Below are 288,358 nucleotides of genomic sequence, written 5' to 3' on the forward strand. Positions count from 1 at the left end.
AGAAAATTCTTTTCTTACTTATGTGTGTGTATGTGTGTGTTGTTTTTTCTTTTCTTTCTTCCTTTTTTTTTTTTTCTCGGTATCCTTCCCTGCAGTTTGTAAAGGCTTCCTCACTCCCTTTTTAAAAAATTACCTTTCTTTTTAGTTCCTAAAGGCCAAGAGTTTGTTTTTCAATTAACTTTACAGAGGTCTATACGCGTTGCAAGGATTTGGTAAATGTATTTGACAGAAGATAATTTAAGAAGATTTTGTTTATTGAAGCTGACAAAAAAAAAAATAAGACTTGCAAACCAATTGATTCCAACATCTGTCATGTTTGGACAGAGTGTTTAAACCGCAGTTTGAATACAAATTGAGTTTTGGCTGGAGAACAGGTTCATATTTCAGAAATGGTTTACCTCAAGAACATTTTGAGGATAAATGTTTTTTACCTTTTCCAAACATTTATGCTAATTCAAGCACAGGCAAGTTTAAAAGCTGAGAGGAGAAAGCTCTTGGAAAGGATGGGGGTGGGGAATGAAGATACTGGTGAGAAAATTGCACCTCTATTATCCCAGCATGAAGCCTCACATATCTGATTTCTTTTTTCCCTCCAACACTTTTTATCAAATCAGCCATCTAGTCTTAGAAATATTTTCTCCACCGTGCCCCCTACATTGTTCCTGGTTTTTTTCCATTTGCATTGCTAGCATCCTCATTTAGCCCCTTGGCCCCCTTACTCCTAAACTATTCTAATGATTTAATATTTCATTTCCTTGTTTCTGATCTCTCTTACATTCAGCCTGTCTCAAATAAGCCACCAGATAGACTTTTGTAAAGGACTACCTTCTCCATATCAGTCTCTTGCACAGATTTTTTTTTTAATTCCAATATAGTTAACATATGGTGTTATGTTAGTTTCTGGTGTACAATACAATGATTCAACAATTCCATACATTACATTGTGCTCATCAAGGAAAATTTACTCTTAATTCCCTTCACTAATTTCACCCATCCCCCCACCTACCTCTCCTCTGGTAACCAACCATCAGTTTGTTCTCTATAGTTAAGAGTCTGGTTTTTTGTTAGTCTCTTTTTCTCTTTTTTTCATTTGTTTTGTTTCTTAAATTCCACATGTGAGTGAAATCATAAGTATTTGTCTTTCTCTGACTTATTTTACTTAGTATTGTACTTTCTAGATCCACCCATGTTGTTGCAAATGGCAAGATTTAATTCTTTTTTATGGCCGAGTGATACTCCATTGCGTATATATATTTTATTTTTTATTCATCTACCAATGAACACTTGGGCTGCTTCTATAATTTGGCTATTGTAAAATAATGCTGCAATGAAACTAGATGGGCATTTATCTTTTTGAATTAGTGTTTTTATATTCTTTGGGTAAATGTCCAGCTGTGGGATTATGGATTATATGGTAATTCTATTTTTGGTTTTTCAAGGAACCTGCATACTGTTTTCCACAATGGCTCCATCAGTTTGCATTCCCAGCAATAGAGCATGAGGGTCCCTTTTTCTCCACATCCTCACCAACACTTATTGTTTCTTGTGTTTTTGATTTTAGCTGTTCTGACAGGTGTGTGAGGTGATATCTCTTGTCTTTGATTTGCATTTCCCTCATAATTGTTGAGCATCTTTTCACGAGTCTGTTAGGCATCTGGATGTCTTCTGTGGAGGAATGTCTGCTCATGTCTTCTGTCATTTTTTAATTGGACTACTTTTGTTGAGTTGAATAAGTTGTTCATATATTTTGGATTCTAACCCTTTATCGAATATGTCATTTGCAAATATCTCCTCCCATTCAGTAGGTTGTCTTTTTGTGTTGTCGATTATTTGCTGTGCAGAAGCTTTTTATTTTGAATTAGTCCCGTTGAACCTCACTTTCAATTGGGGAAAAAATTTAGAGATTTTGCTTGAGTCATCAGTAAATACAGGTAGAATAATTAGGATCATATTTGACATTAGCACATGATAGGGATTAATTTTATCATCAAGAGAATAATGTGACGAAAATAACAAGGCTGGACACATTATTTCTGGTTCTGACTTCTGAGAGATTTTAAGTGATTTCTGCTACCTTTCTGGCCTTCAGTTTCCCCAACTCTAAAATGAAGGAATTGGAATAGATCAGCTACTTACACATTTTTATAGCAACCAAACCCTTTGTGTAAATAAAAACTTAAAAAAATGATCTTAGACATAAGGTCAATGTTTGCAGGTGATAAATGTGGAGCTTGTGGGGTTGAACTAAGGGAGAAGAACAGGAGCCAACCCCTCAAGCTCCCTCTTACCATCTTCCAGGGTTACTTGGCACCTCCTGGGATGTCCCAGATTCAGCAGAACATAAGAATAGATGACTACTAAGATGCCTTGGAATAAGACTTTCCATTCTACTGATGTTTGTACAATGAATCAGCCAGATGATTTTTATGAAACCAATTGTTTATTGGGTCTTTCTCAGGATGGGTCCAAATTTAATCTTTATAATAAAAGCAATAGACTAACACCATTGTCTTAATGATTAAAGAAATGTGTTGACCCAGACCATTGCTCAGAACTGACCATACTAAAGATTGAATCAATATACCATTACATCTCCATATATGTATATATATTATCATATATACCCCTTCTAGTCAGTTCTTAAAGAGCCATGGTTGTCATAACTAGTAATGTTAGTAATAAGCATTTTTTTTTAACCTGTCATTTAATTTCCATCCAAAAGCTGTTATCAGCTTCCATACAGGTCAATGCAGAGTCCCCAAAGTGAATAAGGTTAATGAAAGCTAAACATTTGTGGAATATTCTCAATTCTAGATAAGATTTAGTTAACTGTATACTAGGCTCTACTCTCATTTTTTCTTCAAATAGCCCATTGGAGAAGGTATCATTATTGTCATTTTATATCTGCAGAACATGTAACTCATCTTTAAGGAACTTGTGTGATGTCACATTGGCCATTAAATGGCAAGGCCAATATGTGGGCCCAGTTTCTTGATTCCATATTCAGTCCTCTTTTTACTAAGCCATAGAGTCAGTGAAAATTTGGACAGAATAATGCACAAGCTTTTTTTTTTGTTGAAAATATGTTCTTACTGTTCTGCTTGAGAATTCTCAGTAGTTCAGAGAAGCTCTCTGAATCATCTGATAACACACAGTTCATAAGTATTCAGGACATCGTGGATTTTTCAAAGGCATGATGGGTAAATATTCTTCATGTTTCAAATTATAGTGTGAATATTGTTTTCTGATTTTAATATTTATTGATTTTTTTGAGGTTCACTGCATAATTTTCATGATAATTCCTAAATCTTCAGGAAAAGCTTGCATTCTTAAGTAACAAATCTTGTTTTTATCCACATCTGTTCTCATTTTCTATAGGCTTAAAAATTCTCTATTTATTATGGGAGCCAAAAGAAACAGCTACTCACTGGAGTCTCTATTGAATTCTGGCTCATTTTCTCACTTAATTCTTTACTTGAGAATGAAATGCTTATCCAAAATAAATAAGGGACCTACTAAACTGCAGTGATTAACAGGCAATGAGGTTCAGATTCCATTTACTTATGGAAATCGAGTAAAATCCAACACTTTAGTAATACTGTTGTGATGTCAGCTGCCCGATTAGGCTGTTGTAACTGCAGGAGTTACTACTTTAATATTGCATTAGCACATCATTAACTTGAACCATGCCAAAGCAGTATGAAAATGAGCAATTCTCATTTTTTAGAATAGACAATATGAACTTTTCCTGCTGCTTAAATTTGTTTTATGTGGTATGCTGCAGTGGGGGTGGTAATAGAGGATATGTAGAGTGGAGTTATATTTTAAATTAATAACAAGTTGCTTTTGCAAAAGGCTGTGTATAATTAGAAATCAAAGCTAATGTATATTTTTTAAAATAAAAAAATAAGATAAATCCTTTTATATTGTTTTTGTTTGTTTGCTTATTTATTTTTTTGTATACTCTTGTTAGCTGCCTGAAAATCTTTTTTGGAACAAGATGGGTTAGAAATAAGCAAACAGGGGCACCTGGATGGCTCAGCTGGTTAAGTGTCTGCCTTCAGCTCGGGTCATGATCTCAGGGTCCTGGGATCAAGCCCTGACTTGGGCTCCCTGCTCAGCGGGGAGCCTGCTTCTCCCTTTCCTTTTGCCCTTCCCTCCCACTTGTGCTTGAACTCTCTCTCTTTGTCTCAAATAAAAATAATAGAATAAAAATAAATAAGCAAGCAAACAAATGAATAAATAAGTGAAAGACTGCTACTTTATACAAATCTCCAAGTTATAATTACTTACTGAAGCCATATTAAAATATATTTTGAATAGATGAATGGCTATCGTCTATTAGCTATGTGGCTAAATTCCTTTCTAAAAATCTGGCACACATATTGTTTTATTTTTATTATCATTTCAAATTGCAGAATGCAGGGGCACCTGGGTGGTTCAGTCAATTAAGCCTCTGTCTTCATCTCAGGTCATGATTTCAGGCCCACATCAGGCTCCCTGCTCAGTGTAGAGCCTGCTTCTCCCTCTCTCCTCTGCCTGCCCCTCTGCCTGCTTGTGCTCTCTCTCTCTCTTTCTGTCAAATAAATAAAATTTAAAAAAAAATTCAGGATGCTTGCCAATTTCTAAAGCACTTTAATACGTATCGGCCTTATTTCATCCTCACATAATCTTATAATGTGGTCAGAGCAAACATCTGTATCTTCATTGCATAGATGAAAAAATTGACTTTTAAACACTTTTTGACTCTATAACACTAAATGACTTTCCCTAGGTCACACAAACTCTTTTTTCATTGTTTGCTATCTATATCATGTTGGAAAAATTACTATATTATGCCTTAGTTTCAACATCTGTAAAATGAGTATAACAAGGAGATATACCTTGCAAGATTGTTGTAAGAAATAAATGAGATAATCCATTAAAAATCAGTACAGTACCTGGAACATGGCAAGCATCTATAAATATTAATTGTTGCTATTTGTATTGCTTTTGAAAAAAAAAACCTAGTAATTGCATTATAGAAATGTATTGGAAGTGCTATAAACTAAATAACACGAACACATGCATGATATTAAATGTCAACATATTTGCTTTAGAATGAATTATTGACTTATAATTGCTTCTTGTTCCATTTGCTCATGGAATTCATTTTCTTTCTTGATAACGTGTATTCTTCAGTTGCTCTTTCATGATGGCCTGTGAATAGTCAAGCTGTTGATCTTTTGTGCATCTGAGAAACTCTATTTTTGCCTGTATTCCTAAATGATTGTTTAGATGGGGGGAGACTTTGGTTGTTGCCAGTGAGAAAACTGATGTCCACCTGATTGTTGGCCATCTGTCTTCTCTCTAGGGTGGCTTTCAGGGACACAGAAAGGATTCTCTCTTTATCTATGCTGCTCTATATTTTTACTATCATGCATTCTTACAGGGGCTTACATATATTTATTGTTTGATGTTAGGCAACCACTTTGAATTGGATACACATATATAGTGAAGTTAATAGTGCTCAAAATATTGTCTCCCACCATTTGCTCCATTACCTTCTTCTGGAACTATCCAGTTTGTGTTTAAAAAAACTCTTTTTCTATACTTCCTGTCTCTTGAATTTTCAATAATATTTCTTCATCAGTTCATTTTTCAGTGAAATATTTCACCTGCATTCTGGATAGTTTTCTCAAATCTATTTTTATGTATTCTCTTTTTAGGTGTGCATACTCTGATTTTTATTTCTAGAATTTCTGTATAGTTCTTTTAAAAAACTATCATTTTTAAGACTTTTTAAAAATCTTATTATTTATTTATTTATTTATTTATTTATTTATTTATTTATTTATATAAAGAGTTATTTCTTTATTTGAGAGAGAAAGAGAGAGCATGCCTCAGAGCTGGGTGTGGGGCAGTGGGAGAGGGAGAGGGAAAATCTCAAGTAGACTCCCCACTGAGCATGGAGCTTGATGCAGGGCTTGATCTCACAGCCCTGGGATCATGACCTGAGCCAAAATCAAGAGTCAGACACTTAACTGACACACCCAGGCACCTCTATCTCCTTGAATTTTTAAGCACTCACTTTAAAAGCTGCATTGTTTGCTCTATTCAAAAGTTCCTTGGGTACAATTTCTCTATATATGAGTATAATTGCTGCTTCTTCTGGTTTTGTTCCATTTCATTTCCTTTTGGCACAGTCAGTTTTGTCTGTGAGCACATTTTGTCAAGGGTAATGCTATATGGGCATCCTATGGGTGCCCTAAGTTGTACAGTTTCTGTAGTGGCAATGTCACAGTTGCCTTCCTGGAGATTTCTATACCTTTTAGGTCATGTAGGAATTCAGGTCTCAGGAATGATACAGGCTCAAGGCTGCAGAGTCTGGTGGTATATTATGTTTTTTCCCATGGTCTTAAATGGGCCTTGGCCCTGCTTGCTATGGGGAAGCTTGCTGAATATGGCATCTTGAATCAACGTTAGTATAGTACTTTACACAAAATAGGTGCCAAATAAATGCTTGTTGAATGAAAGTTTGCAGAATTAGGCTTCATAAACACAACTTTACAGGCCAGAATCCTTGAACTTACTAGCTTTAGTTGTATCTTATGATTATTTATATTCTATGCATCCTTTAAAATACTGTTTTTGTTTATAGGAAAGCTTCTTGGTAATGTGATTATATCCTTTGTGAAGTTATTTTCAAATAAAAAAAAATTGAAGCTGAAACATAACACTCTAGAAATTAAAGTCCAAAGACCCCTCTGGCAGTTCTTTTTCTCCCCCATCCCCACCTCTTCGAAAACAATTTACAAATTTTCAGAACCATGATGTTTGCTGTTTTTAAAATACATGGCTATACAATTCAAATATGTAGCATTGTTTTATACCAAATCACTGAAAATCAGGACTGATCCTATATTAGAAAATAAAATAAATTAGTCTCAAAAAATAGCCTGAATATCTTGACCAATTTTTAATAATCATTTGCTGAAAATTATGGACAGAATAAAGAAGTTGGTTTTGCAGAGAAAAAATATACACAGAACCTTATTTTCACTGAGGGCCACCTTTGTGTTTCAACATAATTATGACTGCTGTACAAGGGATAAGTAAAAAGTGGAAAAGAAAAAAGCCAGTATAACTACAGAAAATTTAATTAGTGTAATAAGTGCAGCTGTCTCAATGCTCTCTTTAAGCTTGCAGCATTTGCATTCTGATATAAAAGCACAGTAACCAAATAAGCAAATAGTTTTGAATTCTACTCTTGGAAGTATAAAAATATAACAGCCCTTGTTCTAAAAGAGTGTAATGAAATTTTGATTAGCTGTGTCATTATTAAATAAATGGAATTAGCAATGTGCCATTAACTATTTATTTTCATCGGGTTCTGGTAGGTACAGATCGTCAAACCTATACCAAACAGCCAAGGGGTGAGGGGGATATATGGAACTCGGCTATATCAGAATCAAATTCCTGTCTCAGTTTTAAAGGTTAGAAGCTGTAAGCGTCCTTTACTTCTTCTCCTGAAAAATGGAGATAATAGGGCCTCCCCCACAGAGTGAAGGTAAGATTCAATGAGACAAAACCTGGGAAGATGCTTCGCCAACTCTAAAGCAGCGGATCACAAAATGAAGCCCCTGGATCGGCAGCAGGAGCATCACCTGGGGACTTGTTAGAAATGCAAATTGTTGACCTACTCCAGTTCCTGTTTCCACTTCCTTCTTGAAGCCCTACTTCTTAGGACATACTTGCATCCGCGTAATAAATTCCCTCTCTCCCACTCAAGCTGGGTTCAATGGTTTTCAGTGGGTTGCAACCAATCATTTCTTTGGTTGATAGAAAACATCTGCAGGCAACTCAGCAAGTCTCACAGAAGACTGTTGTACTCAACAGTCTTTCTCTGGCTCAGGAGGATCCTTTTGTATCCTGTCAACTGCATGTCCTCATCCTTTCCTCTGCAAGTAAACTTGTTTGGATGCTCGATTAGGTATTTGCTTAGTCACCCCTCTCTCTCCTTCTCTATACACCTCCACTCTTCCCCACTCCATCCATGCACACTGTGCAGGTCTTATTAAGAGGTTGTCTTCGTTTGTTTTTTTGTTTTTGTTTTTTTTTGTTGTTGTTGTTTGTTTGTTTTTTACATTTGGCAAAGTTCTGGATCCTGACAAACTTCCAGCCTTCCCTCCTTTATCACCTTTGCTACGAGCTGGCATTCATTGCTCTGAAGCAGTATATTACCTTTTTAGTGGGTCAAGCATTTAAACCAAATGTAAAATTCAATGCCAAGTCCATATAGTATAAACATTAAACATTCCAGTTTTATCTGCTTTCCTGTTCCGAAGCATTCAACATCCTATTGGACACTAAGAATGATATGCTCTAAACCTCATTTCATAACCTCTCACCAATGGGTAAATGATGCTTAAAAACTGTTATAGAAACTTAATGTTGGAAGATATCCACAGTTTTCCAAATGCAGGGCTCCTGCTACAAACTTCCTGCTTTTGGTCATCTAACTCTTCACATTTTCAGTGATGAATTGGGTGGCTTTATTAATTAATGAGTATTTCCTTCTCTTAAAATCAAATCTACCTCTTTGTTATATCCAGCTTCTGCTCCATGGAGCACTTTGGAGCAAATATACTTCCTGTGCTCTATGATAGTTTCATCTCTAAATTTTCCTTTCTTAGGGTAAATGTCAACCTCCTTTACCTGATTTTTGTTAAGTAGGTTTATAGAGCTACAGCCATTTAATTTCCTTCTAAACATGATCTTATTTCATAATGTTTTTCTTTAATATGATCCTCCAAAATTCAACATAATTGGAATATGACCTCAATGTTTGTTTCTATGGACGTATACTGGCACCCTGGTTATTTTGGTAGCACTACTGTCATCTCGTTGGCTCCTAGGATCTTTTTCACATGTCATATTGTCAAGTCAGGACTCCTGAATCCTGTATTAATATGGTTTAGATAACAAAGACTTCCCAAAGAAATGTAGGACTTAAGAACTACCACCACAACAGTAATATATCATTGAGAAAATTGGCCAACTTTGACTTTCCACGGAGCCCTAGACATTGGCTTGATCACAACTTGCCTTCATCTCCCCTTCAATCCCCATCTTTTACAGGATAGGAAAACCCTCTTTTCATCAAAACTAACCTTTCCACCCATGTAATTCATTCTTTTCTTTTCCCTGGGACTTTGTCCTCTCTCTCTCTTTTCTTCCCCTCCTTTTCTCTTTCATTGGCTTTACATTTGCTTTGAAACTGTTTCGAATCTCTTCCATTGCAAATGAAATAGAATCTCTCTTGTAACTACCTTACCTGTATCCTTTCTTTTATTACCAGGCTTCTTAAAGAAAGTACATGCTACACTTACTCATCTTTCATTTATTATTCTTTTTTAAATATACTTTAATATGTCTTCCATGTCAACTTTTCTACTGAAATTGTTCCCATTAAGTCTAACAATTGGTTTGACTGTGAAATTTGAAGGTCATTTTACAGTCCTTCTTTTATGGGTGGCATTTAATACTGTCAGTCATTTTTTTTTTTTCCTTTTTACAACTCTCTATTCCTATGGCTTCCATGACCCAGGACTCTAGAAGTTTTCTTTGTATCTCTTGGATCATCTTTTCCTGTTCTTCTATGAATTTCAGATTGTCTTTCTGGACCTTAGAGCCTACAGCACCCACAGTAACAGAACTGTAAAGTCTTTAACTCCTCTGACCTGGATCTGTGCCTTTAGTCTTCTCTCTTTCCTCTGTCCCTCTTTCCTTCCCACCACAGTCATCCTCCATAATACTTCCTGCATAATCCACACGAAATACAGTCTGAACATGTGAATCCTGGGTTATATCTGCTTTAGCTCTTTGTTCCAATGCGACAGAGTCCTGCTTCTTTGCATGACTTAGTGTTTTCATGGCTTTCTCTGCTTCTCTGGTAACACCTCTCACAGTTTCCTGCTCTCCATTTTAGTGCTTAAAATTTTCTGCATGCGCTATACTAGCTTTCATCTGTGTCTTCTTTACATTGGGTCTCTGGCTGGAATAAAACCCTTCTCAGCTCAAGAGCTTATTTCACTGGCCTTTATCCCTTCTCTCTTCACTGGATGAGTTTGATGTTCCTTTTTTGTACTTGCATGAATATACCCATCACTGCACTTTTCTTTTTATGGTTCTGTCTCCTCAATTAGACTGAATACATATTGTGAGGATCGTATCTGTATCCCCTATCAAAGGACCTGGATGAATGATTAACTATTGTGTGGCACTTTTGCTATTTACATCATTCTAGACTTTTATAAATATCATTCAACATTTATCTTTTATTATAGCAAGTTTAGTCCAGCATTCCAGCCTGTCCTGCTCTTTTTAATTCTCCAGTTAATCATCAGTGCTATTCATTACCTTGCCATTCTTTGTGGTCCTGGCAGATTAGACATGCATGCCACCTTCGTCTCTACCCAAATCATCAACGGGAGATGGTAAATAGATCCTATGCTAGAATTTAGAGCTGCTGAGGGGTATCCTAGCACCTAATGCCGCCGCCGCCGCCTCCTCCTCCTCCTCCTCCTCTTCTTCTTCTTCTTCTTCTTCTTCTTCTTCTTCTTCTTCTTCCCTCATGAATTGCCAAAATAAAGTTATCTTTGCCAAATATCTCAGTTGCAGATGGCACTTAGACATTGGATTCCAGGTACTGTCTTATAGCTCCTCCCTCACAAATGCTTTTCATGATGTATTTATGAAAGATAATGTGAAGTAAATCTCTAAGGTTACAGCACCACTTTCATTCTTTCCTTATTGAACATTCAGTCAAAAACTATCAAGAGAAGGGGTTAAACCATTAAATACAGTTTATATTTTAATGAAGAAGTGAAGAACATCGCTACTTTCTATTGGTTACACACCAGAGCCTCTGTATTAATAATTATGAAGCAAAATTTCTGATTATCATTACTATAAGGAAACTATTTCATGGTGTGTAGTGAGGAAAAATCACATTATTTGTAATGAAGGGTAGTCAGAAGAAAGGCAGGCTGGGACAAGCATCCCCAACCCCATCCCGAGTCCTAAGAGGAAAGCACCCTTAAAAAGATTTTACACCACTCTGGAGCCCTCTACCCTTTCCCATGTGAACAACTACCTGACAGGTAAAGGAGTGTGTAGACAAAAACCTGATTGGGTGACAGGTGCATGGAGGGATAATCAGATTGAAACAGCCCACCCAGAACTTCTTAAACTCAGCACCAAAGAAACAATCCAATCATGAAATGGGCAAAAGACATGAAGAGAAATCTCACAGAGGAAGACATAGACACGGCCAACAAGCACATGAGAAAATGCTCCACATCACTGGCCATCAGGGAAATACAAATCAAAACCACAATGAGATCCCACCTCACACCAGTGAGAATGGGGAAAATTAACAAGGCAGGAAACAACAAATGTTGAAGAAGATGTGGAGAAAGGGGAACCCTCTGGCAGTGTTGGTGGGAATGTGAACTGGTACAGCCACTCTGGAAAACTGTGTGGAGGTTCCTCAAAGAGTTAAAAATAGATCTGCCCTACGATCCAGCAATTGAACTGCTGGGGATTTACCCCAAAGATATGGATGCAGTGAAACGCTGGGACACCTGCACCCCAATGTTTATAGCAGCGATGTCCACGATAGCCAAACTGTGGAAGGAGCCTTGGTGTCCATCAAAAGATGAATGGATAAAGAAGCTGTGGTCTATATATACAATGGAATATTACTCAGCCATTAGAAACGACAAATACCCACCATTTGCTTCGACGTGGATGGACATGGAGAGAATTATGCTGAGTGAAATAAGTCAATCGGAAAAGGACAAACATTATATGGTCTCATTCATTTGGGGAATATAAAAGTTAGTGAAAGGGAATAAAGAGAAAGGAGAGAAAATGAGTGAAAATATCAGTGAGGGTGACAAAACATGAGAGACACCTAAGTCTGGGAAATGAACAAGGGGTAGTGGAAGGGGAGGTGGGCGGGGGGTTGGGGTGACTGGGTGATGGGCACTGAGAGGGGCACTTGGTGGGATGAGCACTGGCTGTTATGCTATATGTTGGCAAATTGAACTCCAATTAAAAAAATTAAAAAAAGAAAAAGAAACAGCCCACCAGCATTATCATAAAAACCCTTAGACTCAGAAACTCCAGTGGCAAACCTCTCAGGACCCCTCCCTCTTAAGGAGCTTTGTACTATTGCTTAAACCGTGCCTTGCTGCCCACCATTCTTTGTCTGGTCTACCTCTTCCTTCTTTGAAGTGGTTTGACCAAGAACTGCAGGCACTAAAGGAAAAGGAATCCTGAAACATTTGGAATCTCACAAAACATGATTTTAATGTTGATTATAGAAAACTAAAAATTGGTAATATTATTAATTTAGTTCTTACAGATGTCAGATACTTTTCTATTAGATGATTTATATATACTAATTTATTCCTCAGAACAACTCTATCCAGGAGGTATTATTTATTTATATATTCTACAGAAAAGATGCAGAATCAGAGAGGTAGGTAAAGTGTAGGGTTATACAGTTAGTAAATTATAAGACTAATTTAGCTTGGTTCTAGAAAATTCTGAAGTATATACTTGTTGCCACAAATTCTAATCATCACTGTCCTAACATTTAGTCATATCATGCTTAGAAAGGATCATCATCTCTTTCAACACAATACACCCAGTTGTCTTTGTGTGTACTATCTGTGAGTGGGTGGGTAGAGTCCCTGGGCTTAGAATAAACATGATAGAGAGTAAACCAGGGTGGAGGAGCAAGAACTAGTGCTCTCTGCCCATCTTCCTGGAATCTAATTTATTTCTGATAGGTCTAGAAGGGAATTGGGGTTGGAAAAAGGCTTATTATTATCTTCTTTATTGTAGTCATCATCATCTTTATTGTAGTAGGAAATGTTCTATTCTTTTCCCAGTATTTCTCCCTTGGACCCAAATGGGAATTTGGCCTTCTTGGGTATTAGGAAGATAACATGGGTGTTTCCCTCCACTACCACCCACCCCTTGCCAGAGAGGAATGAATCATGCCTGGAGGATGGGTGGACCCAATGGAGAATTCTATGAGACCTGCTGTTCTTTAGTTTGAGATCTTGTCTATTCTCCTAATCTTGTTGCCATGTAATAGGTGAATTAATTAGCCAGGGAGTCTCCATCCTGCTCCTGAACAGGTAAAGTTGTTTTAGGATGAGAAGAATATAGATTTCTTTTTGTTCAGAATTCTAAGCTGAATTTAGAAATTCGAAGTCAAAAGTGGCACTATGACCCATTTCCTTCTTGTTTCAGCAATGACTACTGCGTACCTGCTATGAGTCATACACTAGTCTAGGTGCTAGGGATTCCCCAGTGAATAAAACTGCCTCCAAGGAGCTTGCATTCTAGTCAGAGAGGATGAACAAAAAAGTATAGCATGACAGGTAGTGATAAAGGATTGAAAGAAAAATAGTATAAATAAAGGGGAATAGAGAGTGCACAGCATAGGTAGGATGGTGATAATTCATATGGAGTGGTCAAAAAAAAAAAGCCTCTCTAATCCTGTGACATTTGAGCAGAGAGTGAGAAAGTGAGACAAGTGGTTGCGTGGGGTAAGAGTTTCTATGCAGAGGGAAAAACAAATTCAAAGACCTTGAGGTAGGAAGGTAGGATGAAGCTTTTCTTTTCCTTTTTCTTTATTTTCTTCCCCTCCCCTCTCCTCCTCTCTCTCTTTTTTTTTTTTTTTTTTTTCTTTGAGATACCTGGAAGCCAGTGTGGCTGGAGCAGAGAGAGAAAGGGTAGAATGGAGGAGCTAAGTTCAGGAAGGCAGCTAGAAACAAGGTCATTTCCATCCTCAAAAGCCAACGTAAAGAATTTGAAGTTTACTTTGTAAGAGATGGGAAATCAGAGGGTTTTGAGCAGTGAAATACCATGACCTAACTGCGTATTTTAAAAAGATAGTTCTGGGAATCCTGGGTAGCTTAGTCATTTAAGCATCTGACTCTTGGTTCAGCTCAGGTCACAATCTCATGGATCATGGGATGGTGCCCCACATTTCACAAATTTTCTTATAAAATCTATTTTTATTTTGAAAATTTAAATATACACCTAATTTGAAAGCATAGTAAATTGAGCTCCTACATAACCCTTACCCAGATTCCACATTTATCAATCAATTTTGATCAATTGTATCAATCAATTGATCAATTGTATCAATTTTGACACATTTGCTTCAATTATCCCCTTTTTAATCATTTTCATATTTGATGAATTATTTCAAAGCAATCTATGATATCTATATCATATCATGTCACCCATGTATAGTTTGGTATATATCTCTAAATATTATGAACATGTTCTTACATAATGCTAGCATCATACTTTAATAAAATTAATAGGAAAAATTTCTTGGTATCAACTAAACAAAGACGATATTTAAATTTTCCTGAATTTTCTTTTCCTTAATGAAATAAAGTTTACTTGGAGTGAAACACATCAATCATAAGGGCACTATACAATGACTTTTAAAAAATAATATAAACCTGTAAAATCAATAACCTAATTAAAATATAAAATACTTTCACAACTCTAAAAATTGCATACCCTTCTAGTCAAATCCTGTTTCTACAAGCAACCACTGTTCTGATTTCTATCAATATAGATTAACTTTTACTGCTTATGAATTTCATAGAAATGAAATTATATGATATATATTCCTTCATGTTTGGCTTCTTTCTTCAATGTAATATTTTTGAGATTAATTAACATAGTTTACATGTATCACTAATTAATCTTATTTTTATTTCTGGTATTAACCCATTTTATGAATATAAAATAGAAACTATTTTTGGCAAATTGAATTTAAATTTTAAAAAACGCAAAAAAAAAAGAGAAACTATTAAAAATCTTTCCATACTCAACATTATTTTCCATGTTTCTCCAATAAGACATGTACCATACTTTTGAGAATCATTGCTCAGTATTGCCTCTCATTGGACCACCTTAATGCTGGACAATATCCAGAAATGTCACATATGGAAATAGCCATAGAAATTATTTGTTGAGTGTCGCCATATTGGGTATGAAAAATACAGAGACAAGTGGAATATGATTTCACACTTATGTACTGTGAAGAAACAAATATGTCAGTAATCACTTGTGTGTAATGACAAAAAGCAGAAGTAAATCTAGTATTTTGTGCAGGCACAGAAGTGATGAATTCTGGCTGTGGGTGGAGTATAGGGCAGGAAAACAGGTAGTGGGATGTGATCTAAGCTTTGAAAGAGGGCTGGACTGGGGTGCCTGAGTGGTTCAGTCAGTTGAGAGTGGAAATCTTGATTTTGGCTAAGGTCATGATCTCAGAGTTGTGAGTGATCCCCACGATGGGCTCATCATTGGGCATGGAGACTACTTAAGATTTTCTCTGTCTCTTTCCCTCTGCCCCTCCCCCTCTACATGAGAGCACACTCATGCACATACTCTCTCTTGAATAAATAAATAAATAAATAAGTACAATCTTAAGAAAAAAGAGGACTATGCTATCTACAGGAGGTACATGAGGAATGGATAGTTCAGGCTGAAAGAAGCACTTTACAAACTCACAAAGGTATGATGGTGTCTGACCTTTGTCCATCCAATCAATGGGGTGAGAACCCTTGGGGATTATCTTTTAATAACTCCTCACCTCCCCCTCGCTCCTATGATATCTGTCACCGAATCCTATTGATAAGACTTTTATAGTCTCTTAAACAAATACCCTCTTCTGTTCTCATTGCTACTTCCTCAGTTCAAGCCCATGTTACCTCTTTTACCAAACAATTACCACTGACTTCTCATTGGTTTGTCTGCTCTCAGTCTTCATTCTAACTGCTCCTAAACACTGCCACTAGAACTATCTTTGCCAGACCCCAAACTGATTGTGCCATTTCCCTGCTTAAGAGTACTGATTACAGACTGGAGTTTATGCTCCTCCTCCAATCCTCAAGGCTCTTCAACCTCTTCTCTTAAATACCCTCATGCTCTGAGTCTCCATGAGTTTTACCCACAATACACGATTTTGCTCCCTAACTATGACTTACTTTTTTCCTGACTCTGTATCACTGTTGAAATTACCAATACCAGTCTTCAGGGTTTTTTCCCTTCTCTCTGCTTAATTGATCCTTTGAGGCCAAATTCAATGTTACTTCCTTCTGGGAAGCTTTCCTCAACCCCTACTCCTGTCAAAATTAATCACTCTTTAGACATTGCTTTTGCCACGTAGACACAGGCTTTGTATCGTAATGATTTATATTCATCCCCATTCCTCCACTGGACTGTAACTTCCTTGGAAAAAAAAAGGCCATGTTTTTGGTTACTGTTGGCCTAGCAGAGTGCCCTTTCCATTTCTGGCTCTCATTAATATTGCATAAAGTCATTCTCTTTTACTTATAAGGTACACTGTTTTCTAAAGCAAACTTTAATAAATTTTAAACTATCCTTGTCATGACGTATAGTCTGACATGGTGCTGAAAGGCACTGAACATGGCTAATTATATGATGAGTTATAAAAATGAGATCCTAACATGCCCCAGCAGGTAAACCAGTTTATCATTTAGGAGATTCATAGCCTTGACTTACTTGTAGACATGTGGAATTTTTTTTTCCTCCTTTTTACTACACCTATTTTTGAAAATGTTTTCCTTTGTAACTTGAGGGAAGCATGCCATACCTAAGAATAAATTATCTGACTCAGGCAAAAATATGAGATTAGGCTAAAGATATTTTCAGTATGCAGAAATAGGACACACTGAGGTCTTGGGAACCGTAACATCACATTGGGATGGGGATATATGAAATAGACTAAATGTAATGTCTTATGATTGAGTGCATATTAGTATCTGGTCCTATGAAGTGTTCAGCCTAGACTAAGATTCTCATTATAGCTTAACTGAAATAATGAACTGAATGTTGAATTAGAAATAGGTGAGTAAATCATCATGTCCCCAGTTTCAGCGTGATTCAGTCAGCTCCTAGGAGATTTTTTTCCTCTTTACTCTTAAGAGAAAACAATAATCGAGCATTATATATATGAGCAATGAGACTAATAATAAAATCATTAGCTTGATTTCAGTCATATGACTTCATGCTGTGAATGACTTTTTAAAACACACTCTGTTGTAACTCATGATGTGAAATGTGTAAAATATTTAAATGAGCATTGAAACTGACATCAGATGCTGGTTTGTACCTTAACAGATAAAAATTCTAAATCTTTTTCCACATTTATGTTATCAAGAAATTCTTATACAGTTTTCATGTATACCTTCATCCCTTGTCCCAATTCCATCCCTGAGACTTCACCAGTCACATGCTTCACAGAAGACATTAAAAAATATAGAAGATATATTTAATGCCTGGAAGGAATATGCATACATATTCAGAGTACACAGCTTCAATTGTTAAAAGTTAACTTTGAACAAATAAATACTTAAAGGCACAAAAGTATATTTGTATAGATGCTTTATTCAAAATTCAAATTTACTTTTTTTCAGAAAAAACCTGAAACAGTAGCACAAAGCATAGTTTACTTTTTATAATAAAAGTATAAATTGTGAGAGAAACACAAATACAGTATGATCTCACTTATATGGGGGAATCTAACCGTTGAAAACAAAAACAAATCCGTAAGAACCCGAAACTCATAGATACAGAGAACAAATTGGTGGTTGCCAAAGGCAGGGGGGTGAGTGGGGCAAACTGAGTGAAAGAGGTTAAAAGGTACAAACTTCTATTTATAAAATAAATAAGTCCTGAGGACGTTATGTACACAGCACAGCATGGTGACTACAGTTAACAATATTGTATTGGCTTTTTGAAAATTGCTAAGACACTAGATTTTAAAAGTTCTCATCACAAGAAAAAAATAATTTGTAACTGTATGGTGATAGACATTAACTAGATTTATTGTGGCTTTCATTTCACATTGTATACAAATATCAAATCATGTCATATATCTGAAACTAACAGAATGTTACAGGCCCATATATATCAATAAAAAAAAAGTATAAAAAGTATTTCAGATATCACAATCAGGATGTATTTATATGCAAAAAAGGAATTAAGTGGTAATCCATTACACAGGCATTCTTAATTCATAAAGTGATGCTCTTAGGGGTGTTTTCTATCCCAATTTTTCTGAATTTTCGCTTATGTAAATGCAATTAAATTTTTCCATCTCTGGTTTCTGAAACAATAGTCATGTAAATTCTTTTATGGAAATCTTTTTGGAAAAAATATACATTAATGTATAACATGGAAAGTAAAAGGCAAGGAAATTTTTTTGCTTTAATGGTTAAGTTACACTGTGTGCAAATGGAAATTTCTAGAAACCCTGTCAGATAAAGACCACATAAAGGAACTGGGAATTTTGTCCCGAGAAAATGAAGTTTAAAGAGAGAAAGAAAAGCTTCAAATATTTAAAGGCTTCTCAGGGAAAGGACAAAGGGGGCTATTTGGGATTACTCAGACTGGCTCCCCATTATCCCTGCTGACTTGGGGATGTACTGTAAATCCAGGAGAAACCAAGCCTGGGGGAGGATGAGGGAGTGATCAGGAAGGTGGCTGAGGACTGTGAAATCACATCAGGAGTATGAATGATGGCTTTGCCCTCTACTCCAGTGTTTCTACGGAATCTTATTAACAGCCGTGATGGTAATAATAACAGGATGTAATCACTTCATTCTTCTAAGTTCTTTATAGTCCATGTGTATTTTAAAATAAATGTACTGAGGCAATAAGCCTGCAGCCATTCTTAGATTACTTTTCTTAGCCATTCAAAAATATTTTACCTACAAACACAAATATATTTTTATATATATATTAAAAAAGTGGTGACATAACCGGAATGATTCACAGTCTTTGAAACAGAGGTATGATTCCAGAGAATATACTGAGACAGGTATTAATTGAGTCTCACAAATAAGTTGAGATTTTAATGGGCTTCTTTATTGTTCAACTGAAATTAAAAATCTGAGCAGTTCTTTAAATCCTTTATCATTTCTCCCTGTTTTGTCATGCTCTTCAGAGCTGCTCTTTTGCTGTGCCGTACTCCCTTCTGAGGCTGATACATGAAGCTGAATACATTCTTGATTGAATTTTGATTGAGAAAATGCAAGAAGAGTTATTAAAGAAATATACATATATAAAATAATAACTATGCATTTAACAAATACTAATAATAAATATATATTTAATGTAACATAAGTTACATAAATACATACATAATTTTTAGAGCAAAATATTAAACAATGGCAATGAGAGTGAAATTATTTACAATACTGAGCTCATAGATTTTTCTATAAATAGAAGTATATTGGATATCTTTTAGGGGAAGATTATATTGTTGCAACTGATTCTCCAGAGAGTTACTTATGAATGTTCTTAGTTTGTACCAAAAGAAAAACTTGTAAAGCTTACATAATAAGCTTACATAATAATTTTTTGAGAAGGGCTTTGTAGTTGCTAATGCAAAGATCCTGTCCAATTTTGCAGATACATCCTTACTGGAGAGTTATTACTAATTGTATAAATGTATATTGATACATTTATTAAAATTTATTTGCATTTGATCTATCTCTACCTCTCTATTCTACTACCCTTCTCCCTATCCTACAAGCAAGCAGCAGATCCTTTTTCTTCTTCCTTTCCTTCTTTTTTTCTTCAATACCTTGGTATGGAATTACATTTTTGAGATCAATTATTTATTGACGTTTTACTATGGATGAATACTCTGCTGCATGGCTTAGGAGATTCAGTGAAGAAAAAGGCGTGGTCAAGGAACAAGCACATCATGGGAGGTTGGTTACAAAGGATGGTTATAGATGGCTGGTTATGAAGCCTGGTTATGATGTGTATGTATGTACATACATGTACATACTTGATCATAATACAATGTTTAACATGATATAAGGAAAGTGCTCTAAGAGTTAGATACGGTAGCATTTTTTTCTATAGGGGTGGTAAGGAAAGGCTTCATGAAGAAGGTTATATTTGAGCTCAGCCTTGAAGTATGGGTAATCTGTCAAAAGGAAATGATAGGGAGGAGAAAACTTTAGGTGAAAATAATGAGATTTTTTTTTCTAGCTCTATAGTTTCAGTTTTCATCTAGAGTTGTATGGTCCATTGCAAATAAATTTTTGCATGTGGTGTGATGTGTATTTTTTCCATTTATTTATCAAGTCATTTAGAACAAGTTGCTCAATAGACTTTCTCCTATCCTTTAAATTGTCTTGGCTCCCTTATCAAAAATCAACTGACCAGATACATGTGGGTATACTTCACAACCTCATGCTCTTCCACTGATCTATTAGTCATTCCATACATAAATTCATGATACCGTGTTGATTACTATTGTTTGGTAGGAAAATCCTGAAATTAGGTAGTTTTTGTCCTACAGTTTTACTTTTCATTTTTTAGATAATTTTTTGATATTCTAAATCCTTTCTATTTTCATGTAACTTTTAGAATCGGCTTATTAATTTCTATAAAAAACATCAGAATTTATATAAGTAGGTAAAGATTTCTTATATTCCACAAAGCACTACCATTAAATGAAAAAATATGATAAACTGGACTTTGTCTCATGAAAAATTTCTGCTAATCATAAGATGTGCTTAGAAAATGAAAAGGTAAAATTCAGACTGAGAGAAAATACTTGTAATACATACATCCTATAAAATATTTGTATCTAGAATACATAAAGAGCCACTACAAATCAATAATAAAAAGACATAAACTCAATAAAAACTAGAAAAAAAATTTGAAGAACATTCACAAATTAAGATCTACAAATTGGTAATAAGCATATGTCATAAACATCATTAGTCATCAGGGAAATGAATATTAAATCACTCCGAGTTACCACCTCACACAATTAGAATGCCTAAAATTCAAAAGACTTACAAAAACAAATATGAGAGAATGTGGAGAAAATAGAACTCTCATACATTAATGGTAGGAGTGTAAAGTGACAAAACCATTTGGGAACACTATGTAACAATCTCTTATAAAGTTAAGCATATAAATATGGTAGAACCTCAAAATTCCATTTCTGAGTTTTTGTACAAAAGAAACGAAAACATGTTTCCACAGAGAGACTTGTATGTGAATATTCATAGCAACTTTATTCATAATAGTTTCAAACTGGAAACCATCCAAATGTTTATCAATAGGAAACTGAATAAACAAATTGTGGTATATTCACATCATGGTATTCTACTCGGCAATAAAAAAGGAACAGACCACTGGCACATGAAAAAACAGGGATGAATTCTATAGATATTATGTTTAGCTAAAGAAACCAGACCAGAAAAATTATATTATATATGATTCTATTTATAGAGAATTCAAGAAAAGGCAAAACTAATCTATGTTGATAGACATCAGAACAGCATTTGCCTGTGGCTGGGATTAGAGTTGATTGGAAAGGAGCACAAGGGAAATTTTGGGTCCTGAAAATATTCTATATCTTAATTGTGTAGTATTGGTTTCATGAGTGTATACATTTGTCAAAACTGATCAAACTGTATGCATAAGCTTTTTTCCAACTTAATGTAAATAAATTATATCTTAATAAAAAAAGATATATTCAGTAAAGTGATAAGACACAAAAAGCTGGAGGAAAGCCAAATATGCAAGTGCTTTCATAGAGAGTTGGATGGAGAGCAGTGACTAACGAGAGGTATGGTTTGAGGGTCATCAATGTTGGATGAAGAGTTGGGATTTTTCTTTACTTCCCATTGTGCTACCAAAGATGGTTTTTAAGGGAGGAAATGAGATGATCAGAGCTGTGTTTTTGGGTGATTCATCTTGCACAGGTGAGAAGAATAAGAAATGTTGTGATGCTATGGATGAGATGTAAATTATCTGCTGGGGGGAGTAGGCATTATGAGGGCAGCATAATGAACAAAAACAAGAAAGGAGGTAATAACTTTGAGAGGATATCACAAAGAGACAATTCACAAGATTTAATAACAGAATAATTACAGGGAAAGAATTCAGGGAGCAAAAACTTTAGGGCCCAGGACAGTGCCTGGCAAATAGCAGATGCTCTATAAATATTTGTTGAAAAAAATGAAGAAATGAATGAGGAAAGCAATAGAAACTGAATTTCTGAGAAATTCAGTTGAGTTTGGTACTACAAATAAAAATAGGAAATAAAGAAAAGTTGGCTGGAGGAAATTAGTGGCTGTGATTTAATGTTAGGCATGTTTTAATGAAGGTGTCTGCTGGACATAGAGATGAAAATGCAGAGTAGGCAGTGGGAACCATTGGCTTGAACATCTGGAAAGAGGTCATGGTTAGCTATAGAGATTTTAATAATTAATGTAGAGGAAATTGCTGAATTATATACATAGAAGAGATCATCCAGGAACACCACAGAAAGAAGAGAAGAGGGCTGAGAACAGAAGCTTGGAAAAGTGGGCGTGAGGCTGGGGCAGAATATTGGAGAAACAGAGGCAACAGAATTGTCAGGGAAGTAAGAGGAGGGCAATGTTAGGGAGACAAAGGGCATCCAAAGGATTGGTAGTCAGAGCTCACAAACCAATAAGAAAAGAAAGAACAGGGATCCCTGGGTGGCGCAGCGGCTTAGCGCCTGCCTTTGGCTCAGGGCGCGATCCTGGAGACCCGGGATCGAATCCCACATCAGGCTCCCGGTGCATGGAGCCTGCTTCTCCCTCTGCCTGTGTCTCTGCCTCTCTCTCTCTCTGTGACTATCATAAATAAATAAAAATTAAAAAAAAAAAACGCTTTAAAAAAATATTTAAAAAAAAATAAAAAAAAAGAAAAGAAAGAACAGATGATTAATAAATATGAGACACAAATGACGAATAATTACAAGAACAAATGTTTTACCTCATTATTAATTTAGAAAATACATTTTCATTTTCATTTCTCATACTACAAAGTTTTAGAAAAAAATGCATCACATTGACTCTATTGGGCTGTCCAACCTTGTAGGAATGAAGAGGCAAATGCACACTAGATTTTTCATTGGGTGGACACTGGCTTTGCCTAGGGCAACAAAATGTCCATGTGCTACAGCCTTTCTCTTGATGTAGAAGTCAACCTTGACTCCCCTCTTTCTGTTCCCTTTCCATACATTCTATTCTACCAGCATGTTTTATAGATGCTACCCCCAAAGACGTTCTGAATCCACTCACCAGTCTAGACCTCCACTGTTACTCCCTTGGTCCAAGCCATTAACATCTGATCTTCCGTCCTAGCAACTATTCTTGCCTCTGCTCTCAGATTCCTGCAATCCACCCATCCTCCACACAACAACCAGAGTGACCTTTTATTAATATAAATTATATGATGTTGATTATTCTGCTTAAAACTCTGCAATATTTTTTTAATTGGGCTTAGAAGAAATCCCAGACTTCAAAGTTTACATTATCTGGCTCCTGGCTACCTCTCCAATACTTATATGTTTGGTTTTGTTTTTTCCTGCTGACTGCTGGCCTGGTTCTAACTTAAAAACTAGTGCTCTTAACCATCATTTTGGGGGTAGAGGAAGCTACAGTTTCCTTTGCTACCCACAGGTCGGTTTTTGTAGGTTTATGTTATGGCAAACTGTCCTGGCCAGTTGTCACCAGATGGACCAGCATCTTTTGTCTGGAATTCCAGAAGTTTTGGATTCTTTAATCAATTCCCTGGCACTTGTACAGATGGCTACTTGAGAGATTTCCTTACCCAAATGACTCTGCTTTCAGAGAAGCCACTATTTTGTCAATTTTGAAATTCGGAACAAGCCCTAATTCTAGGTCTCTGCCTTGTGTTCGTGGAACACCTCAAGCTAAATTTATATTTTCATGACTTCTCTTCCTTTTCTGGACTCTGTCTCGTCTCCAAATTGTTAGTGGTTTTCTCTGTTCTCATTTGAGTGGCCACATGATTATGGGAACCTACAAACTGGGAAAAGAACTAGTTATTAAGATGGGGCATGTAGAGTTCTGAACAACTTATTAACTGCTGGGTGTGGCCCACACGAACCTGGCAAGCTCAGACTCCTAGTGCTTCTCCCTGAATTTACCCTGGGGAAGAGGCTTAGCTAGCAGTTCTTTAGAAAGCCCAGGATTTGGTGCCAGGTGTTTTCCTTGTAAAACAGCTGACCGACTTCACTTAGTGCAGTCAGAGTCTTGGGTTGCCTCCCACAAGGAAAAACTGGTGACCCATTTCAGTCAGTACTTCAGAAAGCTTTCCTTGAGACCTAAAATGGTTTGGGGAGAACAAGAAAAGTACCTATTGCCTATTGATTGAGTTTTGGAGATTGTTTTTGTTTTTGTTTTTTTAAATGTGGTGAAGTATACATAACAAATTTTACCATTTAAATCATTTTAAAGTGGACAATTCAAGGGTATTAAATGCATCCATGATGCTGTGTGACCATCACCACTATCTAATTCCAGAATATTCTCATTTCCCTAGAAGAAATCCCATACCCATCAGGAGTCAACCCTAATTTTTCCCCCTCCTGTAGCCCCTGGAAACCACAATTCTGTTTCTGTCTCTATGGATTTGTCTACTGTAGATATTTCAAATAAAGGAAATCATATAATATGTGACCTTTTGTGCCTGTTTTTTTTTTCACTTAGCGTGTTTTCACAATGTTGTGGTGTGTATTTTAGCACTTCACTCATTTTTTATGGCTGAATAATATCCCATTGTATAGTTATACCTCATTTTATGTACCCATTCTTCTGTTGATGGACATGTGGGTTGTTCCCAGCATTAGGCTATTGTGAGTGGTGCTACTATGACATTTGCATACAAAGTATTTGTTTGAATACATGTTTTTAATTCTTCTGGGTATACCTAAGAGTGGAAATGCTGCATTATATCGCAATCCTATGTTTACCTTACTGAGAACTGTGAAACTATCTTCCACAGTGGCTCAACAGTTTTGCATTCCCACTGGAAACATATGAGAATGAGTTCTGATGAATTTTAGGAGTGTTTTGTAAAGGTGCCTGCCTATAAGTGAATCATTAAATGGCATTTGGGTGGTGGCAAAAACCAAAAAAACAGATTCATATTTTTAAAATGAGATGCATTTCTTTCTTCTTATTTAAAATCTCCCTCCCCTAGGGATGAGAATGGATCATGATGGCTAATCCAGAGTTGGTTCCCAGGAAGTTCTGAAAGCTGCTTGTCAGGGCACCTACATGTAAGATTACACATATAGTGCTTTGAAATCATCACAACTTAGCCATGCAGAAGTGCAACCTCACCTATTCTGTTACTGAGCTCAACTTAGCTCTGCTGTCCCCATTTCTGCTGATGTTAAAAGCCTTCTAATCTTGCCACTGAAAAGCATTATGGTCTCTTCTGGTTTAAATATAAGTGACAAGTAATTAAAACTTACTAATTCCACTCAGGATTTAAACTCATTAATTCAAAGGTCAAACTGCCTGCTAGGACTGTTCTGGGCCTGGCTCTCCCCACTGTGTCTCTCCATCTCAGGAAATTACAAACACCATGACTCTGGGGGGGCTGTGGTTGGTCCACACATCCTTTTGAGTTTCCTACTACCTCTGCTTGGTCTTTTGGCACGAACTTTGTCCTTATAACATGTCTGAACTACACTGGCAAGGCCTTGGGGATGTACCAGAATTTTCTACTGATATCCACAGCCTTACCTGTACCCTGTGATACATAATATGGACCCAGTGAACATTCTTTTCTCAGACCCTAGGCCTCCTCCAACCCCCTGAATTACTTACTCAGCATTTATATCACCCTCTTAGGCTGGTAGCCTATGGGTGATATGTTATAAATCCAGTGGGTCCCATATTTGTCCATCATACCATAGTGTTTTTCATCGGGTGGGTTCCTTGTTCTGATGTGATATCATGTGAGAAATACATTTGGGTGGCCAAAACTCTGTAAGACCTCAAATAATGGTGCTGATTGAGGCCCAGTTCATAAGTCAGACTCACACCTAAAATGCATTGTGAAGTCAAAATAAATCTTGGTTCCTTCCAGGATAGAAGGGGTGCAATGGAGGCAACTTACACACTAATGAATTGTTGGTGTCCTTGAAGTATTTTCCTTTTTTTTTTTTTTTATAAGCATTAGTCAATGTGGCAGGTTGGATATTTAGCAGCAACCCTGATGAGTAGAAACACATGACTGTGGGCCCATAGATAACCTCTTTCCCTTTCACCATGCTCTACACATATAAACCCATTGTGCCAGCACTGATGACAGAGGCTGACCAATGTCAGCAGGCCAAATCATTCTCTCTGGTTGGTTGCTTAGTGTCTCTTCCTTAGAAAATACTAAATGGTAGTGGTAATGTATGATACAGGTACAAAGATCTCTCATCAAGCCTGAAAGTCTATCCACATAGTTCAATTCTAGACCTTTGTCCCTGATCTTCTAATATTTTTCTTCTATGCCTCTGACTAAACAGCTAAACTATTTGTTGAGTCCATACACATTTAGTCCACATAAAGAGGATCAGGTATGTTTCTCAAAGATAGTCCCACTGGAGGAATTTCACCTAACAGACCTCACCTTCAGAACTATCACTGAATAGGAATGCATTGTGGCCAAAGTCCATTTTTGTCTCTGCTCGTGTACTGACTCATATTCAAAGTCATGAGATGGCCCTGTGAACCAAAATTAACTTCCTTTCTCTTCCATCAGCTTGTCACTAAGATCATGATGGGTGACAAGTGTCCACCTCTTTGTGCCTCACATTTGCACTTCTGGATGTGCTTTGGCTTTGATCCCAGTATTTCACTTCTAGTTGCGATTGATCACTTCTTGGCCTGCCCAGTTTGGTGTATTGGGCAGAACCTGGCTTCTGCTGGGAACTTTTGGGTTTGTGGTCACTTTGTTGTCATGCACTTAGTCTTTGCCAGGGCCCAGTAGCACATTTAAGCAGGTTTGGAAAGGTGTATAATTTTCTGCCTTGTTTCAGAACTCTTATGGTGATTCTTCTATTTTGGTTTACCTTAAACTTCACAATGTACTTTTTTTTTTTTTTTAACCTTTGATGCATCTACTAACTTGAGGTCTGCTGAGTCAAATGGCCCAAATGGCAGGACCACTTGTCCCACAGCCACTTCCTGATGTGGCCCTCATTCAACTCTGGCAGTCTTTCATGTCACCTTGTTTAGAGGCTGGGGGAGTATTCAGATATAGACAGCTTCTAAAAGTGGGACATGAACTTAATTGAGGTGGGTCTGCTCAATGAGAGCAATTTCCAGTAAGGTTGAGAGCCACAAGCTGTCAGCTGGTAGCATCTGAGACTAAAATCCCTTATAGCCCCAAAAGGGATTTTGGCAGCAAAGAACAGAGTCCACTATGGTTCAGATCAGTGAGGCTAACAGCTGATTTATCAATAGCCACAATGGAAGTCAGAAGCAGTGGGATAATAGCACAAAAGTGCTGAAAACATAATTGCAAATGATTCTGTATCCATCCATTTGTTTCATGAATGAATGTGAAATGAAAACATTTTCAGGCAAAAGCAGAAAAAGAAAGAAAAAAGAGAATTTCCCCCAGCAATTGAGATAATTAATTCTAAAGAATGTATTCTGGCAAAAGGAAATGGTCTGAGATGCATGTAAGAAGAAATGAAGAACAAAGAATATGATTAATATGTGGGTAAATCCAAGTGAACACTGGCTATATAAAATATAAATAATAATGTCTTATGGGTTTTATTTAAAAACCTCTAGAATTATTGCTAATATATGAAGTATATATAACACTTAGAAATATAATTTGACTTCTTCGATACCAAGAGTAACATGGGCATAAATTTAGGCAAAAACCATGCTTTAGACACATATAGTGCTTCCTCTTTAAGAAAACAAAAATAAAAACAAAACCAAGGATACACAAACAAAACCTGCCAAATGACATGAAAATAAACATCTTTAAATATGGACGACTGCATAGAATATCACATCCCAACATGTGGTTTTGTGGTAGTTATTTAATAACAGATGCTAAAAAAATAAATAAGACACCATGGTTAAATTGCATTTTTTTTGTTATTTTTTTTCTTCCCTAAAGAGATAATTCTCAACCACTCTGTCTAGTATATATTGATTGAAAACCATTTGAAAATTACTCCATCTGTCAATGAAATGCAAACACCTCTGGAGTGAAATCAAACAGCTGTTTAAATGCTCAGAGCTTCACTAACAAAGAAATCTTCCTTAACGCTGGTTCTGTTTACACTATTCCAAGGCAATGACTCATTCAGGGTAAAATCCAGTATTTCTAGGTTGTGTAAACACAACCATTATTTATAAGGAGATTTATAAAAAGACTAACTGCTTCCCAGCTGAAGAACTGCTGAGTACTAGAGTTAGTAGTTAGACTCGTTTGTGTGTGTGTGTGCCTTTTTGGAGAACTCAGAATTATTAGTACTTATGACCCACACTTGAAATTCACAATAGCTCTGGATCCCTTTATAGCACAAAACCAACTAACAGGTTTGGAATAAATAGAAGTCTTATAAGCTATAATTTATAATTAATTATAATTATAATTAATATACAATTTATAATTCAAAGAGCCCATTTGTGCCACACAGAAATTAGCAAATAGTTTTCATTTAAATAAAGACACACCTTTGTCATTTCTTCTTCATTACCTTCTCATCAACTAAGGAGGAAATTGAGTAGCATGTAGATTCTGGACTGTGACAGCTTGGGTTTGAATCCCAGCTCCCTCAGTGGCTGCCTGCATGGAACCGGGCACAGCATTTCTCCTTAAGCCTCAGTCTCCACACCTGTCAAAACAGCAAAAATAATAGATCTCACACGATAACTGTGAGGACTCAATTTAAATTTTGTAAAAGTGGATTTGTAGAATTAAAAAATGTAAATCTTCTGATGCAATGCTTGTTACACAGCACTTCATACAAGTCACTTATTCTTTTAAACCACAAGCATTTTACTGGGCTTAATAATGGCCCTCAATTCGTTAATATTCAGGTCTTGTAGCTTTTGGCAACGAATGATTATTCAAATAGATCTTCTAGAAAGGAAAACTGTGGCTGGTCACTAAATTTCATTCTGATAACAACTAGGTAATTCAATTAGTCAATTATTTTTAATTGCTCAGGACTATATGGTTAATGTACAGCTGCAGGAAGTCTGGAAGCCTAAGCTGTTTAAAACCAGACACTCTCGGCAGCCCCAGGTGGCCCAGCAGTTGAGTGCTTGCCTTTGGCTCAAGGCGTGATCCTGGAGACCCAGATTGAGTCCCAAGTCGGGCTCCCGCATGGAGCCTGCTTCTCCCTCTGCCTGTGTCTCTCATGCATAAATGAATAAAATCTTTAAAAAAAGGGAAAAATGACAATCAAGTGCATGGAGTTGATAAATGTGGGAGAGCAGCTACCTCTTGTGGGTGGAGGGGAGGGCACGGCCCCGGATCCTGGGGTGGGTAGCTGCAAGGGAGGCCCTCTGGAATTAGGCATAGCTGATGCCAGGATCTGGATCAGCACCCTGGCCTCACTCTTTGGCCCCTTCCTGGGGCCTCCACTCGGCCAGACCTCCTATGAGAAGGCCGAGGTCAGGGGAGCCTGCCGCTCAAGTACATGCAGGTCAGTCTTGTGGAGCACAGAATGTTGTGCCCAAGATTGCGAATCCGAGAAACCTCCAAGGAACTGACACTGATGCAAACACACGAGGGTTTATTTACAAGCTTGAGCTTGGGTCCAAGTGTACCCGACACAGCGGAGCAGGGACTTGGACCTCAAAGTGGGTTACAGCTGGGTATTTTATAGGCTGGTCTAGGGGATTTTCAGAAGGGGTGGAGGAATTTCTCAAGTTATGTTTACATTCTGATGTGGGGGGATCCCTGGGTGGCGCAGCGGTTTAGCGCCTGCCTTTGGCCCAGGGCGCGATCCTGGAGACCCGGGATCGAATCCCACGTCGGGCTCCCAGGTGCATGGAGCCTGCTTCTCTCTCTCTCTGTGCGTGACTATCATAAATAAAAAAAATAATAAAAAAACATATTTACGGGCTTTCAAGGGCATTGAGCTGTGTTCTCATTCTAATATGGGACTTTCTACCACGGCGGTGGGCTCTGTTGTCTTTCTGATATGGGATTCCCTGCCGAGGACATTGTGCAGTTTTTCCCATAAAGCTCAGCTCTTATTCCCAGGGGCCTAAGATGGCTGTACTGGTGCTAATGCTAACCTTGAGGAGGGATGGCCTTCATTTTTCTTGGCCTCCACAGGAACACTCGGGCGGATTTGGAAAAGCCAACAGACAGCGGCCAGCACGCCGGGTCCTGAGTCCGCCCACAGCCCAGGAGGCCCCGTGGGAACGCCGCAAGCCCAGCCTGCCTCTCTGCTCGACTCGACGGCATCCCGGGCATTTCCGGCGGCGGGCCTGCGCGCACAGCGGCTCCTCTGGCCTCCGCGCACAGCGGCTCCTCTAGGGCACTCCCGGCTCTGCCGCGGGGCGTGTCCGCGCAGAGCCACCGCGGGCTTCCGCCCGGCGCAAACACCACGAGGCTCCGCGAGCCTCACACCGCCAAGGGCCTCGTAGAAGGGCGAGGCGCTCCCACGCCAGGCATTTCCTGTTTAGGCCGGAAATAAGCAGCCGATCACCTTGGGGGTCCGCACAGCTCGCCTGCGCGAACGACCTGCGGTGGTGGCACCGGAACGGCTTATTTTCGGATTTCCCTCGGTCGGTGAACGCACGCACCAGGGCGACCCTTCACGGACGCGCAGAGGCGGGAGACACGCTCTCGGGGAGCTTCCGGAGGACGCGCTGCGCTTTACGACAGTGCCGCTTCCGGAAGGTTTCCTAGCAACGCTCTGCTTTGGGAGAGCGCGACACGCCTGCGCCGCTTTGCGCCCGGCGGAGCTCCAGGGCCCCGGCTGTCGTGGCGTGGTGGTGGTGCTCGCGTCGGGGCTGCCGAGCGATGGTGCCCCGCGGCCTGTGCCTCCGGAGCTCGGTGCGGTGATAATGTTTGTGGTCACGCAGTAATGAACAGGCCCTGTGACAAAAGACACTTATGTGGAAGGCCAGGGCCAGGCATGGACGAGCGACCGAGGGGAGATTTAAAACAGAGTGAGCATGCACATAAGGGAAGGAGGCAGAGGTGGCCGGACAGTGAAGCCTTAGCTGACGCGGACGGCCGGAGTCAGGCCTGCCTGAGTGTACGTCCAGGTGAAATGCAGGTCCCCAGAGCGAGAGAGCAGGGGGTGGGGTGCGGGGGATGGGAGGATGGGGGGAGGGATGGGAGGATGGGGGGGAAATGTCACATGTCACTTCCCGGACATTGCCTCTCTTTGTTATTTATCCTTTGCGGAAAGTCGGAGGTCCTGGGATGTCGACTGCCAGCTTTGTTTTCTAGTGGAAGTCCGTCAGGGTCAAAGGGAGAAGCACCTGCTCGGAACCGCATAGACAGGGGGCGCCCAGGTGGCTCAGGGGATGAGCATCTGCCTTTGGCGCAGTGCGTGATTCCGGGACCACGGGATCGAGTCCCACATCGGGCCTCGCCCTCTGCCTTTGCCTCTGCCTCTCTCCGTAGCTCTCATGAATGGATAAAAAAAAATAATATATATAAAATTTTTTTAAAAATCGCGCAGATAGATGATAGAGCTTGCACTAGGACCCAAGCCGGTTCTGATTCCGAGGTTCTCTTTCTGTGGCTCTGTGTGCTGGAATAAAGAAAAGGACTATTGAATAAGGCTCATTTTGGGAGATGAAATAAGATTACAAAAAGAAAGAAAAGAAAAAAAAAAACTCAGGGGATAATGCTTCAGTCTTCTGGAAGAGGGGAGAGGGGGTTAGAAACTGCCTGTAGTGCGATGAAAACAAAATGCGGCCAAAGCATACGGCTGCCTGAAGGAGAAAGCTGGCCTTGGTAGAGAACAGAAGATATTTGGGGTATAATAGAGCTTAGAGCGAAGCAAGCCCCATCTGTGGTCCTCTCTTCAAGGCCAGATCTAAATATGCAGAATATGGGTGGCTCTACCCTTTTGCAGAGTGTTGCTTCCCACCCACCCCTAAGGGATACACCAGGGGAAAAGCACAACACCTGTAATGAATGACATGTAAACAGATGAACCCAGTGGAGGCCACACGCCCTGGACTAGAGCAGAGAGAGAGGGGAGCAAGTGTCTTGGAAAGTCCTCTAAGGATAAAGGAGCATTTTGCCAAGAATGTGCTTCTATTTGAGTGTTTGGTAACATTGTCCCCCTGACATAAAAGCCACACTGAGTACAGCTTTGGGGGGAGGAAGTATTCTCGTTTTGCAGAGGGCATCAAATGAGGATGTGGTGGGAAGTAGATTTGGGGACCTTACTTTTCCAAGTAAATGTTTAAGCTATGTGATAGCATGGGTGAAGTGGTTAAGCTGGAGCCGCGGAGCTAACTCTGCTAGAAGAGCGGTGGAGTCTTACGTAGGGAGGGTCGCGACTCCACATGTGGCCCAGAGGCTAATCTGTTTCAGGCTCCAGTAGAAGTGGAATAGCCCTATTACCCCTCCCCTCCCCAGGCATGTCAGCTTCTCTTACTTGAGAGGAACAGAAAGCATAGAGAGAAAAACCAGAGCACGCTTCTTCGAGAGATGCAGTGCACACTCTAGCAAAGCCTAGCTGTTCTTGCTGTAATGTGTAAGCCCAAGCACTCAGCAACTTTGCTTAGCGCGTTGTTTGGCCTCAGTGATCCTACCTTAACCCGAGAAAGCAGAGTCTGAGACTCGTCTTTTATGAAGGGAGTTTACTAAAGATGTCATTTCAGGGGCCATGACTGAATGGGAAAAGAGAAATGGGGAAGGATTGCCAAAGTAAGGATGTGTCTTTGAGCTGGTTATAGCTGTGGGAAACTGAGGCTTGGTCCCAGTGGGGCACTCTGAGGGCATGTAGGATACATGGCTGACTTGTCAGTGGGGCTGAAAAGCGGACATTTAGCCAGTGCCTCCCAACTCTGCGTTGACCTAAAGAGCATCCCACAGGATGCCAGTCTACCAAATTTACGCATGCATTGATACCAATCAGGTTTCCATAGACATCCGATGTCAAGTGTTAGGGAAGTCTCACGGAAGGAAATAAGAGAAGTGGGTAGAGCTGAGGCAGGGGCAAGTTGTGGCAGCCATGGGTAGAGTAAAATATTTGAGGTGCAGTTCAAAAGGCACTTGATACAAATAGCATCTTACAAATTTGCTTAAACAAACATGGAAAAATTGAAAAACAATACCGAAGCTTTAGGTCAAGAAAACACCATCCTGCTTGTATAGGACAGAGATGCAGGGCATACAAAATAACAAGCAGAATATGAAAAGTGACATTTTAATAATAGAAGAATTATTTATTTAATATTTTTTTTCATTTATTTGACAGAGCAGGCACTGGGGGAGAGAGAAGCAGACCCCCTGCTGAAGTTGAAGGCTCCCTCCTGAGCTGAAGGCAGACACTTACGAGCCAACTGAGCCACCCACGGGCCCCTAATGACAGCATTTTTTAAAATCATTATTGTCATAGTTTTACTAGTTCTTCCTTAGGGATGAAAGTGAAATTCTAAAAAGCAAATCTTTCATTGTGCACCTTCCATTTACCAGTTACCTTAAATACATATTACTCAAATCTCCCACAAGCACACGAAGGAGGTATTATTATCTCCATTTTTAAAGAAGAGAAAATTGAGACCAAATGAGTGGAGTTGCTGAAGTTCTCATAATCAGATACAGGCAGAGCCAGGGTTTCAATCCAGAAGTTCGGTTCTTTCACTTACACTTAGGACCTTATCAGAGGCATTCTTCTGATCTTCCTGGAAATCCTACCAAATCCACTGCACCTCACCTTCTTATGTAATAACCTGCAGAGTAGAGAGAGCCATCTGTTTCTAGAGCAACATATTTGAGTCCATAAGCAAATAGGTTGGCAGAGAACAGAAGGATTATGACATTGCCATTTGGCATTCCTGACTTACTCTGCATTTATAAAATAAAAATGCATGGTCCAACATGTTGATTTCACAAGCTTATCATTATCATTCTTTCTGAAATAAGCATAGTCAGGGACATCATGTACAAAATAAGGGATCCTTGTTTTGGAGGATGAAGTCAGGTAGGAGGAGTTTTTGTTTAACTCCTATCTTGTAAAGCACGAGCTTACAAGTGACTTTGTGAAATATGCTTCAACATTGAGGTCAATGAGAAAATGAACTAAGGGAGAAAAACTTGGGATTTATTTTAAGAGCACAATATACAAGATTACTTAAAAAAGCACGGGTTCCAAAACAAGGTTGATTATCCAAATTCGCCTGAAGAACTTTATATGGATACCTGAATGCACCTTCAGGGAGAGTATCTAGGAATAAGACTCTGGAATGTGTGTGTTAAAAATATCCTGTGGTCATTCTGATGATAAGCCTCAGTTTATAACCACTACTTAAAAGTGTTCATAAGCTAATTTGTGAAGAGCCTACTTATATATTTTAATTTGTACGTGTAATCTTGGAGAATCAACTTATAATTTCTGTGAATCCTAAGTGCTCAAAACAGTTCTGATATTCAGTAGACTTTCAATTCTGATCAATAACCATTTAGAAATCCCTTCACTGTTAATAAGTCAATGAGTAGAGACAAAGCGAAACAAATGTCAGTTTTTTTTAATACCTTGCACGTTGTACAATGGGAACATTTTGGAAAATGGAGACAGTATAAGCTAAAAGAAAGTATAGGACAAAGATAATATAAAGGGAAGAGCAGAAACATGTTAAATAGGACAGAACATTTGATGGAGAGGACTAACAAAACAATTTTGATTCTTTGAGAAAACTAAAAATTTTAGCTAAAGTTTGAGTAAAAAAAGAGGAAGGAGAAACTGCTATAAATGAAAACCATGTGACTAAAGATGTAGCAAAATAACTAATAAAAATATGAACAACTCTATGTCAATAAGTTTAGAGACTTTTAACAGGTATATAATGGAAAAATATAATTATTTAAGCTGACACATAACAATATAGAAACAAGAGTTCTCCTAAGAGATCAATGAAATTGAAATAGTAGTTACAAATATTCTCAGACACAAAAAGACTTCAAAGCAAGCTCTCGGTTCGGACCCTTAAAGAAAAGAGAATAATCTTTGTTTGCTTGTTTTGTTTTTTGTGTTTTATCTTTAAACATTCCATACATACCTGTTTTATATTCTTTACCTAATAATTCTAGTATTAACAACCCTTAAAGGGGCAGGTGTCCTTGACTCTCGTATATTGGGTACTTGGTGTCCTTTGGTTTTGAACTGTTTGATTTCAGTAGGTGTGATGCCCACGCACTTAAATTAAGGCATCTTTCTCCATAGAGGATTTGCTTTTATTTCTAGTTCTGTTTTTACAAGTATCTAGGAAACACCACTGACTTGGGACCATTTCTGACTTATGGTTTTAGGCTCAGCATTAGAGACTCATACTTGGCTTCCCCACCAGTGCTGGCCTCAGGCTCAGTGTCCCACTTGTGGTGTTATAGGATCCATGCCTAGGGCAAGCTGCCTCACTTGCCTCCCAGATGTGCCAGTCTGAGCTTCCATCTAATTCTGTCCTAGCTAACCTTTTTTGAAGCAAGTCACAAAGATCTCCCTTCATATTGAAAATCAATAATACCTGAAATAATATGTCCTGGATAAAGTTTAGTTGTGAACACTGGGGGCAGAGAAAACGGGCTTAGGGATGGAGAAGAGACTCAAACCTGTGGTTAAGTTTTATTTTTTAAGCTGAGTGGTGGGTACAGGAGGCTTGCTTTATTTATTCAATTTATTAGTATTATTTAAGAATATGTATTTTTGTATGTATCATCTATTTTATGAGAAGCTAAAAACAACAACAACAACAACCCAAACCAATAGCAATTTTCAGTAAAACATCTCTGTGACATTGTGAGAGAACTAATACCAACAGCAAAATTGTGCACAAGTCTATACCAACTGAAAACAGTGCCTTTCAGCACAGACACGAGTGCTGAGAGAACAGCGTTGGCCCAACAGAAGACATGCCCAGATTGAGCTGGGTAGACAGGAGGGAAATGATAAATTGACATATGGTAGTCTTGTGGGTTTGTTCATAGAGTACTTCTCTATGACTCCTGTGGACTCCCAGATGAATTTGAGAAGAATTTGGGGTGAAGTTCTCACAGATATAGAGGGAAGAGGTCAGAGAAAGACTGTATATTGTGAGTCTACAGTCTCCTGTGTCCCTGGGTTCATGGGTTATGCAAATTGCATGTAAATAAGAGCCCCAATTCCCCTCTAGTCTTGAGAGCAACTTTAAAATCTTTGCTTTCATGTAATGTCGACTCCAGTTGTCTTTTTCCTTGTGTTTCAATTTTACATACTTCTTTTTGGTTGCCCAGTAACATACCATGGAGAAGCAATTTGAAAAATGGAGCTATGGTACTTAGAAACCTTAATTCCACTCTTATGAGGAACAATTTATTCCCAGGGTGTGTTTTTTTTTTCTTTTTTTTTTTTTTCATCATAGGATCAGACCCATTGAGATAGCAACATAGCAAAGATATCTGTTAAATTCTTACCTATGGGTCAGGATATTAAAATGCCATGTAATTGGAGCTCCTGTTTAGAAATATTAATAAGTATTGCACTGAAAACCAACCTAGTAGTAAATGAGAAAACAGCAAGCCAGGAGGGTTTGTATAATTTCACTCAATTCTGTGTTCTACCCAATTTACCAGGCAAAAAAGTAAATTATGTTTGAAAATCAGTCATGCAAGGTTTCTGGCCACTTTTCATAAAAATGGATTATCTGTCACAGTTCTGTGAAGCTTTAACCCCGTGTGACATAGTAACGTTTTAGGACAGTGCTGTGAGGCATTAGCCAGTCGGGCATGATGTGAGGGGCCCCTAGGGCTGCCCACCTCAAAATACTAAACTCTACCTACTGTCTTCCTGTTTTGTCTGAAAGTTGGATTCATGACCCAAATATCTTAGGGAATTGAAGCTTTTTTTTTTTTTTTTTGTCGTTTGCTTTTCAATAATCTATTCTTTCTTGTTATCAGTGAGGAATGTGGAGTTTAAAAGCAGAAGGATGTTTTCTGGTTAAGTATCACTTGTTAACATGTAGCAAACAGTGTAATTCTGAGTGACTTTGCTAAGTGAAAGAGTAATCATAGTGGCAGGGGTGGTTGCTATTGTTGCTTGAATTGAGATACAACCTGTGTAAAGTGAAACAGTGTTCAGTGTTTGAATGAATAATTTTTACATGAGTCTATACCCAAGTAACCACCACCCAGGGGCTCCTTCCTGTCCCTTCTGAGTCAATACCAGCTCTGTCTTCCCTCCCACACACACCAAAAAGGCAAACACTATTCTGACTTTTATCGCCACATCTTGTTTTTTCCTATTTTAGTACCTTGTATAAATAGAATCATTCAGTATGTACCCTTTGGTGTCTGGCTTTTTCAGCTTCACATTATATTGATGAAAATCATTCTGCTATTGTGTTTATCAGGGGCTTGTTCTTTTTCATTGCTTATACTCTTCTATAGATATACCACAGTTTATCTGTTCTACTGTTCGTAGACAATTGGGTTGCTTCTAGTTTTTGATTATGATAAACAAAGCTGCTGTGACCACCCCTGTACATGTAGCTTGGTGGACATACACACTCATTTCTCTTAGATATATACTAAGGAGTGGAATTGCTGTGCCATAGGGTATGCATATTTTAGCTTTGGTAGAAAATGCCCAAACTGTTTACTGGGAGGGTGGTTTTGATGGGAGGTGCACTGGCAATTCTCTGCCTCTCTAGATCTATTTTCTGTTGTTCTCTGTCCTACTGTGTGCCCTGAATCATCCTAGTTCCCGGTTTCCTTATACTGTGGTTCCTGGTTAGATTCAGTCAATGGACAGCCCAGCAGTTGATTGGAGATAGGGGAGTTGGAGAGAGAATTGGACAGCCCCTCTTCTAAGGCTCTAACTCTCCCTGGTTCCATGAACACCATCCTTCTTCCTCTCCTTAGGCTCAGCAAGTGATCACAGATACCTGTTGGTACTAGTTCCTGGGCACTTCCCCATCTAACATAGTGCTTTTAGGCCTACTCACATCCCTGAAAACATAATTATTCTATAGAAATCTAAAACCTTTGAGTATGCTATTTTTGTCATAGAGATTTTGAATTATACAGGAAGAAATAAAGGGCATTTTGAGAGAAACCAGAGTGTGTTGGAACACATAGGGGTTTCTGCTCAGCATGAGAGAATTGGCACAGGAAAGAGATTGGACTGAAAGTAGTTGTTTAGGGCAATTCATGTCAACAAATATACTGGATGTGTACTGGAACTTGGAGCAATATAAATATGAGTTTCCTATCCTCAAGTGCTTTTTTTGTTGTTGTTTTTGATAAATTTTTCCTTTCACTATTTAATTTATTTTATTTTTAAAATTTAAATTCAGTTTGCCAACATATAGTACATCATTAGTTTCAGATGTGGTTTTCAATCCTCAAGTAGTTTTGTTGACAAGTAGACCTTGACTTTGATCCTGGCTGCACATGACTCTACGAAGCTTCTCTCTCTCTCTCTCTCTCTTTTCATCTATAATATGGAAATAATGATCATACCTATTTTAGGTTGACTAGTAGTTCGATCACTATCACACCTCTGAAGTAGTCAGTTAGTGAAGGAAAATCAAGCTAACCACACACTGAAGATGAGATAGAGGTTTTGTGATTTCATTAAAGGAATTCACCTAGCAGTGGTAGGGTTTCCTAGGAGGACTTCTTGAACTACTCAGAATCTTGGAGGCATAGTCTCCTATATTCTATAATTTCAAGGGGGCTACAAAAATCTAAGGATAGTGAGGCTTGCTTTAAGGGTGGCAGTATAGAAGAATGGTTAAGACAAGGCAAAGGTTTGGGAGTAGGTTCCAAGTATGAATCTAGACTTTGTCTCTTATTGACTGTGCCCTTGATCTAGAGATTAAAATGTCTTAGTTCTGTCCTCTGTAAAATGGGGATAATCATTCTTATGCCTTTTATGGTAACTTATTTTTTTATGGTAACTGTTATTAATGCATCCTTTCCTCCCACAAAAAGATATGTACACATAGTTATGAACACAGTCACTCATACCCCAGCTAAATGCTGGTATAATCTGTCAGGAAACACAAGGTTGCAAGAACAGGTTGATGCTACTGGTAACACTGTTGTGAGGGTAAGATTGAGAGTGGGTATATTGGAGGGAGGGAGTGAGATGCTTGGGAAGGTATTAAACACATGAAGTCTGGGAATGCTGGTGTGAGGATGCCATGTGCGTATTTTGAATTAGATTCTGATTTTGGGTTAGAAAATTAGCATCTGCTAGGCAAATTAGAAGATCTGAGAGGGAGAATATTAAAGTGTGTAAGTACATTGAATCAATCTGCAGGGATTTTTTTGGTTTTGAGCAATGGTTACTTGAATAAGTTCTCCTTTTGCAAGTCCAGCACTCTAGTACTTATGTCTTCATGTACCTCTTAGAGATATGAAGTCAAAGTCAACCAGTCTCTCCCTGGTTCTGTCTTTCTCTGTATTTGTCTTTCTTACACACACACACCCACAGGATGACATATTCTCAGTAACTATATATTTCAAAGCAAGTCCTGACATTAATTAGCAAGAATATAAGCAAGGACTCCTAAAGGGATTTTTTTGAGAAAACAAATTCTAGTTTGTGGGCAGGCATGCCAAAGCACAAAAGTTTTCGAAGGTAGCGAAGGCTTTGGGCAAATTTTCATAATGCTGAAGGATGAGGAAATAGTCAAGGAAGCAAACAATGTGCTTCTGGCACCCTGCTGGTGATTCAGAAAATTCTGATTCAAAAACAGGAATTATTTTCAAAGGTCTTTTGACAGAGCCGACAGCTCCTCAGCTGTCAGCCACTCTCCAGAGACCCTAATGAGCTCTTCCTTGTCAGGTCTTTCTGTCTAAACAAGAAATTGCTAGTCTCTGTATCCGCCACCCCACAGTGAATGCACCTACCTTTGCGTATGCATGGTATAAATTATTATTTAATGCAAACACTTGTTCAGGTTGATCAGTAAGTTGTTTCTGTCAACCTACATCAGTGTGGTCTTTAATGTGTCAATGACTCAACAGCAGAGTATGTGTGTAAACAGGTGGTCAGAAATGTTTTGTGTGTGTGTGTGTGTGTGTGTGTGTGTGTGTGTGTGTGTTTTTATTGGTAAACTAATAGATACTCCTAAAGAAGTTACTGCAGTTACCTATGGGGCTCATTGCTGAGGCTTTTGTAGATGGTCAGAGTACTTTACCTTATTTTTCACAATAATAGCAGATCATAATAAGGGGCAACAGAGATGACATTCAAGAGAAAAAATTCTTCTTTAAATATATTTAATACATCTCATTATTCCTTCTCTATGATACTCAAGAACCTTGCCTAATTCTATATAAAGAGACTGTCATTTCAAGTTTAGAATTCAGAAACCCCCTTCTAAGTTGGTATCTGTTAGTAGATGACACAGCACTATTTTCTAAAATAATCTTTTTTGCTGATTGCTTCATGTTCTTGAAAAAATTCTGCACTGGCTCCCTCTCTCCCCTCCATGCTAAATGGTGTTTTCTCATCTTTTAATATTCTTCCTCAGTATAGCATGGGGGAGTCAAGGGCATCAGCCTTAGAGTAGTTCACACCTGGGAACTGGCCAAATTCTTCTTGGTCCTTTTTTCCTATGTTGATCACCTCTCTGTTATCTGGTGTGTCATCAATGTATTTAGAACTACCTCCTGCTTCACTGAAGTGAAATTTTCCTCTCTTTCATTAAAATCTCTCCAGACACTCAATTCTCTTAGTAATTTGCCTCCAATGTCTGAGAAGAGAAGCTATCCACTTTATAAAAAATAAATGAAAACAACTAAAATACAATAAAAACAATGAAAGCTAAAGTAACAATAAAAATTAAAAAAAATATGTTCTTCAAAGCTTCTTTCTTTCTTTTTTTTTTTTCTTAAGATTTTATGAGAGTGAGAGAGAGAGAGCCAGCAAGAGGGGCAGAGGGAGAAGGAGAAGCAGACTCCCCACTGAGCAGGAAGCCTGACTCAGGGCTCCATCCCAGGACCCCAGGATCATGACCTGAGGTGAAGACATTTAACTGACTGAGGCAGCCAGGCACACCCAAAGCTTATTTCTATAATCAAAGCAATAAAAAGAAGAAAAGGAAGAAAGAAATAACAAAATCAATCAGTGTCTACATTTCATAAACTCGAGATTGATTTCTAGTATGGCTAAGTAACGTCTTATAGATAATTATAACTCCAGGTAAACCAAACAAAACAAAACCCCCCAAAAACAGCACTGGTGAGTGAAGAAAATTCTGTCCATTCTGGGCCAAAGTTGACACTTGACTGGATAAAATGGCATCTGTGAATATCTTATTTTTTAGGTGGCATTGCTCTTTCTGGCCAGAAAAATGAGAAGACAGAGATGAGAGAGATCATAATTGCTGGGAAAATGAAGAAGGAATCCAGAAGAGGAGAGAGTCAGAGATGAGAGGCTCCAAATTCTGTATATAAGTTCTGCCCAAGTCTTAGCCCAACTCCTGGACTGTATATTTGTGGATCAGAGTTAAAGCAATCCAACTGAGGATAAAATAATACAACTTATATTTTAGTCGTCACTCAAAAGACAGGGTTTTTTTTTCTTGAGAGCAACAAAATTAATTGCTTGCTAAAATAAGAGCAACAGATTATTCTTAAGTCATCCACTATGTTCAGTACACAATTAAAAATTACTTGATGTACAAGGATTTGGGAAATTGTGAGAAAAGGTAATCAACTAAGACCAACCCAAGGAATAATTAGCAGACTAAGGAGTTTAAAACAACAAATACAATGAAACACAATAAAATAAAGGAAAATATGTTCACAAGAAATGAAAATAGAAAATTCAGCAGAGAAATTGAAACAATATCAAAGAAACATGTAAATTGTATAACTATAACCTTCAAATGTGAATTTTCTTTTTCAAATGTGAAATTTAACACACTGGATAGGCTTATAGTAGAGTAGAGACGATAGAGAAATAAATTAGTAAACTTTAATATTTGTGATCTGATGAATAATTTTAAAAAATAGCATCCTGGGGACTTGTGGAACAATATCAAAAGGTGTAGCATACGTGTAATTGAAAATATAGAAAGTGAAGGGAGAAAGAATTAGGCAGTAAGCATATCCTAAGAACTAAAGACCAAAATTTCACCAATTTGGCAAAAAACAGAAAAATTCAGATGTAAGAAGCTCAGTGATTCCAAAAAGGGCAAATATAAAGAAAACCATACTTGTGCACATCAAAGGTAATCTGTTGAATATCCTAGTTGAGAAAAAAGTGGCTAAAGAACACATTATAGGGCACCTCGGTGGCTCAGTCAGTTAAGCTTCTGCCTTCCGCTAAGGTCATGATCCTAAGGTCCTAAGATAGAGCTCCCTGCTCTCTGTCAAATAAATAAATTCTCAGAAAACAAACAAACACAGAAAACCCCACATTATATATAGTGGAACAGTGATCAAATTCTACTAAGTTCTCAACAAAAACTGTAAAATCCAGAAGACAGTAAAACAATTTGCTTACAGTGCTATAAGAAGGAAATTTCAACCCAGAATTCTATACTCCCCTCCCTCCCAATCCAAATATCCTTTAAGAAATAGAGTGAAATAAAGACATTTGCAGATGAAAGAAAATGAAGAGAACTAATTACCAGCAGGCCTGTACTACCAAAAAAAAAAAAAAAAATATACTGAAAGAAAATTTTCAGAATTAGGGGAAATGATAGCAGAAACTCAGGTCCTTAAGTAGGAATTAAGAGCATTAGAAATGATGTACATAAGCAGACTTTTTTTAATTCTTAATTTCTTGAAAAAACATATGACTGTTGAAAGGAACATATATAATATTGTACCATATGAAGATGTAAGGAACATAACAATTGTAATAGAAGGGACAGGGGAAAACAGTAAATGGGCCTATTTGGTTGACAATGCTTGCATTTTATGTGGAATAGCATGATACTTATTAACTCTCCAGAGATTGAAAAGTTTAAGTTGCCTATTGTAATTCAGAAGCAATCACCAAAATATATTGTGAAGAAGCACAGCTAGAAAGCCAATAAATATACTCGCTCAGGTTTTTTTTTTTTTTTTTTTTTTTTCAAATTTGGGTTCTCAAATACTTGAAAATATTTGATGCAGTACAATTTAATTATGCTTTCTAGTTCTGAAGCTATACATCAGCCTAAAAAGAGATACACATTTGAGCAAGGATGAGGATGAGTGCTGTTTACTTTAAGACTAGATACTCCTGATAAAGACTTCTATGATAGAGTTAAAAGCATTTGTGGTCCAAGATTTTGGTTTTAACTACTAAAACCCGAACCATCTGCTCTTTCCCATGAAAATCTCTTTGACCCTTTTTCCCTTTCCCCATATTTTATGTGCCCCTGGGAGAAGGTTTCTGTCTCCCATTCATTCCTATTCACACAGTAGGAACAAATCTGGAAGCTTCTGTGAAGGAAGTGTATCACTGGGAAAGTAAACAAATGGCCTGAAATTCCTAGAATAGCCATTTATTAATTTTTTTTGTTGAAATAGATGAAAAATAAATTATAATCATTATTTTAAACAAAGTATGATAATTTCACTGAGATCTTACCTGTAAGATATCTGCCTGTCTCATTTAGATGAAAGTATGAAAAATATCTAAATTCCTTTTTGTTTAGGATATTTTTTTATATATCTTTTTGTTTATATATCCGTATTTATTACACAGACTAAGGAGAAATATGCCGATTTCTATTCAAAATAAAGCAAAAGGAAGTTGTAATATGATTTCACCATGGATGGAAGTCATAACTGGATTTTACCGTAAGTGGCTAGAGGTTGTAAGCACATTTCCATCTGGGCTTATAATCTATCTAGAACACTCTTCCCCTGTTATGGAATAAGAGAGGAAGAGAGGTCAAGAAATGTCTTCCCTTCTTATGGAATAGTTCCTTGGTGTTTCCTGCAGAGAATTAATTATAGTCTTGGCATAACTCTTTATCAGGTTCTCCCTGCTGCTTTTCTCCCTATCCGTGAATGAGAAATTCCAGCATTAGAGCTTAGAACAATTGACACAGCTGAAATGCAAGTAATATCTAAAGGCTGTTTGTGCATAATATTAACCAGGAAATAGACACACATAAAACCTTTTCACTGTTTTGTTTTGGGGATTTTGTGAACTGGCTTTAATTCTATCTGTATCCTGCATCATTTTTCCTATGTCCGTTTCCACATCTCATGTTTAAAAGAATCTAGGAATGAGTTAGTTCAAGGAGAGGAATTTTAGGGCCATTGCTCTTATGATCTGTTGGGTCTGCCTCGAACTTAATTCTCACTATGAAGGACACAGTAAAGTATAAGTTAAAATCTATAGAAGAATGATTAGAGTCATGGTACATGGGATGAAATTTCAGTTCCACCCTACTCCTAGCTCCTGTGACCTTGAGTAGTTCTTCAAGCCTTGACTTTCTAACCTTTAAAATGGTTGATGATAGTATTCATGCCATTGGTCAATATAAGTATTAAATCAAATAAATCATTTAAAGCACTCAACATAATGCATAGCACATCATAAGCAATCTATAAGTGTTAGTTATTATCATCATATTTCTGTCTGTTTGACTTTTTCCATCTCAAGAAATTTCCTGTTGGTCTTTTTGCAAAGAAACCAGAGTGACCGTTAGCTCATCCCATCAAGCATCCATTAATAATGCAGATAGACAGGTTCATGTTTCATAGCCAGAGGCCCAAATTACCCACAGCCATCTTGTCCAAAAGAGAGGATAAAAGTCAGCAGGTTGAATTTTTTCCAGACTTCAGGTTGTAGCCTAGAGCATCTTGGATCCTCAGCTGCTTCAGCAGAAACTCAAGTTTTGCTAATTAAAAAAAAAAAAAAAAAAAAGATGTTCTTCATTCAATGATGAAAGAAGAAAGTAAAAAATGTATTATGAAGTGAGTTTTTATGCTGCTCTTGATTTATAAATGTATAAGAAGTAACAAATGTGAAAATATTCATAGGTTGAATTCACATATTTCCTAATTCTCATGTAACTATATACTATATGCATAAATATTTTGAAAACAAATTACTTATAAAATTTAATGAGATCAATATAATATGATTTCCAAAATATAATTAATTTGAAATGTGTATTTGACAGAACTTAATCAGAGTTCATTTGGGACCATGAGCAGAAAGATGATCCACTGAATTATGAATTATTCTTTTGTGATATTGGCTTCAAATCTTTCTTCCATTTGATTGAAAGTCATCATTTCTCATCTTTCCTTTGCATCTTATCCTGATGTCCTTTCAGTTATTCATCTTTCAGTAAAGTTTCACTCCCTACTCATCCCTTGCTCTCTGACCCAGTTGTCAGAAGATACCTTTTGGTTACCTACCCAATTCACAATTCATTTTTCTGTGGGAACTAGCCCTCCATTTCTAGGAAATTTACTCAGGAACCATGCTTTTCCAGTGTCAACCTGTCCTGGCCAAGGCCAATTGAATCTTAGGTGGACACTTGATTTAAGCTGAATCAGATCATCCCAGAGATTTGGAACTGGGAACAGGACATTATAAATTATAACATACTGATATGTTAAGAAGATTTAAACTCAGGAACACTAGGACACCCAAGAGAATAGAGCAGCAGAGAAAGCCAGTTAATGGAGGAGAAAAATAAAGTGAAAATAAAGGCAGAGCAAAGGTATAGCTTGAGTTCTTGGCAACTTTCTAATACATGATTCCAGTCTCCTTGATAACCAGCTACATTTCTGCTCTACTTATTTACTTATTTGGTAAGTCATTCATATACATTTTTTGAATGTCTAGCCAACCTTATGCTAAACATTTTTCATATTCTCTCACTGAATTTTTTAATTATAGTCTAAACCACAACCATCCAACCAAATAGCAAAAACAATGGTGAGCATTTAATGTACTCTGACAATGTCTCAGAAAACTTGGAGACTTGATTTTGGTTATCATTGTAAATTTTCAAGTGAAATCCCAATTGTATAATGACTACTCTCAGCTAAGTGAGCTGAAATAAAAGTTCCTTTTTATAAAATGTAGTATTACCTTCCAAGACTGCCATGGCTAGCAGATGATACTCTCTGGCCACTATTATGACATATAATCACATAATAATCAACAGAGAATTTTGATATGGAGAAAAGAGCACAAATATGATTTTTAGCTTTCACTTATAAAATATCATTGAATAGGATATAAGACTAGGGATACCTGATGCCTGATGGCAAAACTAAACAAAAACCAACCCTGACCTACTGTTTCCTAACTTTCTATGTCTATATATTAAAATAGTGCATGTCCATAAATATCAGTCTTCAGGGAAAACATATTTTCAGATAATCCTAAATATAAGATGTGGAGAAATTATCATTTGTTCTATGAGTAGTCAACTTTACTAGAGAAAAGAATTGTGCATATTTAGGTAATGGATGTAAGTCATTTGTCAGCCTACTGCTATTCCCCTTCCCCTGAGGAAGCAAAATTGTTGTATTAGTTCAAGACATTAAACTTGTATTTAGTTTCTCATATTAAACATCAGCTAGCATTACGTGGGTTGTTGTTAGAGCGAAAACATTAATGGTTTCATCACCTATACTCTGAGTCCAAGTTCTTACTACTCATTTAGTTTTTAATCCACTGCATGTCTGGCTTACATTGTTACATCTCTATCAAAACCGTTGAAGTCTTTTTTTATTGTTGGATTCCATAACCACCTCCTACCAACTCATTTAGAGTAAAATTCTAATTCTGTCCCATAACTTGAAGACTATATATGATCTTGGCCTAACCTTTCTCTCTAGTCTTACTTTTTGCCACTCTTCCCCATTAGCCTCTAATAGCTGCTCAAACTTGAATTAGGGAAAATTGGTTGTATTGTTTATTAGAGCTACCATAACAAAATATCATAGACTGAGAAGGTTAAACAATAAGGATTTATTTTTCACAGTTCTGAAAGCTAGAAGTCTGAGATCAAGGTATTGGCAGGATTTCTTCTCAGGCCTATCTCCTTGGCTTGTAGATGGCTGTCTTATCTCTGCCTTCAAATGGGCTTCCCTCTGTCCACGTCTGTCCTAATCTCATCTTCTCATAAGGACACCAGCCATGTTGAATTAGGGCCCATCCCATGACCTCATTTATCTTAATTTTAAAGATGTTATCTCCAAGTGCAGTCATGTTTTGAGATACTGGGGATTAGGGTTTCAATTTTAAGGAAATTTTTAGGGAATACAATTCATCCCATAATAATAATGACATATTGATGAATATGCTCTGGGAAGTTTGGACAGGTCATGTTAGAGTCACAAGGTACTTGAGGAAAAGTAACAGAAGTACAAACCCAGTGACTCTAGAAGCTTTGGGTATGACATAATCTTGTCCACTTGTGCTCTTGGATGCAGAGACTTGAATGTGAGGCCTCATGACCACTTTTTTCCCCCAGAAGTCTTCAGGGAGTCAGTGTGAGAGCACCTGAACAGAGGAAGACAGAGACCAGTATATAAGATCAGTGGTCTGCGGAGGCAGCTCCACATCTCTTCAGAAAGTTGGGACCAACTGAAGGAGTCTCAGGAGGAAACCATCACTGATGTTGTTTCTCTGGTGAGAAAGCGAGTCTTGTGAAAAATGGCAGTGTAAGAAAACCATTTCACTTCCATTTATCATAAACAATCCAATGAAATGACTATGCAAATAGCAAGCAACATGATGGATTAGGATAATATTATTAAGGAGTTTAAAAACTTTTTAAAGTGATTCTTGCAAAATGTTTTTGAATAAATAAATGTCATATTGCCTAGCTCAGGCAAAGACCCACAGGATTTATCATATTATTGAAAGAAAAGATAAAAGATGGAGAATTTAAAGTCCGGGAAACTTAATGAGGTCACCCCAAATATACCAATAGAAGCTCATTTTAAAATGAACTATTTCCTCATGTGAGAAAACAGTAAACAAAGACAAGGATTAACAAAAACAGTGAATTTTGAAAATAACATAACAACCAGATTATGGATTCTCCCGGGTGGCGATTAAAGTCTCTCCATTCAGGGATCCCTGGGTGCCGCAGCGGTTTAGCGCCTGCCTTTGGCCCAGGGCGCGATCCTGGAGACCCGGGATTGAATTCCACGTCAGGCTCCCAGTGCATGGAGCCTGCTTCTCCCTCTGCCTATGTCTCTGCCTCTCTCTCTCTCTCTCTCTCTCTCTCTGTGACTATCATAAATAAATAAAAATTTTTAAAAAAGTCTCTCCATTCAAAGAGGGGGAAACTATAAGTACCTACTGCTTAAAGATGGAATCTAGCTTTATTTACATTGTTCATGGAGGATTTTGGAAATTTCCTTAGGACCAGTCTTTTCTCTGAAAAAACAAGAGGCACCAGCAGATGAAGGTATTTCCTGTACTTTTAGAATGGCTGATTCATACTCGTTAAGGCACTTACTAGAGACTGACTTTCAGATCTCTATGTACATCTAATGGTGCTTTGCTTGTGTCATGAAGTTTTCATTCTTTCGTGTGTTATGGCCCTTAGTCCTAGCTCAAGCTATGTTTGGATTAAGGACATTTGTTTTAAAGAATTTATTAATTTATTTGGCACGTGAGTGGTGGAAGGGTGGGGGGCACTGGAAGAGGGAGAGAGAATCTCAGGTAGACTCTGCTCTGAGCATGGAGCCCAACCCAGGGCTTGATCCCAGGACTGGGACTGAGGGCATGACCTGAGCCAAAACCAAGAACTGAGCCACCTAGGCATCCCAAGGACGTATTTGATGGAAGATATAGCCCAAGGAACTAGGGTTAGAGTCTTTCCTCTTAATTCTATACTTTTCCCATTAGTTAGCTAGGAGTGTGCCAATGGCACAGGCTTCATGGAGCAGATATCTGGGATTTTGAAGCTGGGACTACTACAGGGGAAGTTGTAGAATTTTGCCTGAAAATAGTCAATAGCAGCTTCTGGCTCTCAGACTCCCTTAAAGGGAAAGCTGAACAATTGTGATTTTTTTTTTAGCTGTGCAACAATGATATATATATGGGTGATGGGGAGGGATGTCTTTACCTTAGCAGTGTGAATTCAAATTCTTCATTGATTAAAAGGTTGAGATACAGATATCATTTCTGAATGGAAAATAGGTTCTTAAAAATATTCATAATACTTAGGAATGACCTGGAATTTGTTTGCAGAACAATTCAAAATTTAAAGTCTTGTGTATAAATCCCTGTGGGAATTTAATACATTTTTTGGTGGTTTCCTGGATTTAAACACAAGGGGATGATTTTAAAAATTCCTTCCTGACCTAATTTATTCTGCACCATAACCAGAGATAGGTTTTTATAATGTCCTTTTATTAAGACATTTAAATCTGCTGTTGAGCCTTCCTATCAATGCATTTGATGGGGCTGATGAGTTATGATGCAAGCAATTAGGGCAATTAAATTCTTCAAGACACAGTGTTCTGAGAAATTATGTACTTACTATGAAGGCAGCATGAGATCTATTTTTTTTAAATGTTGGACTGACATGAGCAAGTGTCATCAATAATGCTATTTTTTAAGCAATGTATGTCTTAGAATCAAAGAATAACTTTGCTTTTTAAAATTTTAATAACAAGTTTGTGCTTAATTTCACTCTCTAGGTTATTTATTACCATGCATCCTACATAAGCAATTAAAATCTTGTCAATAACAGATCATCTAACCTGCATGCAGATGACCTTTGGCAAGTCATTCATCCTCTCTGCTACTCAGTGTCCTTATCTTTCTGATAAGGGTCAGATAAGGGCCTCAGTTGTTGCTATGTATCCAAAATAGACTTGGTTTCTGTGGGTCTGAGGACAGCCCAAGCATGTTTATGCTTTCTAACCTCCTTGGGCTATTCTGTTGTGTAGAAGAGGTTGAGAACCACCTAACTGGATTTTAACCTTCTGGTTCTACTATTTTAAGATTCCAACAGTGTTTTTCATGGAATGGTAGATCTTCACCCTTTATTGGAGATGACGTTTGTAGGGTTTTGCCATTGGTGAGAATTTGGAAGTGAGGACAGGAATTTCACCCTGGTTTCTGTATAAGTCCCTGAAGCTTATATGTGATGCTGGTAAAGGGACCTGTAGTGAAGGAAAGAAGCAGGGATAGGGGGGCTGAATTGAGAGGATGTTTTGGATTCTAGGGATTCTTGGGAACCCGGAGTAAAAAAAAGCAATCACTAAGAGAAAGTGGCAAGATCAGAGCTGAATGATAAACCTTATGCTTTTTGGATATGATATTCCCTTGGGGGAATCTGTAAATCCCAGGATTTTCCTGAAAAAAGAAAGCTAAATAAAATATCTGAAAAAATACATTGACATTTTTTGAGTTATGCAATACAACCCTGTAAAAAAGGAGAAAATGATATAGTGAGGTAAGAAGAGAAACAAAACCTGCCCCTTTCTAGAAGTAGCCACTGCTTACATTTTATTATGAATTCTTCCAGATACTGGCTTTGGATAACAATCCTATAAAATATTCATGAAACTTATCCATTGTGTGTTTTTAAAAATAAGTTAAGTATCATTATATTATTATGCTGTTCTTCCCTCCCCCATCTAATATAGTCAAAGGTTGTAAGATACCATGATATATGTATGTAAATGCTATGTAAATGTAGCTTGTTCCTTTAATGACTATTTAGGATTTTGTTGAAAGGATGTGCCATAACCTTACAAATCAGTTCTCTCACAATAGACATTTTAATCATTTCCAGTTCTTTACACCTAAGAAATATTCAGTAGTGAACATCTTTGTCTGACCGGTTGGGCAACTATCCCTGTGGAGTAGATCCAATGATGGAAAATTTTTGGGACAAAAAGATTTAGAGTGTAGGTAAATTACTAATTTTTTTTTTAAGATTTATTTATTTATTTATGAGAGACATAGAGAGAGAGGCAGAGGGAGAAGCAGGCTCCCTGCAGGAGCCCGATGCGGGACTTGATACTGGAGCTCCAGGATCACACCCTGAGCCAAAGACAGACGCTCAACTGCTGAGCCACCCAGGTGTCCCTCTAAATTTTTTCTTTCCAAACTTTTATGTCAATTAATAAGGCCCTCAAGATTGTATGGTGCTTTTGTTTTTCACAGCTATACCAACCCAGGTAATGATCCGTGTTTTGAATCTTTACCATTTTTATAGGTGAATTGTTATTCTATAGCTTTACTTTGCATTTCTTTAATTATCAGTACAATTTTCTAAAATAAGGTAATTTCCAAAGAGACTCCCACTCACCTACTGACAAAAAAATGACATTAGTTTCCTAGCTAGGTGGTAATGAAAGAAAACAACTAAAAGGATATATTGGAGGAATTTAGACAGAATGCAGGCATTAATTTGCATTTTCTAATCAGAAATGCATTTATTTTTCTCTTTGTCCTCTGTGGCTCTCCAATTTGAATATTCAGCAGGAGAAGAAGGCTGACTGAATACTTAGATTTAACAACAATAGTTAAACATATTCCTTTCTTATGATTCTGCTCCATCTTTCTAAGGTGAAACATTTCAAACAAAGTAAATCTTAATTTTGAATTCAGATGGCTCACTGCTGAAATCATTATGAACACAGTAGAAATGGGAAACTTTTCAGAATATTTTACCTCTGTAGACAAATTGGCACTTTCAGAGAACATTAGCATGATGTAGGCCCTGTGCATCATTTCCATCTCTTCCCTTCCCCCTCCCCTAGCCTTGTCAAAGCCAAGGTTAATGGATGCCCTAGATTGAGGATGGCCCTCAACATGAACTTCCTGGGCTGGCTGGCAGGCACTGTGTTTTCCAAAATGATCTGTCCTGGAACATTTGCTCTCTCACCAGGCTCTCCTTTTCCCTTCTTCCTGTCCTCCCCTCTCTCAACCTTCTATGCCTCTCCTCAGCCCTTCTGCACACCCTCCCTTGCTCCCTTGCAACCTTGCTCAGCCAGCACTCACACTTCTGTCTCTTGGGACACTCATCCTGGGGAGCCTTCCACTTACCAAAGCCTCACTCCCTTCTCCGTCCCAGCCACAGGGACTATGCTAAGCAGGCTCTTCCCCTTTGTCCTACATTAGTTTATCAAAAATCGGGTCCCTTTAGTCAACCGTGAATGTCCAAGAGTATGCACTTGGATTAGGCCACTGTTCTTGGCGCCAAGCAGAGTGGTATGCATGATGAATTATGAAACCCTTTTCCGGACAAGTTTAGAATCTCTGGTTCTGCCAGGGCATTGGACCAATGAATGGGAACATGTGTGACAAATCAGAAAATCCTTCTTGGGAAATGCTTGGGAGGAGAAATCTGCAGTCAGCTACTGTGACAAACTGAAGACTCGATGAAGGCCCTTCAGGGGTGACCTGAAAACAAGCCACTTCTCACTTATGTTTTAAATTTGGGGATTGCATAAGATTTAGCTAATATGGTCCAGGTTTGATTTTTAAAACGCCCACAACAAACTCTTTCTTTGTATTTAGTTTTATACATTATCTCTGTATATGTATTAAATATCTGCTACTACCGTGAAGTTTGATGAAAAGATTAATGCTGTCATCTATTCACACAGCAAATACCATGCTTCCTCTTACGTGTCTCTTCTCTAAGGACTGGCTGTACAGGACTCCCTGTTATGCTGTTAGGTTTCCATTCTACCCATGTGAACACTCTGGATCTAGATTTTATAGATACGTGACAAGTTCAACAACCACCTCCAGATTTTCTCCCTCCCATTCCCTTTTCTTATTATCACAAGACTAAGAGCCCCAATTTGTTAGGCCAGGCATTTTTAGTGGAGATATATACATGTACACATGAGCGCTCCTTACATTTCTCAAGACTCATGAATTATTCAACTTGGTTTTTTTCTCCTGTGCACTAGGTACAGATTCTTTCTTTCTCCCTTCTACCAGAAAGGAGGAAAGAATCTTCTTGTTCTTCCTTTCAAAAAATATGACTCCTTTTTATCATTATTTTTTAAAAGTGGAATATTAACATTTTTTTTTGAGAGAGGCAGCGAGAGGGGGGTAAGGGAAGGAGAGAGTACAATCAATGAGGGTGGGGGTGGGGGTGAAGCAGGGGCACAGAGGGTGTGAGAGAGAATCTTAAGCAGACTCCACACTAGCCCAGAGCCCGATCTCAGTGTCACAACCCTGAGATCATGGCCTGAGCTGAAATCAAGAGTTGGATACTTAAACTGAGCCACTCAGGTGCCCCCATCATTTTAAAATAGCATGATATATACATCTCAGATTAGAGATGGTTTTGTCCTAATATTTAAAGTCCATCTCCTGTATCCATCATTACCTTATGTTGCCTTGTTAGTAAGATTAAAAAAAAAAAAACACTCTAAATCCATTGGACATGTCTCTTTGGCCGTCTCTTGATGCACCATGTAGGGAGAGAATAATTTTACAGAATTTGGCTTTATTCATAGTTCCTACTTCAACTTATTACATGTTTGCTGAGTTTAACTGGAAGTCCTGTATTTTGTTTGGTAACCCTAACTGATACCCTATTCTATGCCTGTTACTACTTATAATCCTTATCTGTGCTCTCTAACAAATAGAGGGGAAAAAAAAGGTTGACAGGGACCATTACAATAAAACCTGAGAAAATTGTAAGCTTTTGAAACAAAAGACTAGTGACTCTGTTCCCTGTTGTAATCTCAGAGCCCCGCACCCTGGAACCATGAGTGTTTGTCAAATGAACTAAAACATGATGAATATTGAGGCCACTGTTTCCCATGTATGTCTCTACTTTACCTTGGTTCAAGTCAACTGTTTATCTTTCTACAAGTCCAGATAGTGAATATTTTAGACTTTGTGGACCACATGATCTCTGTTGCAGTTGTTCAACTTTCCCAGCAAGGTAGCAGCCACAGATGATATGCAACCAAATGAGTATGACTGTGTTGCAATAAAGCTTCATTTACAAAAACAGGTGATTGGCTCGATTTGGCCTAAGGGTCAACATTCACTAATATTTGTTGCCTTAGATCCAAGTCCTCTCCCCACATGTGAATATGAGGCTGATCTATCTCTGCTGCTTCTGGGTGAATGGTGGTGGGGAGAGTAGAGCTGTGATAATGATCACAGACCTTGTCCCTTCACAGCTCACTACCCACCAACAATCCCAGGAGAATATGCATATCTTCCTTTTAATCACATACTTGTGAACAGTTTCAAGGAACCTTAAGTGTTGTTTAAGTATCAAAAATAACCAATAGCAAATAGTGTCAGAAAGGAGTATTTTTTAGTTTTTATTTTGGTTGTTGTTAAAAAACTTTAAATGGAGATGACAAGATGGGGACCTCATCTGGTGCCTTGCTTCCAGAAAAGACAGTCCCTCGGGGGAATGGATCAATGACCCTCACATGCTTGTCTCTCTTGGGGCCATACAGTGAGTTGTTCTTTTCTGAACATCACCCAGGGACCCTGGGATTCCAAGTAAGAGATATCTAGATGCCAGAAACTGGAACCTTATGAGACATCTGGAATTAGAAGGAGGTGAGTAATGGGTCTGTAGGTTCTGATTCGTATTTAAATCTAAGGGAAATCAAAAGAAGTTTCTCTCTGTAATTTGAAAAGGTCATGTGAGAGAAGTCCTTGTCTAGCCTCAGTCTTAGGAGTAATGGGAGAGGAATTCCCAGGGCTGGTGAAAGGAAAAGCTTGGATATGCAGGAGTGCTGGTAGCTAGTGAGATCTGAAAGAGCCAGCCTAGTATGTCTGCTATCAGAGATTCACTGGTGCAACCTGTCTGGCCAGAAAGGGAAGTTTCTATCATTACAGTTGCTAACCTGTCTTATACAGATGCAATAAAACACAAAGGTAGAGGCAGAAGAAAAGGAAAGAAAAGGTTCTTGGTGGAAAGGATTTATTTGGTATCTCCAGCCACTCATTTTTTTTTTTCTTTTTTAATCAGTAATTTTTCATTACTCCCTTTAACTCAGCCTGTCAGGCATAGAGTGTTTTCTTGTTTTATCAGTGTCTCTTTCCCTTCACCCTGGGACAGTTTCTGATTTTCAAAATATTAATATAAATGCTATAAATATCAATACATATATATTTTTTCCTCTGTTCTTTGATTTATGCTGCCTTTTCTCCATGAACCCCAGCTATACCTTCCCCAACTACTCTTTGTCCTTAATGGTGTAGCTCAGATACCACTTCTTCTACTACAGAGTCTTTCAAGACTTTGGAAACCTCTCCAGGCCTATTCTTACTCTTTGCATACGTCTGTCACTGCATTCATGGAATTATATAAATATATGATAATTATCTACTCATGTGAGTTCTTTTGGTTGATTTATCTTTGTCACTCTCCCCAAGCATCATGCCTTCTACATGGTTAGCCCTCTGTAGAACAATATGATTGGAAAGTAAGGCCCATTGAGGTTAAATGTGACCAATGCTAGAGAGGTAGAAAGTGGCAGATGGAGGATTCTGGCCTGAATGCTTTCCAGTTCCCCAAACCACTGCCTCTTCAGATTAACCTACTTTAAAAGTTCAGGAATGCCTGGCCATCTGTGGCAGACAATTCAATAAGAACAAAATTCAGCCCTTTCTACTGAGGTTTTCATCTTTTTCCTTATTTTCACTCTCTCAGCCAAGGCAACGATCTGGTTCCTTAAAGAAAATTGCCAGGTGGAGCTGAGGGGACATATTCCCTGGGTGTTTTCTAGACCCTCCTGGCTTTTTTGCATGGCTTCTCTCCTGGGGAAGGCTCATCTCCTCATTGCTGCCTCAACTACTCCATCTCCAAAGGCTAATTCCTCTTATTTGTTCTCCCTATCCACAAACCCAACCAAACTAAAAATGTTCTGTTCAGCCCCCCTTTTTATCTATTACAGAGCTCCGTTCATATTAATCATTCATTGCTAAAATCGTCTTGAGGGTTGACTGATATTAACATGGAGATTTGGGTCTCTTCCCACATCAAATGAAGCCACACAAATAGTCTGTGTTTATGACTTGTTGGTTTTCCTATCATTTGGGGGGAGAATAGAATCATGGTTTGTTTTACACACACACACACACACACACACACACACACACACACACACATGGTGCCACTCACCCTTGAGGACAACTTTGTAGAGCTAGAGTTGCTTTAGAAAGAAGCAGGCGGACATGGATAACAACCGCTACACTTTAGACCAGCACCATCCAATAGTACTTTCTGCAATGATAGAAATGTTCTTTATCCGTGGTGCCCAATACAATAGTCACTAGCCCTTGTGGCTATAGAGCCCTTGAAATGTGGTTTAGTATGACTGATGAACTGCCATTTTTATGTTATTTAACTTATTAAAATTAATTTAAATTTTAATAGCCATGCATGGTTAGTGGCTCCTACATTGCACAAAACAGATTTAGAACATCTGCTCTCATTATTTTAATATGGGGGCTTGTACTACTCTGGCTATTTGATTTTTGACTGATAACAGACAGAAGATGTAAACTTAATTTTGTTTTATTAGAACACATCTCCATAAGTGTTCCATTTGAGAATAACCTTGTCAGTAATTCTTGGGTTCAGTGAAATCTTGGTAAGCTTTATGAGAGGGTACAATGACTTAATTGCTGAAAAAAGGAAAGGAATTCCCAAGAATAATCCATATATTCCAAATACTTTTCAGAAACCTTCAAAGGTTGTGTTCTATGTATAAGGAGAGAGGGTTTATATGGAACTCTTATGTAGAAGCTCATTAGAGGTTTAGAAGAAGATAGATCCTGAGTACCTGTGCCAGCAGAGCCTGTGACCCTGGGAAAGTCACTTAACCTCTCCAAATTTTTGGTTCATCTGTACGTTTGGAATGCTATTGAAACTATCCCGAAGGGTTTCTGGGACTAACTGAGATAAGATAGAAGCAAACAATTTGTAAGACACCATACAGATGATAGTTGCTATTGAGATTTTAATTAATATAATCTGTAATTCTTCCAAAGTAATTGAGTGTGAGCATCAGCAACAAGTGGCAGGAACCACTCTGTCTACACTTTTTATTGTAAAGTAATTCTGAAAAAAGAAATTAAACTTCTAAGCATGGTAGAGTTTGCTTTCATATTAATTTGCAGAAATTTTGTGTGTGTTGCTAGACTCTGCAGTTATACAAAGTAATCCTGTTTTGAAAACTAAATCTTAATATATATGCCTTTCTTTATTGACTAAGGCTTTTCAGATTGAAGATTTCCCTCCTCTGTTTTCATAATGAAAGGATATCTCAGAAAAACCCTGATAAGCTTTTTCCTTTGTTTCTTATGACTCACTCAGTATCCTGTTTTATAATCTCTTGTCCTTTGGCCAAAAGTTCCAGGGAAAGTGACATCTCCAATCTAGGGAAGTTAAAGATTTGGGGAAAAGGAGAAAATCACCACATTTAGTCAAGATGTCTTACCCACAGTAAGCATTATTGTTCTCATTTATGGGTGAAGTAATAATTTCAAATGCTTAACTGTTCCTTTTTTTTTTTTTTTTCTCTGCCACTGGGTAAATGTGTCTATCAAGTCATCCGCAAATGACAGCAAATTATTCCAAAGGGTAGGGGGATATACCCCAGGCCCTTTTATTGTTTGTATTTTGAGGATATCTAAGGGAATTTTGTTTCTTTCATTCAACCTAAAGCATGTTTTTTAAAAAGAAAGAATTGTTTTTTTATTATGGTCACCTATTAAAGTTTTTTTTTTTTTTTTAAAGACTTTATTTAGGGATCCCTGGGTGGCGCAGCGGTTTGGCGCCTGCCTTTGGCCCAGGGCGCGATCCTGGAGACCCGGGATCGAATCCCACGTCGGGCTCCCGGTGCATGGAGCCTGCTTCTCCCTCTGCCTGTGCCTCTGCCTCTCTCTCTATCTCTCTGTGACTATCATAAATAAATAAAAATTAAAAAAAAAAAAAAAAAAAGACTTTATTTATTTATTCATGAGACACACACAGAGAGAGAGAGAGAGAGAAAGAGAGAGAGAGGCAGAGACACAAGCAGGCTCCATGCAAGCAGCCCGACGTGGGACTCAATCCCGGGTCTCCAGGATCACACCCTGGGCTGCAGGCGGCGCTAAACCACTGCGTCACTGGGGCTGCCCACCTACTAAAGTTTTAAATTTAAATTTCCCACTCTTAGAAATTACATTTGATTTGTATTTACCAATTTCTAGGCTGAATTCTAAATACTCCTTTGATTGAAAAATAAATGTAGGAATTTTCAAAACAGTTCATTTTGGTTTATATACTTAAATGCATGTGAAACAATTGACATAAGGCCTGTTATGTTTGTAAGCATTTAATTATGAAAGTGCCCTTTTGTCCTAAGGAATGAATCAGAGAATGGCTTTGAGATTATGTATTTCATACCTTAACATTTTAGCCAAGCCTAGAGTCTAGATATTTTATGAATTTATTTATAAATATATATATATTTTAGATATTATGTCATTCTATAAAATATACCACAAATACTTGTAACAGAAAACCTTTCTCCAAAGTTCTCTGAAATATAATACCACAGATGAATGAATATTCTAATATGGGCTAATATCAGATGAAGCCATCTTTGTGTTACATGAATCATGAAGGCAAGTTTTAAGTTTTAATCTTTAAGATGTGTCATCAGTTGATCTGAGTTCAAACATGCATGAGATTGTGAGAGCACAAGCTGAACATTATGCTTCCTTTATAACTTGAGAGGACATCTAGGACTTAAAAAAAAAGAAGGCTAAAAAAAAATAAAATAAAATTACCATGAGAGTACAGCTAAGCTGAATTCAAAGAAAAAAAAATAGCTGCTTTGATTATGTTTAGGCATTCCCACAATTATTCTTTGGAAGCAAATATAATGTTTCAGACAGCCAGCAGCTGCTACTTCTGGATTTGATACTGTTACAGCTTATTGGGGGCCTGGTAGGTACCTAGCGCTATCTGTCTTAAGCTACCATCTTCAGACACCCTCTCATGAGGTGGGTTACAATCCCTAGTTAATACATGGGGAGGCTGGAACTTACAGGTTTGATCGAATCAGAAGACAAATCATCTTTAGTTTTAACAATCGGACCCAAGATTAGATTTTTTTCCCTGAGTGACACATGGAGCATGAGAAATAAAGCAATGGTGTTAGGCTACCATTTAAAGGGTGCTTGTGGGCACACTCTCTCACTTTCCTGCCTAGGCATGTCTTCCCTCCCTTCCATCTTTCCTTGTTAACATGCTACTAGTTCTCCAATCTCAGTCCAAAATGTTACCTCCATCCTGATCTTCCAGGACATGACATGCATCTCACTTTTCTTATGTTCTTTAGTGTGTTGCTTATACTTCTGTCAGAACACTGGCAATAATGGATTCATTAAAAGAACGTTTATTGATAGTGCCCTTTTGTACCCAGTACAATGGTTAATTGTGGTAAGTCTAGCTTTCCTTGACTTACTCAGCTATATGTGTCTCATAGCACCTACCAGAGAGACTTCCTCATAGGAACTTAATAGAGATTTGAATATTATTCCACTCTGGCCACTCATTGAGCCGCATCCAACCTCACCAATGACTTTCTTTTTAATAAAATAGATTACAAATAGACGACACACTTAGGATACTGTCCTGTATATTGAAGAGTTGATAATGGGGATCTCCACAATTAGAGACTTAGTTATGCTTCAGTGGCTTTCACAAACTGCTTTGGCATCCTGCCCATGTTCATTGTGGAGGTTTTTCTTTCTTTAAGAGTTTCCTTTCGGTTCATCTAAGAGGGAAAACCTTTGTTAAATACTGCTGTCTTTCACACCTGTAGTTTTTGTGAGAGAAAGCTTTTCAGAGTTCTTGTGGCTGTAATGGCTGAAGATAAGAATGGAGTTGGAACACTAAGAACAGAAATAATTAGGATTGGGATGAATCAAAATTATATAAGGTTTTCTGGATCCTGCAAGCTTGGCTATAACCTAGCATTTTATATATCTTATATATTATAGTATGAAGTGATTCACTTATCAGGAATAGCAAGAGGGTCTTGTGTGTGTGTGTGTGTGTGTGTGTATATATATATAACATACATTCAGAGTTTACATATTACATTTATTCAGACCAAAAAGCATAGTAAGGATCTTATGAAAGTCATCCTTGAAGATCAACACCAATCGTGGTCCATAGCAGGAGATGTACCAATGATTAGAAATAGGTACAAATGGGCGCCTGTGTTGCTCAGTTGGTTAAGTGTCTTTGGCTTAGGTCATGATCCCAGCGTCCTGGGACTGAGCCCTACGTTGGGCTCCCTGCTCAGTGGGGAGTCTGATTGTCCCTTACCCTCTACCCACCATCCCTCATGTTCTCTATCTCAAATAAATAAAATCTTAAAAAAAGAATTGCGAAGTGTAGAATTATGGTTTCTGAAATGTAGACTGATATGGAATTGCTCATGGCTGTTCTAATCAAGGTAGAACATTTCATTTAAAAGCAAAAGATGAATAATATTGGCAATAGATATTGAAACTATATTCCCAGCCTTAACATTATTAATACTTCTCAGCTAAGAACATTCTTCTCTGTTGCTATTAATTTTTAGTTATTAAGCAGAGGCTGTAAATAATAATAATCTCTTACATTTGAATAGAGCTTATAAATTCTTCAAACTATTTTCATCTAGATTTTCTCAGCAGTATAAATATATTAACATACGTTTAGAGTGCCAATGGTATTGGGGGCATTATATGTTATATCATTTATTCACAAAACAACTCTTTGAGATAGCCCCTGTTATCTCCATGGTAAAAATGAGAAAGCAAACAGATACACTTTGAACTTGTTTAAGTTTGCCCAGCTAATCTAAGGCAGAGATGAGATTCAAATTTAGGCTTTTCTGCTTTCAAAGCCTTTATAATTTTTCCTTGAAAACTGAAGAAAAGGAAGTTCACTAACTTGCCCAGGGTCATATTTCATGGCAGGCTAGAACTCAGAATTCCCATCTTTTACTTATTACCATATTCTCTATTGCCTTATGCTTTATGCATATACATTAGAAAGCCAAGATTAATTTTTATTATTTAAAGATTTCCCTTTTCTTGTGAAGGTTAAATTTGGTTCTGATAGGAAATATGCTGCCAGGGACAGCTTATCGAACTAGAAATTCCATAGAAAGCCTGAGGCTAGTATCTGAGTAATAAGCCTGGGTGATGTAAATACTCTTTTTCTTATAGTCATGCTGTATACAGTTAAAGTTATCTTACGCATAGTTTTACCAGTTGGGAAGTATTCCTCTGAAAATCTTTCCCACTTGAAGTCCCCTGAGATTGCATAAAGTGCAACCTTTGGACTCCAGTGACACCCTGATAATAGCTGTCACATGGGATTAAGTTGTTTCCAATTAAATTGTCACCTCCTTAAGAAACAGGGAGGGTGTCTTTTTTGCATTGATTATCTGCAACTCAGATATTATGCAAACACGACAATATGCATTATGCATATCTGTAGAAATTTGTTGGGAGAAAACTCTAGAGCCCAGCAGTCAAACCATAGCCCATTCTCTGGACTGATAAATGGCAAAACTTTGAGGATACCAATCCTGTTCAAGCAAGTTTTAAAGGTAGCTATATTATGATCAGAGAAGAGTTAAAAGTAGCAAATTACCTTTGGCATACCTAGTTCCTTTTGTACATACACTCAGCTCCAGGAACATAGCCCCATACATTTGTTCTTTGGAATTAAGTAAAATCAGGGTGTTATCTGCTGCGTCCCCTGGGGTAATGGGAATTAAAGTTAGGTAGAAATCTTTGGAAAATTTGAATTTCAACTCTCAAAGAAGACTGAATACAGACTTTTTGATTGTAAAGACCACGTGTTTCCCCTTCCCAGGGTCAATGAAATCAAAGACGGAAATAGGGGATGTTTACTTCAAAAGCACAGACCTAGGTGGCATTTAGTGGATTGAAATGGTACTTTAGTGTTTAGTCAATGTGCCCCTGAAAATTTCTCGCACCCAGGGACTGGATGGGCCAGGCCAAGTAAACATTAGCAATATCAGATGATTTTAAAAAATAACCCAGTTCTCCACAATCTCATCAATAGTCCAGGCTAAGAATTCTCGGAGGGATTGGCTCACTGGTCTGCCTGGTTCTTGAGGAAGTGCTTGTGTATCAGTCCTACATACTGAGAGAATGATCTGTCTTACGTTCTTAAGGGCACCCAATAGATAGGTATTCCTTTTATGCCATGGATGCCTTCCGGGGGACATCTAGAGTTTAAGCTATATAATTACTCATTTATGTCTTGCTTGTTTGAAGCTGGGGTGCGTTATTTAAAGGTCTTAGTTTTATAATGGATTTCTTCTGATATTATTTCCCCATTTACCTATTATTTCAGATGATAGCTCAAAAAAAAAAAGTTAAGCTTTAACTGCCGTCTTGATGTTTCAACATTCCAAATGTTAGGAATGTAATTTGAAAAAAGAAAAAAAAAAGAGGAGGGGTATGCAATTAAGTTCAAAGAAACTTGACTTTCTATCAAGATGAGATTGCCATGAGATAAGTGCAGAAATGCAAATATTGTTCTGATGAGTGAAAGGTTTTAATACAGGCATGACCAGTTTGACCAAAGCCCTCATTCTAGAAACCTTTCATAAAGGAAGTCTGTCTGTCATTATGTGAATTCCAAAACATCTGCTCCGTGGAACAATGGAGTGGTGCCTGAGGTCTGTGCTGTACCAGGGTAAATTTTGTTTTGATTAAAATGAAAATAGCATGGGAATCTTAGAATTTAGGCTCTAGAAACAAAGCCTCATTCCTGCAAATATCTTGCTAACCTACATGAAACGATTTGTTAGGAATGGGTATAATGTGGTGGGCACTTCTAGGACTTAGTATGTTTCTAAGAAATTTCTCAGCTCTTGGCCAAGATTTAAACATTATATTCTCTTTTCAGAAATTGAGGTATTAAAACATACATTCAGATATGGTCCTAATCAGAACATTCTTAATTAAGTTTTAAATATATTCTAGAAGCAGGATTTTTTTTTTCAAGGAACAGGATTTAAATGTTTCTATAGTTTCTCCTTTTGAACAGATTTGTGTAAGTTATGCTTTTCTAAAAGTATAATTGCTCATTATTAGGATTTAGAAAAGAATGGACTTTTAAAAATCTATAAAAGCATTAGATAAAAATTACAAAACAGTCTCATCAGCTAATCTAACACTTAGAAGTAAACAGCAAGGCTTTGATTAAATTCTTTTTGATTTGCTTTGTGTATGTGTGTGTGCATGTGTGAACATTAATGGTTTTATTTTTTAAAAAATATCTTTTCCCTTCATAATGATTTTTTTTAATGGTAAGACAAACAAACAAACAAACAAACAAACAAGTACCCAATGACTTTAGTAAGACTAACAGTGTATAGTGAGATGTTTGACACAGAGGAGATACATGCTTACAAAAAAAGAGAAAGGAATGGGTCCAGGGACGTGGTGGATGGTGCTACACTTGTCATTAGGAAAGAAGCACACATGCCATGTCATATATTTCATGGCAAGCTGGTCAAAGACATTATTTTAAAATGATGTGTGGTTCACTGGGAATCATTTTACTTCTATTCTTATTCTCAAATTAGGTTAATTTTTCTTTTAGTCTTCTCAAAGGGGGAAAATACCCCATCTCTTTACAGACCTCCAGGGAAAGGCATGGAGGTTTGAGGCAAGAGAAATCTAAACAGCCAAATTATGTCATAGGCACAGATCCCATTATTCAGTGGCAGCTCTTCATCAAGCTTTCTATGGAAAGTCAGTCCTTACCACCATACTGTCTGCTCAGTTGTTCAGGACTGATTGAAAAACATGTTCAGTCAGGAGATTTCCTTTTAGACACAGTGAGAGCCATGATCGTTTCTGAATGCAGAGCTTCCTATTTGAGGGCAATCATTTATTTATATCATGGATGGACTTTTTTCTTTAAAGCACAATTTTGAGGTTTACTATTCTCAGGAAACCTATCAAAGTATGTGTTTGAAAGGCTAAATGTCAGGATTCCTGCTTGCTTTGCCACAACTGTTTTTCAGCCTCTCCAAAATCACAGATGGGTGTTAATGTTTCAGTGAATGAGATGTTCCATTGTCTGAAATAATGAGCTTCTAGCTTTCATGTTACAACACAATTCCAGGGTCAAACAATTTCTTCTTAATAATAATGATATAGGCGTGATTACTGTAATAGTTATGGGATAGATGCCACCATTAAACAAGTTATGTATGTTCTTGAGGCCCTTTTTCCCACCTGTATGATGAGGATCATAATGCCCTCCTACATATTGTTATGAGGACTAAATGAGAAAATGCATGTAATTATAGGTCCACCTACCATAGTAGGTGCTCAGTAAAGAGTAGTTATTCTCTTCAGTAATGGCTTTACATTACATAGGATATCTGTTACTTCAAGATAGGTGCATATATGATTAAATAGGACTCTCCCCCCTGGGAGGCAAGCCTCCAAAGAAATAAACAATACTGCTCATGGAATGAGTCTCCATTAGGATGGTAATAAATACAGCTCTGCTGTTCTTGGTGAAATAGCCCCAATGATTACTATGCTCTTATTTTTCTCTGTCAGAAGAAGTAAGATTATAGCCCTGGGTCAGTTTGACTTAAACCCAGTTTCTGGTCATCTGACCCCAACACTAGCTACCTTTTAAAAATAAGAATTCTGTAAAAGATGGAACTTTTAATAAGCTATTTTCATCTACTATTTTAAGTCATAAAATTGTGAAAGTATTGGCTATTATGTAATTTAATTAGTATTTTTCCCCTCCCCTGTTTTTAAAATTTATGCCAGGGGATAGTATTGAGAAAGGCATTATTTTAAAAATTGAAGAAATAAATAACCTGACACAAATGATTCATCTTTTCCTGGATTGTGATATTTAGAACAAAATTGAAAAGGTAGACTTTTAATATTGTGATTAGACTATTTCTCCTATTTTTGCTATATGCTTCATATACTGTGCTAGTCAAATCCCTATCCTCTGAAGTTTTAAAGTGAAACCAATCTTTATCTCAGTAAATTTTTGAGGGCTGTGTTTTATTGTAATACAGAAATTTCCAGAATGAATTGACCAAAATATAAGTTAGATTATTTGAGATGAAGGCTAATAATACTCCTTTGGATGTCATCAACTATTGGGTTATTATAGCTGTTGTTCACAATATACAAGGTTCAACAAGTCACACTAGCCAGGGTTCAGTAGTTCATCACAGATATGCATCTGCAGTTAGAGGTGCTTTTGAAACTTGTCAGGGAAATCTTAAAAGCATTGTCTCATTAATTTTCATATTATTTCTCATTATATCTGTGATGGCAGATAAGTATGAAAAGGCCTCAAAACAGCATATCCATTAAAAAAGACTCATTTATTAATCTCAGCATGGAGTAGAAATTCTTCAAGTTGATTACGTCTTGCTTCATGGTCCACATAAAGCAAGGATTTGAGCTCAGTACTGACTCCAAATTTCACACTGAACTTCTCAGCTTTGGCTATGCCTTCTAGAATGATACAGGGAAAGAAAACAAACCAAGAAATAAAGTCTTTACCTCTGCAAGATTCTGTGTCTTTTCTTACCTGTATTCTCTATCAATATCCTTCATGTTCTTTTCTCCATCAGCCCCACAATTTGTCTCTGTAACATTCCCATCTCAAGGCTTTTAATCTTCCTATTTGTGTCTGACATCCCACTCAGGTTAACAATTTCCTAAGTATTATTCTAACTTCCATCTCTCTTCAGAGAAAAAACATTGACATCAGTGGTAGGAGAGATGTCTTGTATCTAGTATTTTGTGGTGTGAGCTTCGGATTTACTTTGCCTCAGTGTCATCTTCTGCAGAATGAGCCAGTGTCAGTTATCTAATGTTAACAATCCTTCGAGTCCTAACCATGAAGATGGGAGAAATTAGTGCCTAGACTCCTATAGCCCAAATGCCTGGATTTGAAGCCTGTTTCTAGCACCTGCTGTTGCTGTGATCTTGTTCAGTTGCTGTATGTTTATCAATCTCAGTTTCCTTATCTGTGGTATGGGCCTAATAGTGATTTCTGAGTATTGTTATGAGAATTAAATGAAACACACACACACACACACACACACACACACACACACACACACACACATGAGTCCTTAAAAAGAATCTGGAATATACCAAGTACTCAATAAATATTAGCTCCTATTACTAACCACTTCCACTAGCCTATAAGTTAGGTTTATAAAAAGCTTTCAGTTACAGTATTTCAATTAACTTTAGCAAGGATCCCAATACTAGGATGAACACTGAGGCCCAAAAGGGTCAAATGACTTATTCAAGATCAGCAGTTGGCAGCAGGTCCAGAACTGGAGCCTGCATGTCAGTCTCCTAGCTCAGGGCTCTTTAAGCTACACAAACATAATAATACATTTGCAACATGGTAAGTCTCTAATGGCTCACACCCAGATGTTGTGATCTTTATAAAATTTTCTAGGAGTCTCTGTTATTAATATAGTCACTGTTGTTATTTTATACTACATGGCTACTAAAAATAATCATGATTTGTTATCTCAATTACCTAATCTAGGAGTAATATTCATTATAGTAAACTTGAGTAAGGTCTAGAGTTAAAACAGTTTTTTACTCTGATTCATAGTTTTCTTGAGGCTGTAGGTTGGGATAGGGAATGAATTGTTGCAGAATTAACTTGAGGACTGGCATTGCAAACAAAAGCCACTACTTACGCTCTGCAGAAATGTGCCACCCCTCGGATGTTCTGTAACAGTAGTATGGACTGTGGGTTGTATAAGTGTGTATTTGTGGGTCTAATTGTATGGAAATGGAGAGAGTAGTCCACTTTTGAAAGCATTGATACATTTCTGTTCAAATATATTAATCAGTATTCCTATCTCAACTATTCATTGGGGGAGAACAAGTTTAAATGCAGAACTAGTCGACTTACTTGGCTTCTTTACTGAGAAAGTGTGATCCATTTTGTGCCTACAAGGATAAAGTGCAGGAAGCTTTTCCTTTCCTTTATTATCCTTGTAATATCTATTGATCTATACCTGGGAATTGTAGGTAACAAAAATGTACAGAAGAGAATAGCAGTGACCAGACAGACAAGAGAGAAAAAGTACAGGAAGACAAACTGGGTGGGAAGTGCATTTTACAAAGTAGTAAGTGGATTAATTTATTTTAACAAAAACAAGGCATCACTTAGAAGAAATATGATGTGAGATGGGTCAGGCGCTAACCAAGGCAGAGTCATCAGCAAATCTTGTGGGCTTGTTTTCTTCTAACCAAAACAAGACTTCTTGTTTTGTTTTTACCAGGAAAAGCAGCTAGCTGGTTATTGAATTCATAGTGGATGACACGTACAATTCTAAACACGTCAGCTGTATCATTTCATTTTCTCCTTACAATAATCCTAACAAACCTCTGCTGTGGGTATCTTGATTCCTGTTTTACACATAAGGTTTGGGAAATTTACAGAGTTTTCATAGAGCTGATAAATTGAAGAGTGAGATAAATTGAAATACATTTCTGCCAGGCTCTGAAACTTGTAATCTTCACCACTGCACTTGTCAACATCTGTTGAGGATGATATTCATGGAAAGTGTGATGGTTAATTTTATGTCTCAACATGACTAGGACCCGGTACCCAGATATTTGGTCAAACATTTTTTTTTCTAGATATTGTCATGAAGGTATTTTTTCGATGAGATTAACACATAAATCAGTGGATATTGAGTAAAGCAGATTACTCTCCATAATGTAAGTGGGGTCCATCCAATTGGTTGACAGCCTTAACAGAACAAAAACTGGAATCCTGGAAGAAGCAATTCTTCCAGCATACGGCCTTCTGACTTGAACGATGGCATCAACTCTTCCCTGTCTCCAGCTTGCTGGCCTGCTCTGCAGGTTTGAGATTTGCCAGCCTCCATAATCATGAGAGCCAATTTTTAAAAATGCATCTCTCTTTTTTCTATAAATGCATCCTATTGATTCTGTTTCTCTGGAGAACCCTGACTAATACAGAATGCTTCCTCTTCTTCATTCAAATGAGTTAGCTGAGTGATGAGCGCAGAGCATGTTTGCCTGGTGCATCTCTGTAGATCACACCCAGATGGGCATGAAGGACCTCCATGAGCTTTCTCAAGGGTGCTGGCATGGCAATAAGAGCAGATGAAGCTTCTTTTCTCCAATGCATTGACTATACTCTTTATTTCCTAGCTTACCAGCATAAGTTGGGCCACATTATTTAGTTTATAGTAGATACATTCCAGTTTTTCTTAGGCATATATTCAGAAATTAGCCACAGTTAGTACATATGTGATATACAGCTTTTTATATAAAATTAACATCTCGTGAAAGCTGATTACATACCAGGTACCTTTCCATATCCAAAAAGATATGTTATCTTTCATTCCGTGTAAACAACTCTAAACATAAACAACACAAACACCAAACTTTTTCAGGAAACTAAGATGAGGAAACTAAGATTCAAGAAGAATTAGTAACTTCCATTAGGTAAGTAGAGGAGTGGAGATATTAACCCAGATCTGTCTGGCTTTGAACACCATCTTCCAAACAACTACAGTTAATAATGGTTTTTTGGTACATTACGTACTTCTGAAAATGAGCACAACAATCTAAAGTATGAACACTGAATACAAACTAGTTTATTTTCAGAGAATAAACTAAATATTATGATATTCTTAAGTAAATATCTGCCACTAGAATAATCTTTGGTGATCTACTTCCAGTACATTATGCTATTCTTTAATTCTGTACTTTAACAGTTGAATGAATAGTTGGCCTGATTTAATACAATAATTACTCAATGTTATTTTATCATTATATTTTATCTGTTTCAATCATATTGGATTTACAGCATTTATAATTCATAACATTCTTTTCATTTATTTACTTTCACTCATTTAATAAAATTATAAGAACAGAATGTGATACATTCAGCTATACAGGTAAAAATAAGCATTTCTAAACCTGAACTGTTGACAAGTGGATAACTACCACCATTGGAGAATTCAAAATACCTATTTATCAGTTGGTGTATATATTTGCAAAAGGTTTGTTAAGATATAATGAATGCAAGTGTTTTGGCATTTTTTTCAGAGAGAGATTAACTTGTGAAACTTGTTATGTTTTTCATAATATGTCTATTGTTTGTCCTGTGTCCCATCACAAATTAACTTCAGACTCCTGGAATTTAATTTGGCTAGTCCATGAGTCAATACAAAAGCCTACTAAGAAAAGCTAAAACCAGTTAATCAACAGAAATAAAATGTAGATCATTTAGTAAGCACTCCCTTGATACCCTCTGAGTTATGAGCATATTTTTAAACTCATGTTCCACGTGACCTTTTGTGAGAAAGCAAATGGCAACCTCATAAGCATTTACCAACTTAAGTGGAGACGACCAGGTTTGGAAATGAATGGTTTAACACAGTATTATCTCTAATATTTAGCTTCAACTCCAGAAGGCAATATTATCTCTTTATCCTAGCAAATTAATATGGTTGACCAAACTAAATCTGGACAAAATTAGATGAGGTTTAAAGAAGTCAGACTGTGGTGGGCAGATAACTTTAGTACAAGTCTTAAATAGAATCAAGAACATTGGAGCTCTTCTACTTCTGAACATGGAGATATTTTGCCAAGACATGTGTCATCATCACTACAATGAGTGCATTAGAGACTGGGAAAAGTGTTGGAAAGTCCCACAGTGAGGTGGCTGCCAAGGGAGGTGCTTCTCTGTGACCCTTACTGAGGTAACCAGGGTACTATCAAATTTAGCCCATAAATGATTCAAAGAAGTATTAACAGAGGGAATATTCCAACTAAAAAAAAAAAAAAAAACAAAGTTTCTCCACTCAGTTTATTACCAATAAATCTTGAACTCTTTTTCTCTCCTATCCTCCTCTCCAAAGCTAAAAATGTTCAGTTCAAAATAAAGAGCTCAATAGGAGTACTTGGGTTGATCCAATGATCTGATGATTATTTCAGCCTAGTTAATTAACTGGATAAGGCTCAAGGGCATGGAACCGAGTTAAACATAATCATAACTTTTTATCTACAACATTTTGTAAGCTCAGAGAAGCGAGTGGATCAAAATGTTTAACTGGTTTATCATTTAAGTGGATTTTAATATTATAGACACTCCATGTAATTCTCTGTGAGTTTATTTGATAGAAACTCAGTAGAGGAGCATTTTTGAAGGAAGGGAAGAGAGTCTTTAATTGATACCAAAAGATTAAGTGTGCTGAGTTACCATTTGGTGTGTGACACAAGCTATAAAGCATTAGAGAGGAAATAAACCTGGCTCACATTTGGTGGACTTTAAGCAGGATTCAAACACATGTCTCTTCTCTGCTGAAAAATGAAGGCTTCTATGGAGGGGAGGAGGCATATCCTTTTTGATATATCATGTAAAGCACAACTAGGGTGATTGCAAGGCAACAGGATGTGGGTGTCTGATGCTATGCATGTTGACATCAGCAGCTGTGGGGACATTTTCCTTGGGTTTCACACCACTAGCAATTGAACCAGCTGCTGTGAGTAGCACCACATACAACATCAAGCAAGACTTTGTGGCTCAGCGTCTCTCATGGCCCTGCTGTCCGCAGGGTCTTAGAGGGAAGTTGACTTTGCTCAACAGTTCTTACCCCTCTGTGACCTGACTTTGCCTCTGGCTGTTTTCACAGCTGTGTGCATGCTCCAGTCTGCTCACAGAGGACTGTGGATTGCTGGGAAAGGCATGCTCACCAGCCAGCCACCTGAAAGATAAGAACAGTCATTTTTCTTTCGTTCTTGTCCCTGCCTCCTTGGTAATGATGACAAAATGGGGTTCCCTGAAATACATAGATGCAGCTGGAGACGTATGTATGCTCCTTTCCATTCCTTGGACCTTTCTTCTCCCTCTGTGAGAACTCCCACAGACCAGTGTCACTTATGTGACACACATCATGTTCTTCCTCTCATAATTATTGTTGGTGTGCAAAGCTTACGCCTCCTGTTTGGAACAGGAAACATGACCTTCTAATCTTTTTATTTTTCACAGCATCTGAAAGAGGACTTGAAAAGCAGTATTTGTTAGATTGATTAAATGTCAGAAGCATTTGAATGAAAAAACAATAGGTGTATTAATTCTTTAGCTATTTACTGAGTGGCTACTAGGTTCTAAGCACTATCCTAGTTCTAAGTGGATGATATAAGTTCTTGCTGTTGGTTAAGTTTTGTAAGAGAGAGAGAGAGAGAGAGAGAGAGAGAGAGAGAGAGAGAGAATAAGATGTGATAGGAGTACAGAGCAAGGAGGAATGGATTCTGTTTGGGGAAGTCAAGGCTTCCAGGAGAGGATGAGTTGATCTGGATCCTGAAGGATGGGTAGCATTCAGTAGGCAGAAAAGAGAAAAAGGGCATTTTAGACAAAGTGAACATTTCTTGCAAAACCACAGTCATTGCAAGTGACATTTTAATTAGGAAACTAAGAAAAGTTCAGAGTGACTGGAGCATTGAGAGGAATACGTGGAGAAGGGAGAAAAGAGGATTTATTCATTTTCTATTCCTGCATAACAAATGACCAGAAACTTGGTTGCTTCAAATAATACATTTATTATTTCAAAGTTTCTGTGTGTTAACCGAGTCCTTTGCTCAGGGTCTCACCAAGCTGATGTTATGGAGTTGGCTGGGGCTGTATCATACCTGAGGCTTGAGGGTCTCTTCCTTTTTTTTTTTTTTTTTTTTTGAGGGTCTCTTCCAAGCTCACATAGTTGTTGGCAGAATTCAGTTCTTTGGGGTTTATGTGGTTAAAAATCTTTCTCTTGCTTGTTGTTGATTTGACACCATTATAAGTGACTAAAGATCACCTTCAGGCCTTTGCTACGTGGCCCCTCAGTAGGCCCCGTGACAGACAACATTGCCAGTTTACTTCGTCTTTGAGGCTGACAGGAGAACATCTGACACTTCCCCTTCTCTGAAGACACTCATTTGACTAGATCAGGCACACTCAGGACATTCTCCCTTTTGATTAACTCAAAGTCATGTGATTATGCCATCATATTCACTGGTCCTGCCCATACTCAGGAGAAAGGTATTATAACAGGGCAAAATGCAGGGGATTAGAAATCTTGCTAGCTATCTTATAATTCTTCCTACCACAGAGGAACTTGAATAAATGGTATAGAAAAAACTGAAGGAAGAGTCTAAAGTCCTAATTTTCTCTAGGCCCTGCTGCTTATTATTCATCCTTTTTGAGTTCCTTCATTAATATAAATTATTTTACCTATAAAACCCTCATAGAGATAGTCTAAGTAATAAATAAAGTAAAATATTACAGGAAACTGCACATTGCTCTAGGTTTCTATGTTTGGTATAAAGGATCTTATAAGCCATGTTGGGGAACTCACACTCTCTTCTTTAGGGCAGAGGGTGGAAAACTCATCAAAGTCTCTCAGAAGGGAAAAAAACATGATCAGACTTGCTTTATGTACTGGGCCCTGATGTTCAGTAACCTGGCTTCAAACCAACCACTCATTTGTATTTTCTTTCTCCTAACACATACTAAGAATTTGGTAATCATTTTTGGAAGTTTTTTTTTATTATGGAAAATTTCAGACATATACAAAGTAAATAGAATAGCATAACGTTTCCCTGTGTATTTATCATTAAGCTTCAATAGTATCAACACTCTGCCATGCTTGTTTCATTTATATCTCACCCCTCTTCCCATCTCTTTCGGCTTTTGTATTATTTCTTTATATAGTTATTTTTAGGGTTAGACTTACATATGTTAAAATGCACTGGTCTTACCTATGTGATTTTGACTGATATAAGATATGATCTTATCTTCACACCCCATCAAGATATAAAATGTTGTTGTCACCTCAGAAAGTTCTCCCATGCTTCTTGTGAGCCAGCCCCTCTCATCTACCTCAGAGACAGCCGTTGCTTGATTTTTTACCCATAAGTTAGTTTTGGCAGTTTTAGGACTCAGTGCAGATGGAATCACACAGCCTGTATGCTTTTGTGTCTGGTTGGTTTTTGTTTTTATTTCTTATTTTCTTCTTTTTTTTAAATTATTTATTAGAGAGAGAGAGAGAGAGAGAGAGATAGGGAGGGAGGGGCAGAGGCAGAGGCAGTGAAAGATAATCTCAAGAAGACTCCCTGCTGAGCACGGTGATGACTTAAGCCAAAATCTAGAGTTGGACACTGAGCCACCCAGGTGTCCCTGTTTTTGTTTTGTTTTTTTTCTGAAGCATAATGTCTATGAGAAGCATCCATGTTAGCACTTAGTTCCTTTGTAGTATCTATTAAAAAAAACACCATTTTTTTTTTCATTTTTCATATACCTGGGCTGTTCCCAGTTTAGGACTACTACAAATAAAGTGGCTATGTACATTTTTATAGTGTCCATCGGTATATGGACATGTATTTTCATTTTTCTTTGATAAATATATAGGAGTAGGATGGCTAAGTCAAAGGCAGGCATAAATTTAAATCTATTATAAACTGGCAAACTTTCTTCCAAAGTGCTGATGGCATTTTTATTCTCCAATGAGCAGTGTTTGTGGATTATGATTGCTCTATATCCTCTCCAGTGTTTGGTGTGGCCTACCTTAATTTCAATCCTTTTGATGGGTGTATGCTAGTGTCTTATTGTGGTTTTAATTTGTATTTCCCTATGACTAATGATATTGGGTCATCACGTTCAGATGAATAGCATTGCGTAAGAGCATGGGTTTTAATGTCAGACTGACCCTGGTTCAATTCCTTGCTCTGCTTCTTGCCAAGCAAGATGCTTGACTTCTTTGCAAAAGGAATATACTTCTAGTATCTTCGTCATGGAGTTGTTGTCAAGATAAGTGAGACAATACATATCAAGTTCTTAGCAGATTTCATGGTGCAATAAAGAAGGGTTTTACTACTCATGAAGAATACTTAATGACATACACTTATTGATACACAAGTTGTCAAATGGGTGATTTATTGTTATTTGTTTCAATAAAACATTTTTTAAACATTTTGAGACTATTTTAAACTTACAGAAAAATTGCAAGAAGAATATGAAGAATTGCCATATATCCTTCATCGAAGAGACTCTATTCAACATTTGCCAGTTGCCCAGTAATATTTTTCTATAGGAAAATGCCTGATTCATATATGCTTTTAGTGGTCATGTCTCTCTTGTCTGCTTGAATCTGAAAAGTAAAGTCTTCCCTGACTTTCATGATAGCTGTATTTTAAAGATCAGAAACCAGTCATTTTGTAAAATATTATTCAATTTGGGTTTTTCTAATGTTTCCTTATGACCAGACCCGGGTTGTGTATTTTTCTCTGGAACATTACAGAAGCAATGAGTCTGTGTTGTCATATTGTATCTATAGCTATTTTTAAATGGAGGGAACTTAAGTGGCGGGGGGTTGGGGGGATCATGTGTACACACAAAGGCCACAATCCCAAACTCTCCTTTCTTACCTCTACATATGGCATAAGCAAGCCTCTCTCTGCCCTTGATGACTTCCTCCCTGAGCATCCTGGACTGCTTGGATTTGGCTGCACATCACAGGCCTTTCCCCCCATAATGAACACACACCGGTTCCAAGGCTGCAGCTTCCTTTATATCATTTCCCCTTGTTGCTCTATAGAAGCACACAATACCCGAACCAGTGACTTCTCTCTTTCTCTTCCCCACCTCTAGTTCTTTTTTTTTTTTTTTTTTTTTTTTTACTAATTTCAATATATGCCGTTTAAAAGATTTTAAGGATTTGTGGAAAGGCAGGCAAAAGTGAATTTTTTTTTTTTTTTTGGAGGTGAGAGTGCTGGAGGTATAACCTTAAAAAAGAAAGAAGAATGAATTCTTCCTTCTCAAATATATATTTTGATAAATTCACTAAGGTAGGGGGTAACATAATTCTTCCTGGATCTACTCCCCAACAAGGTGTGTATCAGAACAACCATGAGCTTGGAAGAGGGCATGAGTGGTTTTAAAAATCTTCCAGGTGATTCTAGTGTTTTCCTGTCTATACCTCCTGTATTTCAGTGAGACTCCCTTGTTAGAATCAGGAGAGAAGAGGGTGAAGGAGGGAGCCTAGAGCTGTTCAGAATGCAGGGGGTGGCTGACACCTAAGAGGGCTGAGGGCATGTGGCTACCAAAATAGGAGCAAAGCCAGGAATAGGAAGCTCCTATGCTTTGAAAAGGAAGGGGTGTGTCAACATCATGAAAAGCTTCAGAAAAGTGAAGTAGGATAAAGAATAAAAGACAATCACTGGAACTCGAAGTGAAGAGGTCATTGGCGAGGTTTCTGTTTGTGTGTATTGTTGGAGGTGGGAGGACAGAATGGAAGCCACATTTTACTGGGTCAAAGAGTAAATGGGAGGTAAGTAAATTTGGGTCTCTCCTTCAAGAAACGGTTTAAGAAGTGGAACAGAGAAGGAAACAAAAAGAGAAGCGGGGAATGGGCAAGTTATTTCTCTGGGCCTCAGTTTCTTCCTCCATAAGATGGGGTAATGATAGTACGTATCCCATGAGATTTTGTGAGACTTCAACAGATTAACAGATCTCATCCTCACATGGTTTTGGGAACGTGGAAAGTAGTCAAAAAAGTCATCTGTGTATTATTTATCAAAGGAGAAACTAACTCCTTTTTTCTTATCCCAAAGTTTCAAGGATCATTACATTTGCCCATTTCCATTGTAAGTACCTACTCTTCCATGTAGGTCATGGCCTCCTCCAGATGCCAGACACATGATACATCTAATTCAACTTCCAGTTGCTCCTCAGCTCTGCAGTACCATGGCAAAACTCTCTAGTCTTTGAAAAGACCCATCCCTGCTGCCTCCCCACCCCCCTCCAACATCAAGTACCTAAAAGACTAGGATAACAACAGCAACAACAACAACAACAACGAAAACACAACCAGTGGAAACTTACAAGAAATCTGAAGAAAAATGGTTGACCTTCCTTTCAGAATGAATTAGTACCAGCCTTCAGTGCTTCAAGCATCATTCTTTCTCTCCCTTTCATCCCTTCTCTCTCCACTATCATTTCCGTCCTGTGTCACAAGGTTCCCAGCTAACTAGACATTTTTTTCCCTTAAATTTGGGAGCCTTTCTTCAGTACTCTTTGCTCCGCTTACCCTTTTAAAATACTGCCTCCATCATCTGCTTGCCCTTGCATTTGATGTGGGGTACTCAGGGGAATGAGAGAAGAATAAATAAATACAAGTATTCTAATAGAAGAAAACAGGGTGGCAACATGAATGAAACATTGGCTTTCATATCAGGAGGATTTAAACCTCGGGTACAACACTCACTGGACAGTGATATCACTTCGGTTCTCTGTGCTTTAGTTTGTTCATTATTAAATATTATTAAAAGGTACCAAGGATCTAAAAATGTGACCACATCATGGAGTTTGGGGAAGCATAAATGAAATCATGTGAAAGAGCCCCTGGCAGTAAAAGATCTACCCAGACACATCAACCACTTTCCCCACCTGGGCTTTCAAAAAGGCTAAATATGTGTAATTTATAAAGTGGGGAATAACTTGGCTGCATCCACCCCAAGTGGCTCTTGCTTCATGAAGGAAAAAGAACATATTCGCGTTTTTTTTTTTTTTTTTCCCTGACAGAAGTCATTGAAGGGGAATAAATCTATTTCGGATAACCGTGAATGGAACCTTTGAGACTGCTATAACATCCTGTTGCAAAGCGTGCATTTATATAAATGGAAATAGAGTTTGCGGGTACTAAAACCTAAATGAGACGTAAAGGAAGCACATGCTCACCTAAGAATGTAAGGCCAGGGCAGGGGTGCTGGATCCTAACTGGTAGTTCCCTTGAGTTCACACATTTTGTGAGTTCTGTGTAATGTATGTTTGGAGTGGGATTTTTTTTTCATATTTCTTAGAAGGCCATAACATGGACCAGTTAACTGGTTTTATTTTGAGTCACCCTGAGTGTACAGAAGCTGTAATGTGGATAATAAACCAGGAGTTTTGCTGCACCAATGTTGTATCAACACTCTTGCTCTGATGACTGCTCTCTGCTTGCCTCAGACGCAGGGCTTTCAGGCCTGTTGGAAAACAGAGTGGGGGAGAAGTTTCCTGAGAAGATTTACTTCATACAGCTGCCCCAGTTGGTCTTCCTACCATGACTCAAGTCTACCTGAAGACTTGTGTACTGTGCCTTTCTAACAATGGAATTTTCAAAATGGGGAATAGTAGGGTTGGATGTGCCATTTGACCTTAGTTCCCTCAGTCCTTTGCAGCCACTAATTCTAAAAAGTCGTGGTCACATCAGTTGTGGACAAATACCTATGCCCGACTTTATCAGGAAAGCTTTTTTTTCCCCCTTGTAATACATTTGCTTATTCATTCAAGCCTTTATTAGTGTATATAACGTGCATCACACAATACACAGCGCCAGTAATTCAGCCTGGTGCTTTTAGATAGGTCAGGTTCCCTGCAGCCAGAAGGAGGGAGTGTAGAGGATTGGGAGGGGAGAACTCCTGTCTCATAGATGCAGCAGGTTCCAGTTCATCAACCTGGTCCAGAGAGGGAGATGAAGAGTGTGTTCATGGGCGCATCAGCCCATCCTTCTGGGGTGCAGCAAATCCCCTTGCTATGGGGTTTTTATCCCCCTTTGTTATTGCAGCCCATGTCAATCCACTTGAGTCTCTATATCCTTCTGTTCCTAAAGCTTGTGACAGGCAACTAGTGTCAGTCTCTGCTGGGCCTATGGCACATATCTTTCCTTGAGTGTCTCTATCTCCTGTGCCTGTATCTGAGATGAGACCTCCCACTCTCTGCATCTGTATCCCATGTTCAAGTGTGTCTATCTCTGGTGCTTCAGGCCATACCAGCTCATATTTGTCCACAGTCTGTGCACCTCCAGTCCATCCAGAGTTCATTTATTGTTCTTCTACCCTGTGTCTGAACTCATGTATTTCCTTACCCTGTGCCTGTGGTGCATGTATGCCTCAGATGTCTCCACCTGGTATGCCTCATTTGGTTGTTGACCTATTAAAGGATAGCTTGGTTCCTTCCAGGTTTTGCCCTTTGTTAATAATCCACTTTATATATGTTCTTAGTGATTTTTATGTAGATCTATGTTTTCACTCCAGTTAGGTAAATATACTGGGCCCAGTTGCTGCACCATATGGTGACAGTAGGCTTAGCTTCCCAAGAGTCTGACAAGATGCCTTCTAAAGAGGTGGTACCAGTTATATTCCCATCAGCAGTGAATGAGACTTTCTATTGTCCCACATCCTCACTAGAAATTTTTTTTTTTTCAGTTTTTAGTATTCAGCCACTGTAATAGATGGGTAGGGTATCTCATTGGTATTTTAATTTGCTTTTCCTTAGTGTACAATGTGTATTGTTTTCCAGTAATTCCCCAGTGTTGAGCATTATTCATGCTTCTGCCCATCTATATATATTATTTGATAAGGTATCTATTCATATTGCCCTATTTAATTCAGGGATTTTGTTTGTTTCTTTGTTTTTAAAAGATTTTATTTATTCATTCATAAGAAAGACAATGAGAGAGGCAGAGACATAGGCAGAGGGAGAAGCAGGCTCCCTGTGGGGAGCCCGATGTGGGACTCAATCCTGGGACTCCAGGATCACGACCTGAGCCAAAGGCAGATTCTCAGCCACTGAGCCAACCAGGTGCTCCAGGGATTTTGTTTCTTACTGTGGAGTTTTTTTTACTAGTCCTTTGAATATTTTGCTTCCAAATCTTTATATATAACTATAAATGTATAACGTAACATATAATATATATATTTATATTTTTTCCTACTTAGGGGTTGTCTTTCCATTCTTTCAACATTGTTTTTCAGAGAGTGGATGTTTTAAATTTAATGAAGTCCGCGTTGTCAATTTTTTCCTTTCATGGATCATACTTGCTATTGTATATGAAAACAAGTCATCAAGGAACTTGGAAATCTTCTCATGTTTCACATTATATTTCTTAGTTTTGGATTTCATATTTAAAGAAGTTAGTGATTTTAAGTGAATTTATGCTAAGATGCAAAGTTTGTATGTCTTCATTTATTTCCTTATAATGATCCATTTATACTTTTATTATTTGTTGATGATTACTGATGACCAAAAGACTATCCTTTTTTTAAATTAATATGTCTTTACTCCTTTGACCAATGTCAAATTGTCCATATTTGCATTGGCCTGTTCATGGACTCTCCATTTTGTTCCATTTATCTATGTGTCTGTTTCAAAATATCATGCTCTCTTGATTAATGTAGCTTTGTAATAAACCTTGAAATTTGGAAGTGTGAGTTCACTGACTTGCTCTTCATCAACATTGTCTAGACTATTCAGTGTTTAAAACAAATTTGCCAGTATCTGCAAAATAGCTTGCTGAGATTTTTATTGAAATTGCAGTGGATCTTTAAATCAATTTAAGGAAAATTGACACCTTAATAATATTGTGCCTTTGATCTAAAACAATGACTATATCTCAATTGATTTACTTTTATTATTTCCAAAAGCATTTCTTATATTTTTCTTTTTTAAAAATATTATTCAATTTATTAAAAAAAAGAAAAAAATATTTCACCCATTTTTCCTAACCCCTACTCCTGCCTCCTGCAATTACCAATCCTTCCCTGTATTTATGTATTTTGTTTTGTTTTTTGAATTTCACATATAACAGGGACAATATGGTATTTGTCTTTTTCTGACTTATTTCACTTAGCATAATGCCCTCAAGGTCTATCCATGTTAATGCAAATGGTAAGATTTTATTCATTTTTATGGCTGAGTAATAACCCATTATGTGTGTGTAGGTGTGTGTGTGTGTGTGTGTGTGTGTGTGTGTGTGTACACACTTGTTTCCATATCTTGGCTATTGCAAATGATGCTGCAATGAGCATGGGTGATACATACATTTTTTTGAATTAGTGTTTTTTTTTTTTCCCTTTGGATAAGTACCCAGAAGTGGAATTGCTGGATCCTATGGTAGTTCTATTTTTAATTTTTTGAGGAACTTCCATACTGTTTTCCTTAGTAGCTGCAACAATTTACATTCCCACCAACAGTGTGCAAGATTACCTTTATCTCCATATCCTCTGCAACACTTATTATATCTTGTCTTTTGGTAATCACCATTCTAACAGATGTGAGTTAATATCTCATGGTGATTTTGACTTGCATTTCCCTGATGATTAGTAATATTAAACATTTTTTCATGTGGTTGTCGGCCATTTATATGTCTTCTTTGGAAAAATGTCTATTCAGATCTTCTGCCCATTGTTTAATGAGAATGTTTCTTTACTATTGGGGCGTACAAGTTCATCGTCTCCTTTGGATATTTTTCTTGCATCAGTAGATTGCATTTTCATTTTGTTAATCGTTTCCTTTGCGGCTCAGAAGCTTTTTAGTTTGATGTAGTTTTGCTTTTGTTGCTTTTGCTTTTGGTGTCACATTCAAAAAATCATCACCAAGACCTATATCAAGGATATTACTGATGATGTTCCTTTCTAGGAGTTTTATTGTTTCAGATCTTATGTTCAAGTCTTTAATCCATTTTGAGTTAATTTTTGTGCATGGTGTAAGATGATGATCCATATTCCTTCTTTTGCATGTGGCTCTCCAATTTTCCAATTGAAGAGACTGTCCTTTCCATTGTATATTCTTGGTTCCTTTGTCATAAATTAATTAATCATATATGTAATGGCTTATTTCTGGGCTGTCTATTCTGTTCCATTTACCTATGTGTCTGTTTTTATGCCAACATCATATTCTTTTATTTACTACAACTTTGAAATGTAATTTGAAATCAGGGTGCATGATGCTTCTAGCTTTGTTCTTCTTTCCCAAGATTGCTTCAACTATTCAGGATCTATTGTGGTTCTATGCAAAGTGTAGGATTGTTTATTATATTTCTGTGAAAAATACCATTAGAGTTTTGATAGAGATTGCATTGAATCCATAAGTTGCTTTTGGTAATATGGACATTTTTCACATTTCACAGTATTAACTCTTCTAATCCATAAGCATGGAATGTCTTTCCATTTATTTGTGTCTTCTTCAATTTCTTTCATTAATGTCTTATAGTTTTCAATATACAGGTCTTTCACCTTCTGGGTTAAATTTATTCCTAGATATTTTACTCTTTGTGATGCTATTATAGACAGGATTGTTTTCTTAATTTATCTTTCTGATAGTTTGTTATTAGTATATAGAAACATAACATATTTTTGTATTGATTTTGTATCCTGCAACTTTACTGAATTCATATATTAGTTTTAACAGGTTTTTTTTGGTGAGTCTTTTGGATTTTTGATATATATTATCATGTCATCTGCTAATAGTATCGATTTTGCTTCTTTCTTTCCAATTTGGATTCTTTTCTTTTCTTTTCTTTTCTTTTCTCTTTTTTTCTTTTCTTTTCTTTTCTTTTCTTTTCTTTTCCTTTTCTTTTCTTTCTTTTCCTTTTCTTTTCTTTTCTTTTCTTTTCTTTTCTTTTCTTTTCTTTTCTTTTCTTTTCTTTTCTCTTTTCTCTTTTCTTTTTTGCTTAATTGCTCTGGCTAGGACTTCTGATACTATTTTGACCAGGTGACATCCTTGTCTTATTTCTGATCCTAAAGGAAAGGCTTTCAGCTTTTCAGCATGGAGTATGGTATTAGCTGTGACATTGCTATATATGACCTTTAATGTGTTAAAGTATGTTTCTATACTCACTTTGTTGAGAGTTTTGTCATAAATGGATATTTAATTTTGTTAAATGCTTTTTTCTGCATCTATTGAGATGATCACATGATTTTTTATTCTTCATTTTGTTAATGTAGTGTATCGCTGACTGATTTGCAGATGTTGAACCATCCTCACATCCCTAGAATGAATCCTATTTGATCATGGTATAGGGTACTTTTAATGTTTTGTGAAGTCAGTTTGCTAACATTTTGTTGAGAATTTTTACATTTATGTTCATCAGAGATATTGGCCTGTAATTTTTTTGTGGCACCCTTGTTTTGTTTTGGCGTTTTGGCATTTTGTTTTGGCATTAAGATAATGTTGGTCTGGGCAGCCCAGGTAGCTCAGTGGTTTGGCGCCTCCTTCAGCCCAGGTCGTGATCCTGGAGACCTGAGATCGAGTCCCACGTCTGGCTCCCTGCATGGAGCCTGCTTCTCCCTCTGCCTGTGTCTCTGCCTCTCTCTGTTTCTCTCATGAATAAATAAATACAATCTTAAAACAAAGAGTTAATATTGGCCTGGAAAAATGTGTTTTCAAGATTTCCCCTCTCTTCTACTTTTGGAAGAGTTTGAGAAGGATTGGTTATTAATTTTTCTTTGGATATTTGGTAGGATTCACAAGTAGAGCTGTCTGGCCCTAGACTTTGGTTTGTTGGAAGGTTTTTGATTACTGGTTCAATGTCATTGCTAACAATTGCCTATTCAGACTTTGTTTCATCATAATCCTGTCTTGGTATGTATGTTTTAAAAACATATGTATGTTTTTAGGAATGTATTCCCATTCTAGTTTGTCCAATTTGTAGGCATATAATTATTATTAGTAGTCTTTTATGAGCCTTTGTATTAACCTGTTGTATTACAGAGATCCTTTGTTTCTATAATAAGAGAAAAAGAAGAGTGTTACATAATGATAAAGGGGTCAAACAAAACAATATAACATTTGTCAATATTTATGCACTCAACCTAGAAGCATCTATTTTTTTTAAGATATTTTATTTATTTGTTTGTTTATTTGAGAGAGAGCACCCAAGAGAGAGCACAAATGGGAGAGGGAGAAGGTGACTCCAGGCTGAGCAGGGAGTCCAATGTGGGGCTAGATCCCAAGACCCTGGGATCATGACCTAAGGAGAAGACAGACACTTAATCAACTGATCCACCAAAGCACCCAAACTTAAAAGCATCTAAATATGTGAGGAAAATAGTAGCAGACCTAATGGTGGAAATAGTAGAGCAATGAACAATGAACATTGTTCAGTGTATTTCAGTGTGGAAGTTTCAATCTTCTTAATGGTTTTAAAATTCTCTTAAATTTAATAGCCAATCTTTTCTTGCCCAACAATATAAGACTATAATATTCATCTGTACCTGGGATGATTGCTGAGAATAATAAGTTGGAAATTTCCCAGTATGAATGGTCTAAAGTGGTTTCACATCTTCTCCAGTGAAAATTCTCTTTAGAATTTCTCTAAGACTATATATATATATATATCTATATATATATATATAAAGTTTATATATATAAATGTGTGTGTGTGTAAGGTTCCAAAAGTCTTATATAGAATAGATTTTTAGGACTCAGAATATATTAGTAGTTAGGTTTTTAGTCAGCTCTTAGTTAAGACAAACCCCTAATTCCTGTGGTAAGGTAATCATACTGTGAACTAATCATTGAAACTAACCACACATTTCAGTGTGTTTCTTTCCCTTTCTTTGTGCTTACCTCTCCCCATCTAGGCCTTAGTGGATGCCTTCCAGAGGCCTCTGGGTTCCCAGTCCAAAATCAGCATTTAAAAAGAGATTCTGTGCTGGAGTGGTATTTGGGATGTTGCAAATCCAGTTATAGAGCTGAATCAGGCCCACCGATCTTCCTTCTTCAGGCTAATAGCTTTCCTTATAGGGATAGCTCAAGGGAGCCATGGTGGCTGTTTCCCCAGGGGCTGTAAGTCTATTTCTAGACCCCATGGAGCACTATTGGTCCTGGAAACTCAGAGGCACTGACATTCATATGATACATAAATAGTTTTTCACTGTACTTTTATGACTTTTATTTTAAAAATTGGTCTTTCCTTGTTCTGTATATGGAACAGAAAAGATGCATCAAGATGTTCTTCAGTTTTTTTTAATATTTTATTTATTTATTCATGAGAGACAGAGAGAGAGAGGCAGAGACACAGGCAGAGGGAGAAGCAGGCTCCAGGCAGGGAGCCTGACACGGAACTCCATCCCAGGACCCCAGGATCAGGCCCCGGGCTGAAGGCGGGCGGCGCTAAACCACTGAGCCACCAGGGCTGCCCTGTTCTTCAGTTTCTATGGAAAGGTGAATTCATCCCCTCTTTCATCTTAAGTACCAGGACACATCTGTCTTCAAGAGCACATACCAGTACTGAGGAGGCCATGACTGAGTTTAAATCTTGGATCTGGCACTTAATCTAGAATTATTTTACCCTCACTACTTCTTTTCCCCAATCAGTAACACCTGTACACTCAGGTTATTTTGAATTGCTAATGAAATGAAATATTAGGAAGTGCCCTAAATGGTATTTGGTTTATAATTAGTCCCCTTTATCTCCCCATCCTAGTTTCCATTACTTCCTGGCCCTCCTAACCCTGAGATGTTGGACAATGGGAAGTAGTTATTCCTCACATGCAAGCTTTTTGGGACATGGTTCTGAGGCTGGCCACAATAGTGAAACATTGTGAGACGTATGATTAGTTTCTGCGTTCTAATACCTTTCACTAAGACATTATGGTTGGTACTAGGCATCTCAGTAGGGAATTATGGGTATTTAATTCCAGCAGATATTAGTGTGGGGAATACAAAGCAATGAAGCCAATGGGAAGCTAGGTCTGTCCTACCAACCCTCCTTCCCAAGACAACAGCTTCCTATCAACTGTAGCTACAGAGAGGAGAGGGCAGTAGTTTCCCCATGGCTTGGTGAGCTGGTAAAGGTGTAACCAGGTAGTGGATTGTAAATTCCTCAGTTCTTGTCTTCCCCAAAGGAAGAATTCAGTCAAGAGACTCGATAGTAAAACAGCAGAGGTTTTATTTAGCAAAGAGGAAATAAACCAGAGACACAGGTGTGGGCTAACATAAGGGTGGGTAGCAGCCCACTGAATTCTGCATTGTTCTTTTTCTTTTATTATTTTTTAAATGGAGGTCTATTTCATCTCCTCCATCCCATCTTGTCATTCTCATATAACCATATAACCCAGGTTCTGCCCTGGTTTCCTCCCCTCTAAACTTTTGCACATGTTCATGTCCTCCATCTTCCCATGAGTGCCTAAATGAAAACCACGGAGCTGGAGCCAAACTGCAATGCAAATGGTATTAAGATAATAGAACAGCCATGGGGCTACCAGTGGACAAGGTTTTCCTTAAATGCATATACTCCAAAGTTGGGAGAGTCCTTGCTGCAGTATGTTTTCACATCAGACTGTAATAAAGCACAAAAGAGACTGGTCAAAGGGAGATAAGGTGCCTTCTGGGTGGAGCCTGGTGTGGGCCTTGGCAATTTTCGCGTCTGTCGTCCTCCTGCTCGTGTCCATCTAACTGCCTACTCTAGCCCGGTTCCAGCCAGGATTCATGTAGTGTGCAGTTAGACTGACGTTAAGACCAAAGGAGATTCAAGAATGTATGGGACAGAACAGTCTCCATCTGCAGCTAAAGCCTTTTTACTATTTCTGTTTTCTAATGAAACTTTCACTCAGTGAATCATGAGCTTCCTGTTTTCTGCTTTCCAGCTTTGGTCTCCTTTACAGTTAAGATGAACTGTGTGACCTAATTCTAACCAGTTCTACCTAAGAGCAGGGGAAGATTATTTCCTGTGGTCATTCAAGTGGCTCCTCTTATATATGGGGGTTGAGCAAAGCTAAATCAATATTTTATAAGTATAATGTATAGAGCGAGGAACCTGAAAATTTAGGTTTCAAAATCAGACTTCATTGCTTTCTTGTAGAATCTTGGGCAAGTGTCTTCACCTCTCCAATCACATAACACCCTATACTTCCTCCACTGGAGCACTTAGCCCACTGCATTCTAGCTGTATGGCTACTTCATTTGATGTCCTTGTGAGACTGAAAATGCCTTGAGAGAAGATGCTGTGTCTACAGCAAGTAGCACAGCACTGGAACATGATCAGGCATGGCAGAAATAATTCGAATAAACAAATTAGAGGAGATCAATGCCTGTGCCTTTTATATTATTATTACTTTAAGATTTTGTTTATTTACTCATGAGAGACACAGAGAGAGAGGCAGAGACATAGGCAGAAGGAGAAGCAGGCTCCCTGTGGGCAGACTGACGTGGGACTCGATCCCAGGACTCCGGGATCACCCCCTGAGCCGAAGGTAGATGCTCAACTGCTAAGCCACCCAGGCATCCCAGCCTTTTATATTATTTTTATTTCTGGTAAAGTAACTGACAATTGTGGTATGCTATTGGATGGCAATCTGGACTGCTCTTCATTAATGAGGATAGCATGAAGTTAACATAGAGGAATCTGACACATACTAAGACTTCATTGAGAAGGGGGGAAAAGATGATAGCAACATGCTTCACATTATATAATCAGAAGTGGGAGGATCTAGGGAATTTATTGTGGGTTTACAGAGATTCATCACCCTCTAGAGAACCTCTATGAACACTTCAGAAACCTTTCCTTTGCAAAGGATGAATTCTCATAATTTAATCCAGGGCAAAATTCTCTTTGTTTTAAAATTGAAACTACACTTTAAATACTGAAACCAGGGATCCCTGGGTGGCGCAGCGGTTTGGCGCCCGCCTTTGGCCCAGGGTGCGATCCTGGAGACCCGGGATCGAATCCCACATCGGGCTTCCGGTGCATGGAGCCTGCTTCTCCCTCTGCCTGTGTCTCTGCCTCTCTCTCTCTCTCCCTGTGTGACTATCATAAATAAATAAAAATTAAAAAAAAATAAATAAATACTGAAACCATTTCATTTATAGAGAGGTATGACTTCATCCTAGCCAAGTACAGCTACAATCCATGATATTTCTGGAAACTTGACATATCCAGTAAGGTGCTTCCTCCTCACTGGTTATTATATGCAATCTCAGTCTCATAGCACATGAAGCTAAAATCTTTTCATATTTTATAGTAGATTCCAGCTTAGAGTCTGATACAATATATTGTACAAACCACCAAGAGGGATAGGTGTAATTTAACTTTGCAAACTAAAATTCGGATACAACTGGGTGTCCTTATACAAATGTGTAGGAGGGAATATCAAATCATATTTTCAGGTTCCTCATCATGGTCTTAAGAACACATTTCTTAGAATGGATCAAGAGCTAATGCCATGAGAGATAAAGGGGAAAGTTGACATTTCTAATAGAGTTGGAATTATTTTCCTGTGAACCAATAGGGAAATGGGGGAGATGACCAAGAGGAATTGAGAGAAGGACCGAGGAGGCCCTGTCTGCAAAGCTGACAGCTCCTTTGCCTGCATGCTACAATTTGAATTATTTCATTTCCTTATTAGTATTATTATTATTTTTTATTTTTAGCAGGCTTTGTTCAGTGCCCTAAAACCTTATAATGACTCTCTATTCTTTTTCAACAAAAGGCACATTTCCTCACCTGGTTCTATTCTTTCCTCCCTCCTGGAGAAATTAATGGAGCAAACAACACTTTTATCAAACAATATGCCAATTTTCAAAAGCACATACCATCCACCAAACCTTATGAATAACAAAGACTTCTGTTGAATAGTTTGCACTGTCATTCTCTTGCCTCCATGCTGCACAGAACACTCTGATGGAGGCCCTGACAACTGGATGCTGATGATCACTAGAGAATGTTATTCAGTGTATGCAAATTCGCTTTCCAGTATTCTTAGTAAAGCCCGTTGGGAAGGCGGTGCTGTGACAAAGCATATTTGAAAGAGGAGGGTCAACCATGGATATTATGGTGCACATATGGCCACACAAGTCTTGAATACATAATGCTTATCCTGAAAAATAAGTTGGCAGCTATATAAAACCTGTCATTAATATTTGACGCAGGGAGGTGCTGTTATCTGATCTGGAATGAGTGGGAAGTGATTCTGGGCATATTTTTGTTTTTTTTTTTTCTTTTTGCTGGCTATTGTCCTGTTGGTAACCACTGCAGCACTGACATTCAGGAGATGGAGCGGTGGAGAGTCAGCAGTAGCAGCCAGGAGAAGCTTGGTCCATTCTTCACTGACTGCACAGCAAACATTATTAAAGGCAGGGGAAGCCATTTGTTCATGAATATACATTTGATACATATAAATGCTTTGTGCCATGAATATTTATCTCTTTCATGGATTGCAGCTGTTGTGTATTGAAAACTATTAACAGGTTGGAAACCATCCTTTAGAAACCTATGCCTGTCATTTGTGTGCAAAACTATCCCTGGAAAGTTCTTCCCCCCCCCCCCCTCTTTTGTGGAAAAGATAGAATGCTCCAGGGGGGTTTTATAATGAGGTTAGTCTCTTAGTAGATAGAGAAGAGAATTTGGTAAAATAGAAGATGAATTTCTTGTGGCATAACTATATATTTTTATTTACCTAAAGTATTTTTTTTTACTTAAATTATTTAAGTGATTTTATAGCTAAGGCAGTGTTCTGTCTACCAATTGGTATTCATTCAGGTTTTGAGGAAAATTCCATTGTTAACAAAGGTGAAAATATCAGATACTAAATACTATACAAAATTGTGGGGATGAGGAGTGTTATCTGATTTCTATCACTAAAGAAGGCATTCTCAGGCCTGTAGATATTCTAGTTCTATAGAATTGAATGGATAGTTTTACAGACTTCAATCTTATGCTCTCTCCTGTTTTCTCCAATCTGACCACTCTTGACTCTTCTTTGTTGCTCAAACAAGCCATTCTCTCCAGCCTCATGGCATTTGTTAATTCCATTTCCTCCGTCTGAAATAATTTTCTCTCCAATAATTCTTACTTCTCCTCCATGTTCTCTTCTTAACCTCTTGCTCTTTCAGAATCAGCTCAAACCTCTGTGTCTTGTGAGGTCTTCTATGACGTACCCTATAATTAGACACCACTCCCCTCCTTTGAACAGTTCTTAAATAGACCTTTAAACAAAACGGTATGCCACTTAAATGAGTAGACAAATATATCACATATTAGGTATAAAGCTTTTTAAGTATCCAGTACACTACCCAGGTAACATTGTGTTGCATCCCAGGAATGAGGTCTGTGTCAATATTTAATTTTGTTTAAAATGTGTAGAGTGTTAACATAACTGCTTGGGAATATTCTTTTGTTAAGTGGTGGTTCAGATCTCTACCTGTTCTGGACTCACTTTCCACTCTGTAGGCTAAAGATAAAGCCCTTTTGGAAAACTCATTTGTACTAGGTTAACTAATTCCCTTACTACTTGGGGGCTGAACGATTAAATCAGGTCTAGGCTTATATCTTTCCTTAGCTGTTTCTGTTTAGCCTTGAAATGTCTTTACTCAGTTCCTCAGTCAAGGTTACTGCTCTTGTTTGGGTTTTATCCAAGATTGCTGTACTCTTTCTAACAACAGAGTTCACATTCAAATTGGGAATTTTAAATGATGTTTGAGGGAAATTCTTAATGCCAGCCCATCAGTTTTAATCAGTAAAATCAAAGGTATTATCCACTTATATTAAATATATTAAGAGCTGCTAACAAGATTTGTTAGACATTTGTATCTTTTTTTGTATCTATCTCTATAGACAGATATCTAAAGAAATATGAACATAGTTGTATCATATATATCTTTGTCTAGACTACAGATATTTATGTACATTTGCATGTTGTTTACATCTATCTGTTATCAACATCATCATCTGTCTTCATCCATTTACTATACTATACCAAAAATACCATACTGGGTGGCTTATATACAACATTTATTTCTCATGGTTTCAGAGACTGGAAATCTAAGATAATGATGCCAGCCAAGTCAGTGTCTGATGAGGATTTGATTTTTGGTTCATAGACAGCCACTTCTTGCTGTGTTCTCACAGGGATCTCTGTGGGGTCTTTTTTTTTTAAATTTTTTTAAGATTTTATTTGTTTATTCATGAGAGACACAGAGAGAGAGGCAGAGACAGGCAGAGAGAGAAGCAGGCTCCCTGTGGGGGATCCCAGGACCCCGGGATCATGACCTGAGCCGAAGGCAGACGTTCAACCACTGAGCCCCTCCAGGTGCCCCTCTCTGTTTTTTTTTTTTTTTTTAAAGGGCCCCAATCCCATTCGTGTGGGTGGAACCTTCATGACCTAATCACTTCCCAAAGGCTCTACCACCTAATATTGTCATCTTGGGGATAGGGTTGAATTTACCACGTATGAATCTGGTGTGTGGCGAGGGAACAAACATTGAATCTATAACATCATCTTTTTCTCTCTATTCAGTTTGTGTATAAATGAATCTATTTACTTATGGCTATTGATATTAAGAAGAAATGAGGAAAGTCTAGGCAGCTCTTTACTTAGAGACCAATTATTCATTCCTTTTATTTTTCTAGTCTTTTCGTTTTCATGTCTATATTTTAGCTATTTCACTATTCGTTAAAATGTCTTTTGGGGGAAAGAAGATGAACAGTTAGCATCTAGTGCAATGTGTAGTGCTCTAGGGATACTCATTAAGTGTCTGTTGACAATGCTGCTGCTGATGGTAAAATTCAAATCAGTTAATTGGCTCTGCACCTGTTAGTAATATCAATGGAACTTTGCATTGGGTATAGATTAAAACAACTGGAGAACTTTCTGTGAAGAGAGCCACTCCTCTTATGGATAGAAATACGCAAGTACAGGGTTTCTATCTCTCAAGTTCTCTCAGCTTGAGATGGAATAATTGAGCAAGGCTAGACTGAGGTGCAGGCAGGGTAACAAATGTATTTGTGGTGACTGTTGGGTTATAAGTAGGCATTATCTGCTCAGACTTTTCCTGTACCCACAAAGGCTAAACCTATAGTTTATCCTTTGGCTTAAGACATGCCTTCTATTCTTCCCTGTTTGAGTATGCATAGGAAACTGAAGAAACATGGAGAAGAATCTCTAATGTAGAGAAAGGAACATTCCAGCTATTTTTTTAATTTTATGATTGTTTCATGTTTTTTTTTTAATTCAAGTAGAACTAGCATACAGTATTATATTTGTTTCAGATGCACAATATAGTGCTTCAACATTTCTATCCATTACTCAGTGCTCATCATGATAAGTGTACTCTTAATCCCCATCATCTTGTTTCACCTATCCCCTACCTACCTCCCATCTGATTACCATCAGTTTGTTCTCCATATTTGAGTCAGATTTTTTGTCTCTTTTTGTTGTTGTTGTTGTTCATTTGTTTTGTTTCTTAAATTCAGCAAATGAGTAAAATAATATGGTATTTGTCTTTCTCTGACTGGTTTATTTCACGTAGCATTATACCCTCTGGATCCATTTATGTTGTTGCAAATGGGAATATTTTATTCTTTTTTATAGCTGAGTAATATTCTATTGTATGTTTCAGCTAATTATTTAAGTGTGTGTAGAAGTAAGCTAAACGGACTCAGGTACTTGGGGAAAACTGAGTAGGGATGTTTTCTTCCTCTTGTCTTAGCCAAGATAGGCCAAGTTCAAAATCTTGAAAAAGTGGCATGAAACTATAAAGTGCCTAAAAAGAATCAAAGAAAGAAAAAACTGAGAGACAAACTTTATCTACTTTACAGTTTCCTCTGGGGCCACTCCATGTATTCAGGGAAGCACTCTTTATTTTCATATTTCAGAGGTTTTCTCAATTTTTTCTCAAAGATTTCTAAATTTTTTTCCTGCAATTAGTTTCAGTAACACTGTTTTGATATTTATTTGATGTTGATGGCAAATACAAGCATAAGTAGAAATGTAATCCTCAGGGTACATGCATTTCCCTTTTATATATTTTCCATTACATTATTGAATAAATCCAATATGGTCTGGGAATACAGGAAAACCTACCAGTCTGTTTGCAAAATACTACTACTAATAATAATGCCCGTTTTGTTTAAAAGTTAAGTCTCATGAGGTTCAAACCAATTTTTCAAATCTGAGATCATTTTCATTAAAAAATATATGGGTGTGTTCTGAGATATTAAGAGGAAATGCACTTAAGAAAATGTTGTTTATTTTACATCACCCAGAGACTACATGTTAAAATATGTCTTATTTGTTTCAAATGTCTTTACTGCATGAAATAAGCCTGTTCCTGGTGAACATATGTCTCTCTGCCCTATCTACTTCCACTTTTCTCTTAGAATTTTGTATTCTAAAAACTTAAAGAAACCTATGGTTTTTAATATCTGCCAAATTTTTAGAATACTAACTGCATCCTAAATTCTTACATTTCCTTTGCCTGAATATAAAGAGAACACACAGACACACACAAACACAAACACACACCATAAACAAAAATTCCACAAGTTTCCATGGAAGGAAATAGAGGGAAAAGAGAGCTAGAGGGTTTATGTTGGAATTTTAGCAGTTAATACATAACATTCCTCTCTTCCTTGCCTGAGTTTGGAACCATCTAAGAAATGGGAGTCAGGATGGTCATCAAAATATCAGCTTTATTTTGGACAAAGGCCCATGAGAAAATATCGCTTACATAGGTGTCAAATGGATTTACTAATTCTATAGCCCAGAGTGGGACAGATTCATCATTGTGTTCACCAGGCAGAGGTAGACAAACCAATGTTACTGATATGGAAATAGTGACAGATAGGTATGTGCTTCTGTAAATTTTATAGCAATAAGAACCTCAGCCTCTTCCTTGAGGAAAAATTGGCTTCCAAAGAGAATCAGAGGAGGGAGCTGAGAAGATCATGCCCACTTCCTTCTTCCAATTTACCAATCATATAAAGAGGAGTAAGGAGGGCATGGATAAGATAGGACTTTGTCTAGAAGTGCTTCATCCATAGGGGAATGTTAAGCCATTCTTAACTGTCTGAATTTAATTAGGTCACTTTGAGTTTCTTTAGGCCTTTGACAAATTTCATGACTACTCTGAACTATACTTGGTTTCCTTTTGCCTTTCACCACAATCCTTAGGATTGTCCTGAGGGCCTGGCTTTTGGGAAAGAGTACATTTTGTTCCAAATTTGTTTTTGCTAAGCCAGAATGGAGCCAGATCTGGGTGCTTTCAAATAGAGCCTCTATATTAGTCACAAAAATTAGAGGCAACAAAACTTATCAGATCATCTGTTCCTTCCCCATACCAAGCCCAGGGAATATGGGCTGCTTATTCTCTTGAATTAACACTGTTTATCAGAAGGGCAACTAAAATCAGGCTTCCTCTGAAATAGATACAGAATGGGTTATTATGTGCCAGCATACACACTCTCAGGAATACCTCCAGGGCAAATGGAGAGGAATGTACTCAGACAAAAAGTAATCAGTACTGAGATTTTTTCCCTTTGAGATAATTTAACTTGATGAATTTCTTACCTAGCACTCAAATCTCCCCCAATTTCTTTATTTTTAAATATTTTATTTATTTATTCATGAGAGACACACACACAGAGAGGCAGAAACACACACACACACACAGAGAAAGAGGGAGGCAGAGACACAGGCAGAGGGAGAAGCAGGCTCCATGCAGGGAGCCCAATGTGGGACTCCATCTCGGAACTCCAGGACCATGCCCTGGGCAGGCGCCAAACCGCTGAGCTATCAAGGGATCCCCTCTCCCCCAATTTCTTAATGTTTATATTTATCTTGCTGAAATTGTTCTCATCAGAATTATTATTTTCCATGTAAAATTTTCAATGAAAATGAAATCTTTCTCATCAAGTTTTTTATTTGTATTAACAATTATAGCTACTAGATTGGAAGTTTTGTTTTATGGACAATATATCTACCAAGTCCATTTATTCTATATCAAAGTTTGCATATAGCAATTTTATTGAAAAGTTTTGCTTCTGTCAGTTTTTAGTCCATAACAAACTTGACTATGGGCAATTTTTGTCTTATTTTGTATAGTTATTCTTACCATTAATATTCATTATCAATTGAATAGAAGAAAACAGGTCATATCTATTTCTTAGCCAGTTAATGAGAACACAGTAAGCAACTCACTTCTGCTGTTCCAGGAGAGGTGTAATATGGGGGATTGGACTACTATATTGCTAACCTAGTTCTTTTGAACATTTTTTCATCACTTGAGTATTGAATTTTTAAATACCCTTTTTGCTGGTGGAGCAGAGCATACATCTTGTTTTGCTCCATATTTATCAGTATTTGGGAGAAAGAAATAGGCATGGTAAAAGAAAAAAAAGCACAGAACTCTGTTCTTTTTTTCTCCTTCTGTTTTTCCTACTTTCCTCTCTTTTCTCTAAGCTTTCCAGCCTTATCAAAGTTTCTATGACATATCCTTTTATTTTTCTGTCACTATTCTATCTTCATTGACTCCTGTCCCAGTACTCTTTCTGCCTGCTGCTGGCTTTCTCCTCTTTTCCCTGCTTCTTCTAAATCTCACTCACTGTCTTGAACGCTCTCCTCTGAAGCATGTAGGTGTTCTCTTTTTCTTCTATTGTCATACCACCATCTCTGACAGGAGGTGCTTATTGGAGTGCTCAATGTCATGATCCTAAATGCTCAGAGAAGAAACTCTTACCCCTACTACTCAGCATCCTACCCAGATCAAATAACCATAACTGAAAGAGGTGTAAACTGTGGAGATTTTGTTGTTTTTATTGTTTGGCTAATGAAGCAGCACTGAAAATGCCCCACTTATTTGGGTCTGATTTTATGGGGCAGAAGGATGAATTTTGTGATCTCAGGAGGATCTTGCCAGATCAAGGAATTTGGAGTCATCAATTTACATTTACTGGACACTCCTGGGTGTCTGGAACTGTATTAGATGATTTCACTTCATACATTTTACATTTTCACAAGCAATATATGAAGGTTGCATTTTATTCCCATCTTCATTAACACTTGTTATTGTCATTTTTAGCCATTCTAATAGGTGTAAAGTGATATCTCATAGTTTTCATTTATATTTTTCTAGTGACTAATGATATAGAACATCTTTTCATGAGATTGTTGGCCACTATATATCTTATTTGGAGGAATGTCTATTAAAATCCACTGTCCATTTTTAAATTGGGTTATGTCTCATTCAGCTAAGGCTGCTATAACAAAAATACCATAGATTGGGTGGCTTATACACAACAGAAATTTATTTCTTACAGCTTTGGAGACTAGGAAGTCAAAGACCAAGGTGCTGGTAGGTTCTGTGTCTAGTGAGGGCCTTCTCCTGGTTCACAGAAAGCTGTCTTTTTGCTATACATCCCATGGTGGAATGAGTGAGGAGCTTTCTGGAGTCTTTTTATAAGGGCACTAATCCCATTCATTAAGGCTCTATCCTCATGATCCAATCACCTCCAAGATCCCCATCTCCAAATACCATCATCACATTGGACAGTAGGATTTAACATATGAATTGGAGGAGGATAGATAAACATTCAATCTATAGCATTCTGCCTTTAGTCTCCCCCAAATTCATGGTCTTATCATGTGAAGAATACATCCATTACATCCCAACAACCACAAAAATCTTAACTCATTCAGCATCAACTTTAAGTTCAAGGTCCCATATAAATATCATCTAAGTCAGGTTTGGATGAGCCTCAAGGATAATTCATCCTGGGGCAAATATTTGTCCAGCTGTGAACCTATGATAGGAGGTGCAGCCTTGGTGATATCTGAATTGGCTTTAGGGTCATTCTTCTATTGTGCAATTACATGTTCTTTTCCATCAGAAACTCATCAAAATGACCTTTACTGTCCAGTTTTGGGAAGGTTTCCCATTTGAAAATGGGAAGTTCTAATCCTCCAACTTTATCCCTCCAGATTGTTTGGCTATTTCTGACTCCTTAAAATTCTATATGAATTTTAGAATCACTTCGTCAATTACTGCAAGAAAATCAGCTGAAATCTGATAAAGATTGCATTGAATTTGTAGACCAGCTTGCAGAGTATTACATCTTAATAGTGTTGTCTTATCCATAAATGTTGGATGTTGTTTTATTTATTTAAATGTTTCATTTCTTTCAGTAATGGTTTATAGTTTTCAGTGTACAAGTATAGCACTTTAATATTTTATTCCTAGGCATTTTATATATTTTGCTATTATTATAAGTGGATTGTTTTCTTAATTTTCATATTATTCATGTGTTGTATTTAGAAATACAATTCATTTTTGTATTTAAGTGTGTATTCAGGCATAATATTGAACTTAGTTGTTAGTTCTAATAGTTTGTTAATGGATTACTTTGGATTTTCTATTACAGGACTATGTCACCTGCAGGTGGGAATAGTTTTATTTCTTCCTTTCCAATCTGTAGGCTTTTGAGTTACTTTTCTTATCTAATTACTCTGGTCATAAATTCTAGTACAACATTGAGTGAAAATGGCAAGAATGGACATTCTTGTCTTGTTTCTTAGTGGTTTCTCAATAAGTATATTAGCTGTGAGTTTTTCATAGATGCCTTTTATGTGGTTAAATAAGTTGTTTTTAGTCTTAAGTTTTTATTATTTTTGGCAAAAATAGGTGTTAGATTTTGTCAAATTTTTTTTCTTCCTTATTGAGACAATTGTGATTTTTGTCCTTTACGGCGGTGGAGGTTATGCCACACGCAACCTTCCTTTTTTTATTTTTAAAATTTTATTTATTCACAAGAGACACACACACACACACACACACACACACACACACACACACACAGGCAGAGACACAGGCAGAGGGAGAAGCAGGCTCCATGCAAGGAGCCCGACGTGGGACTCGATCCGCGGTCTCCAGGATCACACCCTGGGCTGCAAGCGGCCGCTAAACCGCTGTACCACCGGGGCTGCCCAGATTTTTGTCCTTTATTCTGTTAGCTTGGTGTATTACATTGCCTGATTTTCAGATGTTAAACCAGTCTTACATTCCTGTAATGAATTCCTTTTAGTTATGGAATATAATCCTTTGTATATATTGCTTGGTTTGGTTTGCTAATATTTTATTGAGGTTTAAAAAAATATTTACTTATTTGGGAGGGGGTATGAATGGGGGTAGGGAAATGGGAGAGGGAAAAAAAAGCAGACTCACTACTGAGCCCATATGGGGCTTAATCTTACAACCCTGAGATCATGCCCTGAGCTGAAATCAAGAGTTGGATGCTTAACCCACTGAGCCACCCAGACATCCTTATAGAGGGTTTTGGCATTCATAGAGATTCTGGGCTATGGTTTTCTGTAATGCCTTTATCAGGTCTAGATATAAGTGTAATACTGATAGAATGAGTTGAGGGCACCAGTGTGGCTCAGTCTGTTAAGCAGCTGACTCTTTATTTCAGCTCAGGACATGTTCTCAGAGTCTTAGAATCCGGCCCTGTGTGGGACTCTTTGCTCAGCTTGGAATCTGCTTGGGATTCTGTCTCCCTCTGCTCCCCCCTCTCTCTCACATGCATGCTCTCTCATTTTCTAAGATAAGTAAATAAATCTTGAGAAAAAAAATTTTAAAAAGAAAGAGTTGTGATATTTTCTGTCTTTTTTTTCTTTTTTTCTGGAAGAGTTTCTGGTGTTAATTCTTAAATATTTGATTTAATTTACCCATGAAGCCATCTAGACCTGAGCTTTTATTTGTGAGAAATTATTTGATTACTAACTTAATTTCTTTATTTGTTATGTGTCTATTTATATTCTCCATGTCTTCTTAAGTTGGTTTTACTAGCTTGGATATTTTTGAGGTTTTGTACATTTTTTTTAGAAAATCTAATTTACCTTATAATCCTACTTATTTCTGTAAGATTGGTAGTAATGTCCCTCTTTTATTCCTCATGTAGTAGTAATGACAGAAATCAATGGTTAGTAGTTCGTTATATTAATAAGTAAAAAGGAAAGGAAAAGCGTATTATGAGAGATTATACTTAGACCTTATATAGTGAAGAGAGTCAAGAAAAAACTTTTCAGAGGTAGTGACATTTCAATTGTGCTTTAGAGGAGGAGTAGAGTTAATAATGCAAAATATGAACAGAGGGTTAGAGGGCACAGTAGAGAAGTAGGAGAGGTAAGAAGAGCTTCCCAGATAGAATGAATGGCCCCTATGTAAACATCTTAAGGTGGTTAAAGAGCTTGTCATGCTTTAGGAATGGAGAAAAGACCTATATGACTATTGTATAACAAATAAGGGAGAAAATAAAACACAATGAGACTAGAGAGGAAGGTCTAGATGGTCCAGAATAATAAATAGGCCATATGAAAGATGTTGGATTTTTGTCTCTAGTGCAGTGGGAAGTTGTCATTGAGTTTTAAGCAGGGAAATGACAGAACCTGATTGTGGTTTATAAAAATCATCCTGACTGCATTCTAAAATAGTGAATTTGGATAGTCAAAATTGGAAGTGAAGGGGACTTTATTATTCAGTATTCTAAACAGGGCAAGATGGTGGCTTAGAGGCCATGGTGACTGTAGTATCATAGAGAAGTGGATATATTTAAGATACATTTGTGTATAGAATAAACATAAACTGGCAGATAAAATGTTTTTAAGAGTGACATACTGGCTTTTGGATCATGAAACAAAGAGAATGGAGAAGCATATTAGATAGAATAGAAGGAATAAAGTTATGTTTGACATTGCAGTTGGATACATAGGTCTAGACATAGAACAGAAGTCTAGAAAAGGCATGAATTTGGGATCTGTTGATATTGAGACATTATTTAAAAATTATGAGAGTAGAAGTAGTCAAGAAGATAGCAAATGAAGAATGAGAAGAAAGAATCTCCAGGGTGGAGCCATGGAGAGTTCTAATAACTGGTGGTTAAATAGGGAACAATGAGCCAAAAAAAGGATCTTGAGAAAGAGGAGCTAAAAAATGGGAGAAAAACTAGAAGAAGGTAGACTCCTAAATGCCAGGAGGAAAGATTCAAAGAACAAGGATGATCAATTGTGTCGAATACTGTGGAGAGCTCTAAATGACCTGAGAATTCTCTATTATGTTAGCCACAGATTTGTCATTGTGATCTTGGCAAGAGAAGTTTTAGTAGTGTTCTGAGAGAAGTCATAATGGGAGAGAGGAAGAAGACAACTTTTACAGTCATGTGGGTATGAAAGGTAGTAAGAGAAATGATGGTAATTGGAGGAGTTATCAGATCATAGGATTTCTCCTTCTTTTCCTCCCCTTCTTCTTCTTTCTCCACCTCTCCTACTTTTTCTTTAAGGTTACTAGAGTTGTAGCACCTATGACTGCTAATAAAAAATATCTAGTAGGAAAAAAGAGAAATGGTCTGAAGAATCAAGCATAAGAGGTTATTACCAAAGAAAAGAAGTCCTTGAAAGAGTGAGGGGGGAATGGTATCTACAACACAGGTAGAGAAATGAGTCTTATAAAGAGAAAGGGTACTGGATCCATAGTTACAGGAGGGGGAACAAAAGGGAAAGGATGAAAACAAACATGATAGTTTGTGAATTTGGTGGGGGAAGGTAAGAATCTCTATCTGAAGGCTACAACTTGTAGAGGGTGTGGATACAAGCTAATTGGGGAGATATGGATAGATTGCTACGTGGTGCTGAAAGTGCTGTTGAAACTGGAAATCATGAATTTTTAATTATGTCAATGATCTTACTTATATAAATTTTCTGCTAAGATCAAACACCTTAACATAATGGTTCCTAACTGGAGGTTTTCTTCTGAATTACATGGAAGCTCTTTCCTGACCCTTAACTCAGACCTAATGATTTAAAATTTCTACAAGGTCTGCCATGTGTTGTTTCGCAACTTCCACACGTTTTTCTTTGTTTATGATTCACAGAATCCCTCTTTTGGCATAGCCTACAATGATCCTCATGACTAGGTGTCTTTCTACCTGTTCATCTTCACCTCCCATATGCCAATCATAAAAAAACTTCCTGTTGTGAGGGCCCCTGATTACATCATACTTTCCCATCATTTACTACTGACCTTGAATGGACAACCAACAAGTACCACATCATATCATAGAGAAGAATTAATTCTGCAACAGTAGTTACAAAGCACAGACCCATTTCTACATTCTTTTCTATATCTCTCCTTGGCCAGGCGTCTGGCCTGTATTATTCAGATGTCTTTGTGGGAGGCAGGAGTTCAGAACATAACACTTGTGATAGAAGAAACTTCAATATATTGGCAGCTCTGGTACAAGTACAGATGTACTTGTACTATGTATTCTGGAACCAGGGCACCAGTCAAACCAAGGCAAGAGAAGAAAATCAAGCCAAATAAAAGCCAAAAAGACTTGACATCTGTGAAGGTACAAAGTACCAAGAGGCATAGCATTTCAGAGATATATAGAGAAAGAAATTTTAGAATAGGGAGAGACTTATCAAATAGATCAAATTATTTAAGACAGTTATGTCAGATAAGAACTGGGAATTTTTTAAAAAAAGAACTGGGAATTATCCATTGTCTTTAGAAATACAAAAGTCCTCGGTGACCCCTGTAGGAACAGTTCCAGTGGAGTTAGGGAACAAAAGTCAGATCACAGCAGGGTGAGGAATAAATTGCTTATTAGGAAGTAGAGAAAGTAAATAGCAGGACATTCTTCAAGGAGTTTGACATTAAAAAAGTAGAGGTAGAGGGGGTTATGGGTTCATAGAGAGACATTTTTTTTTATTCAGAGTTAGACTTAACTCTATTATATACAAAAATGTATATTAATTTTAAGGAAAGACCTAAGAGAGAGACCTAAGAGGAAAAGAAAGGGGGTGAAAGAGAGGATGATAAGGGGAAGAGAGAGAGAGAGGAAGATGACATGGGGTGGCGAGGTAGAGCAAGAAGGAGAAAGGGAACTTGTGAAACAAGGTCCCTGAGGACCTTGGCATTGGAAGTCACAGGATAGAGTGCTTTAAAGAGGAAAAGGAAATCCTTTTTCACTGAGAAAGGAGGAAATTCTGAGAGGTTACAGGCAGACAAAATACACTGTAGGCATGAGGGGACAAAGCTGGAAAGACCTGCTATTTTATGGTCTCACCTTCTTGATCAAGTAGAAGAGTGTCCATAAGTAAGGATGAGGGAGGAGGCATGAAGTCTGGGTTTTGAGGAGAAACGAACTTGTGTAACATAGCCTCTGAGGGGAAAAGTGAGAGGGAGCTGGTGGTAAACAAGGAAGTTTTGCCTGGTTATAGGTGGAGACCTGGTTGGAGATCACAGGTGGAGACCTGGTTGGAGACCACAAATCTGAAATATCTCTGATTATGTGATTTTACTCCAGCAGCTCTCAGCATCAAAGATTCCACCTGTGTGTTATGGATATTTGCATGACATTGTTCTCTTAATTTCAGTAATATATGGCAATATTATATCATTGGATAGAGCCTTTTTCTGAATCGTAATAAATGCCAATTTTGATTCCACGAAGGGCACTGCTAGCAGGATTTATTATGAACCCCACATATAAAATGAGCGCGAAATATGTCATCTAAGAAATCTTGCAAATTGCTCTGCCAAGCAGATGGCACAGCTCTGCAATATAAGCAGCAATGCCCTCACCAGCTGTTGATTTTGTTTGTAAAATTTAAATCACTGCTGGTGCTGATGAGAAGTGTGTCTAAAATAATCCCACAAGTTCCATGAAGGATGAAATGTCCTAGCTTTAGGAGAGGTTGGGGTAAATAGGTGCAAATATGTATTTGAGCAGCAGAGACTTTCAAAAAATAGAAACTCTTAACACTTGTGTTCAGGTTTGCTTTAAAGTAGGGGAAAGAAAGCTCCTCTTAAACACATAGATTCAGTCCGACCTTATAAATGTCTCCATTTTGCCTTAAAGCCTGTCTTCACTTTGGCATCAATGATACTTTATTGTCTCTGAATACTCTAGCTCTGTTTTCTTCTTGGATTTTTCTTTCTTCTACTATCCCTGAAATTTAGAGGCTCTCCAAAGATATAACTTTGATATTTTGTTTCTGTGCCAACTCTTCTCTTGCCTTCCCCCTCAACTATTGCCTGTATGCTGTCATCCAGAGTGAGAAGCCACAGAAAGTTGAGAATATAGATCTGAAATTTAGGAGAAAGGTGGAAGGTATAATGACACACCGAATTAAGGACATTAATGTTCAGATAGAAGCTATGCTCTTTTGTCTGTTCTCCACCTGACACTCCTGCATAACCATGTTGATCCAACTCTAATAATACCAGTAAAATGGTAATTAATAATTAAAGAGTTTTTCTATATGTCAAGTACTGCTTGAGTATTATATTTTTATTTTTGATTTCATTTTATAATGCATTATTGTATTTTCTATTTTTTACTTTTATATAGTTTTATTGAGATATAATTGACATATAACACTAATATAAGCTTAAGGTATACAGCGTAATGATTTGTCTTATATATATTACAGAAAGATTACCACAGTAAGTTTAATTAATGCTCATATCATATAGACACACAAAAGAAAGAAAACATTTTAAAAAGTTTGTTTTCCTTATGATGATAATTCTTAGGTTCTACTCTCTTAACAACTTTCCATTATACCATACAGTAGAATTAACTAGAGTCATTATGTTATACACGACATCCTTAGTACTTATTTATCTTATAACTGGAAGTCTGTGTCTTTTGACCACTTTCATTCAATTTCTCCTCTCTCCATTCTCACTTCTGTGTTCTGATTGTATATTTAAAACACTCAGAACTCATTTTATCCAACCCCAAACTCAGTACTTTCCTTACCATTACTTGTATAAATATATTTAACTTCCCTAATAGACTCTAAATTCTTTTTCTTAATTTTTAAAAAAATTAAGAAAAATTTAAAGATTTTTATTTATGAGAGAGAGAGAGAGAGAGAGAGAGAGAGAGAGAGAGAGAGAGATAACAGGCAGAGGGAGAAGCAGGCTCCATGCAAGGAGCCCTATGTAGGACTCAATCCAGGCTTTCTGGGATCACTGAGCCAAAGGCAGACGCCCAACCACTGAGCCACCCAGGTATCCCTAAAGGGAAGGGAGTGGGAGAGGGAGAAGCAGACTCCCCGCTGGGCAGGGAGCCCAATGCAGGGTTTGATCCCAGGACCCCGAGATCATGAGTTGAAGGTAGATGCTTAATAACTGAGCCACCCAGTCACCCCTAGACTCTGAACTCTTTTAAGAAGAGAGGAATTGTATCATTTATGTTTTTATTCTCTACAGCTTCTTGGTACTTTCTGTATTAAGTATGTAATAAATATATTTGTTGAATGACTAAATGAAAAAGAAAAGGATGCACAAAGCAGAGAAAAATCTATTAATTATATACTTACAAGTCTTTTTAAAAATGTAAGTTGTGTCTTTTGAGGATCGGATTTGTTTGTTTGTTTCCCTCAAAGGGAAACTCATGGTAGATACTCAATAAATATTCATTACTCAATTGATGAAAACCTGCCAGAGCACTGTTTTATCCTGGAGACTGCAAAGTTAAGGGATATCCTCTAACTCAGAGTCAGAATTCACTGCGTACATTCTTCATACTTCCCCACATACTATGTGTCAAGACTTTGATTCTTCCGATGTGATTTTATTATGGGTGATTTGAAGAATGATTGTGGGGTACCAAGCCATTGAAAAGTTCCATTTGTAGCTGTAACTAACTCCTTAGCTCCAATCTGTTTCTTTTCTGTTCTAGTCATTTATCACTCAGGCACCATTTGGGGTATTCTTTGCATCTATTAAAGACAACTTGTTATATGTATATTTATTGCACATTAGTAGTGGATACTTTAAAAACATATTCTATAATCAATTTGTGGAAATTATTTAATTTACCGAAGGGCTAGTTTCTCTTTATGACTGGCAATGAACTTATATGAGAAGTAATCACAAAAATCTACATTGGTTAAAAATGGAGAAATTAAGATATTCAACTACATGGTTTAAATTGACTTATTTTTGTTTGGCTGTTGTAAAACCATACAGTGAAAGATATAAGAAATATAAGAATTACTTATCGTGTGAACTGATTTGAACTAAATTTGTGCAGTGATATCATTTATAACTGAAATACTATTTTTTCCAGAAAAGCAACCAAGCCATCCTGTGCTGATTAGTACATAGCAAATACATTTGAAATGAGTTCCAAAAACAAATTAATATTTAATTTTTGTCAAAAATAATAGCAAGTTCTAATTATGAAAAGGAAAGGATCTTTATTTTGAGAGACTAAGTAACTGAGTTTTGATCACACAATTTCTACATTTCTTCCCAGTGAGGGTATATCATCACCCAGGTTATGAATATATAATCATTTTACCTGGATAGGTGCCACAAACTCTCAAGTGAGATAGCATCCCTAGACTTTGGACTGAAGACAATTTGTCTCCCATGATTCTGTGATTCTGGCTTTTATTTTTTTTGGGGATTTTTTTTTTTTTTTATGATAGTCACACACACACACACAGAGAGAGAGAGAGAGAGGCAGAGATATAGGCAGAGGGAGAAGCAGGCTCCATGCACCGGGAGCCCGACGTGGGATTCGATCCCGGGTCTCCAGGATCGCGCCCTGGGCCAAAGGCAGGCGCCAAACCACTGCGCCACCCAGGGATCCCTGTGATTCTGGCTTTTAAACTCTCAACTTCTTGCTCTCCCTTTTCTGATTGCGAGGATGAAAAACTTTGTTGATGTTAGATATCTAGGGAAGAAAAATACTATAACATATCAGACTATTCCTTGCAACCCTTTGGACAGGGTGAGAAATAATTGGTATTTCCATAATAGAGTACATGAAATGGATTGCAAATGTTTCCTGATACTTCTAAGTATGACAATATCAGCAGAACAGGGATATATAGCTTCCTAAGGAGAAACACCTTACATTATTTTATAAATTGTATCTTCTAGGAATTAAATAAAGTCCTATGTAATAGGAAAGAACATGAAAATTATTTTTTATGATCTTTAATGTTGATCTGAATATTTTAGTCCTCAAAGAAATCTAGAGATATTTGAAGACATAGAAAAAAAGTCTACACCCACCAAAGAACAGATCCTATATCTAACATGATTCAACTCCATAATTCACATAAACCTCCAAAGGTTGAAACTAATTTCCACAGAATAACATAAAAATGAGCAACATTTAGAAAACATCCTTTGCCTTTTAAATTCACCAGCTTTCATTCTGGAGGTTTTTTTTGTTTTTTGTTTTTTTGACTTACTAGGTGGTAAAACTATAAGTACACAGCAGAGGCAAATAGATTAGCTACACAGTTTGAACAATATGGATAAAATGCCCGAAAAGTAATTGATTATGAAAAAGCTAATATTCTAGAAACCAAGTTAGAGAATATTGAGCTAGAAACACTTTTCTGTCCAGAATCAATTACTCCCTATTAGACTGCTTAGTACAGTTGTCTAACAAACCAATTGGAAAGTGATTAGACAACAAGCATGTGAAGATTTAGCTAACTTAATTAGTAATCAGATTACTATGAATCATCACTGCAAGGAAATGTCACTTTATATTTACTCGATTGAAACAAAAGTTTGATAATACTAATTTTTGAAGAGATATGAGTCAGTGAAGTCTGATATAGATCAAAGCGGTTGTACCATTTTGTTCTCCTATATTGTTGGTAACTAGTTTGGAAAATAGTTTGTGTTGTCTTGTGAGAGACATACATAAGAATGTTTATATAGAAGCACTGTCATAAGAACAAAAATAAAGTAAAAAAAAATCTCTGTAAAATGCAAATAACCATCAAGTGGAGAATATATAAGAAGAATCATTAAAATCATGACATTACACAGTAGTGAAAATGATTGAACCACAACACTATACAATATGAATGAATTACCTAGTTTTGGGTAACAAGAAAACCTTAGAAGTTATATATAACATAGTAGCCTTTTCCTAAAAAAGTGAAAAAACAGCTCAGCAAAGAACACATTGCTTAAGCATATGTTATATGTAATACTACTATTATTGAAAAATAGGGGAATGAAATGGAAAAGGTGGCGTGATGGGTAACTTGGGTTTACACTGTGAGCAGAAGACAGGATGGGATGAGTGCAGAGATACGTGTAAGCACTTGTTGGTGTTCTAGTTCTTGACCTGGATGTTGGGTTCATATATGCTTATCAGTTATTGAGTTGAATGAATAAATAAGTAAATAAAATAAAAGAGGGTCATGCATGGGTCTGTGTTGATCATGTATCATGACCTATGAATTAATTTAAATCCCTTTTCTACAAGTTCATTTAAAAATCAAGCAAGACAACAAAGAAAAAGAAAAAAAAAAGCTATTGTTGATTTTTACTATTTATTTTAAAAAATTTTTCCAGCTGAAGAAACAAAAAGTACAATATTTATGATATAAAAAATGACATTTGAATGGTTGTGTTTAGAGGATTTATAACCTAATGTCATTAACCAGTCACAGAGTATGTGGCACACAGCTAGGCACCTGACTTTTCTAAAGCCAGATTTTACTAGGATTTTGTTTGGGATGAGAAGATAAGAATGTCCCCTCTACAAGTTGACATTTCATGAACAAAACATCTATAGATCATTCTGTCAATAGAGATTCGTTCTGCCATTGGTACTGTTAGGTTTGTATCTCTTAATGATGATTTTGTTTCTTATACCTTCAGGTCAGCTCCACTGCAGTTCTTTTTTTTTTCTGTATATTTTTCTTTCAGCCTGTTAACAGAATTAGCACAGTCGGCATGAAGGTGGCATTGTAATTATTACTGATATTAAGCAATACCGGTGGCTACCTGGACTAAATGAAATAAAAAACTGGCCAGTCCTTCACTTTATGTAATTTATGTCATCTTGATATAGATAATTTAAGCTTCTAAACTGAAGCTTAAAGCTATATTTCAATAGGTAGTTGTGTTCTTCTTCAATATAATTCAGATCCTCTAATCTCCCATCTCAAATGGTGAGAAAGACCAGGGCAGTCAAAACTTATGGTTAGAACAGACTTCATGTGAAGGGTCATGGAAATTAGGGTCTGGTATGTATGTGTATGCTTGGGGTGGGAGGAGGCAGGTGGGAGCAGCACTCTACAGATACAGATCAGAATAGTAATATTTGTATACACTTTGTCCAAGTAACTATATCATTAGAAACAGAACGGCACTTTTTTGTTTCCTTCAGGCTCTTATTATAAATTATAGGGTTTTTAAAAAGTCTCTCTATCTCTCTCTTTTTTGGTTAGTATACTATATAAAAATAATGGAACCCCAAGGCAGATTTTTTTTCTCCCCATTGTACTGCATATATTGCCATGTCAGCTCCAAAACCAGGAGTAAATATTTGTTGAATGAATGACTCGGCCCCCATTAAGCAGTGAGATTGTTTTAGCAATCAGTCTCCTTAAATGGCATTATTTACTTGCTGAAAACATGCTTTCTACATTGGCTTAGAGTTTTAATTTACATAGGCCCACTGCCCTTCTGCTGTGACACAGATCACTTTCTGAGTGATCTATAGCTTTTTTGAACTCCTTCTCACATCAAGGCAGGTTGAAAAATGCATCCCTTTTAATTCAACAGTACTGCCTGACCCTACCTGTCTTCCTAAATTGCAAATCTTTGATTCTTTACTATAGATCTAACATGTCCCAGCCTGGTGTGTGAGTTCATAAGTCCTTAGCTTTAGATTATAAATAGGTTTGCAACTCAAGTGGAGTCTTGTCTGCCTGTTTACTGGACTGCTATAGAGACCCACAGCCAGGGGAGAGATGGAAACTTAATTTGTTTCAGGCTTCATTGCCTGGAGGCATAGCAGATTCTCAGTTTGCCATGTGCAGGCTACTAAATACTATCAACCTCGGTAAGCAGCAAACACTGCACAGGCCATAGAGAGATTTTCCAAGTACAGACTGTACTCACATGACAGAGTTACCTGTCAAACACTGAATGAGACCCACCTATCCAGGGAGTTGAGCAATTCGTTGCTTGCTCAATACTTTAATCCTCAACTCAGTTAAACAGAGGCCTCAGCACACATAACAAAATACAGCAAACACTCCATGTGCCAACATGATGGGGCTTTTGCTTGCTCTCCTTGGCCCTCACCTTCACAAATCCCTACTGGAATAACGAGTTTTTAAAAGTTCTTTCTGTTTTCCTGGAAGCTGTTACTGTTGAGACAAAAAAAAAAAAAAAAAAAAAAAAAAAAAGCTAGGATAAGAGTTAATACAATTGTTACATAAGATTGAAGCCAGTTGTTTAGAAGAATGAATTTTAGGCAACAGTTAAGTTTGAAATTTAAGTGTTAAGTGACTTAATACAAATGAATTACTGTTTTGTTGACCATAGTAAAAGGAAAAATGGTAAACTTAGTGTATCTCAGATGATTCAGTTTAATTCAGTTCAGCAATGATTTATAAACACCAGTCATCAAGGCTTGAAACAGACTATACGTTAGACGTTGAATGTCATTCCTCTCCTTAAGAAGCCCATAGTTTGGAGGTTGACTGATTTGCATAGACCAATGATTAATACAGAAACCAGCTTGTAATAGGCATTTAATACATTGTGTGCCATCGTGTTATTACTGTGCTGTTATTATTATATTACTGATACATGTCAAGTATTATAGGAAGGCCTGAATATTTTCATTATTCTTAAGAAAGGATTGTTAGAGAAAGCAATATATGAGCTTATTCTTGAATAGTGATCTTGCCAGTAGGAAGCAGCAAAAGATATTGAGACAGAAGAAATGGCATGTACAGAGCATCCATGGCATAAAATAAGTTACCCAGTTCAGTGGCAAGAAGTGTCCCAATCCTTCTTGGTAGACGAGGACACATTTGGCAGGAGAATTGTCCATAGTAGTCCAGTCTAGGTCTCATGGTCCTTCCTCAGGTCTAGACCAAGCCAGGATAGCTTAGGGCAGTGTAGCCAGAGGGTGGATTTGAATCACTATAAGATAATGCAGCCAAAGTAGGCAGAAATCAATGCTTGTGGTGAAGTTTGAAGAGCCAGCTGAAGCTGTGGGTGGGATAATGAGTAATGTAGTAAAAAATCAATAGGAATTGGAAGCAGGTCCAGATGCAGATCTAGAACTAGTTTGGGGAGGGGCAGATTTCATATGTTTATTGGCACACTATTGAAAATGGATGAGACACAAGAAGGAAAAGGACCAGTTAGAAAGCATTACAAAATCCAAGTGGAAATAAAAACTTGAAATAAGGCAGTGTTATTGAAGTCAAGTGTGAGAAAATTTAGGAGACAAAAATGTGTCACACTTGATAAACAATGGCACATGACACTGAGAAGATTGATGCGGAAAATGCTGCAGCTCAGGGACCGCATCTTACAGAGTGTAGCTAAAGGCTGAACCTATAGCTACATGTTGACCCAGGAGTGAGAACACACGAGTCTGGGAACTGAAGGGTGCAAGTAGCACTAACCTCTCATCACCATTCTTCATGACTAACCCACGTGTGGATTGATGTTTCTCACACCTCAGATTCTGTCAAATTAGGAGTCTAAATTCTCAATGGTGGAGTATTTCCATCCGGGGACTTGAAGATACCACATCACTTTATAGTCCTCTTTCTAGTGCCTGTGAAGGCAAAAGTTCAGGGGAAGATGACTCTGATAATAAATAAAACTGGAAAGTGATTAGTTCCAAAAATAAAAATATCAAAGAATGTCATGGAAATCTAGAAGATGGAGAAATTGGTGAGATTCAGAAATGTAAAAATGCATAGACAGAAGGCTAAAAACGGACAACGCATCAAAGGGTGATAAAAACGATAATGTCAGAAAGCTCCATATTATCTTATTGAATGAAAATAGTCAAAGATACCCTTTTGGAAGTGTCCCTGTTGCATAAATAAAGGTGCATCTGTATATAACTAGATAGTATAGTTACTTGGTGATATTGCCTAATCATAATTTTTAATAACAATGAAGGAAATTAGGAAATATATAACCTCTGATAATGAAACTCTTAACACTTTTCTTCTACTGCCATGTAGAGAATATTTTTTCTTGCATATTTATACCTTATTATTTAGAGATGTGCTATCATAAGTATTCAAACATTTTAATGTAATAATCAAAACGTAATAAACTTCAGAGGGTCAGATAGATTCAACTTGATTGTCTTGACCTTGTAGTGATTTCCCCCACATTCTACCCAGATTCAGATTCATATGATAAACTAGTACAAAGCTCAGCTTAACTGGAGTTTTCCAATTTCTTCTAGACAGTCGATATTTCTACTTCCATTCTCCAGTGGAGGGAATAATTTTGTCTGAGTGGTGTTGTGCTGACAGTATAGTATTATAACTAAGGGCATGAGTTCTGGAGTTAGATGCAACCGGATATTAAGATCTAGGCAAGATACCTACTATATTACCATACGCAAGTGAATTAACCTCTCTGCGTCAGGTTCTTCCTACGTAAAAGAGAGTTAATAATAAGATTACCTATTATGATTTTTGTGAAGATTAATGAGTAAGTGTAAGTAAAATATTGGCCTAATTGTAGAATATTGTGAACTTCTGCCAACATAAAACCTTTAGTTTATTCAGTACTATTAATACCTCTGGCAGTAGAAATCGCAGTAGTAATAGTAGTAGTAGTGATAATTACAAAAGATATTTTTGAAAAATGGTAAATCACAACTTTTATGCATATATAAAAAGGAACATGTATTAAGTTTAATTTATTAATCATTGAAGGAACCAAGTGTATGCTATACCCAGTTCAAAAGGGAACCCAAAGAACATATATATACATACATATATATATATATATATATGTATATATATGAGAAAAAATGTGTCACACTTGATAAACAATGGAACATGACATTGAGAATATATGACATATATATATGTCATATATTCTCAATATATATATAAGGGATATCAAAATGAATGTGAAAAGGGAACAAAACTGGCTTTTTCCACAGTGGAGGAGGAAGAATAATTGAACGGCCACTCAATAGAGCTTACATGTCTACAGAAGACAAGATCTTCTGACACTGTTGTCAGTTATTTACAGCTTACAGAATTATAAAACAGCTTCCATGGAATCAAGTTTTTTTAAAATGGAGAGGGATGTGCTATAGACAGTGTATACTTTTCCATTGAAGTACAGTTTTCTTCTACATGGTAGTAATAGTGGTAGTATTTCTGGGTCGCAAGTAACATGTACAATATAAACATCTCTAAACACAGATAAATCCGGAAAAGCGTGAAAAAGAACAGAGTATGTAAATTATTCCAAAAGTTCTGGTGGCAAGAATGCTGGTCCCAGCATCAAGCAAGCCTGGATTCTAGTCCTACCTTTTCACCATTTATCACATGATTGACCTTGAGCAAGTCATTTAATCTGTTTGAGTCTTATTTTCCTCATCATGTAATTAGGCACTGGAGGTTTTAAACAGTCCCTGTGGATTCACATCTGTAGCCAAGAAACAATGACCATCGCTGTGAATTTTAATGCAATGTCTCATGGATCATCTACTGATGGATAATTGAGACTTGGCTACAAATCTACAATGCCATCACAGTTACTGACCTAAACAATTCCAGCAAATGACAGGTCATTAGGGCCTTTGAAATGTCTCCCATTTTACTGTGTATATTTAATGAAATGCTAATGTAATTTTGCTAAACATGCAGTACTTATCATTACACATGATGGATTGGAGATATGAGTTTCCAATGGTAGTAAACTGTCATAGAAATAGTGATTAAGCACTACAATTATGGGAACACCTACCTTTTATATTAAAAAGTCATTGTTTCCCAGCTTGTGTCAGTTAAAGTGGTAAGAGACTGTGAATGTGAGGCAAAGGATGTGTGCTGAAAGTATGGCTTAAGAACATTTATTTCAAACTCTGCTTGCATGGTGTCATCTGAGGGGGTAGGACCTGCCTTCCATACCATGGCCACTATACATGACTTTTGTATGTCATTCCACAATTCTGTGTGTGAGATAACCTGAGTTATTTGGACAAATGTTAGACTATAAATGGTTTATAAAAATAATTATTCATTATAAAAAATTTTACTAAAATATTTATTATGAAATATACAGGAAATGGAATAAAACACATGTAGAGCTTAATAGGTTCCCATGATGCATCTATTACAAATTTTTGATACTTACTCAAGTGATACTCTAGGTATCCTCCTCTTCCTACTTAAGAGAAACCTCTGTCTGGTACTTTGATCACTTTCTTTTATTTTTTCACATTTTTTCTACCCAAGTACGCATTCATAAGCACTTTATTTTGCCTGCTTTTTATTAATGTGCTATTTAAATCTTTTTTACCTAAGTGTTCCTTCTACATCTTTATTCCTTTTGAAAATGTTTTCTAAACATGGGACATTTGATCCATAGAGATTTTCATTGTCTGGATTTTGAGAAAATTGGTAGTTGGATAGAGACTTGATTAGACTCAAGGTTTTTGTTTTTGTTTTTGTAGGGGGAAGGAGGCACAAATACAGGTGGGTAATGTGTTCTCCAGTTGGAGGCATACACCGTGCATGATATTTATTTTTTTAATATTTTATTTATTTATTCATGAGAGAGAGAGAGAGAGAGAGAGAGAAGAGAGGCAGAGACACAGGCAGAGGGAGAAGCAGGCTCCTTGCAGGGAGCCCGATGTGGGACTCAATCCTCGGTCTCCAGCATCACACCCTGGGCCGAAGGCAGCGCTAAACCGCTGAGCCACCCGGGCTGCCGCACCATGCATGATCATCTCTATTTTTGTAATGTTGCCAACCATTGAAACTCCATGTTCAGATCCATAAGTCTATGAGTAGTGTTTTGGGCTTGATTTCCTATGTGAGGGACTATTTAAAATGCATGTATAAATCATTAATGTATTGACTACTGGTTCTTGTTATGCTATTATGTTGATATTACTGAGGTTTGGGATCATTATTTCTTTAACATTAAGTACAATAGGTTAGTTAACCTTGTTATTTCCACTCCTCAGTGTAACTCTATAAAGGCTCTGTGTTATCTCAAAGATACTGAGAAAGTTCAATTTAAAACTGCTGAAAAATTGGTCTCTGAATTGACCTCCCATATTTATAAATGGCTAGGGTCATTCATAGTAAGTCTTCCTAACAAAATCTCTTTCAACAGGTCTAATGAGGGCAATGAAATTTGAGCCACGTTCTGAAGCAAAGATCAAGTTTCCTATTGTAAAGAGTATGATCTGAATTAAACTCAACATATTTGATGAGCACTTACTTTGTGTAAGGAAAAGGCCAAAATTAACTGCACTAGTATTTTTGAGGTAAGAATCTTCCAGTTGAAGGTTCTAGATACCACAAATATAAATGTCAGGAGAAATGTTTACCATGAGCTATTTTCTATAGGATTTTCATTGATTCAGGTCTGATTCACTAGCAGATAGTATTCTATTTTATACTTACTGAGGGAAAAAAATGAATTATTTTAGTTTTCTGATCTCAAATATGAAAGTATTATGTAGAATTAAGACTTTTTCTAGGTCTGAAATAACATGACTCTAAGAGGGGATTTCTTAACTTTGGTGCTGCTGATAATTTGGGCTAGATAATTCTGTATTGTGGGGGCTGTCCTGTACATTGTAGGATATTTTACAGCCTACGTTCCCCCCCACCCAGAAGTCAGTTGTGACAACTACAGATGTTGCCAAATGTGACCAAATATTTCCTAGGTGAAATGGTCTTCCCTGATTGAAAACTGCTATTCTAAGAAGTTCTTAAGGCATGAATACTTTTGGGGCAAAGAAGGAATCTGCCTGTAGTTTGCAAATAAAACATCGAATCCATTGCTAAATCGAATCCATTGCTAAATCCCAGCAGTGGTTTGACATAACTACATTCTATAATATACCAGAGAGAAGTGGATGTAGCTATATGTATAAATATCATCTTTATACAATTTTCAATGTCTCCAAATACTTGTAATTTTTGAATACTTGGTATTTATAGTGCCTTCCTGATTATATTACTCATACATATTTGCTATGTAAAATGCAGAAAAAAGTCAAAGAAGATAAAAATTATCTGTAATCCCATCCTAAAAATCCTGGCTTTTATTTACAGTTGAGGTTTATCATAAGCTTTTCTCTCTATCCATCTACCTATATCATTTAAATATAAAATTATAGGAGCTCCTGGGTGGCTCAGTCAGTTAAACGACTGACTCTTGATTTTGAACCAGTCATGATCTCAGGGTCCTCGGATTGAACTCTGTGCTCAGTGGGGAGTCTGCTTCAGGATTCTCTCTCTCCCTTTGCTCCTCCCTCCTCTCTGGGCTTGATTTCCTGTCTCTCTATATAGCTAAAATAAATAGTAGCAATAAAAATAAATCGTTAAACCATTGCTATAAAAATTATATCACATGGATATACATGTAGTGTGTAAAATATTTTGCATTGTGTAGATCATTATATAATGCACATGCTACATTTCTTTAATTTATTTTCCCATATACTTCTTCCTTTTTGAAATATTTCAAAGCAAATCCTGGATACCATTTCACTTTGATCCATAAATAGTTAAAATATATTTCTAAAGGCTAAGGGCTTAAAAAAATCCACAATACCATTTATCTCATCAAAAATTAATAATTCCTATTCCAATGTATGTGCAAACATACAATGATAAATTCTATACATTTACTGTTGTATTATGTACCTTATAAATCATGCAAATGCAAAAAATAATAATTCCTTAAAATTATAAATTATCCAGTCACTCTGAAGAGAAATGACAATTTGAATTCAGTGTGTGATTGAAAATGTACTGAATCTAAATTTTTGTGCTACACTAATATTTTACTAACAGATTGACTTTCTGTAGCTATAGTACTGTCATTTAAGGAAAGCTTCTGGCTACCAAAAGGCAATATTTTTCATATTCTAGTAATCTATGCAATTGTTTTCTTGACAGAATGAGGCGGATATCTTAGAGGTTTGTTCCAGGCTTGTCCATTCTCATCACGGCCCCCTGGTGGTCAGAAAGACTTGGCAAATGTTTCTTGGCCGAGTGTGTAAAAAAGGTGTGCGTGTGTGTGTGTGTGTGTGTGTGTGATGTGTGGGATTTTGATAGGAGAGGAGGGAAGAGACTTTAGAAGAGTATAGCGTAGTAAATTCTAATGTATTTCTTTCCCCACATAAATACTCTTGAGGTCCACTGAAAGCTGTTGTATTAGCTATAATCTTGGCTATAGTGAAGCCTGGGATCTTAGTCAAATGCAGCCAGGTATAGAAACCAGAAGATCCTGGCCTAAGTCCTTGATAGTCAACTCTCTAGGTCAATTAGGGTTTTAATTTCCTATTTTATAAACCTATAAATAATAATAAATGAACTGCCAGGACACTTACAATCCTCTTGATTGGACAGTTCTATAAAATAGTAACTCTTCCATCAGTAGCTCCCTCAGAAGGCAAATGTTTACATAAATATTCCTTAAAGTATTCTGAATTTGAAATGCTTGGAGAAGAAATGAGTAAGTTCTGCTTTCTTCTGGTGAATTTCTTGCAGTATTGTTTTTTAAAAATTAAATTTATATTTTTTTCTTCAAAAACATGTTACTGACAGTCTACAATAGACCAGGTACTCTGCTAGATATTGGAGTAGGGATCAGAAGAGAAAAAAGTACATGTGATCAGCCTTAAAAGAGTTCAAAATTTGTCAATGAAAAGATTAAAGTGACCGACTTTGAAAAAAAAGAAAAAAAAATTGAATTTGACAAAATAAATACATTGTGGAATAGTTATTTGAACCATAACAGAAATGTGAGGGTCATGCTTTCACAGGGTTAACCTGTATAAAACAAGATATTTAAATGCACACACGCACACACACTCAGACTCATCATCATGTGCAATCTGAGCTTTAATTGTGAGTACAAATTAATAGTATTAGTTATATTGACTGAGCTAGTTTACTTTTGGGATGTCTCTTGGTTTGGCTATTGTGACTCAGATCAAGAATCACTGTTTAGAGGCAAGTGCTTGTCAGAAAAGATTACATTTTTACTTTCTTTAGTCCCAAGGTACTAAAATAGCAAGACACTAAAAATATTTCCATTCTTTCAAGATTTTTTTGAGGAAGTGCTAAATATGAGAAGTTTATAAGCAGATTAATGATAGCAATAGATTAATGATAATTACTTTTTGTGTGTAGTAAAGACAAATGAAACCAAATTTTTAAGTGTACAATCTAGTAGTGTTAACTCTATGCACATTGTCATAGAGCAGTTCTCTGATCCGTTTTCCATCTTGCGTGACTGAAACCCTGTACCCATTTGAACAGCAGCTCCCATTTCCCCCTTCCCGGCCCCTGGCAACCATCAGTCTAGTTTCTGTATCTATGAGTTTGATTACTTGAGGTCTCAAATAAATGGAATCAGGTAGTATTGTCCTTCTGTGACTGGCTTACTTCACTTAACATAATGTTCTCAAGCTTCACCATGTTGTAGCAGATAGCAGAATTTCCTTCTTTTTCAAAGGCTGAATAATACTCCAGTGCATGTATGTAGTATATTTTCTTTATCCATCTATCTGTCAGTGGACATTGAGACTGTTTCCATTTCTTGGCTAGTGTATAGAATGCTGCAATGGACGTCAAAGTACAAATATCTCTTGGAGATCTTGTTTCCAATTCTTTTGAATAAATACCCCAAAGTGGGATTGCTGGCATCATATGATAGTTCTATTTTTAATTTTTAAGAAACTTCCATACTGTTTTCCATAGTGGCTGCACCATTTTATAGTCTCCCAAATGGTGCACGAGGGTTCCAATTTCTCTATATCCTTGCCAACACTTGTTATTTTGTTTCTTCTTCTTGTCTTTTCCTGTCTTTCTGTCTTCCTTTCTTCCTTCCTTCAATAGCCATCTTAACAAGTGACCTCATTATGCTTTTGATTTGCATTTCCCTGATGATTAGTGATGTTGAACATCTTTTTATATAACTTTTGGCCATTTGTATATCTTCTTTGGATAAAATATCTATATTAATTATTATTTCCTTTGCCTTTTGAAGCACAGTTCATTCCTTTACCATGAATAAAAAATAATTTAATTCCTTATAAAGAGCATGCACTGAATACATAAAAGATATACTGAGCCTGCAAGGATGCACATCTCCCTTTCCTGAAAGGCAGTTTGCATCAGAGAAGAAAAAACAAATTATGTCTATGCAAAGCTGACTATAAGATAAAGCCTAAAATGTGTTAATGATGGTACTGGTTATAGTGTGGATATGGTGAGGAGACAGGAGCCAACATTTATTAACCAGGGGCGATCACATCAAAATTTGATTGGATAAGGATCATCATCTAAGCTATCTGAGGCTCAGAGAAGTTAAATTATGTGCCCAGGGTCACCAGCAAGTAGATCAAAGAATCAGCATTTGAACTGGATCCAAAATCCGTGATCTTTTCTTCTTTGGGAATCGAGCTTAACTTCAGAGAAATTTGACTTTGGAACTGAATCTCAAAGAATGGATCAATGCCAGTGTTAGAGGGTAAACAGTTTGACTAGTCTGCTGTCTCTGTGATCTGTCTCAGAAATGAAGTGAAAAGCTTAGAGATAACACAGAATCTGAGGAGAACACGGTGGGGGGGGGGCAGGCAGTCTCTGAAGTATGGGTTAAAAGTCCCATTCACCCCAGGGGCACTGTTGAGCTTACAAGGGCCTCCTTATTTGAGAGACTGAGGTTTCTAATTAGCGAGTCAAACATAACCCTTTGTCTGATTGTTCTGACCTATTCCCTCTTCCTAGGGACCTTAGACCCTCATTTCCACCCTGAGTAATTGCCCTAAAGTGAGCTTCTCATAACTCTGAGCTTTTTTCTCTGGAGCATCATCTATTTAATAATTGTCAAATGCAAATGTAATGTGTTGATTCTGAGGGCAATTCTTGGGGCTGCACAGTTATTAGACAAATCAGAATTATGAATTCAGATCCAAAGGCAAGATCTTTAACATAACCAAGGACTCAACAACTAAGGATAAGTTGTAATCAAGATTTAGGAGCTCTGAAAAGAAACCATCCTTGCCTAAGGGAGGCTGGCCTAGCATGGTGGAGGGGCTCTGTGGACCCTTGTGGGCTCCTCAGTGTTTATTTCCATCTGAAATTGTTGGCGGAGATGTGTTTCTCATTAGAGTCAACTGTGGGAATTCAGGAGTTTTATAATGTCTCCATTTATTCATTTAGAGCCAACAAATATTTACAGGTTGCAGAACATTATGAAGGACTGCATGAAGTTGTACTATATCCAGTTATATTCAGAAGGGAGAGAAGATCAGGATTATGTGGTCACCCTTGGATCTGCTGCCAGGCCACTTACTTAGTCACTGAGAGAGGCCTCAGAACTGACCACATCCTGAGGATGGCTCATCTTACCTGAAACAGGGAAAAGAATTAGGCAGGTGGATGCCACTGTGGAAATGCCCAAACTTTGGCCTAACAGTTCGTTGTCATCTTTTAATAAACTGAATGTTAAATTGACAGATTGTTACCACCTATCACTTCATGAGCTGTTCTTCTGGAAGTAGTGTTACATGGTGGGAGGCACAGATAGGAGACAGATCTTTCTGACCTCCGATTCTCTCACTAGTTGTGTGATTTGGGGCAGGTGACTTTACTTACTCCTTGGATCTTCATTTGTAACTTGGGCATATTAATACATGGGTTATGTAAACAGGAAATTAGATCCGTTTTATGAATGTTTCTATTACATTATTACTATTATTTCTATTAATTGATATGTGTCTAGTAAGTAGCATTTCCCCTTTCCATATTGGACAAGAACAAAGGAAATCTTAGGTAGCATGTGTATACATTGAAGTAAAAAATGAAGTATTTCCTTCAAATGAAGATAAACCAATATATACTGAAGTAGTGTTGAAAAATGTATAATGCAATTGGGATTATTGTCAGCAAGTAATAATATTCTGCATACTTGGAAAGGAAGTGGAATTTAAAAATTTACCAGTGCACTCATTCAGCAAATATTCTTGGAATTCTTATTATGTTTCTATAACTAAACTGAACTGGAAACTAGGTGGTGTGGGTGATTAAGGTAACAGAAGAAAATGATTAAGGTAATACAACATGAACTAAGAGAAGTATGCAGACAAAACAGAATTGGGGGTTTTAAGGAAGAAGAAATTAGCCGAATTTAGAATTTAGATAAACCCTATGGGGGAAGAAAGAGTTTCTAAGCCAGTATTTAAAGTACAAATTGAGTTTCAAAGGGCAGAAATGGGGAATGAGGCATTCCAAAGAGGACCTGAGAAAAAAAGGGGAGTTTCAGATACGCAGGAGGCTAGCGGATGAGCTGGTTTGCTTGGAGGCCAGTCCAGGTTCCAGGGCCATGTGACTTGGCAGCTCCACAGGGCCCTACACTTGGTTTATTGCCCTGTGGCCATTTTGAAATTCTTAATAAATTTTGAAATTCGTAATAAATTTTGAATAAGGGATCCTACGTTTTCATTTTTCACTGGCTCTCAAACTTACACAGCTAGTCTTGACTAGAGAAAATGATTAAAATAAAAATCCTGAAATCCTGCAGGATCTTAAACATCAGTATAAATAATCTAAATTTTCTTCTGTCAGGGAATGAGGAGAGCTTTGAGTAAAGGAGTGACATGAGCAGGATTATGTATTAACCATGCAAACCGTATGCATATTGAGTAGCAAAGGAGAGAGGCCAGAGGTGGGGAAGGAAGTGGTTTTTGCTGGGATCACCATACTTCTCTGTTTGCTTAGGGCTGCCCTGGTTTATGGCAGCTATCCCAGTGTAATTATTAATAGTGCCCTCTTTCACTCTCAAAAGTATCCTAGTTTAGATGATAAATTATATGGTCACTCAAGTTATTTTGACAGTCAAGGTAAATTAAGCCCTGAATTTGAATGGAGACAGGAGGTGTGGACCAAGAAGAATCAAAAATGGCAAAAATTACCAAACTTTGAGTCTGAATTTCCTTTTTAACATCAATAAATTCTGCAAATGCCTGTGTGCTGGTAGGTCAACTTTTGGTATTTGTTGCTTGAGAAAATCCATGATGACATAATATTACTCTGAATCCAGTGTAGTCTCATATAAATAGTTTTTAATTAATCACTAGACATTTGAACATGTGTATTACATGTTTAAAGGAGATACTAGTTATCCTGTCTAAAGTCACTGCTTTGTGTGCTTCTAGATTGGTGGACCTCTTACAAAATTCATTATTCATCTGTGGCCCTAGAGGGCAGACTCACTGATTTGTTACATTAAACTTCAAGTTATTTAACATTATATTCAAGACCATATGATATATGGGCAGAATCTAAAATAGAGCCTGTGTATTATGGTTTGAAGAATCTGCCAACAAGATAACTGAGTATCCAACTATGGGAATAGGTGATGATGTGTATGTATGGGAAGGAAGGGGGATGGAGTAAGTGGATGTGATTTTATGGAAGTTATACTCCCATATAATTTCATTTCAATAAAAGAAATATTTGATGTTATCGAATTTATGTACTGGTTTTCCACATGATACCTCTTGAGATATTTGTGAAATCCATAAATGTGGAAGAAAAAAAACATTGTGAAATTTCAGATTTAAATCTCAGCCTTCCAACTTACCAGTTCTTGAATTTAAGCAAGTCCTTGAAGGTTTTTAAGCCCGTCTTCCTTCATTTATAAAATGAGGTTAATGATGCTGCTCTGCAGGCTGTCATAATGGTAAAGTAGATACAGTGTGTGAAATGCTTAAAAAAGTCTAACTAAAAAAAAAAGAAAGAAAAAAGAAAGAAAGAAAGAAAGAAAGAAGAAAGAAAGAAAGAAAGAAAGAAAGAAAAAGAAAGAAAGAAAGAAAGAAAGAAAGAAAGAAAGAAAGAAAGAAGCCCCTCTAGCTCAGTGGTTCTCAAACCTTAGCATACATTAGAATCACTTAGAAGGCTTATTAAAGCAGATTGCTGAGCTCCAGCCTCCAAAGTTTCTGTTTTGGTAGAATCTGCATTCTGGCAAGCGTCCATGTTTATGGATTTGATGTTTGTGTGTCCCCCTAAAATTCAGATGTTGCAATCCACAGGAGGGAGAACCTGTGGGAGGTAAATAGATGACAGGGTGGAGCCCTCATGGATGGGATTAGTGCCCTTACAAAAGAAACCCCTGGGAGCTCTGTAGCCCTCTTTCCACATTGCAGGAGTGCAGTGAGAAGTTAGTCTGCAGCCTGGGAAAGAGTCCTCACCTGATCATTTTGACCATTCTAACACCTTGATCGCAGTCTTCTGCTATCCGAACTGTAACAAATAAATTTTTTGTTGTTTATAAGCCACCAGTCTATGGTATTCTGTTATAGCAGACTGAAAAGGCTAAGACCCCATGTGATTTTAATGCTGCTTCTCTGGGTACCATACTTTGAGAACCACTGCTCTTAGAAAATATATATCTTAGCAGAGTTAGAAGAATAGCTCTCATCTGCCTAGAAGATAGGTATTTCGGGGAAGGTTGTACTACAAAATAAAAGAGACATTGACAAGGAAATGCACATGACTCAATATTTTCCTCGAGAAGGAAAATCTCGGCTGTGTGAAGAAAATAATAAAGATTGCTATGAATCATCTATTGGTCTCATGCAAACTAAAACCAAAGATTATACATCCAGCTTAATTTCAACTTTATAATGATTTCCTTTAATTACTGTGTAAGACCAAACATGAAGATGCAGTAGTGTGAAATTAATACTGACAACACCGGGCTTGCCTGGGCTCTGCAGATTAACCAGCATTTTACTGCATCAATAAAGGAATGAGGAAATAAAATTAAAAACTGATAGTGAATGGAATTACTTATTTGAAGCTAGTGATTATGTCAAGCTGTCACTCCCACAGATGGATTAAGCACAGAAAGACAACCAGATAAATTATAAATCACTCTACGAAACCCGTATCCATCTAGTCCACAAGCTTGGTAACAATGGAAATCTGAAATCGACTTGGTCATGGCAGATTTGGGTTGCGTGTTCAGCATGTCATAGACTCCTAGCATCTTGAAGAGCAGAGATCAAAAAGACCTTAGAGGTCATGTGAGATTAGATTCCACTTTTTGAAGCATTACACTGAATTATTTAATCCAAAATGGAAAAACTAAAGAGGTTTCTTTCCATTTTTAAAATCACTGACGTACAATTTAGAGAAAAGCGAATAGTGCCAAACAGCATACCTAAAGCATATGAAACAGAAGTTACATTAAAATACAGCAAAGGTAGTTCTCTCTCTGCACGTTTGAGTAGGTTGTGTTTTTATTCGGGCCATAGATTTTATTTTAGTTTCCTTTTCTTTGTCTTAATTTTCCTTTCCAACTTTGTTCTTTTTACCAGTATTCCTTTATAACCTAGACTTAGATCACCCAAAAGTCTTAAAATTCACAGGAATACTGATTCCTTATTTGCCAGCTGCTCTTTGGGCAAACTGTGCTTTGTTATACTGGGTCCTGGATTTAGCAGAAACAAGGCCGCATTTCTCTGTGTAAATGAAAATAATTATAGAATCATGAAATGTTAGGGTCAAGCATGATCTTAGAGAAGCTCTCCTAATTCTCAAATTACGGCAGGACACGGTTCTATCTTGCCTATGCTTACATCCTCACTGTTGCAATGGGGAGTCTTTTTTCTTTTTTTTTCTTTTTTAAATCATCCTCAAACATTAGGATCTTGCTAAATGAAGTACTCAATACTAGCATCATCAATGAGATGTTGTTTGTTTTGTAGCCAATCCTCTCCGAAGAACATAAATATCTAACATACTTCTTTTAGGATGGAACTTGAATCACAAGTACTGACGTGAGATGGAATCTGGACTCTGAAGAAGTAGAAAAGGAAAAAGAGGGCTTCAGGCATCCAACTGAAGATTGATTCTTCGTGGCCTGACAAGTTGAGGATAGACATTAATTTCTTTCAGATAATGAACAGAGTCTGACCACCCTTCCAGCCACTGGGGACATAATGGCTAGATTTTTAACAAACATGGTAAAACTAAAAATCTTACTAAATGCATTTCTATACCTGCTTTCATAGAGCCAACTCCTGTTTGGCTAGGATTCCCGGTGCAGGGGAGAAAAACATAACAACTGGAATTCTTCTTTAAGGATTTGTTATCAAATAATTCCCACTGTGTATGAATTTATCCTAGGAGTCCTCTGACCACCTCCCCTCCAACAATCTCAAAGCATGGGGACAATCATTACATCTTCCAGTTAAAAGGGTTCCCTGATCATCCAGGAAATGGCTGATCTGATGTGAGGTTTATCTCTTCATTGTCCATGACAAAGATCCATTCAGGTTTCTTTGAAGACTTAGGGTGATGAAGCTCTGAATGTGTTCCATTTTTTTGCACAGTTTTATTGTTGGGGCATACTTTCAAGTGAAAGCAAACAAACAAAAAAACAAAAAAACAACAACAACCTGCAGCTCTGAGGAGTGGAGTTAACCCCAGACACTGACAGATCAAGTCTGGCTTTTCTACATGCTGTATATTTATCTTATATGGTAGCTAATGCACCTCAGTATTTACTGTTGAATAACTTCATGCCAAACCCTCACAATAATGCAACGGACTATTATTATACCCATTAATAGCTACGGGAATCAAGGTATAGAAATATTAAGTATATTGCCCAAGGTCACAAGGGATTTAAATGAAAGAGCTGGTATTCAAAACCAAATGGTCTTATTGCCAGAGCCTATGACCTTAACCACTAGGCAAATGACCTTTGATATGCTGATGGAAAATGCTTTTCTGTATCCTCTCTATCCTCTGGATATTTCTACTCTTCTAATAGAAAAGCATCGCTGGCTTTCCCATTGGACCCAGGACCTACCCAGGACCTTTCATACATGAAAAAGATCATCTCTATCTCTCTTTTTAAAAATTGAAGTATAATCAACATAGTGTTATATTAGTTAGGTATACAATATAATGATCTATAATTCCATCCATTACTCAGTGCTTATCAAGGTAAATATAGTCTTAATCCTCTTTATTTAACCCATCTTCACACCTACTGACCCCTGGCAACTCTCAGTGTGTTTTGTGTATATTTTTTTAATTACATTTAAATTCTAGTATAGTATAGTTTCATGTTAGTTTCCAGTGTACTATATCATGTTTCAGCAATTCCATATATTACTCAGTGCTCATCAAAATAAGTACTCCTAATCTCCTTCACCTGTTTCACTTATTGCCCCACTAACCTCCCTTCTGGTAACTACCTATTTTTTCCCCATAGTTAAAAGTCTGTTTTTTGTTTTGTCTTTCTTTCTTTCTTTCTTTCTTTCTTTCTTTCTTTCTTTCTTTCTTTCTTTCTTTCTTTCTTTCTTCTTTGTTTTGTTATGTTTTTTTTTTAAATTCTACATATGAGTGAAATCATCTGGTATTTTTCTTTCTCTGGCTGGCTTATTTTGTTTAGCATTATATTCTTTTGATCCATCCATGTTGTTGCAAATGGTAAGATTTTATCCTTTTTGATGGCTGAATAATTTTCCAATATTATATATATATATATATATATATATATATATATATATATCACTTTATCCATTCATCTATTGATAGACACTTGGGTTGTTTCTATAACTTGGCTATTATAAATAATGCTCCAATAAACATAAGGGTGCACACATCCCTTCGAATTAGTATTTTTATACTTTTTGGATGAATACCCAGTAGTGTGATTACTGGATCATAGGGTAGTTCTAATTTTAATTTTTTGAGGAACCATCATACTGTTTCCCATAGTGGCGGCACCAGTTTGCATTCCCATTGACGATGCACAAGTGTTCCTTTTTCTCTACATCCTCACCAACACTTGTTATTTCTTGAGCTTTTGGTTTTAGCCATTCTGACAGGTGTGGTAACATCCTATTGTGGTTTTGATTTGCATTTCCCTGACGATGAGTGATGTTGAGCATCTTTTCCTGTGTCTGTTTTGTATTTGTGTTTCTTCTTTGGATTAATGTCTGTTCATGTCTTCTTACCTTTTTTTAATTGGATTATTATTATTGAGGGGTTTTTTTTTGGTGTTGGGTTGTATAAGTTGTTTATATATATTTTGGATATTAACTCTTTATTAGATATGTCATTTGCAAATGTTTTCTCACATTCAGTAGGTTGTCTTTTTCTTTTGTTGATGGTATCCTTTGCCATGCAAAACTTTTTATTAATCCCACTAATTAATTTCACTTATGTTTCCTTTGTCTCAGGAAACAGATGTAGAAAAATGTTTCTATACCTAATGTCAAAGAAATTACTCTATGTTTTCTTTTAGGATTTTTATGGTTTCAAGTTTCACATTTAGGTCTGTAATCCATTTTGAGTTTATTTTTGTGTATGGTGTAAGAAATGGTCCAGTTTCATTCTTTCATAATACTGTTTGATTTTCCCAGCACCATTTGTTGAAGAGACTATGTTTTCCCCATTGTATTTTCTTGCCCTCTTTGCCATAGATTAATTGACTACATGAGAATTAGTTTGTTTCTGGACTCTCTGCTCTGTTTCACCTATCTATGTGTCAGTTTTTTTGTGCCAGTGCCATACTGTTTTGATTACTGTAGTTTTGTAGTATATCTTAAAATCTGGGATGATGATGCCTCTAGCTTTGTTCTTCTTTCTCAAAATTTCTTTGACTCTTCAGGGTGATTTGTGGTTCTATATACTTTAGGATTATTTGTTCAAGTTCTGTGAAAACTGTTGTTGGTATTTTGATAAAGATTGCATCAAATCTGTAGATTGCTTTGGGGATTATGGATGTTTTAGCAAAACCCTAAAGACTCCAATTCTACTGGAATTGATAAATAAATTCAGTAAATTCACAGGATACAAAATTAATATACATAAATCTATTACATTTATATATACTAATAATTAAGTAGCAGAAATATAAACTAAGAAAACAGTCCTATTTACAACTGTAACAAAAATAATAAGATACTTTGAATAAGCTTAACCAAGCATGTGAAATACCTGTGCTGTGAAAACATTGTTGAGAGAAATTGAAGTTGATACAAACAAATGGAAATATATTTCATACTCATGGATTGAAAGAACTAAAAAGGCAACTTAATATTTAGGCATATTTCATAATGTCATTCAATGAATTAATTTTAATATAACTAAATACTCTTCCAATGAGGTAAAAGATAAATGGAAGTCAATGGGAGTATACTTTGTAAAACAGGCAGCTTTAAAGCTTACAAGTGATGCATTAGCAGGTTTTTGTTCAATGTCATTATAAGAAATTGATCTCAGACACTAGAAAATGGAACTGCTTATGGAATTCTCAGATGCATCCATACCAAGCATATGTTTTCACAGTTCTTTCCAGCTGGCCTCCCACTTACTGTCAGAGCAATAAGAAAACATGCAAATAGAGAAGAAATGTTGTAAGCTCTTCGAAAAGCATTCAAACTCAACTGAGGGAGACAGGTTTTTTTTATTTTTTAAAAGCTTTTAACCTGTACTTTCTGGGTGATCTAATGATAAACTAAGAAAACCAAAAGAATTTCATATCCAGGGGACTTGCTCTCTGCTTATAGCTAGCACTTCCTTTCTCTCTCACTCTCTCTGTAAGGTCTGTAATTCATTTTATTATCCATGGCTGTTCCTAAGACTTTTAAAATTCTTTAAAGGAAGTAATTAGTGAAATATTTTTAAAAATTCAGTAAAAAATGAAAGCAGAGGCAGCAATCAGATGAAATACACTAGGCAGCAAATCCTTAAAAACAATAACAATTATAATTTCTGTTCAAAGCTAAAGGAATCACAATAGTAAAAGTAATACCTGAGCCCTGAAAGTATTTTTTAAAGCCCAGTTAGTTTTTTGAATATTTAAAGTAAATATATGTATGTCTTGGGGCACCTGGGTGGCGTGGGTAGGTTAAGCACCCAACTCTTGGTTTCTGCTCAGGTTGTGATCTCAAAGTCCTCAGATTCAGCCCGGTGTTGAGCACTATGCTCAGCACAGAGCCTTCTTAAGATTTTCTCTTGCTCTTCTTCTGCCCCTCCATCCTCACTCTCTTTCTCTCTCTCTTTCAAATAAATATGTAAATCTTTAAAAAAATAAATACATATGTGTCTTAAACTCAAGAATTTGTTGAGAAACTAAACAATAAATAGAGGGAAATACATTTGTTCCTTTTTTATATATTCAGCAGAAGTCCACTGGGTAAGAGATGAGAAAGAAAAAGTGGAGTGTGGTGAGAATGCATGCAATTTCCCTTGCAAAGAGATGTCAATTTAGGTGGCACACACAACAGTTTCTGTCTTGGGGCTGCTGCTGGACTTGTAGAAATGTTTGAGGATTACTCTATATTTCCACAGTGATGGAATAACATCTCTAAGACAAAAATCTAAGACACACACACAAAAATAAGACAAAATCTCTGAGATTCTAAAAGAAAATAATACCTTTAAATATTTAGCCAAAATATAGATCATTCCAAATACAAAAAGCAAAAGCACAATTCAGAGTTTAATTGTTTACCATCTAGTAATCTTTACCATAAACTCTAGTGAAGATAAAGTATGCCAAATCCGTGTTGGTGTGTTTGGCTCATTATGAGTAATTCACTATTCATTGGAAATTAGAGATTGATACCTAATGTCACTATTGAATGTAAACATCATATCAGATACATTAATGCTAGGTTTTTATGGAAGATATTTTTCAGAGGGAGGGGTAAATAAATGAGAGCTCACAACATGAAATTGAGAAGACATCTGTCACAGGGGCCAAACCTCCAGTAGGCTGGATAATGATTATGAATCTATTACTGTTGATATATTACATAAAGCTGTGGGAATAGAAAGCTTTTCAAATTACACAGAGAATAATCAACAGCCAACAGCAGTAGCCCCATGCTCTCACACCTGCTGCATGCCTCCCATGGGATTATGTGGATCTCCAAGCCTGGAATTATTGGCTAGATAGGAGTTTTCTTTCACCTTTAGTTTGGCTTTCAAATTATAAAATAAAACATTGGTTAGTCAGTCCCACAATAAGGATGATGGGAACCATGCTGTTCAAGCACTATTAATAGAAGCATCCTCTGCCTTCTTTCCTCAACATCTCAAGCTCAATTACCGAAGCTTTCTTGTGATCTCTTTCTTTGGTCTCTCTCTACTGCAAAAATCATATATTTTAAGGTAATTCAAAGAATTTCAAAAAACTCACAATTTACCTCAAGGAGAGGCGGAGGGGAGGAAAAAACATGGGAGAGGGTTCTTTAGGATTTTGAATAAAATTCTAAGAAACATTTTTTAAATTATAAGAACAGAAATTCTAGTTATTGTGAATCAGATGGTAAGTTCAGAATCTATTTAACCAAAATTGTAAGCTATCAAGCTGTAGTTACTACAGTTAGATGGATAACTTGGTGGTGCATTGATTGAAGACAAAAAATGAAATGTCCGATTTCATGCCTAGCACATAATATATTGTCTATTCCTCAAAAGCAGAGTTGTTAACATTGATCAGAGGTTAAGATAACTGGGCTATACTCTTTAGTAGCATTTGCATTCTACCCCCAAAATGATAATTGGTACCACTGCAGCCTGTATATCAAATTTATGTGAATTTGAAAAAGACACCTCATCTTCAAGATATGTTATCATCTGCCAGAAATTGTATGTAAATATATTATGACTAGCATGATATGCCTTCTAGATCTGTGCAATACACCATTTGTACAATCAAATGCAACTATTTTGGCAGGTGGTACATGATTGCTTCCCCATTATTTCAGCTGATGGGTTCTTGGCCATCCTGCACTGTGCTGTATTTGCTTAGGCACATCTTGATTTTTAAATTTTTATCCAGTTTGACACCACCAGACATACTAGTTTTCCCATTAGATGATTCTTATGCCCACAGTATTCATGGCAGACTTCCTGGACCACCTCAACTTATTCTTACAGTCGTACTTTGGTTCTGATCCCATCTACTTTCTGATTCTTGACTATACCTCTTACTTAGGTCTTTGTTTACAGGATGTTCTTGATACACCAAAATCAAGCTGTATTTCTTGTCACACACACATAAATGAAAGGTCACTCTCTGATGGAAAATTAATAAAAATCAGAAGAAGATGAAAGCATCCCTGTGAAGGATAATATATGTCAAGAGATATTTGCAAATATTTTGTTGAGACAGCCAAGGAAATACTCCAATAGGCTCACAATGGCATCCTTAGGTCTGGGATGTAACTAAAGCAACTGTTACTCAGAGAAGGCAGACTGCATAAAAAGGGAGAAGAACAAGAATTTTCAGTGTTTATACTATATTACTTAGTGGACACTGCCCCCTTGTCCAGAAGGAGAGGTCTGCCCTGCTTATGTAGACAAAAATGTCCTTTTCTTAGAGAAAGGACAATTCACTGCTAATGATTATTTGATGTAATTGTGCCTTTTTTTATCAAGCAGTTGATCTATAACTTTGTGTCCTGAGAATTCTTACATCCAAGATCAGTCATGATCTTTAATTCAGGCCTATTTGTCATTGTATTAAATTGAGGCTAAGATTTTATTTTATTTTACTTTTATTTTATATTTTATTTTAATTTGTTCAGCTGTCTCCTATAAGTTAGCTTAATGCCAATTCCCTAGAATCTGAATTACTACCTATAGATGAGCTGATCAAGTGTAGTTTCTAAAACCTGACCGTCTGTTTCTGTGCATTAAAATGATCTCCCAACACTAGAGAGCAACATAGTAGAACCTGTTGAGAGCAACTAGCAAGACGCTTCTTTGAATATTTGGCATGATAGGTGTGTGATTCTTGAGATAGGTGCCTACCAAGGTCTCTACCTGAAATCTTGGAAACTTATTCCATATAGTTGCAGAGGGGCTTTCAGCAGCCACCTCGATTCTGCATGGTGTACAGTCATAGAGGAGATAGCAGCGGCACAAAGTACATAGAATCCACACAGCAGCACACTGTGGATTGGAGCAAGAATGATCATCTGACTCAATCTGAACGGTTAAAGCTTCTCCTCCAGGAACTTGAAATTTGAACTGAAGAAATTTTCATTGCTTTTTGTGACCAGATTTGTAACAAATTGAGTTGAATATTACTCAGCCTTTAGAAAGGATGAATACCCGCCATTTGCTTCAACGTGGATGGAACTGATCCTGGATGAAGTAAGTCAATCAGAGGACAATCATCATGTGGTTTCACTCATATGACTTTCTAGTTGGACATTTTATCTCTTTTCAATGAAAATTTGCTTTGGACCTATGAACCTGCTGATTTAACACATGCATTTGGCTTAACTTTTAGTATGGTGGGGAAAATTTATTTCTAAACAAAGCAAAATTTTAAGTTGTCAGTATTAGCTGGACTTAGTATTTGGTCATATGGGACTTAGTATTTGGTCATCTTATCTCTTACTATAAGAGTTGCCATCAATCTAAAAGCTGCTGGTTTACAGGGAATATAAGAAATAGTGGAAGGGACTATAAGGGAAAGGAGGGGAACTGAGGGGAAAAATTAGAGAAGGAGACAAACCATGACAGATTCCTAACTCTGGGAAATGAACAAAGGGTTGCAGAAGGGGAGGTGGGTGGGGGGTTGGGGTAACTGGATAACGGGCACTGAGGAGGGTACATGATGGGATGAGCACTGGGTGTTATACTATATGTTGGCAAATAGAACTTCAATAAAAACAAAAGAAAAAAAAGCCATTGATGGTCATGTGAACTGGGGAACACAGAGAAAAAGAAGGTAACAGCCAAGCACTAAGGAGATTTCAAGAAAAAGGAAAAATCCTGTGATGTTCTTGGCAGTTTTCCTATTATTGATTCTGGTTTTCTCATAGGGCTGGCCATCATCCTACCCTTGGGTCTCCAGGACAATCCAGGAGAAACACCGGTTTTGTTTTTCTTAAGTTAATTCATGCTTCTGGTACTTATTTAAAAAGTCTTAACTTCTACAAGTCTGTAATACTGAATTTTCTTTTTTTTTTTAAAGAATTTATTTTATTTATTTGACACACAGAGAGAGAGTGCACAAGTGCTCAAGCAGGGGGGAAAGGCAGAGGGAGAGGGAGAAGTGGGCTCCCCACCAATCAGGGAGCCCAATGTGGGGCTTGATCCCAGGACCCTGGGATCATGACCTGCGCTAAAAGCAGATGTTAACTGACTAAGCCTACCCAAGTGTCCCTATAATACTGGATTTTCACCAGTACACTTGATCTTCTTACTCATTAGCTCAAGCAGGGGGATTTTTATTTTAATTCATCCCAAATCATGTGTATCCTAGGGCAAGTCACTTAAGATTCTTAGTCTATAAAATGGTATACAACACTTCGCAGATTTGTTGTAAAAGTGGAGTGAGTTTATATATAAAATCTGAATAACAGTACCAGGCACACATAGAAAGGACCAAATACGTTTAAATTATAATTATTTACACGAATATGATTAACTATATTCTTTTTATGATCTTCCAATATGAAAAAGCATATTAGGAATGTTCTTTGTGTTTTAGCTTAGCATATTTCCAAAATGGAGTTTTAATTAGTCCTTACAAACACTCCACAGATGTATTCATTCATTAATTACTACACTCATTCAAGAAACAAGTTATTGGACACTTCAGATGTTCATGTGTATTTGTTTCTAGAAGAATCATTATTAAGCTATTGGTTAGAAACAATCTTCTTCTGTTCAATTTAGGGTTTTAATTAATAAGATATTTTCTCTTATCTGCATTAATCATCCTTTAGCTTCGGAAAAAAAAAGAAGAACCAAGAAAACATGTTCTTTGGAGATAATTCTGTATTATACACTTAGATGTCAGTGTTTGTTTAATAAATAAAAGAAATACAAAGGTGAGTGTATTTTAAGCTTTGTGATTATGCAGGTGATTGAATTATTAAAAAGATGGACAGGATTCCATTAGGAATGGTTACCTATGCCTTCAACTTGATCATTCTCTAAAAAGAGGATTCTTTGATGCCCATGAACATTTGTTTTAATTGGTCCACTGAATATTTAAAGCTTATTTAAAAGGTCACATTTTTGGGCAAGACTTCAGTCATATAGCCCACATGGGCTAAAATACAAAGTAATGTAAATATGTCAAAGTTTGAGCTGTTAATACTAGGATTTCTGGACTGATTGACTCAGATGTCGCTCTAATTTTAAGAAATTCCATTTGGAAATGTCATGAATAATTTTCCAGAGATTGAAGTGGATATAAAGTCACCATTGTCACCAACAGCACATAACAAAAGCCTGGCACAGCAAATATATTTGAGAAGATTCTCACTGAATAGTTTGAAATGGTACTCCAGAAACTATTGGAGCTATCACTGAGATCAACATTTGCTTCCCTGGTTCACTGAGAGGGTGGAGAAATCTGAGCATTACAATTTTATATCAGGAGTTTCACACCCCTGAGTTGCCATCAGGACACTTTTTGGATGTTTTCTAGTTTAGGAGTTTCTAAGATTCAATCTTATGCTTTTCTATGCTAATGTCTTCTTCACTTCTTACCCTGTAGGTCTGCTTTATTAGGTAAAAAATAGTTTTATAATAAATATTTTGTAATATGCTCCTTACCTCTCTGGAATGAAATTAATAGATGACAAAACTACCAACAACGCAATTTAAAAAAAAATCAATGTAATAACCTAATTTTGAAAATTTTAAGAAGTACAAGGGAAGTAATTTTATCAAAATAATGTACAAAACCAGAGTAGAACATAAATGATTCCGTGTGATACCTGCATCTGAATGTCTTCGAAGATATTTAAAAGTTGAATGGGACAACTCTGTCCTGCATTTACGAGACACTTAGCCTTTATTGTTCTCACTCACTAAAGGCCTTACAACACTCATTTTTGATATAACTCAAAAATGCCCTCCAAAAAATTCTGAAATTACCCCTAGTATCCAGTACTACTCTTGTTGCTAACCATTACCTTTCCCATTTCTAAAAGGAAATTAAAACATAATTCCAACTGACAACAGTTTAGTTTATAATAAAATTATCAATAGTCCTTTCTATTGTTTTTAATATCATATCACCATTTAAAAAAATTCTATCAGTAATTCCTAGCTTTCCAAAATACAGAGACAATTGTTTCTAAAAAGTTACTTATTTGTTATTTTTTATTTGAACATTTGACAGTGGTTTCAGGCACAAGAACAACGTAATAGAAGTGCTGTTTTTTTAGGAAATGCTGAACTCTGCTACAAGACTTTGGGAGATTATATGTCTTGATGCACCATTACAAGTTACAGATATTTTTTGTTAAAGATTTTATTTTTAGGTAGTCTTTCCACCAATGCAGAGCTCGAACTCACAACCCCAAGAACAAGAGTCTCATACTGAGCCAGCCACGTGCCCGAAGTAACAGAGATTTTTTTAAAGGGCAAGAAGTCTTAAGTGGAGACATTAGTTTCTGTGAGTTTCCATGCAATGGCCTCATTCTGTTTCCAGATAACCCTGATGATAAGAGCACCAGAGCAGCCCACACATGAAGAAAAGTAATCCTGATGGAATGTAGAATCAGAAGATTCGTAAAAAGAGACTTGTTCCAGGTGTCCAAGCAGTTGCTTTGCTTTATAACCTGACATAATGGAGCATAATGAGCAATTTTAAGATTGGGAGATGTGCATTGAAATTAAGACTGTTTTCAGACTCTGATTTGGTTATGATTGCAAAAAAGCAATTTCCTGTCTTCTAGTTTAGGTAGTTGAACTAATGTCTGTGTTTATATCCATATCTCTACCTGTATTTATAACTGTTTGTTTATTATTTTGTGGCAGCACATGGGATATTTTAGTGCCTGAAATAAACAAAAATGACCAGCTTCAATCATGCAGCTTCCATATCCTTTCAAACAATATAGTTTTTTAACTGAAAGTTTGGTCAAAAGTCAGATGAAGTTTTTAAGTAAATTATGTACCTAGTTTTAGCCTTAGTTTTTGTATAAAATGATGCAATAGTAGTAACTCCTGCATAAATGTTATAGAACAGTAAGGAGATACACATATAAAGTGCTTATTAGTTAATGCCTAATACAGGATAAACACTCAGTAAATATATCTTTTTAAGTTTTAAAATTCCAGTTAATTAAAATAGAGTGTAATGTTAGTTTCAGCTGTACAATATAGTGATGCAGCACTTCCATACAACACCCAGTGCTCATCAGAGCAAATACACTCCTTAATCCCCATCATCTATTTCTCCCATCCCCCCACCCCATAACCATCAGATTCTTCTCTATAGTTAGTCTGTTTCTGGATTTGCTTCTCAATCTCTGTTTTCTTTTCTTTATTTGTTTTGTTTCTTAAATTCCACATATGAGTGGAATCATATAATATTTGTTTTCTCCGACATATTTTGCTTAGCATAATATTCTCTAGTTATATCCATGTTGTTGGAAATGGCAAGATTCCATTCATTTTTATGACTAATATTCCATTGTGTGTATATGTATGTGTATATATATATGTCTTCTTTTTATTTATTTTTATATATGTCTTTATCCATTCATCAATTGATGGACACTTGGGCTCTTTCCATAATTTGGCTATTGTAGGTGCTTCTGCTATAAACATCAGACCGTATATATTCCCTTTGAATTAGTATTTTTTTTTCCTTTGGGCAAATACCTAATATTGTGATTGCTGGATCTTAGGGTAGATCTATTTTTAACTTTGTGGGGATCCTCATACTGTTTTCCAGAGTGGCTGCACCATTTTGCATTCCCACCAAGAGGGTGAGAGGGTTCCCCTTTCTCCACATCTTCACCAACATCTATTGTTTTTTCTGTTGCTGACTTTAGCCATTCTTACAGGTGTGAGGTGATAGCTCACTGTAATTTTGATTTACATTTCCTTGGTGATAAGTGATGTTGAGCTTCTTTTCATGTTTCTGTTGGCCATCCGTAGGTCTTCTTTGGAAAAATGTCTATTCATGTCTTCTGCCCACTTTTTAATTGGATTATTCATATTTTGGGTGTTAAATTTTGTAAGTTCTTTATATATTTTGCATACTAACCCTTTATCAGATATACCATTTGCAAATATCTTCTCCCATTCTATAGATTGCCTTTTAGTTTTGTTAACTGTTTCTTCACGGTGCAGAAGCTTTTTATTTTGATGCAGTTTCAATACTTTATTTTTGCTTTTGTTTTTCTTGTCTCAGGAGGTGTATCTAGAAAGAAGGTGCTACAGCTGATGTCAAAGAAGTTACTGCCTGTGTTCTCTTCTAGGATTTTTATGGTTTCAGGTCTCACATATAGGTCTTTCATTCATTTTGAATTTATTTTTGTATATGGTGTAAGAAAGTGGTACAATTTCATTTTTTTCATTTTGTTGTCCAGTTTTACTCTACATCATTTGTCTTCCCATATTCTTTCCTGTTTTGTCGAAGACTAATTGACCAGATAGTTGTAGGTTTACTTATGGGTTTTTCATTATGTTCCATTGATCTATGTGTCTATTTTTATGCCAGTATCATAGTCTTTTGATTGTTACAGCTTTGTAATATAAGTTAAAGTCTGGAATGGTGATGACTCCAGCTTTGTTTTTCTCTCTTTCTTTCTCTCTCTCTCTCTCTCTTTTTTTTTAAGATTTTATTTATTTATTCATGAGAGATACAGAGAGAGAGAGAGAGAAGCAGAGACATAGGCAGAGGGAGAAGCAGGCTCCATGCAGGGAGCCCGATGTGGGACTCAATCCCAGGACTCCAGGGTCACGCTCTGGGCCAAAGGCAGGCGCTAAACCACTGAGCCACCCAGGGATCCCCCCCCGTCTTTCTTTTTAAAGATTTTTTATTTGAGAGAGAGAGAGTGAGAGGGCACAGATGGGAGGAAGAGATAAAGAGAGAAGCAGGCTCCCCACCAAGCAGGGAACCTGCTGCAGGGCTTGATCTCAGGAACCCGAGATCATGACCCAAGCCTAAGGCAGACGCTTAACCTACTGAGCCACCCAGGTGCTCCTATTTTTCTTTTTCAAGATTACTTTGGCTATTCAGGATCTTTTGTGGTTCCATACAAATTTTAGGATCATTTGCTCTAGCTCTGTGAAAAATGTTATTGATATTTTGATGGGGCTTGCTTTAAATATGTAGATTGTTTTGTGTAGTACAGACACTTTAACAATATTTGTTCTTCCAATCCAAAAGCATGGAGTATCTTTCCATTTCTTTGTGTTATCTTCAATTTTTTCATTAGTGTTTTATAGTTTTCAGGGTACTGGTCTTTCATCTCTGTAGTTAGGTTTATTCCTCAGTATCTGGTTGTTTTTGGTGCAATTGTAATTGGGGTTGATTTCTTAATTTCTCTTTCTGTTGCTTCATTATTGGTGTATAGAAACACAACAAGGGCACCTGGGTAGCTCAGTTGGTTAAGCACCTGCCTTCAGCTCAAGTCATGATCCCAGGGTTCTGGGATCGAGCCTCACATTGGTCTCCTTGCTCAGCAGGGAGCCTGCTTCTCCCCCTCCCTCTGCCTGCCACTGCCTCTGCTTGTGTTCTCTTTTTCTGTCAAATAAGTAAATAAATAAAATCTTTTTTTTTAAAGAAATTCAACATATTTCTGTACATTGATTTTGTTTCCTGCGACTTTACAGCAGGATATCAATTTATCAGTTCTAGCAGTTTTTTGATGCAGTCTTTTGGGTTTTCTATATATAGTATTATGTTACCTGCAAATAGTGAAAGTTTTACTTCTTCCCTGCTGATTTGGAAGGCTATTGTTTCTTTTTATGTCTCGCTACTGTGGCTAGAACTTCCAGTACTATGTTGAATAAAAATGGTGAGTGGACATCCCAGTCTTTTTCCAGTACTCAGCAGATATTAATTAATGTTATTAATTGACTCCTCAGTTTCATCAGGTTTTATTTTTAGATAAAATCCTGGAGGACAAAAAGGTTATGGTCTGAATGGAATGCCCTTTAGGCCAGTTTGTGATCACTCTGGTTGGGGTACCATATGATTGATTGTGTAACCTGTGTCTATTTAAGACTTTGCATCAACATGGCACACAAGTGTGAAATGGGGTAAAGTGGATCTAACGGGTGGTTTCTCTGTTGGTAAATCTCTTTTCAGAAAGATTCAACCATCCCTCTAATGATTTGTGATAAGACTAAAATCTAATGGACTATTTCTGAGTTAGTCTTAAGAAACAAATACAGACCAAATCTACGATCATGAGGTAAAAAGAGCTCACCCGTCCAAGATTTCATCACCTATAGCTTTGCTTTCCTGATCTATAATCCCATGTTCCATGTAGCTACCTGGTAAATAAATGCTAGTTGAAAAACATGTGCCTGCAAATGAATTATTCTAAAACAAGACAGAGATCAAACAAAGCAGCTCATCTAGATTGATATAATAAAAGATGAACAACTTTAAGTTGCATCTAACTTAAAGTGTATCATTCTTTATCACTGCATTCCTTTAGTGGTGAATTTTATGGATTCTCTTTGGAGAAATTAGTTATTTATTGTTGGTCATGGAATTATATGAAGTCGACACAAAAATAAATAGCAAAAATATTTTACGTTTGAACTTCCACCAAATGAGTTTAATTTGCATGCAACCAAAGTCCCAGAGACCGTGTATTGCATACAGCAGCTTTGCCCCACTTCAAAGACACTCTAGAGATCAAAACAAAATCAAGTTCTGAGGAAGGAATTCTCTTACTCTCCTTCTTAGTATACATGTTTTTGTTTTCTTCCTGGGTATGGGTCAATGTAAGGCAATATAAAAATCTGTGGACACCATTGACATTTGAGTGACTTCATCTTAACCTGAGAAGTAGGAGTGGTAGCTAATGACAATATGGAAAGTCTGAGGAAGAGTCTGCAATTGGAATCTGAAACCCTGAAGCTGTGCTGAGAATGAAGGACCTTTGTACTATTTCAGCCTCTCTCTTGCAGAGGGGTGCGATTGCTGTCACAGGATTGGATTTATGTGGCGACATTTCCCCTTCCCTTTCAATTTTTTTTGTATGAGATCAACATGAAGATCATTGATTGTCCTTGTTAAGCCTGCCAGAGCCAAAGGACAATGACCTTTCCCGTGTTCTATCATCTGTGGGGTGGGTTTGTTCCAGTCTTCTTGCTTTGTTTTCTCAGGGAAGGAAAATCCAGAGCCAATCAAACAGTAAGATCCTGACTGGGTTAAAGCCAGGCTAGGGTTACTTAAGCAGTGCTAACACTTTCATAGATCATTCCTGTGACAAAGATTGAAAGGAGAATAGAAAATAGCACAACAGGATTCGATTCACGTGGCAAAAGGAAATTGTGCAAAGTTTAATCCATTCCTATCACAGTCTCAAGATTCTAATCTCCTTGGATGCTGAGCCTAGGAAAGACTTTTTTTCTACAATATGCATCATCATGTTGCTTTAGAAGCAGTGCTGCGGGCTGGAGCGAGGCGACACAAGTTATATAACATGCAATTTAAGATAATGGCCTTTGAAAAGGAGAAATTAATATAAACAGACGAGGCCAACAAAGCTTCAGTCATCTAGAAGGTAGTTTCCATCACCACTGACGTTAAACAATATCACCCCCACTGAGCTTACACCATGTTTATTATCATTTAATTTCTTGTCCAAATCGGCACTTTCTTATCACGATGTCGCAGGGAGTGCAAGCTCTGTTATGACTACAATTGGTAGAGAAATGCATTCATCTACATGAGTAACAAGATCCAAAAATTGAACTCTCTATCTTAACCTTTTGTGGCTTTAAACATTCTACTAAAACATTAGCAAAAATGGAAGCTATAGCGTTTCCATAATTATCCCAGCACTGGCTTTGTTCTTATAATGATAGAATCCATACTTTCAATTTGGAGTGCTTAATAATAGCAGCTGTCTTGTCTGTTCAACTGTGGGGTTTTAGGGCTCCCATAATTATTCATTTTCACTCACTTGACAGTGGGTGTTTCCTTGTAATATTTCAGGCCACATCAGAAGGTAGGGTTTTAAAATCCTTTTAAGTGTTCTGCTATACATAACAATATTGAATTATGCATTAATAAACCAAATTTAATTGACTTGGAGGTGCATAAGCCCTAATTAACACTATACCTCAGAACTAAAAACGGATTGCCACAAATCAGCAAATAACACACAAATGCAATCGTAATGATTATACCGTTAATGTATGAAGGCCCGATGTTTCTTTGTCCTTAAAACCACACATTTTTTTTCCTTCACCTTCTCCCTTGCTCATTCCATCCTGATATACTTGCTGCTGGTTTTCCTTCTCTTTCTCTTGTTTTTCAAAACATTTCATCTTGGAATAGTTTTACATATACAGAAGAGTTGCATGGATAGAACAAGAATTCCGCCTTTCACTGAGCCCTCCTATTTTTCCTGAAGTTCATTAATGAGTAACTGAAAGATAAAGGGGAAAAACAGAAACCTACCCACAGAAAATACAAATGGCACTCCCATCTTTCTGATATGCATGGGGCTAATTATGATAATAAATAAAATATGAATATTGGGAATAAACTGGGTATATCATTTTTCATTATTATGTAGTCTAAATGAACGGGATGTTTTGTAGTGAGAGAATATAACATACATGCATATGTGTACTGCTACCAACAGCAGCGTGCTTTATAATGATGGGTGAAAATTATATGTTTCTGAGTGTATTTACATGTGCTGAGAGAGTGATTCCAGGGATGAGGAAGGTAGTTTTATGAGCAAGGCTGCTGAGATGCTGGAGAGGATAATTGAGAGAGGGAGATTTTTATGATATAATAAGGTGCAGAGTGTGTGTGAGAGAGTAGGGGCAGGGTGAGTGAGTGGGGGATGGGCAGCAGTTACAGGATGCTTTCAGGACCTTTATACTGGCATTGGTAGACTCTTTAATGGTCTCTCATATGAAGGAACAGCTTCCAGGGTTGTGCAGAGGTAAAACAGAGGTAAAACTTCCCATTTTGTATGACAGTCTGCATTTAGTCAAATAATTCATCCTGTTTTTTAAAAACACAGTTATATATATATATATACACACACACACATATATATAGTGTGTGTACAGTTACAAAGTATACATTTAAATTTTATAATTGAAAATGACTAAAATAAGCTTTATTAAATCTTTTAGTCTTTTCATTATATAAAATTTTGAAAATTTATAAGAGTAGGAGGAAGAAATGAACTATCATAGATAGCCACTCTGAATAATTTAGTACATTTTATTTTCAATATTTATTCATTTTTTTCTAAATTGTATCTTATAATTATTCTAAATTCTCTTTTGTTGTTTTTATTTTTTTTTAAGTAAGATTTGTTTATCACATCTAGTCATGAGACAGGGGCTTTGAATAGCCCACATACAGTGTCATATCTTTCTTAAATCATATAAAAATATTCTAGAAAATGCCTCTCACTATGCAGAGGCAAACATGTAGATATAACCACTGGAAAGCATTAAAGAGACAGTTCCAAAGATAGAAGATTTCTATGACTCCCAAATACACGCTCTGCTTTGTTCCCTACTGAAGGACAGGTATTGTTTTATAAGTACAATTTAAGAACTCTTGATGCTAAATGTAAACTTTCTTCTCATCCACACCTTTTCACTTGGAGTTAGAGCATTTCTTTTTTCATAATATCTATACCCATACTTCTCAGACTTTATCCATCTTTACCCTACAGGTACAACACCTAATACCATGATCATTTATTTATTATTTATTTATCATTTATTTATTGGTTGAATAAATAAGTTTATTTATAGGGAGGATGTATTAGTCAGTGTTATCTGTAGAAACAGAACCAATGGGAGGGAGGCGAGAGAGAGAGAATATATGAATATGAATGAGCACAAATGGTTTATTTATTTATTTTTTAAATCTTTTTTTAATTTATTTATGATAGTCACAGAGAGAGAGAGGCAGAGACATAGGCAGAGGGAGAAGCAGGCTCCATGCACTGGGAGCCCGACGTGGGATTCGATCCCAGGTCTCCAGGATCACGCCCTGGGCCAAAGGCAGGTGCTAAACCGCTGCGCCACCCAGGGATCCCCACAAATGGTTTATTATGAAGGATTGGCTCATGTGATTACGGAGGCTGAAAAGTCCTGCAGTCTGCCCTCTGCAAGCTGGAGGCCCAGGGTAGCTTGTGGTATAGTTTTACTCCAAATCTAAAGGATTGATAACCTGGGAGCCAATAATAAAATCACCACTCTGGATTAGAAGACCCAAAAACCAAAAGAGCCAATGTCATGGGACAGAAGAAGATTAATGTACTAGTTCCAGTAAAAAGAGTAAGTTCTTCCTCTACCTTTCTGTTCTATTCAAGCCCTCAATGGATTGGATAATGCCCACCTACACCAGGAAGGGTGAGCCCCTCTATTCATTTTACCAGTTCAAATGCTAATCTTTTCTGGAAACACCTTCATAGTCAAAGCTAGAAATAATGTTCTACCAGCTATCTGGGTATCTCTCAGTCCAGTCAAGGTGGGCTAAAAAAATTTAAACCATCACAGGGGTTCAATATTAAAAATTGTCCAGAGAAACTGAAGCAGGGTGACAGACTATTCAAAGATGCCAGAAATACTAAACTATTCTAAGAGCAAAGACTGATCAGGAAGTCAGCCATGATTCCGCTTCATAGCAGTGCCATTAAAACATTTAAGAAACATCAATTAATTGAGTTATGCTACACAGTTCTCTGTCTGTCTTCAGAGAGTCACCTAGGACATAACAAAACCTACTTTCCCTGGATATTAGAATCAGAGTGGCAATCAAGAATCTGCCTCAAGTTTACTAGATGCTTGGCAGCATTCCAGTGGACATCTCAGTCATCTGAGTATAGCTGTAGTGAATAGGCATGTCCATATAAATTTATTGAAATGTAAACGAGAAACAAACATCACACAGTATTTTTAGGGAGAGATGAGCATATCATGGAATGACACCAAATAGAACTGTGTGTTGCAGTTCCCCAAATCTGGAAAACTTTGGCTTTAGCTGGTAAACAATATTGTGATCTCAAACAGGCACAAAAATCGAATCAAATTAAATTAAACTAAAGAATAAAACAAAAACATAAACTAAAGTAACATAAAACGAAACGATTTACATGACCTAATGTAACTCTTTAAGGTCAAAAGCACAATAATTTACTGAGAATCTGTGGCTCTCTTAGTCTAAAAGCCATAAGAACATTTCTCTAAACCAGCGGTTCAAAATATTCCTTTCAATTTAATAAGTATCCATTTAGTACTTATGGTGTGCCAAGTACCATATGGAATGTTGGAACTAAAGTATTGACTAGGACAACAGAGCATACAGGTCTATGCTTATCCTTCAGCAGCAATATGAACTCATTCAACACAATTACAACGGAAGGTAACTGTAGCTATGATAGAAGAGATTAAGGATTAAGGAGAGAAACAGAGCACAGGTGTGCTCTGTTTAGGAAAATCTTCCCAGGCAAAGTGACAGCCACGCTCCGACCTAGACTACAGGTAAGGTTTAGCCCATTAAAGCTGGGGCAGCAGTAGGAGAGAGGGGAGCAAACAAAACAAAACAAAATCCAGCTTAAAAGAACAGCATATGGAAAAATTGTGAAGATGGAGTGATGTGTGTCTGTGACCTCTTTTTTAAGAGACATAACAGTAAGAGAGGAGACTGGAGAGCTAATCAGGCCTTATTCTCCATATATTCTGTGGGAAGTTAATAGGTGGCGTAAAACATCAAATAGATTGAGGAAACGTGCCATCCCCACAGGACTTCTCAGAGCCTTTACTGTGTTAATATGCACCATAAATCTCCAATTTTTAGAGCTCCTGAAATAAATCACAATCTTCCCATTGTTGGACTTTTTTTAGCTATCTATAAGCAGTTAGAGCTGTGACCACCTCCCACTTTCTCTTTAATCTGGAGAAAAAAAAAAGGTGAAATGAATTTCAAGTGAAATTTAGGTAGCCATCCATGATTTCTTGCTATATTTCCACTGGACCGTACCTCTGGTGCGTTTCACCCACTCTGCAATCCTGATTCATTCCAAAATCTTCATTTTTTAAAAAAGTGAGTTATTGTTATACATATTCATCTCCATGCAAAGTTCACACTAGATAGAAAGCGTCTACCCGCCATGTCGAGTTTTACCTCATTCCCAAAGGAGTGTTTCCCTATATTGAGTGCACATTTTAAAGATTTTGATATATTCTACTTCTCCAGAAGCTTATTTTATTTGGCAGCCACAGCTACCCCACCATGAAATGAATGAATGAGTTAATAAATATATAAATAAATAAGAATATAGGCAGCAAGTTCCAAAAGCTGTGCATCTTCTTGATAGAAAGTCAATATACAGTGGGCCTGGAAATCGAGACCATTGAGCTAAATTTTTGTTTACCTTCCAGATAACTCCAGTTTCTGCTGTCATCAGGGTGGTAAAAAGAGAGCTTCCCCACTTTCCCATCTCATAATATCCTTTATAGGTCATGACAAGCCATTTACAATTATGTTCATTCAAGTCTAAATTCTGCCCAAATGCAGTTGACAGACCGCAGACAGCTAAGTGATGGAAATGGTACAAATAAATTCTGTATGATAATTATTTATTGATCTGCATAGTGCATTCTGTTTGGACTGATACTAAAACAAAGGCATGAATATGTTGAAAGCTCGTAATAATAATCATATTGAGAACATGGACAAGAGCTTCTCCTTAGCATGTGTCATAGTATAAATGTTCTTGCTAGAAAAGTAAGATTTCCTTCTGTTTCAATTCCTTTTAATACATGGATGTTTAAAGATTAGCAGTTTCTGTTTTCATATCCAAATCTAGATTCAGGAACATCCTTTGAAAACATATATTACCCCTTCAGCCACTGTATCCCAACCCCATATTGTGTGATGGTGTTGTGTAAAATGTATACATTTATTATAAATTGATATTAGAAATTTATAGTAACTTAAAAATCAATGTTTCTTTAATATAAATTAGCAAAAGTCCGTGACAATGAAAAGCTGTTCAGATCTGACACTTATTTTAGAATGGCAGTATGATTCATGTTTTAAGCAAAGTTGTCTTTGTGTGGTCATTGCAATAGTCCTGCCCAAGGACACATAGCTGCATGGTGCCATTATCGTCCAGTCTCTTAAGCAGAACTCCAGTGCGTGTCTCATAATTCTCATAGGGCAGGTATAACCCTGTCTTTAAATCCATCCATAGCTATAAATAAAAAAAAAATCTATGTGCCCAATTTACCATTATATTAGTCCCAAATATGAAGGTGTCCAAGACTTATTTGACAAGCTTGCTCTATTCTCTTCTAATAAGTCTGAATTAGGTTCCAGGAATATTTTTATTTTTAGCATCATTTCAGGTGGTTCTAATGCAAGTGCTCCTTTCGCTTAGAGCTGTTCACCTTTTCATCTCTGTACCCAGCACAGTGCCTAATATTTCTCAGGTGGGTTTTGGCTTAGAATTAGCACAGGTTAGTTTATGCTCAGTCCATTGGCCAGGACTAGCATGTGACCTTACAAAACTGCAGGGTGGCTGGATCGGTGACATTCCTGGGAGAAGAGAACTCTTAGTGATGAAAATTAGGAATCATTATCCCTGGGAGTAACATATAAGTGCCATTTTTTTCATGTGTTTTTAAATGACTTTTTAGGTAATGCTTAAATATCATTCATAGACTGCTCTACTCCAGCTCCCGTCACGGCCTCCAATATAACTCAACCAATACATCTGTATTGCTTTTATGGAAGAGTCAGTGAATGACAAGACCACACCATAGGCACAATATCTCTGTAGAAAACTCCACAAACACTTACATTAGTAAAGCATGATATAGTATTTAATGCTTTTCTCAAATAATACTCGAGTACTAAGGCCAGAATTTTAGAGTGACTAAGTATAGTGAACTGAGAACATAGGAGAAAAGTCTGTAAGAGCATATTGTTGATGCTTACATACTGACCAAAAACACGTGTATATTTAACTCAAATAACTATTAATTCTTCCAGGATTAATATCAGTATTTTGTATGTCAGATAACACTATGGATTGGGAAACTATTTGATATGTCTGAGACATACTCAAGAGAGAGAGGAAGAAGGTTCATGTGTAATCATTGCTACATGAGAATGGAATAAAAAGCCAGTGGGCAGTTTTAAAAACTATCTTCAATACAAGACAATAATTAAACTGGCTATTTAAGATAAGTAAAAAAATTGATTTTTTAAAGAAACTGAAACCTATAGTTGTTTTGTTACATGTCTGCAGACAATAACCACTAGTTATACATTTCACTTAAAAGCAATATGTTTTCACTCCGGAGTTTTAAGCAAATGGTTAAAAATATGTAGTATTACAAAAGTTATATATGCTTTTAAATAAAATTCAAACAAAATAAAAGGAAAAATGAAAATCTCTTTTTACTTCTTCCTTTCCAAATCCCAAATATTAAAGTTTTGTTTCTTATATCCTTCCAAACTTTATATATATATATATATATGCAAATATACCCCTGTAAGCAAGCACTGGCACCTATTTTTATCAACATGTTATGAATACATATTGATCTCATCTAGACCTCAAGTAAAATGAAAATAAAGGAGGGTCAGTAGTAGTTCCTCAGCTTTATCCTTAGTACCAAACACAGTATTTTTGTGCACTGTAGATCATTAGTTGATCATCTAATGAGTGACTCTTTTTCCTTTTTCTATTTCTTTTTTTTGAAAGACTCTTATTTTTTTTTTTTTAAGATTTATTTATTTATTTATGATAGACATAGAGGGAGAGAGAGGCAGAGACACAGGCAGAGGAACAAGCAGGCTCCATGCACTGGGAGCCCGATGTGGGATTCGATCCCGGGTCTCCAGTATCGTGCCCTGGGCCAAAGGCAGGCGCCAAACCGCTGCGCCACCCAGGGATCCCTTGAAAGACTCTTAAATTAACAATACATCTTAGAGTTTTCCATGTAAGCCTTATTATTTTTAATGGCAGTGTAGTATTTCATAGTGCAAATGTGCTATAATATTTTAAAGAATTTTTTATTGATGAGTGTTTAGCTTCTTCCTATTCTTTCACTGTTACAAATAATTCATGAAAAAATTGTGCAACATATTTGTTCAATAAGGTGGATATTTATGTAGAATACATCCCAGAAATGAAGTGTTTAGCTCAGTCATGAATGTTTTCAATTTTAATAGACGTTAATAGACATTTAATAGATATTTTCAATTTTAATAGGTTCTTCACTTTTTTCAGAGAATCACAGAGCCATTTGACAATCTGATGAAAATCAGTGTACTCTCAGTAAATGACACAAATGTCTGATATAATTTCAGAAGTGTCGAGGCATAACTCCTATGTTAAGAACATCTCCTTGAGAGTGTTACATTAACTACTAAGGTTAATTTTGTCATAAATGATCTAGACTTTTCGTTGCAACATGGTCTGCCAGCTTTCCTTCAGAACACAGATGTTCTCCAAAAAGAGACTTATACGATCTTGAGATATTAGATCTCATTTGTCTCATGCAAATTTTTAAGGTCAGTTTTCCCAATTTCAAAGGAAATGCTTCAGTGTCAATGCAGCAGTGTGACTATAAGAACTCCTACACTCTTGTCACATTAAAATCTTAGGTTAAGCCTAGGATTTCATTTCCTGCTATAAGTTCTTTAACTGCTCCAGTCACAATGATGCTACCAAAATTTTTAAGAAAAGGGGGAACAGTCTGTTTCCAGCTAGATTGCCATCTGGTTGAATTAAGTAGGAACTTTAATTTTGCAAACTTGACAGTCACACTGAGTCATAAAAGATAGTTACTAATAGTGAGGAGAACGCTTGGTCAGCAGACACACAGAACCTGACTTCCTGGGGAGCAATGCAGAGCTCATACCTGCACAATACAGGCCATTTGGGTGAAAGCAATTATTGTTTTATAATTCTGAGCCGAAATCAAAATGAACTCTAAGGTGCCTTAGACATCAACTCTCCTTCACATACACACCTCAATTCTTCAGTTCTCTAAGCTCCTTCATTTTTCTCTTGAAGGAACAATAACAAAATTAACTAGTCCTCCTGTCCATTTTCAGAGAAAACAAAGTGTGAGCTAGAGGAAGAGATGGAAGTTTCAGCTGCCCTCCAAAGGAAGGATATTATTTTATTTAGGGACTGCAACTGATATACATGAGAAAAAAGTACTCTAGGTTTACTCAGCTACAAATGATAGAGAGGCCTTATCTCAATTTACTTCTGAAAGGGGAACATTTGAATATTGCCAAGAACTGACTTTGACATCTTTAGAAAGTGGAATCACTTGGCTGGGCTCATTTCCTGGCTCCTGTGTTTTCATAGCACAGAGTTTCAAAGACAGTGTAAAGCCAACACACATTTAAAATTCTTGGTCTCTATCAAAACAAATCTGCCATTTCCTGCTTCACTTTTTTTAGTGAGGCTCATTATAGTCCTAAATTTGAACCTCATTAGAGAATAAAATCTACACCTGTCTTTAGAACATTCCTAAAAACTACCACTCTCCTATTTTGTAGTAAATGCTACTGTATGCAAACTTGAGATCCATAATTAATATCACTGAATAAAAATGTTACCAAACTTGAGTTTTAAACTATGAAAGGAAAAAAAAGTATAAGTTCTCTCTTCACTGCCCTTTAAGAAATCAAATTGAAGATCAATTTAGGGGGAAACTGGTTAATTCCAACACATTTTAATCTTGACCCTTATTACACAAAGGATGCTTTCTGCATCAGTAGCATCAGTATCACCTGCGAGCTGATTAGAAATGCAGAATCTAGAGGGATGCCTGGGGGTGCTCAGTGGGTTGAGCATCTGACTTGATTTCTGCTCCAGTTATGATTTAACGGTCATGTGTGTGGAGGAGGAGCCCCCACTGGAGCTCTGCCTCTGGCTCTGTGCTCAGGGCAGTCTGCTTGTCTCCCTCACGCTACTCTTCCCTTACACGCATGCGCTTTCTCTCTCTCTCTCTCTCTCTCAAATAAATAAATAAAATCTTAAAAAAATAAAAAAGAAAAAAAGAAATGCGGAACCTAGAGCCCTACCCTAGATCTACCTATTCTTAGAAGGTATTTTTACAGGATCCCCAGGTAATTTGCATATACATTAAAGTTTAAGAAATTTTGATCTGGGCCACTGTTGTAAAGCTACCTAGAGATAAAAGGTATTTATCCCTTAAACCATTGTGTGACTAATGCCAACTACCACAAGTACAGCATTTTGGCCTTATGTGCAGTTTTGCTTCCCATGAATTCAGTTACCACTGGTACCTGTGATCTGGAAGCAGATGATCCTCCGGACACAGCATCAGAGGTCAGTAGTAGCCTAAGGCCTGTGTCATGTACCTCGTTTCATCTGTCCATTCTGCATTTTATCATCTCACATCACAAGGAGAAGAGTGAATACAGTACAAAAAGGTACTTTGAGAGAGATAATACTCTCTGAGGTTTCAGGCATGCACTCTGGGTCTTAGAAAGTATCCCCCAAAGATAAAGGGGGAACCACTGGATTTATAGTCCTCAGGATTACGGCACTCGACATTAGTTATCCGAGCAGGTCAGATATGAAATAGTGTGCCCTTGAGGAAATCTAATCAAGGAAGGAAAGTCAAATACACACCCAAGTTCTTCGAAGCTATGGTAAGATCCATGTGCAGAAAACATTACTGCAGAATCTCCAAATCAAGACAAGACTATGAATAAACTAAAACCAGAAGTTTTAGTTGCAAAAAAAAAAAAAAAGGACACAAAATGATAAAAGCAGGTTCCATTAATTTTAGCTAATTTAATTTATTATCAATTAAAATTACCTTTGTGGAGCTTACATTCTTGTGGGGAAACATAGGCAATGGATGCCCCTCAAAAGTAAAAAAATAAAAAGTAAATTATGTAGTGGATTGGAAGTGATGGGTACCATGAAGAGTGGGCACAGGGTTGCAATTTTAAACAGGATTATCAGTTGTATAAGTACCATCTGAACAAAACTTGAAGGAAATGAGAAACAGGAGAAAGTAGAGGAAGACCCAATTATCTTGGCCAGTGGGTAATAAATGTCAATCTCTTCTGTGTATTCACTATTCTGCATTTAAGAAAGAACAAGGGAAGAAAGTGTTCTTCTCCTAACTTGTAATATGATCAATGATCCACTGCTTTTACAGTAAAGGAAAACTCTAGTCTATAATTGTATATATCGTTCTTTCTGGTGAGCCATATATTCAGCCAGGGGTGAACCCAGAATTTATTTTTCAGTTGCATCGGAATGCATAAAAATGATGTTCTTACTTTAAATATAGTTATGTCTATGTTTATGTGCTTACTATGTACATTTTTTTTTTCTGATCTTGGAAGGGAAGTATTGTTCTCCTTATATCCTTATATTAGAGATGAGAAAATGCAGGGTCTGACATGATGAGTCACACCCCAAGGTTAGAGAGCTAGGTTAGTGATTCAGGCAAAAATTAAACTTAGTTCTCTTAGAAGCCAAAGTCACAATTTTTTTACTAAGCCATGAACCATGATTTGTTCTCAATGCAGTGTGTTAGACACCTGTAATCTGTAATTTCATTGCAAGTTTACTTAGAGGACAGACTACACTAATTTCTTACTACAGACTTGATTCAGTACCAACAAACACAAATAGTTGCCACACACACAGCTAAATAATCATTTCATGGCAGCTCAATACTTAAATAAAACTTGAAGGTCCTAAAATAGTCTTTACAATAATACTTTTTACCAATCTTTTCTAGCTATAACTGCTCTTGTGTTCCACACATATAGTTGTTTCCATTGAGTTTTTCTTATGAGTTAAGAGTTGCTCTGTGTATTCCCAATATGTAATTGCATTTAATTAGAATAACATTAGGTTAGAGATGAGAAACAAAATTCCAGACAGGCGAAGAAGGACCCTAAGTTCCATGGTGAATGGTGTGTCCTGGCCTCTTGTCGGAGCTCTAAAAGTGTCTAGGTAAGGGACTCCTTAAGCCACTTGGTGCAGGGAAGTTAAATAATAGCCCATCAGAATGTGATTAAGTCTAAGGGTTGGGTAAGGACTGAGTACCCTGGAGTCTGAGAGGCAGGAAAGCAGTACAAAATACCAATCCTCCTTCTAGAAAGAGGGCTGGAGACATGCATACTTGGCATGTGAGTAAAAGCTGCCATTTCTGGCTCCCAAGTCCCAGCAAAGGACCTGGTTTGTCTAGGTAACATATCTGTATAAATCTATTTTGTTGGGAGGTGAGGGACAAAAAACGTACTCTCTCAGGGTCTGAAAGACCTGAGTGTCCCTGGTCATCATAAGCAGCTGGCAAACTGAGATGAAAAAGGACCAAAAAAAAAAAAAAAAAAGGAAAAAATCAAACAGCACTGTGTGTAGCTCTAAGTACAATAAGCTATTGATAACGGAGACCCAGAGTCATCAAGAATACATTTAAGGAAACAGAGATGTGTGCAGCATATGATGAAAGCTTTTCATTTAAAATTGTTAAACTGAAAGTCTAGGCACTTGATCTGGCAAGTTTTATGAGCCCTACTGGAGAATGCACTTTATGTGGAATTCTCATTTCCTGAGAATCCTGGATAGATCAGGCATTGCTGTGATAATGTTCATCTCTGTGCATTATAATGAAGCTGCCATGGTAACTCGAGAAGTCACTTTAAAAATGTGCAATTTTAAAAGTTCATTTCTTAGAAAAAGATTAGCACAGCTGTAACACTCATAATAATCTAATGAGATTTGAAAAGAACACTCGGGCAAAAAATAGGTAGAGAGAGACTGCTCAGATTTCATGATCGCACGGTCCTTCTCAGAATGGCGTGGTCTACCGTGGACCCTAATCGATGAAACAAGGGGGAGATTAGGTCAGAAGCTTAATTAAATTTTGATGTGTATAACCCAGCAGCAGAACTCATTCAGCTGCTACTTAGCCCAGGATGCTTGTGAAGTAAATCACAGAAGCTCTTGCATAGAAAATTTTATGTACTTGTCATTTTCATAATATAAGGAGCTAGGTGTAATAAATGTTCCCAGCATTAGTTATTTAGGAAACGTTGACTGTACCCCTTATGACTGGTCACAGAAATTCAGACTGGGAAGGAAACAGATGTGACGCATGGGAATTGGGTACATTTCCAAAATAAAGCCCTCCATCCTCACCCCCACTCACCCCCATAAATTTTTTGAAGAAAAAGGCATAAATCAGTGTCCAAGGTCTCTGTACCTTGTTATGGAAAACATTTATCTTTCTTTCTAAGGGAAATTGTAACTTTTTCAAAGTTAATTGTTTTTTGGAGACTGAACCCATATATGACCGATATAGAGATAACAGCATGTTCAAGTAGCTCCTGTTATCTCTGGGACCTCATGAGCACCAGAAGCATGCATTCCTGGAGGTGTGATGTGATGAATTTTTGAAGTGGTATATTTAGTTAGAATATATTTTCCAGTGTTTTTCTTGGAGGCTTATAATTTAGGGTCAGGGCCCTGGCTACAAATTCAAATAAGTCAGATTTAATAAGTCTTCATTAACAGAAAGCTCTTAGGGCCATCTTCTAATAAAAGAAGAACCTTAATCTATAGTTAGCATTCCACATTCCCGAGAAAACTGTCCTACAAAGTTTAAGTAGCTTTTAGCTTCACAATTGCCTTTTAAAGAAACGAAGGTACATGATTCAGGGGTCATAGAATTCTATTTCCTCACTTAGCTTCACCTTCCAGGACACCCAGTAGTGATTTGATCATTAATTTCAACCCCTTAGCTAAAGAAAAGGGCTATGAAAGTGTTCGATGGATTCCTCTTCTACGCCCCACCCCTGACACAATTCCTGCCATAGTCAGTTGAGTTGGTTGTTTGACATTGTGGATAAAACAATAGAAATATTTTAAGTCATCTGTTTTGACTTCATGTCAAATCAGCCTTGCCATCACAACGTTATTTTGACCCTCTCAACAATTTCTAGATATGCTGCTAGTGGTGGAATAAGATAGAGGTGGACAAGTTTCTTTGAGACTGATTATGTTACATACCGTGGAAAAGAAGTGGAAAATCAAATTAGGCCAGTCATCCTGTTTAGTAGACTTAGCAGACAAGTTTGGTTGTCAGAGTACCAAGGAATGCTAGCTCAGCCTTCTGCCCTGAGAACAGTGACAGGGCTCATTCTTCCTCACGAGTTTGATTTGCATCTTTCGTAGGCATCATGCCATTTCTTGGGGGTGCTTGATGACTCCCACAACATAAAGATTTAGTGCCTAAAAGAAGTTCTCTTTAGCAGATAGGAGCAAGAACCAGTAAATTCAGAGTCATTGCCACTTCTGCGTCCTATTTTAGCCGTAAGCTGATAATGGTGAGAGAACCTCTACCCAAAGCTTGTATAAACTAATAGCAACTACCTTGTTCTAGATTGTGTTTTAAGCATTGGACCACAGGGGTGAAAAAGACAGAATTGCTGCTTTGAGGGAGCTTGTATGGGGGTGAACAAATCACTGTCACAGTGGGAGGAATAGACCCTCTTTCCACTCAGACATTGACATCCACCCATCCCCAGGCACTTCACTTCCCCATTCTCCCTGAAGGTTTTCCAAATTTTACACTCATTTGCCTTCAACTGAACCAACCAGCAGCAATCTTATCAGAATATCTTACGACTTATTTTATCCACTGAAAGAAATAGACAAGCAGAATCAGATTTCTCCAAAATTCATCTTAGACTAACTGCACTCGGTTCCTTTCTTTAGATACGATTCTTATCCTTTTGCAAGGCTATTACTCATTTTTTAAAAAGGATTTTGTTTATTTATTTATTTATTTATTTATTTATTTATTTATTCATGTGAGAAAGAGACAGAGAGAGAGAGAGAGAGAGAGAGAGAGGCAGAGACATAGGCAGAGGGAGAAGCAGGCTCCATGCAGGGAGCCCAATGTGGGACTCAATCCCGGGTCTCCAGGATCAGGCCCTGAGCCAATGGCAGGCACTAAACCGCTGAGCCACCCAGGGATCCCCTATTACTCATTTTAAACATTAACTCACTCACACTTATGCTCCAGACTCCTTGTGATCCATGGACAAAGCTGTGTGTTTCATACTCCAGTCCATCTGAACTCTTCCACTCGGACTAGAACATTCTTCTACATTTGTCCTGCAGGGGCGCTATTACTCAACTATTATAAGGTATCTTCTTTTTATACCCTTTTTCCCCCTTGTATCACTGATTTCTCTTTCTCACCTGAGTCTGTAAACTTAGCCTTCAAATATGTGTAAGTTCTCCTAAAGAAATGACAATACTTAAATCGTTTTTCTTGAATGTTACTCATCAAATTACTCAAATCCTTTCTCCTTATCCATGAAAGATATACATTCACCAACCATACTTTCTTTAAAAATATATTACTTAGAGACACCTGGGTGGCTTAGCAGTTGAGTGCCTGCTGTTGGCTCGGGTTGTGATCTCGGGGTGTTGGGATCAAGTTCCACATCGGGCTCCCCTCAAGGAGCCTGCTTCTCCTGCCTCTGCTTCTGCCTCTCTCTCTGTGTCTTTCATGAATAAATATATCTATATATTTATTTTATATATATATATAACTTAGATATTTTAAAATTATGAAATTAATATAGAAAATTGGGGGAAAATGTTTAGGAGTTATAATGAGAGAAATAAACACCACATATAATCCCACCACTTACCGGACAATACTGGGATGATGGACAGAGATATACCATTGGTTTAAGTGAGCCAGCCTCCAGAGTTAGACTCAAGGTTTGAATCCTGACTCTGTCACACATCAGATGTGTGACTAGGGTCAAGTAACATCATAGCTCTGTGCCTTTGTTTCCCCTTGTGCAAAACAGAACAGCAGCCCTTTAAAGGAATAGCTGTGAAATTAAGCAGGTTGATGTAAGTGCATGTGAAACATTTATAATAATTGGCACTAGTAAAAAAATGTGATAACCATGTTGCTATTTATTTTTGTAGCTGATGTGTGTGTTTCTGGTCTTTTACTTGCACATGTACTTCAGCAGATTTTTATTTGGGATCTGTACAGATTGCCTAACAACTTGATTTCTCATCTAACCGTATTGTTTGTATCCATTTCCTAAGTGTTCCCCTTTATCTTACTGCAGCACCCAGCACCAGTGCCACATTGTAAAACCAACGCTACAGACCAGCCACGTCGTCCCAGGTGCACTGATGATCTTTCATAATATGCAGTGAGATCACCCCCAGTTCTCCTTGCTGAAGCTTTTATTACTACTGACCTTCCCTTATTGATATTACTTTCTTTTTAAAAAGATTTTATTTATTTTTTTGACAGAGAGTGAGCAAAAGCAAGCACACAAGCAGGGGGAGCAGCAGGCAGAGGAGAGGGAGAAGCAGGCTCCTTGCTGAGCAAGGACCCCGATGCAGGACTCAATCCCAGGACCCTAGGATCATGACCTGAGCTGAAGGCAGACGCTTAACCGACTGAGCCACCCAGGCGCCCTATTGGTACTCCTTTCTTAACTTCACTGACATTATTCTCATTGTTCCCTTCCACATATTCTTAGTTTCCTATGAGATGTATGCCTTCTGCTGTTAAGCTGCTAAACATTGTCCATTCTTTTCCAGAGCACCCAAGGTATATGTCCTACTTCATGCTCTACCTCTTCCCTTGCTTATACCACACACCCTTCAAAATTAAGATTTTCAAAACCAACCCTGTTTTCTTTAAAAACAAAACAAAAAACTTTATTCCATTGTACATCCAACCACCTGAATGGCATTACCACCTGCCCAGCCATCTAAGTCATTCTCAAACATTTTCTTTTCCCTTGAAGATATCTTCACTTAAAGCATTTTACACTGTGTAAAGCTGAACTTTCCTACATCCTCCATACCTCAGGACCCATCTCTCAAATCTCTTATTAGATGTATCCCAACCAGTGGCACCCAAATCCATCTGGTTTTCCTAGCTAGAAAAACTGGGATTTTCCTCGGTTCATAACTTCACCTCTTCCTCCACTTCCATCATGACTTCCTGTCGCTGTGACCTCCTTCCTACCTATCTCTGACCTTTATCGCAGGTCCTCACAATCCCCTGTCTGTGCTATTGCAATGGCCCCACTGAACTCAGTTCAGTGTGACATAGTTGGTTGTATATATTACCTGTCTGTTTCTCCCTCCTCGACACGCCTAGATTATAAGAACCTTGAAACATAGGACCTTCCTTGTATACCTTATAGGCAATAGAGTCCAGATATGCTCAGTGTTGTTTCAAAGTTGACTCTTTCCTAATATATAGTATTTCACAAAAATGCATGCCTTCCTGGAACCTCAAAATGTGCCTTTATTTGGAAATAGAATCTTTACAAGTGCACTGGGAGTAGGATCCAGGTGAGATCATACTGGATGAGGGGGACATTATCCTATACGAAATAGAAAAAAAGAGACAGAAAAAGATAGACACACTCAGGGAAGAGGCCATGTGAAGATGGAGGCAGAGATCAGAGTGATGCTGTCACAAGCTAAGGAATACCAGGGGCCACCAGAAGCTGGGAGAAGCAGAGAAGATTCTCTTCTAAAGCCTGCAGAAGGGGCATGGCCCTGTTCACATGTGATTGCATTTCCGTTACTTTAGATCATAGATTTTGTGGCAATTTGTTATGGCAGTTTGGGAAACTAATATACCTCCTTACCCATTTTCTTCATTAATCCATCCTCTGTGCTTTTGTCAAAACTTGTATCGTACTCTGTCTCTGATCACTGTCTTTCAATAAAATGCAACCAAGGCTCCTCCCAGCCTATCCTGATATGCTTTTCTTAGGCTCCTCCTGCGCACTTTATAATCTTGACCACCTCTAGCTTCTTAACCAAGGTTTTGTCTACACCCAAGTACCTTTCTGAATCCCCCCTCTTTGCTTGGAATCCCCTTAGCAGTCTTATCTTTCTCACATGTTAGTTATTTATCACAACCCAGCCCAGGCATCACCTCCTCTATGTGGTTCTCTTGACCCTTCTTTGTCATCTTCATTTCTTGCTTTTATTCTATTATTATGTTTATCACACATTATAATTGTTTATATTCTCTTAATCTTTACAGTCCAATATTTTCGTCAGAGAGCCAAGAGCATAGTAGATTTCCAATATGTTTGTTGAATAAAATAATTTATCTTCTTATAAATTACATATAATTAAATGTAAGTCTGTTTTAATTCAAAAAGTAATTTTTGAGTCTTTTTCCCCAATTTACTCTTTCGTCTTGCTTTGCTGTCTTGGTTCAAGAGTTCATCCATTTCTTCTAAGTGGTTTTCCTGCTTTCCATTATTGTCTTTCAAGTTTGTTTCTTCTTTTGTCATTAATAGAATCTTTCTGAAATCTATCTGTGATCATGTCATTCCTTCTGCTGGAAGCTCCAACAATTTCCCAACAGATTTAGTATAAATCACAAACTTTATGCCATAACTTAGAGTTATTACAATCTCTGTTCATCATGAATTCTGTGCTCCAATTTCACTAGATTTCCTACAAATCCCTAAACCCCATTTATTGTTTGTGTCTTCATATCTTTATACCTCAGCTTTTTCCACTTGGTGGAGTCCTCTTCTTCTTTAATGGGGTTCAAGTGTCCCCCTCCTCTTTGAGATTCTTCTCAGCTCTGGGGTGGCCATGCAGTCGGTACCTTACTGTTTCTCCTATCTTCCTGTGGAGCTCTGTCCCAGTGTCCTCATGAAAACTCAGTTCAGTGTGACATAGTTGGTTGTATATATTACTTGTCTGTTTCTCCCTCCTCGACACACTTAGATTATAAGAACCTTGAAACATAGGACCTTCCTTGTATACCTGATAGGCAATAGAGTCCGGATATGCTCAGTGTTGTTTCAAAGTTGACTCCTTCCCAGTTAGGAAGTTTGCTAATTTGTTTTCAGACATAATGTACAAACATGCAAACATATACATGTGTGTAGTTGTAACAGTTAATTTTATTTATCAACTTGACCAGGCCATAATATCCAGATATTTGGTCAAACCAGATGTCTCTGTGAAGGTATTTTCTTTCTGTCAGATTAACATTTAGATTGATAGACTTTGACTAAAGTAGATTGTACTTCATAATGTGGGTGGGTCTCATCCAATCAGTTGGAGATCTCTTTTTTTTAAGATTTTTATTTATTTATTAATGAAAGAGAGAGAGAGAGACAGAGACAGACACAGAGAGAGAGACAGAGAGAGAGAGAGGCAGAGGGAGAAGCAGGCTCCATGCAGGGAGCCTGATGTGGGACTCAATCCCAGGTCTCCAGGATCACACCCTGGGTTGAAGGCGGCGCTAAACCACTGAGCCACCCGGGCCTCCCCAGTTGGAGGTCTTTTTTTTTTTTTTTAATTATTTTTTATTTATTTATGATAGTCAGAGAGAGAGAGAGAGAGAGAGGCAGAGACACAGGCAGAGGGAGAAGCAGGCTCCATGCACCGGGAGCCCAATGTGGGATTCGATCCCGGGTCTCCAGGATCGCGCCCTGGGCCAAAGGCAAGCGCCAAACCGCTGCGCCACCCAGGGATCCCCCCAGTTGGAGGTCTTAATTGGAAAAAGACTGACCTTAAGGAAGAGAAAATTCTGCCAGAAGAAGCCTTTGTACATAAACTACAACCCTTGTCTGGATCCTCAGCCTGCTGGGCTAATCTGAAGATTTTTGGATTTGGTAGCTTCCACCACGTGAACCAATTCCTTAAAATAGATCTCTCTCTCTCTCTCTCTCTCTGTCTGTCTCTGTGCATATCCTGTTGGTTCTATATCTCTGTAGAACCCTGAGGAATACAACAGTTAATGCATATCTCTTTTCACCTGAAACATTTCACTGATTCAATCTCCACACATGGTTTCTAACACACAACAACACGAAACAAGTAATAAACACAATCCATGGGCTTAGATTTGGGAATATTTGTGAAGGTATGTTTGTGGTATGGCCCAGGAACCCTGGAGTTTGAATTCTGGTTCTAGCAGCCAGGTCACCAGGGTCAGGTTACTTAGGCTCCAGGTTTTCTGTGACTTCTGCTTACCTTATATGATTGCTGTTGAGTGCATTAATGACTTATAATGAAAAGATGTAAAGTGCTTAAAACTGCCTGGCAAATAGTAAATACTCAATGAATCTTGCCTGTGATATTTATGAAGCCTCTCTCTCTGTTTGCCTAATTGCTTCGGTTCACTTACTTCCCTTTATCAGTTTATTATGAAGAAAAGAGGGATTATATTTGTCTGCAGCTCCTCTAGTCTACAAATTGATATGTAATAATGTATTCATTACTATAAAATTTAATTATTAAATTTTTTGATTAGCTTATGTTGCTTGATGTAGTGGTATTATATGTAGTGATATTATATTCCCAGGGTGATATGTTTTTGGTTGCTTATTGTTTAAACAATAGTGTCTACTTTGATTCTAGGTTATAAGGAATGTGGTAAGTTTAAATATACTGGTAAAAATGAAAGATATTTTCATTAAAGCCATAATCAAGACAGAAGGCATTAGCTGAGTAATTACTTAAGGGAATAAAAATGTTGTTTTTGAATTTGCGAGCTATTTTTTTCCTGCTGAGGGGTTGCTTGAGTTTTGTCTGTAGCTATAACATATGCAAATACATGCATAATTATAGCCAACTTTGGGTTTCCCTTACTCGTAAAAGAAAACAGTGGTTCAAAAGAGAAATAAATCTCAAAATATATTTTGTTCAGTCTTAGAATTGCACCACATGATTGAGGGGGGGAATTAGTGGATTTATTTTGTGAGCATGGGTGTATGTTTTAACCCTTCACCTAAAACAAGGCTAAAATTAATCTTTATGTCTTAGGGCATTCCTGCTTATCATTTAAAAAGGTGTTTTAGAATCATGCTAATCAGGTAGGGGAGTCAATCAGAAAGAGAAGAGCGTGTGTGTGTGTGTGTGTGTGTGTGTGTATTTGTATGTGTGTGTTTCACACACGAATCCCGTAAGACATTGCTTTTTCCTCATTACTTTCTGTTTTCCACTGATGATATTGAATTCCTCTTGCCCTTTCTTGATAAAGCATCATGTCCCTAAGGCTTATACTAATGTTGAAAGAAAACATTCATTTTTCCCCCCTTTGAGTATGTGAAAGATTGATTATGAAGACACTCTCCATCTTCTCTCATGCAGTCTTCTCTTTACATCATTACTAATAATTTGGAAATCAAATGCACTTGAAAAATGTAGATGAAATAGTCTTTATTCTTTTTATCAGGGGCAACAGCATTTCTGATTTACAAGTGAATCAAGAAACATATACATACTTCTCAGAAATATATTAATAACTATCTAAAAGATATATAAGTATAAATGATACACTGAGCATAAAGCAGTATAAACTAAAAGGCCTATATTCCTGAAGTCATTTAAATCATCATCTGTCTTCCAATCAGGCTTCATTAAGTCAAAAAACAGATTGATGAGTGTTTATCTCTTCCCTGTAAATTTCCAGGAAGGAAGATGCCTCATTTAAGGGGTAATCATTACCTATATATGTACATATATGCATATATATTTAGACATAAAACATATGCTATTCAAGAAAATTTGAGTCGTTTTAACTTGATTTGACCTTGCATTAAATATTTGCTCCTTTTTAACTTCTTCTCATAGTCCAGTGTAAACAGATTTATCCCTATTTTATAGAAAGAAAAAAAAAAAAGCACAAACTTGCCTACATTCCACAGTTAATAAAACATTTTTCAAAAATAAAAAAAAAGACTTTTGCTTTTTGTTTTATTTCATGCTAGAGTTCTTTCCATCAGTCTAGCTTATTATTATTATTTTTTTTAATGTCAAAATCGTCTCTTACAAAATTGTCATCAATGGAGGGAAATCCTCAGGTGGTATAATTTTTCTCTCTTATACCTTATTTTTTTCCACCAAAAATCTTCCTTAATATTTTAATAAAAAATGCTTAGACTCACACTCCATTGATCAAATATGGTAACCACAGGTTATCCTTGGCTCTCATTGTCCATATTTCTGTATATAAAAATCAGTTTTGTGTGAAATCTTTGTGCTTGGGTATTTATTAGTCTTGCTCACTAATGTAGATCTGTCTGGTGATTTTCACAGCTTCCAAAGGACTTGAGAAACAAACCCAAAAACCCTTTGAAAGTCGAGCGCACTAGATCTCTCAGTAGTTGTTGATATCCAGGGGTCAGTTTAGTTTGGCAGCTTTCCAGAGCCTGGAATGAGAAACAGTCCCTGAGACCTCCATCAAACCCTTCTTGGAAATGACCCACATCTTGTCTTTAATTGGGCTCTTCCTCCTTCATATTCCTGTGTTCTGTCCCCACCCTGACCTCACCCCATCTTTTCTCTCTTCTGACGTAATAGGAACACCGGGGGGTTTGAAATGGCATCATTTTATCAAACCCATTTCCCTTTGTCTGATGGGTGGAAGCTTACTTTTGTGTTTCTTCATTCCTAATTTTCAGCCAGGCCTTCCTTCGAATCTCTCTTATACTCCAGGTTCTCCTCCAGGGCAAAAGAGTATTCCCTTAATGTGTTTGACAGATGCTGCCTCTCATTGCCATCTTTTCTTGAGTACCGAAAAGTGCTCTATTGTGGAGCCTAGCATATATGCTTAAATATACAAACACAGCACTACTTCTTTTCTTTATTGACTTTCACTGAAATCTGTGCCTCTACTAAATAAGACACTTCGCCATCCCAGTATCAGGGCGCCCATGTGTGGAGACATTTGTGTCTCCTTAAAATACATCAGAACTTCCCAGTTTTGCCTCCAACAATATTTTAACAGATAACTCACTGCCAAAACCCAATCAAACACTTTCCAAATCTTCTCGACAGCACTATTGATGACAGATGGTTAGCCTCCACATTTCACCAAACCGTAGGACCATATTAGAAATCACACTGCCTCTATATGATCATGTACGCAAACAGCATATGTAATCTCTGTTCAACTCTTGACCCCCACAAGAACATAAACATTTAAAGGAGTTCCAAAATACCAGAAGGGCTATAATTGCACACAGTTTTATGTGAACTGTTTACTTACTGGTCCCCTTAGCTGAAGGGGAGTTGTTTTTCTTTTCATTGGAATCGTGTCATTCTGCTATATTTATAATGTCCATTCTCAGAGGTTGCCAAAGAAAGGCAGCTAATTTTCCATGAGTGAAAATGCTCTGAAAATAGATTACTCAAGGCTTGAAAATGCAATTTCTCAGGAGTCTGATGTTTTCAGTTAGGAGTTTTTTGACCAGAAATAAAATGATATATGGTTTTTCCTAGTTGTTATTTATGTTTTATTTCCTAATTAGTATTTTTTTTTTTTGGTTCTTTGTGAAAGCTAATCCTTAATCTCTAAATGTCAGGAAGGCAATTAATATTATGGAGAATGTGTTATTAGTATAGCTGCTCATATAAAAAAACTAAAGTTTGTAGGATAGTTATGCATTTGAATAAATGTCTTGGACATAAAAATATGCTCTCATAATAAATAGCTTGCCATGGATGCTTGGAATGGTTGTCATGTTCCTAGCTTCCTTAGTTCTCTTATATATCCATATATTTCCTTCCTAGATTATAAGCTCTCTGAAGGTGAACATTACGTCTGTCCTGTTCACTTTTGTATTCTCAGCAGTAAGTATGGAATCTGTCGCCATAATAGGTGCTCAATAAATTTGTGATGACTATCTGGATGAATAAATAGATGGATAAATCGATGGGTAGGTTTATATCATGTTAAATCATATTACCATGTTTACTTTTTCTTAAAGAATAACATCGTGAGAATAAGTGTATGTTATGGGTAAAAACCCAGCTTTAGCTCTGGTCACACTTACTAGCCTTATGAAAGTAGAAAGTTTTAAAACCTAGTGCTTCAATGTTCTCATTTTTAAAATGGGAGGAGTAATATTTCCTACAACATAAGATTATAGAGGTAGTGTTTCAATGGTGCTGAGCACATTGGCTCTGGGAATGAATTTCCTATATTTGAATTCATGTGCTATCCTTACTAGTTATATGACCTTGCTGAAGGTTTTCCTGAGAGTTTGGTAAGCTGATATTTGTAAAGTTATAGTACCTAGGGCTTAGTAAGCACTCAAAAAACAAATGTTAGTTATTTTTATTGTGTGATATTATTTTTTCATTCTTGAAGCAAATGAGGTTGTTTTGTTTTTCTCTCATTAGTTAAAAGAAGAGAAAATCGGTCATTGTAATTCAAGAGCTATAAAATATGAAGCCATCAGTCAAATTGCAAATGTGAAAAAAAGTGCTTTAGGGCACGGAGTGGAGATGGAAAACTAAACCTTCACTATAATAGAACTTTGCAGGAAAAGGTTATTTTCTCTATCCATCTATTTACTTCATTTATTAATTCGCTCACTCATTCATTCATTCATTCATTCAACAATATATGTTGAGTTCTGTCTCTGTGATAGGCACTACTCTAGGTGCCGTAAATATAGACAGTAGTTAGCAAATAAACAGAAATAATAGCCTTCAACAGCACTTAGAACCATGTATGTTTTTTAGTGTTGTTTGTGTGTGTGTGTGTGTATAGAAAAAAGTGATAAGCAAAACAAATATATAGTAGGTTAAACTCATGTAGTAATTTACATTTAGGAGAACATAGCTCAGAGAGAGATAATTTGGCACTTGGCAGTACAATTTTCCCAGAGTGGACAGGAGAACCCTCATTTATGTGATGGACTTAGGATAAAGATCAAGCAGAGAGGAGAGAGTGAAGCATGCTCGTGTCTTTGGAAAGGACAGCCAGTCAGAGTGAGAAACGTTTGGAAAGACACTGATGAGGAACACTAACTAGTACATTCCAGTAACCTCAAGGAGGCCAGTCTTTTTGCAAGCAAGCTCTACAAGGAGGGAAATCATAGGAGATGAAGTCAGAGAGGCTGGTGGGAGAGGACTAGATCATGTGGGGCCTTAGAGGCCAATGGAATGATTTCACTTTCACTTGTAAATCTGAAATTTTTTAGCAGGTGGATGAAATTATCTGATCTAGATTGTAACAGGATTATTTTAATTACTTTATTGAGACTATACAGTAGGGAGGACAAAGGTGGAAATAGAGTTTGGAGATTTACAATACCCAAGTAAGATATGATGTGCTCTTGGACCGAGGTATGACACTGAGGACTGAAAAGTTGACAAATCCTGAAGTTATTTTGAAGTTAATTAGATGTGAGGAAGGAAAGTACAGAGAGACACTTTTTAAAAAATCGGAAGCTACCAGAAAGAGTTATTGTTAACTATTTAGGAAGGCTTAAGGAGGTAAATGGGAATTAGGTGACCTGTTTCAGACTAGTGGGATTTTTGAGTAGGCAGCCATATCTATGTATCTCAAGTTCAGGACAGAAGCCTAGATTGGTGATTCACATTTGGAAGTCATCATTGTAGTGAGAACTTGAAAATGCACCCCAAAAATAGTTTTAGAAGCTTTTTGCTTAAAAGAAAACTAGAATTCAATAAACAAAATACAATTATTAGTTACAAATTGGTAAAAAAAATTTCAGTGTATATCATGAAAGTTAAAACCCTAATATATAATTTCTTTAAAAGGAAGAGAAAAATACTTAAAACTGGCAACTCAACAAAATGCAGATAGCCCCAAAAACATGAGTAAGATGCTTATACTCATTTACAATGACAAATTTTAGGTGCAAATCACAGTGAGATAATACATCAAGGACTTTGACTATAAATGTTTTGGCAAGACTCTGGGGAAGCAGGCACTTTCATTTATTGCTGGGTGGGAATGCAAAATGCCATTTGAGGGGAATTGGGAAATACACAGTGAAATATATGTCTTTATTCTTTTATCTAGCAATTCCTTCTAGTAATCTACCTGAATATACCTTTGCAAATATACAAAATGATGTATGTACAAGGATATTGATTTTGACAATATTTAAAATAGCAAAAGCCTAGAAACCACCTATATGTCCATCTCTAGTGAACTGGTTTAAAATAAATTATATTTCCCCATAATACAGCACCAATCCTCTGTAAAATGTAATGAGGAAGACCTCTATAGACTGCTATGAGGTGACTCCAGAGTATTTGTTTAAGTGATGAAAAAAATGCAGGAAATTCTCCCCACCTATAAAGTGGGAGAAAGGAGAAAAGAAGAAGGAAGTAGGATAGGAGCAAAGACTTCTCTGGCTATACATTGCATTATGTTTTTATTTTGAAATCAATTTAATATTTTTCATTAAAACAAACCAATTTAAATAAAAATAATTGCTAAATATAATAAAGATTAAGCAAATGATTCAAATTTTATATTGTGTGTTGAATAATCACATAAAAGAGATTACTTTATGTTATTTAAAATGCAGTATGTTGGGATGCCTGGGTGGCTCAGTGGTTGAGCGTATGCCTTCGGCTCAGGGCATGATCCTGGAGTCTCAGGATCGAGTCCCACATTGGGCTTCCTGCGTGGAACCTGCTTCTCCCTCTGCCTATGTCTCTGCCTCTCTCTCTGTGTCTTTCATGAATAACGAAATAAAATCTTTAAAAATAATTATTTATTTTTATAAATTTTTATAAATTTTTATAAATTTTTATAATTATTTATTTATATAAATAAATAAATATGCAGTATGTCTACTGTATAACTCTAATAAATATTTTAAAGACAAACATCTATTTAAAAATAATTGAATTCAGTAGACTTGTTTTTAGTAGTTCTATTATTTACTTATTTATTTTTAAATTTTTTTAGAGGAGAGAGAGAGCGTGTGTGTATGAATGGGAGGGAGGGGCAGAGGCAGAGGAAGGGAGAGAGAATCCAAACCAGGCCCCATTGTGAAGCTTGATCTCATGACTCTAAGATCATGACCTGAGCCAAAATCAAGAGTCAGACACTTATTCAACTGTGCCACCAAGGCACCCCAGTAGTTCTATTATTATTATTTTAAATATATTGTTGGTTTTATAGAAATCAGTATTTTCAGTACATGAAAAAAATATCAAATCAATTTAAAACCTGTAATTTGAAATGTAAACTATAACATCACTATAAGATCGTCACTAATTTTCATGTTTGTCCAACACAATATATTTTTAGCTCTGTCCATAAAAAGTTCTAGAAGCAATGAAAACAATAGTTATGGGTACACCAATACCAGATTGTAGTCTTTAAATACTATTTTTTTAAAGAAAATGTTTCATTAAAGAGATCAACCTTATGTTTGTGATAGAAATCGCAAATTTTGTTTTCTATTTTATTTACCATTGTCTTGCACAGGTATTTTTGTCATGCAAATTTTATTTTTACATACTTAAGGTTTATGAGTTTTTATTCACAAATAAATAAGCTTTTCTTCCTCTAACATTATAAAGGAATTTATTCGTGTTTTAGTCAATTACTTCTTTGGTTTTACTTCTTGTATTTTATTTTTATACCTTTAGAAAGTGTTCTGGTGTTTGATTAGAGCTATAGATCCAATTTGTCTTTTTTTTCAGATGGCTGTGCAATTCCCTTGATACCATGTATTTTTTATTCTTCTATTTGAAAATGCTGTGTCATATGCTAAATTTCCATACAGATTTCTGGACTATTTCTGGACTCCATATTCTGTTCTATTGATCTTTCTGTCTATTAGTAAATCTACTGTTTATTAAAAACGCTTTGTAATGTGCTTCAGTATCTAATAGGGGTAGTACCAATAATTTTTCTATCTTTTTTTTCATAGTTCTCCAAAATACTTTATTTTTAAAATTTTCTCATAGGTGTTTTAGAATTACCTTTCTTAGTTCCCAAACAGAACAACAGGAATAATAAACAATCCCTTCCTCCCCCTAAAGAAACAAAACAAAACAAAACAAAACAAGCTTGTCAAGTATACTCTTGTGTCTTTAGAATTGTTTTAGAATTTTTCCTAACAAAGGATTTGGATTTTTCTTATTAAGCATTTCCAATAGTTATTTATATTGCAGAACCTCTCAAGCCTAGGGGTGTGAAACAATCATTTTGTTATGCTCATACATTCTGTGGGTCAGAAATTTGGAAAGGAAAGAATAGTGACTGTGATCACGCTTCTCCCTGACATCAGCTGAAAAGAGTTGAGGGCTGGAGGTAAATCAGTGGCTGGGGGTAGGAATCATTTGGAGGCACTTTCATTCACATGGCTAGCTATTTATACAGATTGTTCTCAGGAATCTCAGCTGGAGCTGCCACCAAGATACTTATATATGGCCTGTCTAGATTGCCTGGGCTGCCTCATAGCATGGCAGCCTTGGACATGGTACCTAGAACTCAGGATTCTAAAGGCAAGTAGCCCAAGAGAACCAGATGGGAGCTCTATCACCTTTGATAACTTAGCTCCAGAAGTCACATGGCATCATGTCTGCTATAGTCACAGCCCATTCATTTTCAAGGGCAGAGACATAAATCTCACTTCTTGATGGAAGTGTCTAGGCACATCTTAAGAATATATGGGATGAAAGATAATGCTAAAGTCATTTAAAAAATATCCAATGTGCCAGAGCATTTGTTTCTCTTTGACATTATTTCTTTTCCTACTGACTTTCCAGATTGAGTCTTTTCCTTCATTTTATATCCTAACTAGGTGTTTATTACTCAATTGATGTTACCGATTTCTATATATTATATACGCCACAGTCTTATTTAATTACATCATTTTCTTTTTTTTTCTGTTTGATTCTCTTCCATTACCAGTTATACAATCAGATAATTAGAAAAAATGAATTTTACCTCTTTGCTTCCAATATTTGAGACTTTATTTAAACTCTCACTTTTACTTTTGCATAATTTTGTTGGCTATGAGCCTCCTATAACATAAATGTAATGGTGATGGTGGCTGCTTATGCATTTCTTTTTTCTGACTGCCGCAAAAATGCCTGCATTTCCATTAATTAAAATTGGGCAATTGAAAAGAGAATATATCCTCCAAAGTCTCCACTTTTTAAAAATTACACTATGGTACTTGATGTATAGATAACCATTACTATTATATTTTCATTGTGAATTCCAGTCTTAACCATTACATTAGTGTCTACCACATTTTTGCTCTAGTTCTTTGTCTTCCCTTCCCTTCTCTCTTCTTTCAAATGCCTTTTGGTCTAATCTCTACCTGATCTGATATTAAGATTACCAACCTTGATTCTCCTTTATAGCTCATACTTTCTTTCCTTAAACATCTTGTAAGTGTTTTTCCACTGTCTTCTGACATTAAAAAGTTGGGAAAAGTTGGACATTGTCTAAGCCTATTCAAGCTGCTATAATAAAATACCAGAGACTGGGTTGCTTATAAGCAACAGAAATTGATTTCTCACAGTTCTAGAGACTGGAAATTTGAGATCAGGGTGTCAGCATAGTTGGGTGAGTGCCCTTTTCTGGGTTATAGACTTCCTTGTTGTATCCTCATGGGGAGGGAGAGAGGAATCTCTCAGGAGCCACTCTGTTAAGGGCAATAGTCTCATTTATGGGGCTCCATCATCATGACCTAGTTATTTCCCAAAGTTTCCACTTCTTAATACCATCATATTGAGCATTAGGATTTAACATATGAATTTTAGGGGAACACAAACATTCAGCCCATAACAGATATTAATCTTATTTTCCTTCCTTATAAGAGTGTTGATATTTTTGCCTATTCAGTGAATTGTTTTCTTTATTCTTAAAGCCCAATAGTTTTATTATGATACATCTTGGGGCCAATTTGTCTTGGTACACAGATTCAGTGTATAGATTTATTTCTTCTTTTAGCCCAATTTCTTTTTTTTAATTTTTAAAAAAGATTTTATTTATTTGAGAAAGAGGGAAGGAGGGGAGAGAGAGCATGAGCAGGAGGAGGGGCAGAGGGAGAAGCAGACTGCCTGCTGAGCAGGGAACCAATGCAAGGCTGTCTTCCAGGCCCTTAGGCCCCCTTCAACCTGAGTTGAAAGCAGATGCTTAACCAATTGAACCACCCAAGTGCCCCTAGTTAAAATAATCTCTTAAAATGATATTTTAAAATGATAATTCTCTCTTACTGCTTTTCTTTCTTGGAATCTTCAATTACCACATATACTGCAATTTCTTAACTTGTCTTCTATATCCATCATTTAATATTTATTTATTTCCGTCTCCTTATTTGTTTCCTGTGTTTACGTCTAGTTGTCAGACCCTTTGTTGTAGTCTTCAGGTCATCTTTTTCTTTCAGTTTTAAAATAATTTTGTCGTCTTTCCCCTGAGTTCTGTCAATCCTTTTTTTTTTAACCTTTGCTGGTTTTCTGGTCATCACCTCCTACTGTCTGTGTTAGCTTAGAACTCTTGTATTTCTGCTTTGTGATCTTCCTTCATAGCTGCAAATAATTTGTTATTTTTAAAATTCTTATTGGAATAGTTGGTTGAAATTTTTATTTTTATTTTATTTTTTTTTCTTTTGGTTGAAATTTTTACATGGCATTTTGTTAGATATTTTTAGTGAGTGTTCCTTTCTATTGGAAAATTTCTCTCAATTTTCACATTTTAGTTCTGACACCATTTTAATTTTGTGTGTATGTCTTTACTCTTTCCTTTTTTGGTACTCATAAATGAGAACAATATGTTCCCAAATATGAGTATGAGGTGGAGTAGAGTGGACAGGAATAGCTTCCCTGATTCCCAATGCAAGCCAGAAAGAATCGTATAGGCACTGATATGGTATGGAAACTAACCAATTTAAAACAGACATCTCATCCAACCATTATAGGCTTAGAGAAAAAAAATAATAAAGCATTTGGGAACAACTTTCTGTTGAAAATCAATCCTGGGTTAAAAAAAAATCTTTTGTTATACTGTGGCACTTCTAGGTAGGTATCCTTCCTTTGCCTCTTGGAATGTAACTTGGCTCTGCAGAAGTTCCTCGTCCAGTCCTATATCACCTCTGCTTATTCTATTGTCTGTGGCTACTCAGCGACTCAGGTCTTGCTTTCCAATGTAATCCACTTACTTTTAGAAAATGGATTTTCACTGACATTCTCAAAAATATATTCTCCTCTGCCCTTGTCTGGACAATTTTTAAGTCTTCCTTCTATCCCCAGTTGCTCATGCCCAACTGTCTTTCAACACCAGGCAAAGAAGCTTGCCCACAATTTGGGACCCTCATCTTTTGGAGAATAGATATTCATTTTGCTATTGGTTTCTGCAATTAGCCTCTGCAGTGTCAGCACTCCCTAATCTCCCCTACCACTGCAGCATGGCTGCTCTGGGGCCTTCCTGCCAGGCTTTGCTGGTTTCAGTTGCTTTTGGCAGCATGAACACATAATTTGAAGTTTGTGGGTTTTCTTTGTCTCCTATTTTAAGTGAAAATGGAGTTTGTGATTTTTTTTTCTTTTCATTATCTTGTTGCTCTATTTCTAGCAGAAGCAGACAGATTCAGAATTAAGCAGCCATCATGTTCTTCCAGAATCATAATTAATATAATTATTTTTGTCATAGTGAAAATATGAAGGATATTTTCTCATTTAGGTCGGGTAAATAAAGAACGGACTTTTTGTGTGGAAATAGGAGACTCTAAAAAATGGATCCCTTGGCAAAATATATTCCCCACTGGTGAGTTTTCAAGATGTGCTCTGGACATAATTGAGAGAGGGCAGCTCGATGAGCTTGTTAGATAAGCAAATCTATGCAGAGAGTCTGTCACTCCCTGAGAAATGAAACTGGGTAGAGGAAAAAGAATCAGATTTACATGTTACAAAATGCTGTTCTTTATTTTAATCGACAGAATTGGATTAGACTCCAGCATCAGCATGCATTTCCCATTGTTTTCTTTTTATATTAACTACAGGAGACTCATTAGAATTTCATGGATGTAATTGTTTCTGGGTTACATCCTCAATTAATGACTATAATTGAAAGATCGGATAGGACTGGGATGACGTGACTGTAATTTAAGTGTAAGACGTCTGGGCCTCTATTTACAATGCATTTGTTATTTTTTCTTCTACTGTGGAGGAGTATTTACGAGAGGCAGAAATAAATGCATTTCAAACAGCAATGTCTCAATCAAAACAATGTGCATATTGTGTGCTGAGTGTTGTTTTTCTGGGCTGTTTTGTGACTCTGTAGCCCTCAGCAGGATACATGTGCATAAAAAGAGCTTGTGCTCAGATCTTCTGGGAGGACTTGGGGGAGGAGAACATGCCTCAACAAAGGAGAGGTGGACCAGAAGGCTATCTGCCTTTTTTTTTTTTTTTAGGGGATGTGTTATAACAGCGGTTCAAAACCCAGCACCTCAGCCTGCACATGCCAAGGATTCCTTAATTAGTTTTAGATTATGTCATGGGGAAAGAAAAGAAGCCCCCCTCCCCAATCTCCTAATTATGACTCTTCTGCTTTCCTCTTCTTATATTTTCCCCTAAAAGTAGATATTAACCTTATTAGCGTTTGAGCAGTGCATCAGTGATTATCTACACACAGGCTTTGAGAGCAGCTGCAAGGGGCAGCTGAACAATTATCTGGGGTTAGCCAGATTTGCTCCAGATTCTGGGATCAGAGAAGCCTGTAGACTGGAGCTCTTAAGTTCAGGGATGTCTGCTATTTCTCCATCCAAGGTCAGGTGTGGACTGCATAGCTCATTATGTCTCTTTTTCAATAGTAGTGACCTTTCTTTCTCTTGTGGGTCTATTGATCTGGAGGGATGGCAAAGACAGCCAGGATGGATGGTATTATAGATGAGCTGGAGAGGCCAAGATGTGTGGCTGGACTAACCTACCATGGAAAGAAAAAGAAAAGTGAGACAGTTCACAGGCAGGAATAGAAAGTTAGGAGACAGAGAGGATGAGAAGGGAGGGGCTGCTGGTTCAGAGGTGACTTCATAATAAAGACTTGACAACTGTGTACCTCTTTTTATAGCTTTCATGCTGATACTGTAAACTGAGGAGTATTTCTTAATATGTCACCTCTGCTTCCAGAAACACAAGGGTGCTTGCTAGAATGCAGATTATCATATCTTACTCAGATTTGTAGTAATCAAAATTTCTGGGCATGGTCCCAGGAAGCTGCTCGTATTCTGATAGACATTGGAGTTTGAGAATGACTGGGGAGGAGGAAGTAGAAAGTAAAAGGAATGGAATGGTAGTGACTGACCAGGGAAGGAAGCTGGGAGAGAGTAGACTGAGGTCAGATTCACAGATAAGGGACTTGAATCAGAGCAGTGAAGTATCTTTCTGTAAGTTATGCATCTAGTAAGTGTCGGAGCCATGGTTTACACTTTTAAGTTTAAGCCTTTTTGTACCAAGTTTAAGTGAATAGGAATAGGAAAGTGCTAGAATTCGGATGGCAGGTTACAGGAAGAATGCAACATGGCTTGGGAGCCATGCCTTGAATATGCTATGTGTTGAGATAGGAACACTTTTCAAGAGTATGATATGAAAAGGACAATATGTTCAATTTTCTTTAAACTTATATTCTAAACTCATATTTTATTTGCCTCCTCCATGAATATTTTGTACATGGTTGTGAATTTTTTTTAAATATTTTATTTATTTATGAGAGACACACAGAGAGAGACAGAGACACAGGCAGAGGGAGAAGCAGGCTCCATGCAAGGAGCATGATGTGGGACTCAATCCTGGATCCCAGGATCACACCCTGAGCAGACACTAAACCGTTGAGCCACCCAGATGTCCCCATGATTGTGTATTAACTAAAATCATCCATGCAACTTTTTGGGGGTTAAATTGATATATATTTTTAAATTTAGCAGGTTCTAACTCATAATCTGAGATGTTAATTAAGGCATTCTAGCATACACTAGTTAATGGTCAACTAATAATTTCTTAAGAAATTCATCTGTATACTACTTAAAATCATCTTGCCAATGATACTACATATACTGATAATTTTGGATATAATGTTTTCGTCAAATTTGTCTTCTCCTCAAGACTGATGCCTCTTTCCATTTTCTCTCTTGTACCTCATTGTCCAGAACCCATTTGCATAACCTCAAACCGTCATTTTTACTGCATTTTTACTGCATTTGCTTTCCTAATGGTGTAGCCTGGGTTACCCTCTTTCTTTGGTATCTCCATTTGTCCTTTGCAATTTGTTTATGAGCTTCTCCTCCAACCCTCATTTCTATCTTAATTTTATCCATGGAGTTTGGATCTCTCTGCCTTTAGTGGTCCTAACAAACTCCCCTCCTTCCTCACTTATTAAACGTGACTACCTTATGAATAGCCTTCACTGATAATTCCCCTTATTGGCATGGTGTTAGCAAAGTGTTTGATTGATAAATCAATTCATAAATCGTTTCAGACCCTGAGTAATATTTTTAGATGACTGTAAGTACTCAAATGGTTGGCATTAAAAGTGAACAAATAAATATGATACTGATACTGATTCATTCTATGGAGAAACTAAAACAGAAGTGTTAGAGAGTGATAAGAAGGTTCTTGCTCTATCTGTAGGATGCACAGGGATGATCTCTGTGAGAGAGGATGACTTGCATAATGAGAAGGAGCCAACAATGAGATGATCTCATTTCAATGGTATGTGTACAAGGGAGAGGTGTACAAGAGACCCTCAGATGGGGATGAATGTGAAGCTCTGGGGGGACAGACATGAAGCTCAAAAAAGCTCATTCAGAACAAGAATTCCCCCTTGTTCTAGGGGGGTCAGTCTTTTGTTCTATTCAGCCCTTCAACTGATTGGATGAAGCCCACCCACATTAGGGATATTAGGGACAGCAATGTACTTTACTCCAAGTCCACTGGTTTAAGTGTTAATCTCATCCAAAACATCCTTCCAGAAACATCCAGAATAACACTTAACTACATAACTGGATACCATGGCCCAGCCATTCTGACACATTAAAATTAACCATCATACTTTTCTTATAAAACAAGGGAAGAAAACCAATTTCCCCATTTTAAGTAATAGTTCTGTATTTCATCACAGGTAGATTTAGAGATATGCACTTTTCATGCTGCCAATAAATCAGTAACCATGGAATTAAGAATCCCCTTCCAATAATGGTCGTGCTTATCAAAGATTTTCCTGAAAAAAATGTCAGAAGTGTAGTAATTGGACTATAAGAATGAAGTGAAAAAGAACAAGGATAGGAACACTGACTAGGTTAGGCTAAAAGTTAAAAAAAAAAAAGAAAAAGATTGATTAATAAATATCTCCTGAAGAAATTCACTAGTAAAGGGAGTAGAGACAGTTAGGAGTAACCTAAGCTTTGTTGCTACAGGATAGGATGATGATTTTTTTTTTTTTAAGAGAGCTTTAATTGATCAGCACTTCATGTAAATGAATAATGTAGGTGAACCTTATCAGCATGCTAGAAGCTTACAATTATTCAAATTACACAAAGCCATCAAATATGTGGAAATCAAAACAACAGAAAGAGCCATTAATTCCTCTTCTGTCCCCCAGCATTCTAGGGTTTTACCCACATTTGTGATGAGAAGACACTTCAACCTTGAAATTAAACAGAGAACATGGTGTGGCAATTTACTCACACATTCACCGTTTAATTGTTTTAAAGGTGACCCAGGCAGATGTACAACACTGAAGTATGCACATTTTTAGTGTGCAGTCCAATTCTGTTCGTGTCTCGCATGATGGATTCGGAATTTCAGATCATTCTAGTTAATAGAAAATGTGTTAATTAAGATCAGTTTAATAGTGGTGTTTTTGGAGGATTAAAAGAATGTTTCATTTGAGCACCACATTTCCATTCTGAGAAGCTAGAGTGCTTAGAGAGTGAATATATTGGACATGAAATATCTCCTAAACAACTCATCCTTCACAAACTGGAATTCTGTATTTTCTGAGGTAGAATCCTTTTGTAATTCTCATAAGACTGTTCCCTTTCTTGCATCCCAGAATTCCCCTGTCTCTGCCTACACCTGTGGTACCAATAGCTTTGGACAGTGGCTGCCAACCAGAATCCTTGAGTATCACTGGGGAGAGAGTCCCTGTAGAACGTGGGCTCTTTGCTGAGTTGTGGGGAAAGTCACAACAGAAGGGTCCATCTGCCAGTTCCCAATGAGCCAAATTCCAATTATAGTATGGCCAAAGGGACTACCTTCTATGGGTCTTAGCGATGCCTCATTTAAAGATGTCAGAGAAATGGCCTGATGGTAAATACACACAAAACAATATTTGGCTAAGGAGATCTGATGGTCTGGAAAATCCACTGCCACTAGCAAGCTAGCTATATGATCTAGGGCAAGTTATCATTTTCTGTGCCCATATTCTTTCATCTGTAAAATGGATAAAACTATAATGTACTGAGATTGTATTATGTGCTATGCCCTTTTCATACTTAATCTCTCTTAATCTTCAAGATGACATAATGAATTGGGCAGCATTATACGCCCACTCATTCTTTTGCAGAAGGGATAGCTGATGCTTAGGGATATTGAATATTGCCCAGGGTTACACAAGCATGCCCGCAAGATTTGAAAGCAAGTTTCCCATAATCCTTGACTTTAATTACAGAACAGATTTTCACTAGGCTAATTAGTACCTACCTCGTTGGGTTGTTCCTGGGAAAAATTCATGTAATGTATGTAAAACACATAACACAAATATCTGAAAGTCAGTGCTAGCTTTCGCACCTGGATATAGCAACAGCAACAAACAAAGTCTTCTTAGGTAATTTTCTTTATTAGTCTCCTTCTAGTATTCCCCTCACCTCTCTTCAGTGTTAATGCATTCAGAGTCAGTACCATTTAACAGGTATCTCTCCATGTAATCGAAACCTTTCAATTGTTCACTAATTATTTCATGAATGAATATGTTGTTTCCATCGAATCACTTGTTTTATGCAGGGAGAGCCATGGACCAACAGGCTCTTGCTTAGAAAATCAGCATGAATTCTTAGCTCCTCCACTGGACTTTAAAGGAAAAAAACCTCAGAAGTTCAGCTCTCTCATTTCTGAAAAGGGAATAATGATGCTTATTCTTCACCTCTGTCAGCACTAGAAAAAGACTGGAATGAAAGCAAGCATATGAAAGGCTTTCTAAACACCAATGTGCCATAGAAATGTAAAGGTGGTATTAGCAAGGGTTATGACATCTTCTGCTTTCTTTCCATTCATCCATTTTTATGTGTCTATCAACATAAAAAGCAATAATTTTTGACTTGCAAATTTTACTGTTAGCCTCAACTCTTGAATGACACAATGAAAGGAGGATGCATTCACATTTTATTTTTATGTGAATAAATTAAGGGCAACTGTTTTTCTCTTTTACTTCCACCCCCATCCCATGGCAAATGAGCTCCTCTTATTCATATTGAGACCAAAGTTTCAGATTTCTTTCTAGAAAGTATTTAGGATCTAAAAGCCCATTTGAGCTAATTAATTTGTATGAAGTTGGTTGAATTACTTCAGATGGTGTTATAAGTTGGGTTCCTCCTGAAGAAGATTGAGATAGTGATTTGAATATAAAAATGCTGTTAGAGAGTGCTCTTAAGGTCAACATCTCTGGGGGAAGATAAAGAAATAGGATGGGGCAGAGGGGAAATGTCCTCTTAATCTAACTCAGGAAAGTTCTTGTCTGATTCCACAGAGAAATCAAAAGTGAGATGATCCTTCAGAGTTGTCCTGAATTGTGAAGAAAAGACTGAAGTTTTTTTTTTTACTCCCTACAATAGCCAGTCTTGGATGTTCACTGTTCCTAGAAGAGGGCATGGCTTTAGGTGAATTAGCTTCCTTCAGATACAAGAGCAATTTCCAGGATGGACTGATAGCCAGATGGACTTGCAGTCAGTGAGGAATTATGCCCCTCAGTTCTGAAAGGGGCTTTGGGCACCATGTTATAGGATCCACTATACATGGCAATGCACTTGCTTTACCAGATCTAGATATGAATCTCATCTACAGCCTCTGGGGGAATGATCATACAAAATCAGGCAAATCATTACTTCATGACTATTTCTGTCTACATTTAGAAAGAAACATCTCATGTTATTCTGAACCTTGTATTAGGCTGAAATCTGACTTCAGATTCCTTAATCGTTGAGAAAATTCTGAGGAGACACTGCTAAAGAGCCCAACTCGGCTTTGGAATAAAGAGAATAAAGTACAATATTTGGCTATAGCACCAGCCTTTACTCATGGTTATAGTTTCCAGCCCCTGAAATGGCTAATACTTTTTGAATATTCACTACATATTAGACACTGTTCTGAAGTCACTACATAAGTTAACTATGTTAATATCACAACTCTATAGGATGGGCATTATAAACCACATTTTATAAATGAGAAAACAGGCTCAGAGAAGTAAAAATATATACCCATGTTTACATGTGTAGTAAATAATGAAAACTCTTACATTTCATAATGGAATGATAGTAAATTGGCACATCACATTTTAATCCTTCTTACCTTCCTCACCGTTTTTTTTTTTTTTCTCTTTGCTACATGTACTATTTTCCTAGGGCTGCCCTAAAAAAGTATCAAAAACTACATGGCTTAAAACAACAGAAATTTATTCTCTCGCTCTTGTGGAGGCCAGGAGTCAAAAATCAAGGTGGTGGGGCAAGGCTGGTTACTTCTGGAGATCTCTGAGGGAGAGTCTGTTTCATGCCTTTCTCTTAGCGTCTGGTGTTACCAGCAATCCTTGGCTTGCAGACACATCACTCTAATCTCTGCCTTTATGATCACATGATGTTGTTCCTTTGCATCTGTCTCTGTATCTCTTCTGCTTTTGTAGGGACACTAGTCATACTGGGTTAAGGGTTAGCTTCATAGAGAATGACTTCATATTAACTTGATTGAATCTGCAAAGACATTGTTTCTATATAAGATCACACCCACAGGTTACTAGATTTTAGGAATTCAGCATGTTTTTGGGAGGCATAATTCAAGCCAGAACCTAGCATATTGTCAAGAAGTTATTCTCAGAGAAAATACTAATTCAATCAATGAATATTCTTAGGTATCTAAAATGTATCTGGTGTTATGCTAGCCACTGGAGGAAGAGTGGTTGACAAGACAAACTCTACTGCTCAGTCAAAATATTTATTAAACATCTATATATTAGGCACAGGTCCAAGAACTGAGAACACAGTAATGAATGGGATAAAGTCTCTGTTCTTAAGGAGTTTGTCTTTGAGTTGTCTATTTATTATGGACAATAAATACTCGAACAGATATGATGGTTTCTGATACTAAACTGTGCTCTGGGAGGCATAGGAAGATGGTGGAGGAGCAGAAGACCCTAGTTTTGTCTGGTCCCTGGAATTCTGCTAGATAGCTGTCAAATCATTCTGAACACCTGCAAACTCAGTCTGCGATCTAAGAAAAGAATTCATGCAATCCTACAAATAGAAAAGCAACCACATTCTGTAAGGTAGGAGGTGTGGGGAAGTGAATCCGAGGCAATATATCTGAGGATAAACATTGGGGCGGGGGAGGGTACCTCCATTAAGCTGGGTATCAGGAAGTGATAGAGCAGCAGAGTGCAGAACCAGAACTTTTATAAGTCTGCTCTGGTGAGGGATGTCCCTTCCTGAAAGGCAGTCTCAGGCAGTTGTGGGACAGCATCCCAGGTGGGACAGTGTGCCCTCAGGATCCCAGGATCACAGGAAGGCCAGGGGTGCCTGAATGCCTCGGAGTTCCCAGGCATCAGAGCGGGGAAGCCAGCTGCAATGAGTGAGCCCAGGAGTGGGCTCTCAGCTGGGGGTGCCATAAAGCATAAACTGGAGCACAGTCCACGGGACTGCTCCCTGAGCTGGGGCCCAGCAAGTGACAGAGCCCCATGGAGACTCCCCTTTCCTCCCCTGGGAGGAGTGGTGTGGATTCGTGCAGCTAGAGTCTGCAGGGCTTGGGGATTCCAGATGGGGTCCCATGCCAGAGATAGAAACACTCCATCACCGGTTGGGTGAGCATGGAAAACGGATGGAGACCCGGGAGACAGGAGTGACTGACTGCTTTTCCCTGAGGGTACACTAAAGAGTGGGGGGTGCAATATTTTAGCTCTGGGGCTGCAGATTAGAAAGCTGCCATTTTCATTCTTATTCTCTAAAGTGGTAAGGAAAGCCTTCAAGGAATAAAACTCATAGAGCAATTCTGGGTTGCTTACACTGGGGCCAGCCCCCTGACAAGGTGGTGCAATTCTGCCCAGGGCAAAGACACCTGAAAATCAGTGCAACAGGCACCTCCCCCAGAAGATCAGTGAGGACATCCTGCTAAGACCAAGTTTACACAGAACTGCAAAACTCCAGGGATCCTGGGGTTTAGCAGTTTAGTGCCTGCCTTTGGCCCAGGGTGTGATCCTGGAGTCCCAAGATCGAGTCTCACATCAGGGTCCCGGCATGGAACCTACTTCTCCTTCTGCCTGCCAATCTCTCTCTCTCTCTCTCTCTCTCTCTCTCTCTCCCTGTGTCTTTCATGAATGAATAATAATAAAAAAAATCTTTAAAAAAAACCTGCAAAACTCCAGTGCTAGGGAAAATGGTATATAGAATTCATGTTTTTTCTCATGATATCAATATTATTTTTTCCTTTTCAACTAATTTCTTATTTTATCAACTCTTTTAAAGACTTTTTTAATGTTCATTTTTACAGTTACATGCTATCCTTTCATTGTATTTGATTTCATTTTTTATATGTAGATAAGTTTTTCTTCCTTTACAATTTTGGGATGTAGTTTCTTTTAACAAACAATTGAAAATATACCCAGTATCTATTGTATTGCTCTGTTCTTTTCACCTATCAGATTATATTATCTCTCTCTCTCTCTCTCTCTTTTTAATTTTCTTTTTTATTTCAGGTCTCTTCTGATTTGTTTGGTATATATTTCTCTGGTGTCATTGTTGCTATTTTAATATTTTGTTCTCTTGTTTATCTGTTCTTCTCTGGGCAGAATGACAGGGTGGAAAAACTGACCTAAAAAAAAAAAAAGAAAAAGAGAACAAGAAGCAGTACTCACTGCTGGAAACCTAATCATCATGGATATAAGTAAGATGTCAGAACTGGAGTTCAGAATAACAATTTTAAAGATACTAGTTAGGCTTGAAAAATGCATGGAAGACACTAGAAAATCCCTTTCTGTAGAAATAAAAGAACTAAAATTTAATCAGGTCAAAATCAAAAGACTACTATTGAGATGCAATAAAAGATAGAGGCTCTAACAACTAGGATAGGTGGAGAAGAAGAGAGAATTAGTGGTATAGAAGACAAAATGTGGAGAATAAAGAAGCTGAGAGAGAGAGAGATAACTACTGGATTATGAGGGGAGAATTTGAGAGTTAAATGATACCATAAAGCAAAACAATATTAAATTATTGGATCCCAGAAGAAGAAGAAAGAGGGGTGCAGGAGGTATACAGGAGCAAATTATAGCTGAGAACTTCCCTAATCTGGAGAAAGAAATAGGCATTCAAGTACAGGAGGCATAGAGAATCTTCCTCAAAGTCATAAAATTAGGTCAACATCTTGACATATAATAGTGAAGCTTGGGAATCTCAGAGACAAAGAGAAAATCCTGAAAGGAGCTTAGGACAAAAGGTCCTTAACCTACAAGGGTAAAAACATTAGACTGGCAGCAGAGCTGCCCACAGAGACCTGGCAGGCCGGAAATAACTGGCATCATATATTCAGGGTGCTAAATGAGACAAATATGCAGCCAAGAATATTTTATTTAGCAAGTATGTCATTCAGAATAGGAAAGATAAAGAGCTTCCTGGACAAACAGAAACTAAAAGAATTTGTGATCACTAAAACAGCCCTACAAGAAATATTAAAGGGGTTCCTTTAAGTGAAGAGAGAGTCCAAAAGTAACATAGACAGAAAGGAACAGACACAATATACAGAAACAGTGACTTTACAGGTAATACAATGACACTAAATTCATATCTTTCAGTAGTGACTCTGAATGTAAATGGGCTAAATGCCCCAATCAAAAGACAAGGGTATCAGATTGGATAAAGAAGCAAACCTATTAATATGCTATCTACAAGAGATTCATTTTAGACCCAATGACACCTTCAGATCAAAAGTGAAGGGATGGAAAACAATTTAACATGCTAATCGGCATCAAAAGAAAGATTGGGTAAAAATCCTTATATCAGACAAATTAGATTTTAAACCAAAGCCTCTAATAAGAGATGAGGAAGGACATTATATCATAATTAAAAGGTCTGTCCAACAATATCTAACAATTATAAATATTTATGCCCCTAACATGAGAGCAGCCAATTATATAAACCAATTAATAACAAAATTAAAGAAACACATTGATAATAATACAATAATAGCAGAGAACTTTAATACCCCATTCACTGCAATGGACAGATCATCTAAGCAGATCAACAAGGAAACAAGTGCTTTGAGTGACACACTGGACCAGAGGGACTTCCCAGATATTTTCAGAGCATTCCTTCCTAAAGCAGCAGAATGCACATTCTCCTGGAATGCACATGGAACATTCTCCAGAATGGATCACATACTGGGTTACAAATCGGGTCTCAACTGGTACCAAAAGAGTGGAATCATTGCCTGCATATTTTCAGATCACAATACTTTGAAACTTGAACTCAATCACAAGAGGAAATTTGAAAAGAACTCAGATACATGGAGGCTAAAGAAAATCCTATTGAAGAATGAATGACTCCACTAGAAAATTAAAGGAGAATTTAAAAGTTTATGGAAACAAATGAAAATGAAAACAAAACTGTTCAAAACCTTTGGGATGCAGCAAAGATTGTCCTAAGAGGGAAATATATAGCAATACAAGCCTTTCTCAAGATACAAGAAAGGTCTCAAATACACAACCTAACCCTACAACTAAAGGAAGTAGAGAAAGAACAGTAAATCAAGTCTAAACCCAGCAGGAGAAAAGAATTAATAAGGATTAGAGACAAAAGCAATGAAATAGAAACCAAAAGTACAGTGAAACGGATCAAGAAAACTAGGAGCTGGTTCTTTGAAAGAATTAATAAGATAAATAAACCCCTGGCCAGACTTACCATCTTTGAAAGAATTAATAAGATAAATAAACCCCTGGCCAGACTTACCAAAAAGAAAAGAGAAAAGACCCAAATAAATTATAAATTAAAGGGCAGAGATCACAACCAACACCAAATAAACATAAATAGTTATAAGAACATATTATGAGCAACCATATGCCAACAAATTAGGCAATCAGGAAGAAATGGATGCATTCCTAGAGTGGTGTGGACTATCAAAACTCAAAACAGAAAGAAATAGAAAACCTGAACAGACCCATAGCCAGTAAGGAAATTGAAGCAGTAATCAAAAATCTTCCAATAAACAAGAATCCAGGGCTGATGGCTTCTCAGGGGAGTTCTACCAAACATTTAAAGAAGAATTAATATCAATTATTCTGAAGCTGTTTCAAAAAATAGAAATGGAAAGAAAATTTCCAAACTCTTTCTATGAGCCCAGCATTACTTTGATCCCAAAACCAGACAAAGACCCCACAAAAAAGAATTACAAACCAATATCCCAGATGAACATGGATGCCGAGCTTTTCACCAAGATACTAGCCAGTGGAATCCATTAAAAGGATACGATACATTAAAAACATTATTCACCATGGCCAAGTAGGATTTATTCCTGGGCTGCAAGGGTGGTTCAACATCTGCAAATCAATCAATGTGATACACTACTTTAATAAAGAAAGCACAAGAGCCTTATGATCCTCTCAATAGATACAGAAAACACATTTGACAAAGTACAACATCCTTTCTTAATTAAAACTCTTCACAGTGTAGGGACAGAGTGAACATACCTCAATATCCTAAAAGACATCTACGAAATGCCCACAGTGAATATCATTCTCAGTGGGGAAAAACTAAGAGCTTTTCTCCTAAGGTCAAGAAGATGACAGGGCCCGTCCACTCTCACCACTGTTGTTCAACAAAGTACTAGAAGTTTTAGCTTCAGCAATCAGACAACAATAAGAAAGGGCAGAAATAATTGGCAAAGAAGTCAAAGTCTCACTTTCCACATGATACTCTATGTGGAAAACTCAAAAGTCCCCACCTCAAAATTTCTAATATTCATACAGGAATTCAGCATCATGGCAGGATATAAAATCAATGCACAAAATTCAGTTGCATTCCTATACACTAACAATGAGACATTAAAAAAAGAGAAATTAAGGAGTTGATCCCATTTATAACTGCACCAAAAACCATAAGATACCTGGGAATAAACCTAACCAAAGAAGCAAAGGATCTGTACTCAGAAAACTATAGAACACTCATGAAAGAAATTGAGGAAGACACAAAGAAATGGAAAAATGATCCATGCTCGTGGATTGGAAGAACAAATATTGTTAAAATGTGTATGCTATCTAGAGTGATCTATACATTCAATGCAATCCCTATCAAAATACCATCAACTTATTAGAGCTGAAACAAATAATCCTAAAATTAGTATGGAATCAGAAAAGACCCCAGATAGCCAAAGGAATGTTGGGGAAAAAAACAAAACAAAACAAACAAAGCTGGTTGGCATCACAATTCCAGACTTCAAGCTCTATTACAAAGCTATAATCATCAAGACAGTTTGGTACTGGCACAAAAACAGACAGATCAGCCACATGCAGAAGAATGAAACTGAAACATTTTCTTACATCATACACAAAAATAGACTCAAAATGGATGAAAGACCTAAATGTTAGACACAAATCCATCAAAATTCTAGAGGAGAACACAGTCAGCAACCTCTGTGACCTCAGCCACAGCAACTTCTTGACAAAGGCAAGGGGAACAAAAATAAAAATGAACCATTGGGACTTCATTGAGATAAAAAGGTTTTGCACAGTGAAGGAAACACTTGACAAAACCAATAGACGACTGACAGAATAGGAGAAGATATTTGCAAATCTGTTATTAGATAGAGGGTAAGTGTCCAAAATCTATCAAGAACTTAACAAACTCAACACCCAAAGAACAAATAATGAAATAGAGAAATGGGCAGAAGACATGAACAGACATTTCTGTAAAGAAGACCTACACATGGCCAACAGACACATGAATAAATGCTCCACATCCCTAAGCATCAGGGAAATACAAATCAAAATCACAATGAGAATCACCTCACACTGGTCAGAATGGCTTAAATTAACAAATCAAGAAATGACATGTTGGTGAGGATGCAGAGTAAGATCCCCTCTTACACTGTTGGTGGGAATGCAAGCTGGTGCAGCTACACTGGAAAACAGTATGGAGGTTCCTCAAAAAGTTGGGAATAGAACTATCCTACGATCTGGCAATTGCTCTACTAGATACAAATGTAGTGGTCCAAAGGGGTACCTGTACCCCAACGTTCATAGCAACAATGTCCACAATAGCCAAACTATAGAAAGAGCCCAGATGTCAACAGATGAATGGATAAAGAAGATGTGACATATATCAGAAAATGAAATCTTGCCATTTGCAACTACATGGTTGGAACTAGAGGGTTTTGTGCTAAGCAAAATATGTCAATCAGAGGAAGACAATTATCATATTATTTTCCTCATATGTGGAATTTATTTATTTTTTTTTAAAGATTTTATTTATTTATTCTTGAGAGGTAGAAGGAGAGACAGAGCCAGAGACACAGGCAGAGACAGAGCCAGAGACACAGGCAGAGGGAGAAGCAGGCTCCATGCACCGGGAGCCCGACGTGGGATTCGATCCCGGGTCTCCAGGATCGCGCCCTGGGCCAAAGGCAGGCGCCAAACCGCTGCGCCACCCAGGGATCCCCTCATATGTGGAATTTAAAAAAACAAAACAGAAGAGCATAAGGAAAGGGAGGTAAAAATAAAATTAGATGAAATCAGAGAGGGAGATAAGCCAAAAGAGACTCTTATTTCTAAGAAACAAACTGTGGGTTGCTGGAGGGGGGTGGGCTGGGGGAATGAGGTAACTGGGTGATGGACATTAAGGAGGGCATGTAATGTAATGAGCACTGGGTGTTATGTAAGACTGATGAATCAGGGAATTCTACCTCTGAAACTAACAATACACTGTATGTTAATTAATTGAATTTAAATAAAGAAATAGAAAATTACAGCAGGAAATAAAATGTGCTGTGAAAAAGATGATGTAGGGAAAGATGAGAATGAGTGACAGGGGCAGGGTAGGCACCTTTGTCTAAAGTCAAGGAAGATCTCTCTGGAAGGGCAACATTTGAGTTGAGATCTGAGTGACTAGAAGGGGGCGGCCATGTGAAGACCTTGAGCAGAGAGTCCAAGCATAAAGGCGCTCCAAGGCAAAGACCCTGGTTGGGGATAAATGTGCAAAGTCCATAAAGGGAGTGGAAGACAGTATCCCTAAAGTATATAAACTAAGGGGAAAATGATTTTGAAAGAAACATGTTAAAGAAATAAGTGGGTAAAGGGATTAGCTCTTATCGCCCTCTCCATTGGAAATTACTTGAGGGGGTTATTAAGGACAATGATTTGGCTGTAAGTTTTAGAAGTATCCCTCTGGCTGCATTCTGTAGGGCAGACTGTAGAAGGATAAGAACAGAATCAGGAAGACCACTTTGGTGACAACTGTACGACTCCAAACAAAAAATGAGACCGTGGGGTAGGATTGTAGTATTGAAGTTGGTGAGAAGGAATTGGGACAGAGATATATTTCAGTAGTACAGAGGATGGAACCTTGTCATTCATTTTCCTATAAAGCATCATCTATATCAGTTCATTACAAAACTATTGGTGGCACAGCTTTTGTAATTATAATTGCTTGGTATTAATCACATTAAGGGAGAAACACACTATTTTCCATACCAGGCACAAACCTTCCTGTGACATCTAAGTAGATTATTACTTTATGCTTTCACTGTCATCTGTTTACCTCATTTTATTTTTCTGCTCTTAGAAGTTTAGGTTGACCTTGACCCAGGATATTAGCATATCTTGCTGCTCTTCAAGGCTTCTGACCACTCGTTCATGAGTTGTTCCTCTTGAGAATCTTCCCCTTGACGATATCTTCCCCAGCATTGGCCATCCCTTTGGTGTACCACTGGAGCTCTGTTTATTTCACCCCATCTGCATGGTAAATTATTCCAGCATACATTTTGTTAGTCTCTGATTTAGCGGGTGGTTTCCGTGATATAGCTGCATGAAAATATGTGAAGTCTTCAAACAAACCATGACCTCTTGGAACTCTGCCTGAAATACAAATTTTAGAACCATTTGGGAGAGTGAGTTAACTTCTCCATTCATCTGCCTAGTCATAGATTAGGAAGCAAGACATAAAATCAATGTTTTCATAATCAAGTGTGCTTTTCTATAAACATAAAACTTCTAAATAAAATATTCAGTATAAATATTGATTAAAGTAAGCTGTAAAGGAAAGGTCTAGGAAAATAAAGAGGAAATGGAGCAAAATTTAAGCAATTACAGCTGGAGAGGCACAGATGAGTGCACTTACTCTTAAACGTGTACATGTAGGGGTGCCTGGGTGGCTCATTTGGTTAAGCTGCTGCCTTGCGCTCAGGTCATGATCTCAGGGTCCTGGGATCAAGCCCTGTGTCTGGCTCCCTGCTCCGTGCAGAGCCTACTTCTCCCTCTCCCTCTGCCCCTCCCCCCTGCTCATTCTCCCTCTCTGAAATAAATAAAATATTTTTTAAAATTTACATGTATACATCTATGCACATATATACACATACATATGTGTGTGTGCATATGTATATAAATTTAAACTTCTGATATTTTCTCAGAATTAATTTCCACTGAATTATGTCCTTTAAGTTCATAAATCTTTCAGTGCTGTGCTAGGAGCTAGTGGTACTTGAAAGCTTAATGCATAACCACTTTGGGCAGGCATTTTTTTTTTTTTGGCAGGATTTTATATAGATATTCACCTCTTAATTGAGAGAAAAGTAGTTAGCATTTTTACCATCTCGCTTCCTTCATTAAGTCATTCAACTGACTACCTAAAGCTACCCTATTTTCATTTGATAAAGGAAACAAAACCAAATCTCTTTGTGTCACTTTCTCTTAAAGTGTGTTGAGAAAAGGGAACTAATATGCATCAACTCTCTTTCTTAAGATCAATTTAAGAAAACTATATGTGTTCCAGTTATTTGGCCATTTTGTTAATTTCTGCTTTTACTATCTGCCTCTGAAAAATGACCATCAACTTTTCTAGAACATGCTTAAACCACTGCCACTTAATTTTAAAGATACTGAACACTGCTGCCTTGGGTGTTACAGCATATCTTAAGCAAATCATACTGCAGCTATTTTAAGTGAAACCAGGGAATGGCTTGTCCCAAAACAGTAACTAGTTTTCCCAGTGGAGATAATTATTCCTTTCAGTACAGTTCAGAATAAAAATCAGGATCATCAGTTTAGTGCATAAATAGAAATGTACACTAGATTGTCCTGTCTTGGTGAGTGCAAGGAGAAAACAACAACAACAACAACAATAAACAAAATCAAGTGAAAAGAAATTCTAGGTATTTTTTTAATGGAATGTGGACAAAAAAAAAAAAAAAAGCAACCTGAAAGTCTACTCTGAAATGTTGCAATTTCTAAAAGTGAAAGAAATTTCACAAAAGCATGTAAAGGAATTAAAAAGAAATCTGAATATTCAAGCTTTACTTCAGTAAAACAGCTACTGACCTGTAGTATCCTGAAGATGCCTATAGCCAATCAGAATAACAAGATTTTTCTGGAATATCAGATTCCAACATTAATGCATAATCAAAACCAATTGCAGGCATCAGCCCTCAAGCCCCACACCTTTCCTGAAAAGCAAGGTAGGAGCTGGAAGGATGACAAAATGATAGCATGGGGAGGTCATCCAGAGAAATTGTAACTAATTAAGCAACCACAATAAAAATAAATTGTGTTGTATCGTCACTGTGCACTTTCCTGTTAAGTGAGCTCCTGGATATTCTATCCTTCCTAATCTTTTTCTGCAGGTGTTGGTGCTGGATGCTTCTTGATAGCAAATGAGAGAAAATAAAAAAAAAAATGTTCATTGTGCATTAAGTCATCTGGTAAGTCCTTTGAGAAGAACATGATTTGAGAAATGCTGGTTTCCACATTGCTGAACCCTCTGGTACACAGCTATATATTAACTGGAGAGTAGTACATAAAAGAAAACATTACTATCCCAAATATAAGTTTCATATGCATGGCAATAATGAGGATTAACATAGTGGTTTTTTATATAAATATGTGATTTAGAAAATAGCTCTCTATATATCATTAGCGTATAATGGCATCATTTAGAAATTTAGGAAAAACCGGCAATTTTATCTTAATTAAAATATTTTTCTGAAGGGATTCACTTTTCATGTAATTCAGTGTTTCTGCGTGCTAGGTGCCATTATCTATTCAATAATAATTAGACAAAAATGCAATCATTATACTTGTTTCATGGGAAAATTTATTGTAGGTTGCATATAGAATTGGTTCCCTCTGTTGCACTTTTTATCTTTCCTTTGGAATTACTGTGACCTGAACCATTACAAATAATTATTGAGGGACCTAATTAAAGTTGTACTGTTTTCTGATGTTTGAGGGTGTTAGATATCACTATTTGGTCCTTTTATTATTTTTGTACAATTTTCTCTTATTTCAGTGCTTAGATAGCTTAGTTTTTATGACTAGGCGACAATCATATAGATATCGTATGTCAAGTATCTGGCACCTCTCATATGTCATAGAATGCTCACAGGAAAGGTGAGAATAGCTCATCATGATGATACTTGGGTATAATGACGTATTAGGTAAAATGTAGAAAAAATGGGGAAAAACAGCTTTACTTTTTTTTAAGATTTTATTTATTTATTCATGAGAGACATAGAGAGAGAGGCAGAGACACAGGCAGAGGGAGAAGCAGGCTCCATGCAAGTAGCCGATGTGGGACTCGATCCTGGATCCCGGAATCATGCCCTGAACCGAAGGCAGATGCTCAACCGCTGAGCCACCCAGGCATCCCTACTTTCTAATATTGTAAAAGATATTTTCTTCCTTATATTTACCTGTACCATACATCCATACATATGTGCATTCATTGAACCATATGTGGGCTTTTTAAAAAAAATTTTTTTGGGGGGGGGCTTTTGTTTTTTAAATCACGAAATAGAAGCAGTTTTGTTGGGAGTACAGAGGGACGTATAAATGGAGGGGCATGGCATAGCTTTTATTCCTTCAGACTTTATTGTTGTTTTTGATCACTTAGAGAGGCTATTTTGGTGAGAGACTTTGGAAATCTGTGTATAGCACATTTTGCTTGGGGATGCAGAAGACGAAAATTAGCAAACAAACAGAAGTCAGTTGTTAGCCACCTATGCTGAAAACCCAACCCTGCCCCTTTGATAACATTGAGAGGCAACCCTCTTGGTACAAATATTGTCAGGGGTAGCAGCAAGGGAGAGGCTCTTTGTTGGGATCACTCTTCAAAGCAAGATTCAGAGCAGAAAATGATGGGCACCCCATGTATAAGGTAGCTGGTAACTTGACTTGGGTTGAAAACACACTTGTAGATTTCCCTGGGGGGTGTCCTGGGAAACATGTGGGGAAATATAAAGGGTCCGGTGGTTCTGCATGCATGACAGCGATGATAGGAATATTAGCTTATTGATATCACTGTAGGGTTATTTGTACTTCTCAGGTGACGTAGATTAACATTGGGATTATATATTATAGCATATCTTAGTTTTAATCTCATGGTCTTAGACATAGTCAGAATAAAACCTAGATCTCAAAATACTGTGTTAGGAAACTTGGTGGTAGCCATCTCAGTGATGTGAAATATATGGATTTGTTTCTCAGGTAAATCTGCTATAGATCAGGGATCTTCCATTTTGAGTTTTGCCATGTGGAATCCATGACTTCCGTGTGTGTGTGTGTGTGTGTGTGTGTGTGTGTGTGTATGTGTGTTTAAGATTTTATTTATTTATTCATGAGAGATACAGAGAGAGCAGAGACATAGGCAAAGGGAGAAGTAGGATCCATGCAGGGAGCCCGATGTGGGACTTGATACCGGGATTCCCAGATCACACCCTGAGCCGAAGGTAGATGCTCAACTGCTGAGCCACCCAGGTGACCCATGACTTCCATATTCACTGCAACAGAGGAAGGGAAAGATAGAGGAAGTATCTCACTTTTGGTACAACATCAGATATGGTTTGATTATCTATCTATCATCTATCTATCTATCTATCTATCTATCTATCTATCTATCTATCTATCTATCTATCTATCTATCTATCATCTATCTATCTATCTATCTATCTATCTATCTATCTATCTATCTATCTACGTAATGATTTATTATAAGGAATTGGCTCACCTGATTATGGAAGGAGGCAGGTCGCAAGATCTACAGGCTGAATTAGCAAGCTGGAGGCCAGGAAAATTAATGGTTTAGTTCTAGTCCAAACACAAAACAAACAAACAAACAAACAAACAAACATGTCCCAGTTTGAAGACAGTCAAGCAGGTAGAATTTTTTCTTTTGCTCAGGGGAGGGTCAGCTATTTTGTTCCATTCAGGCCTTCAGCTGATTAGATGAGGCCCATTCACATTAGGGAGAACAATCACTCAGTCTACCTACCCACTTGAATGTTAACTCATCCAAAAACACCCTCACAGGGGATTCCTGGGTGGCACAGTGGTTTAGCACTTGCCTTTGGCCCAGGGCGTGATCCTGGAGTCCAGGGATTGAGTCCTGCGTCAGGCTCCCGGCATGGAGCCTGCTTCTCCCTCCTCCTGTGTCTCTGCCTCTCTCTCTCTATGTCTATCATAAATAAATAAATAAATAAATAAATAAATAAATAAATAAATAAATCTTAAAAAAAAAAAAAAAAACACCCTCACAGAAACACCCAGAACAGTGTTTGACCAAATATCTGGCACCTTGTGGCCTAATCAAATTGATGAATAAAATTAACCATAACAAGTCCACCCCTTGTCAACTAGGCACTTATGTACATCTCTTTAACTCATACTTAACCTTCATATAAGGACAAAATCATTATTGTACCTAATATGATACAACTGTGCAGCTTATAGCCCCAAAACATAGTAATCTCTTTCCCAGAAGAGGAAGTAAAATATGTGAGTGATGCTTACTCTTCTCCATGGTATCCTGTAATTTAAAAATGATATAAAGTTAACAATATTAAACACTATGGTATAATATCAATGCATCTTATGTTGCATGATAAGGGAGTAAGAGGGTAAAGAAAATATATATTTGCTTAGAATTGTACACTTATGACACACACACACAAATATATTCAAAACAAAACAAAGAGGAAACATTCTTGACAATTCCAGTTCTTATTTCTGTAACTGATTACATGGTTCTAGCTAGTATTTATAACTACTATTTTCCACTTCTCATTCTATATATTCTTTTTGGCTTTAGCAAGCACCTCAGCTGGTCATGATTCTTTACCTGGGGTGGTGATTCAAACCCTTATTCCAAGAGGGTGCAGGGGTATTAGGGAATATTGAGGAGTACCTGGGATATTTGGTGAACCCTAAATATTTCCACTATGGTAGTTGAACTTTGCAAAGTGAAAAGTAGGTGTACAGTCTATGAAAATCAATTGTACCAAAGCTAGAAAACCAGACACTTGTATTTTTGGACCATATGAGGCAATTTTTGTTTGAGGATTGATCCTATGTTCTTTGCCTAAGTGAAAAAAAGCTTGTTTTTATGTCTCAGTTCTAGACAACTATTGATTTTTGCCCTCATGCTGATGACCTATCCACACAGGCTATTTCCTTAGGGATTCTCAGGCATTTTCACAACAGAGTCTATATTACTTAACTATGAAGTGATCCAAGTAATTAATTAAGCAAGCTGAAAGTTCACAGTAGACTCTCCCATCATGTACTCGTGTTTGAGGTATAGACAAGCCCCTTTACCAAATATTCCTTTTCCTGCAAAAGTACCTTTTAGGAATAAGCGGGAAAAAAATCATGCCGTGTGGACTTGTTCTATTGTTTACTCTCCATGAGTATGGTGCTGCTATCCTATCTTCCCATTCAAAGCATCTGTCATACAGAAATAAAATCATAGGAAACAGGTGCATTTCTATCCTTACTCTTCCTTAATGAGCCTTGTGCTCTATCTAAGACTAAGGGAAACACTAAGTATGTTTGAAGATTTCTTATTTATCTTCTCCTAAATCAAACATTCCATCATCATCATCATCATCATCATCATCATCATCATCATCATCATCTTACTGAAAAGCTGTATTTCAGAGAGAATGGGTGGAAACCCCAGAAGAAATGAAGAAAGAAAGAACAATTAGGAAGCGCGATGCCACAGGTTTTGCTACCAATTACTCAAGTGGTTTCCTAGGTCTTTATTTTTCTATTCTCTGGTAGTTTGACTACAGTATTACCTTTTAGTTTGGTCTCCTTGTATGGTATTATTTTAAAAGAAATGATAGCTTTAGTCAGTTAATGAAAAAATTAAATTTATGTTTGTCATCATGTGACTAAAACAACAAATATCCTCTGGCTTAGCATTTTTCTAGTTTCTCTTGGAATCAAGGACATATGGCCTTGACCCAATTAACATGGAGAATAAGCTCCATCACAACTTACCCCTTGTATGATGTGTCAGGTGGAGTTACTACGTAAGGTGTCCGGTTCTTATTTATTTCATATCTTTTATTAAGAAAACTGGGTTATATGCTTTATTATAAAGATTTCTTTGACATGTAGGAGGGTATATAGGATATGTGTATGTGTGCATGTGTTGGTATGCATATTTGTGTATTTAAGTCTGATGCAAAACGGTTTTTAAAATTAGTTGGAGAGTGGACACAATAAAATCTCTAATTCAGTCTTCTAGTTTTTTTTGCTCAGTTTGTTTTTTCTTGATTCATACTCTGTCTTTAGTTGATATCATTACTTTGTGACAATACAAATTTTCAGTCAACATGTTTGGGGTATGAACATTTTTTTCTCACATTGTACTTATCTGCTTTGATGTTTCTGACTCTTTCCTTAGATGGGATTTCTTGTGCTATTTTCTTCTCCCAGATCAAAGCAATGTCACAAAACCCTGGGATTTCATATCTTAGTGTACAAAAAAATTCAAGGGTATGAGGTTTAGAAAAATTTAAAAGAAACATTTGAGTAATGAAACTCTGTATAGCTAGGGGTTTCTTGCAGCCTTATATTATCATATAGGATGTAGTAACTAAGACAAGGTACAAAAATCCCAACGCATTTCTTTGGCATAATATATAGTTTGCAAAGAACATTTGGATATGTGATCTATCTATATCTATATCTATATCATCTATATCTATATCTACATCTATCACAGCTCATGTTATATTTACTGCAACTCTAAAGAAAGATGGACCAGATGTTATCTAACCTGGTATATTTCTTTTTTTTTTTTTTAAGATTTTATTTATTCATGAGAGACAAAAAGAGAGGCAGAGAGATAGAGATAGGAGAAGCAGGATCCATGCAAGGAGCCCGATATTGGACTCGATCCTGGGAGTCCGGGAGCATGCCCTGAGCCGAAGGCAGACTTTCAACCACTGAGCCACCCAGGCTTCCCTAAACTGGTATATTTCAAACGATGTTGTAGAGTTAGGAAGAGATAAAACTAGGACTCTAATAGTCTTAGCCAAAGTTCTTTAGTAAGAAAGAAGATTCAAAAACTGGAGAAATCAGGTGTATATATGAGATCTAAAAGATGAGGGTGGGATCACACATGGGCAACAGAGCCAGTGCTCAGTGTGACTAGTAATTAAAGCTAGAGTGGTTCCAGCCAGCTGAAAAATCCTGGGTCATTATGGAAAAGTGTTAGAGGGTTATGAATTGGGAATGTGTTAAGCACTAACACATAGTGGTGTTAAGGTATAGGGTCAGAATAGACAACACTATCCCTGTGTATTAAATTTCTGGGTTGTGAAAGGAAGCACTCGGCCATCAGATTCACTTGTCAAATCAGTGTTTGATCCAGATTGACTTCAAAACTCTAAAAGATAAAAAAAAATTAGACAGTGATATTCATGGTGCCTCAGAGAAGGAATTTGTATAGAAGGAGTCAGAGACACTGCTGGTTCAGAGACAAGATTTAATACCAAGGTGGAAGTAGGCATGGTCAGAGTGGTGAGACTCTGGTCACTCAGGTATGACCTTGGGAAGCTGACTTACATAGGGTAATTCTCAGATAAACTGGGGAAGTTGGACTGGAGAGAGCATTAATAATATTTTTTTGCTGTGAAGCCTTACGTATCTATAAATGATACGTGCAACTAAAACATCAGCCATCAGTACTAATACAACTTCTTCACAGTGACTAGTCTTTTCAGCAATTATAAAGTTATAATAACAGAATAGCTAATAAACCCTTTTCTTGGAGGGGGATGGGAGAGAGGATCTTCTATTTTTATCCAGGAAACTTTGACATCTCTCTAGAGATAGAGTCAAATTTTTGAAGGGATTTATTTAAGAGCAAACTCTCATGGATTCTGCTAGACTCAATCTCAAAGGGTTTTATAGTAGTAACTTTGGTAGGATTACTTTCTATATACTTTAGGGGCAGACATAGGACATTCTAACATTCTTAGAGATAAAATACTCTTGCCTGAGATGACCTTTATTATCAAGGAAGTGTAGGAATCTTTTCTTTGCTGATAATATAATAACCAGGTGACATCAGGCCACAGAGGACACACATTTTCTTTTTCTTTTTTTAAAAGATTTTATTTATTTATTCATGACAGAAACACACACACAGAGGCAGAATCATAAGCAGAGGGAGAAGCAGGCTCCCTCCCTGCAGGGAGTCTGATGCTGGACTAGATCCCATGACCCCAGGATCATGACCTGAGCCAAAGGCAGATGCTTCGCTCAACCACTGAGCCATCCCAGTGCCCTGAGGACACACATTTTCATGTTGCATCAATGTTCCCTTGATTTTGCTATTACTGACAGGAGATATGTAATTGGCCTTTTCTCATTTATCAAGTCTTATCATTTGCACAATTTCAGATTTCAACAATAAGATACTTGATTGATAGAGTAAAACTAGACTTTGAGGGAACCACTTAATGGGACAGCCATGGTGTGGAATCTTAGAATATTTTCTAGCAAAATATGATGAAATGTTTCTGAATAAGTTTAAAATGAGAAGAAACAATATTAAATAATATTAAATATTGCAGTGGAGTTTGGGACACTAAGGTTGATTGGGCTATTTGTTTTGTGATGTTCCCTAGGGTTATTTTGTTGAGAGTTTGCCATTAAGTGGTCTAATTGTGTCAGTGGATGGGGGCCTTTTCAATTTGCATAATTTCCTCAAGGGACTGCAGCTGCTAATTTGGTGATTAATTATCCATATTACACATTGTTTATTTGACCATGCCTAGATTAATTTCTTTTTCTCAGCAAATCACATTTAGATATAAATTTGCATATCTTGATTACATTTTAATGCCTTGGCTATCATTGTCTCTTCCCTGGACACCTCATCAGATTACAGAAGAGTACTCAAGCAGAGAATGATGGAATGTCTTAAATGACATTGCACATCAGTGGACAGATAATGCACATGACTTATTTTTAATGAAGAATGTGTTTTTTATAATTAGGTGAGTTATGACATCTAATGTACAATATATTTTATCTTTCTACCATTTCCATTTTACTAGAATCAATTTCAAAAATAGTCTTTATAAATGTTTTTAATATTACTATACCATATCTTTCTGTGTCAAAATATTTTATTTCTATTTATCTATAATCTTGTATTTTGTTGTCAAATACTAGCAATCTGGGTTAATAGCCAAGGTCTCTAATTAGCTAATCTCCCACCCAATTTCTTTCAGCTTTGAAAACCATTGGGGTATTGGTGGCATTATACCACAGGTTCCTTACAGTCAAGGACTGTGTCTCAATTTATCTTTTATTTAATTTATCTGATAGAGTGTCTTTACTGTTGTTATCATTATTGTAAAAGTAGATTGTAATTAATAATCGTAGCTACACTTTATTGAACACTAAGTCTCAGATGGTGTTAAGAGATTTACTTGTATCATCTCCTTTAGTTGTTAAGCCATCTTATGAGAAAAGTATTATTTTCCTTGGTTTTACAGTGAGACGGTAAATTTTAGAGGCAAGCAGAAAATAATTTGTTCAAGGTGAAATAACTAGGAAACAGTATGGCCAAGATTAGGAACTGTCTAAGAGTAAAGTCTGTGCTTTTACCCAACGTTATGGGTGGAGAATGCCAAATGATAAATGCTCTTAACCAAAATGAATAAATGTTCTTAATCAACAGTGAATGAATGCTTTTAATCAACTGAAGGGGCACAGAACAATGAGTGTATTAATCGTCTTAATCAACAATGAATGAATGTTCTTTACTAACTGTATGGACATAGAACACTGAGTGAATGAGAGAATGAATGATGGAATATTGCTCTCCTATACCAGAGATGTGATCATTATGAAGAAATTCAATTTCAACCCTCCATCTAAATGACAGGGTAGGAACAAACAGGGTCAGGTCCAAGGCCTCCCCTGAGTAAGAGCTGGCAGGCTTGATATAATGAGTACATTATGGTTAGAAGCTGGAGTGGAGCACAGGTATCATTCACCTCTCCCTCCATGCTGCATTACCCCTACCCATCCCTGGATGGAATAAAGAAACTTTACTTACAAAATTTCCATAAAATGCGGACTCTACCAGTGTTTTGGTTTTGAAGACTGCAAGTAAAGTAAAACTCTGTGGGTTTGTGTCGGGAGAAATTCTTTATGCCCTTAACTGCTGCTCCAATAAAGATATGCTTCAGAAACCTGAAAACTCATTCCCAAATGCTGGTCCCTGCTAGACCTGCAGGAGTGAACCATAGAGATGGTACCTCAATGGCTTTACCAAGGCGGTTTGTACAGTGTCTTAGCCATGCTAGGATGTTGGGGCAAACTATTTAATTTCTCTGTACTTCAGTTTCCCCATCTATAAGATGAGTAAAATAATAGTAAGAATATGTTTTATATTATGTAGTTAATATATCAATTATCTAATTATAAAAAATAATATATCAATTTGCATATATTGATAAATAAAAATAATATACTACTAATAATATTATAGAGCTCCCCTAACAAATAAATGTTATTGCTTACCAACTATTTAGGCCTTTGGCAAGCACTAAATATGTTACGTATTACTATTGTTACCAAAACTCTTACATTTTTGTTATATGCTCATGCTAACCTGAAGCTCTCCTGATTTATACTCAGGTAGCCAGTTTTAAAAATTCAATTTCACTACCTATACTTTCTGCTTTTTCTGTAAATCATTGCTTCTTTTCAGCATCAGAAATGATGCTGGAATTAATCTCTACATTAAACAGACATTTATTAAACACTTTCTGCATCTGAAAGAGCTTGAACTCTGACCTGAGGGAACTTGTGATCCTAGATGGGAAATTCATCAGCAAGTAAATATAGAGTGTATTTTAAATATTGTGATGATGGGAATCTGAAGTTCTCTGGCAGCTGAAGAGGGAAAATAAAAAAAAAAATCCAGGATTTTGTAAGTTGCTGAATGTGGCTGAAGGTGATTATGGGTGGTGGAGAGAAGTTTAAGGTAATATCTAGTTAACTTGTGAATGAGGCATGACAGAGCATTTCTAGATCAGTAAAATGTTGTCCTCTCTGTCTTCCTCTCTCTTTTTTTTTTCTGTCCACCTCTTCTCCTGACTCTTTGAATTTGAAATTTTACATTTTCCTGTTTTTATAGAAGAGCTATGAATAGACACATGTGCCAATTTGTCATCTATGGAATGCAAGGAAATATGTCTTTCCTAGGTGTTTCCTAAGGACCAAATATGGCAAGTTCCTGGTAGGCTACCTTGTTGGCACCGTGTGGGTATTGATATGCTAGGAAATGTGTAATGGATTTCACTACATGTGGTGGTGGAAAGGATTGACAACTGAGAACCACAACATGGGTTTGATCTCTAGGTTTCCTTAGACAAACTAAGCTATCTCTTTGATCTTCAGTTTCTTTACCTATGAAATTGGGATAAGAACATTCCTTCATAGGGTTATTATAAAGACAGAATAAGTTATTATGTAAAAGTGCTCTGTAACCACTGAGGACTAAGTTAAATTTAAAAATGTAAAAAAAAAAAAGTATAGAGTAACTGTACAAAATGGATCGAAAGCAAGTGTGGCCAAATGGAGTGTCTATAAAGGTAGGAAAAGTTCTTTTCTTCACTTTTTCTCCCTCCTTTCATCCTCCCTCTTTTCTCTCTCCCTCTTGCTCTCTCTCTTTTCCTTCTCCTTCCCACCTTCCTTCTCTCCCTCCCTTCCCTCCCTTCCCTACCCTCCATCCCCTTCTTTGACCATCTCTTCACAAATGCATGACCATGTATTATAGCCAATTTCTTACGGTCAGTAGTATCTTATTTGACATTTGTCTACCATTTTTCCTCTACCTCTCTAAAAAGAGTTGGTTTATTTCTCAAACCCCTTAAATTCTTAGCCTGCATCCTGTTAGTTGCCTAGGTACTCTGACCATTTATCATGACTTCAGTTCACCCTGCAAGTCTCAGACAGGCTCAGCTTCCCTGTATCAACTATTCCAGTCCTTACCTTCCAGCACCCAAGGCTAGTCAGGATAGCTGGAGGTTGTCACAAAATTCTGATGTATCCTTTATGTTTTTCATACTTTGTGACATTACTGAAGCTTTATAACTACTTGGCAATTTTTGTACATTCCTTGCTATAAAAGTCACAATGACTATTTCAATTTTCTTATAATTTATGTATTTCATTTGGGTAGCATTTAGTGTTTTCTGCTTTATAAGATGTGTGTCTGTGTGTGCGTGCAGGTACGGGTGCTTCCTGAATGGGCATTTTAGGGATCAGTCCTAAGTTTTAATAGCTTTTGTAGCTCCTATCACATCTAGTAAATTTGTATTAATTTATTTAACGAATATTTATTGAATTAATTCTATGTGTTAGACATATTCTAAGCATAGGGAATTCAGCAGTATCCCACATGAGCATGATTTCTGCTTTCATGGTACTTATATTCTATCAAGGGACAGACAAAAAATATGTAAACATAAATAACCAAGATAATATCGACTAAGTTAGTTATTCCCTCAAGCCTGTGGTTCTTCCTTTGAGAAATGGTGAAAATTGCATAGTTCTTATCTACCTTTGTGACTTTAAGGGATGGTACGGGTATATTTGGTAATGCCTGTGTGCCCTACAAGGCTATTACCATTATGGACAATAACAGTGGAAGCAATCCTTGATCAGTTGTCAAAGAAACTTAGTTCTAGCTACACTTTAGTCATGAATTCTCTCTCAGCCTCGGTGTTCTCACCTGTAAAATAAGGGAACCAGCCTGGATGTTTAAAAAGATTCCTTCCAGCATAGCGCTGTATGCCTCTAAAATCATGATGCTGCTATTCATGTCTAGAGGCCCCAATTGATCCGTCAAAGTATGCAGAATATCTTTGAAAAGACACTATAAATGTCTTCTGGGAAGTTTCATTTTAATAACTATTAGGACAACAGGAATACTGTGTCTTTTATTAAATTTGTCTGTCCCCTGGTGCTGATAGTATCTTCTGAATATAAATTGCACAATATAATATAATAAAGCACAATTTAGAATTGTTTTCATAATCGTGCATACCATAGTACTCGGCCATAAAATAAGAACTGAAAGTACATCTTGTTCTGTAAACTCATAATTTTCAGCTGTCTAAAAACTGGGTGTAAAAAGGAAATTAATAAGGGAAAACATTTCACAGCATGTCTGCACAGTTGAAAAAAGAGATTATGTTCTTTATAGAAAAAGAAAAAACAGGAACCTTATTCTTCTGGTATTTGGAAAATACCAGAAAAATATTTGGAAAATATTTGCATTTTTAATCTCTGTTTTTGCTAATAATTATCACTGGCATATTTATTTATTCATTTGTTTATTCTTTAATTCTCTTAAAAAGCATTTGTTTAGGAGTCCTTGTGTACTCAACTTTCATATCCGCTTATATATATTAAAAGAAAAGATGGCCTCTAAAAGCTTGGAAAATGTGAGATTTTACATTAAAGATAAATGAATGTCTAGTTGAAGTTCAATATCCTTAATTTGAGTTTGGCCAACCTGTAGGATTAGTTTAAAAGTAACTTGTTCTAGCAGCATTGGTCAGATAGCTTTGAGTCATTAATTAACATGGTCATATGATAGATAAAAGATCCACATTAGATGCAAAATGCTTGTTGTGGCAACACAATTCTGTCAATCAACTTCCTTGTCATTGGGACAGAAATTATGGTTTTGATTTTTGTGGTTATAGATAATATAATAATGAATAATAATATTGTCATAAAATATGCCATGGGCTTTGTCTTTCATTGCATAGCCATCATTTCACCATATTCTTGGAACAAAATGGGAAGAATGGCAAAGTCATCATGTTCAAAATGCTAAAATGTGGAAAACTCATGGAGTCTTTATCGCCCTCAATGGAGGGTGATAAATGCTGTGAAGGGTGGTATGGAAGAGTTTATTCATATAACCACTCTAGCCTTAGAAAGGTGTAGTGGGCAAGTTTATACATTGTGTGTTTTGACTACCTAAAACGTAGGTATGATGTAGATATGATGATCTTCATTATACAGATAAAGAAACTAAGCCAGAAACTAGATCAAGATCACATAGATAAAAATTATGACAGCTGAAGTTTTAACCCCTGGTTCCAAAGCACTTACCTGCTGCGACAGAGACTAGAATCTGTATCTCATTCCCAGGTGCTTGCTTGCTGATGGTCATGGGGAAAATGATTAAAAGATCGTGAGTGGATCAATAAAAAGGCAGAAACAATGACAACAACAATGTATGCATATATACACAAACATGCACCCACATACTGCACATATACACAAACACATATATAAACACACATAGATCATACCTACACATACAGATTCTGCTCTTTTTGAGTCAGTGGTATATGCAGCATGGTATAAGAGGAAAAAAAGGGGGGGTTTTGGATCCAGATGACAGGGTTTAAATTCCATTTCCCAATACATGCATAGTGAAACTGGTCCCCACAATCTTTAGAAAATCACTTTCCACATCTGTAAAGTTACATTGATAATGATAATGTTTACTATTCCCATATGTTGAATATTGCATACTCAGTAATGTACTTGAAAGTTACTGTAAGCATTAAAGGTTCTACCAATATCAGCAATTCATTTTAAAGGTGGTAATTTATATGAAATTGTCAGTTGCTGGTTATTAGTTTAACCAATCTCTATGCCCAGAATCCAATCTAGGTAAATTTGAAGCATCAGTAGATATAATAAAAAATTAAGTGAATATTCTCTTGTCATAGTATTTTGGAGATCCATTTTTTGTCCTAAAACGTAGAATCATCTGGATAAAGAACATTTTATCCTGAAGACAAACTATATGTTGCTACTCAGTGAGCATTTCTCAGGCATCACCTTGCCCATCCAGAGTTTTGACACAGTGATCACTCTGTCAAGAAACATATTTGCTGTATTTTCCTTCCGTTATAAACACTCCTCAGAATCTCTTTTAGCGATTCCTCATCATCTCCCTTTCCTCCGAAGGCCACAGTGCCTTAGGGGTCAGGCCATGGACCTCTACCTTCACAATCTCCTTTTACCCCTTTGGGGGTCTCATCCATTCTGATGACTTCCAATGCCATTTACACCTTGAACATTTATTTCTCCAGCACAGACTTCACTCCTCAGCTCCACACTCATATATTTAACAGCCTATTTGACATCTCTGCTTGAATGTCAAAAAAGCATCTCAAATTTAACATGACCCAAACTGAACTAGCAATAGGACAACTGCTTATTCCTACTTGTCCTTCAATTTTCCCTCATTTGAATTAATTAAATGCCATTTTTTTTAGTTGCTCAGGTTAATAGCTTTCATATAATCCTTGATCCATTTCTTTCCCTCAAATACTACATGTGGTCTAGTTCACTGGACTCTACTTTCATAATTTGACCAGTTTTCAGTTCCAATGCTGCCATCAAAACTATCCTCTCTTGCATCTAGATTGCGTAAGGACCTACCTGCTGTTCTTCCTTCTACTTTTGTCCGATTCTGTGGTCTGTTCTCAGCACAGCTGCTGAAGCACATGCCATTTCTTTGCTTAAGACTTTCCAATGATTTCCCACTCCATTTAGAATAAAAGTCAAAGTCCTAATAGTGACCTACATGACCTTCAAATGATGAAGGTCATTTGCAGCAACCTTCATCCCATCGCTCTGACCTCCTGTTCTTTGGCCTCAATTTTCTCCAGCCCTACTAACCTGCTGGCTGCTCCGTGAAGTCCCAGGCACACTACTTTGGGGCCTTTGCAGGCTGTTTCCTCTGCCAAGAGGAATTTTCTCCAGATATCTGAACACCTAGAACCCTCATGTTTTGTTCATGCATTTACCAAAATCCTCCTTCTCTGTGAAACGTTCTATGGTTATTCTTTCTAAAATTACACTACACCTATGTTTATATTCCTCTTTCCTGCTCTATGTTTTCTCCTTGGCAGTTCTCACCATCTATCAGGCTTTATATTTTACTCATTTATTTATTATGTCTTATCTCCTTCCCCCTTTCATAGAAACTAAGTTCCAAGAGTATTTCTGCCTGTTTTCTTTACCACCATATCCTTAGGTTATAACATTACCTGACATATTGTAGGTGCTCAATAAATATTTATTGAGTTGATGAATTTATGAATTTTGTTACACATGCATACTAATAACATATGTGTGATATATATGTGTGTGTGTATGTGTATGAATGCTGTGTTGTTAATTGAGAACAAATCATTCAAATGTGCCCTGAACTTGAATTATCCATATAAATATCTCAAAGGTCTCTTTTATTTTATTTGTGTAGGCACTGTCTGAAGAGAAATTGAATGAGAAAAATAGGGTACTTTGTATTCATTCCTTAAATCAAGGACTATGGAGGGGCGCCTGTGTGGCTCAGTTGGTTAAGCATCTGCCCTGGGCTCAGGTCATGATCTGAGGGTCCTGGGATGGAGCTCCTCATCAGGCTGTCTGCTCAGCATGTCAGGCTCTCTGCTCAGCAGGGAGCCTGGTTTTCTCTCTCTCCCTCATCCTGCCACTCCCCCTGCTTGTGCACACTCTCTCTGTCAAATAAATAAATAAAATCTTAAAAAAATATATCAAAGACTATGGAAAAGTTAGAGTGAAATTAAGACAATCTGAAGGCAAAATTAGTTGAGTATATTTGCAGGTATCATAGAAATATCACAGACTTAATTAGTTTTAAAAATTCTTCCCAAGACTCCCCTACTCATTTGATGGGCAAACAAACAAAGTTATAAGAACACCAATAAAAATTAATTAGAAAAAAACAAGATTTTGTTGCTGCCACAATATGAGGGAGAATTTCAACATGGATTATTCAAATGTGGCTTCAAATGCAATTTGTTCAGTAGACAAGAAATGTAGCTGTTCTGGCAAAAGTATGGCACATTCTTTGTGTAGCAGTTAAGGTCTGTATTTTTAAGTTGAAGTTAATCAAACAAATAGAGTTGTGTTTTCACGCAGAAGCCAGTACCATCATAACCAATACTGTCCTCAAAAAGAGAAAAGAGGAAATATTAAGTTGATTTAGAAAAATCTTCGAAAAAAAAAAAATCTTCGAGACAACTGAATAACAGGAAACTCACCAGAGTAAGTGGAAAAACACTGAAGAACTCTTTTAACATATATTAGTAGGACTTATCATTTGCTATCTAATTCTACAGTAGCATCCTACATCTACTTAATGTTTACCTTGCTTTGTTCTTCAGTATATCATAAGCTTATAGAAGATAAAAACCATAAGCGCAGGGAGTTGGTTACTTTCTCATTGCCACTAGTGTCCACACCTAGTCCCCTAGCATATTCGAATAGCAAGTGAGGAGCAAAGAACAAGTCAGAGCTGGGATAATATTCCAGCATAATCTTCCAACATTGTGTAGTAGCTTGAGGATTTTCTCAGGGATTCCCATTTAGTTGACATAAAGGCCACCTGGTAACCCTGAGACTACCAGATTTAGGGTTCATTTCTGGACTAATGTATGTATTAAGTAATATTTTCTGAATTTTTTGTTTGTTCCTGACATTATTTTAGGTATGTTGAGGATACAGAGAGAAACAAAGCAGGTATGAAATGTATGTTACAGAGAGACAGGCAGTCAGTTAAAAAGTAAGTATGTAGCATTGCATAATATCAGGTGAATATTATTATTGGGTTAAGTAGAAAACAATAAAGCAATAGCAGAGCAAGAGAGAGGGTGCCCTTGTTCATTTTTTATGGTGTAGAAAGAACTTTTCTCTCTGAAGAGGTGACTGGGAGAATGACATGGTGCAATTGTCCTTGGGATTCTTTGGGAAAGGATCCTCTAGGTCTCTGGAGAGAACACCAAGGTTCTAGGAGTGGTGGAAGAGGGAAAGCATGTTTGGTTTGAAGAGCAGCAGGAAGCCGATGTGATGGTACTGAGAAAGAGTTAGATCATGGAGGGTTCTTATAAGCCATGGTCAGCCCTTTGGACTGAGATCTGAATGACACAGGAAGACATGAGGTGAGGGACTATGCTTAGCAAAAGACTGTCTTTCAATGATTGGTGATTTAAAAGATAATTGTGGCTATTATGTGGCAAATATACTCTAAAGGATGTATTGAGAAACCAAGTAGAAGGTGATTCCAGCAGGGTAGGGGAGACATGATGGTGTCTCACACTGTGTGTAGCGGAGAACTGGGAGTGTTTCTAATACCACATGAAGATAGAGCCTATGTGATTTGATGACAGAATGTGGAATATGAAATGGGATGTGAGGAAGAAGAGGACATCGAGGATGCCACCTGTTTGTGGCATTTGCTGAGGAAGATGGCACATAGGGAGAGTGAAAGTTTGCAGGATGCTGAAATCCAGAATTCATTCTAGATATGTTGATTTCGATGTTAGCTATCCAGGGAGTAATGTTGAATGGGCAGTTGTATAGATGAGAGTGAGGTTCGGAGGAGGAGAGGACTGTATTTTTTTTTTTAAATGAAGAAACAAGCATATGGTGGGAGAGGACTACTAGATGTACCTACCAGGCACAGATCCATCAGGAAAGTTTAGTGTAAGCAAGGGCAGATCTGCCAGGCCTGGTGGATTTTAGGTTGGACACAACTTAATCCTCTTGGAGGTTTATTGCATAGAGTCCTTATTACCACACACACTCATGCACACAGCAGCAGACTCTTTCCAGGTCTTACTTTCAGTATTTCACCAGGCCTGAAGTCCTTGGCTCAGGAACATTGATTTTTTTGCTGACAACATAACAGGGTTAGAGCAAGAGGTACTTGACACAGCACCATGCCCATGGGGCGGTGGGGGCGGATAAGGCATGCAATTCTCATCAGGTAAATTGATGAAGTAATCATCAGGTCTTTTCCTTCTCATAACTGAGATTCAGCATTTCCAATACTGTCCGCCGAGTATTTGAAGACATTAAGTCAAGTAAGAAGGCATACAACTTACAACATAAATGGTTTCTGGAGAGTGGATGCAAGCCCAACTTTGACGAGTAAAGATGTCACCTCTTTTGGTGACAATTATAGCTTGTGTCAAAGTCTTATATCACGCCAACAGCATTTCCTCTCTTAAGGAAAAAAAAAAACATTTTTTTCTTGAAAATTGTTTCCTTCGATGCCTCATTGCTCCTTTTCTTCAATCTGTAAAATGTTTTAACTGGTTCATATCCACATGGATTCCCTAGGTCTTATTCTGTATTTATGTAATTAAAATTCTCCAGTGTATGAATCCTCCTTTCTTACTTCCTCATCACCGCTGATTATTTTGACTCAGTGCCTGCTGTCTTAGTGAGATGTCAGTGTCAATTGGATTTTGCTGTCATGGTCAGATTATGAGCTTTGGTCATCATTGTAAGGCATCTCATTTATGATAAGAAATGTAAGAAAAAAATGGGCAGCCTGGATGGCTCAGCAGTTTAGTGCGGCCTTCAGCCCAGGGTGTGATCCTGGAGACCCGGGATCGAGTCCCACGTCGGGCTCCCTGCATGGAGCCTGCTTCTCTCTCTGCCTGTGTCCCTGCCTCTCTCTCCTCTGTGTGTCTCATGCATAAATAAATAAATAAAATCTTTAAAAAAAAGAAAAAGAAAAAAGAAATGTGAGAAGAACAAGGAGTTGCAAGTAGAGATATGATAAGCTGGGGTGCTAGAGGTTACCCTGACATTATGTAAGTGTTTTTTATTGTTATTCACTCACATTATAAGCTTATGTTTAACATATAATTTATTCATTCAGCAACTAGTGATCAGGCTTTAATTAGGCTTTGGATTTACAATGGTGAAGAAACAGACACTAGGTCTACTAGTGAGCTTTCAGACAGACAATAAACAAACCCTGTGTGTGTGTGTGTGTGTGTGTGTGTGTGTGTGTGTGTACAATCACAGCCTATGAAGGAAACAAATAGGGTACAAAGAAAGATAGGTCTTTCTTAGGTCAAGTGACTAAGAATAGCATTTCAGAGGAAGTGACAAACTGAAATTTGAAGGATAAAAAAGGTCAACAAACATTGGGAGACGTGGGAGAGTATCTAATATTGGAAAAAGGAACAGTGTGTAAACATCCTGGGACAGGTGCATTAGGGAAAGATTAAGACATTTGTGGTGGATGGGGGAAAGGCAAGTCAAGAAAAAAAAAGAAAGTAGGTGAGGTTGGAAAGAAGGCAAGATCTTTAAAACTTGGTAAGTTTATTAGTGTTTCATTTTAGAAGTAGAGCAAATGGCAGCAAAATCGCATGTATTAGTGCTTGCCTCTTCAGATCATATTATTTTCACTCTTCAAAGTCCAATACCAATTGATATGTTATGTAATGGCATATTCCCTATGAGCTTTATGATGAACTCTATCTTGGAGATTAACAATGTACTCATGATTTCTGTAGAACTACCATGTTATTAAAAAAATAAAATCTTAAACTGTAATAAGTACTTAATGTAAGAGTTAAAATCAAAGAGGTCTGGGCTCATGTATTAGTAAGTAGTTAGCTGTATGATCTTTGGCAATTAATCTCTCTAAGCCTCAGTTTTCTCAGCAATAAAATGGGGATAATATTTGCTAAATTAGGTTGTTGTAAGCATTAATTGAGATGATATATGGCAAGTGCTTGTCGTAATATAAGGTCTCAATAAATAGATTATTAATTATCATTATCACTACAATTAAACTTACTGCTATCAGATGAAATCACTTTCTTCCTTTCTCTAGAATATTTTTTTTCTTTGCTATAAGCTTGCTATAGGGATGCCAGGGTGGCTCAGCAGTTGAGCATCTTCCTTTGGCTTTTGTATGATCCTCAGGTCCTGGGTTCGAGTCCCACATCAGGTTCCTCGCAGGAATTCTGCTTCTCCCTCTGCCTATGTTTCTGTCTCATTCTCTGTGTCTCTCATGAATAAATAAATTAAATCTTGAAAAAAAAAAAAAGGTTGCTATAAGCTTAAAAATGGTAAATTGTGACAAAGTTTATTTTGTATGCTATCTTACGGGACCAACAGAATTGTTGAGCACCCTTTCCAGAATGATGGCCATATTTTCTTCTTTGCATATTTCCAATGTATATTAGAGGAGCTAACACAGCAGAGGGAAAGCAAAAAAAAAAAAAATTACAAGAGAAAGTGAAGCATTTCTTCCAATTAAGTTTCAGAAGTATATTGCAAAACTGTCAGTGTAGAGGAAGAACAAAGACACAAAGAAGTTGTCTCCAAAGCTTTGTAGTAAAACTTTGGAATTAGATCTGAAGCGATAAGATATGGGGGCTTCTTTTGAAACTAAAGACAAAAATTAGGGTTGTGAATAGAGGAATGACTGTCTAATGCTCTTTCATAGAAGTTCTGTTTTGGCTAGTGGTATTTTAAAGTGGAAGACAACTCTTAACTTAAAAATAAGTATCCATGAAAGAGATTAAGAGATATAAACTTTGTTATAAGATGAATAAGTCACAGAGATGAAAAATACAACATAGGGAATATAGTCAATAATATTGTCATAATATTGGATACTGACAGATGGTGGAGTACACTTATCATAGTAAGCAATGAGTAATGTATAGAGTTGTTGAATCACTATGTTGTACACCTGAAACTTATATAACATTGTATGTCAACTATGTGCAAAAATGAATTCTAAAAAGTAGATATTCTATTGTAAAGAGTTAATCCTAATATCATAGTTTTGGAAAAGCAAATTAGCAGGTTGACTATGTTGAGATTTCTTAGGAGTTTTTTACATAGGAGTTGGTCACTCTAATTGGACAGGTCAGATAGGTCAGCTCATATACGACTAGTGCAGAAAATATAGAAGGGAAGTAACCCTAAGGCAGTTGCAAACAGAGGAAGTTCAGTTTGAGAGGCACATCTCAATGACAGAGGTCTTCAAAAACGTAAGCAGAATAGAAACTATTTTAAAACAATTCTAAATTCTTTTTCGATACTCTAAAATTCAGTGAAATTTGTTACATACTCACTACTTGTTGAGCCAGATGTATACACAGATGAAAAAATTGTGCCTGTCCAGGAGAGACTATATAGAAACACATAATTGAAACACAATAAGAGGTATGGAGTGGACCTTCTGTACCTTCAGACTACATTCTAGAAAATGTCAATGATTTAGCATTCTAAAACTTGGCATATACCTATATCTAATTGTTTGTTAGAGCATCATACACGTGTACACACACATGTATAGTAAATATATTCATGTGTGTGTGTGTATTATGGTGTCATGATGCTTAGGGATAATTAAGACCTTCTGAAAGTAGGATCTCTGATTTTATAACCTTGTTATAATGCTTATTAGCCATATGATTTTGGACAAGCTACTTAACTTCCCTGAGCTTTGATTTCTTCACATATGAAACAGGGATATTAAAATCTATCCCACAGCCTTGTGAAGATGGTAAAAGATAATGCTGGTTAAGCATTGGACCAGTGCCTGACATGGGGAGTATTCAAGAAATACTCGCTATTACTTTTCTTATTGATTTTATTATCAGTATTTTATTTTTACTCTTAGTAGTAGCAACAGTTTGGTAAAATCAAGTTAACTGAAAGAATATTTTCTCAGTGGCTATTATTCTCCTATTTTAGAGGGCACATATTGAGATCTTTCCCAAACTTTCATTGTATCAAGAATAGAAACATTTCTATGGCCCTTAACAAGTGCCCAGCAGTGATCTGCTATACAAGTATTAATTCATTTATCAAAATAATAATGACATAGCAACTATTATTATTATACTATTTCATATTCTACTAACAGGGAAGCTTCTATACTAACTATTGAATAAGAGGAAAGGCAATGTCCAGAAAAACTATTGCTGACAGGATAATCCTATAAATTCCCTCCCTCTTTTCTTTCCTCTGTTCCTCCCTCTTCTATATTGAAAAGTTGATTCAGATTACATTACAACTTTCCTACTTTCTTTCAAATAATATATCATAGTCATGTTTACATGTTATTACCTACAGATCCATCTCATTATTCTTAAAATTTATAGAGCTTTATTTTTGCAATATGAACAGAATTCTGGACATGGATGGTAGTGATGGTTGCACAAAAATCTGAATGTACTTAATACCACTGAACTTTACACTTAAAAATGGCTCAGTAGAAAAAAAATGGCTCAGTAGTAAATTTCGTTATGTATATTTTACCATGATAAAAAAAATTGGGAGGAAAGTAAAGTCTATAGAATTTCACTGCCCATATTAGATTTTGTTCAAACTCTCTCTTGTTGAAGAATGTTTACAGCAGGGCTGCAATAATTTTCTCTGAACATCCTTTTCTGTAGTGTATGATAATAAAATAATAGGTATAATTTATTGAGAGCTTACTATGTGCCAAACACCATGCTAAGCACTTTATATAGATAATCTAATTTGAGCCTCACATCAGTCCTGTAGAGTTGATACCCTTTTCCCTCTCCCTGGATTATGCAGGTTGTTCCTTCCTCTGGGGTACCTGCTTGAGGTGGCAATTTGGGGCTGATATCCAGCTTGAACTTTTCACCAAACCTTGGCCCAAGGCTCCTTTTAGCAGAAAGAAGGGGGGGATTTATTCTAAAATGCCCCAAGACACCTTCTGGTTGTCAAACCTTGTGTCCCTAGCCTACCTCTATCCAGAGGAGCAACTTTTCTAATCCTGAGGCAACTTATGGCCAGCTACGGTCCTGTAGTTGCCCCTAACTTTTGTTGCAGAGCCAGGGTTGAATTCAGGAAGTCTCCATGAGAACTCTATACTGAGTCACTACAGAGACATTGCCTGCTGGAGGAATAAATTCCCAGGAGAGCAATTGCTAAGTCAAAGGATAGATACATTGAAGATGCTGAGTTTCTTCCAAAAACACTTTAAACTATTTCTTTTCCACCAAGAGTTTTTGAGAATTTCTGTTTCCCTACACCCTAGGAAATCTTGGATTTCACAATTCCTTTTTCTATTAGGTTTGAATTATCATAGTGCAAAATGTTGTCAGACACAGCTACATTTTTTTCCACTGTTGTTATTTTACTTAATCTAAGATAACTGATACTTTTGACTTTTTGTCCTAAATGCAAAAGTGGGTGTTTAAAAATCTTAGAAAATTAATGTGTTGACATTGATTTTTCTCTGCCTGAGCAACTTGATTTGACACATGAAAATATCATAGTTCTTCTGACATACTTGATAAAGAGATTTGATAATACAAAACTTAGACTTGGTTTTTTAAAATTATTTTTTAATTTTTATTTTATTTTTTTATACTTGTTTTGGGTGATAGTTTGAAATTTGAGAGCAGATATAGATACTAAAATATCTTACTGTATTTTAAAAGGCTGTTTGATCCATCATTAGGCCATTTCCCTTAGTATAAGTAAAATCAATTTTATTAGAGTATTTGCCAACCATAAGCTATAACTATAGACAGTGTATGTGCTTTATATTAAGCTACTTCAAAGGCTGTGTTAATAGAATCATCAAGGCCCTCCAGTCCAGGCATACTTGTAAATTACTAGTGTGTCCTTTTGTCTTTAAAGATCTTCTGATGTGGAGAATGGATAAAAGTTTGGAACTATTTTTAAAGACTCATTTAAAACTTGATTCACACAGATGTAGATTTTATTTGTATTTCTTTCACTCAAATGCTTTCTGAATTATATTAGTCCGAACTTTCTCTCATTTTAATCTATTCCATCTTTTCCATTTTAATTCTTTTTACCATCTTTTGGTGCCTAACAAACATGCAGCCTCAAATAAAAAAAAAAATGAATCTCACTCTCAGTCCAATGAAACAACTCAGAAGAGGTAGAAAAAATAGAGACCAGCTGTTCTTACTCCTAGAGATTTACTATGAGTCCCCCAGAGGAAGAAGAATCACAGATCTTCTAACACAATCAAAATTTAAATAATAGCTAACATTTATATTAAGGGATACTATTTTCCAGGGACAATGTCAAGTATTTTCCATGTATTGACCTCCTTTATCTTATGCATCCTACTTTTCAGATGAGAAAATTTAAGCATAGACAGGCTAAAAACCTTACCTAAAGTCAAATGGTTCTGAACCAAATAGCTTGAGCCACCTCTCTTAACCATTGTGTTATACTGCAGAGAGAAGGAAGTTTGTTTTAGGTAATACAGGGTTTACTTTGACTATGTTTTCAGGAGACAAATATAAGTAAACAACATGAATATTTGTTATGCCTCCTCCCATCACCCTATGGTGCTCTTAAGACTCAGTTCTGTATGTTAAGAAAGAAACGAAAGACAGAGAAAAGTCATCAATAGGTTCTGCACCTGAGTCAGATCATGTTTTGGTAGCCAAAATTATCTTGAAGAAACTGGCTGTAATCAACACAGTTTAAATAAAAAGAAATTATTTTTAGCTTGATAAAACAGTGGGAAGAGAAAAGAGAAAGAATACTGAATAGTTCGACCAGAGTATATCACATCCTAACAAAAGAGTGAAACTTAATAAACACCTAAGACACACTGAAGGAAGATTAATTCCTTTTAGTGAAGCTTTTCAACAACTTCTCCATCACTCTGTGGGTCTTTCTAGTTATGCCCTAATAGTAACACCAATATTATTAGTAATAGTCATAGTGGCCATGCTAGCTGAGCAGCCAATAAAGCACTAGCACTAATGTAAGCATGGACTTTAGAGTCAGAAGATCCAACTCCAGAAACTTGTCTCTTCCACTCACAAGTTTTGTGACCTTAGGGAAGTGAATCTCTTATAGCCTTCATTTCTTTGTCAAATAAGCATAAAGATACTTATCTCACAGGATGGTTAGGAATAAGTGAAATGATTATTATAATCATCTAGCATGTACTGACACTTAGTAGGTCCCTAATATTTACAATAAATGTTAGTTTCTTTCTCTTCTTTTTATTCCCACCCTTCTCCCCTCCCCCATCTTCTTCTTCTTCTTCTTCTTCTTTTTTTTTTTTTTTCCCCACAATGGTCTTTAGTTTCTTCAGTTGGAACAGAAAGAACAGGATGTCTGACAGTTTCTAAAAACATTGTTCACTCTCCCATATTGGCACGCTGCTACCCAAATCTTCTGTACCAACTACTCTTAGCATCTAAAATAATTACTGAGTACTTTTTATAGGCTTGGTATGATCTTTCTACTGCTCTCAGGTCAGTCTAGGCTTATTTAAGAATCCACTTGTAATGTATTTATTTTGTCATTTCTTCAAAATATATGTCACCATGGAAACCAACATTTTATAATTCCATTTGTAGAGGCAAAATGTAATACATTCCTTTAATTTAAGATGTTTATTCTTGGGAGCCTTCTTTAGAGAGTCCCCTTAAGACATTTTTTCTTTCTCTTGAGCCTTAAGCCCTCTTTTCACTTGGATACTAAATTAAAGTATTAGGGCTAGATATGTCCAATAATCATAGATTGTGCTAACAAGTGAAATTTTTATGTCAATTCTTATGTCATTTGTGTTTTTTTTACACAAGATCAAGCAAATGAAAACAGTAGGACAAATGATATATGTCTACTCTTATTGGAATGACACCACTCCTGGCCAAACACAAGAATCTGGTTAGGGTTTTATCCTGCCTCAAGCACAGAGATAGGGAGTCAGTTAGACTCCAGGGATGGCAAATAACAGAAATTGATTGTAGCTAACTCATGCAGAGAAAGCAGGATATCAGTTAGCTGGATGATAAGAAGAGCAATGGGAAGGGTGATGACAAACTGGAAAATCAAGGTTCTGTAAAGATGAAACTCAGAAGATCTAGGAGTCTAGATAACTAGAACTGAATAAACTAGGTCAGAATGAACTTCAGCTTATAATTTTTCCTGCCTTGACATCATACTTCTTGAGATTTAAAGTCTTAGAAGGGAGAATCTGATTTTTTTTAAATTTTATTTATTTATTCATGAGAGAGAAAGAGAAAGAGAGAGACAGGCAGAGGGAGAAGCAGGCTCCATGCAGGCAGCCTGACATGGGACTCGATCCCAGGATCCCAGGATCATGCCCTGGGCTGAAGGCATGCACTAAGCCACTGAGCTACCCAGGGATGCCCGAGGATCTGATTTAACTTGCTTGATTTAGGGGGTATAGGGTGGACACATTGAATAAGAGTTCTACCATGCATCATGGAGGCAAGGAGATTTTTAAAATACCAAAAGAAGAAAAGAAGAATGAGTAGATACTAACCAAGCACAAATCAGTGAGGAAAGAAGTCCACTGTAGAAGACAACAAATTCTTCCTGGCAATGACTCAATTATTTGGAAATATTTTTATAAAAATAAATTTATACAGATTTTATAACATTTTTTTCAAAGATAAAGTACCATTAAGCCTTAGATTTAATATAGAGCAATGTAATAAAACTTACTAAATATACAATGTTTTTAAACTATGTTTAGTTATGGTAAGACACATTTATTTCATAATTCTGGTTCTACTTCCAACCAGCTTTATAAATTTAGGTCACTAACATTATTTTTTGGATACTGATTTCTTACCTACTTAAAATGAAGAAATTGGGTAAAGATCTCTTTAAGGTATAAACTATAGCATAGGAATGATCCTTGGACCCCCACTTGCATTTTCAATCCTAACCCAAACCAATAAGGTGTGTTAGTTTGTGACAATGCTTTCAAACTTTGGCCATAGTAAGGATTAGCGTCTTTGATTAACTCATCTTTTTCCAATAAAAAAAAGAAGTACCATAATTATTCTCGGCATGCATCCAAAAATATGCCTCACTATCCAGTTCCAATTAATAATGTGTGACTTGTTAAAAACACATTTTGTTCATTTGAAGGTTTTAATAGCACCCAGTTTCAACTTAGTTCTCTTGGGAAAATATTTAGCATGCATTTAACTAGCTTGACACATACAACTAATTAATTTGTCTAAAGCAAACTATTATATGAATCATAAACAAGGAACTGAAAATTGAAATAGTGCCAGAATTAAAGCTTGAGGTACCTTTTGTTTAATTAGCCTCAGGTTGTTTTTTTTTTTTTTGGTCTCTATTTCTATTAAATAAGGTACATAGATCAATGTTATGTCATTTTCAGATAGAAAACTGAAAACTCACATATGAAAGTGAGTGTTCTTTATTTTTTTATAAAGATTTCATTTATTTATTTGAGAGAGAGGGAGTAAGCATGAACAGGGGAAAGGGCAGAGAGAGAAGCAGACTCCCTGCTGAGCAGGGAGCCAGATGTGGGGCTGGATATCAGAACCCCGAGATCATGGCCTGAGCAGAAGGCAGATGCTTAACTGACTGAGCCACCCAGGCGCCCCTGAAATTAGGTGTTCTTTATGTATTTTCAGAGATTGAAATATCTTTCAGAAATCTTATTTTTAAGGATTGTATCTAAATGGCAAAGATAACTGATAGTGGACAGGGTGACAAACTAACATGAGCTGCTATGCCTTTCTTCCTAACACAAATTCAGAGAGGCACAGAAGCAGGAGGGAGCTTGATAGATTAAAGAATATTTGCATTACAGGCTTATTAAATATTCAGTACTTTCCATTTCTTAGCAAGAGTATACATTTATTCTGAAAAGACCTTGAGAAATAGAAATTGATTATATTAGTGCAATATAATCCCTAAAATGGAAGAAGATCAGGTACAATGAGGAGAGAGGTTTTTTTGATGTGATATTTCCTTGCTCCTTGCCTCTTGCCAGTATTGCCTTGGAAGGATCATTGCCCAGTCAGTAATTAATGAAAGACAGAAGAATAGCAGTGCCAGTTGAGTGTGGTAGTGGGATGATATAATTTAGCTGAGGTGAGATACAGATAACAGGAAGTGTAGGAAGACTGGCTGGCTATTGCCATTTATTACTTCTTACCTCTTTCTCTAAACTTGAAGGTGGGAAAATTATATCCCTCATCTTATATTGGTGGAAGTGGAAGATGTTTTCCTGTAATATAGATTTACCTAGTATAGAGGAATTTATATAGAGGAGGCCCCCTCCCTTGATGCACTTACATTCCCAAGTCCTAAACTTATGTGAAGCTACTAAATATGGCCTGGACTGCTTTATCTACCTCTCCCCATGCTCATCACTAACCCAATGACTGATAGATCTGGAGAAAAACTGACCTCAGGGAAGCCTAATAACTTATCTGGGGGAAGGCAGTCGACACTACAGAAGAAAGACCACATGTTCAACAGCTCGCATGAGAAGAAGCAGAATCCCTTGGCCAGATGGAGAAAAGATCTAAAAAAGAAGAGAAATTATTGTCAAAGAAATAAAATAGTGGTAGAGCAGGAGTAAGCAATTTGTAAAGAACTAATTCAAAATATTGGGTGTGAATATATAATAATTCAAACAAAGAACTCAATGAGTTTAATAACACAAAGAAAATAATTGAAGAATGAATTAGTGAATTGAAAGGTCAGATTTAGAAACCCTTTCAATAAATCCTAGGAAGGGATCAGTAAGCAAGAGAGAGATGGAAAATAAAAATACTAAGTAAAGGCATATGGAATCTAAAAGTCTCAGCAGGTATATAGGGAATTTTCTAAAAGAGAGAGAAAAAAATAAATAATGAAATAATGGGAGGCAATAGTTGAAGAAATAATTTACCTTAATTTTTCAGAATAAAAGAAGGAAGAAAATCACTTTGAAGTAGCATATAGAATGCCAAACAAAAAAGAACAAACAGAACTAAGTTAAAAAAAAAAACTCTTAAAAAAACTAAACAGAATTTTAAGGACACCAATAAAAGAAGGGATAAAAGGGTAAAAGGGTGGCTCTACGATCTTAGAGCTTTGGATTAGTGTCAGAGTTCTTAAAAACTTAGAAAAATTATAATATAATAAAATAATATTTTCAAAGAAAAAAGCTTTAGAATTTTTTGTCTAACTTCACACAAATGTGAGTAAAATGAAATTTTTCTCAGGTATCTAAGACCTCAGAACCTTTACCACAGTAAGATTAATTTCAAAAAGAATCCCAGGCAGTATTTCATTAAAAAGAACAGCAAGAATTCCAAGAGGATGTTAAAAGATCTATGAGAAAGATGAGTAAATAATTTAGTAGAATTTAATGTTTTTTTTTTTTAAATGTAGCCTAAAATGTGTATAAATGACAACCCAGAAAACTGTATGCTGCATACATGAGGTAGGACTAGGCACGTTCCTATATACTTATTTTTTTCCATGAAGAAGCTATAAATAATAATACACTTAGAAAAGTGATATAAAATAAATGTCTTTAAGTTTAAAATGAAAAACAACAGAGAAATAATGTGTAACTTTCAAATGAACAGAAAGAGAGAAAAGAGAAACAGAGAATATGGTAAATATGTCACATGAAATAAAATGATTGAGGACAGTCACAGTGTAGCCATAATTGCCATAAATGTAAATAAGTTAAGTTAGCTGATCAAAGGAATTTCTCATATTAGATGAAAATTATCAATTAATCTCATAATTTTAGTTCCTCAAGAAGTAAATTTTCAGGGAGAGATTTGTATGCAAGAGGTTTTCGGGTTGGGCTTTCAAGCACCATAGTTGTAGAGAATGAATTGTATGAATGAATTGTAGATAATGATGGAGAATTGAACAGAGGAAGAAGATGAACTGTGATACAGTTTCATCAAAACTCTCAGCTGAATTCACAAGAGAGTTCTGAAGCTGGGATGGCCCCTCACATATGTCTAAAATTGAGGCTGTGGTGTCGGGACTTAATACCAACACATTGACCAGAAAGATATTAGGTGTGGACTAATACCGAGGTGACATAACCTCGAGTGAAGCAGCTCCCTTTGGTCAAAGATAATTCCTAGACAGGGACTCACCTGTTAGTCATAGACAGGCAACACTGCCAGTGACCGAAACAATGAGTTTCTCAGTCCTGAAGAGGGGAAGGGTGGGGTCAGCACAGTTTACTGTATAGTCCACACCTTTAGTCACCCAGCTCAACTTACTTCAGGAAATACCTTCACTCACCTAGAAACAGCTTCTCCACAACTCTAGGAGGTCTCTTTTTCTGGGAAAACTCCAAAAGAAAGGCTAATGGGATAAACTATAGCCCCTGCTGCTATAGGAGTTGTTGGGACCACCACAAATGATACTCATCATTTTCCTGTACTACTATCCATCCTAGCCACCCCTGCCACCCATCAGGTTCATCTAGTACCTCTGTTGGTCTTGTTGACACTAACATCTATATGAGGTCTGAGTCCTTAGTTCAGGATTTATTTATTTATTTATTTATTTATTTATTTACTTACTTACTTACTTACTTACTTATTATAGACCTAGAGAGAGAGAGAGGCAGAGACACAGGCAGAGGGAGAAGCAGACTCCTTGCCGGGAGCCCAACGCGGGACTCGATCCCGGGACTTCAGGATCGCGCCCAGGCCAAAGGCAGGCGCTAAACCGCTGAGCCACCCAGGGATCCCCCTATACTTTTTCATTTACCGTCAAGGTTGTTGAGGGCGGTATCAAGAAATGTCATTGTAGATCGCTAGTGTCAAACATATTCTCTCTGCCTCCAGGTATAATAGCAGTTCCTCATCCTCTTGATGATCAGGGTCAAACCCCCATCAGGATAGTGTCTCCTTTCCTGGTCTGTTGGTGTTTTGTCAGGAAACATCCAAAGTAACTAGATGGCAGCCATGGCTTAAATTTTCATGGAAGTATTGTGGCATTTGCCATGGTGAAGGTGTTTCCCTCAGGGAAACATAACCTCTAGATCCACATAATTTGAAGTTGCAGGGATGGAAATCATGTATTCCCAGATGGATTCCTGAATTATAATCTATCTCTATCCCTTGGTTCTTAGATTTGTGTATTGTTTGTTGAGGTCACAGAATCAAACAATTGTTAATTTAGAGCATATACTGTGACATGAAAGATGACATTCTATCCTTTCTTGGTATCACTCCCAAGCTGGTGCCTCAGTTTATAAGTGGTGCAGCGTGTGGTGGGACCAGTGGATCTCATGGTAATGCATCACTGCTACACCTCTGTTGTTACAAAAGTAGTCCCTTGGACTGAAGTGACAGTATGTGGGATTCCTCACTAAGAGAACAAACTTTGTAAGCTTTCAGATAGTGATGTGAACTGAAGCCCTGTGGGCAGCAGTGTCAAATGTATACCAAAAATAAGTGTCAAAAATTTACATATTTTTCTGCCTTTTTCAGTGTAGGAGAGATCCCATGAAATCAATCTACTTTGCCACCAAGAGCTGGTTGGTTTTTTTGAGGCATGATATCATATCAGGAGCTCAGTTGGCAAATCAGACATTCTGAAGTGGCAGTGCCTAGATTAGATTTGGTGACCAAGAACCTATACTTTTGCTGATAAATAGCTTCCATTCTTATTACCATGTATACCATTGTGGCAGCACTGAGGAAGTTGATGCAGGGACCAATTGACCTTGACTGGCCACCTTGTTCAATTGATTAGTGCCTCTTCCATGATGGATAGTCTGTGGTAGGAATTAATATATCAGACAAAAATCCACATGTTTTGTGACAACGCCTATGTGTTCATACATGTGCCTCTTCTTAAGGCTTCCCTGTCTTAGCTATGCTAATAATTCCCTGAATTAGCTATGCTAATTTCCCTGATGAAGCTCTGAGGCCATTCACCACTGGCCTCAGAGCTATATAATAGATATATTATATACATCATAATATATCTATATATTATATATAATATATTATAGCATAATATCAATACATATATTATATACCAAATATAACACATTATTAATATATTATGATAATTATAATTATTAATAATACTATAATTAATTATACTAACCAATTATACTAATACCATAATTATATTAATTATAATTATTAATTACTGTGTATTATATATTATTATTATATATCTATTATATAAACATAAATCTATATCTATCTCTCTCTATATATTTAACCTCAGGCCAATATTCATTCCACACAAAGTGAAGAGTTAGGCATATTGTCCAGAACTCTGCTGAATGGCAGGATTTCTCCCCACTTCTTTCTCTCAGGGCCATCAGAAGTGGGACTATAATATAGAGTGGTCCATCTTTGTTTGTTTGTTTTAATCAACATATTAAGCCAAACCATCTAAGGGCCAAGTTCAGCCTTTTTTCTCTATCAACTAGTGATAAAGGCTGCCTTACCCGTGTGAAATTAGCATACATAGAGAGATCTGTAAGGATGGCAGTGGTGTGTGACACCACCAGTAGTGTCTGGGCCATCTGCTCCTACAGCTTACTTCTGCTCTCTGTTGCATCTCTCCATCTTAGATGTAGATACCACTTCCATGGGACAATGGGTTGCTGTCTTATAACTTGTTTCTGACACAGCCCAGCTCACGATGGGCAGTTTGGCTGGTTGTTCCCTTGATGTTCCAAGGCTAGGTATTCCTGCTCTACTGGAGCACAAAGGCATTCCAGAAGTTGTTTTTCAAATGGCATGTAATTTTCTGCTATAGTTTTCTGAAGTCTTCCTCTGGAACCCTAAGTATCCACATTGTAATACTACTACTGATGATTGCCGTAACTCTACAAGGCTTGTTTTACATCACAGATGTCTCTAATACCATAGGTTCTGCTGGTTTGCATGGCCCAGGAGGCAGAGATGTTTGCACTTGCACTTGCTGCAAAGCCCATCCTATTCTAGGCCTGGTTTAAAGTTGACAGCCTTCCATTTCACTTGGTAGATTTTTGCATTTGTTTGTTTGTTTTAATCACATTGAGTCATTTGATGGGAGATAGGATGCACCATAAATTGTCCTTTACATTGGAAGGGATGCCCAAACATTCCTCAACTTGGTATGTCCCTAAAAACTTCACTAATGTGATATGCCTCTGCATCTTCTAAAGCACATTTATCTTACAAAGACCTTAATGTACTTGTCATTTCTTGCTCTTCAGTCTGATTAAGATGATGTCATTGATAGGATGCACTATGATGGAATTTTGTAAAATGGCCACCTGGTCCAAGTTCCTTCAGCCTCTCTTATGACAGAGAGTAAAAGAGTTAACAAGAAGTTTCCCATCCCACCTGAAAGCAGTGCTTTTCTGGTCCTGGTTCCCAGTAAGAAAGGAAAAGAAGGCATATACCAAATAGATGACTGCAGATCATATGCTGAAGCTGGGTTAATCTGATCCAGTCACTTTCACTGCATCTTTAACAGCAACTACTAATGTTGTTGGTATTTGACAAAGTTTGAAGTAGTCCACAATAATCCAAAAAAATCTGTTGTTTGTCAAGACCAGAGTATTTTGGAGATATGATCAGAACCATTACCTCTACATCATTTTGTTCCTTAAGGGTGGCACCAATCTCTGCCAATCCTTAAGATATAATATCATTGTGCCTTTACTATTTCTGCCAGGTTGAGGAGAGGAAGAGTTTTTAGTTTTCCTTTTAACTTTCTGCAGTCTGATTGCTCTTACTTCACAGACCAAGGAAGTAACGTGATAGTTCAGTCAACTAGCAAATGTGTCTATCTGATTATTCATTTGGTGGATGGGGAAATGACCATTGGGTGGATCCACGAGTTCAGTGGACCTACTGTGAGCTGAGTCTAGACAGTTGTCTGTTGGTTGGTCCTCATTGGTCCTTATTCTTAAAGGGTTATCATGATCATGCTTCAAGTATCAGTATCATCTCAGATCCTGTGTCAGACAGTTTCAAATGTCTGAGTGGTCTGAATTCTCCCCCTTTTTTCAGTGTAGTTTCCTTTGAGGAAATCTGAAGGAATAATTAGAATGCATACATGTAATGGTGTTATAGAGTCCTTCCTCCTGAGGACCTGGCCTCTCCTTCAGGCATCAGGTCCTGGATCTAAAATCTGGCTCAGGTATGTAAAATGGCAAGAGGTCATGATTTTTATTGGAGTGAATTCTTTCAGCTTCCTGATAATCCATCTTTGGATTATTTTGATTTTATAGATTGAACAAAAACCCTTGCAGGTTTCCAATACATCTAACCTCTAGGGTACTGTTTTCTATATAATCACCACCATAGTTCTCTGTAGGTCAACACCACCCCCATTTTCTGGCTGCCATGCAGACTTTTTGCTTATTTCTATAATTGTAGCCACCTGCTTTTCTCATAGTTAAATACCACCAGCTGGTCTCCATTATTTTGAGATCTTAGCATGTCCCATTGATATCAGTTCTGTAACAGCTTCTCTTACCACCAGATGGCAAGCTTCTAAGTGATGTTGGTGCCCCTCTAAATAGTGCGTTCCTTAGAGATTTGGAAAACCAAGTGTCTCTGGGCTTTCCCCATGGAACATTGTTGGATGGTAGGTTTATTAGCTGTTCTGGTTATCACTGAGAGGAGCTGTAAGCTGAAGAGGACTTGTCACAGACATAGGTTAAGAAGCAGCCAAGGCTTCCTAGTGAATACTAAGAGCAAAGGTAGAAAAAAAAATGATGTAGGTAAAATCATTTGGAAAACAATTACTCTGCTTGATAAATTAGTCCTGTGTCTTTCCTTCACTCAACGCATGAATGACTGACTTTAGCTCAATGATGCTAACAAAAAATTGAAAGAAAAAAAACCATCAAATTTAAAGCAGAATCCTTGTTAATGCTAAACCCAAATATTTCCAATGATTTATTTCTATCAATTATTAAAATTTGTCAATGTATTCTATCTATTAGGAATAGAATAATCAATTCTTACTGATTCCATTTTAAACTCCCTAATAGAATGTAAAAAGCATGTTTGTTGGTATGTTTTTCCTCTTGTTAACCCAAAGTCACAAAAACTTTTTCTATATTTTCTTTTATAGCTTTTATAGCTTTTGGTTTCACATTTAGGTCTATTATCCATTTTGAGATATTTTTGGTGTATCATGTGATGTATGAATCAAATTTTATTATTTCTTTGCATACGGAAATCCAGTTGTTTCAGTATTATCTGTTGAAAAGACAATACTTTTCTCTACTGAATATTCTCTCTTTGTTGAAAATTAATTGATTGTATATGTGTTGGTCTATTTCTGGACTGTATTTGTCACATTAATTTGTTTATCTTCATGCCATTAGCATACTGTTTGGAAGCTTTTAATTTTGCAAGTGCTTTTATTTATTTTTCTTGCTTTATTGCTCTGGCTACAACCTGCAGTACAATGTTGAATAGGAGTGATAAAATGGCTATTTTGTCTTGTTTTTCTTCTTAGGAAGTAAGTTCAGTCTTTCACAATTAAGAATGATGGTAGATATAAATTTATTATAGATGCCATTTATTAAAGTAAGAAAAAATTCTATTCCTAGCATGCTAACAGTTATTTCTTTTTTGCTTTGAGAATTTTATTTATTTGAGAGAGAGTGAGTGAGAGAGCATGATTGGGGGTGCTGGAGGGGCAAAAAGAGAGGGAGAAGCAGACTACCCTGCTGAGCAGGGAGCCTGCCTCTGGACTTGATCCCAGGATCCCAGGGATCATGATCTGAGTTGGAGGCAGATGTTTAACCTGAGCCACCCAGGTTCCCCAACTGACAGTTTTTTTTAAATAAAAAATGTTTTGGGGATCCCTGGGTGGCTCAGCGGTTTAGCACCTGCCTTTGGCCCAGGGCGCGATCCTGGAGTCCCGGGATCGAATCCCACATCAGGCTCCCAGCATGGAGCCTGCTTCTCCCTCCTCCTGTGTCTCTGCCTCTCTCTCTCTCTCTCTCTCTCTCTCTCTCTCTGTCTATCATAAATAAATAAATAAATCTTAAAAAAAAAAAAAAAGAATGCTTTGGATTTTGTCAAATGATTTTTTTTTTATCTAGTTGAATGATTTGTTTTGTCTGGTGATATAGTGAATTACATTCATTTGTTTTCCAGTGTTAAAATAACCTTTCATTCTTGAAATAAACCCTACTTTGTCATGTGTTATTGGATAAATTTACTAATATTTATTAGGAATTTTGTATCTTGGTTCACAAAGGATATTGTTCTATAGTCCTCGTTTCTTAAAATACCTTTGCCTGATTTTATTTATTTTATTTTTTATTTCTTTTCCTTTGCCTGATTTTAGTATTAGAATAACATTTGCTTCATAAATGAGTTGGAAAGTTTTTCCTTTGCAATTTCTGGCAGAATTTGTATTATTTCGTTTTTTACATGTCCAGCAGACTTAATCAATGAAATTATCTGGGCCTAGAGTATTCTTTTTGGGAAGATTTTAACTTAATATTTAATTTCTTTAGTAAATATAGGACTATTCAGATTATTTGAGAAGATGCAATTTTTTCCCAGGGGAAAAAAAAATGGGTAATAGGCTGAATCCTGTAGCATTAGAGATTTGTAAAGGATAGAGGAAAAGTAAGTGAAAATAGAATAAAGTTAATTTGCAATACGAAACTTTAAAAAAATTTCTTTGAGAATTATGGCAATGGAAAAAATGTATGTCAAGGGGTTTTATTAATCTAAATATATCTAAGTTTATAAGGTTGGTTCTTCTCAGATTTTATCAATTTATAGAAGTCATATACAGTTTATAGAGATGAGTAGTTCATGATTAGTAATACATAATATTTCATATTGCTAGTGATATGATCAAGAATATATAAATTTCAAAAAATAAAAACCCCTTATTCATGCATTTATTCACAAACTAATTTTTGTATTCATTGATTCATTTTCTTAATGTATTCATGAACTTATCCATTCCAAAACATCATTTACTGAAGGTCTTTTATGTGCCAGACATTATTTGAAGCCCTGAAAATTTAGTTGTGAACAATTAAAACTAGCATAAGTAAATAAGAAAATTTCAGATGACCATTAATACTATCATAAAAATAAAATCAAATGTTGGGAAAGGGAACAACCTAGGGGCTGCTTTAGATTGAGAGGCCAGAAAGTATTAATAAGGAGATGGAATTTAAGCTGACCTCTTAGTGACATAAAGGGACTTGTCATGAGTAAATTTAAAGGATAAACAATTTATGAAAATGAAACAATTCATTAACAGAACAACCTGATAGAACGGGCTGGGCCTCTCTGAGAATCTCTGAGGCCAGGGAAGCTAGAACAGACTGAGTGGAATGTGCTTAGTTGGAAATGAAGTAAGACAAGTGGAAAAGGTCTACAAGTAAGGCTCATTGGGCCAAGGTACTTTAGTGTTGGAGCAATGTGACAGGAAATGCTAAGAAAACATTTTGTGAGAGTGAGAATGAAGTCGTATTTTTGAATATCTTAAATTTGAAGTATCTAATAAATATTCCAGTGGAAATGTCAAATAGGCATATATAAATTCAGAGTTGAGAGGGATGACATTCATTAACTCATTCACTCATTCCATGAAAAACTTAAGAGACCATTACATACATTAGGTAAGTGTGCTAGTGATGGGGATGTTAATAGAAGGAAGAAGTAAGATCATTCTTACTTTAAAAAGTTCACCTTCTAGATGGGGAGACAGGTGTATAAATGCATAATTACTATACAGTGTGACAAGTGCTATAATAAAGAAAGAAACAAAGTACTTTAAATATCGGATGATGGCACAATTGTTTCTGCTTGAGAGAATTGGTAAAGGAGCTGCTAACATTTTGAAGTTGATAGTACTTTATTTTTAGTAAAAATATGATGCCGAATTACTAGAGTAAAATTTTGAAAGTAATCTTGTAAATGTGTGTGAGATCCTTTAAAGCTAAGCTTAATGTCTTCAGAAAGACACTATGGGGGATTGACCCCAAATACACATAGAGACAAATTGGTAAAGGAGTTGCTAACATTTTGAAGTTGATAGTACTTGGTGATAGAACTTGGTAAATTGGTAAAGGAATTGCTAACATTTTGAAGTTGATAGTACTTATTTTTAGTACAAAAATGATGCCGAATTACTAGAGTAAAATTTTGAAAGTAATCTTGTAAATGTGTGTGAGATGCATTAAAGCTAAGCTTAATGTCTTCAGAAAGACGCCATGGGGGATTGACCCCAAATACACATAAAGACAAATGGAAGAATTAAGACACCCCATACACTGAAAATAAAACATTTTGCTTGTGTTACATTTTGTTTGATTAGTTTTATCACCTTTTTTGGATAACATATTATCCAATGAAAGTAATTCAATGAATATAAAAAATTTTTCCATTTCCTTTAATAGTCTAGGCAAGTGAGAATTTTTCAATATTCAATATTCTTCAGGTATATTTTTAAAGAATAGCACTAAGTGCCCACATCCTCCAGGCAGTTTCTTGGCAACACATATACATCAAATCTTATTTTCAAGTGCTTGCGACTGTTATCATCTACTCTACTTAATTAAGGACTTTACTGATTTCTTGTCCTACTTCTGTCTGTTTCTCCTTCACATATAGCCTTGAAGGGAGTGGACAAAATACTAGAAACTAAAAGTTAATTGCTTCTTACACCATCCTGGAAACTGAGTGTACAGGGAGAGATGGGTAATTAGGTAGATAATTTTCTTCAGTCAGAGAGGTTATGTAGTCCTAGCACAGGGTTAAGAAAAAAGGAGCTCCAAATGTGGGAAGCAGAAGTGGTACATTTGCCACCTCTGGTCCTTCTTCAGGTGAATGGTGTAAAGCCTAAAATTAAAGGCCAATAGTATTTTCTGCCTTGACATCTGGTAAACCTAAGAGGACCTCAAATGGTCTAACCGTAAGTTCCCCTCCCAATTCTTCTCCTATGGATAAGATCCCCTACTAAGCAACTCTCTTTATCAAGGGATCAAGTGAAGTTATGCCTTACGCCTGAACACCTGGTTTCAGTCCCCTGCTACTCCATGGGATGGTTCAAACCGGTCAATCACATCCTCCCACAGAACCAAAGGTCATCCTACCCTCTTGATACTCCAAAGCCTGCCTCCCACAGGCCCCAGTTGTTCACTCTGTTCCTGAGTGCAACCTCCATGTAACCGTGCTTTGCATGTGATGTTTTCCTCCCATGGGCTGTGAGTATATGTGACTAATAAACTGCTGTCTAGTGTATCTATCCAGTGTCAGATGTTGTGCATTCGCTCATCCCAACAACTCGGGCTGGAATCTCTCACTCGTGGCTGGGGCAAATAAGAGGTGATTAAAACAAGTTGGTATTAGGATACACACAACTTTTTGCCCTGGACAGGAAAAGGGTCCTTTAAGAACTGGAAGAGCATGACTTTACTCACTCTTCTTTTTTTTTTTTTTTTTTTAATTTTTTAATTTAAATTCAGTTTGCCAACATATAGTATAACACCCATTGCTCATCCAATCAAGTGCCCTCCTCAGTGCCTGTCACCCAGTCACCTCATCCCCCCACCTACCTCCCCTTCTGCAACTCTTTGTTTCCCAGAGTTAGGAGTCTCTCATGGTTTGTCACCCTCTCTTAATTTTTCCTACTCAGTTTTCCTCCTTTCCTTTAGAGTCTCTTTCACTATTTCTTATATTCCAGGTATGAGTGAAATGATGATTGTCTTATGATGATTTATCATATGATGATTGTCTTTCTCCAATTGACTTATTTCACTCAGCATAATACCCTCCAGTGCCATCCACGTCAAAACAAATGCTGGGTATTCATATTTTCTGATAGGTCAATAATATTCCATTGTATGTATAGACCACATCTTCTGTATCCACTCATCTATCAAAGGACATCATGGTTTCTTCCACAGTTTGGCTATTGTGGACATTTCTGGTATGAACACTGGGATGCAGGTGTCCTGGCATTTCACTACATCAGTAACTTTGGGGTAAATACCTAGTAGTGCAATTGCTGGGTCATAGGGTAGCTCTATTTTTAACCTCTTGAGGAACCTCCACACAGTTTTCCAGAGTGGTTGCACCAGTTCACATTCCCATCAAAAGTGCAAGAGGGTTTCCCTTTCTCCACATCCTCTCCAACATTTGTTGTTTCCTGTCTTGTTAATGTTCGACATTCCCACTGGTGTGAGGCGGTATCTCATTGTGGTTTTGATTTGTATTTTCCTGATGGCAAGTGATGCAGAGAATTTTCTCATGTGCTTGTTGGCCATGTTTATGTCTTCTTTGGTGAAATTTCTGTTCATGTCTTCTGCCCATTTCATGATTGGATTGTTTGGTTCTTGGATGTTGAGTTTGATAAATTCTTTATAGATCTTGAATACTAGCCCTTTATAAATGTAACTGCAAGAAATGATTTGCTTTCCTTGCCATCCTACCTTTTTGTAAGTGTTTTTGGAACTTGATTTTACATGTCCACAGCTCATGCTTTCTTTCTGATTCCTTGCCTTTATCCTTCGTTACACAGTTTGGTCTGACCCTCTACTGACATCAGTGTCTAATTCTCAGTTCTGCATGGGTTGATTCCTTTTCTAATTATACTTTCCTTTCTGCCTTCTCACACCATGCTATGATGGGTGTTCAGAAGCAGGAGTTCTGTGAAAGCAAACCCTTTTCATCCTCTCTTGCTCCTTGGCTCTACAACTGTGATCCTTCAAGTTTTGATTGGAGTCTATTCTTTGGTCGTCAACTCCTGCCAAGTTCAGTAGTTAGGATGCTTGCATGTGGTCTCGTTATTTTGTTTGGAGTATTATCCATTTTTAGATCACTAGGCAACTTTCCTTCTAAAAACATAAAAACTCCACCATAAATCAAGCATAAGTAATAGGCATTAGGTTTTGTGTTTTTCTTGTTATTTTTGTTTTGTTTTATTTTGTTTTCTGCTCCTTGGATTAATGCAGTGAATTAAAAGTTAACTAACATCCATTATCCACATGAGCATGCATGGAGTTTTTCAGGAAGGACTGTTGATGGCATCAACTTTGTAGCCAGTTTGCATGTCTGGGTAGCTACACATGTACACACGTACACACACACCTGTGCATACCTCATTTTCATACATACAATACATTACTTGTTTGTTCCAGCTTTTTCCTCCCCCCACTGCAAAAGTGTTCCATTTCCATTGGACTCTGATGGAAAATGTTCCCAAGTGAAAGGGAGCATTTGGTCATCCAATGAACTGAAGCTGCAGTGATTACACATTCAGAGTTGTCAAGAAGAAGGAGATTGATTTCTGAAAATGGAATCAAATGGCAACTGAAAGTGTTAGCTTCAAAACTATCTCCCCCTTCTGTTTGACATCGATCTTTCCCGCATGTGCCAGCTCATTATCTGGTGGGCAGAGGAGAATTGCTACTTGACGTCATCTGTGGCAGTTTTACAAGGGAGAGCGGAAGGGCAGACTGTCTGGTACAATGCTCTGATTGACAGAGGCTTGTAGCCCACAAATGATGGTGTGATATACCCATATGGGAAGAAAAGTATTTATTGGTGGACTAAAGCTACATTTAAATAGCTAGAGATCATGTTATAAATGGTAAGAAAACCCACAATGGGCAATTCTAGTCTAGGCTAGTATTTAAAAGAATAGGCTTGTATTAACATGGCATTTCCCAGCTCATACTTTGGTTTGCTCTGCAGCTTGAAGACAATTTAATTTCAGTTGGAATCTTTGTAGTGCTCTGGTGCATTTCCAAGGACAGATTAAAGACAATTCTTGGGCCATGGAACATATCACAGTTACCAAGTTAGGACCTGGTAATTGGTACCAATGAATGAATGCATTTACTCTGGGAGGGTTCTGAGATCAAATAGGTCTAATGAAATTGCTTTAAATGGATCCTTCACCTCATTTAAAAAAAGAGTTCTGTAGCCCCATCAATTTACTTTGAAGGTTTTTTTTTTTTTTTTTTTTTTTTTGCCATCTGGAGAGATTGGTGCATACACTCATTTTTGATAATATCAAGGGGGCGCCGCCCTGTATTACACATATGTCTGTCTGTCGAAGTGTGCTTACAGTGTCTGGGAATTGTGTACCCCTGGCTTTTTGCATTAAAATTGGAGAGGATACAGCTTTCCTGGAACAGGAATCCTATGGCATGTGGAACAAAGAATTGCCTCCTTCTAGGCAGAGTATACTAAATAGTACATCGGAATGCAATGCAGCCTATGCACACTGAGTCCACAGATCCAGTTTTTAAGGAAGGAACACAGAATAATTCTTTTGTCATCTTGATGTAAATCTTACTTTTTAAATCATACCTCACATCTTCCCTTTGGTTCTCAACCATTCTCTGACTTCTGTGCCCACCAATGTGATCATTACATTCAACAGATAAACTTGTCTGGTACGTAAACTAGGCTGGCGCCTTTGATACCCTATGGTATGAAAAAGATAAAAGCCATAATAAGCAGAAATCCTCACAAATTTCTCTCTCACTCCCTTAGCAAAAATGATTTAAAGAGGGGCTTGTACTACATTGCCCTTCCTTGTTCTCTGCTTGTTCTCCACCTACTACAACCTAGCTCCTACCCACTCTCTTCAACGAAAAAAAAAGTTCTCTCATTAAAATCAGCAATAACTTTCTAGCTGTTAAGTTAAAGCACCATTTCCCTGCCTTGCTCTACTTGCTCTCCATAGCATTTGGCATTATAGTGCACACTTCCTTTCTCTTTTTCTTCTTCCTTCAAATCCAAAGACTGTATCTAACATTTTTCTCCCAATGTCTCAGACTATTGCCTTTCTGTTTGCTCCAGGGACTCCTTTGCTTCTGCTTGCATGAGATAGAGGTGAGGGGATGTAAATATTCTTGGAGTCACATAGCACGTGGGGCAGGAGAGTTCACCATCACCCCTTAATGTTGGCTTTCAGCTCTGTTTCCTGTCAGGCTTGGTGTATCCCCTCTCTTAACTATTTTACCTCCAATAGAAAGTGCTCAACTCATTACCTGGCACATAGTATGTGCTTAATTAAAATCACCTAATTATGGATGTATTTAAATGATCTAATACAAATATTTCCAAAACTTTCTATAATTTGCATTAGCCATTAATTTTCAATAAGGCTTCTTCCTCTTTAAAACAATTCAATTTGTATCCAAATTCATATCACCTGGGTATTATCCTATGGTACTCTATATTTCCTCGATATTAAATCATTTCCACTTTTGGACTTGGGTCAATAGTTCTTTATATACTTCATCAGAGTTCCAGTAAGGCCGCTTGATAATTTATTGTATAACTTAAAAAAATTAATAGGATACAGAGGGGAAGTCAGAAGAATTTTACAGTAAAATAAAAGGTATTTTTGAAATGAGATGGAATTCAAAGTCACATAGTAGCTTTGATTGGGGATTTAGTGGACTGAACATTTCGATCAAAAATAGAAGTCACCAGGAGAAGCATTTGTGGCTTTAGTTTTCATCTCAGAGATAGAATCTGCTGCCAAAGTCTTTGACAAGGTTGGTAATGAGACCAAACAATGGGCCATATCCTCTGACTGGTATAAGCAGGCAATGGATACTAAAGCAAACAAACAAACAAATAAAAACAATGCCATGGAGAAATGAGGCAGTGAGATTTAGTAGAAAATATATAAGACCTGGATTCAAGTTATACTTCCAGCACTCATTGCTCTCTTTTAACTCACTGAACTCCTTTAATGGGGTCCTACAAGTTGGGAAAAATTCTACCTACCTATTTCCTGATGCTGGAAAATTGTTTGTGGGTAATACCATTATATCTTTGTAGAAGACTATTTAGATGACGCTGTATTGATCAAATAATGTATTATCTGTTGGCCAATTTGAATTGTCTTTTTCCTAAAAGACAATAGCCTCATGAGCCAGGTAGTTCATTACCATGCTACCTGGAGTATAAAGCTCTAGAATGATGGAAATTTCTATATTTTTTTAAAACGATTTTTATTTATTTATTCATGAGAGACACAGAGAGAGAGAGAGAGGGAGAGGCAGAGACACAGACAGAGGGAGAAGTAGGCCCCATGCAGGAAGCCTGATGTGGGACTCGATCCTGGGTCTTGATCTGGGTCTCCAGAATCAGGCCTTGGGCTGAAGGCAGTGCTAAACTGTTGAGCCCCCTGGGATGCCCAGAAAATTCCTATATTAACTGTTACTTTATCTTCACAAGTTTCACATTTTCATCTGAGAAATGAGGACATTAATGGTACCTCTCTCAAGGGAGAGTTGTAAAGATTACTTCAGAAAATACAAGGATTTAATTGGTACTCAACATCTCAGCCTACCTTTCTGTTCTCATTTCCAATAACTCTTCCTTATGCACCTTAAAAACTTGCCATACTGCACTATGTTCATGTTCTAGAATATCATCTTCTCTCATACCTCCATGCTTTTGCACATATTCTTTCCTTTTCCAGGGTATTGTTCCTCTCTTACTCCTTCCTGTCCATACTCTTCTTGCTAAAAGCCCATGTGCATCCATAAAGACAATTCATTTCTCCTTCAGGTGTTTGTCACTTCCAATTGCCAGCCAAGTAGGTAAGGGATATTTCTGTTTTGATTCCGTCTCTAGACTAATAACGTTAACTCTAAAGCAGCACTTGGCTGTGGGACCACTATTTTCCCTATGGTTTTAATCATCACAGGCAAGGTAGGACATCACACAAGATCTGCCACTATTTTCGCCCTCCTCTAGAACTTCTCTTTTACCAGTGCTAATGTTTGAAAAATATATGGGAAAGTACTGTTAAAAAATAAAGTGATATATAAAAATCATAGACTTACACTGCTTCAAACATCCTAGGAGCTCTAGAATGATGGAAAATTGTTGAAGTGTGAAGCATTCAACTTTATTTTTAATTTTTAAAAAAGATTTTATTTATTTATTCATGAGAGACAGAGAGAGAGAGAGAGAGGCAGAGACACAGGCCAAGGAAGAAGCAGGCTCCATGCAGGGAGCCCCATGTGGGACTGGGCCCGGGAACCCTGGGATCATGCCCTGAGCCAAAGGCAGATGCTCAACCGCTGAGCCATCCAGGCGTCCCAGCGTTCAACTTTAAATTGCCTTTCTCTCTTTCTTTCTTTCTCTCTCTCTCTCTCTTTTTTTTTTTTTTTAACATCTTAAACATTTTTAAATATACCATTCAGTAGTGTTAAGAACATTTATATTGCTATGTGACAATACATTGAACAATAAATAAGTCCTCATTTCTCTCTCTCCTCACCCCCTGGGAACCACCTTTCTATTTTCTGTCTCAATAAATTTGACTTCCCTACATACCTCATATAAGGGGAATCATACAGTTTTTGTCTTTTTGTGACTAGCTTATTTCACTTAGCATAATGTTTTCAAGTTTCATTGTTGTAGCATGTATCAGAATTTCCTCCCTTAAGCTGAATAATATTCCATTGTGTGTGTATATATATATATATATATATATATATATAATATTTTTCTTATTCATTCATCTGGTGATGGACACAGAGTTCTTCCATCTTTTGGCTATCATAAATATGTTGCTATAAACATGAGTGTGCAGATATCTCTTTGAGACCCTATTTTCAAATCTTTTTGGTATATAACCCAAAGTGGAATAACTATATCATTTATTACTACATTTTTAATTTTTTGAGGAACCTCTATACTCTTTCCCATTGCAGCTGTACCATTTTACATTCTCACCAACAGCACACAAAGGTGACAAGTTATCCACATCCTCACCAGCACTTGTTATTTTCTGTTTTTTTGTTTTGTCTTTTTTTGTTTGTTTGTTTGTTTTTAATTTTTATTTATTTATGATAGTCACAGAGAGAGAGAGAGAGAGGCAGAGACACAGGCAGAGGGAGAAGCGGGCTCCATGCACCGGGAGCCCGATGTGGGATTCGATCCCGGGTCTCCAGGATCGTGCCCTGGGCCAAAGGCAGGCGCCAAACCGCTGCGCCACCCAGGGATCCCTTTTTTTGTTTGTTTTAATAGAAGCCATCCTAGTGGGTATCCTCCACATTCTTTTGGGGGTCTACCACTAATTTTCTTAGTAGATCTTTCTCCTAGGAAATGGTGGCTCCCTAGCCACAAAGAGCAGGTCCAAAATACAGAGTTTCTTTATACCAATATAAGCTTCTGGGTCTCAAAAAACAAACAAACAAACAAATATGTAGATGTGTTTGACATTTTGGCTACCAAACTCAAATTTCCAGCTATACATTCACTGTCTAGGATTTTTGTCCTGCCTTAATTTGAGACAACACTCTATTAATTCTTTAGACTCAAGATTCTATTTAATTTTCATGCCATTTATAAAATATTACTTCCTCAGACAAAATTAATGTAGGTCTTAATCTTTTTTCCAAGACATTCTATATATTGCTTGAGTTCATACATTGCATTATGATTGTTGGCTTATAAATTTGTCTCTGAAGCAGACCTAACAGACTCAATTACCCTTCTCCTTTTTGTTCTTACTAAAACAACTATAACCTTCTTTTGAATAGCCTATATCCAACTAACAACCAGCTCTCTGGAATCTAAAGCCACTCATATGACATAGTTCTAATCAACGAGAACAATGGCAACATTGGTGATATCTGAGTAAGTTTTGATTTCCTAATATGGGTATAATTCCCTCCTTCATAATTGGAGTATAATGAGAAGCTAGACATGGAGCAGCCATTTTGGAGTTGTATGACAACCATGAAAAAAGAAGCCATATATGAAGGATGATGAAGCAAAAAGAAATGAAAGGAAGCTGTAGTGACATTATGGAACTTATGTACCATGTCTGGCTGTGTGTTATGAATTTTTTTTTTTGACTATGACAAAATATCAACCTGTTTGGTAAAGCCAATTTCCTGATTCTTTTTAACTTCACAAAATACCTAGAAAATGATAATATTTGAAGCTTTCAAGGAAATGGCAACTCATAGACAAAGTTGAATATTTAAAATTATCTCTTTGCTCTCAAGTAGAGGAATGAAGGGTTCATTATCTTGTCACACCTATATATAACCCACTGGTGAAACAAGAATGTCCTATACATCACACCTGTTGGGAATCTCTGACTAAGCCAGACTAATCACATTGCTCTTTCAGAAAGCTGCACACAATTTCTTACTAACAGAATTTCTGTAGCTGAACAATGAAGTTACTCAGGGAAGAACAATAGATTATTCATCATGTTTCTTACCTTATATGCTGCTAGGAACTTAATAGTTACTCACTAAGTTTTTATTGAATAAATGAGAGGAGAAAAACAACTCCTTGTTCCAGAAGGACTGGTTTACTCACAGTTCTGGATCTTGCTCATTTCTGAGTCAAAATCTTTATTCAGCTTCCTCTAACCTGGAAAAACTTCTGACCCCCTCTCCGTGTAGCCAACTCCTACCCGTTCTTCAAAGTCCTTTTCAAGTCTTTCTCTTCCATCATTTTGGCTCAGATCACACCACTTTATTGACTTTTCTGTCCTCTTATAACTCTTGCTGAAAAAAAGGTTCACTGTGGCCTTACTCATATGCATATACTCCAACTAATGACCTTTTCCATGTTGTCATATCTAACTATATTTTTCTACTGACAAACTGTTGAACTTAGGATATTCTTTTCTTAAAAACATATTTCATGCCATGAAAATACAACTAGTAACAAAAATACATGAGGAAATTAATCAAATTAAAAAAAACACTAAACAATGTAAACATTTTATTTTAAATGTGGTTTTGGGGGCAGCATTCTGCCTGAGATGGATCAGTTGTGGTTTTTTTGTTTTGTTCTGTTTTTTAATATGGATCTAATAAAGTTGGGCTAATTGCACCAAATGAGCAGAATCTCCCTAGAGATTCTAGCAGATTTGCCCAGGATTTTTAGGGTCCCAGATTCTTAGAATTGGATTTAAAGATATTATCATCTGTCCGAAAATTTTTACTGAAAATTTGACTTGAAAATAGGCTTATTCTGGATTTTACTGTTTGCTTATCTTTTATATATTCATATTAAATAATGGTCTTTATTATAAGGAAATTTGCACCTTTACTTTCATTCCTTGTTAACTGGATGGGTTGATACATAATTTAAATTTGTTGAGTAAACACTCATGCCTTATAAATATACTTAATTTTGGATTGTACTGTTTGCTTATCTTTTACATATTCATATGAAATAGCTTTTAATCTTAAAGAGCAGTTATATTACAATATCTTCAAAACTTAAGGGTCCCCTCACTGGCTAGAGATAGATTGTCCATTGTTCAGTAAAATTTGCCCCTGACTGATTCAGGGTAGTTTATTTTGAAAGGTTGGTTCCTTTCTTTTTGTAAGAAATCCACAAAAAGGAAGCTTTTGGCTTACCTACCAGGTAATACTATCACATGCATTCAACTTGCAACTGTTTTTGAATTCAGAACCATAAGACTCTCTGCAGGTATGGCTTTCAATAGATTGTAAAGTGCTTCAACAGATGGGACATTGCTATTAGCATGGATAATATATTTTTATTGTATTGGTGTTGAAAGTGATTTTTCAGAAAATGGCTTAGACAAATGTTTGTGTTATCTGTCCAGTTAATTCATGAAAAAAAGTGCAGCCTGGTTTTCAGGAGCAATTCTACTTTGATTGAATATTTTTGATTAAATATTTAATTCCTGTGAATGTCTTACCACATTGTTGGAGATCTTCTGGTTATTTTCTTTTTGAAGTCATTGTTATTAAATTATTTTACTTAATAATGACTTCTGATTAATCCAGAAATTCATTTTAAACTCACAGCTATATGTCTTACTATATTTCAGATGATTCATTAAAAAAAAAAAAAAGAACATCTCAACAAAGGCTTTTTCATATTCTCACAGATATCATGGAATGTAGGTCAAGGGGTCATACTTATTAGATGAGATGCTATAGCTGGAGCCCTAAAACCAAATGAATTGTTCTTTCCTCAACCTGAGAATTAGACACAGAATAGCAATGTCACCTATTTATTTATTCCACCAGGAAACTGTCTCTCATGTAGCAGTCACTATGCTAGGTGTTGGGACTCACACACACACACACACACGCACACAGAGGCACAAAATAATAAATTTTAAAAAAGAGAGAGTTAAGAAGACTAGGAAATGACTGACATTTAAAAGTATAATTTTGGGGATCCCTGGGTGGCTCAGCGGTTTGGCGCCTGCCTTTGGCCTGGGGCACGGTCCTGGGGTCCAGGGATCGAGTCCCGCATCTGGCTCCGGCGTGGAGCCTGCTTCTCCCTCTGCCACTCTCTCTCTCTCTCTCTCTCTCTCTCTCTCTCTCTCTCTCTATCATAAATAAATAAATAAATATTAAAATAAATAAAAGTATAATTTCACCTTCCTATGATTAGGGAGATGTAATACTAATACTTATGAGCTGTGTGGCCTCGATACACTACTTATTCTGTTTCAGCCCCAATTTATTAAGATGGGAGATATTAACCATATATACCTCCAGAATTGATGGAAAAGTGAAATAGGATATGATTGCCTGGTACAAATATGATAAATAAAAACAAAAGCTAAAGTTTTGAATAACTTGGAGTTTACCATATTTAGATACCATTTATATCATTCCCCAAATTTCTCAGCTGATAAATATTATAGCAAACATTTATATATCTCATATTCCTTGAGTCTTTAAAATTTCCAAACTCCTATTTGTTGTTATTAATTTAGGTGGGGAGTGGGGAAGTCATTATAGCCATTCTTGGTTTGGTAGACCGTTCCTACTTGACATTTTCTTTGTCTTTGGTTTCCTGAATCAGTTGGAAAATCTATACTGCTAATAACAACATCCCTCTACCAACAAATAAAACAAAACAAACAAAAAACTAACCCATAGAAAAAGCTGTATTAGTTTCCTATTGCCACTGTAACAAATTACCACAAACTTGGTGGCTTAAAGCACAGCAATTTATTCACTTACAAATCTGGAGGTCAGAAGTTTAAAATAGGTGAGCAGAGATGTCTTCCTTTCAGATGCTCTCAGGGAGAGTCTATTTGATTGCCTTCCAGAGGCCACCCACATTCCTTGGCTCAGGGCCCCACATCACTCAACTGCTTCTGTTGTCACATTGTCTTCTCTGATTCTGATTTTTCTGCCTTCCTATTATAAGGCCCTTTGTGATTACCATAGGCTCACTTGGATAACTCAAGATATTCTCACATCTCAAGATCCTTAATTTATTCATGTCTACAAACCTCTTTTTGCCATGTAAAATAACATATCCACAAGTTCTAGGTGTTAGGCCTTGTATATTTTTGGGAGACTATTATTTTCCCTATCACAATACCATAGGAAGATGAAAGGAAATCTGAAACACGGCTATATTTTCAGGAATTAGTTGGGATGGCAGGAAATAGATTAAGCACAGACAATGAACACACATGATATTATCTTTCAATGGATATAATAAATTCTGTTAAGATTCATTGGGAAAAGTCAATTTGGGAATTATAGAATTTTGTTGTAAGAGCAGTATTTTTGCACTGAGTACCAAAGAATAAACTAGAACCTAGCTGACTGAAAATGGCCTGGTAGACATTGTTGGTAATTGTGTTTTAGGAAACAAGATAGTTAGAAATTACAGGGAAGAGGTAAAAATTAGCATGTGGATCTATCATGAAATAGTACTAGTTCATTATTTTTTACAGTAATAGAGACATCACAAAGAAGTTTCTCGTATATTATTTTCTATTTAATACTCTAAGCAGCCTTGTAAGGTAGATAAGGAATGTATTTTTAACCCTGTATTACTGACAAAACACTGAGAATCAGTGATACTAAATAACGAGCTCATGGTTATAGGCTGGAATGCTGAGGATCTGACTGGCACAATTCAGGTCTGTGCATTCCGATACTTGAGGGTATCTGAAATCCATTTGATCTCTGAAGTACCTGAATGATCCCTTTCAAGTCTTGTTTATGCTGTGGTTGCCCCTTGACATTCTGGAGGACTATACCTTAAGACTGCAGAAAAGTCTCTAAATTAATAAGTAATGCCCTATTTTCTTATTTCTAATATCACTGTTAATGCAATTCATCACATCAGAGAGGTGAGCTACTACTACTTGAATATTTTACTTTTTATTTTACTTTCTGCCATGACCATGAGAAAAATGAACTGTTAAAGAAAAAGAAAAACTAACTTTTGTCTTTCATTTTCTGGACCATTTCTAATAAAGGACCAAACGTTTTTTATCACTCTTGAAGATGACCTACCTGCAATTGTTCTGAGGAATTATTAATCCCTGTTAAATAATGAACCACTTGTAGCTGCCAAACATTATGGGACAATTACTAGAAGCCACTCATATGAGAAGCAACAACTCTGAAAATTAAACCTACAAACAGAAGCACCTGCCCATCTGGCTCTCAACATGGGCTCACAATCGATAAGCCACATCTCCCCATTGGGCCCCCTGTGGGACTCCTACTCCGATGCCTGCCTCTGGAGGACAGGTGCTTGTATCTTGGTGCTCTCACTCTATCTTATGCCTTTTGTGTTTACCAGAGAGCCAATGTTTTAGGTCAGACCAACACAAGCATACTCTTAAAATTTGTTGCAAAATTTTTCCTCAGTTTCAACTGGTCTGGGGGATAGCAACTTATCTCTTTAAACTACCCCCAGAGGATCTCAAAGTGAAATTCCATCATTCCAAATTTAGTCTCTAAACGTAAGCAATTACCATCCAGCTGTTTTCTTGTGGTGAAATAAAATCTTGATTTTATGTTAAGGTAAGAGGTTCTGTTTATTTAAAGATATGTAGTGAACAACAAAATGTATCGAATAACTCCCTGGGCTCTCCAGCTTGATAGAGCTCATGATTCAAATGTGTGCATTGGCAACATAAATCACAGTGTGTCCTAGGTCACCAGTTTCATTCTTTCATGGCGCGCCTGCGCAATTTCCTCCCAAATATCTTCTGAATTGATTGCCTTAGCTAAAGTTATGTGCATTCATTAGTAGGACCATAGATAACTTTTAAGTGAACTGAATAATGAAGAAAAACCCTCAGTTTAGCCACAGGATCCTGCTATTGCAGTTAATGAGGTGCCAAGCAAGGAGACTCTTTACATATCCTATTTCAGTACACAGCTCATCGTCTCTCCCTTCCACAGACTTTGTGATTTCATTTTCTCAAATACAGCATAAGGGGCTGTTACCTTTTCTTTGGAATATTATTTTTTTCTTAATAAATACCTTGGTGTATATCACTGTCCAGTGAGGCTTATAGACTAAGGGGGAAGAAAAGCCAACAAAACAGAACAGCGGGTACTCTGTCATTTTGAAAGGTTCCAATTGCATAGGCTGTTATGACAAAGACTTTGCTGTATTTTGTATCAACAGCTTGTCACGTGGCTTCCAGTTCATAGTCTGTGTCATTATTTCTCAAATTGAATTTGCTTATCTGCTCTTCCCTTTATGGGTAACACTACCTAGGAAACCAAGCTCACCCTGTTTTGTGTGAATTCCGTTTCCCTCCGTTTTGAGTATTCTATACTGGTGTGAATAATATAATGCATGTGTCTGGTAAATGGCTCATTTTAATCTGGCTCTTCTGTCTCTGTGATGCCTCAGACCTAAGGGAAAAACTTTGACTTTTGATTATTTTCTTTTATTTCACTTTGCAAGCTCTCATTTTACTGCCCTCTGCCAAAAAGCAATTTAAAAAAAAAAAAGCACTGCTATTTGGTTTCTTCATCATTTAAAAGCCTATGATCTGAGATCCTTCTTCCCACTCAGCTCCCACATCAAAAGCAAGTGAACTTTCCTCAAGCTGAATATTGTTCTTTGCTTTGATGCTCAGATCCCTACCATTTTGCACACTTCTGATACTATTGTCTCTTCTTAACTACTGTTGACAGAGCCAACCCCAGGATAAAGCCAACCAAAGCAACTGCTCTGGGCTCCAGCAGTAGGTCCCATCACATTTCTGTGACTAGACTACGGGTCAGAGAGCTAGGGTTGGGGTTGGCAGGAAGGTAAGGAAATAGTGAGGGGAAGGTCTTTGATAGAATCAGAGCTTCCATTTTTCAATAATTTTACCAACTTTTCTTTCTACTTCACATCCCTTCCCTTTTTTATCCCACTTCCCCCAAAAAACTATAAATGATACTATTTCATCCATGCATTAATACATTTCTGTATCAGTTTTGATTTCAAGCAATCATCATCAATTCTGGTTGTGTTCAGCTAAAGTAAAATGTATGGGGACTCACAATAGTATTGAGTGGCAAGTATAGAAAAATGATAGGAAACATTCAGGACCACCTGAGGGCTAGCAGTAGGAGCCCCATCAAAGATAATGCTGCAGAATCAGTCTGATCTACATGCTGCTAGAACAGAGGTGCATACCAGGGCACCTTTAGATGTCAAACCTCAGAAGGGGTGAGTCTGAATGACCACAACTATTGTTAGTCCAAACCAAGTCTTTGTGTGAATTAGAACATGGCACCTTATCTGGGGAGAGACACTTAAGCAGACCCCAGCTGACTTTGAGTCTCCATGGACCTTCTTGACCTTTTGCCCTCATGAATAAGGCATGACATTCATCATCATTCTCATGACTCCACAGCTGGGCCATGCCTGATTGAAGCATTGAAGGGGAGGGGAGGATTCATTCCGCATTCTTAGGGGGAGGTGGGCCTGGCATACAGTGGGGAGATCCCCAAAAGGAAAAGTAGAGGAGGCTAATTGAAAAGAGGTTTAAATATTGGAAAAGTATTGAGAAAGATTCATTACATATCCAGAGATCTAAAGATGTCCTTTGTTACATTCTTGTACTTCATTTTTTCCTTTAATGAAAATACAGACTCCCAATATAGACAAGGATATAAAGGATTTCTCTCTTTAAGATTTGTATGGGCTCTGATGTCCCTAAATTCAGCTTCCATAGAATTTCATAAGACCTCAAATAACTGATATTACAGGAAAATGATAAATTTTCAGTGTTAGGCAACTGGGAAATCATTTTGCCTTTATTTATTGGAGCATCTTTAGGGAAAGATAATTATACAAACTATACAGTTTGAGAGTTGTGATATTTAATACATGAGTGCTTAAACCAAAGTTTGGTTTTGCTTAAATTAACAGCATGCATGTTAAATTTGTAATCATATGTTCTTGATATATCTGGAATAAAGTAGTATAACATCCTTGTAACATTTTTATATATATGTTTGTAATAATCCAGTAGCTTTCTGATTAAACATAGATTTAACACATACTTTTTACTTCTGCCCACAGCCAAAACCTCATAAAGTAAAGGAATTTGAAATGGTAAAAACACAGAAGAAAGATAATGCACGAGGAGACAATAAAAGACTGAAGTAGCAAGTGCTTGTGCTTGAGTAAATGGAAAGTAAATAGGAGAAGTTAGTAGACTGAGAAAGTTGACTAGAGAAAAAGGCAATGAGAACTGAGCTTATTTTTCTCTCCAGATCCTGGGACAGGATCACATAAATCAGGGGAAGATGTGGTGCTGCAATCAGGAAGCTGGTGGGGAGTCTTTATAGAGACAGGTAAGATCTTCTCCTCTGGTGTGTTCGGTCAACAGACTCACCCATCCCTAGTCTGATAGGCGACTGCCGGTTCATTCTGAATCAGAACAAGAGGTCCTGGGCTCAGGGACAGGAGGTAGAGCAGAAGCAGAAGAGAGGAGCCAAACTGAAAATAGAAGATTGAATAAAAATCTATACATTGAACTGTGCAGCTACTAGCACCCTGCTATCTCTTGGCATATGTGGCCACCAGGAGATTAGAGGGGTTTTGTTTTGTTTTGTTTCGTTATTCTGGTGGTGGGGAGAAATGGAAAGCCTTGGGGTGGGTGGTAAGGTGGGGTTTCCAATATGAAATTAAAGGATTCCCAATAAGTCATTCTCAAGGACAAGCTTCTCGGCTGGAAGTTTCCATCCCCTTACACAGAGCTTCCATTTAGTCTTCTAATGCCTCTCTCTTAAAAATGAACAGAAAACAAAATCTCTGGCTATTGAGAAGTGCCACTCAGAAATAAAAGCACCAAAGAGAGAGAGAGCGAGAGAGAGAGAGAGAGATTAAAAAAAAAAAAAAGAGCTCAGAGAAAACAGGGGATGCAGAGAACAGACAAAAGCTATAATTAAAACTATTATTTATGTTCTCAGATAAGTGAGAAGTTATTGCACTCAATAGGATATTAGAAAAATGGGACTTTCAGCTAAATAGAGGTCTTGAAAACTAGAAATATGAAAATGGGATGAAAGATTCTTCCGAAGAGCTATATGATAAAACCAAGGTATCCTCAGAGAAAGCAGAACAAAATTAAATGGAAGTTGCAATAGACACAAAAAAATAAGAATATTAATAGGTCAGTCCAGGAAGTCCAAAGGCTGACCAAAAAGAGTTCCAGGAAAAGATAACAGAAGGGAATAAATTTGTAAACAATTAACATGAAAAAAATTTCTAAAACTAAAATACTTAAGTTTCCAAATGAAAAAAGTCTAAAAATGCCCAGCACAATTATCTTTTTAAAAAATGACCACACTAAGGCCACTTAGTAGATCCCTTATAGATCACTGTAAGACTTCAAAATACTGGCAATAATGACCACATGCAAAAATTTTCAATTAACAAGCTGAAAGTTTACAAATGAAAAAAAAAAAAAAAACAGGTTCAAGTTGGAATTTTTTTTTTTCAAATTGAATTTCTTAAAAGAAATAACCCAAAGCAAGAAACCAAGGAAGAAATGAAGACAGAATTGTAAATTTTCCAAACCAGAAAAAGACATAACAAGAAAGAAAAACTAGAGACTAATATCACTCATGAACATAGATACAAAAATCCTCAACAAAATACTAACAAATCAAATCCAGCAGTATATTAAACATTTATACAATACAGCCAAGTGGTATTTTTCCCAAATGTGCAAGTCTGGTTCAAAATTTGAAAATCAATTAATGTAATTCACCACATCACTAAGCTAAAGTAGAAAAATCATATTATCATATCAATGGATGCATAGAAAGTATTTGACAATATTCAAGACCCATTCATGATTAAAAATAACTCAGCAATCTAGGAACGGAGGGGAACTTCCTCCACATTGATATGGAACATTTACCCAAAACTGTATAACTAACATTATATTGAATGTTGATAAATTAGATGCTTTCCCCCTCAGATCAGGAACAAACAAGGATGCTCCTGTCACTATTCCTATTCAGAATCATAGTAGAAGGCCTGTGGTGTGCAATAAGGCAAGACAGGTAAAGAAAGGTTTGGAAGATTGAGAAGGAAAAAAAAAATTCCCTTTGTTCATAGATCACATGATTGTCTATATAAAACATATAAAAATTTAACAACAAAAACAGGAACAAAACTGGTTATACCAAATGCTAGGGAGGATATGGGGTAAAACTCATTCATTACTGGGGCATGCAGCCACATTAGTAGACAGTTTGGCATTTTCATAAAAAGTTAAATTTGGTCTTACCATGTGATCCAGCCACTGTGCCACTAGGTATTTATCCAAATGAGTTAAAATTTTTTTCTCTACAAAAACCTGCACATTGAATGCTTATAGGAACTTTATTCATAATTGTCAAAATACTGGAAACTACCAAGGTGTCCTTCAGAATAAGAATGGATGAGTATTCAACAGAATATTATTTAGCAATAACAAGATAATCAAGCCATGAAAAAGACATGGTGGGAAATTAAGTGCATATTGCTTAGTAAAAGAGTCTCTGAAAAAGCTAAACATTAAATGATTCCAACTATATGGCATTCTAGAAAAGGGCAAACTATAGAGACAGTACAAAGTGGTTAACAAGAGTTCGAAGGAGGGGAAGAGGACTGAATTAAAAATAAATTCTGGACATTAAGAATTGAAAATTCTCCTACATGCAGAGTGAACTTATTCTTTCCCAAGATCCCCACAAGTCTTATCCCATTATGGAGTCAGGTTCAGGTCCAGGTCCCGAATATTTCATCATCCAAATTATTTTGAAGTGCAATGGAGTAAGACGAGTTTCTCAGGGCAAGTTCCTCAGTCACAGTTTTTCAAAAATGACTTCTGATTTGAAGACTTGTGAATGAAAAGACAAGTTATTTGACCTCCCCATTTCACCCCTTCTACACACAGACCCCGTGTTGGATAATTGCAACTGAAAAACTGGGCAGAAGAGAAGCCTTTAGTAGTCACTGGGTAGTACAACTATGAAGTCTAGCTGAGCACCTGTTTGCAGTCCTTGATCAGGACTCTATTCTCCTTTCTGCAAGCAGCTCCCATACCCCTTGAGTCATCTTCCTTTTCTTTAGACATCACCTGTTTGGTGGCCGAGAAGCTTATTCGGTCTGCTTCCTGCTCATGAAAGTTTGGGGACCCAGAGATCTTTTTTCAATGTAAATGATGTCTGTCTAATTCAGTCACAGCTGCAGGTGCTTCTAACAATTATAGTTCTCTTAATAGCTTTCTGGGTTTCTTATAAATCTTATCGTAGTTGACTCCATAAGACAAAGTCACACCCATAGATCTTTCTGAGACAGGCTTCACTCTACTTCGGGTTGAATATACAGATCTTTTGGACAAGTCCTTTAATATTCTTAAAGCCTTTTGTCCAGCTGAGAGAGTCTTTCAGATGCAAACATAAATTTCTCTGGGGTGACAACCTAGACTCTTATTCTACTCTTAACTTAATCCGACCACCTAATCAAAAGGGTTTTTCTCCTTTCTCTTACAACATAGCCAGTCATAGGACTTAATATGTCGTGATTATTTTCTAGTTATTTAAAAAAATTATTTGATGTTTATCTGCCTCTGTTTAATAAAATCTAAGAGTCATGGGGTGGGGACTTTGTTTTGTTTTCCATTGTGTATCCGGACCCTAATCCAATGTGCGTTATGTAGCGGCCCATAAATGTCTGTGAATGAGCCAATAAGTGAGCATTACTACTAATAGTGATATTTATACTACTTTTGCTATGGTTATTGATTTAATAGTAATTACAATTACAATAGAAACCCATTTAGGAACACAGCTACATGTTTCCATTAAAGATGAGTCCAGGGTTAATTATAGGCCCCTTGTGGCCATACCAAAGCAGAAAGGGTGGGGATACATCCCAAAGGTTCCATTATGCTTTCCTTTGGCCTAAATCTATATGAGATTTCCACATTGGTAGAATTAACTATTCTTATTCTCAGTTTCTTACTTATCCACAAAACTGTCAGAAAAATTAAAAATAAATTTCTATATAGCATCTGACAGAGGAAGCTCTCAATATAGTGCAGCTTGTAGTGCTGCAAAGGGAGGGAGGGAAACTATCTTTGAAAGTATCCTTACATTTCATTCATCATTTTTAACTTCCTTAACGAAAAATTTGGTCTTGAAATGTATCTTCAGATTGTGTTTTTTTCATTATTAGACACATTGATGTGCTTCTCTTAATTTAAACAGATTCTCACCATAAAATATTCAATTACAAGAACAATGACTAATAGAGAAGTATTGCTTATAGCAAAATTTTACCTCTTATTAAAATAGATGTTGAACTAGTTAATGGGAACTTATAGTCTAGTTGCAGTTAGGTTAAACCAGATTGAAAAAATTGGGACATTTCCATTTTTCTGTAAACACCCTCTGACACTATCACTCATTCTTGGAAATTGAATAGAAATGCTAGTATGTTGGAATTATTTCCCAGCTCTGTCTTTGTTTTCTGTCTTCATGACATCTACACACACAGCCACATATTTGTTTTCAGGGGCAGCATTAGCCCAGAGCTTCTTCACTCTGATTCCCTGCATTTATTTTAACACTTATAATATTCAACTCTCATGACAGCGCCATAAGATAGATATTATAGTAGGGCTAGATAAACATTTTCTGCAAAGCGCTACAGATTAAATATCTTCATTTCTGTGTGGTCTTGATCATAACCTTTTGCCTTACAGAAAAACAGTAGCACAAAAAGCAGACAATACGCAAACAAATAAGCATGGCCATGTTCCAATTAAACTTTCCTTATGGATCATGAAATATAAATTTCATACAATGTTCACATGTTATGAATGATCATCCTTCCTTAACACTTCAAAATATTTTAAAAAGTTAACTCGCAAGCTAGACCAAACAGGTGATGAGCCAGATTTCACCCACAAACCGTAGTTTGCTGATCCCTGTAATATACCGACCCAGGAGACTAAATCACAAAACTTTCCCAAAGTGATACTATCAGTGAGTGTGGGAGACTGGATTCAAAGTAAGTATTTCTGAATCTTTTTTTTAAGTATTTATTTATTTATTTATTTATTTATTTATTTATTTATTTATGTAAAGGGGGAGGTCCAGAGGAAGAGGGAGAGAGAAATCCCAAACTGGCTCTGCCCTGAGCACAGAGCTCACATTGGGTTCCATCCCCAGGACCCTGAGATCATGACCTGAGCCAAAATCAAGAGTTGGACACTTAACTGATTAAGCCCCCCAGGCGCCCCCAGTATCTCTGATTCTTACCCCTTGCGATATATTGCCACTGGACAGCATCTTAACTCTTAAACTTAAATCTTAAAACTCTAGTTTCACTAAGCTGCCAATTCAGATCACTTTTGCTTAGACTAAAACCTAGCCACTACTTAACATTATTTATATGTCCAAAGATAGTCCTATTTCTAAGTGACATCATTACTTTGGGATTATTTCCTGTTCTGGGGACTGCCTATATGCACATATATACTTATATATGAAAATAATTGTTTTTTCTTCTAAGCATTTAAATAATAGTATTATCATTTATTATTTGATTATGAATTTTCACCAATGAGCTAACAGATGCATTTTCAACTAAAAACCATTTTCTCGGGGCACCTGGGTGGCTCAGTGGTTGAGCATCTGTCTTTGGCTCAGGTTGTGGTCCTGGGGTCCTGGGGTCCTGGGATCGAGTCCTGCATCAGGCTCCCTGCATGGAGCCTGCTTCTCTCTCTGCCTATGTCTCTGCCTCTCTCATGAATAAATAAATAAAATCTTTAAAAACAAAACAAAAGCATTTTCCCTTGTGATCTCTCCACAGTGCCAACAGCTGCAGCACCTCTGCCTGCTGCCGCCTCCCCCCACCGCCCAGGTTGGGGCTAGATAGAGGTTAGCTAACCAGCCATCCAGGAGACCACAGATTGCTCCTGGGTGATTCGGATGATCACAATATTTGCACAAAGCTCTGCTCTGCCTCATGTTAGTATAACTATAACTATATAGTTGACTGAACATCTGGGGCAGGCAGGATACAAAATCCTTTTCCCAGCCCTGGAAAAAAAACAAACAAACAAGTAATGCGTCTGTACAAATGCCGATGTTTATGCCTTCTCTTCCCCATGTCTTCACCGCCCACTGCCCCCCATGTTTCCTTTCTTGGGGAGACTTGGGCCCAGAGTGCTTCTTGGGCCTACTCATTATCTTGAACTCTGAAATTCAAACCCTTTATATTTTAATTCAAAAGGGAGCATTGTTCCAAATCATCCATTATTTTCAACAAGGGCAAAATAATGCAGGCTGTCAAAGGCCCCCAAACACAGGTAATTTATTGCTCAGAAATGCTGGATTGAATGTGGTCCCCAAGAAGGCATTCTTCAAAACCAAATACTAGGCACCACCATGTAGGAATCCGACTGTAAATGATTAAAAACACAATGGATCACTGGTCAGTTGCTTGGTCTGTCTAGAATCATTATGCTTGGAAAAGACGTTAAGAAGCTAGGGAAGGAAACCCTTTGAGGTCTGTTCTCTATAAAGAAAGAGGATTAAAAAAAAAAAAACAGTCCTCCTCCCCCAACATCATAGACAATGAATGTGTACACACATAGACACAGACAAACACACCCAGAGCCATATATTGCTCAAATAGCCTAGGGCTTAGTGTTAAGAATTATAAGGGAAAGATTTAAAAATGCAAGTTTGGGCAATGACTTAAAACAGAAGGAGGAAGTCAAAGCAAATGAGTATTATTTAATCCTATACATTTGCTCTCCTATGGTGTACATAAAGATGTAGGTAAGAGGCATTTGTTTGCTCACTGTTGTGGCTAGAAGCCTAGGAAAATAAATTTATTCAGGCACGCCAGTCTGTCTGCAAAGACTTCCATTTTGCCTTTTATGGAAATCCTGAACAAAGAAGAGTATCTTTGCTTCTGTCAGGAAAGCAGTTTCAATCAGACTGATGAATAAAAAGCACAGCTGCCAAAAATGATCCATAGCAGGGTAAAGTTTAGATGCCCAACTGCCCATTATTCTATTAAAATGTGTCATGAATGTTGGCCTGGGCTAATAGAGCAAGGCTTTGCCGTGCACTAAATTGCTTCTCAATTTTATAAAACCAATTCCGGAAAGAATTATATAGGATAAAATGTAGAACCTCAGCGTCACAAAACACAGGCCATTCAGTGAGACAAACGTTTTTGCTTTGCAGACACCAAAGGTAGTTTTATGCCATTTACAAATTTGTTAAGTCTCTGGTTATGCCTGTTTCCAGAGAACTGTGATTGAGGAATCGTTGTTCTGGGATATTTACAACTTATATCTGAATTAAATGAGGCTAAATTATTTTATTCAAAAGAAGCAAGCTATATGACGCTTTCATTTTCTAAAGTAGTCTTGAGACGTTAGGAAGCTTCAAGAAGCACAGATAGCATTTGTTTTCTCCTTTCATTTTACAAGTGGACACTTGTAACACTTAAGATAGAATTTGAACCTCTCCCAAACCACGGTTCTGGAAATGGAAAGCAGCAGCCAGAATCTTAAATCCCAAAACTATACTTTTCCTGCTCAAATTTTGAGTGGAGAAACATCACGTCTGTGATTCCTGAATAGTATTTCCAGAAGAGGATACTTGATATTTTGGTGATTGCAAACAACAAACAAACAAAACAACACCAGCAAAAAGATCTGTAGTAGAAAGAAGCACACTCTTTAAAGGCAATTGTTAGAAGAGTAGCAAAAATCTACTTTCTATGTAAACAGAAACTTGGACATAAAAAATAAAACAGAAAACAAGAACAAAAGAAAGAAAAGAAAAAGGAAAGGAAAGAAGGAAAGGAAAGGGAAGGAAAGGGAAGGAAAGGGAAGGAAAGGAAAGGAAAGGGAAGGAAAGGAAAGGAAAGGAAAGGAAAGGAAAGGAAAGGAAAGGAAAGGGAAGGGAAGGAAGGGAAGGGAAGGGAAGGGAAGGGAAGGGAAGGGAAGGGAAGGAAAGGAAAGGAAAGGAAAGGAAAGGAAAGGAAAGGAAAGGAAAGGAAAGGAAAGGAAAGGAAAGGAAAGGAGGAAAGGAAAGGAAAGGAAAAGGAAAAAAATAGAATGTGCTACGTTTCTCACCAGACTATTACCAGAATATTATTTGTTTTTGTCTATTTTCAGATCATTGGCTTTGTGTTATATAGTATCTTAGATAAATTTTTATTGCTTATTTTTAAAAGACTGGTGTATTAGTTATCTTTTAGTGTCGATTAATTACTCCATAGCTTAATGGTGTAAAACGAACATTTATTGTTTCTTTGGGTCAAGAATTCAGATGTGGCTTAGCTGGATGTTTCTGCCTCAGGGTCTTATAAGGTTGCAAACAAGGCATTTATAAGGGCTACATCATCTTAAGACTTGGCTGGGCCTGGAGGATCTGCTTCCAAGAAGGCTTACTCACATAGTGCTGGAAGTTGGCAAGAAGCTTCAGTTTCTCCTACATGGGCCTCTCCATGAACTGCTGGTATATATCCTCAAAATATGGTGGCTGACTTTCTCTAGGACCATCACTCTAGGATAGCAAGGTGAAAGTCATGTCTTTAATGACCTAGACTTGGAAATCATCCTCTATCATTTCGTCACTGTTCTACTGGTTATATAGGTTGGTCCTATTCAGTGTAGGAGGAAACTTCAGAAGGGTGTAAAGGCCAAGAGGTGAGGTTCATTGAGGGCCATCTGGAAGCTGGACTCAAAATTGTCTTCACTTAAAGGTGTGGGCTACACTGAGGCTATTTGATTAATTTGGCTAGATGGCCAATTCAAATCACCCAATTGTTGTTTTTTTTCTTTTTTTTAAGATTTTATGTATTTATTTGAGAAAGAGAGCATGAGAGAGGGAGAGATCACAAGCAGGGAGGGGTGGTAGAGAGATAAGAAGGCTCCCCGCTGAGCAGGGAGCCTGATGTAAGTCTCAATCCCAGGACCCTGGGATCATGGCCTGAGTCAAAGGCAGCTGCTTAACCAGCTGAGCCACCCAGGCGCCCCAAACCACCCAGTTGTTAAGCACACTATCATCTTCTAAAGCACTACTTTTCATTATCATTATGTACATAATCATAGTGCCTAACATAGTGACAACTCTATAAAATTTATAAATATTCTCACATGCATTATCGCACGTAATCACAACTTTCATTATTATTATTTTTTCATTTTAAATGACTTTAGATGTAGAGTTGTAAAGATAATGATGGGAATTCCCTTAATCCCTTTAGCCAGCTTTCTCTAATGTCAACATCTTACATAACTATAGTACAGTTGTCAAAGCTAAGAAATTCACATTGGTATAATATAGTTAACTAAATTATAGACTTTATTCAGATTTCTCTAGCATTTCCATTAATGTCCTTTTTCTTTTCTTTTCTTTTCTTTTCTTTTCTTTTCTTTTCTTTTCTTTTCTTTTCTTTTCTTTTCTTTTCTTTTCTTTTCTTTTCTTTTCTTTTCTTTCTTTTCTTTTCTTTTCTTTTCTTTCTTTCTTTCTTTTTTTTTCCTTTTTCTTTTCTAAAATCCAATCCAGGATACCACATTGCGTCTCATCACTGCCCTCTTATAGTTTCCTCTGATAGGTGACTATTGCTAAGTCTTCTTTTGTGGTTCATGATCTTGACACTTTTAAAGAATATTGGTGTGAGAGAAAGAAAGGAGAAAATCAAGACTCCCAATATTTCAGTATGAAGGACTAGGAAGAGGAGGTTTTCCAGAATGCTAGGAAGAAGTTTAGGGTGGAAGATCAGGAGTTCAATTTTAGATATGTTAGACTGTCTATACTTTTGGAATGTCTGTATACGATTTTGTAAGATTAAATAAAGCTGGAGAAAATCTGAGCCTCTAGTGAACTGAGACATCTTTTAAAACAAAGCATAGCACATAGTCTCCGAGTCCTGCTTCTGTCTCAGGGAGGTGAAAGGTATGACATGGAAAGGCTAGACTTCCTGGAGAAACAGCAATCATAAGATAAGGAGATGTTTTCAAAATATCCACCAGCACTTGGCAGTCTACACTGGATCCTCCAACTCTATATTTATTTATACCTTAAAAATGTAATTTTTATCTTCCTCCCCATGACTACAATTTTAAAGACTACTTCTTTTATTTACTTAACAACAGGATTTGATGATAATTTCACATTCATCCTAACCTTATGTTTTGATAAGCATTTGTTTCTCAGGCTATTGAAGTCTACATTTTACAGTCTTTTTTCCCTATGATCAGCCCTCACAGCAAAGAATTTCCGAAAGAAATTTCTCTTTTCAGAAGGTCAGGTAAGTAGCTATTTAAAGACACAATTACAAGGCAAGACTGAACCTCATGTATACACACTGACAATGATTGGAAAAAGGAGAAAGTCTTAATGGGGAGAAGGAATGAGTTTGTCAGAGACTGCTTCTTGAAGGTGAAGAATGATCAACTTAGCTTTGAAAGAAGTGACGGCTAACATAAAGAAAGGTCCAGGAACAGAATAGGGCCCATTTATAAGATTGGTTTACCTGAGAGCAATAAGAAAGGTTCAAATATGTATTTTTGAAGGCAATTATAGGCTTTCTCTTTCATTTTCTTTTGCTTTCTATTTTCAAAAAGCACAACATTTCAGAGGCTCATCCTGCTTAACTCTCATGTGGTTTAGAAATCTAACTAGACATATGTTGTTAATAGTTTTATATGTCAGGAGCCTGGAGGGCAGAAACAATTTGAAACCTAACTTTTAAATTTTGGTTTCCCAACGCCTTTTTTTCTCAGCCTGAAGAATTTTGCAATGCCTAAAGTTATGAATCTTTCCAGATCCAAACCAATAACTTGGGTAACATGAAGCAAATGATTGATTATAAGTAAAATAATGGGGAACAGGAAGATGTCTCCATTTATTGACCCAAAATTTCATCTTTATCTTGATATTTAAAAGGCAGATTGTACATAAAATAATGATCCAAGTGAATAAAAAGAAGTAACTTGAAAATGGTATAAAATCAACACATGCTAAGTCCATGATAGTAAGGATGTCTTTCCTCCAAAAAACAGGACAGCAACATGTCTTCCCCAATGAAGAGGTAGATTCAGGGTGATAGTAGCTCCATAAATACATTTATTTTATTTTATTTTTTTAATTAATTTTTATTGGTGTTCAATTTACCAACATACAGAAAAACACCCAGTGCTCATCCCGTCAAGTGTCCACCTCAGTGCCCGTCACCCATTCCCCTCCAACACCCGCCCTCCTCCCCTTCCACCACCCCTAGTTCGTTTCCCCGAGTTAGGAGTCTTTATGTTCTGTCTCCCTTCCTGATATTTCCCAACATTTCTTTTCCCTTCCTTTATATTCCCTTTCACATTATTCATATTCCCCAAATGAATGAGAACATACACTGTTTGTCCTTCTCCGATTGACTTACTTCACTCAGCATAATACCCTCCAGTTCCATCCACGTTGAAGCAAATGGTGGGTATTTGTCATTTCTAATGGCTGAGTAATATTCCATTGTATACATAAACCACATCTTCTTTATCCATTCATCTTTCGATGGACACCGAGGCTCCTTCCACAGTTTGGCTATTGTGGCCATTGCTGATAGAAACATCGGGGTGCAGGTGTCCCGACGTTTCATTGCATCTGAATCTTTGGGGTAAATCCCCAACAGTGCAATTGCTGGGTCGTAGGGCAGATCTATTTTTAACTCTTTGAGGAACCTCCACACAGTTTTCCAGAGTGGCTGCACCAGTTCACATTCCCACCAACAGTGTAAGAGGGTTCCCTTTTCTCCGCATCCTCTCCAACATTTGTGGTTTCCTGCCTTGTTAATTTTCCCCATTCTCACTGGTGTGAGGTGGTATCTCATTGTGGTTTTGATTTGTATTTCCCTGATAGCAAGTGATGCAGAGCATTTTCTCATGTGCATGTTGGCCATGTCCATGTCTTCCTCTGTGAGATTTCTCTTCATGTCTTTTGCCCATTTCATGATTGGATTGTTTGTTTCTTTGGTGTTGAGTTTAATAAGTTCTTTATAGATTTTGGAAACTAGCCCTTTATCTGATATGTCATTTGCAAATATCTTCTCCCATTCTGTAGGTTGCCTTTTAGTTTTGTTGACTGTATCCTTTAAATTGAATCATTATGACTTATTTTTTTTTAATGTTAATTCTGTAGTCTGAAAAAAGATCAACTTTATTTCTCTCATTTCGAGAGTATTTTCAGATGGCTGTTAAAAGGTGTTTCCCTCCCCCACCCCCCCTTTCATTCAACTGCTGGAGAGTAACTAGAAACAAATCTGTTGCTTGGAATAAATGTTCAGTCCATATGTTATCTTTCATGGTAGCTGATGGAAGTGCGAAATCCTCCTTGGTGAATGCGGCTTGCGGTCTGGCCCTGCCCCCACCACCATATGTAACACATTTAGGAGTGGGGAGAGCACTTCCTTCGTCATTTGACTCTGTTGCTTGCGTTTTTCCTTGAGTAACATAGAAAATTGAAAGAGAATCAGCGGTACCAGTACAAAGAGTGGACAGACCAACTAGCTGTTCCGAAAGGCATTCCAGAGCTGTGATGAGCAAAGAAGGCAAAAAGGAAAAGACAGAGATTAAGCACATTCTCCAAATCTCTGCACATTAGGAAATGGAAGAATCATCCTGGAGTCTGGAAACAGACCTGGGCTCATTCCCAGCACCACCATCGACCTGGTAAATCTGGGCAAGTTGCCTAATCTGAATGGAAATTTTCCCATCTGGAGAGTGGTGGGTGACACATAATAACTACCTTGCAGTGCTGATGTAGGAATTTAAAGAGATAATCCAAGAAAAGTGGCTGGAACATTGCGACTGTGTAATAAATATTAGTTTCGTCTTCCCATCTCTCCATCTCACTGCCATTCTTTTTAGCGATAATGAAATATTCTTGTTTGTGTTTCAGTGGTTTATGAGCGTTCAAGGAAGACCATGAGTGTGATCACACGCATGTTTTATGACAGAAGATTTACCAGAATCTTCCTTTCATACTAGAGAGCCAGTCTAAGTTGACTTCTCTTGGCAAAACCTGTGGTGTAACTGGAAGACTTGAGAGTTTAGTGACCAATACACTTCAGCAGAATGTAGCCCCAGGTCGAATGCTTAATGCTGGGAAAATAGTCCTTAATGTCTGAATGCATCTGAGTGTTGCTGAGAGCCAAATGTGTGGGGTAGGACCCCATGTGAATTGAAACATCACAAAAGATTTATATTAATTCCCAGAAAACCAAATATATTGAGTTTCATGCAGCTCTAATTGAAATGTAATAACTGTTTACAGATTTGACTGCACCATCACCACAGAGTAATTGCTTTTCCACACCAAGCAAGTAGGAGATGAAGTAAATGTGCCCAGAAGAGTTTGGAAGTTCAATAAAATGTTTCTAAGAATATGGTTATACATGGTTCTTTCCTGTCTCAAAGCTCAGAGCCCAACCTCCACAGAGTCAAGTAACTGCTGGCCTTGGGGATCCAAAGAGACCTTTTTTTCTGTTTTCTTTTCTTTTTTCTTTTCCAAGAGAGGGTGGGAGGAGGGGTAGAGGGAGAGGGAAAGAGAGAGTTGTAAGCTTAAAGCCCCCACACAGGGCTCAGTCCCAGGACCCTGAGATCATGACAGGAGGTGAAATAAGGAGTCAGACGCTTAACTCACTGAGCTACCCAAGTGTCCTAGAAGAGATCTTTTATTACTCCAGTTGGGATTTGTTAAAACACAAAACTGCATTCTCTTAAAAAGCTACATTTAATAAAGCATTTATTGTTGGTTTTTCATATGTTCCACATAGCTTTGGGGTCAACAATCAGAGGTATCTTGGCTTTTTATGTACACTAAAGATGTTGGCATCTCTGCAGAGGGCAGAAAGAAAGAATGCAAAGAAATGTGGAAAGCTTGGAAATTCCTAATGAATCCCACTGCAATTCGTTCATCATGAAAATTCCCAAGAATCATTTATGATGGGATAGGGACCAACCTTGCTCAAAGCAACTGGAAATATAGTTAAAAACAAAACAAAGCAAAAAGCAGAAATGAAAACAAAGCAGTGTTTGGGAAAAGATTCACTCAACACAGTAAGAGAAAAAGTGGCTTTTTTCTGCCCCCAACCCTCAAGGCCTTAGAATATCTTTATAAGTGGCAAAATAATCAGGGAAAAAGGGAGAGTTCTGTCTTTTGAGAATGTTCAAAAAATAACACTCCATTAGAGGAGTAATCTAACCTTTTTGAGAGCATATGTAACAATCTCATGAGATCAGTATTATTTTCCCCATTTTAAAGATAAGGAATCCGAGGCCCTGAGAAATTAATTATTTTCCACATATAGAGTAAGTTGCAAAATACAAACTCAAATCTAATTCATGCTTTCTCCAAAACTAGTGCTCTTATCAGAAAAAGTGACCAATTTCAAAATGAAAAATATATATATTAAAAATAAAAAACTACATATATGTGTATATATATATAATATGCATAGTTTCAGAAAAAAACACATTTTGATATTAAGATCTGACTTGAAATTCAATTATGTTCATACATTATATGCTACTACTCAGAAAGTTAAAAAATGGAAGGGTAATTGAAATACAGTTGCTTGACCTCAGGTTCTTACTCTAAATCATAGAAAATAAAATATAAATTTTCCCAGGAGTAGTGTGGAGGGTAGTGTGAAATTAACGACAATAGTAATAGGACAGTTCGGAAATATCTGTGCCTTTTCTGATGAAAATTCCATGGTAACTGAAACCATCTTGTCCCATCATATCATTGTGAGCAGATATGAGATGGAATGACAGGTTCCACTCATGAAGTAATAGAGAAGGGCACCTATGGTTCTAAAAACCTCAGTTTTTGCATCTGTACGATGGAATCCTAACGGTGCGTACCTCACAGAATGAGAAAATGCACGTAAAGGCTGTAGTGTGGCAGTTAGCATATGGTAAGAATCTACTAATTAATGATTTTTATTATTAATGCATTAGCTGGCAATATTGATACCCCACAGCTCAGAGCACAATTGATTTTTCCCGAATAAAGAGAACCTACTCCTAAGTTGTTTTAGTTCCTTGTTGACACATCTTAAACCAATATTTTAAGAACTTCTTTTCTGTGAGGTGTAAATATTGTCAAAGTACTTTTATAATGGCTTGAAGAGATTGTAGGATTCCAATATACTCTGTGTGAGACAGTACCTTTTCTAGAACAAACGTTTTTCACTACAAATAAAAAGAAGCCTGACTTAAGAACTTACACCTAGATTTTCTTGATCACCATATTTCAGGTTTTCATATTGTCTCCTTTAACATGAACTATACACAGTTAGATTTATCTTCAAGTTCTACCTGCCAACACATAATATGCAGAAACACTAGGGCAGCTGTGCTGTAATCAGCAAAGTAATGCTCCTTGCCATGTTGTCCATGTCCTAATCCCCAAAATCTGTCAGTATATTACATGACATTACATGACATTTTGTGGATGTGATTAAGTTAAAGATCTTGAGATGGAAAGATGATCCCAGGTTACCTGGGTAGGTCCAGTGTATACACAAGGGTTGTTATAAGGCCAGGCAGAAGGACCAGAGTCAGAGAAGGAGGTGTGACAAGGTAAGCAGAGTCAGTAGGGTACCATTGCTGGAAAGGGGGCCATATGCCAACAAATGGAGGTAGTTTCTAAAAGCTGAAAATAACAAGAGACACGTTCTCTTCCTGTCTCCAGAGTGAACACAGCTCTCCTGACATTGGTTCTATAGGACCCAGTTTTGGACTTCTGACCTCCAGAAATGTAAGATAATAAACTTTTCCTGAATAATGTGATATAGGTTCAGTATTTTCTTTTTCATTGTTATGGTGGTTCTTGGCGATTTATTTATTTATTTGCATATAGAGATTAGAAAATTCCTTCTCATTAATTACAAGAGAAACTATTTGAAATCAAAGGGCTTTAGTAGATGTCTATTATTTTACTACACAAATTGCTTCCTATAGATAAAACTTTCACTAAACTCATCCTCAATTCAGAACAAGGAAAAGCTAACTTTATCAAGAAAATGATGAAAACTTATCAAAATCTTAAGTATTAAGAGTGACATTCAATGATCAATTCAACATTAACATTCCCAAGAATCAGGGGACCCCATATTTGCGTCTCTAATCCAAAGCAAACATGTCCATTAGCTGGTAGACTGAGGATGTTGACTTGCTTGTGTAAATCTGAGCTTCTTTGAAGTTACCAAGTTCACTAATGTTCTAATTATGTGGTTATATATGATATTTTTCTGATTTTTGAATTCAGTTTGTATATTTGTCCATTCTGAATAACACAACAAAATTCCAGTGGCTTAAATAGCAGAACTTCATTTTGTCATAGTTCTAGAGGCTAGAAGTCCAGGACCAAAGAATTATCAGGGTTGGTTTCTGATTAGAGCACTTTTCCTGGCTGCTTTGTGTCTTCACATGGCCTTTTTCCAAGAGATCTCTGTTATCTCTTCCTATAATGTCATGAATCTTACCTGATTAGGGTCCTACCCTTATGAATTCATTTAACTTGTCACCTCTTTAGAGACCCTCTCTTCAAATACAGTTGCTTTGAACTTCAACATGAATTTTGAGGGGACACAGTTCTGTCTATAACAGCTTCTTCAAGGGATGAAAATAGAAAGACAGATGAAAGCAAGGAGTGAGAGAAGAAAATTGTATTCTACTCCATTGTAATCTCTTGCTCTCTTTGGGACTAATTAGAGTTGGGAATTTTATTTGAAAACATGTTTTAAATTTTACATGTTGTCGTAAATTAATTCTAAAGAAAATTCCTTAGGTTTACTTTTCTGTGCATACTGTTATTCTTTCCTATTAGTCTGAGAGTTAGAGATGCAGAGGAAAATGCTCACACTTAAAAATATACATAAATATATGCCACGTTCACATTTTTTTTCATTTCAGAACGCTGTCATGTTATTATGAAGAATGTGTGAAGAAGATTCTAATTTTTTGAAAGTATAACACTTATTCTAATCATAATAAGTTAATTTTGAACAAAGCAGCATTCACTACATAATTTATAAATAGTTTCAACATTTATGTTTTTGGCAAAAAAAAAAAAAAAAGTTAACTGAATTCCTATGCTTTGTTACTAGGACAAAGAGAAAAAAAAAACACCCCAAAACGATTGTCAGACTTTGGATGTGACTTGAGATAATCTTAAGAAATACTGTAAGTTTAACGTTCAGTTTTCTGTGAGCTACTAATTTGTTGAAAGCCTCAGGTCATTTTTTGGCGTTCAAAATAGGTTACTGGAATTTCCACCTCCATCTTGCTTCCCATTCCTTGTCTTGCCTTCCTACCACTCTTCTTGTGATAGAGGTCTATATTACATGGGTTTGGAAATATCCTAGAGAAAAATTTCCTTGCTGAAAATTTTGAAAGAAAATGTCTATAATACATGATCCATGACAACATTATTGGAAATTACCCTTTCAAGCCTGGGGATTATCTCTCCAGCCTGATCCTTCATATCAGTCCTGGGTGATGGTGAAATCTTTGCAGTGGGCAAGGTCTCTCTTGGATGATGATTCCCCACCATTGACTCTCTCCATTCTCCCCCCACTCCCAGTTCAGTCCATTCTCTGTTGAGACAGCATCTCAAAGAGTCATTTAGATAAATATCCCTCCCCCATGCTACAACTCTTCATAGGGTTTAGACTAAGATCCAAACTTTAGTTTTTGCGTGGTGCCTCCTTTTTATCATTTTGGGCTTGACACAACTCTTACCTCTTCTGATATTTGTTCCCTGACTGCCCTGGGTAAAGTCCCACCCAGCCCTCAATAGTCAGTCTCTCACTCTTGCCCTATTTTTACTTTCTCTGTAGAATGTACCACTCGTGAGGATATCTATATGTACATTTATTCTATTTTTAGCTTTGTATTGTCAGTTTTACTCCATTAATATCTTAAGTTCATTAGGGCAGATAATTTTGTCCATCATGTTCATGGTTGAACTCCCATGCTAGTTAAATACTGGCATATAGCAGTATTATTTTTAAATTTATTATTGTTATTCCTTATTATTACTATTATTATTATTGTCCTTACTTATTATTTTCTTCTGATTATTCTTTTATTTGTTTTTATTCCTTATTTTTTATTATTGTTATTATTATTATTATTATTATTATTATTACCACAGACGTGGAGGCTTAAGGCAAGTCAAATACACTATCTCGTGGTTTCATAGGTCAGAAGTCCAGGTCTGGTTAAGGTAGTTTCTCTCTTTAGCCTCTCATAAGGGTGAAATCAAGCTATCAACTCAGGTGCATTATTTTCTGGAGCTTGGAGTTCTTTTTTTCAAGTTTATACGGTTTGGGCAGAATTCAGTTCTATATAATTGTAGCACTGAGGCCCCTGTTCTCTTGATGGCTGTAGACCAGGCTCTTCTCTCAGCTCCTGAAAGCTTTCTGTAATTCTCTGCATGTAGCCTCCCCCCTCTGTAGGCCCTATCATTCTTTGAATCTGTCTGACTTCTGTCTCTGGTAGCCATCGCCTGATCAAGCCAGGCCCACCCACACTCAAGAGGAGGGTATCCTGCAGAACGTACATCCTGGGAGTCAAGGGTATCATGGGAGGCCTCTTAGAATTCTGCCAACAATACGCTCAATAATTTCTGAATTTATAAAGTGGTGTCACTCCACCTCCACAACAAAGTTGTCAGACTAAAAATGATGACAGTAAAGAAGTAGGTTTTCTTATACTAAGAAGTATTTGTTTTTGTTGTTTCTTTGTTTTAATCTAATGTTATATGTACCTTCCTGTAACTAGATTTTGAGCCACTGAGGTTGCTAAACTCACAAATGTGATTAACCGGAATTTGCTCGCCAATTTATAGGCATGCTTGTTCATAACTAACTAGCTTTCAATTAGACAATGTAATTGTGCTGCTTATTTTAAACTATTTTCTCAATCCGATGCTTATTTTATCATTTCCTTTCAATGGATTATGGTTTCATGATGAGAATTTAGTAGACATCATTAAAGATTGTCATTCTCTTGACATTTTATTTTATCCTTTTCTAAGGTCCCCCCACCCCCCAAATACGCCCACCTTTATTCCTAGTATTGATTATGAATGTGTCTCTATCATGATAATCAGTAAATAGGGAAGAGCAGAGTCTTTGGAACCATCAGTTTTTGTTTGAATTTTGACTCCACTTTGTATTTATGATCATGACAAACGACTTCCTTCCACCTGAGTTCACCTGTTAATAAAATGTGGATAACTGTATTTAACTCAAAAGACTGCTGTAGAGAGTAAAGAAATAAATCATTTGTAAAAGTGGCACACAGTAGGCATTCAGTGAAAGTGAGATTTATTTTCACAGGTGGAAAATATAGATAACGTCTCCCTAAATTCTTGTTAAAAAAAACAGATTCCCAGGTTCTTCCCTAGACAAATAGGTTAGATATTCCAGAACAGACACCCAGGAATCTCCGTTTTAAACAAAAACCTCAAGTCCTCATTAGCACACGAATGTCTGAAAGTCAAACATAAGGAATTGAACAAATAATTCATTAGATAGGAGTAAAGAGCATTTTGAATGTATTTGTTATTGAAAAATACCGTTCATGTCCTTAAAGATATAATCGTTATGTAAAATCTCAAGCTTTCTGTCAATGTAAAATGTCTTACTTCCTGTTTTGTTAAATTCTGTGTACTGCATATATATGTCTGTTTGCTTTGTTATAAAGTATTGCGTAACTTAAGGATCATATTCGTGCTCCTTCTCTCAGTGTGTTACAAACTGAGTTTCTTTATCCCTCCTACCCTCCAAAGTCTTGGAGCTTTGTTTCTGTTCTCAAAGAACAATTTGTCAAGAAGGCAAATAATATTCACATTCTGATTCTTCATTTTCCATTCTGGTAGTCTCCTCTTATCTGTTGGGGATACATCCCAAGACCTCCAGTGGCTGCCTGAAACTGGGGATAATAGACAACCCTATAGGTACTATGTGTTTTTCTCTATACATACGCACCTATGATAAAGTTTAATTTATGAGTTCGTCACAGCAAGATATTAAGAATAATAATAAAATAGAACAATTACCACAACATGCTGTAGTAAAAGCTATATGAATGTCATTTTCCTCTATTTATCAAAATTGCTTACTATACTATACTCACACTTCTTGTGATGATGTGAGATGATAAAATGCCTAGGGGATGAGATGAAGTGAGGGGAATGGTGTATGGTGTAGGCACTGTGATGTAGCACCTCAGAAGGATGCTACCCCAGAAGGAGGGTCATCTGCTTCTGGACTATGGTTTGGTAGTGAGTGACTGAACAGGAGGGAAGCAAGGGCACAGACAAGTGAGGGGGGGACTACTGTGTAAAGATTAACTTATTTTTATATATTTATGTTTGGTCATTCAATTAGCTACAGAATGGTGATGCTCTCAAACCAAATACAGGCAGCCCCCACTTTTCAAAAGTTTGTGCTAATGCCACTTTACTTTTACGAGAGCAAGATGTACATTAGTGCTTATTGTCACTAACTGAGAGAACTCCAAAGTGGATTTTTGCCCTTACAAAAAAAGGCAAAAGCAAAAACAGCATCAGCCTCTGTTTTGCAGTGAGCCTTCTAGAGGCAGCGAGCGCCCGAGCAGTGAGAGCGGCCCCACCAGGCTCCTTCCCTGGGAACTCACTCAGCACCTCAGCATCCAGTCTCCACAGCTTGGAGCAGTGTCTGTGAGCATCTGTGCTCTATCTTGATTCGTTCGGTGCATTCATTAGCAAGATGTGTTCTAAGATATCAGAAAAGCCTAAGAGAGGTAGTTTTTGAGTCTGAGAATGCTAAAATATTTTTTTCTGTATAAATTAATAGTAATTGCTTCTTTGCTTCATGCCATTTTGGCTTATAAAAAGCTTCAAAGGTCTTTCTTTTTGGATGGTGGGGGAAGCCTTGTATGTCTTAAACTTAGAGAAATATATGTACTAGTTATGTGACTATATTTTTGGAAGATAAAAATCAAGATGTGGTTTAAAAAAATGGAGACAATTGGTGAGAATATTCGACTATTTGAAAATAGTGTGTTCTGGAAAATCAGTCACAGTCATAAGGTCTGTAAGTGTCCACGTGCCTGATTACACTAGTGGATAAAGAATGAGATAAAATTCTTAGAGTTTTCTCTTTCAGGATTTTACATTTCAAATGTTACCAGTTAAATTCTGTCTCTCTTCTCTTCTGTAAGCCCCACCTATACCCTGACCTTGAACTCTTCTCTAGCTCTTATTTTTGATCAGAACCATGTGCACTGCAAGTCTTTCCTGGGATGGAAGCAAATCATTTCAGTATAGCATAACCAAAGCTCATAAAAAGCTCACTGCCATTGTCCTTTGAAACTGGCCGAGGATGTGGCCCGTCTTCCCACTGTGTCTTATCAGCCCCTCGAATTATATCTTTCCCCCTCATGAGGAGCCATATCACCCCAGATGTGTTTCTCCAGCACAATTTGAAGATAATGAGACAAATACTGGACACAACATGCTTCTGACAGAGACCGCTGAGTGTAAGCTTGTGGGAGAGAATTAATTTGGCCAGAGGCGGCAGCTAGTTTAGCCTCCCACGCTTGGCAGCCTGGATCACTGGGCCTCTCAGATTTAGTAGATGCCAATGCACAGATCAAAACTTGTATTCTCAAACCAAATGGCCATTTTTGAATTTCAAGTGCCATGAGGCTTTGTTCATGGATGGCAGAGGAAATGAGGGAGGCTAGCCTCTTACGTAGGTTAAGTTGTTCACGTGAGTGTGGAGGATTTAGATTTAACCCCCTCTCTCACCTCCTCCCCAATATTACTCCTTTTTAGTTTTTTATGAGATTTTATTTAATTTTTTGTGAGAGACAGAGCAAGCCTGAATGAGGGGAGGGACAGAGGGACAAGCAGACTCCCTGCAGGGTAGGAAGTGGAATGAGGGGCTCCATCCGAGGACCTTGGTATCATGACCTGAGCCAAGGGCAGACACTTAACTGACTGAACCACCCAGGTGCCCTAGTTTTTTGTGTTGTTTTGTTTAATATTATTTATTTATTTATTTATTTGAGAGAGAGCGAGATAGCATGCATGAGGGATGGGAGAGGGACAAGTACAGAGCTCAGTCTCATGACCCTGAGATCATGATCTCATCCAAAATCAAGTGTCAGACACTCAACCAACTGAGCCACCCAGGTGCCCTACTTCTTTTTAGTTTTAAGTAACTAAAGGACTTGGAATATTTCTTAGGTGCTTTGATTTTATGCTTAACATGTTGTGATATTACAAAGATCTTGCTTGATAACAAATACGACAAAAGCCATGTGAAGAGCTCATACAAATAATAAAAAGGATTAAATTTAAAAATAAACAGAAGATATGATAGAATTTAAAACTAACTTAATATTTATTATATGCCAGTCTCTCTACTGAGAGCATGGACTTTAGAGATGGAATCTGGGTTCAAATTCTAACTCTGGTAAATTACTTGGAGAACTTGAGAGAAGTTACTTCCCCTCTCCAGAACTCACTTCCCTCACCTATGTAATTGGCATATAATTAACTTCTTAGAGCTGCTGTGAAGAATTAATGCATGTGCTATGCATAGAATACCATCCAGCACATCCTAAGTACTCAGAAGATAATTCATCATTAGTGTTAATTGTGATAACTATTAACAATTATTTGCGCTAGTAATACCTTAGCATTAATGATAACTATTTTTTACCACTATCAGTGATAACTTTTATCATTAGTGATAACATGATTGTTTATAACTATGATAACTAGTGATACTACATAAATTTCACTACTTCTTTTTGAAAAATTTCATTACTTCTTAGGTATTATCTCTTCTAATTTAAAAATATTCTTAGCTCTGATTTTAGTTTCCTCTGATATAACTGCTTAACCATACAAAACCCAAAAAGAAAAAAAATACCAGAGATCATATGACCAATAATTGACAGCACTAGACAGTTGTCTGTCCAACTCCAAAGTGTGAGGCATTACATCTTTCTGAATGTAAGCAAATGGTTCAAAAACATTTAATAAGGCAATAAGCTTTACTGAGCTCCTCCCATGTTCTCCTTCCATGTTTCTCCTTCAGTATCAAAATGTGCATGTGAGCCTGTGTGTATGTGTGGGTGTGTGTGCGTGTGTGTAGGAGGGCCATGGGTGGTGAAGGAAGGTTCCTTCTAAACCTCTACCACCCCTCCAGGAACATTCTTTGCAAGGACTTTTGAACATCCCAGAACGCTGAAAATGGTAAGCTAAATAGGATCCAAGTAACGTCTAAATGCAAAGTTCTGTTCATTCATCCATCCTACATTTATTCATCCACTTATTTATTATCAAATTAAATGTTTACTATCTACCAGATATTGTTCAAAACTTGAGGGGCTAGCCCTGGGGGGGGGGGAATTGTAAACTATCATGAGCTTGCAATTGAATGGAGAAGACAGACAGCAATCAAACAAACAAGTAAGCCGTAAACATTTATTAGTGTGAAGAGTTAGACTGTGTGTGATGGAGAATAACTTTAAATCTAAACATTTAGAGTGAGATCTGAATGGCAAAAAAAAAAAAAAAAGGAGCAGCTATGAAAAGATGACAGGAAAGTGCAGTGAGGAAGAGGAAACAGAAAATGAGCTTATATGGGAAGAACTGAATGTTTGTGGAACTGAAATAAAAAGCAATATGGGAGGGGTCTAGTAGTTAAGGAGTGGAGAGGTGGGAAACAAGTTCAGAGAAGCCAGCAGGGGCCAAATTAAAGATACAATTTATAGATATGTATGTATATAAGCCAGGGTGAGTATACGAGAAGTTACTGAAGGGAGTAAAATGATCTGATTTAGTCTGTAATCTTTTTTCAGTTATCCTGGCTGCTGTATAAAACAAGGATTTGGGCAGGGCAAAAGGAAAAAGAGACTCCTGAGAAATTAGGAAGCTATTACAGGATTCTAGGTGAGATGGGAAGATAGATTAGATAAAAGTCATTATTATAAGATGGGGGAAAGTGGACGTAAGTGAAGATGAGCTTGAGAGGTTGAACTGACACTTTTTCTGAATGATTGTGTGTAGACATTCAAGGGAAGAACTGAATCAAGGGCCATAATTCCTTTTTTTTTTTTTTTTTTATTTATTTATGATAGTTACAGAGAGAGAGAGAGAGAGGCAGAGACACAGGCAGAGGGAGAAGCAGGCTCCATGCACCGGGAGCCTGATGTGGGATTCGATCCCGGGTCTCCAGGATCGCGCCCTGGGCCAAAGGCAGGCGCCAAACCGCTGCGCCACCCAGGGATCCCAAGGGCCATAATTCCTAATGGTCAATGGTCAAAGTCCACAGTTGAATCTAGATGCCAATGGAAAAGACAGCCAAGGTAGGTCCTGAGCCAAATACTTTTGGTACCCATTAGGAGTTTGGGGGCATTTCCTCCACAGGGCTGCTGGGATGTGTGAGATAGATGGTGTTCTCTCCATTTCCAGATGCTGAAACCACTCCTGATCATGTGGCCCCACAGCTCCTGTTCTCTCAGCCTGGACCCCACCTATTTCTTTATCCTCAGACTATTCTTCTTTTTTTTTTTTTTAATTTTATTTATTTATGATAGTCATACAGAGAGAAAGAGAGAGAGGCAGAGACACAGGCAGAGGGAGAAGCAGGCTCCATGCGCCGGGAGCCTGATGTGGGATTCGATCCCGGGTCTCCAGGATCGCGCCCTGGGCCAAAGGCAGGCGCCAAACCGCTGTGCCACCCAGGGATCCCCTCAGACTATTCTTCTTATCTTTCAATCTTCCTGGGCAGCTAAAGATGTGTGTCTAGTTTTAAGAGACATGTCTTATTCTCTTACTCTTTGCACATGCTCCCAAGTTTCTTGCCTAAGCACCTAGGTCCCCATTTCCTGGGCCTAATCTTTAGGCTTCTAAAACACAAAAGCTAATACATTTATAAATAAATGTATTTTTTGAATGTGTTCAATGTGTTTCCCCTCTTAAATGCGAGGATAGCATCTGAGGGTTGATGAAAATTATAAGAAAGTACATACACACACACACACAGATGGATATTTCAAAACCACTATCCCTCCATGCTCACTCTGCCTTACATAATCTCAAATATTATCACTCTCACTAATTACTAACTCCCTTTAAGCTTGTCCCATGGCCTGTTTTGGTTTAATTCCTCACATATTAAATTAGGATGAATAATCTTCAAATTACTTTTAGATCCAAACTAACTATAATTCCATTCTAGATTTTGAACAGAAACTCACATTTCTTTGCTGCCTATGACCTCCCAGGAATTTTGGGAAAATACAGTGGAAGGTAGTTACTCTAATTGTGTCTCCTACTTAGATTCAAGAATATTTGACGGGATGACCAATCAAGCCTGCTAAGATTGTATTTGAATTAGTGCACTAGAGGTTTTCTAGAAAAGAAGTCATCCTAAGAGCCCAAACACAAAATATTAGTTACCCTGAGTTAATCCTGAGATTAGCAGGAGCCTGGTTAGAGATAGAAATGCCTCATGGGAGCAGCTCATCTACCAGTACTAAGGACAGTAGCTGAAATTGGAGGGGGGAATGGAGAGAGGAAGAGAGAGACAGAGGGGAAGAAGGAGAAAGAGAGAAACAGGAGGACAAGGAGGAGGGGAAGAAGAAGAAAAGAGAGAAGGAGAAGGAAACTAGAAGAAGAAAGGAAGCAAGGCAAGAGAAAGAAAATATAAAGTATATCTAATAGACTTATTCATACCACGTGTACAATATATCATGAAAAACCCACAGAGAAGTGTGAAGGGCCAGGGAATAAGAAGATAGTAATATGATTAGATATCATGCAACAGAAGCTAGGGAACACATTTTACACTTCTAATCTGTATTCCAGAAACTAAAAATTTTAGAGGTTAAATTTCTACCTAAAAAAGGAGAAAGGTACAATAAAAAAAAAAAAGGAGAAAGGGTATTAGTTTACCCACTCAAAAATATTTGTTGAGCACTGACTATGGGCTAGGTGGCATTTTAGACCCTGAGGATACAGTAATGAAAGATGCCATGGCTGAACTCAAAGAACATAAATGGATTGACAATTAGCACATAAGTAACTATATGGTACCTTCGATAATGATAGATAATACAGAGAAATACAGAACAAAGTTAGAAGGATAGAGAATGGAAGACAGTAGGTTCGACAAACCATGCTAGTTTCTAACAAGGAAGTTCGCAATGTTAAAGGGACTGATAAAGTCCTTCGAACCAAAGTCTGAATAAATGTGACTGGTGGACACCTGACACCCTCAGACCTGAGCATAACATGTGCTTATTACGTATTTATGATTCCAGAGACAATGTAACCTTTTTTTTCCCCAAAGCTAGATGATGTAATCTTTTGATTACAACATTGCCTCGGTCATGGTATATTTGACATAGCATGTAAAATAATTAAATTGTGGATAAGATCAGGACAAAAAATTCTCTTCTACATATTGAAATTTTTAAGTCATGCAATTCGTCAACCTACTTGAATTGAATTATACTACCTAACATAATATTGCAAATGGAGACCATACAGTGAAAAAAAATTAAGGACACATAATATCAGAGGTAATCTAGAAATCTGGAATAGGGATTGAAAGATAAGAAACAGTTTATATTTGCTCCTTAATTAGAGATTCTGTTACTGATATTTCATTTTCCTTAACACGAAAGGAATCTTTTCAGATGTTTTCTTTAAAATAGTTAATTCTGCCTCTAGTTCTTCTTGAATTGATTAAAGAGAACCTTGTTTAAATTTACTTTAACCTTGTAAGTCAAAATACAATTATGTTTTCATCTCCACTCCCCCCCAAAAGAGAGAAAAAGTATATTGCTAGATTTAGGGAACTGCTTATAGAATTGTTTCTTTGAAAATTCCTTAAATTAGAAAAGTGCAAAATATGAGTTTTCCATTTATAAACAATGACCTCATGCTGAAATGGTATCAGGGAAATTGGCAGTTGCCAAGCTCAAAAGTTTGGTTGAGATTATCTTCTATATCACCGCCATCGCCGTATGCAGATCATCTACTTTCACCTTCCATCCTGGTTACACAAAACCTGAGATCAAATGTGTAAAATACACAGGAATTATAGTTAACCATGTTTGGATTAAGAATAATTTCCTGTAATAAACCTTCTTGTTCCCCCTATGCCACTCTCTAGCTACAAAATCTTGAATTTATCTTCTGGAGATCATTGTTTCTTCATCTTTAAAAATGCTGTTAGTTAAATTTTTTTTAAAAATCTCTTTGGGGCACCTGGCTGGCTCAGTCAGTAGAGCACGTGACTCTTGGTCTCAGGGTTGTGAGTTTGAACCCCATGCTGTATGTAGAGATTACTTAAACATAAAAATTATTTATTTATTTATTTATTTATTTAGTTAGTTAGTTAGTTAGTTAGTTAGTTAGTTAGTTAGTTTTTATTGGAGTTCAATTTGCCAACATATAGCATAACACCCAGTGCTCATCCCGTCAAGTGCCCCCCTCAGTGTCCATCACCCAGTCACCCCCACCCCCCCTCCCACCTTCCTTTCTACCCTCCCTTGTTCGTTTCCCAGAGTCTCTCATGTTCTGTCTCCCTTTCTGATATTTCCCACTGATAAAATTTTTTAAAAATTAAAAAAAATCTCTTTAAATCTCTTTAAACTTTAGTAGTCTTAAGTATTTATACAAACTGTAAGATGTTTTGCAGTTTGGGAGATATTTAAATACTTTCTGAATCAGACTAATGTGAACTTGGATCTTGATTCGTCAACTTACCAATTGGGTTATCTTTGTCTCACTTTTTTTTTCTTTAAAATGGAGATTAAAAACATGGCATTCCTTGAAGGGTAAATGAGATAGCACACAGGAAATACTTAGCTCGATGCCCGGCACTAACAAAAATTCATTGTTCCCTGCTCTATCCCTATGAGATGCTTCATATTTTCCAAAAGATTTCTTACAGAATTAGACCATCACTGCACTCATCATATGGCTAATCAGGAGATGGTTTCTCCAGTTTTATTAGAAAAAATAAGACAATAATTAGAGATGGTATTGGAAGGAAAACCTGTATCTATATGACAGTATCTTTAAATTTATTTATTTTTTTTCTTTTTTTTTTTTCTTTTTTTTTTAATTTTTTTTTTTTAGTATCTTTAAATTTAAAACCAACTTTCTCTTTAAATGGAATTGTTAGCTCTACCAGTATTGTCTGGGTATTTGGAGATTTTTCTGAAAATACTGTATTTTCTAGTTTTTACTCTATAATTACTTCTAAAACTCAGTGGCCTAAACCAACAATCACTTTATTGAGCCCATTGCTCTTTGGATTGGCTGGACAGTTTTTCTGGTCTGAGCAGGCTGGGCTGATCTCTGTTAGGCCCTCTAATGTGTCTGTGTCTAGCTGGTAAGTCAGATGATGGCTGGCACAGTTGGCAGTTGGCAGGCTGTGGATCAGGGCAGCCAGAGAATTTGGGGTGACAGGGCCTTGCTTTCTCATAATCCAACAGACTTGTTTGGGCTTCTTGACATAGTGGTGAACACATTCTCACCAAGGCAGTAACAGAAGGCAATCCCCAGTGCACGTAGAGAACATTTAATTCTTATGTCACATTCACTATTATTCCAATGATCAAAGCTAGTTGGATGGTCAAGGCTGGAGTCAGTGGGAAGGTACTGCCTGCCTATTCTGAGCCTTGAATAAAGGAAATGGAATGATTGCGTCTATTTTACAAAAAATCAACCACAAATGTACATGCTGCGCTTATTGGAACTAGTCATTACCTTAACATTTCTTTACATGGTCAATATGATAATTTGCTTGAAAGAGTGAATAATTATGGCCATCTTAATACTCATTTTAAAAATTCTATAGCACTGACTTTCCACCAGAAACCCTTTTTTCCTTTCTTCATTCTCTCCTTTTCATACTTCATAATGCACAAATCAAAGTAGGGTGTTATAGGTGAGAAGAAAAAGAGAATAGCAGCCAAATATACTTTTCAATATTTTCTTAGCAAATCCCAATTTAGTACTGCCCTCCTCCTCCTCTGCCTCTTCTTCTTCTTCTTCTTCTTCTTCTTCTTCTTCTTCTTCTTCTTCTTCTTCTTCTTCTTTTGATTTATACCTTAGAAAAGTATAGGAATGTAAAAATTTTAAACTGCTATGGGAAAGCTCAAAATAGCAGTTTTGTTTTTGTCTTTTAAAACAGATATGAAGGGATACCCATTGAAAAATACTGTATTACCAATATAACAGCAAATATTTATGTTTTTCTAATTTATTGTTGACAGTTAAAATGAGAATACAGATACAAAAAAAATTTTGTGAGTCTCCATTATTCCAATAATATGAGTAAAGACAATTTTATTAATAGACTCTAAGTCTGACAATAATCATTTGGTGATTTTCCATCTCCTTTATACTCTCTTTCCCTTCCAAATGTCCAACCTCATAAATCAATCAGGAAAACAATTATGGAGGAGAGTTACATGCATTCCATCTATGCTGTGTATCAGACATTCTGCTAATTGTATAATAATATTATCCCATATATTTTTATTTTGAAACATATTATTTGGGATGGCAAAAACTGTTATGCAGAATACAATAAGATAAAAAATGATTCATACTTGGTGTCATATGTCCAATACATTCTCAAACTATTAGAAGTAAAATGAGTGGCTTGGTGGCTTTTAGTAGTAACAGAGAACAATTATATAAAGAACCAGAATCACATTATTATGCCTGATAGTATTTCTCGGAAGTCTATGAAAACATAATAGTAAATTTACGGATACTTCTTAATAGCTCAATAATTTCTCAATAACTCATTCCTCAAAATTTTATTTAGCATATACAATATAATAGAAATTGTCTAGACACTAAGAATAAGAGCAGTCAATGTGTACAGATGATAAGGTGCTGAGACTTACCTGCTTCAGGTGCAGGCAGTTGTGGAGTGCATCATCCACAGAGAATTTGAGAACAGTAATAAAGGCAACTAAATTTGGTTTTCTTCTGTTATTATCACATATTGGCAATTGCTGACAAAGTCAGTAAAAAAAATAGTCTAATTATTATTATTATTTTGTGAGTTTAAATATTTTAAATGATTGCTGCCACTACAGTTGATTGTAATAAAATTGTAAGACACTGGTAACTCAAGTTGGTTCTTTGTCTTTACAATGTGCTACCATTGGTTATTTCTAGACATTGGCTTGAATGAAGGAATGCATACTACCTCAAGGGTTGGAGACACAAATGATTGGCTAATTGTATAACTTGGAGTTTTCCAAATTAACTTTAATGTAGATTACAGTGTCAAAGAATGATCAATAAAAATGTGCTAATTTGAAGCACGTAGTGCTTGTGTGCATGCATATGCATATGTATATAATTTTAATATATAATAATATACAATTTTAATTTAAATATATAATACATAAAAATTTTGTGTGCCCTAATTTATGTACTAATAAATATAGTAAGATTTATATGTTATACATGTACTAGTTTGAAGCATATGTATATTTCACAGTATTATACACATATGTATGTTTCACATCAGAATCTGAATTAGTGGTAGGTGGTAGCCTTGCCGGATTGAACTCTTAGCCTGTGGAATCCAATGCTATCTCTAGGTAGATGGTGTCAGAAATTTACTTAAATGGTAGGACACTCAACTGATGATGATGTTGTGGAGAATTGCTTGGCATAGGGATAAAACACCACATCTGTGGTGTTAGAAGTGTTAGTATAGTAGTGGTCTGAGAGTAAAGAGACCATCTTGGAAATAGTTTCACTCTTCTTGCTATTATTTTCTAGCATACTGGAAAGACAGGCAAGTTTTTCAGACTAGAGTTATATATCTTAACTGTGTGGTAGCATTTCTATTTTTGTGTCATCTTTCATACTTTATTCCTATGTAATAAAATACATGAATGCAGATTAAAAAAACTGGGACTAATTGTTAATTTGGAAATATTATTTCATAGAAATTTGTGTATGCCTAAAATATGAACACGTGTATGTAAGTTTTATCTTTTATTTTTTAATTTAAAAAAAGGATTTTATCTATTTATTTGAGAGAGGGGAGGGGATCATGAGTGGAGGGAGAGAGGCAGAGGGAGAGGGAGAAGCAGACTCCTTGCTGAACAGAGAGTCCTATGCAGGGCTCATCCCAGGACCTTGAGATCATGACCTGAGCTGAAGGCAGATGCTAAAGCTATACTGAGCCACCCAGGTGTTTTCCTTTTTATTATATTTATTTTTTAAAATTTATTGAAATTCAATTAATTAACATACAGTGTATATTAGTTTCAGAAGTAGAGTTCAATGATTCATTAGTTGCATATAACAACCATTGCTTATTTCATCACATGCCTGTCTTAATGTACATCACCCAGTTACCCCATCTCCTCAACCTCCTCCCCTCCAGCAACCCTCAGTTTGTTTCCTATGATAAAGAGTCTCTTATGGTTTGTCTCCTTCTCTGATTTCATCTTATTTTATTTTTCCCTCCTTTCCACCATGATCTTCTATTTTGTTTCTTAAATACTACATATGAGTGAAATCATGTGATAATGGCCTTTCTCTGATTGACTATTTCTTTTAGCATAATTCCCTCCAGTTCTATCCACAGCCTTACAAATGGAAAGATTTCATTTTTGATGGCTGAGTAATATTCCATGGTGTGTGTGTGTGTGTGTGTGTGTGTGTGTGTGTACATAAATTGACATCTGGGCTCTTTCCATAGTTTGGCTATTGTGGACATTGCTGCTATAGATATTGGGATGCCAGTGCCCCTTCAGATCACTATGTTTATACCTTTTCTTTTTTTTTTTTAATTTTTTTTTTTTATTTATTTATGATAGTCACAGAGAGAGAGAGAGGCAGAGACACAGGCGGAGGGAGAAGCAGGCTCCATGCACCAGGAGCCTGATATGGGATTCGATCCCGGGTCTCCAGGATCGCGCCCTGGGCCAAAGGCAGGCGCCAAACCACTGCGCCACCCAGGGATCCCTGTTTATACCCTTTCTATAAATGCCTGGTGGTTCAATTGCTGGATCATAGGGTAGCTCTATTTTTAACTTTCTGAGGAACCTCCATACTGTTTTCCAGAGTGGCTATACCAGCTCGCATTCCCTTTCTCCTTATCCTCACCAACATTTGTGGATTCCTGACTTGTTAATTTTAGCCATTCTGACTGGTGTGAGGTGGTATCTCATTGTGATTTTGATTTGTATTTCCCTGATGCCAAGTGATGTTGAGCAGCTTTTCATGTTTCCATGGCCATTTATATGTCTTCTTTGGAGAAATGTCTGTTTTCTCTTTTAAATAAACGTTTAAGGCTGTGTACTAATCATCATGACCACGATGCCAGAAAAGATATCCTAATATGGAAAATATAAACACTTATTTAAATAAGTAGTTAACAATATAATCTGTGAACTCTAAAGTTTGCACGTTTTAAATAATTATATATTCCTAACCTTTTATGGAATGATGAGTAAAACAAATCCTAGAATTTTATTGCTTTTTCTAAATAGTGTTTTTAACCAATATCATGGTTTTTTTAAGAAAATATTCTGTTAAATTATACATATTAAGTAAAAAGAGGAAGAGGCCTTTGTGATATTGTAAAAACTCATAAACCTGACAGAATTAGATCTTTAAATATGAGGCAATCTCAAATATTAGAGCATAATAGGCTACAGAAATAAGTAACATCTGGGACTGTTTTCTTGATTTTTTTTCTACCTCCTAAAAATATTGTTTGAGTAGAAGAACCAGATCCATATATATATATATATATATATATATATATATAATTATATATGTATATATATATACATATATATAATTAATCAATTTAAAGATACAATCCCATAGGATAGAATATACCCTATTTATAGCCTTAGCATAAAGGAGGATAAAGCAATAATAATTATCAAAATATTCTAATATATCTCTTCTTTAGGCAATTTATGTTATTTGAGAACTCAAGGATTTCAAAGAGCCAAATTTAGAATTCACATGATATAAAAAATATTGGAGTATTCAAAATACTAGACTGTAGGGAAGAATCTGCCTTTTTAATACACTAATAAAAGTCTAAATAACGCTACTTATGAAATCTCTGTTTTTGTAATAAATAAGAACTAGACTTATCATAATATTAGATTTATATATACAAAATCAGTTTAATTTCAGTGTAAAAATATGGAGAGATCAAGTAACTTGTGTCACTTTGCACAGTAATTTTGATACCTAATTTTTAATTTATTCATTTTGCCAGTAAAATTTTTCCTTTGTCTATAACCTTTTTTTAAAGACACAAGGAGGGGCGGCCCTGGTGGCTTAGCGGTTTAGCGCCGCCTTTTAGCCTGGGTTGTGATCCTGGAGTCCCAGGATCGAGTCCCAGGATCGAGTCCCATGTGGGGCTCCCTGCATGGAGCCTGCTTCTCCCACTGCCTGTGTCTCTGCCTCTCTCTCTCTCTCTCTCATGAATAAATAAATAAAATCTTTAAAAATAAATAAATAAAGACACAAGGAATATCTGAGTTCTGCTTGTAAATATACCAAGTACAGACTTGATCTCTTTAAATTTCTACTGGCAAAGTTAATTGCATTTTTTAGGAGTAAAAACTATTAAGTTTAAAATAGCAAATATAAAGGATCCCTTGAGAAGTAAGAAAATTTTGTTTCTTTTAGTAAATGAGAATGTATCAATATTGATCTCTTCCTTCTCTTCCTAAATATTGAACGATCTGCCTAAATACTTCTATGGCAAATCTATCTAAAAATTGTAAATGTAAATATTCTCTTCATCAATTTTCAGTGAGAAATGAACACTTGAGTTAAACTCTTTTTCATGAGGAAGGATGCTAATACAAATCTTGGTATGTTATCAACTTTATGATTGTCATCTATTTGTTGTTTTTTGTTGTTATAGATAATATTTATCCTTCCTCACACTTCCTGTGTTTTTTTGTTTGTTTTGTTTTGTTTTGTTTTGTTTTGTTTTGTTTTATTTGGCAAAGGGTGTTCTGCTTGTTTTTAGTTGTAAGGAATAGTGAAGTCACAACAATCCAAGAATTTAGTACTGTTCGGACTTCATTTAATATCTTCTTATATGATCTACACATTATGGGAGAGTCCAATAAAAGAAGATGGGTCATTCTTCAATATCAGCTCTTTCCTGATAGTCAAAATCATCTGTGGAGCCCCTGGTGGAGCCTCATGGACTGAGAATGTTTTCACAATTTTTCACTGAGGTCTTGGTGGCACTATTCTCCCAGGTAGGTTACTGAGATTCTCTCCCTCTGTCTCAGTTAATGAGATTAAGCATTAAATGAAAATGTCCCATAATGTGAATATTTTACAAAGAGGAATTGGGAATCCTGGTTTACTGGCTTTTGAATTTGTCTAATGAACTTTGGTTTCTTTATTTGTGAATGTAGATTATGTAAAAGGCTACAATCATTTTATCTTAAATAATGAATGGGATGGGTAGCAAGCCCTTCCCCCTGCCACCTCTTCTGCTCAGAATCTAAAAGTAGCTGAAACAGAAAGGCAAGTGAGTCTTTTCTGGTGATATAAATTGGATCTTCTCTCAGGGCAACTTTAGCTCCAACTTGTTGCTTTATCATGTTGCTGAGATGGGCATTCCATGAATAATAAAAGCTACTGTGGCTTCAGTTATTATTGTGTGCTAGGCTTTATGTTAAGCACCTTTTACAGTTTCATTGAATTCTCACAGCAAATTATTCACATTTTCAGAAAAGGAGATTTAAGTATCTAACAGTTAGATAATGTTTAAAAATGGATATCTAATACCAAAGGTCATGACAACTGAATTAAAGTGATTCTGTGCCCTTTTCTGGTCCAGAATAATTGATGGTTACAATTCATCTTCACCACTATGATTAGGTTTTTTTTCATCAGATTCCGTCTATCTAGAGCATATGCTGATTATTAGTTATATTTGTTATATCATGCTCCAGTAACAAGCAACCCACAATCTCGATGTCTGAAAGCAACAGGGATTTATTGCTGTTTGTGCCACATATCCTTCACTGGTAGGCTGGGGGTTCTGCTTCACAGCATCCATACTCCAGGACCAAGTTTATTTTTCTGGTCAATCAATATAACATGATCATTTTTCATAAGATAAAATAACATTTTATGTCATCTGTTATGTATATATGCCCTAACCCTTTTTTTTAAAACTAATCCCCAGTTATTGCATCTGGGATGGTTTTGCCATTTCAGTTAGCTGGTATCTCTATCCTCATGACAAGTGCTATTCTTTAGAGGCTAAGAGCAGTGTCCCCAGGAACCAGAACACTTAGGTTCACAGTCTTGTGTGCCAATAGCTATGTGAACCATTTAGGTAAGCTACTTGAACTTTCTGTGCCTCACTTCATCTGTGGAATGTAATTATATCTGTCTCATAGGTTTGCTGTGTGAATTTATTGAGATTTTAGGTGTACATAAAGTACATAGACCGTGTCTGAGTTATGAGTTACCATATATGTTAGCTAATAATTTATGATTAAAATAATAAAAATACTTAGGAGTAGAATTTTTGAGTGGAAGATTATACAAATATTAAGGCTTTATATACACAAAATATAATTAGAATGAATTTTTAAAATTTAGGACTTTAAAATAAAGGATTCCCTGAGAAGACCCTAAAGCTTCTCTCTGGGGCAGTGTATACAGTTTACTAATAAAGTATAGGGAAGTGATAAAACCTGAAGCTACATGTAGACAGGTCAGAGTCTTTTCAATACTGTTTTTTTCCTAAGTAGCCCTGTATCTGCAATCTTCTTTTTATCAACTTCTCCTTGTTGTGCCCCATACCAAACCATAGGAATATCTGTTCTTTGTGAAAAAGCTTATTTCTGAATCTCAGCCTCATCCTGATAGGGCAGGTCCCCCATCAATCTCACCTTCAGACCTTTATAATTTTACTATATAAAGCTGAGTAGGATATAATTCAATTTAACAATCATTCTTGATACATGCAGGTCTCCCTTCCCTGTTCCTGTGCAATAACTTTGTCTCAGTCTCCTAGTCTTTCTGTTCCAAGGTTTTCATTTTTTTTTAAAGTAAGGTCTATGCCCAACATGGGGCTTGAACTCATGACCCCAAGACCAAGAGTCACATGCTCTATCCACTGAGCCAGTCAGGTGCCTCAACTGTTCCAAGGCTTTCAGAAGTATATTGTTCCCAGACATTTGGTATCTTCCATTAACATTTACATTTTTATATCATAAGACTATACCATTTATCTGCCTTTTTTTTTACAGAATGCAATGTAGTTTCTAAAATGAAATGCATTATTATAGTACATTCTATATATTGCTAAGATTATCACTGTACTTACTATTTGATTTGTTTTGTTTTTCCTGAAAAGTTTAAAAGCCTTATGTTATTTTCTGTAACTCATGTACTTGTGCTTTGCTCTTCATTTAAAGAATATGCACATTGCAGAGAGTAAATGGTAAAATTTGCATCTAAATTTCCTAAACAAGTGGATAGTTGACTACTATAGTCTTATAATATGTGTGGCCACGTATCAGTGTAATGAAAGACCAGTAATCCTCATATTGTTGGATGGAAAGACTCAGATACCATTGACTTAAAAGCTCAAAGTCCATTGAAAAGACAGAGTCTAGATTTAGCTCTTTGTTCCCTGACACATCTGACTAGCATTTGGTTAATGTCAGTGTCTTGCTAATACGTTTAGTACAATCTCTTCCTCGGCATGATTAACTATAATAGAGCTGCTGCTGAAAAGGTGTGCTTAATGTATTGTAAAGGGTCACAGATGGGAAGTATTAAGTCCAAGATGCCCAGCGAGCTAGACTATGAAAGATATAATCTGTATTTAATATCCTTTCCCATTAACAGTATCAGTCATATATAAGCAATTTCAGTTAAAAACTAATCTAGAGCAGTAACAAAGTTAGATGGCATCCCTACTGACAAAAGGTAGGGATCCATTAGTCCCGCCCACTACTGGCTGTTCACCAATGTTGGTAAAGATTAATGAGTCTTATGACAACAGGATAACTAGTACAGATATTTGGTATAAGGTTACTCAAGGAAAAAAAAAATCAGAGGGCCAAGTTTATTCCACACCTTTAGCCCAGTTCTTTTGAAAAACGTGATTTAAAAATCATCTAACTTAATATGAACTCAAGTGGTCTTTTTCTTTTCTTCTATTTCCAACATTATGTTTACAGGGCAATTTATTTATTCAGTATAAATTCAGCGTCTTTCAAAATATGGCTTTTTCTGGATTATCTGATTTTGTTTAGTGGAATTAATTAAATTTACTTTTTGTCCACCCAACAGATTTTCTTCTTTTGGTGGTATACTATAAGAGTGACATAATGCATTTACTAATTTGCAACCAGGACAATTAACATGAACCCACAGTCTACAGCCATGAAAAATATGATTACATCTTAAAGAAAACATAACATGGATAAATTATATTGAAACCAAGAAGGTACCTACAACAGTAAGGCACCCATGCTTGACTATCTTATCACTTCAGATTTAGTAGGATTTTTCCATATGTGTTGGAGACTTAGTGTTCACAGCCTCTGACAGTTCTCTACCCCTCTGCCATGTGAGATTACTGTACCTTCATAACTGGTATTTATTCATTTAGTCAGTATTTATTAATCACTATACCAGTCAATGTGCTAAGTTAGAGACAATTGTAAACAAAATGAGACATCAACTCCAACCTTATAACTCTAACCTTAGTAGGCTGGCAGGGAGACAAGTTATTCAACAAATACAAATACAAAAGTGTACATAAATTGTCATGAGTTTCATAAGAATAATCCATATAAATATCTGCTTAGGACCTTATGATATACAGTCAGCAATGCACTGGTTTAAATTGGGTGGAATGGAGAAAGTCTTTTAGAAGGAGTACATTAAATGTGGGGCAGTAAGTGTGAGTAAATGTTAACCAGAGCTGGAGAAATGTTCCAGACACAGGGAAGGGCCCAAAGAGTTTTTGGGTGGTAACAAGCTTGGTGCCATCAGGAAACTGAAAGATGGTCTGAGTGAGTTTAAAAAAATTGCCTTTTGGTTAATCTCGGGGCACAAATTATAAACAGGCGATAAGTGGACATATTCTGTCAAAGAATTTAGCTTATTTTGGCTTAACATAGAAGTCTTATTTCAGAGTTTTACCTGGATTTGTGTCCACGATGGGCTCTTCTCAGACCCGTGTCTTTATCTATCCTTCACAGTCTGGCTCCAAATGGAGCCAGCCACTGATTCTACCTGCAGTTGCCTCACATTGAGCTGTTTGCTGCTTTACTGTGAATCTCTTGCCCAGAACTTTCTCAGGTACTCTCTCTGTGTCAGTCAAGTTTGACCTACTGCTGGATTTTTGTCTTCTTATTCCAAAGAATGGAAGAGATTCTCAAATCTTTTTCTTTATCACCTTCCACAGACATTTTTGGCTTATTTCACCCCTCTTCACCTCTGGAAATAAACAGCTGCTCAATTTCATGACTTGTTAGTCCTTATCTTCTGTCAATCAAATATCTTATACCCTTATAACCAGTTTGCAAAAATTACAGTTAAGACAGATAAAATTTTTTTAAAGATTGTATTTATTTATTCATAGTAGACAGAGAGAGAGAGAGAGAGAGAGAGAGAGAGAGAATGAGAAAGAGAGAGAGAGGCAGAGACACAGGCAAAGGGAGAAGCAGACTTCATGCAGGGATCCCGGGACTCCTGGATCAAGCCCTGGGCTGAAGGCAGGTGCTTAAACTGCTGAGCCACCCAGGCTGCCCAGATAAATTTTTTAATAGCATCTTTTACTGTCCATGTATCATATAAAACATATTAAGATCTAGTGTAGCATGAAACTAGAGTTCAGCATCAAGTAGTCAAATAATAAATACACAAATTTTAATTACAAATTATAATAAATATAATGTAATATTAAAACATAATTTAAATCTGGGAGATGAATAACTGTTAATTTTATTAAAAATGGAGAAGACAATCATTTTTGAAAGAACATAAAAAATGTGTCAAGCCCTAAGATAAAAAGCACTCTATTGCCAGTTAAGAGCAGGAATATGTGTTAAAAATAGACAATGGTGATGAATATAACAAAGACACTGGGGTAAAGATGTTAATAGTTATGGATTTTTTTCCCGGCTTCCAGACAATAAATCTTTGTTTCTCTAGCAACCTGTTAATGTTTATGAAATTATGTTTAAGAAATATTATTAGACAAATAGAAGGGAATTAAAGCATAATTTAAATATACATCAGAATAGGCTATGTGGCATGGATTTCTTTGTGTGGCATCCTGTGGCTATTACATTTGCCAACTTGTCATATCAAGGGATTTTTTTCATTCTTTGATGTGTGACTCCTAATGCATGTTTCCCCGTGTTTATACTATCTATGTAGGTTGGTGGATTTCTATTTTGTTTTGCTTTTAGATAATATCTAATATTAGGCAAACTGCAACATCTAAATTCACAGTCCCCAAGACTATCCTCATTTCTGACAGCCAGTGCAGTTTGGGATTCCTAAAACTTACTTTATTATATTTTTCAGCTTCAGGATTTCTATTGGTTTATTTGATGGATGCTCTTTTCTTGTCAAACTTCTCTTTTTTTCAGACATTGCTTTCATAATTTTGTTTGGTTGACTGTGTTTTCCTGCAGCTCAAGAAACTGATTTAGGAAGATTATTCTGAATTCTTTGACAGTTCATAGAAGTGTTTTCTTTTAGGGTCAGTTATTATACCTTTATTAGTTTCCTTTGTTATTATCATATTTACCTGATTTTTTGTAATCCTTGATCCTTATATTAGTATCTGCAACTTTGATCAATCATGCACCTCCTCTAGACCTTGTAGACTTGCTTTGGCAGAGACAGTGCTTCATCAGTCAACCCAGTTTGGATTTCTGGGTGTATTTGTTGGTAATGTCCTTGAGCAGGTGGGTCTTGCAATTATGGTTTATTTGGGGTCAAGGCAATTGTTCAAACTCATGGGTTGGGGGTAGGGGTGTGCCTTACTGCCTGAGAACAGTTGGATAGGACTACTGGCTGGTTCCCTACCCAAGTAAGGCTGTAGCATGGGCTCCACAGTTGCCTGGATTCTCTGGCCATGACTGGGTACTTAGTAAGTGTGGTTATGAATTAGCCTATCTTCCCTGGCAGGGTGGCAGGACAGGACCAGGGCCTGTAGAGCCTGTTGTTTGAGGATTCAAATCAGGCCAGGTTGTATACTTCCCTGGTCAGGTGAGGCCGTTGGTTTTGCTCTGCAGACAGGGAAAGCCATGGGCTGTGCTCTGTGTTCAAGTGCTACTATATATAGGGTTATTGAATGAGCTATGGGGCTTCCTGTGTGCTCTGGTTAGGTTCCTTGGTTGGACAGGCTGAAGGATATTTGCAGCAATGAGCAAGGCTACAAAGATTCTCTGCCTGGGGCCCAGTGGGAAAAATGGCTCTAAACCCAGCAGAGCTCTTTATTTGTTGTCTTAATCTGCACCCCAAGTTCCCTGACCAACAGGGCCACTGGCTTTGGTCTGCAAATTACCAGCTTCTGAGGCTTACCTTTCAGTTTGAGCACCCCTGGGCCACACTTCCATGGGTTGTCACCAGCTCTTCTGATCTGATGGGACCAGAAGAGACTATTCCCAGAAGGCGGGGCTATGTCTCAGTTCCCTTGCCTGTGTAGAAGGGGGACGGGATATTCTGGGCTACTCCCAATTTCTTAAATAGGCTCTCTGGTTGGGAGGGGCTCAGAGGTACCCTCAGTCTTGGCTATTAGTTAGCCTCTGCCTGTGCATAGCTAGGCAATGCTCCCTGTCAGTACTGGCTTTGCTGTCGGGGAGATCAGCTGTTTTCCCACCTCTCAGCTCAAGCACTGCTCAGTCACACAGCTTCCAGAAGCTGTCACCCAGTCCTGGTCAGATGGAGCTGGAAGACACTCCGTGGGTAGTGGGGCTGTGATTCAGCCCCTTGCCTGACTGGGAAAACTAGAGTCAGCAAAACTCCTCATTCAAAGATCTGAATCAGGCAAGTCTGTGCCCCCTCAAGTTCTCTGATCAAAGTGCATCCCGATTTGGTTCTGTAGATGAGCATAACCATTGGTTGGAACGACTATTTGGGAACTGCAGATATGAACTCAATCTGCCAAGATCCATGTGTTGGTTATTGCAAGCTCCTCCCATGCTGCTCATCACAGTCACAGTCAGCTTCCCAGTGACTGGGCCCCATAGATCCCCCTGCAGGCCCGGTGGTGGGAGATCAATGTAGCAGCTACAACAGAGGAACCCCCAATGCTGATGGGGGCTTCCTTGTCCCCTGGGGTTCTCTTCTCCCAGTGGAGTAACCAGAGGCTCAGGGGACACCTCTCTGCAGTGCTGCACTGGCCTGGAAGAGGGTCTTTGCTGTCCCACCCTTCTATGCAGTCTCTCTTGGTCTCTGAGATGCAGGGAGGTGTTTCAGCCTCACCCCCATATTCTAGGATTCTCTCAGCAGTGTCTTGTTCTTGAATAGTTGTTATATATTCTTCTTGTGTGGAGAAACGAAGTCAGAAATAACCTATGTAGCTGTCTTGGTGATGTCACTCCAAAACCGGTTTTTAATCCAGCTCTATTCAATTCAGTAGGGAGAGATTCTGAATGTCTTAGTCTTAAGAGTGAATAAGCAGGAAGATGATACAGACAAGAAAACAAAGACAATATTCATACTTCAACATCTTTGAGTAAGTCCTAAATTAGATGAGATTCTTCATGATAATCAAAAGCAAGAATTATGTCTCCTGTGTCCTTTTAGATTGGAACTCAGAAGGACCCACAGGTGCATCCTGGATGCCTGATTCAGGTGGCAGAAGTAGCTCATTGAAAAAGAGAGATAAAAGTCATCCAAACATCTGGTAGAAACTGTGGAAAACACATTTTAGGCTTTGCACATGACAGGACGTAGGTGATAAAAATGGTCCTTTCTCTTTTTCTTTAATCGTTACACTCTATTACCACTTTTACAGCTTTCTGGGCACTCTTTCTTTATAGATACTAAAACACAAAACCAACACAATAACAAGAGCAAATAGAAAATGCTACATCCCGAGTAAATAATTCTGAAATCTTGTGAGGTTGCACCAATCTACATAGCAGCCAATCTACTTATATATTTGTTAGGTCTGTTTCGGTCATGGTCGGTGCCATGCTAACGACAGTGAAACATAGAAAATAAAAAAGATAGTGAAATATTCATTGATTCAATCTGTAATTATTTAGCATCAAGTATGTACAAGGCACTGTGAGAGATTCTGCAAGTAGAGGAATTAACAAGAAATCCCTGCCCTCATGTAGCCTATAATCTATAGGTACAGATATGCAGCACACTATTCATTATACAGATAACCAACCATAATCCTGATATGTCTGTGAAGGAGGATTACAGAATGCTAAAGAATATCCAGAAGAAGAATATGACCAAAAAATGTGTGTGTGCTGTGTGTGTGTCTGTGTGTGTGTATGTGTTTGAGAGAGAGAGAAAGAGTGCACATGAGTGTGTTTTGGAGCAAAGGACCAAATTGGAAAGGATCCCCCAAGGAGGTGATATTTTGAGTCCAGACTACGATGAGTAAAACTTAACTAAGAAGGAGAGCAGCTAGTGAGAAGATCCCAAGGTTGTAGAAGGTCTCTGTGGATGGAACTCAGAAGGCAAGGTCATCAGGCCACAAAGGCTGACTTCATGGGCCAGATAGGCTGGCATGGGCCAGATAATGTACAGCCTGATAATGATTTGGGTGGGGTTTTTTGTTTGTTTGTTTTTGTTTTGTTTTGTTTTGTTTGGTCACCAATAAATGGAAAGATATTGATGGGAACCTGGGATGATCGATGCTTTTGAAAGATCCCTCTGCCTGTAAGATAGATCATGGAAAAAGCAGGATCAAAATGGAGCACAGGACAGCCAGGTAGGAGTCTGTATTGGTGATATCATAAAACAATATTGGTAGCTTGGATGAAAGCAATAGAATGGGTGTGGAGAGAGGTAGACAGATTTGGAAAATATTCTAAGAACTAACATTGGCACAGTTAATTGACAATATCAATGGTGAGAAGAGGGAATGTCAAAATGACTTCTATATTTCTTGTCTCTCTTTTTGGAGTTTACAATTTTGAAAGAAATTTTTGAAGAAAAACAAGAATTGACTGAGATTGACAATTTTTGAAGAAAAACAAGAATTGACTGAGATTTCTTCAAGATTCTTGAATCTCTGACATAAGAGTTTGTCTCTTCATTTTGATAGTTGTGAAGATATTCTGTAGTAAAATTAGATAGACATACTCCCTGGTAGATAGAGCTCTGATCTTTCTAAGGGTTACATCAGATTTTTTTTTTAAGTGGGTTGGTTGGGGGTGGTGGTGATGGTTCCTTAGAGAAAAAAAATGGAAAAGCAGTAGTTAGATGGCAGTGATAAAATGCGTTAATAGAGCCTACACACTTGTCAGTTGGTAGTGACCTATATTGTGGAACCATGCTACTATTTCTGACAGTTTCATTAGGCAAGTCAAGTTCAGGGTTGTCAAGAAAGCTAAGCTCCCTTCTTCTCTGGTTTAAAAACTGGTCCTCAAGTCTGCCTTGGTACACGTGCAGAAAAGACCCCAGGATTGCTATCCTTAGAAAGGTCTGCTTAAAAACTGTCCCTTAGCTGGTGTCAAATAGTTCCCTACACTGATATGAAACTTTTCCAAGATGGTAAAAGTGGCTCCTGGTGCCTAAGCTGATTGTATAAACAATATCATTTATGCTGCACACCTCCTTTTCTTTTTGGAGTCTGAAATTTTGGTACATGCTATGCAGAGGCTACTCATGTGGCCAGCCCCTAATAACATGAGTCTCTAACAAGCTTCCCTAGTGGATAAGGCCTTACACATGTTCTTACAACTCATAGGCTGAGGAGAATTAAGCACATTCTATCTGACTCCACTGAGAGACAATTCTTGGTAGCTCATGTCTGGTATCCTTTGAACTTTGCCTCATGTGCCTTTTCCTTTCGCTGATTTTGCTTTGTATGTTTTCACCATAATAAATGTTGGCCATGAGCATGATTATGGGCTGAGTCCTATGAGTCCTTACAGGGAGTCATCAAAACTGGGGTGATCTTGGGGAACTCTGACACAGAAAAATCACTGGAGAATATTATATTGCTATTACCTAAGTTGCTCCTATAGGCAGACATTGGGCACGAATTATCAATATAATATAACAATTCATGAGGGTGGTTTATGTTTGAGGACGATCTCAAATGTAAAAGAATCCCCTTAATATATCTCAAATATGCCAGATTCACCTAAAGAAGATAGAAATATGATTAGACATCATAATTTTGCATGTGAACATCTTCAGTAAAACAAAACGATCACTAGCTTAAGTGCTTTGGATCCTGTTTTCATCAAGGTTTCTTTGTTGTTCACAATCGTGTGTTCAATGTTATATTCAGACCACAAAGCTTTATGAGCAGGCTCTAGTATTGAACATGTTTTATGTACAAGGCTAAAATATCTCATTGAGATGATGAGGGAATGAACAAGGTACAGGAAACTGCTGTAAGCTGTTTCATGTTAAAAGCCTCTGTGCTACAGAAGATGGAATGTAACATTATCAACCATAAATGACCCCTGGATTTGAATTGTGATTATGGAAATGGCAATGTTCTTTCATTTAGGTAATTACTAAACCTCTTAGAGCACCTTATATGTGCAGGGTCCAAGATTCTTATTACCTTCTGAAGCCTTTATTACCTGGCACAAATTTACCACACTCACTCTTGAATGCTCTGGTTTATCAAATTCTCCTAAAATATCAATAACATGCTCTGAAGACTTTTCTGCTTTTTATTCTTTTTTTCTCTTGAGCTATCCCAGAGTTCTTTAATTTCTGGTTATTGTTTTTAGGTTGAAACATGATAGTCTACCTATTAAGTGTCTTCCTTACTCTACTCTGTGATTGGATTGGATTAACTCGTGTGTGTATGTGTGTGTGCGTGTGTGCGTGCGCGCTTCTACTAAGATGTCCTTAGGTAAAGATTAAAACTAATTGTGAATTACTCCAAACTTTGCCCATATAATTTTTAAAAATTCATTCTTAAGCTTACTTAAGATTTGAAAATAAAAACTAAATATTGACCAAGGGCTTATTACTTGCTTGGCACCATTCCCAATCTATTAAACATGCCAACTCGTTTAACCTCACAGTAGCTTATGAGATAGGTACTATTATTATCTTCATTGTAAATGGAGAAACAAGACACAGAGGTGTTGAAGCCACTTGCTACGGGTGACACAGCTACTCAGGGCAGAGCCAGGGTGACAGGACAGGGGACAGTCTGATTCCAGAGCATGAGCTCTTAATCTTTGCCATTCCCCCTGACTTTGAACGTCTTCATGTTTTTCACTTTCACTGCCTCAGCTAGGAGTATGGCTGCTTCTGGCTACACTCTATGTGTTTCTGCAGTACTATGTTGGTCTACATTTTTGCCCTTGATATGGCTTGTCCTGTGCGTTCTCATTCTGTGAGGCTCTTTACTCATGCTCTCTCTTCCAGAAAAGCTTTTCACAGTCTGATGGGCAGCCTGGGAAGCACTGCACAGGCAGCCCAGGAACAATCTTCGCCCATGGGGCTCAGGCTGTGAACAAAATGTAAAAGATTATTTCTGATTCCGTGACTTCCAATGATTTAGACTCTCTTGCCCTAGTGTAAAGAAGAGGAACTACACCCAAGATCTAGATTTCTAACATCAAACAATAAAATTCTAGAAGACAACAATTCTGGCAAAACAGGACCCAGCATTGCTTGCCTAGTGTTAAATCTATATTCAGTCTTTAGAATGTGTCAGACAGTTTTAAATACAAGTCGTCAAGTTTGAGTGGAAGGATTTAGAACATTTTCCCTTCCAGTGAAATCATATAATCCTCATTAAAATATTATCTTATGGTTCAAATGATTAGCAAGTACTACATTCTCTGAATCCAAGAAGCCTGAAATTTTGTAGATGAATAAAATTCCACCAAGTACGACATGTTTTGTTAACAAAAATCTTCCCAGCTTATCAGTATAGAATCCTATTATTCTTTTAGGCTTCTGTTACTTCTCAGTCATTTCATACGTATTTTTTCCCAGCCTCCAGTATTCTGTCTCAGAAATAAAAGATATTTTAAAGCAAATTGCAAAGTGTTTATTGTACAGTACCATCAATTTTCTCATTCTCTCCCTATAAATCCATAATGTGAACCCGATGACAAATCTTCTTTAGGTTTTTCAAGCATAAATTTCAGCATTGTAAATGACAGCTATTTTGAAACTTTTTCCTCTCTTTCCTAGGCAAGTTTTTAAAGTTTATTTTCTAAAACGTTAATAGTAAAAATAAATTAAAGAAAGCCTGACAGAAAGAAACAAATGTAAGCTAATGATAAAACCCACCAGGCCTAAATATTCTTCAGATCAATTAATTTTCTTAATGACGTCAAGATTTTGACCATTTTCCGTTGTTGTTTATATATAGATTCTCTTGAAAATATTAAAAAAGTAAGATTAGTTGGAGTTATTTGGATGGGAAAAAAGTGATGTTCTTTACCAAATTAAATATTAACAAATATGAAATTATATTTTACAATATTGGCTCCAGATTTCATAAAGCAGAAGGATCCCATGTAAAAAGCATGATAGAATCTATATTTTATAAAATCGTGTGATTTGAATCCCACTTATGTTTACTGAGTATCTATAATAACAACTATATAGATAGGTACTAAGAAGATAAGTACTTAGAAAATATTACAGACAGGTGGCTGGCTGGCTGGATTTAGCACCAGTTATATGTGTAGCAATGACTGTGTGTTCTATTTAAGTCTCATTTCTTAACCTGAGCTCTAGATTCATATAGGAATTTCCACTTTAATGGTTAAAAGGTATCACAAACTTAACATGTCCAAAGTCTTTAATTTTTTACTCCATTTGTCTGTTTCATCCCACTCTCACTAACCTCCCAACCTTCTCCTTCCCTAGCATTCCACATAACAGTTATTTGCATCAGTGCTCATCCAATTAGTTTCCCAGTTTATAAGTGGATAGCTCATCCAGAATGCCCTTATTCAACACAATTTCCCAATATCCAATATATCAGAAAATCCTGTGTGCTCTACCCGACAATATGTATCAAATCCCATCACTTCTCACTATTTCCACGACCATTTATTCAGTTCCCTGGCCAATCTATACCTGGGCAAAAACATCCTATTACTGCCCAGCCTCTATTCTCCCCTTTTATGACCAATTTAAAACAGCAGAAGATAGGATCTTAACATTTAAATCTTATTATTCCCCTAATGGAAATGCTTCAATGGTTTTCGATCGCAATTAGAATAAAATCTAAATTTCTCATAATGTCTAGTGGCTGGTCTCTGTTTACCTCTGCCAGATTGTCTCTTACTATTCATTGTCTTGCTTACCCTGTTCCATGCAGATAATCTTCCAACATGCTTAGCTCTTTGTCCTAAGACTTGCACTAGCTGTTCCTTCTGCCCAGAAAGCCATTCTCCCAGCCCTTTGCCTGGGTAGCTTATTTTCGTCATCTACGTCTCTATTAAAATATTTTCTACTCAGAGAGGTCTTCTTTAACCATTCTTATTAGGATTATTACCCCTTTTTTCATTACCCTGCTTTATTTTTTTCAAATCACCTATAATTATCTGGAATTATCCTATTTATATGTGCATTTATGTGTTTAACAGCTTTCTTCTCTCAAAAAACGTAAGCATCATGAGGCAAGGTCTGTCTGTGTGGTTTTTGTTTTTGTTTTTTTAGGATTTTATTTAATTATTTGAGAAAGAGTAAGGGCAAGAGCAAGCGGAGGGGAAAGCAGACTCTACATTGAGCATGGAGCCCAATGTGGTGTGGATCAATCCCAGGACCCTGAGACCCTGACCTAAGCCAAAATCAAAAATCAAATGTTTCACTGAATGAGCCACTCAGGTGTCCTGGTCTGTCTGTTTTATTTAGTCCTGTGCTCCCAGTGCCCAAGATGG

This window comes from Vulpes lagopus, chromosome 23 (assembly GCF_018345385.1).
Source record: "Vulpes lagopus strain Blue_001 chromosome 23, ASM1834538v1, whole genome shotgun sequence".
Classification (NCBI taxonomy): Eukaryota; Metazoa; Chordata; class Mammalia; order Carnivora; family Canidae; genus Vulpes; species Vulpes lagopus.